Genomic DNA, 288,358 nt, shown 5'->3' with positions numbered 1-288,358 from the left:
GATAGATATTATCAAAAGATAAAAAGTGCTTGGAGGATGTGGAAAAATTGGAACCCTTGTACACTGTTGATGGGAATGTAAAATGGTGTAGCCACTATGGAAAACATATGGAGGGTCCTCAGAACTTAAAAATAAAACCACCATATGATCCAGCAATACAGCTGTGGGTATATATCCAAAAGAATTAAAATCGGGATCTTGAAGATGTATCTGCACTCACATCTTCATTGCAGTATTATTCACAGTATCCAAGACATGGAAACAACCTAAATGTCCATTAGCAGATGAACAGAGAAAATATAGTATATACATACATTGGAATATTATTCAGCTTTAAATAAAAGGAAGTCCTGCCATATGTGACAACATGGATGTACCTGAAGGATATTACGCTAAGTGAAATAAGCCAGTCACGGAAGGAAAAATGCTGCATGATTCCACTTACATGAGGTATTTAAAATAGTCAAGCTCATAGAAGCAGAGAGTGGAATGGTGGTTGTCAGGGGCTGAAAAGAGGGGAAAATGGGGAGATGTTGTTCAATGGGCATAAAGTTTCAGTTATACAAGATGAATAAGTTCTAGAGATCTACTGTACAACATAGTGCCTAGAGTTAACAGTACTGTATTGTACACTTCAAAATTTTGTTAAGAGTCTAGATCTCATGTTAAGCGTTCTTACCCCAATTTTTAAAAATGGGCAAAAGATATGAACAGACACCTCACCAAAGAAGATACACAGATGGCAAATGAGCATATGAAAAGATGCTCCTCATCACACATCATCAGGGAAATGCAAATTAAAACTACAGTAAGGGACTTCCCTGGTGGCGCAGTGGCTGAGAGTCCGCCTGCCGATGCAGGGGACACAGGATCGTGCCCTGGTCCGGGAGGATCCCACATACCGCGGAGCGGCTGGGCCCGTGAGCCATGGCCGCTGAGCCTGCGCGTCCGGAGCCTGTGCTCCGCAACAGGAGAGGCCACAACAGTGAGAGGCCCGCGTACCGCAGGAAAAAAAAAAAAAAAAAAACTACAGTAAGATACCACTACACACCTATTAGAATGATGAAAATCCAATGAAGAAGAGGCACAGCAGGAAATCTCATCCACTGCTGGTGGGAATGCAAAAAAATGATGCAGCTACTTTGGAAGACAGTTTGTCAGGTTCTTACAAAATAAAAATACTCTTAACATATGATACAGCAATCATGCGCCTTGGTATTTACCCAAAGGAGCTGAAAACTTAGGTCCACACAAAAACTGCACACAAATGCTTATGGAAGCTTTATTCATAATTGCCCAAACTTGGAAGCAACCAAGATGACCTTGGTAGGCAAATGGAGACATAAACTGTGGTCCATCCAGACAATGGAATAGTATTCACTGCTAACAAGAAATGATCTATCAGCCACGAAAAGCCATGGGGGAACCTTGAATGCATGTGACTAAGTGAAGGACGCCAACCTGAAAAGGCTGCAGACTGTATGATTCCAGCTATAAGACACTCTGGAAAAGACAAAACTATGGAGACAGTAAAAGGATCAGTGGTTGCCAGGGGTTTAGGAGGGGGAGGGAGGGATGAACATGCTGAGCACAGAGCATTCTTAGGGAAGTGAAACTACTCTGTATGATGCTATAATGGTGGATACATCACATCGTGCATGTGTCCAAACCCATAGAATGTACAACACGAGGGTGAACACTAATGTAAACTACGGACTTTAGCTAATAATAACATATCAATCTTGGCTCATCAATTGTAACAAATGTTCCACTCCGGTGAAGGGTGTTTGTTGATAATGGGGAGGCTATGTGTGTGTGGGGGCAGGGGCTATACAGGAAATCTCTGCATCTTCTGCTCAAGTTTGCTATGAAACTAAAAGAGCTCTTAATATATAAAGTCTAGGGCTTCCCTGGTGGCGCAGTGGTTGAGAGTCCGCCTGCCGATGCGGGGGACGCGGGTTCGTGCCCCGGTCCAGGAAGATCCCACATGCCGCGGAGCGGCTGGGCCCGTGAGCCATGGCCGCTGAGCCTGGGCGTCCGGAGCCTGTGCTCCGCGACGGGAGAGGCCACAGCAGTGAGAGGCCCGCGTACCGCAAAAAATAAATAAATAAATAAATAAAAAGTCTATTAAAAATAGAGGCTGGAAAATATACTCCTTATTAATAAGAGGAAATTCCAGAACTTATAAAATGTGATCTCAATGTAAAGTTTAGTCAGGGCCTTAGAACTGATTACCAAAATAAATTACTGATGAGAAGAAGAAAAAAGTGGTGATCACTAGGAACCAACAGTTTTGATAGAATACTCAAATTTCCTACTGAAAATCCCATGCTGATTTTTGATAGAACAAAAGGCCCAAGTTAAGTTACTATGAATACTCTATTTTGGTATATGGTACAGCTAGCAATATCTGTCGTGTCAAGGCAAGCAGCCTTCTTTTACCAAAGCATCATAATTTGCATAGTGTACGCCCTTGGCCTAATGTTACATTAAGAAGCTCAATTAACAGAAAACAATATATAACCATATTGTCAGTAACTGGCATATACAGCTGGACAGCTACACTTTCCCCACGTTGCCTAATTCATAGTCTTTTGTATGTCTTTTGTCTCACTCATAATGACCAAAGTTGTAGAAAATATTGCTGTTTGGGAACCACCGTCTTTGCTGTGTGTCTCCTAATACCTTTTAAAATCTTGTCCCTCCCACCCTGGTGTGCCTCAACTGACTACTTTACTTGTTACTTTTGGAGTTACTGGCATATCTTTAAGCTATGTGCTAGTCACTCTCAATTACTCTGATACGTCTCCCCTCTCATTCCATGACACACACACCCCGCCTCATTTTCCTCTTCTCTTGCCATGCAGAAACATATTTCTTGTTTCCCTTGGAGCCTTTCTCCTCAAGCAAGCCAGAGACACATCCCCACAAAATCTTCCTGTGTACTTACTGGCAAGTGACAGCAAAGCTTGCAACTTACAATTTCATGCCTATTTACAGACATGGTGCACTTCTTTCTTACGTTTACTAGGTTAGTATATAAGATGAATGCTGTATATATGGTATATCTGGATTGAACAATGCAGGCATTTGACAAAGTTTCACATGATATACTTATGAAAAAAAATAGAAAGGTAACAACACAATTAGATGAGCTCACAACTAGTTGAACAATTACACCAAAACAGCTCTGCTTACTGGATTCATCATAAGATCCATGAGGACGGAAACTGTAGATGTTTTGTTCATCACGTAAAAGGTGCTCAAGAAATGTTAAGTAAAGGGATAAAAGGTATTAAATACAGGGAGAAATGTAGTCCTTGGCTTGTTCAAAATTTTTGCTGATGACCTGTATAGGGATGAAGAGAGCTGAAATGGGCCCAATATTTTTTTAAAAAAATGAAATGTGATAATGATCAATGGAAAAATCCTTCAAATACACAGGATGGATCAGATTTGACTTAAGAGCTTCATATGTGAAAAAAGGCTTAGGGGATTTAGTTGATAGTGCTTGGAAATCTTGGAACCTCCCAAGTGGTGTGTTGTTCTTGGCACATGGGTTCTCCACAAATACACTATAGGCATGTAATAAGATACTAATTCCTTTAACTCTCAAGGTGATCAGAAATGGCTTTGGGTAGCTGGAACCTCCAGGCCAGTTGCTTCTAGCTGCAAGCAGCCTTGCCTGTTTGTCCCAGTGAGATATACAAATACTATCTTCTATTTGTATCATGATGTGAAAAAGATTAGGAACCACTGTACAAAATGAACTCCTTTCAACTATGATGACTGAATCGTCTAGGTTATTATTAGAGTTGAAATTAGTACAGCATTCTTTCTAAATTATAGTACCCATAATAGAGAGTAAAACAGCTATAGAATCTTGAAGCAAAATAAACATAACTACTGTGGAATTTGACTTAGAGAAAGATGGTAAAGAAGACAAATGGGATAGGCTACTTTTCTAATGGTCTGGTACAAGGAGGAGAAATCCTATCCTTCATGCACAGATAGTAGAATTAGCCAGAGGCAAATAGGGCTGACCTCTATTTAAGTGTATCTTGAATCAGTGCCTATCTCCAGAGGGTTAGTGTCTCCAAGTCCACAGTCTTCTGAAAAAGAGTATAGATACATTTTCACCAGCAAAAGACTAAATAGAAAAACTCCAAGCAGGAACTTCCCAAGTAAGGCAGATCTGGGTGAGATGCAATAGGAAGAGGGCTTGGAAAGGTGGGGGACAGTTTTAAGGCACTGGAGATTTGAGAGCCAGTAGTCAGGGAGGTTGGAAGGGCACCAAAGAAACCTTGGCTGATTTCACACTTTGGCAGCACTTCTGACAAACTTCAGCCAGAAACCTCTCCCACTGCAATGTCCCCTTTTGAGAATACCAGGCAGAATTTACTAAAACCAACAAATTCTTTTCACAGGAGCAATACCAACATCTTTTCAAATCGACTTCATATTTAGTGAGCAAAGAAGAAAACAGAGTTATATACATGTAGTAGTTTGAAAGCACATTATGCTCATAGCCATGTTTTTTGCTCATGACATGAGGTCCTTAAGGGCAGAAACTGTCTTGAACTTTCATATTTGCATTCTGGTATCTAACAGAGCACAGTACGGATAGATAGATAGATAGATAGATAGATGACTGTTAGATAGACAGATAGATAGATATAGATAGGCAGATGGATAGGAACACTATGGATATATGCTCAAAACAAATGTTTGAATGAAATTGTTGGATAATTGCTAAGACTTGGAATGACACCCATAAGAAAACGGAGAATGATTTGTCCTAGCCCTTGGCATGCTCTTCCTGCTTCCTCACCAAGCTCAAATACCAACCCTCAAGATATCCCCATCCCCCTTCTCTTAATGTTCTCTCAGAACATTAAGAGAAGCAATAACCTTTCTGCAGAAGAAAACTGGCTCCTTGCCTCAGGGATCAGAATGACTCAGGGGAGAGCATGATTAACAAAAACGTTATCAGGCTAAAATATTACTGTTTAAATCATGAGCAGCCTAGAATAAAAACCATTTAAAATAAGTAACTGTCTTCCTCTTCCCAGCCCATCATTCCTCTATGTCTCCTAGTTCGACATTCCCAAGCCCCCAGCTTCCTCATTATCTCTAAAATAAAGTATCACACCCCAGCAGATTATCTCAGCACCTTCCAAAGCCTCAGAAGGTAGGAATACAGAGGTTCAGGAGGTAGATGGAGGTAAATGGCATAGAGTGTGCCAACTGTGTTATATGAAAGGAAAAGTTTGCTATGAGTTCACTTCTGAGGATAAGGAAAGATCACGGACTAGTAATTGGTACAGCTTTCCTCAGGGAACTCTTGTTTGAGGATGATCAGTGGATCTGACCCCTAAACGGCTTTAAAAGGCCAGTATGGTAATATGAAAGGAACATAGCAAAAGAAAGGTTCCAGCTCTGATTCTGCCTTTTGTGACCTTGAACAAGTCCTTTTGCCAATCTGGGCCTAATTTGTGAAATAGAAAAAATAATACCTACTCTGCCTAACTCACAGGTCAAGTGCTTTCTACACTACACTATTTTACCTTTTTCACTAACTTGGTATGTATGATAACTCAATTGACTGAGCATGCAAGCATGGGGTATCTCCTTCTATACATTTGCATTCACACTGTGATGGAATTTACTGAGGAATGTCTAGGTAGTCATTGTAGATTTAAGGTATTTTCTGTGGATTTTAATTTAGGAAAATTTTTGTAATGCTAAACATATTTAGCCATTAATTGAAACAGTACTGTGGTCTGTGTTGTGATTAGCAAATAATGTATCAGCATAGGGATTATAAATATGCTTTATATATTATATATAAATTATATATTTATATATTATATATTATATAAAGCATATTATAAATATGCTTCCCATTCATCTTTCTGGAGGGTGTGAGCTTAAGGTCAGTTTCTTAAGATACAGGTAATAATACAGGGAGAATACTTTGACTTATACATATTCCACATCTTAAATAGTTCAATGTTTAGAATGTGGAGGGTGAGAGGTCCAGGGATAAATTTTAAAAGGCTTTGTGGAAGATGACTGAGGAATATAACAGTATAAGTGTTTAAAATGGGTAAAATGATGTGAAGGACTAGAAGTATAAGGATAGAGGAAGGATGAGAAAAGAGGGCAAAGCAAATTAACTTAAAGGTAACTCTATAAAAGCCATTGATGATTATTTAGAGACATGTTAGAAATTATTCAATGGGTACTTCAAGCCCAGAAAGAATCCCTTTATTATTTGTCTGACCTAGGTTGTTTATCTCCAAAAGCAAATCATTGGAATGGGGCCAGTGTTGCATTAGGGTTACTAATAGCTCACTGTCTATGATGGCCTACTTTTTATATTTGAAAGACACTTAAAGAACAAATCCTCCATAAGTACCCCTGTGCCCTTGGACCTTTATAACATGGACAATCCTAAATCATGGAACACGGAAGAGGGCAAAAATAGAATATCCTAGAGCTGGTACATAAGATGGGCCTAAGCAAAAGAGAAAGAAGAGGATCAGCAATAAAACAAAGAAGACACAGGGATAATATGGGCCCCAAAGAGAGGTAGTTACTCTGAAAGTCCCAGGATAGTGTTGACTTTCATGGTTTAAAGAAGAGACTGAAAACAAAGGACAGAGGAGAAATGTAATATAAGAATTGCCACAGGAACTTAAATTTTTTTATTAAGATATAACATACACAAAATACATAAAAAGCAATAATTTTAAGTGTACTACTAAATAAAATTACACATATGTATATATGCCTGTGTAACCCCTATAAAGATAAAGGTATAGAACGTATCTAGCACTCAAGAAAGTTCCCTCTAGTCCTTTCTTTTTGTTTGTTTTTTTGTTTGTTTATACTGCAGGTTCTTATTAGTCATCAATTTTATGCACATCAGTGGACACGTGTCAATCCAAATACCCCAATTCAGTACACCACCATCCCCACCCACCACGGTTTCGCCCCCTTGGTGTCCATACGTTTGTTCTCTACATCTGTGTCTCAACTTCTGCCCTGCAAACCAGTTCATCTGTACCAATTTTCTAGGTTCCACATACATGCATTAATATACGATATTTGTTTTTCTCTTTCTGACTTACTTCACTCTGTATGACAGTCTCTAGATCCATCCACGTCTCAACAAATGACTCAATTTCATTCCTTTTTATGGCTGAGTAATATTCCATTGTATATATGCACCACAACTTCTTTATACATTCATCTGTCGATGGGCATTTAGGTTGCTTCCATGACCTGGCTATTGTAAATAGTGCTGCAATGAACATTGGGGTGCATGTGTCTTTTTGAATTATGGTTTTCTCTGAGTATATGCCCAGTAGCGGGATTGCTGGATCATATGGTAATTCTATTTTTAGTTTTTTAAGGAAGCTCCATACTGTTCTTCATAGTGGCTGTATCAATTTACATTCCCACCAACTGTGCAAGAGGGTTCCCTTTTCTCCACACCCTCTCCAGCATTTATTGTTTGTAGATTTTTTGATGATGGCCATTCTAACAGGTGTGAGGTGATACCTCATTGTAGTTTCGATTTGCATTTCTCTAATAATTAGTGATGTTGAGCAACTTTTCATGTGCTTCTTGGCCATCTGTATGTCTTCTTTGGAGAAATGTCTATTTAGATCTTCTGCCCATTTTTGGATTTGGTTGTTTGTTTCTTTAATATTGAGCTGCATGTGATGTTTATACATTTTAGAGATTAATCCTTTGTCCGTTAATTCATTTGCAAATATTTTCTCCCATTCTGAGGGTTGTCTTTTGTCTTGTTTATGGTTTCCTTTGCTGTGCAAAAGCTTTGAAGTTTCCTTAGGTCCCATTTGTTTATTTTTGTTTTTATTTCCATTACTCTAGGAGGTGGATCAAAAAAGATCTTGCTGTGATTTATGTCAAAGAGTGTTCTTCCTATATTTTCCTCTAAGAGTTTTATAGTGTCCAGTCTTACATTTAGGTCTCAAATCCCTTTTGAGTTTATTTTTGTGTATGGTGTTAGGGAGTGTTCTAATTTCATTCTTTTACATGTAGCTGTCCAGTTTCCCACCACCACTTATTGAAGAGACTGTCTTTTCTCCATTGTTTATCCTTGCCTCCTTTGTCATAGACTAGTTGACCATAGGTGCGTGGGTTTATCTCTGGGCTTTCTATCTTGTTCCATTGATCTATGTTTCTGTTTTTATGCCAGTACCATATTGTCTTGATTACTGTAGCTTTGTAGTATAGTCTGAAGTCAGGGAGTCTGATTCCTCCAGCTCCTTTTTTTTTCCCTCAAGACTGCTTTGGCTATTCGGGGTCTTTTGTGTCTCCATACAAATTTTCAGATTTTTTGTTCTAGTTCTGTAAAAAATGCCACTGGGAATTTGATAGGGATTGCATTTAATCTGTAGATTGCTTTGGGTAGTAGAGTCATTTTCACAATGTTGATTCTTCCAATCCAAGAACATGGTATATCTCTCCATCTGTTGGTATCATCTTTAATTTCTTTCATCAGTGTCTTATAGTTTTCTGCATACAGGTCATTTGTCTCCCTAGGTAGGCTTATTCCTAGGTATTTTATTCTTTTTGTTGCAGTGGTAAATGGGAGTGTTTCCTTAATTTCTCTTTCAGATTTTTCATCATTAGTGAATAGGAATGCAAGAGATTTCTGTGCATTAATTTGTATCCTGCAACTTTACCAAATTCATTGATTAGCTCTAGTAGTTTTCTGGTGGCATCTTTAGGATTCTCTATGTATAGGATCATGTCATCTGCAAACAGTGACAGTTTTATTTCTTGTTTTCCAATTTGTAATCCTTTTATTTCTTTTTCTCCTCTGATTGCCATGGCTAGGACTTCCAAAATTATGTTGAATAATAGTGGTGAGAGTGGACATCCTTGTCTCGTTCCTGATCTTAGAGGAAATGCTTTCGGTTTTTCACCACTGAGAATGATGTTTGCTGTGGGTTTGTCGTATATGGCCTTTATTATGTTGAGGTAGGATCCCTCTATGCCCACTTTCTGGACAGTTTTTATCATAAATGGGTGTTGAATTTTGTCAAAAGCTTTTTCTGCATCTATTGAGATGATCATATGGTTTTTATTCTTCAATTTGTTGATATGGTATATCATATTGATTGATTTGCATATATTGAAGAATCCTTGCATCCCTAGGATAAATCCCACTTGATCGTGGTGTATGATCTTTTAATGTGCTGTTGGATTCTGTTTGCTAGTATTTTGTTGGGGATTTTTGCATCTATATTCATCAGTGATATTGGTCTGTAATTTTCTTTTTTTGTAGTATCTTTGTCTGGTTTTTGTATCAGGGTGATGGTGGCCTCATAGAATGAGTTTGGGAGTGTTCCTTCCTCTGCAATTTTTTGGAAGAGTTTGAGAAGGATGGGTGTTAGCTCTTCTCTAAATGTTTGATAGAATTCACCTGTGGAGCCGTCTGGTCCTGGACTTGTGTTTGTTGGAAGATTTTTAATCACAGTTTCAATTTCATTACTTGTGATTGGTCTGTTCATATTTTCTGTTTCTTCCTGGTTCAGTCTTGGAAGGTTATACCTTTCTAAGAATTTGTCCATTTCTTCCAGGTTGTCCATTTTATTGGCATAGAGTTGCTTGTAGTAGTCTCTTAGGATGCTTTGTATTTCTGCAGTGTCTCTTGTAACTTCTCCTTTTTCATTTCTAATTTTATTGATTTGAGTCCTCTCCCTCTTTTTCTTGATGAGTCTGGCTAATGGTTTATCAATACTGTTTATCTTCTCAAAGAACCAGCTTTTAGTTTTATTGATCTTTGCTATTGTTTTCTTTGTTTCTATTTCATTTATCTCTGCTCTGATCTTTATGATTTCTTTCCTTCTGCTAACTTTGGGGTTTTTTTGTTCTCCTTTCTCTAGTTCCTTTAGGTGTAAGGTTGGATTGTTTACTTGAGATTTTTCTTGTTTCTTGAGGTAGGCTTGTATGGCTATAAACTTCCCTCTTAGAATTGCTTTTGCTGCATCCCATAGGTTTTGGATCGTCATGTTTTCATTGTCATTTGTCTCTAGGTATTTTTTTATTTCCTCTTTGATTTCTTCAGTGATCTCTTGGTTATTTAGTAACAAATTGTTTAGCCTCCATGTGTTCATGTTTTTTACGGTTTTTCCCTGTAATTGATTTCTAATCTCATAGTGTTGTGGTCAGAATAGATGCTTGATATGATTTCAGTTTTCTTAAATTTATTGAGGCTTGATTTGTGACCCAAGATGTGATCTACCCTGGAGAATGTTCCATGCACACTTGAGAAGAAAGTGTAATCTGCTGTTTTTGGATGGAACGTCCTATAAATATCAATTAAATCTATCTGGTCTATTGTGTCATTTAAAGCTTGTGTTTCCTTATTTATTTTCATTTTGGATGATCTGTCCATTGGTGTAAGTGAGGTGTTAAAGTCCCCCACTATTATTGTGTTACTGTCGATTTCCTCTTCTATAGCTGTTAGCAGTTGCCTTATGTATTGAGGTGCTCCTATTTTGTGTGCATATATATTTATAATTGTTATATCTTCTTCTTGGATTGATCCCTTGATCATTATGTAGTGTCCTCCCTTGTCTCTTGTAACATTGTTTATTTTAAAGTCTATTTTATCTGATATGCATATAGCTACTCCAGCTTTCTTTTGATTTCCATTTGCATGGAATATCTTTTTCCATCCCCTCACTTTCAGTCTGTATGTGTCCCTAGGTTTGAAGTGGGTCTCTTGTAGACAGCATATATATGGGTCTTGTTTTTGTATCCATTCAGCAAGCCTGTGTGTTTTGGTTGGAGCATTTAATCCATTCACATTTAAGGTAATTATCGATATGTATGGACCATTTTCTTAATTGTTTTCAGTTTGTTTTTGTAGGTTCTTTTCTTCTCTTGTGTTTCCCACTTAGAGAACTTCCTTTAGCATTTGTTGTAGAGCTGGTTTGGTGGTGCTGAATTCGCTTAGCTTTTGCTTGTCTGTAAAGCTTTTGATTTGTCCATCGAATCTGAATGAGATCCTTGCCGGGTAGAGTAATCTTGGTTGTAGGTTCTTCCCTTTCATCACTTTAAATATATCATGCCACTCCCTTCTGGCCTGTAGAGTTTCTGCTGAGAAATCAGCTGTTAACCTTATGGGAGTTCCCTTGTATGTTATTTGTCATTTTTCCCTTGTTGCTTTCAATAATTATTCTTTGTCTTTAATTTTTGCCAATTTGATTACTACGTGACTCAGTGTGTTTCTCCTTGGGTTTATCCTGCATGGGACTCGCTGCGCTTCCTGGACTTGGGTGGCTATTTCCTTTCCCATGTTAGGGAAGTTTTCGACTATAATCTCTTCAAATATTTTCTCTGGTCCTTTCTCTCTTCTCCTTCTGGGACCCCTATAATGCAATTGTTGTTGCGTTTAATGTTGTCCCAGATGTCTCTTAGGTTGTTTTCATTTCTTTTCATTCTTTTTTCTTTTGTCTGTTCTGCAGCAGTGAATTCCACCATTCTGTCTTCCAGGTCACTTATCCGTTCTTCTGCCTCAGTTATTCTGCTATTGATTCCTTCTAGTGTATTTTTCATTTCAGTTATTGTATTGTTCATCTCTGTCTGTTTGTTCTTTAATTCTTCTAGGTCTTTTTTAAACATTTCTTGGATCTTCTTGATGTTTTCCTCCATTCTTTTTCCGAAGTCCTGGATCATCTTCACTATCATTATTTGGAATTCTTTTTCTGGAAGGTTGCCTATCTCCACTTCATTTAGTTGTTTTTCTGGGGTTTTATCTTGTTCCTTCATCTGGCATATAGCCCTCTGCCTTTTCATCTTGTCTATCCTTCTGTGAATGTGGTTTTTGTTCCACGGGCTGCAGGATTGTAATTCTTCTTGCTTCTGCCCTCTGGTGGATGAGGCTATCTAAGAGGCTTGATGGGAGGGACTGGTGGTGGGTAGAGCTGACTCTTGCTCTGGTGGGCAGAGCTCAGTAAAACTTTAATCCACCTGACTGTTGATGGGTGGGACTGGGTTTCCTCCCTGTTGGTTGTTTGGCCTGAGGCAACCTGACACTGGAGTCTACCTGGGCTCTTTGGTGGGGCTATTGACAGACTCTGGTAGGGCTCACACCAAGGAGCACTTCCCAGAACTTCTGTTTCCAGTGTCTTTGTCCCCACGGTGAAACAGAGCCACCACCCCCCCGCCTCTGCAGGGGACCGTCCAACACTAGCAGGTAGGTCTGGTTCAGTCTCCCCCGGGGTCACTTCTCATTCCCCTGGGTCCTGATGCACACACTACTTTGTGTGTGCCCTCCAAGAATGGAGTCTCTGTTTCCCCCAGTCTTGTCAAAGTCCTGTAATCAATTCCCACTAGGCTTCAAAGTCTGATTCTCTCAGGATTCCTCCTCCCATTGCCGGATCCCCAGATTGGGAAGCCTCACGTGGGGCTCAGAACCTTCACTCCAGTGGGTGGACTTCTGTCGTATGTGTTCACCAGTCTGTGAGTCACCCACCCACCAGTTATGGGATTTGATTTTACTGTGATTGCACCCCTCCTACCATCTCATTGTGGCTTCTCCTTTGTCTTTGGATGTGGGGTATCTTTTTTGGTGAGTTCCAGTGTCTTCCTGTCGATGATTGTCCAGCAGCTAGTTGTGATTCTGGTGTTCTTGCAAGAGGGAGTGAGAGCACGTCCTTCTACTCTGCCATCTTTGTTTCTTCAATGCCCCTCTAGTCCTTTCTGATTCTGTCTTCCATTTCTCCCTTCCCAGGAGGAAACCCCTATTCTGACTTTTTATTATTATAGATTAGATTTGCCTTTTCTAAAAAATTTATATAAATGGAATAATGTACTCTTTTTTGTCTGGATCTTTTGCTCAGCAAACTATTTTTAAGATTCATTCATATGTGTCAATAGTTTGTAATGGTATTCAAATAAATGTTTTATTCGTTGTACTATTGATGAACTTCTGGGTTGTTTCCAGTTTGGGGCTATTACAAATGATGATTTTCTGATCAATCATATACATATCTTTGGGTGAACATGCACAATTTCTTTCTGTTGGATATGTATTTTGGAGTGAAATCTCTAAGTATTTATTCATACTTTCAGCTTTAGTAGATACTGTCAAATATTTTTTAAAGAAGTTATTCCAGTTTACATTCTCACCAGCAATGTATAAGATTCCAATTGTTCAACAACCTGTTAACACTTGGTATTATCTGCTGTTTAAGCCATTCTGGTGGATGAGCAGCAGACACATTGTAGGTTTCGTGTGCATTTCTTGATATGTGATTATGTTAAGCATCTTTTTATATGCTTATTTGTTATTTGGATATCTTCTTTTGAGACATGTCTGATCAGGGCTTTTGCACATTTTAATTGGGGTATTGTTTTTAATTGATTTGTAAGAGTCCTTAAGGTATTCTGAATACAAGCCCTTTATCATATATATGTACTGCAATTATCTTCTCCTACTCTGTGGATCTCCTTTCCCTTCTACTAATGGTATCTCTTGATGAACAGAACTAATACACACACCCGCCACCATCATCACCACCATCCTCCCAGCAGACAAAGTTACTTCCTACCTTACTGGGATAACAAAAACCAGCAGATAGGCATTCCCTCATTGTCTTGCCACCAACCCTACACTTCCTTTTAACTTATTATAATACAGGAGTTTTTCTCCTCCTAATTAAGGCAGTCTCTTCCTCTATGCTTTAAATCCCATCCAAACTTACCATTTTAGGAACCCAACATTATCAACTATTTGTCCTGTATCTTCAACTCTACCTTGAATTGGCTCCTTCTCATCAGTAAGCATTTTCATTTCTCTCCCTTTTGAAGAAAACAACAAACAAATAAACACTCGTCTATTTCTTATCTATATTGGTATACATAGATCTAGTTCATTCACTTTGCTTCAAAGCATTCTGTGAATAAATGAACCATGGTTTATTTATCCACTTCTCTAATGAGGGGTAGTTAAGTACATTTCAATCTTTTCCTATACAAATAGTTTGCAATGAACATTCTTTACCATATATCTTTATGCATATGTACAATTTTCTATAGGGTATATACATCTTCAACTTTACTATATATTGCCTAATTATTTCCAAAGCAGGAATACCAATTTATAATTACCAGCAATTAAAAGTTCTCCTTATTCTCATCAATACTTAGTGTTATCAAACTAAATTTTGCCAATCCAGTGAATATGAAATAATAGATCATTGTGTTGCATTTCCCTGTATACTAGTGAGATTGATTTTCTTTTAATATGTTTACCAGTCATTCAGGATTCTTCCTCTGGTAGTTGCTGCCTCATATTGTGTGCATATTTTTGGTTTGGTTGTTTGTCCTTCTTTTTGGTTTTTAGAAATTCTATATATATTCATAATTTTAAAACTTTGTCAGATATGAGGTTGTAAATATTTTATGGCAGTCTGTAACTTGCCTTTATCTTTGTTTATACTGAGATATTTTAAATTTTAATATAACTAAATTTATCAGTCTTTCCCTTTATGATTTATATTTTTATGTCTTATGTCTTCTGGTTTATTTTTATGTCTTATTAAATAATTCCTTCCCTACCTAGATATCAAAAAGATATTCTATTTTTCTCTTTTTCCTTACTGTGTGTATAGGTATATACATATACAATATTGTGATATGATTAATATATAATGTATATATACAACTGTATATATAAATGGTTTCATATTATACAACCTTTTGAAACTTACTTTTTTCACTCAACTTTATGTTTTTAAGATTTATCTATATTTTAAAAAATAGATCTAGTTCATTCACTTTAACTATATATATATGTGCTCTTACTTAGGGTTTTCTTAGAGTTTAACTCATCAGAAATTAAATTCTTTTTTAAAATTAATTAATTAAGGCTGTGCTGGTTCTTAGTTGTGACACATGGGATCTTTACTGTGGCATGTTTAGTTGTGGCATGCAGGATCTTTAGTTGCAGCATGTGGACACAGCTGAGGCATGCAGACTCTTAGTTGCAGCATGTGGACTCAGTTGCAGCATGCAAACTCATAGCTGTGGCATGCATTTAGGATGTAGTTCCCCAATGAGGGATCGAACCTGGGCCCCCTGCATTGAGAGCATGGATTCTTACCCACTGGACCACCACCCGGGAAGTCCCAGAAATTAAATTCTTAAATGTCTGTGAATGGTGTGAGGTATTGATCTAAATTTATCTGTTTCCATAAGGAGAGCCCATTATCCTAATGCCATTTATTGGAAAGTCAATCGTTTCACCTGCTGACTTGCTGTTCTCTATGTATCAGATAATAAGATTACATTTATACTTGGTTCTGTTTATGAGTTCATTATTTTTCTCCATCTATTATTTGTCTATTCATGTGTGCCTTAATACTACACTATTTTGATTATTATGGATTTGTAGTAAATTTTGCTATCCAGTAGTACAATTTCTTTATGCTTATTCTTCAAAATTTTCATGATCATTCTTATCTATTTTTCTTCTACATGAATTATAATATAAATTTTAGTATCAGCATGTCAAGTTCTGTAAGAATAAAATCCTATTGATATCTTGATTATATTTTCACTTAATATGTAGAATAATTTGAAAAAAATAACTATGTTTATGACAACGAATCTTCCCCTCATGAACATAGTATAACTCTATATTCACTTAGGTCTTTTAAAAGATTTTTAATCAAAGTTTTATAATTTTCTTCCTAAAAGTATTACACATTTTATAGGATTTATTTTAATATACCTTGTAATTTTTGTTGCTATTATAAAAGTACCTTCGGGAAGGGAGGTTCTCAATTTTGGCATATGAATACATGTGTGTATGTGAGTGTTTTATGCACATAAAATATTTCACTTTACTTTTTGGTGTATCTTTTGCTATTTAAAAAGGTTTCATTTTTGTTCTAATGATATCTTTATTCCAGTGGTTTTCAAACTGTAGCATATATCAGAATCCCCTAGAGAGCTGTTACACCACAAATTGCTGGGTCCCAACTCCAGAGTTCTGATTCAACAGGTCTGGGGTAGGACGTGAGAATTTGCATTTCTATCAACTTTCTAAGTGATATGGATCTACTGGTCTAGTACCACACTTGAAGAACCATTATTTTATACTAATATCTTCATATAATACTTTTATCTTCCTTTTAAAGATACTGTCTATTGATTCCCTTCATGAATCATAATAAAATTTGCTAGTACTCTCTTTTTGCCTCTCCCCTCCTTCTGACCCAGCTTCTAATTTAAGCCTATACCTTTTTACTCCTAGTTAATATCTATGAAGTTGTCCTCCTTCTATACCCATTTTTGTTATTTGTATTATACACATATTTCAGACTATATAATATTTGCCTCTATTTTGTCATTCCATCTTCATCACTTATTCTTAGCTTTACAGGTAAATATAATTACTGCTCACCATCGAATATATGCCAAACTACTCCTATGATTTCTTGGTATCTAAAGCTTTTTTTCTATTAAATCTCTTAGAAAGTATCATGGGAATAATATTTCCTGAGTTATTGCATGCTCATTATAGCTTGTATTTATATCTGAAAGTTAACTTATAAAATCTTTGGCTCACACCTTCCCATTGTTCAGCCATCTCATTTATAGAGAGTAGTTTTCCAACAACACAACTTTTGCAGCTTTCTCTGAGCAGGTTTCTTCTGGAGCCCTTTTTCTGAAATAACTCTCTATATATTATAATAAGAGGGATTACAGATGAAAAATCTGCAAGATGCAGACTCTACCTGATGAGTAGTTCTTAGGGCATACCAAAGACAAAATGAGAAAAAAATCAAGAACACTAGAGGAATTTGAAGACTTTGACATCTACAGCTACTGCAAATATTAAACACAGTCCAACTTCTAGCAAGATTAAAACAAAATCTCACACCAAAGGCCTATTTATCTCAGTACTATTACCCAATATATCATGCCTGGCTTTCAACATAAAAATATAAGGCATGCTAAAAGGCAAGGATAAACAGAGCCTGATGATACAAAATAAGCATCAGAGCCAGACTCAGATACAACAAAGATTTTAGAATTAAAAAACATGATTAATATGGTAAGGACTCTAATGGGAAAAGTAGACACTATTCAAGAACAGATAGATGGGTAATGGAAGCAGAGGACAGAAACTCTATGAAAGAATCAAAAGGAAATGCTAGCATCACAGGCACTACAACAGAAATGGAGAATATCTTTAATGGGCTCATCAGTAGACTGGACATGGCCAAGGAGAGAATCAGTGAATGTAAAGATAGGTCAAGAAAACCTCCCAAACTGAAATGCAAGGAGAAAAAAGAATTAATGAAAACTTAGAATAAAACATATACGAACTATGGGGCAATTTCAAGAGGTGTAACACGCACTTAATTGGTTAACAGAAAGAAACAAAGAAGCTGATAAAATATTTGAGGTAATGATGCCTTAGAATTTAAAAAACTTATTGACAAACATCAAACCACAGATCCAGGAAGCTCAGAGAACATCGAGAATATATCATATTCAAGAAGCCAGAGAAGGGAGAAAACACCCTACCTTTAGAAAAACAAGACTTTCTCAGAAAAACAAAAACTGAGGAAATTCATCACCAACAGATATGCCCTGCAATTAATATTAAAAGAAGTTCTTCAGGAAGAAGGAAAATAATATCTGTCAGGAACTTGAATCTCCATTGAGAAGAGAAGATCACCAGAAAAAGAGTAAAGGTAGAATTAATTTTTAAAGTTTTATTATTCTTAATTGTTCTAAAAGATAATTATTTTAAAGTAATAAAAGTAGCAATGTGTTGAGTGATTATAGCATATAAAAAGGCTTAATGATTGAAAGAAAAATTATAGGGGATTAGAGGAAGGAATTGGGAATACTCTGTTAGAAGATTTATGCACTACATGTGAAGCAGTTTAGTGTTATTTAGAGGTGAACTCAGATTAGTTAAAAAAATGTATATCACAAACTCTAGGGCAATCACTAAAGAAAACTTAAAAAGAAGAATAATTGAAATGCTAAGAAAGAAGATAAAATGAAATCATATAAAATAATTAAAACCAGAGAAGGCAGAAAAACAGGGCAATAAAAACAAATAATAAGTGTAACAAATAGTAAAGTTACCAAAAATGGTAGATAGTAGTCTGAAAGTATCAATAGTCACTTTCAATATAAATGGCCTAAATACACCAAGTAAAAGAAATAGATTGTATGAATTTTTTAAAAAGATCCCAACAATATGTTGTTGACAAGAAACTGATTTAAAATATATACACTCAAATAGGTTAAAAGTTAAGAAATTCCATGCCAATTCTAAATTTTAAAAATTGGAGTGGCTATATTAATTTCAGACAAAGTGGACCTAAGAATAAGGAAAAATATCAGGGATAAAGAAGGACATTATATAATGATAAGAGGTCAATTCTCCATGGAGATATAACAGTCCTAAACATGTATGCAATTAACCAATAAAGCATCAGAATATTTGAAGTGTAGACTTCAAGTTAAAAATTGTTTCAAGACAAAGAGGGGGAATGATATCAGCAAGATGGCACAATAGGAAGCCCTGGATCCTCCATTCTTCCCACAGAAACACCAATTCAACACAATACACAGAACAATTCCCTTTGTGAGAAATCCAGAAACTAGTTGAGAGGCCCCTGTGTCCCTGGTGATGTGAAACCAGCCACAATAAACCCAGTAGGAATATTTGCAACACCCTCTCAACATAAGCACTACTAACACCACAGTGCCATATGATTGAAGGAACACCCCCAACTCCCAGCTTATGCCTGGGGATGAAAGGACTAGGCCATATAACCAATATTCTGATTTTTCTGGGGGTTGATTGAGGCATTGGCTTCTGTCTCACCTGCCTTAGAGTGCTGATGGGACCCAGAATACTCTAGTCACCTGGGACCCATTAAGAACAAAAACTGTGGTTTGAACTAGCAAGATAGCATAAACCATAGCCCTACTCCCTAGCTCAGTGAAAGTGAAAAATCTCCAGCTCCCAGCTTCTCCCTGTGGAGAAAAGTAAAGGACTGGACCATATATCCAACATTTTGATTTTTTTCTGGGGGCTGCATAAGGCACTGGTTTCTGTCTTGCCTGTCTAAGAGTGCTAATGGAACGTGTCATAGTCAAGATGCTTGGGGGCCACTGAGAACAAGAACAGCATTTTGAAATAGCATAAAAGTTTGAGAGGTCCCCAGAATCTCTGGCCAGGCATTTCTCCAATGAACATATACAAATGGCCAACAGGTATATGAAATGATGCTCAACATCACTAATAATTAGGGAAATACAAATCCTACTTTCAATAACGGATAGAACAAATAGACAGGAGATCATTAAGGAAATAGAGGACTTGAACAACACTATAAACCAACAAGACTTAACAGACAGTATAGGACACTTCACACAGCAAGAGTAGAATATACACTCTTTTGATGTACACGTGAACATTATCCACAATAGACCATAGGTAAAGCCACAAAACAAGTCTCAATAAATTTTAAAAGGTTGAAATCATACAAAGTATCTCCTCTGACCACAATGAAATGAAACTAGAAATTAATAACAGGAGGAAAATTGGAAAACTCACAAATATGTCAACATTATACAACACATTCTTAAACAACAAATGGGTCAAAGATGAAATCAAAAAAGAAATTAGAAGATACTTTGTGATGAATGAAAACAAAAATACAATATACCAAAACCTATAGGATGCAGCAAAAGCAGTGCTCAGGGAAACTTAAAGCTTTAAATGCCTACATTAAAAAAGAATAAAAATCTCAAATTAATTATTTTCACCTTAATGAGCTAGAAAAAGAAGAGCAAACTACACCTAAAGTTAGCATTAAAGAAGACCTAAATAAATGGAAAAACACCTGTGTTCATGGATTGGAATACTTAGTATTGTTCAAATAGCAACACTCCACAAATCAATCTACAGATTCAGTGCAACCTCCATCAATGTCCCAGCGGCCTTTTCTGAAGAAATGGAAATACAAACCCCAAAATTCATACAGAATTGTAATGGAATCTGAATATTCAAAACGATTTTGAAAATGAAGAACAAAATAAGAGTACTTATACTTCCTTATTTCAAAACTTACTTCAAATCTACATGTCTTAGTTCTTTTGGGCTGCTATAACAAAATATAGACTGGGTGCCTTATGAACGATAAACATTTATTTCTCACAGTTCTTGAGGCTGGGAAGTCCAAGATCATGACACTTCCTGGTTCATAGATGGCCATCTTTCCACTGTAGCCTCACAGATGCCCCACCTCCTAATACCATCATCTTGGGGGTTAGGATTTCAACAGAGGACTTTTAGAGCAATACAAACATTCAGACCATAGCTCCATAGCAACCAAAACTTTGTGGTACTGGCATAAGCATACACAATGGAATCTATAAATCAATGAAATGGAATTGGAAGTTGAAGAATGAACTCAAACTTTCATGTGTAATAGATTTTCTATGCAGGTGTCAAGACCATTCAATGGGTTCTCAATTTTTATGAGGTTTGTTTCCAATTCTCTAGTTAGTGTACTACTTTCCCCTCATCTGGTACAATCATTGTAATGCCATCAATGTAGAAGACTAGCATAATATTTTATGGAACTCAAGATAGTCATCATATTTGTATATTATGGCACAGAGTAGTAGAGTTGATGTAGCCATGAGGCCAGATTATGAAGGTGTACTGTTGGCCCTTTCAGGTAAAACTAAACTGATTCTTGGGATCCTTGCAAACTTACAGAAAGAAAAAGCATTCTCCAGGTCAATAGCTTCATACCAGGGGTCAGGAGATGTATTGATTAGCTCTAGTAAATACAGGACTTCTGGAAAGCAGCTGTCACCATCTGGTGAAGTTTACAAGAGTCCACAGTCATTCTCCAAGATGCATCCTGTATCTGCACAGCCCAAACAGGGGAATTAAACGAGGATATGATAGGTATCAACACCCTCCTTCTTTTAAGTCTGTGATGGTGTCACTAATTCCTACAGTTTCCACAAGCATTAACTTTTGCTTTTGGTTTACTATCTGTGTACAAACAGGAAGTTTCTGAGGCTTATACTTGGTTCCTCCTGCAATAATAGCTCTTATTTCATAGATCAGAGAGCAAATGTAGATATTCTGCCACTGTCTGAATATGTCTACTCTCTATATATTCAAGAACTGGGGGAGGGGTGGAATAAGTTGAGAGAGAGGGTTATCTTACGTATTTAGCCACTGTTATTCAAACATAGGTCAAAATGCCACTTACCATTTTACCACCATAAGCCCACTTTTAGACTTATGGATCAGACTGATGATTTGGGTCCTCAGAAATTAACATTGACTCAGAGAGAGTGTCTAGTTTTCCCCCAAAAGGCCTGAATATTTTTTTCCTCAGTGTTGTCACCATGGTGAATGGCTACAGGTCCCTTTGTAGAAGGTTTGGGAAAAATATTTACAGTATGTATTTATGGCAATGCTGAAGGGTCTTTCCTCAAGGGACCTAGCCTCTCCTTCAGTCACAGAGCTCTGTCTCTGTGAACTTCTTAGGTCTTTGAACTGGGTTCTTAGAAGTCATGAATTTCCATTTTAGTGATTCAAGTCAAGTTTCTATCAGATCTGGAGTTTTCTTGTTAGTTAGATCTAACTACTCAGTCAATCCATGAACTTGTGATTTAAATAAGTGTGTTTTTTTAAGCTTCTAAGTTTTAGGGTGGTTTGTTAGATAGCCCTAGCTGCCTAATACACCAGTGCTCCTCTTACTAATATATTTCTCAAAGCCTTAGAGAAGGGAATGTTCTCTGTGCCATCATGAGGTACAGAGTGTATCTATGGGTGGTGGTAGTGGTAGTGGCAATGGTGAGTGTAGAAATTGCATTTCATAAATTCACTCCATCATTCTTATCCCCTTAAGCCTTTAGAGCCTTTCCTCTACATTATGTCATGGAAGTTCTAGCCTCACAATCTCATTAAATTTAGGCCACCATTCAGTCCAAATTTTAGTCAACTAGCCAGTTAAGCTGTTAGAGCTACTTCCTTCTGCAGAAGCAAATGCATTAAATCCAGAATCTTTGGTAAGTATACCTATATCAACGAATTTGGCTTGATATGGTGTTAGATTCCATCTTTCTTGGTAAAACGCCCTTAGAATCCATTCCAGTACATATTCCCTCAGGTTTATGGCAATATAACAAATATAAAAAAATCTTTAAATTTTGATCACATAGAAACTATTTCCTCTTGAGTCTGACTTTATACTTGCCCACCAGAAACATGGTGAGATCTTGATTCTAGTGATGAGTCTAGTGGCAAAAACAGTAGGGGAGTAGGTCTTGAGGAAAATAGAGATCCTCTTGAAAAGCAACTTTGGAAAACAATTTGACAGTATCTACTAAAGCTGACCATATGCATATTCTATGACCCAGCAATTGTATTCCTAGATATGTACCTAACAGAAATGCATGCACATGTGCTACAAAAGACATGTACCAGACATGTTCATAGCAGTACTACACATTACATCCCCAAACTGGAAATAACCTTAATGCTCATCAACAGTAGAATTGATGGATAAATTGTGGTATAGTTACACAATGAAATTCTATACAGTAATGAGGATGAATGAGCTGGTGCTATACACAATATTAAGGATGAATCTCATAAAGTTAATATTTAGGGATGAAGATAGAACTATAAGTAACTAACTAACTAAATAAGATTTCATTTATATAAATTTCAAAAACCATCAAAACTAATTTATACTGATAAGTCAGAATATTGGTTATCCTGAAGAAGGCTCCTGGGGTCCTGGCAATGTTCTATTTATTGACCTAATTTGTGGCTACACAGGTGTGTTCATTTTGTGCATATCACTGACTTGTATACTTATAATATCTTTACTTTTCTGTATTTGTGTCACATTCAAATTTAAAATGTTTTTAAGCAAATAAAAACCACAATGAGGTACCACCTCACACCAGTCAGAATGGCTATCATCAAAAAGTCTACAAATAAATGCTGGAGAAGGTGTGGAGAAAAGGGAACCCTTGTACACTATTGCTGGGAATGTAAATTGGTGCAACCACTGTGGAAAACAGTATGGAGTTTCTTCAAAAAATTAGGAATAGAACTACCATATGATCCAGCAATTCCACTTCTAGGTATGTATACAAAGAAAACAAGAACACTAATTTGAAAAGATATATACACCTCCATGTTCAATACATCATTATTTACAATAGCCAAGACATGGAAACAACCTAAGTGTCCACTGATAGATGAATGGATAATGGTATACAATGGAATATTATTCAGCCATAAAAAATGAAATCTTGCCATTTGTGACAACATGGATGGACCTTGAGGGCAGTATGCTAAGTGAAATAACTTAGAGAAAGACAAATACCATATGATCTCACTTATATGTGGAATCTAAAACAAAAACTAAAACTGAGCTCAAATATACAGAGAACAGATTGGTGGTTGCCAGAGGTGCAGGGTGGGTTAAATGGGTGAAGGGGGTCAAAAGGTACAAATTTCTAGTTATAAAATAAATAAATCTTGGGGATGTAATGTATAACATGGTGACTGTAGTTAATAATACCGTATCAAATATTTGAAAGTTGATAAGAGAGTAAATCTTAAAAGTTCTCATCACAAGAAAAATGTTTTAACTATGTGTGGTGATGGATGTTAACTAAACGTTATGATGATCATTTTGCAACATATATATAGAATCATTACTGTATACACCTGAAACTAATATAATGTTATAAGCAAATTATACTTCAATAAAAAATAAATCAATTTTTTAAAAAAAGAGTAAACCCAAGAAAAGAGCTAAACAATATTTTTAAAAAGTCAGAGATGCCATTTCTGGCTTCTGATGAAAGATCTTTGGAGTAGAATGATCATGAAGCTTAAGCTCCTTAACAAATGTTAATGATATCTCATGTCACATTGGGATGAGAAAACTGAACTGAGGGAGCACTTGCTTATGTGATAATTTTTGGCTTAAAAACAGAACATTAAAAACAGACACAAAAGAATTAATTTGAATCCCTACATTACACCATATACAAAAATTAACTCAAAATGCATAAAAGAACTAAATGTAAGAGCTGAAACTATAAAAAAATCTTAGAAGAAGACAGGTATAAAGCTTCTTGACTTTGGTTGAGGCAATGGTTTCTTAGATATAACACCAAAAGCACAAGTAGCAAAATAAAAAAGTAGATAAGCTGGACATCATCAAATTTAAACATGTTTGTGCTTCAAAGGATACCATCAAGACAGTGAAACTTTCACTGTGTGTGCTCTCAGGCAACAGGAAACTGCCTACATGAGCTCCAGGGGCAGGTGCAAGTTGCCACTGCCATCCTAGGCTCCAGAGGCAGGCCTGGGCTGCCGACACCAATAAGAGTCCTGCAAGCAGGTGCCAAGTGCTGCCCCTGTTGTCCCAGGAGTATGCAGGCTGCCTCTGCTTCTAAGAGACATGGGAGCAGGCACCAATCGCTGCCCTTGCTGTCACGGGAGTGTATGGGCTGCCACATCTGCTAAGAGACCTGGGGCCAGGTGCCAATCACTGCTCCCACCATCCCAGGAGCATGCACAGGCCGCCACACCTGCACACCCCATATCAAGGGGATAATGGCCAGTACAAGCTGAGAAAAGAGGCATCAAGCATCCAAACTAAAACCAGACCCTCAATTCATGACAAGATGGCAGAGTAGAAGGACTTGAGCTCACCCTCTCTCATGAAAACACCAAAATCACAAGTAACTGCTGAACAACCATTGACAAAAAAGACTGGAACCTACCAAAAAAGATATTTTTACATCCAAAGACAAAGAAGAAGTCCCAATGAGATGGTAAGAGGGGCATTTCTGCAATGTAATCAAATCCCATACCCACTGGGTGGGCAACCCACAAACTGGAAAATAATTATATCACAGAGGTTCTTCCACAGGAGTGAGAGTTCTGAGCCCCACATCAGGCTCCCAAGCCTGAGGATCTGGCATTAAGAAGAGGGGCCCCCAGAGCATTTGGCTTTGAAGGCCAGTGGGGTCTGAGTGCAGGAGATCCACAGGACTGGGAGAAACAGAGACTTCACTCTTAGAGGGCACACAAAAGTTTTCACATGAACTGGTACCCAGCACAAAGCAGTGACTCCATAGGAGCCTGGGCTAGACCTACCAGCAGGTCTTGGAGGGTTTCCTGGGGAGACAGTGGTCAGCTGTGGCTCACTGTGAGGGCAAAAACACTGGTGGCAGAGGCCTCGTGGAATATTCATTGGCATGAGCACTCCTGGAGGTCACCATTTTGGCACCGAGACCTGGCCTCACCCAACAGCCTGCAGGCTCCAGTGCTGGGATGCCTCAGGCCAATCAGCAGGGTGGGAACACAGACCCACCTATCAGCAGACTGGCTGCCTAAAGTCATACTGAGCTCACAGCTACCTCTAAGCATACCACCTGACACAGCCCTGCCCACCAGAGGAACAAGACCCAGCTCCACCCACCAGTGAGCAGGCACCAGTCCCTCCCATCAGGAAACCTGCACAAGCCCCTGGACCAAACTCACCCACCAGGGGCAGACACCAAAAGCAAGAGGCACTATGACCCTACAGCCAGTGGAAAAGGAGACCACAAACACAAAAAGTTAGACAAAATGAGAAGGCAGAGAAATATGGTCCAGACAAAGGAACAAGATAAAAAACCCAGAAGAGCAATTAAGTGAAGTGGAGGTGGAGATAGGCAATCTACCTGAAAAAGAATTCAGTGTAATGATAGTAAAGATGATCCAAGATCTCAAAAAAAGAGTGGAGGCACAGACCAAGAAGATACAAGAAATGATTAACAAAGAGCTAGAAGATGTAAAGAACAAACAGAGATGAACAATACAATAACTGAAATGAAGAATACACTGGAAGGAATCAACAGCAGAATAAATGAGCCAGAAGAATGAATAAGTGAGCTGGAAGACAGTGGTGGAAATCACTGCCAGGGAATAGAATAAAGAAAAAAGAATGAAAAGAAATAAGGACAGTCTCAGAGACCTCTGGGACAACATTAAATGTACCAACATTCATATTATAAGGGTCCCAGAAGGATAAGAGAGAGATAGAAAGGCTGAGAAGAGATTGTAGCTGAAAACATCCCTAACATGGGAAAGAAAACACTCACTCAAGTTCCAGAAGTGCTGAGAGTCCCATAGAGGTTAAACCCAAGGAGGAACATGCCAAGACACATATTAATCAAATTGACAAAAGTTAAAGACAAAGAGAAACTATTAAAAGGAACAAGGGAAAAGCAACATATAATATACAAGGGAATCCCCATAAGGATGTCATCTGTTTTTTCAACAGAAACTCTGCAGGCCAGAAGAGAGTGGCATGATATATTTCAAGTGATGAAAGGGGAAAACCTACAAGCAAGAATTCTCTACCCAGCAGGACTCTCATTGAGATTTGATGGAGAAAGCAAAAGCTTTACAGACAAGCAAAAGCTAATACAGAATACAGCACCATCAAATCAGCTTTACAACAAATGGTAAAGAAACTTCTCTAGGGGGAAAAGAAAAGGATAGAACTAGAAACAAGAAAATTACCAATGGGAAAGCTCACCAGTAAAGGCAAACATACGGTAAAAGTAGGAAATCATCCACACACAAATATGATATCAAAACTGGCAATCAGGAGAAGAGGAGAGTACAAATGCAGGATATTGGAAATGCATTAGAAATTAAGAGACCAGCAACTGAAAACCATCTTGTATATATACAGACGGCTAGATCAAAACCTCAGGGGAAGCACAAACCAAAGCCTACAATAGATACACACAAAAAAGAAAAGCAATCCAAACACAACACTAAATATAGATCAAAACACAAGGGAAGAAAATAAAAGAGGATGGGAAGAAAAAAGATCTACAAAAACAAATCCAAAGCAATTAACAAAATGACAGTAAGAACGTACATATCGATAATTACCTTAAATGTAAATGGTTTAAACGCTCCAACCAAATGACATAGATGGGCTGAATGGATACAAAATAAGACCTGTATATATGCTCTCTACAAGAGATCCACTTCAAATCTAGGGAAACATACAGACTGAAAGTTAGGAGATGGAAAAAGGTATTCCATGAAAATGGAAATCAAAAGAAAGCAGGAATAGCAATACTCATATCAGACAAAATAGACGTTAAAATAAAGACTGTTACAAGAGACAAAGAAGGACATTACATAATGATCAAAGGATCAAACCAAGAAGTCGATATAAAAATTGTAAAAATATATGCACCTAACATAGGAGCACCTCAAAATATAAGGCAAATGCTAACAGCCATATAAAGAGAAATCGACAGTAACACAATAATAGTGGGAAACTTTAACATCCCACTTACATCAATGGACAGATCATTCAGGCAGAAGATAAATAAGGAAACACAGGCCTTAAATGACACATTAAAGCAGATTGACTTAACTGATGTTTATAGAACATTCCATCTGAAAGCAGCAGAATACACATTCTTCTCAAGTGCACATGGAACATTCTCCAGGATAGATCACATGCTGGGCCACAAAGCAAGCCTCAGTAAATTTAAGAAAATTGAAATCATACCAAGCACCTTTTCCAATCACAACGTTATGAGATTAGAACTCAGTTGCCAGAAAACAAAACTAAAAATCACAAACACGTGGAGGCTAAATAATATGTTACCAAACAACCAAAGGATCACTGAAGAACTCAAAGAGAAAATCAAAAATTACCTAGAGACAAATGACAACAAAATCATAACAATCCAAAACCTATGGGATGCAGCAAAAGCAGTTCTAAGAGGGAAGTTTATAGAAATACAATCTTACCTCAGGAAACAAGAAAAATCTCAAATAAACAACCTAACCTTACACCTAAAGCAACTACAGAAAGAGGAACAAACAAAACCCAAAGTTAGTAGAAGGAAAGAAATCATAAAGATCAAAACAAAAAGTAGACTACAATGAGGAAGAGAGAGGGAAGATGGCGGAAGAGTAAGATGTGGAGATCACCTTCCTCCTCACAGATACATCGGAAATACATCTACACGTGGAACTGCTCCTATAGAACACCCACTGAACGCTGGCAGAAGACCTCAGACCTTCGACAAGGCAAGAAACTCCCCACATACCTGGGTAGGGCAAAAGAAAAAAGAATAAACAGAGACAAAAGAATAGGGACAGGACCTGCACCAGTGAGAGGGAGCCATGAAGGAGGAAAGGTTTCCAAACACTAGGAAGCCCCTTCGCGGGTGGAGACGGCGGGTGGCAGAGGGGGGAGCTTCGGAGCCATGGAGGAGAGTGCAGCAACAGGGGTGCGGAGAGCAAAGCGGAGAGATTCCCGCACAGAGGATCAGTGCCGACTGGCACTCACCAGCCTGAGAGGCTTGTCTTCTCACCCGCCAGGGCAGGCGGGGCTGGGAGCTGAGGCTCGGGCTTTGGTCAGAATGCAGGGAGAGGACTGGGGTTGGCAGTGTGAACACAGCCTGAAGGGGTTAGTGCGCCACGGCTGGTTGGGAGGGAGTCCGGGAAAAGTATGGACCTGCCGAAGAGGCAAGAGACATTTTCTTCCCTCTTTGTTTCCTGGTGCACGAGGATAGGGGATTAAGAGCGCTGCTTAAAGGAGCTCCAGAGACGGGCGCGAGCCGTGGCTAACAGCGCAGACCCCAGAGACGGGCATGAGATGCTAAGGCTGCTGCTGCCGCCACCAAGAAGCCTGTGTGTGAGCACAGGTCACTATCCACACCTCCCTTCCAGGGAGCCTGTAAAACCCGCCATCGCCAGGGTCCCGGGATCCAGGAACAACTTCCCCGGGAGAATGCATGGCACACCTCAGGCTGGTGCAATGTCACGCTGGCCTCTGCCACCGCAGGCTCACCCGGCATCCGCACCCCTTCCTCCCCTGGCCTGAGTGAGCCAGAGTACCCGAGTCAGCTGCTCCTTTAACTCTGTCCTCTCTGAGAGAAGAACAGACGCCCTCCGCTGACCTACACACAGAGGCGGGGCCAAATCCAAAGCTGAGCCCCTGGGAGCTGTGCGAACAAAGAAGAGAAAGGGAAATCTCTCCCAGCAGCCTCAGAAGCAGTGGATTAAAGCTACACAATCAACTTGATGGACCCTGCATCTATGGAATACATGAATAGACAACGAATCATCCCAAACTGAGGAGGTGGACTTTGAGAGCAAGATTTATTATTTTTTCCTCTTTTTGTGAGGGTGTATGTGTATGCTTCTGTGTGAGATTTTGTCTGTATACCTTTGCTTTCGCAATTTCTCCTAGGGTTCTATCCATCCTTTTTGTTTTGTTTTGTTTTTTTCTTTTTAAATTTTTTTCTTCTTAATTATTTTTTATTTTAATAACTTTATTTTATTTTATTTTATCCGCTTTCTGTCTGTCTTTCTTTCTTTCTAATTTTTCTCCCTTTCATTCTGAGCCGTGTGGATGAAAGGCTTCTTGTGCTACAGCCAGGAGTCAGTGCTGTGCCTCTGAGGTGGGAGAGCCAACTTCAGGACACTGGTCCACAAGAGACCTCCCAGCTCCACATAATATCAAATGGTGAAAATCTCCCAGAGATCTCCATCTCAACACCAGCAAACAGCTTCACTCAACGACCAGCAAGCTACAGTGCTGGACACACTATGCCAAACAACTAGCAAGACAGGAACACAACCTCACCCATTAGCACAGAGGCCGCCTAAAATCATAAGTCCACAGACACCCCAAAACACCACCAGACGTGAACCTGCCCACCAGAAAGACAAGATCCAGCCTCATCCACCAGAACACAGGCACTAGTCCCCTCCACCAGGAAGCCTACACAACGCACTGAAACAACCTTAGCCACTAGGGACAGACACCAAAAACAACGGGAACTACGAACCTGCAGCCTGCAAAAAGGAGACCCCAAACACAGTAATAGAAGCAAAATGAGAAGACAGAAAAACACACAGCAGATGAAGGAGCAAGATAAAAACCTACCAGACCTAACAAATGAAGAGGAGGCAGTCTACCTGGAAAAGAATTCAGAATAATGATAGTAACAATGATCCAAAATCTTGGAAGTAGAATAGACAAAATGCAAGAAACATTTAACAAGGACCTAGAAGAACTAAAGATGAAACAAACAATGATGAACATCACAATAAATGAAATTAAAAATACTCTAGATAGGATCAATAGCAGAATAACTGAGGCAGAAGAACGGATAAGTGACCTGGAAGATAAAATAGTGGAAATAACTACTGCAGAGCAGAATAAAGAAAAAAGAATGAAAAGAACTGAGGACAGTCTCAGAGACCCCTGGGACAATATTAAACGCACCAACAGTCGAATTATAGGGGTTCCAGAAGAAGAAGAGAAAAAGAAAGGGGCTGAGAAAATATTTGAAGAGATTATAGTTGAAAACTTCCCTAATATGGGAAAGGAAATAGTTATTCAAGTCCAGGAAGCACAGAGAGTCCCATACAGTATAAATCCAAGGAGAAATACACCAAACACATATTAATCAAACTGTCAAAAATTAAATATAAAGAAAACATATTTAAAGCAGCAAGGGAAAAACAACAAAAAACACACAAGGGAATCCCCATAAGGTTAACAGCTGATCATTCAGCAGAAACTCTGCAAGCCAGAAGGGACTGGCAGGACATATTTAAAGGGATGAAGGAGAAAAACCTGCAACCAAGATTACTCTACACAACAAGGATCTCATTCAGATTTGATGGAGAAATTAAAACCTTTACAGACAAGCAAATGCTGAGAGAGTTCAGCACCACCAAACCAGCTTTACAACAAATGCTAAAGGAACTTCTCTAGGCAAGAAACACAAGAGAAGGAAAACACCTACAATAACAAACCCATAACAATTAAGAAAATGGGAATAGGAACATACATATTGATAATTACCTTAAATGTAAATGGACTAAATACTCCCACCAAAAGACACAGGCTGGCGGAATGGATACAAAAACACGACCCACATATATGCTGTCTACAAGAGACCCACTTCAGACCTAGAGACACATACAGACTGAAAGTAAGGGGATGGAAAAAGGTATTCCATGCAACTGGAAACCAAAAGAAAGCTGGAGTAACAATTCTCATATTAGACAAAATAGACTTTAAAATAAAGACTATTAGAAGAGACAAAGAAGGACACTACATAATGATCAAGGGATTGATCCAAGAAGAAGATATAACAATTGTAAATATTTATGCACCCAACATAGGATCACCTCAATACATAAGGCAAGTACTAACAGCCATAACAGGAGAAATCGGCAGTAACACATTCATAGTAGGCGACTTTAACACCCCACTTTCACCAATGGACAGATCATCCAAAATGAAAATAAATAAGGAAACATAAGCTTCAAATGATACATTAAACAAGATGGACTTAATTGATATATATAGGACATTCCATCCAAAAACAACAGAATACACATTTTTCTCAAGTGCCCATGGAGTATTTTCCAGGATAGATCATATCTTGGGTCACAAATCAAGCCTTGGTAACTTTAAGAAAATTGAAATTGTATCAAGTATCTTTTCTGACCACAACGCTATGAGACTAGATATCAATTACAGGAAAAGATCTGTAAAAAATACAAACACATGGAGACTAAACAATACACTACTTAATAACGAAGTGATTACTGAAGAAATCAAAGAGGAAATTTAAAAAATACCTAGAAACAAAAGACAATGGAGACACGACGACCCAAAACCTATGGGATGCAGCAAAGGCAGTTCTAAGAGGGAAGTTTATAGCAATACAATCCTACCTTAAGAAACAGGAAACATCTCGAATAAACAACCTAACCTTGCACCTAAAGCAATTAGAGAAAGAAGAACAAAAACCCCCAAAGTTAGCAGAAGGAAAGAAATCATAAAAATCAGATCAGAAATAAATGAAAAAGAAATGAAGGAAATGATAGCAAAGATCAGTGAAACTAAAAGCTGGTTCTTTGAGAAGATAAACAAAATTGATAAACCATTAGCCAGACTCATCAAGAAAAAAAGGGAGAAGAATCAAAACAATAGAATTAGAAATGAAAAAGGAGAAGAAACAACTGACACTGCAGAAATACAAAAGATCATGGGAGATTACTACAAGCAACTCTATGCCAATGAAATGGACAACCTGGAAGAAATGGACAAATTCTTAGAAATGCACAGCCTGCCAAGACTGAATCACGAAGAAATAGAAAATATGAACAGACCAATCACACGCACTGAAATTGAAACTGTGATTAAAAATCTTCAAACAAACAAAAGCCCAGGACTAGATGGCTTCACAGGCAAATTCTATCAAACAATTAGAGAAGAGCTAACACCCATCCTTCTCAAACTCTTCCAAAATATACAGAAGGAGGAACACTCCCAAACTCATTCTACAAGGCCACCATCACCCTGACACCAAAACGAGACAAAGATGTCACAAAGAAAGAAAACTATAGGCCAATATCACTGATGGACATAGATGCAAAAATCCTCAACAAAATACTAGTAAACAGAATCCAACAGCACATTAAAAGGATTATACACCATGATCAAGTGGGGTTTATTCCAGGAATGCAAGGATTCTTCAATATATGCAAATCAATCAACGTGATACACCATATTAACAAATTGAAGGAGAAAAACCATACGATCATCTCAACAGATGCAGAGAAAGCTTTTGACAAAATTCAACCCCCATTTATGATAAAATCCCTGCAGAAAGTAGGCATAAAGGGAACTTTCCTCAACATAATAAAGGTCATATATGACAAACCCACAGCCACATCATCCTCAATGGTGAAAAACTGAAAGCATTTTCACTAAGATCAGAAACAAGACAAGGTTGCCCACTCTCACCATTCTTATTCAACATAGCTTTGGAAGTTTTAGCCACAGCAATCAGAGAAGAAAAAAATAAAAGGAATCCAAATCGGAAAAGAAGTAAAGCTGTCACTGTTTGCAGATGACATGGTATTATACTTAGAGAATCCTAAAGATGCTACCAGAAAACTACTAGAGCTAATCAATGAATTTGGTAAAGTAGCAGGATACAAAATTAAGGCACAGAAATCTCTGGCATTCCTATACACTAGTGATGAAAAATCTGAAAGTGAAATTGAGAAAACACACCCATTTACCACTGCAACAAAAAGAATAAAATATCTAGGAATAAACCTACGTAAGGAGACAAAAGACCTGTATGCAGAAAATTATAAGACACTGATGAAAGAAATTAAATATGATACAAATAGGTGGAGAGATATACCATGTTCTTGGATTGGAAGAATCAACATTGTGAAAATGACTATATTACCCAGAGCAATCTACCGATTCAATACAATCCCTATCAAACTACCAATGGCATTTTTCACAGAACTAGAACAAAAAATTTCACAATTTGTATGGAAACACAAAAGACCCCGAATAGCCAAAGCAATCTTGAGAATGAAAAACGAAGCTGGAGGAATCAGCCTCCCTGACTTCAGACTATACTACAAAGCTACAGTAATCAAGAGAGTATGGTACTGGCACAAAAACAGAAAGATAGATCAATGGAACAGGATAAAAAGCCCAGAGATAAACCGATGCACATATGGTCACCTTATCTTTCATAAAGGAGGCAGGAATTTACAGTGGAGAGAGGACAGCCTCTTCAATAAGTGATGCTGGGAAAACTGGACAGGTACATATAAAAGTATGAGATTACAACACTCCCTAACACCATACACAAAAATAAGCTCAAAACGGATTAAAGACCTAAATGTAAGGCCAGAAACTATCAAATTCTTAGAGGAAAACAGGCAGAACACTCTATGACATAAATCACAGCAAGATCCTTTTTGACCCACCTCCTAGAGAAATGGAAATAAAAACAAAAATAAGCAAATGGGACCTAATGAAACTAGAAAGCTTTTGCACAGCAAAGGATACCATAAACAGGACAAAAAGACAACCCTCAGAATTGGACAAAATATTTGCAAATGAAGCAAGTGACAAAGGATTAATCTCCAAAATTTATAAGCAGCTCATGCAGCTCAATAACAAAAAAACAAACAAACCAACCAAAAATGGACAGAAGACCTAAATAGACATTTCTCCAAAGAAGATATACAAACTGCCAACAAACACATGAAAGAATGCTCAACATCATTAATCATGCGAGAAATGCAAATCAAAACTACAATGAGATATCATCTCACACCAGTCAGAATGGCCATCATCAAAAAATCTAGAAACAATAAATGCTGGAGAGGGTGTGGAGAAAAGGGAACCCTCTTGCAGTGCTGGTGGGAATGTGAATTGGTACAGCCACTATGGAGAAGAGTATGGAGATTCCTTAAAAAACTACAAATAGAACTACCATATGACCCAGCAATGCAACTACTGGGCATATACCCTGAGAAAACCATAATTCAAAAAGAGTCATGTACCAAAATGTCCATTGCAGCTCTATTTACAATAGCCCGAAGATGGAAACAACCTAAGTGCCCATCATCGGATGAATGGATAAAGAAGATGTGGCACATATATACAATGAATATTACTCAGCCATAAAACTAAATGAAATCAAGTTATTTGTAGTGAGGTGGATGGACATAGAGTCTGTCATACAGAGTGAAGTAAGTCAGAAAGAGAAAGACAAATACTGTATGCTAACACATATATATGGAATCTACGAAAAAAATATGTTATGAAGAACCTAGGGGTAAGACGGGAATAAAGACACAGACCTACTAGAGAATGGACTTGAGGATATGGGGAGGGGGAAGGGTAAGCTGTGACAAAGTGAGAGAGTGGCATGGACATATATACACTACCAAACGGAAAATAGATAGCTAGTGGGAAGCAGCCGCATAGCACAGTGAGATCAGCTCGGTGCTTTGTGACCACCTAGAGGGGTGGGATAGGAAGGGTGGGCGGGAGGGAGATGCAAGAGGGAAGAGATATGGGAACATATGTATATGTATAACTGATTCACTTTGTTACAAAGCAGAAACTAACACACCATTGTAAAGCAATTATACGCCAATAAAGATGTAAAAAAAAAAAGACCCAACGCAGCCAAAATTAAATAAATAAATAAATAAATTTATATTTTTTAAAAAAGATACATGCACCTCAATGTTCATTGCAGCACTATTTACAATAGCCAAGACTTGGAAGCAACCTAAATGTCCAACACCAGAGGCAGGAATAAAGAAGATGTGGTACATATATATATAGTGGAATATTACTCAGCCATTAAAAATAATGAAATAATGCCATTTGCAGCAACATGGATGGACTTAGAACTTATCATACTAAGTGAAGTCTGACAGAGAAAGAGAAATATCATATGATATCACTTATATGTGGAATCTTAAAAAAACATGATACAAATGAACTTATTTACAAAACAGAAACAGACTCACAGACATAGAAAACAAACTTATGATTACCAAAGGAGAAATGTGGCAGTGAGGGATAAATTAGGAGTTTGAGATTGACATGTACACACTTCTATATGTAAAATAGATAATCAACAAGGGCCTACTGTATAGCACAGGGAACTCTACTCAGTATTCTGTAAAAGCTATATGGGAAAATAATCTGAAAAAGAATGGATATATACATAACTGAATCACTTTTATGTACACCTAAAACTAATACAACATTGTAAATCAACTATATTCCAATATAAAAGAAAATTTAAATTAAAAAAAGACAGTGAAAAGACTACTCACAGAATGGGAGAATATTTTTGCAAATCATATACCTTCTAAGGTCTTGTATCCAGAATGTGTAAAGTATTCTTACAACTCAATAATAAAATGACAAATAACCCAATTTCAAAATGGACAAAGGATGTGAATAGAAATTTCTCAAAAGAAGATATACAAATGGCCAATAAGCACATAAAATATTTCAAAATCATTAGTCCGTAGGGACCTGTAAACCCAAACCACAATATGATACCACTTAACACTAGGATGGTTATAATTAAAGACAAACAAACAAACAACAATTTAAAAAAAAACCCAGGCGTTGGCACAGATGCAGACAAATTGGAACCCTCATACACTGCTAGTGAGAATATAAAATGTTGCAGCTGTTGTGGAAAACAGTCTGGCAGTTACTCAAATGGTTAAACGGTGTTACCATATGACCCTGCCACTCTACTATTAGATAAATGAGAACATAATTCCACACAAAAACTTGTACACACATGTCCATAGCAGCATTATTCACAAAAGCCAAAAAGGGGAAACAATAAAATTGTCCATCAACTGATAAATGGATAAACAAAATGTAGTGTATTCATGCAATAGACTATTATTCAGTCATATAAAGAAATGAAGTGTTGACACATGCTACAACATGAATCGAACTTGAAAATATTAGGCTGAGTGAGAGAATCCAGTCACGAGGAACACACGTTGCATGATTCAATTTACATGAAATGTTCAGAACAGGCAAATCTATATAGATAGAAAGTAAATTAGTGGCTGCCAGTGGCAGGGGCAGTGGAAGATCATGGCTAAGGCGTGCAGGGTTTCTTTGGAATGTGATGAAAATGTTCTAAACTTGATTGTGATGACGAATACACAATTCTGTGAATATAGTAAAAGTGACTGAATTGTACACTTTAAATGTGTGAATTGTATGGTATGTGAATTATATCTCAATAAATCTATTTAAAAACATGCCCATAAATAATCCGCAAAATTAAGACTCTGGGAAACTACAGATAAACACTCCTTCAACAAACAAATGGCAAGAAAAAGTAAAACAGAGAGATAAAGTAGAAATCTATATTCAAAGAGATTTAAAAAATAAACTTACCAGTTTCAATTTCTGGACCTTACTGGGGTCTGAGTCAAACAAACTGAAAAAGAGAAAACATTTACCACATGTATGAGACAGTTGGAAATTAGGATACCAACTGAATATTTGATGATATTAAGGAAATACTGTTTGGTGTGATAAAGGTATTATGGTTCTGTCAAATTTTAAAAAGTCCTTTCATAACTACAAAGTGAAAGATTTACTAATGAAATGATAAAATATAAGGGACTTGCTTCAAAACAATCTAGATGAAACACAACTTGCCATGAATTGACTAGTTGAGGCTGGGTGATATGTATATGGGGATCATTATGCCATTCTCTCTACTTTGATATAGATTTGAAATTTTCCATTAATAAAACTTTTTAAAAATAAAAACTTCCTCAAAGCTGGAGGGGGTGCCCCTATACTCTGGAGAGGCTAGCTATCACCCAGCCTGTACTTTGGGGGTGGCCTTTGGCTGCTGAGAGTTTGTAGTAAAAGTATAGGCAGAGTAGGGGCAGTGCAGGGGTCTCTTGTACAGCTCTGCTGCAGAAGTCCCTCTATTAGATGTATAGCTGTTGTGGGGTACGATGGGGTATAGACGAGGAGCACCCTGAATGCCTTGGGAGGCTCTGGAGTCCCAGAGACCCTGAGTCTCTTGCCCAGGAGGTCAGTAATACTGAAGAATTTAGGCACAGCACTACTGGTAGTACCCTGTGAAGCCCAAATAGATCTTTGACCATACTGGAAGGAAGGGACGTTGGCTGATATCATCCTGACTCCCTTAGTGGAGAGGACATCATTTGGGAACTCGGCCTCCAGACTCCCAAAGATACAATTTATGAGAAATAGTTGAACCACAGGGAATGTTTAATTTAAGGAAAAGGAGACTCATGGAAGTGGGGGAGTGGTAGAGTGGGTGCAAATAAGGGTTAGGGTGGACAATGCAAGGGGACCAGGATAAAAACTTAGATGTGTCAGACTCCAGAGCCCAGAGGATTTGCCTCACCAGCAGTAAGACTAGAAAGAAATAGCTAATAAGAGAAAAATTAATATGATGAGGTGACTAAAATATACTTTTTCATTGTTTTATGCATTTCTTGGTGTAAATCCAAAATGGATTTAAAGTCATTTATAATACAGGACATGCATGGAATACGTCTTCTAAAACAATGGTTTAAAACTATTTAGAATCACGTAAAGAGAATAAGTAAACTGACCATAATGATTGTGACAGAGTTTGATCAGAAAATTTAGTTGTTCTTTCATGCTCTCTCTGTGAGCAGCCATAATAGTTGCCAGATTGAGTTTCCAGCATAGAAGTGACTACAGTAATGCAGAAGTAGCAGTGGTATGAATAGTGGTTTCCTCACCACACCAGTTGTGCAGTGAATTCTTGGTTGTTGAACTTGGAAACTTAGCTCTCTACCTGATTCTCCATGCCTTACAACGATTCTGTCAGCTACTAAATATCCTTTCTTCCAACTTAATTTTTATCAATTATAATTTATACACAGTTAAATATACAAATCTTAACTGTACAGGTCAGTGAGTTTTGACAAATGTATACACTGTGTTAACCAACAACCCAATCAAGATATAGAACATTACCATCACTCCAAAGGATTCCCTCATTCCTCTTTTCAGTAAACCCACATTCTCTCTGCCCCAGGCAATCATTATTCTGCTTTCAATCACCATACCTTAGTTCTGTATTTTCTAGAATTCCCTATAAATTGAGTCATAGTATGTATTCTTTTGTGTCTAGCTTCATTAGCTCAGCATAATGTTTCTTTTTGAAATACAAATAGTTGGCATTTAATTGATAGTTTTTTCTCAGTTTTGACAAATGTACCATGGCTTTGTAAGATGTTAACATGAGGGGAAGTTGGGTGGTGGTTATATGGGAAATTTCTGCACTCTGCAATTTTTCTGTAAATGTAAAATTGTTCCAAAATAAGTAGTTTATTTAAAAATAGAAGCAAGGCATAATGTCTTGGAGATTGATCCATGTTTGTCACTTGTAATTTATTTCTTTTTTATGGTGAGTAGTATTCCATTTTATGGATGTACAGTTTGTTTATACATTTGCCTATTGATGGACATTTGGATTATTTACAGTTTGGAGTTATTACAAATAAAGCTGCTATAAACATTTGTGTACAAAATGCTCTATGAATTTGTATTCTCATTTCTCTCAGGTAAATAACTAGAAGTGGGATTACTGAGTCATAGGGAAAGTGTATTTTTAACTTTAGAAGAATCTACTAAATAATTTTCCAAAGCAATTGTGCCAGTTTATTTTGCCATCAACAAGGTAAGAGAATTCAAATTTCTCCACATTCTCACCAACATTTGATGGTATCATTCTTTTAAATTTTATATATTTGTATTGGTGTGAAGTGTTTTGTCTTTGTGATTTTTCCTCTTCATCTAAAGAGTAAATGATATTGAGCATATTTTCTTGTGTTTATTGGTCATTCATGTATCTTCTTTTGTTAAGTACACATTGAAGTCTTTTGTTTATTTCTAATTGGGCTTGTTTGTGCTTTATCTTTCAAAGAGTTCTTTATGTATTCTAGATACCTAACCTTTGTAAGGTATATGTATTGTGACTATTTTCTCTTCCAGTCCATGGTTTACATTTTCATTTTTATAACAATGTCTTTGATTGCAGAAGTTTTTAATGTTGATGAAGTTCAAGTTATCAATTTTCTTTTATGGTTAATGATTTTTCTATTTTCTCTTCCAGTCCATGGTTTACATTTTCATGTTTATAACAATGTCTTTGACTGCAGAAGTTTTTAATGTTGATGAAGTTCAAGTTATCAATTTTCTTTTATGGTTAATGATTTTTCTATTTTCTCTTCCAGTCCATGGTTTACATTTTCATTTTTATAACAATGTCATTGATTACAGAAGTTTTTAATGTTGATGAAGTTCAACTTATCAATTTTCTTTTATAGTTAATGATTTTTTCTGTTTTCTATCATCCTAAACCAAGATCATGAAGATATTGTCCCATGTTTTCTTCTTTCAGCTTCATAGTTTTAGCATTTATGTTTATGTCTATGATTCATCCTAAATTAAATTTTGTGTGTGGTATGAGGTAAAGTTTGAGCTTCATTTTCTTCAATATTCAATGGTTTATGAGACTTCCTTTCCTATTTAATGGCATTGGTGACTTTAGATAAAAGTAACTGAAGTAATCAAGGCAGTGTGGTATTGGCAGAAGGACAGACACCTAGATAAATGGAACTGAATTAAAAAGTCAAAAATAGGGCTTCCCTGGTGGTGCAATGGTTGAGAATCTGCCTGCCAATGCAGGGGACATGGGTTCAAGCCCTGGTCTTGGAAGATCCCATATGCCACGGAGCAACTAAGCCCATGCACCACAACTACTGAGCCTGCACTCTAGAGCCCATGAGCCACAACTACTGAGCCCACATGCCTAGAGCCCACACACCACAACAAGAGAAGCCACCACAATGAGAAGCTCATGTACCACAACAAAAGAGTAGCCCCTGCTCGCTGCAACTAGACAAAGCCTGTGCACAGCAACAAAGACCCAATGCAGCCAAAAATAAATAAATAAATTTATTTATTTTTAAAAAAGTCAAAAATAGACCCACGCAAATAAATATATCCAAATAATTTTTGACAAAGGTGCAAAATCAATTCAATGGAGTAAGGATAACCTTTCAAACAATTGTCCTGGAGCAACTGGACACCCAGAGGCAAAAGTATAAACCTCAACCTAAGTCTCACACTTTACAAAGGATCACTCAAAATGGATTGTGGACTTAAATACAGAACACAAAACTATAAAACTTTTAGAAAAAACTGAGAAAGTTATTTGGGATATAGGTTTGGGCAAAGAGTCCTTAGACTCAACACCTAAAGCATAGGCAATAAAAGAAACATTGATAAATTGGACCTGATCAAAATTCAGAACTTTTACTGTATGGAATACTTAGGAGGATGAAAGAAAAGAGAAGCAACAGAGAAAGAGAAAAAACCACATATCCAACAAAGGATTAGTATCTTAAATACATAAAGAGCTCTCAAAACTCAACCATAAGAAATAATCCAAGCAAAAACTGGGCAAAATAATACATGAAGACACATTTCACTGAAGATGATATACAGGTAGCTGATAAGCATATGAAAATTTGTTCAACATCATTAATCAGCAGGGAATGCAAATTAAAACCACAATGAAATATTACTATAGACCTATCAGAACAGCTGAAATAAAAAATATTGACAACACAAAATGTTGGAAAGGGTGCACAGAAACTGGATCTCTCATACATTGCTGGTGGGAATGTAAAATGGCATAGCCACTCTGGAAAACTGTTTGGTAGTTTCTTAAAATATTAAACATGTAACTAGCATATAATCCAGTAATTGTATTCATAGGCATTTAGTCCAGAAAAGTTAAAACTTGTGTGCACACAGACACCTGTACATGGATGTTCATAGCAGCTTTATTCACAAAAATACTGGAAACAGCCCAAATGTTCTTTGATGGGTGAATGACTGAACAAACCAAAAATAAAATAAATAAGTAATGATATATGTGTAGGTCTATTACTGGATTCTAATTTTTTCCACTGATTTATTTGTCATTTCTTACTCCAGTATCACACTGTTTTGATAAGTGTAGCTTTACAGTAAGTCTTGGAACCAAGAACAATAAGTTCTATGACCTTTTCACTCTTTTTAAAGATTTGCTGGGCTTCCCTGGTGGCGCAGTGGTTGAGAGTCCGCCTGTCAATGCAGGGGACACGGGTTCGTGCCCCAATCCGGGAGGATCCCACGTGCCGCGGAGCGGCTGGGCCCGTGAGCCATGGCCGCTGAGCCTGCGCGTCCGGAGCCTGTGCTCCGCAACGGGAGAGGCCACAGCAGTGAGAGGCCCACGTACAGCAAAAAAAAAAAAAAAAAGATTTGCTGAGAGCCCCGAGACATATGTTCGCTCATTCCAACATCTGCACAGCTTTGCCTCCTGAGCTCAGTGAGACTGCCAAACTCAGCTGGGAATCCCAGCTCTCCGTGTTGGGGTCAGGAAATTGTCAACAGGCAAAGAGCTCACGTGATTCTGAGGGCTTACATTGTGAGTTTCTTTTCTGTGGATCACAGTCACTGTGCTGAGTATTGTACAATAACTGTAAACAGCTTCCTTACATATCTTATGCAGTTTAACAATTTTTTGTAACAGCAGGAGTGCTAGGCTAGTGCCATTCACAGTATAGGTTTATTAAACGTTTTTCCTGCTTAAATCATCCAGACTCAGCTTTTTTTGCATGCAACTAAGAGCTGTGACTGATGCAAGCCACCACTTTATGCTACGCTCTACATAGGTGCTTAGCATTCATTACGTGATTTAATCTTCATTTAGAGGAATCCTTCCTTATAGAAAGCAAAGCAATGGGCAAGAGGCATTTCTAACGGTGGTATGAGGGGTAAAGGGAGAGAGGTTTCAGTGAGAGAAGCTTTCTAGATGGAGGAAGCATGTATAAATGCACAGGAGACTGAGCATGATATGAAATAAAGTATGACACCTTTGGCATTTTCAAAGGATTAATTCTTAGACTTTCATAAATTCTCCTAATCCAATAAAAGCATTATAATGTAGAATTTCCTCCATAAAATGCAGTAAAATGCAATGGTTTATACAGTATACAACCTATAGGATGGTCTTCAGTGCCCCTCCCATCCCTATTAAGATGGGCACCTCTGGGATAACCAGCCATCCTCGTTTTAGCGAAGTCTCACATCCCAGGGAATCTCTCAGTCCTAGCCAAACTGGGATGATTGCTCACTCTTGAAAACTGTCCTTTAATATAATGTGACATCACTCACTCAGCTACAGTTGATGATTGGTTCTGCATAGGCACCAGACTTAAACTTGGCTGATGAATATCCCTCCCTCAGATTTATGGATGTGGGACCACAGTGTCTGTGGCAGCCCTGGAGGTGCCTTGCAGATTTTCTTTCAAGAAGAAACCTACTGTGAGGAATGTAGTCACCCAACAGCCTCCAACTGTAACACTATTAGGATATTTTTGCATCATTTGATCCAAGGCCATTCCCACCCCAGCATCTCCAGCCATTTTCTGAGCACAGGAGTGATACTAGGGCCATTTCTGTCCAATGCGGGATTCATCTAATTAGCAACCTTTGCTCTGGATTCCCCAGCTGGACTGGCTGTTACTTCCGTAGAGTTGCACTGCAATCTCAGGCACTTCCTACCCATTCCTCCTTCATTTCCTGTCCTTTAACAAGCGCCAGACCTGTGTTGTGGCCTCAAGTCTCCCCCTGCCCACTCCTGCTCTTCCTCTTTATCCTCCTAATCATTACCCACAATAAATCTCTAGATGCCAACTTGCTTTGCAGATGATCCAACCTGGCATAGTGTTCTCCAGTGGTTGAAGCCGTAAGATGAAAATTTAGGAAGGTGTCAGTAACCATATTTCCTGTTGCATGGACCTAAGAAACAAAAGATTTGGAGGGAGGGGGAGAGAGGGAGAGAAAGGGAGAGAAAGAGAGAGGAAGAGAGAGGGAGAGAGCTCACAAATAAATGTATGAGGAAGAATAGAGATTAAAGAATGATAGAGTCTTGATGGCATTTGAATCCTTGTTTTTGACCATTCTTGAGGCTTAACTGTACCTTGTTCTTTCCAAGTTCTGATTGCTCCACTCCTAGGATTTTGTGAGACACCCCATTACCTTTCCATAAATTTCTCTTTCACTTAAGTTAGTTTCAGGAAGGTTTTTGTCAATTTAAACTAATGAAATGCCTCTTCAGTGTAAACATTGTACAGGCTACTAAATTTGTGCTGAATCATATTTCTGTTGAGAGTCAGAAATGTCCATATCCTGTTTATATCCTCATATACAAAATTAGTACACTTTTCAGGTTTTACCAAATTTTTATCCATCAGTAGATGAGGGAAATTTTGCATGGGCTAGACGATTTCTTCTGAAAAGTTTTAGCACTTATTTGTTTCTGTATAGAGTGCATAGTAGAATTGTTGTCATAGACCAAAGCGTCAGCCAAATTCAACATTGCACTGTGTACAGAATATTTATTTTCTGGCTAAAGTCACTTTTAGTTACATAATAAAAGTTACTTTTATTATGAATGTTCATTTTCTTTCTTTTCTTTATTTTTTAACCTTTCAAAGATCACTAGTAGTTGGTTCTTTTAAAGACCATTTTGACGAATAAAAATTCAAAATTACAATACACACTTTGAATCACTTTTCAACAACTCTTAAGGTTACGAACAGGATTAGAAAGCATGAAAGTTTCACTAAGATGCTGATAAAACCAAGATGTAGATGTTGGCCAGAGACGGTGGCTCCCACATATCTTTCTTATACAATGGCCCATGCAAGAGATGGTGGTAATTTAGTCTAGAGCAGGGATTGTCAAATTAGAGCCCACAGGCCTAATTCTGCCTCCTGTCTGTTTCCGTAAATAAAGTTTAATTAGAACATATCCACACTCATCATCTAAATATTGTCTGTGACTACTTTTGCTCAATGAACATGGATTTGAATAGTGGCAGACAGACTGCATGTGCCCCACGAAGCCTAAAATATTTACTGCCTGACCTTTTTCTAAAAACAATTGCCAACACTTGGCCTTAAGTATTAGCAGTACAAGTGGAGACAAATAAATGAGCAGATTATATTTTTGGAATCAGAGCAGGAACAAGCCTGGTGACTTCAGTAACATAAAGGAAGGTAGGCCAGAGTGGCTAAAACATAAAAGGACCCAGATAATATCATTGGTTTTTTTCTTGTCTTATTTTGTAGCACATTTGTACCTATTGCTTTTTACTCAGACATTAACTCATTCATTCAACAAATGTTCTTTAAGTTCCCACTCTGTCCTAGACACTATGTTAGCTTCTTCACACAAACACACACAAATCATAATAAGGGAAACCAACAAGTAAGCAATTATAACAGACAGGGAATGATTTAATTGATGCAAAGAGGAGGAAATAAACTTTTGTTTCACTACCTATTCAATATTTTTCTGATATGCCATATCACCTTCCCCAAACTGTACCTGAACCACACCTTCCCTGGTTGGTCATGCCTCCCCTCCAGTCACTAAAATGCATCACCATCATAGCACCTAATACTCATAGAGCATTTACTGTGTGTCAGATATGGCCAGGTACTTTACACATATTGTCTCATTTCATCACCACAAACCTGTAATATAGATACTATTATTATGCTCATTTGTGAATTAGGAAATTGAGGGTTAAAGAATTGAAGTCCTTTGCCCAAGAGTTCATATGTGCTCCAGAAAAGAGCACTCATGTCAACTATTTTCTACTTCCTGTGCTCTGGCTTGCTGCTGATGCCTGATGTTAAGATCATTGCTGCTTAATGGTATCACCTACCAAAGGCACCACCACCACTGCCAATACCAACCAACGTCTGTGCCAAAGTCTTAAGTCTAGAGCATTAATATTTGGGTCCAGGATATTGTTTCTTGAAGCTCTTAGTATTGTTTCTGATAGATGCCAAATATCTGAGAACAATGAACATATTCTGTGAAAGAATTCTTTGTAGTTTTTACTTGTATTTTTTATTACAGTTCTTGCCCTCCAATCTGGAGCCAGATTACCTAGGTTTGAATCTCAGCCCTGACACTTAACTACTGTGTGATCCTGGTGAAATTGCTTAACTTCTCTGTGCCCCAGTTTCCTTATCCTTAAATCAGGGATAACAGTAATATTTATCTTAAGTGTTTGTTATAAAACACTTAGCTCAGCATTTGGCATATAGCACAAATTTAATAAATGTTGGTTACTATTATTAAGGCAACTGGCTTCTTTTTCTGACTCTTAAACAGGCTTTATCTATCAACCTCTTGCCTCTTTCTGAGTACTTTCTGTCTGTTGATTTCACCTTACCTTTATTGACCTTATCACTCTAATTGCTACTGTCATGTTCTTTCCTACTACAGAACCTTTGACCATACCGGTAGGGTATGGTCATACCATACCCTCCATCTGGGATGTTCCTTTTCCTGTTGCTTGGCCAATTCCTCTTTGTTCTTAAACTCAATAAGGGCATGAACTCTATCTGTTCCGTTTTGTTTTGCTTTGTTTTTTTTTTACCATTTTACACCCAGTGCTTAATACTGCACCTGGGGTTCGGTAGACACTCATTAATGTTTGCTGCCTGAATGAGTACCAGTCTGAGTCTATCATCTCACTTTATTCAGTTATTCCTCTGTATATTAATTCACATCCTAGCTATAGCCTTTTTTCTTTCTACTCACTGGTTTACACAATTCTAAACAAATATTCACTAAACACAATATTTGTTAGGTCTGGGCTAGGGACTTGGAATATAAATTTGAAAAATATGAATTTTCTGCTCTCAAGAAGGTACGTGCTCATTGGGGGACACAGGCATGCAAAGAGAGAAATTATAATCCAAAACGATAAGTGGTATACTTGAGGCCTGTGCTGGATACATTTGTCATATTGGACCCACGAAAAAGGATCAATTTTCCAAATAGACAAATAGGGGTAAAGCGTCTGGCAGCAAGAATTCCAGGGTAAAAGTACGAAGGGTTTTTTTTTCTTTTGTTGATGCTGACTTCTACAAATCTTTCCTTTATTATTACCCGTTTGAGTAACAATTTGAATCTCCAATAACTACAATACTGCTCACTTTCCCATTTTCAATGTCTATACATTACATTTGTTATGTGTTGTTGCTCTCAATTTTTTCCCTTTGCCCTGAATTTCCATTGCACATACTATTTCAGTGAATTTTTTGTCCTTCTTTGTAATATGTACTGTTCTTCAATTTTTACGTGCATAAGATATGAATTCTTAACGGCTCGTTCCATTCTAGCGCTCAATGTACTTAACACTGTACCTGGACCTTGGATTCAAGGCGCTCAAGTAAATTGGTGGGAGTCCAGCAGTGGAGTGGTATGCGATTTAAGTTCAAGAAAGTGGTGGAGGGATATTGGAAGAATTTAAGCTCCAGCGACCCTCGATAAACCACCATAAACAGGAGCGTACTGGGAGGAGTCCTGAAACGGCAAGCAAGGCGACCTAGGTTTTACACGCATACTTTTATAGGTCTATCTATCCTCCTGTCTGCGCCTGTGGTTCCAAATCTGCTAAATGAAGGCAATCAACCAGCGCGGCCCAGCTCAGCCCTGTTGCATCAGCGGCTCTAGCACGCTCCGCAGCCCGCTTGGTCCCAGGCGCGCGAGGCCCCCACCCTGCATGGCCGGAAGGAGCGGGGCGGGGCCTCCAGGCTAGGCGCTGGGTCCGAGCGCGCTGGGGGAGGGGAGCGCGGAGCCGACAGTTTCAGGGCAAAAGGCGGGCGCAGGGCTGCCTTCCGAGGTTCTCTTTGCTTGCAGTTCCTCCCGCTTTGCTGATTTGGGAGTCGCGACCTCCGGCACAGGTGGGTTCCGCCCTGTGGATCGGCGAAGGGGTGTTCTGGGTGGGTGCGATGAGTAGGTTTGCCCAGCCGCTGGCTTTCAGGCCTGGCGCAGTGAGAGGCGGCTGCTCGGCCTCGGGGCGTTGGTACTCACCTTTATTTACCCTGGCAGAGGAGAAGGCCACTTGTGCCTTGCCGCAGGGCTCTCGTCACGGTTTGTGCCAGCTGCGCGAAACACAGCCCGCCCGGAGATCAGCGCGGGGTCAGCTGGGCCTAGTGCTTGGGAAGAGCTGGAAGAGCTGGAGCAACCTTGCGCTGGGACTGACGCCCAGAGTACATTGTCTCAAACTCGATCGGACTTCCCCGTCCTGGGCCTGTCATTGACTGTGTTTAGCTTTCGGCGAGTCCCTACCCTCTCCCTGCTTCGCTTTGCTGGGCAGTGCAGTGGAAGGTGGAACTCGGCTGTCTGCAAGAGCTTGCAGCACTGACTTTCTTTCTTGGTAATGTTTTCTGCCCAGATCTTACCCTTTCTCTGCCCCTCCTGAGCAGGAAACCTAGCAAGAGTCAGGAGTAGCGGGGCAGGGCATTGGGGAAGCTAGGCAAGGCAGCTCTTTCTCTGTTCTGAAAACAACTCTGAAAAGCCTATTTAGGCTTACTTACTTTACTGACTGCCCTGAAAACTGGAAACAACATTCATTCAATGCCTTGGTTGAATGTTAACTCAAGAATGCTCTTCTGAATGCCTTACCGTTAAAGATTTTAACCAGGGGAGAGATGATTGTCCAAAACCTTATGGGTTGAATGAGCATAGTACACTGCCTGACGAAAGTCTAATCATAAATGACTTGGTGACTTAACTATATACTCAAGCACTGAAAGACAAACTTGAGCTCCCATGTGTGGGAGTACTTCCATATTCCCTTCCCATACAGCAGTCTTTTAGGGTTGCCTCTTAGCTTGGTATTGCACTTTCAGGAAACACTGTAGTAAAAATTACACTTTATTTTACATTAACTTAACTATAAAGGCAAAGAATTAGAAACACTATGGAAGGACATTGTGCTGTCATTCTGATTCTTCCTCATTAAGGAACTGGTGATAATGATAACGGCAACCATATATTATGCAAAACGCTGTAATCTTCACAACCGTGAGAGGTAAATGTGCTTATGTATAACGATACTTAAAGAGGTTATACTTTATCTCATAACCAGTATGATGAAGGGAATTTTCAATTTGTCGGTTGAGTCTGGGGGCGTCTTTTGCGTGTCCCACCTCATCCTCTGTTTCTGGGAAGGGTGGACTGGGAGGGATCACTTCCTGGTTTTGGTATCTATATCAGGAATCACAAGCGGTTCTGTATCTCTGCTTGTCAACCCTGGGAACAGCAGTAAAATATCCAAATTGATCACTCACTGTCTGCAGTGTTTCTGGCAGCTGTGTTTTCTGCCTGCCAGGATGGGGGGTGAGTGGAGCGGTGGGCCCTGGATTAATAAACCCCCTCGGATGGGAAACGTCTCTTTCTGCTTGGAGCCAAAGTGAACATAGACTCACCAGTTGGGCACCATTGTGACCCTCTTTCGACAACACCAAACGTCCCTCATGCTTATATGGGCTGTACATGTACCTGCCATTGCCCACGTGTAAAGAATTTACAGGGTGAGAGGCTTTGGGCAAAACCTGGTCTCTGCCGCAGCTGCAGGGTTTAGGCAAGTAGTGGCCACCGGTATGAATGTGAGTGTTCTTCAAGGTGTGGGACCTGTTGATTTCCCAAGTGGTCAATAGAGTGAGAGGGGAATTCTGATAGACATCTGCTGAGCTGACCCTGTGGGTGAGTATAGGACTGGCTGTTTGGCAGGACCTGGTGGATGCGTTGGCCATATTTTTACTCTGTTCATTCATTCTTTCACTCCAAAGACAATCAATGAATGCTTACTCTGTGCCAGGATGCTGATCCACTCACTGAGATTAGCAGCACAGGAGGACAGTAAGTTTGAGAGGACAACAGGGATTCAACTTGAAGCATGTTAAGTGTGAGGCATCCTCACTCTTCCCCATTCCCAATATCTAATCAGTACAAAACCTTGTCACTTCTGCATCCTGAATATTTTTTTAAACCCATCCACTTCTCTTTGCCCCCACTGCTACTCAGAATTTCAACCCAGCAACATTCTTTTTCTGTTAATTTTTAAAATTTTTATTGTAGAAGACCCAAATCCCTGCTTGACCCTCAGCCCTCATGGGAAAACCACCATAACCACGGCAACAACGACAACATCAACAACATACAACAGCCCAATGAGCTCTGTATGACCCCTAATAAGTTGTGTCAACTGACACAAACTTTATTTTCTCTACTTCCCAAAGTGTTTTTAAAATTTTGTATCGAGATATAATTTACACACCATAAATTTGACTCATTTTACGTGTACATTCAGGGATTTTTAGTAAATTTATCGAGTGGTGCAACCATCACTATAATCCAATATTATATATTTCCATCACCTCAATGGCACCTCTCTCTTGCCCATGCGCACTTAGTCCCCATTACCACCCCAGCCCCTGGGAACCACTAATCTGCTGCTTGTCTCTATGGATTTGCCTATTCTGGACATTTCGTATAAGTGGAATCACGCAGTATGCAGTCTTTTGTGACTTGCTTCTTTTACTTAGTGTGACGTTTTCAAGTTTCATCCATGTTGTAGTGTGAATCAGTACTTCATTACTTTTGATGGCCGAATAATGGTATATACTATATGTATATACCACCTTTTGTTTAGGGACATGTGGGTTATTTCCACCTTTTGGCTATTGTGAATAAGGCTGGTATTTGGCTATTGTGAATAAGGCTGGTGTGGACATTTACGCACAAGATTTTGGATGCACATATGTTTTCGATTCTCTTGGGTAGGTACCTAGGAGTGGAAGTGCTGGCTTATGTAGTAACTGTATGTCTCATCTTTTGCCAAAGTATTTTCCAAAGGGGCTGCACCATTTTATATTGATTACATTTACATGCACCACCAGCAGTGTATAAAAGTTCTAATTTCTCCACATCCTCACCAATGTTTGTTATTTTTCCTTTTAAAAAATTTATAGCTGCCCTTGTGGGTGTGAAGTAATATCTCATTTGGAATTTGATTTGCATTTCCCTAATCGTAATGATATTGAACATCTTTTCATCTGTTTCTTGTCCATTTGTATATGTTCTTTGGAGAAAAGTCTATTACATATTTTGCCCATTTTTCAATAAGGTTTTTTCCCTTCCTATTATTGAGATGTAAGAATTCTTTATATGTTTAAGATACAAATCCTTTATCAGGTATATGATTTGAAAATATTTTTTCCAGTCTGTGACTTATCTTTTCATTTTTTAATTGTGTCTTTTGAAAGACAAAGGTTTTGAATTTTTATTAAGTTCAATTTATCATTTTTCTTTTGTAAATTCTACTTTTTGGTTAAGAACACTTTGCTTAATCCAAGGTCATGAAGATTTTCTCCTATATTTTCTTCTGCAAGTTTTATAGTTTTATCTTACATTTATGTCTAATCCATTTTGACTTTTTTTTTTAATTGAAGTATAATTGACCTACAACACTATGTTACTTCCAGGTGTACAGTATGGTGATTTGATATTTCTATACATTACAAAATGATCACCATGATAAATCTAGTTACCACCTATCACCATACAAAGATATTTTAATGTTACTTACTATATTCCCTATGTGTACATTAAATCCACACAATTCATTTATTTTGTAACTAGAAGTTTGTACCTCTTAATCTCTCTTACCTGTTTCTCTCATCCGCCCTTACCTCTCTCCTCTCTGGCAACCACCAGTTTGTTCTCTGTGTCTATGAGCCTGTTTCTGTTTTGTTAGGTTTATTCATTTGTTTTGTTTTTTAGATTCCACATAGAACTGAAATCACATGGTATTTCTCTTTCTCTGTTTGACTTATTTCACTCAGCATAATAACCTCTAGGTCCATCCATGTTGTTGAAAAAGGCAAGATTTCATTCTTTTTTTATGCCTGAACATTATTCCTGTGTGTGTGTGTGTGTGTGTGTGTGTGTGTATGTGTGTGTATGTATGTGTGTATACCACATCTCTTTATGCATTCATCTATCAATGAACACTTAGGTTGCTTACATATCTTGGCTATTGTAAGCAATGCTGCATTGAACACAGGGGCGCACATATCTTTTCAAATTAGTACTTTCGCTTTTTAGGGTATATACCCAGAAGTGAAATTGCTAGATCATATGGTAGTTCTATTTTTAATTTTTAAAGGAACCTCCATACTGTTTTCCAGAGTGACTGCACCAATTTACATTCCCACCAGCAGTGCACAAGTGTTCCCTTTTCTCCACATCCTAACCAACACTTGTTATTTGTTGTGTTTTTAGTAGTAGCCATTATGACAGATGTGAGGTGGTATCTCTTTGTGGTTTTGATTTGCATTTACCCTCCTCCACAGGGATTAGACCTACGTCATGGCCCAACAGCTGTCCCAGTCTTTTCAGACTCTGTCTCCATTTTCTTTCACATATGTTTCCCCTGATAAACCACTTGTACATCTCTTCCTGTCATGGCATCTCCTTCTCAGAGGACCCGAACTAATTCAGTTGTCAACGTTACAAATTGGGGGATTTCTTATATAATATGCATTTCTGGCTCCTCTCAAATCTGGCAGCATTCGGACTGTCTGGCAATAATTAGCTAGAGCTGAGTGGTGGCTAGGATTTTTGGACAGATCAGGCATTCTTCAGTTCACTGCTCTCACCACAGTCCCCTATTGTCTCTTATACTTTACCTGTTTATGTTACTTGCCTAGCCCCTGTGGACATTTAATTTTGAGGCCCTGATGTAAAGGAGCATTCTTTTAACTCATGTAATCCAATATATTATTGCACTAGTTAAACACAGACACAGATATGACAGATAATCTCAGCTTAGAGCTTTCGTATTGGCCTACTTTACATCAGATATCTTCATGAATAATTCCCTTTTTGTTCAAATGTCATTTTGCTCAATAAAGTCTACCGTGATCACCCTGTTTAAATGTCCTACTACCTCCAGCACATCCCTTTATCCTGCCATATAGCTTTTATTGCCTTCTAATATACTATATAATTTACTCATTTATTATGTTTATCTTTGTCTACCTCCTTCCACTAGAGGATAAGCTCCATGAAAGCAGACATTTTTGTCTGTTTTGTTCACTGATAAATTCCAAGTGCCTAAAATAGTTCCTGGCACATAGTTGACACCGAATAAATATTTGTTAAATGAATTGTGCAGGAAGAATGAGAGGGAGAATATGGTAGGCAAAGGAAACAACATATGTGAAGGCCCTGAGGCAGTGGGCAAGATAGATGGGGCCAATTATGTGAAGCCATTGTAAAGAAATGACTCAATCTTTCTGTCTGCCCTCAAGGAGCTTTCAGCAAATGGGAAGAGAAAAATAATTAAACAGGCAATTATTATATATGTTGTAAGTGCACTAATAAGGGTATGCACAAAGAGCTGTGAAAACACTGGGTAGGCAGCTACTAACTCTTCCTAGGGGAGTTAGGAAGATTTTACAAAGGTGACATTTGAGCTAGGTCTCAGGCAGGAGAGTGACATGATGAAAGTGTTTTAAGAAGATTAATCTGGCAATAGTATGGAAAATGGATTGGAATATGGATGGAATGGAGGCAAGGAAACCATCTAGTCTATGGCAGTAGTCCAGGTATGAGGTGATGAAGGCACCTATAGGAATGGAAAGAGAAGGACAAATCTGAGAGACATTTGGAAGGAAAAATTGACAGGACCTAAATGGACTCTTGGCTTTAAGCCTTTTAGGGGGTAATGCTTCTTCCTTAGTAATAACCATGAAAAGATTCAGATTGACCTATTATGTAATTGCTTATTCTGACTAGAATTTCTAGCTATGGCTGTTCTCCAAAAGTTTCTGTTATTATGATTGATACTTGTTGGACTTTAATTTACATTAAGATGGCTTTAGACTTTAAAGGTTGGGAAGCTCTCAAAAACATCATTTTGACTATGAAACAGCAAATTATTCTATTAAAGGAGAAATGAGGGAAGCTATGGGGTTGCAAGGGAAGTTTTACAATGACCTAATAGTTGCTATTTTTTTAAGAATAATATATAAAAGATGGAAAAGAAGGATGAATATAACAGGTGGCACTTGCCTAAAGGATTAGTATTTGGAAGGATAAGCCCCCAAATTACCTCAGGCTTGTATAAATACATATTTGCAAAGACAACAAGAACAATTTTAACTACGTTCTCAGAAAGAAAAAGTACATGTGTCCTGGGATGGATAAGTTATAACTTGATATCGTTAAACTGTTCTCAATGATCAAAAGAATTAAGGAGAATAAGGACAGGTACTTTAACACTGGATTTATATAAGTATATTACCACTTCTAACAAAGGAAAGGGAGGAAGAGTTTTCAGTCTACTAATCAATAAGCTAAATATGTCCTGGGTTAGCTTCTAGAACAGATTTTCAAGTAAGTGAGTACTTAGAAAATTACACAGTGTTATCAACAAACAAAGACGTTCCACACAAATCTAATTTTTATTTCTGATTATTAGAGATATTTATGGAAATAAGACAGATATAACATGTACATTGAATGAATGAATGAATGAAACTTCAGCAAGATTTTAACAAGTCTTTTATGATACCCTTGTGAACAAGAATTATGAATCCATGTTAATGGGTTATATAATTAATACAATTATGTATTAATTAGTTAAATTACCATACTAAAAGAGTGCTGATAGCAGACCATAAGCAAAGGAAGAGTTTTAGATGGCCTGTTGCAAACCCTACCTTTGGCTTGACATCATCAATATTTTTATAACTTACTTGACTGAAGATTTAGAGCAGACATCTTACCAGATTTAAAGAGGTTATGAACCTAGAAGAAAAGTAATTCAATCCAATGTCCACAAACATTTATGAAATTCTCCTAAGTACTAGGAACCGTGCTAGATGTTAGGGTACAAAAATGAATGACCCAGAGGTCTTCACATTGAGATGTGTCCAAGTATTACTGGTGGGAAAGACATAAAAACATATAATTTCAACAAAATATATTGAGAAGGAAAACAGAGGCATAAACAGACTATAATGAGAGAACAAAAGAAAGCTACTAGTTCATTCTGTGACTTTAAGGAAGAATTCTTAGATGATATCTCCACTGATTCTTGAAAGATGTATAAAAGACAGAGTAGGAACGGCTTCCAGTTTGAGGGAACAAAAAGCATGAACATGAGTTTCTCCGAATTAGGAAAGTATAGTGGGTCTGGGAAGCTATAAACAATGAAGTACAAGGAGGTAAATAACAGGAAGTGAGGCTGAGAGGTAGCTCACGATCAGGTAATGGGAGGCATTACATAACATGATAAGTAAATTGGACTTTACCCTGAAGGCCCTAGGGATCCATTCAAAAAGAATGACATACTAATATATTTTTTTAATTCACTATTCCTACAGTGTGCAAAATGATTTGAAGGGAGGGCAAATGTATGTATGGATAGATCAGTTGGGAGGCTTTTGCAGTCTTTGAGTGAGAAATAATGGTGGGCCTGGACTGGGATGGTAGCAAATAGAGATATAATGCAGTGGGTTGGCACTTATAACAATGCCTGGCACCTAGTACATGTAAATATCTGATATATTTGTAATAGGAGTCCTAGGAGAGGAGAGAGAGAATGGTACAGAAACAATATTTGAAGAGATGATAACTAAGAGTTTTCCAAAAGTAACAAAGTATTGTGTTATTTTGCTATTGCTGCATACCAAGTTACCACAAACTTAGTACTTAAACAAACATCCATTTATTATCTCATAGTTCTGTATGTCAGAAGACCAGGCATGGCATTACTGGGTTCTCTGGTCAGTGTATTAAAGGCTGAAATTGGTGTGTTGGGTAGGCTGTATTCTTTTCTGGAGGCTTTGGCTAAGAATTCACATCCACCCTCATTCAGATTGTTGGCTGAATTCAGTTCCATGTGGCTGTAGGACTGAGGTTGCTGTTTCCTTGCTGCATATCAGCCACATAGTCCTCTCCATCTTCAAAGCCAATAGAGAATCTCTTTGACAGCAGATTCCTCTGCTGCTTCAAGTCTCTTTCACCAGAAAGATCCCTGTCCCTTTTAAGGGATTGCTGGATTAGGTCAGACCAACCAAAGATCATGTCCCTTTCTTAATGTCAGTTGTGCCATATACATAACCTAATCATGCATGAAGTCACAGATTTAAAAAGTGCTATAACTCAGAGCAGAATAAAGAAAACCTCATCTAGATGTATTTTAATAAAGACTGATAAAAAATAAAGAAAAAGAAACAATCTTAAAAGCAGTTAGAGAAAAAAGATGTATTACCTTACAAGGAGTAGCAATTAGATTGGCTTTAACTTCTCAACAGAAACAATGTGAACATAATGGAACAATGTCTTCAAAATGCTGGAGAAACTAACTGCCAATCAAAAATTCTATATCCAATGAAAATAGCCTTCAAAATGAAAGTAAGACAGATGCTTTCAGATGGTCCCAACTTACGAAACCTTCCACCAAACACCAAAGGAAATATTTAGGATCTTTAAGCTGAAGTAAAATGATCCCAAATGAAAGCTTGGAGATATAAAATGGATGCAATGGAGAGGTTAAATATGTGGGTAGATCTGAATGTCCCTGTGGGATGTATGTGTGTGTGTTTGTGTGTGTGTATAATTAAAATACACAACAGCAGTTGAAGAAGGAAGATAGAGTTAATATAAATTCTTTAATTTGCATTATAATTTTAAAAATCAAAGATATGTGTTATAATCCCTAGAATAACTGTTTTTAAAAAAACAGTAAAAGAATGTATAACTAACAAGTAAACAAAGGAGGAAATGGAATGATACAAATTACCTAATCAGTGTAAAACAAAGCAAGAGAGAAAGGAAACAAAACAGGTAAGACAAATAGAAAGCAAATATTTGACTTCACACATTAATTAAATGACAAATCATGAGGTTAAAAAACAAAATCTAACTACATATATGCTGTTTATAAGAGACAAAAGGGTGGAATAAATATACACCACAAACACTACCCCCCCCAAAGAAACCTGATTTAGATATGATAATATAAAACAAGACTTTATGGCAGGTTTCTTTACTAGACATAAGACATATTTTGTGATGATAAGAGAGGCCATCCACCAAGAAGATAAAATTATTGTTCTAATTTGTGTGCAGCCCAAATATACAAAGCAAAAATTGACAGATGTCCAGTAAATAAATTCAGTCATAATCAGAGATATTAATACATATCCCTCAATAACTAACAGATCATAAGACAAATAAAACCAATAAGTATATAGAACAGTTGAACAATAATATTAACAAACAACCTAATTGACAGACATATACAGATGACCTTATGTAACAACTACAGAATATATATTCTTTTCTGCACACAGAAAAATAGATGATATGCTAGGCCATACAGCAACAAATTACAGTTGCACTGAGGGGTTATTTTGCCACAATGAAATAAAGTTAGAAAACAATAATAAAAATAGAAAATCCCTCTAAAATATGTTTACTTTTAAATAACCTGTAGGTCAAATTTTAAAAATCACAATGGAAATTAGAAAATATGTTAACTGGCTGAAAAATGAAAATATTGCATAGCAAAACTCATGGTGGGGGAGAGGTGAATAGTCAGAGCACAGAGGATTTTTAAGACAATGAAAATACTCTGTGTGTTATTATAAAGGACACATGTCATTATACATTTGCCCAAACCCATAGAATGTAGAACACCCAGCGTGAAAGCTAATATAAATTATGGACTTTGGGTGATAATGATGTGTTGATGTAGGTTCATCACTTGTAACAAATGTATCACTCTGTGGTGGAGGATATTGATAATGGTGGGGATTATGCATGTGTAGGGGCAGGAGGTGTATGAGAAATCTCTATATCTTTCCCTCAATTTTGCTGTGAACCTAAACCTGCTCTAAAAAAAACTTGCTTAAAAAACTGTACAGTGGGTAAAAGATCTTTGAACAGACACTTGACCAAGGAAGATATATAGGTGGCAATTAAGAATATGAAAATATGCACATCATTCATAATTAGGGAGATGCAAATTAAAACAACAATGAGATATTACTGCACACCTATTAGTTGCTAAATCTATTAATGGCTAAATCCAAAAAACTGACAATACCAAGTTCTAGCAAGGATGCAGAAGAATGGGAGCTCTCATTCATTGCTGGTGGAATGCAAAATAGTACAGCTACTTTGGATGACAGTTTCAGATTCTAGTAATGTTAAGTAAAACATCAATAGCACTCTTTGGCATTTACCAAGTGATCCGAAAACTATGTTCACCAAAAAAAAAAAAAAATGTATTTCTGTATGTATGTGTGACAGTTGTGGAGATTTCAGCTGTATGTGATCTTGAGGTTGGTTCTCCGAACTGTTGATTGTTGATGAGTTTCCTTGAAGGAATGGGAATGGCAAATAATGAGGGAAGGAGGCTTTGACTTTTTATTTTATATATTTCTCAGTTGTTTAGATTATTTTTTTCTTTTTACAGTGAGGAAGTGGTTTTTTCTTCTAGTTTTATTGAGATATAATTGACATACAGCACTATATAAGTTTAAGGTGTACAACATGATGATTTGTCTTACATCATGAAATGATTACCACAATAAGTTTAGTGAACATCCACCATCTCAATAGATACAAAATTAAAAAAAAGGAAAAAGAATTTTTTCCTTATGATGAGAACTCTTAGGATTTACTCTCTTAACACCTTTAGTGTATAACATTCAATAGTGTTAATTATATTTATCATGTTGTACATTACATCCCTAGTATTTATTTATCGTATAACTGGAATTTTGTACCTTTTGATCATGTTCATCCAATTCCCTCTCCCTCCACTCCCTGCCTCTGGTCTGATCTCTTTTTCTATGAATTTATTTGTTTGTTTGTGTTTGCTTTTGAAGTATAATTGACCTACAACACTGTGTTAGTTCCTGTTACACAGCATAGTGATTTGATATTTCTATACATTTTAAAATGATCACCCGGATAACTCTACTTACCATTTGTCACCATACAAAGATATTACATAGCTATAACTATATTCCCCACACTGTACATTTCATACCGGTGACTCATTTATTTTGCAACTGGATATTTGTACCTCTTAATCTCCCTAATCTATTTCTTTCCTCCCTCCACTGCTCTCCCTTCTGGCAAACACCTGTTTGTTTTCTGTATCTATGACTCTGTTTCTGTTTTATTATGTTTGTTATTTGTTTTGGTTTTTAGATTCCACATATAAGTGAGATCATATACAATTTGTCTTTCTCTGTCTTATGTATTTTACTTAGCATAATACCCTCTAGGTCTATCTATGTTTTCACAAATGGCAAGATTTCATTCTTTTTTATGGCTGACTAATATTCCAGTCTGTCTGTGTGTGGGGGGGTGTAACATCTTCTTTTTCCACTCATATATTGATGGGATCTAGGGTGCTTCCATATCATGACTACTGTAAATAATGCTGCAATGAACATAGGGGTGCATATATCTTTTCAGTTTAGTGTTTTCATTTTCTTCATATAAATACCCAGGAGTGGAATTGCTGGATCACATGGTAGTTCAGTTTTTTATTTTTTGAGGAAACTTTATACTGTTTTCTATAGTGGCTGCACCAATTTACGTTCCCACCAACAGTGCACGAGGGTTCCTTTTTCTCCACATCCTCACCAACACTTGTTATTTGTTAGCTTTTTGATAATAGCCATACTGACAGGTGTGAAGTAGTATTTCATTGTGGTTTTTGACTTGCATTTTCTTGATGATTAGTGATATTGAGCATCTTTTCATGTGCCTGTTGGTCATCTGTATGTCTTCTTTGGGAAAATGTCTATTCAGGTCCTCTGCCCATTTTTTTTGTTTTGTTTTTGTTTTTGTTTTTGTTTTGTGGTATGCGGGCCTCTCACTGTTGTGGCCTCTCCCGTTGCAGAGCACAGGCTCCGGACGTGCAGGCTCAGCGGCCATGGCTCACAGGCCCAGCCGCTCCGCAGCATGTGTGATCTTCCCAGACCGGGGCACAAACCCGTGTCCCCTGCATTGGCAGGCGGAGTCTCAACCACTGCGCCACCAGGGAAGTCCTCTGCCCATTTTTAATTGGGTTATTTGCTTTTTTTAATGTTGAATTTATGAATTATTTCTATATTTTGGATATTAACCAGATATATCATTTACAAAGATCTTTTCCCATTCAAAAGGCAAATTTTTCATTTTGCTGATAGCTTCCTTTGCTGTACAATAGCTTTTTAGTTTGATGTAATCCCATTTGTTTATTTTTGCTTTTGTTTCCCTTGCCTAGGGAGACATATCCAAAAAACTATTACTAAGACAAATGTAAAAGCGCATACTGCCTATGTTTTCTTCTAGAAGTTTTCTGGTTTCAGGTCTTACATTTAAGTCTTTAATCCATTTTGAATTTATTTTTGTGAATGGTGTGAGAAAGTAGTCCACTTTTGATTCTTTTGCATGTAGCTGTCCAGGTTTTCCAACATCATTTATTGAAGAGGCTGTCTTTTACCCATTGTATATTCTTGCCTACTTTGTTGTAGATTACTTGCCCATATAAGTGTGGGTTTATTTCTGAGTTCTCTATTCTGTTGCATTGATCTATGTGTCTGTTTTTGTGTCAGTACCATACTGTTTTGATTACCATAGTATTATAGTATAGTTTGAAATCGGGGGCATAATACCTCCAGCTTTATTCTTCTTTCTCAAGATTGTTTTGGCTATTTGGGTTTTTTTGTGTTTCCATAAAATTTTATAATTACTTTTTCTAGTTCTATGAAAAATACCACTGATGTTTCGATAGGGATTGCATTGAGTCGCTAGATTGCCTTAGATAGTATGGTCATTTAAACAATATTAATGCTTCCAAACCAAGAATACAGTATATCTTTCCATCTATTTGTGTCATCTTCAATTTCTTTCATTGGTTTCTCATAGTTTTCTGAGTACATGTCTTTTACATTTTGGTTACATTTATTCCTAGGTATCTTATTCCTTTTGATGTGATTGTGAATGGGATTACTTTCTTAATTTCTCTTTCTGATAGTTCATTGTTAGTGTATAGAGGTGCAATAGATTTCTCTATATTAATTTCATATCCTGCAACTTTACCAAATTAATTGATGAGTTCTAGTAGTTGTTTGGTGGCATCTTTAGGATCTTCATGTGTAATATCACCACATCTGAAAACAGTGACAGTTTTACTTCATTCTTTCCAATTTGTATTCCATTATTTTATTTTCTTGTCTGAGTGGTCTGGCTAGAACTTCCAATACTATATTGAGTAGAAGTGATGAGAGTGGGCATCCTTGTCTTATTCCTGATTTTAGAGGAAATGATGTCAGCTTTTCATCATTGAGTGTGATGTTAGCTGTGGGCTTGTCATATATGGCCTTTATTATGTTGAGGTTTGTTCCCTCTGTACCCACTTTGTTGAGAGTTTTTATCATAAATGGATGTTGAATTTTGTCAAAAGCTTTTTCTTCATCTACTGAAATGATCATATGATTTTTTTTCTCTTCAATTTGTTAATGTGGTGTATCACACTGATTAATTTGTGGCTATTGAACCATCTTTGTATCCCTGGAATGAATCCCATTTGGTCATGGTGTATGATCCTTTTAATGTATTTTTGAATTTGGTTTGCTAATATTTTGTTGAGGAATTTGCATATATGTTCATCAGTGATATTGGCCTGTAATTTTCTCTTTTTTTTTGATAACTTTGGTTTGGTATCAGGGTGATGCTGGCCTGGTAGAATGAGTTTGGAAGCTATTCCTTCCTCTGCAGTTTTGGGGAATAATTTGAGAAGGATAGGTGTTAACTCTTCTCTAAATGTTTGGTTGAATTTACCTGTGAAGGTATCTGATCCTAGACCTTTGTTTGTTGGGAGCTGTTTTCATTCCTGATTTAATGTCATTACTGGTCATTGGTCTGTTCATATTTTCTGTTTCTTCCTGATTCAGTCTTCAGATATTGTACATTTCTAGGAATTTTTCCATTTCTTCTCTGTTGTCCATTTTATTGGTGTATAACTTTTTGTGGTAATCTCTTATCCATTCTGTTTCTCTGGTGTTGGTTCTAACTTGTGTTTTATTACTGATTTTACTTATTTGGGCCTTCTTTTCTTCTTGATGAGTCTGGCTAAAGGTTTATCAATTTTGTTTATCTTTTTAAGAAACAGTTCCTAGTTTCGTTGATCTTTTCTATTGTAGTTTAGTCTCTATTTCATTCATTTCTTTTCTGATCTTTATGATTTCTTTTCTACCAACTTTGGGTTTTGTTTGCTCTCCTTTTTCTTGTTCCATTACATGTAAGATTAGGTTGTTTGAAATTTTTCCTGTTTCCTGAGGTAGGTTTGAATCACTATAAACGTCCCTCTTAGAAATTTTTTTTCTGTATCCCATAGATTTTGGACCACTGTATTTTCATTTTCATATTCATATTTTTTGATGTCCTCTTTGATTTCTTCAGTGACCCTTGGTTGTTTACTACAGTGTTGTTTGTTCTCCATGTGTTTTGTGTTTTTTACAGTTTTGTTTCTTGTAGTTGATTGCTAGTCTCATAGCATTGTGTTTGCAAAAGATGCTCAATGTGATTTCAATCTTCTTAAATTTACTGAGATTTATTCTGTGGCTTAGCATGTGATCTATCCTGGAGAATATTCCATGTTACTTGAAAAGAATGTGTATTCTGGGACTTTTGGATGGAATGTTCTATATACACTATTAAGGCCATCTAGTCTAATGTGTCATTTAAGGCCAGTGTTTCTTACTGATTATCTGTCTGGATGATCTGTCTATTGCTGTAAGTAGGGTGTTAAAGTCCCCTACTATTATAGTGTTACTGTCAGTTTCTCCCTTTATGTTTGTTAATATTGCTTTATGTATTTAGGTGCTCCTATGTTGGGTGCATTTATATTTAAAATTGTTATATCTTTTTGTTGGATTGATCCCTTTATCATTATATAATGTCCATCTTTATCTCTTGTTACAGTCTTTATTTTAAAGTCTATTTTATCTAATATAAAAATCGCTACCCCAGCTTTCTTTTCATTTCTGTTTACACGAAATACCTTTTTTCCATCCCTTTACTTTCAGTCTGTCTGTGTCTTTAGATCTGAAGTTAGTATCTTGTAAGCAGCATAAATAGGGGTCTTGTTTTTGTATCTATCCAGCCACTCTGTCTTTTGATTGGAACATTTAGTTCATTTACCTTTAAAGTAATTATTGTTGGGACTTCCCTGGTGCTCCAGTGATTAAGACTCTGTGCTTCCAATGCAGGGGGTGTGGGTTCAATCCCTGGTCAGGGAACTAAGATCCCGCATGCTGTGTGGCCAAAAAATAAAAATAAATAAATACATAAATAAATACTTAATTATTGTTAGGTATGTACTTATTGCTATTTTGTTAATTGTTTTGGGATTGTCTTTTTTTTTTTTTTTTTTTTGCGGTACGCGGGCCTCTCATCGTTGTGGCCACTCCCGTTGCAGAGCACAGGCTCCAGAAGCGCAGGCTCAGTGGCCATGGCTCACGGGCCCAGCCGCTCCGCGGCATGTGGGATCCTCCCGGACCGGGGCGCGAACCCGTGTCCCCTGCTTCGGCAGGCGAACTCTCAACCACTGCACCACCAGGGAAGCCCCTGTCTTTTTTTAATTGTTGTTCCTTTCTTCTTTTGCTCTCTCCCCTTGTGATTTGATGACTATCTTTAGCATTATATTTGGATTCCTTTCTCTTCTCTGTGTGTGTGTGTATATATTATAGTTTTTTGATGTGTATTTACCATGGGATTTATATATAGCAAATTATATATATATATATATGTAATTATTTTAAGTTACTGATCTCTTTAGTTTGAATGCATTTTAACAACCCTGCATTTTTACCCTCCTCCCCCAATGTTTACTATTTGACATCTTATTTTGCATCTTTCTGTTTTATGTATCCCTTAACTATCCATTGTGGTTATAGATGATTTTACTACTCTAGTCTTTTAACCTTCCTACTAGCTTAATAAGTGGTTAATTTTTCTACCATGACTGTATATATTTGCCTTTACCAATGAGATTTTTCCTTTCATAATTTTCATATTTCTGGTGGTGGCCTTTTCTTTTCCACTTAGAGAAGTACCTTTAACATTTCTTGTAAAGCTGTTTTGATGGTGCTGAACCCTCTTAGCTTTTGCTTGTGTGTAAAACTTGATCTCTCCATCAAAACTGAATGAGAGCCTTGATGCGTAGAGTATTCCTGGTTGAAGTTTTTTCCCTCTCATCACTGTAAATGTATTGTGCCACTTCCTTCTAGCCTGCAGAGTTTCTGCTGAAAAGTCAGTTGATAACTTTATGGGAATTCCCTTGTATGTAACTTTTTGCTTTACCCTTGCTGCTCTTAATATTCCCACTTTATCTTTAATTTTTGCCATTTTAATTACAGTGTGTCTTGGTGTGTTCCTCTTTGGGTTGATCCTGTTTGTGACTCTCTGTGCTTCCTGGACATGGATGTCTGTTTCCTTTCCCAGGTTAGGGAATTTTTAAGCTATTATGTCTTCCAATATGTTTTCTGCCCCTTTCTCTCTTCTCCTTTTGGGACCCGTTAGTACACTTGATGTTATTCCAGAGGTCTCTTAAACTGTCTTCATTTTTTTAAATTCTTTTTTCTTTTTTCAGCTTAAGTAATTTCCACTACTCTGTCTTCCAGTTAGCTGATCTGATCCTCTGTATCATGTAATCTATTGTCGATTCCTTCTAGTATGCTTTTTAATATCAGTTATTGCATTCTTCAGCTTTGCTTGGTTCCTCTTTATATTGTCTAACTCTTTGTTAAAGTTCTCACTGTGCTTGTCCAGTCTTCTCCCAAGTTCTTTGAGCATCTTTATGATCGTGACCTGAACGCTTTATTGGGTAGATTGCTTATTTCCACTTAGTTCTTCTTCTGGGATTTTATCTTGTTCCTTCATTTGGAACATATTCCTCTGTTGCCTCATTTTGCCTAATTTGCTATTTTTATTTCTGTGTATCTGGTAGGTTGTTACATTTCCCAACTTTGGAGAAGTGGCTTTTTTTATGAGGCATCCTATGTGTCCGAGCAGTGCACTCCCCTCTGGTCACCAGAGTTATATGCCCTGGGGGTGCCCCCTGTGTGGGCTGTGTGGGCCCTTCTGTTGTGGGGGGCTGGCTACTATGAGTGGTCTGGTAGGTATGGCAGGCCCTGTCTGGCTGATTATCAGGCTCTGCCTTGTACAGAGGCTGCTGGCCACTGGAGATTGGGGCTGGGTCTCAAGAGGCCTGGCTGCAGAGCCCCAGGAAATCCCAGGGCTAGTGCTGGCCCACAGGTGGGCAGAGCCCAGTCAGTGTGGCTTGTTGCAGGGCCAGTTGTCCCAGATCAAGCATCAGCCTGCCAGTGCATGGGGCCAGTTCCTGACATGGCTGACTGTGGCATCTGATATTACAAAGCTGGTGTCAGCCCACTGTTGAGTGGGTCTGGATCCTGGGGCAGCTAGCTGAGGGGCCCATGGTGTCTTAAAGCTGGTGTCAGCCTCCTGATAGGCAGGATTGTGGCCCAGGGAGGTCCTGGAGCTGGTGTTAGCCTGTTGGTTAGTGGGGTTGTGGCCCTGGTGATCTTGGGCTTAGTGTTGCCTCACTGGTGGGCAGAATCAGGACCCGGACTCTAGTACTAGTGCTAACAGGCTGGGGGTGGGTCCAGGTCCTGGTGCTAATAATCTAGAGGGAGGATTCCACAATGTTCCTTGCCAGCACCAGTGTCCTCATGGTAGAATGAGCTCCCCAAATGGCTGCCACCAGTGTCTGTGTCCCCAGGGTGAGCTGCAGTGGCCTTCTGCCTCTTCAGGAAACTCTCTCCAAGATCAGCAGGTGGGTCTGACCCAGGCTCCTTTGAAATTACTGCCTCTGCCCTGGGTCCTGGAGTGTGTGAGATTTTGTGTGTGCCCTTTAATGATGGAGTCTCTATTTCCTACAGCCTTCTGACTCTCCCAAAAGTAAGCCCCACTTGCCTTCAAAGCCAAGCATTCTGGGGACTTGTCTTCCTGGTGCAGGACCACCAGGATAGGGAGCCTGATGTGGGGGCTCAGACCCCTCACTCCTTGGGTAGAACCTGTGCAATTGTAATTATCCTCCCACTTGTGGGTCACCCACTCAGGGGTATGGGTCTTGACTATACTGCATCTCAACTTTTCCTACCCATCTCATTGTGGTTTCTCCTTTATATCTTTAGTTGTGGAATGTCTTTTCAGCTAGTGTTTAGGTCATTCTCATATTACAGAGATAGCTGCTCTGTAAATAGTCGTAATTTTGGTGTGCCCCTGGGAGGAGATGAGTTCAGGGTCCTTCTACTCCAGCATCTTCTACAATGAGCAAATTTTATTTTGTAAGTAAATAGAAAACAATGAAGCACTTCTACAAAGAACACTGATCATATGGAGTCCTCCCAGTTTTCCTAGGTATAGTTAACCACTTTCTCTTTTGCACTTTTTCACTGTACTCTGTGTTTAAAACTACTATAGATAGTAGTAGTTGTCTTTCTTCCATACTAGATGATTATGAGATTCTTGAATGGTGGCTGGGATTGATTATTTATATTTGTATTCCTAGTACTTAAGAAAGTACCCTATTTACACATGCTTGGTAATATTTGTCAAGTGAAATAATGAAGAAATGAATGAATACACTTGCTTAAGAATGTTTTTTTTTGTGGGGAGTAAGGCATTGTAAATGGAGAAGAGTATTTGATTAACAATTAAGCATTAGACTAAGGGTTGGAAATTTTTTTCTCTGAAGGGCCAGATAGCAAATATTGTAGACTTTGCAGGCCACATATGGTCTTGGTCCAATGTTATTGTTTTTATTTACAGTCCTTTAAAATGTAAAACCTGTATGTGGCCATATGAAAATAGGCATGGGCCATAGTTTGCCAGCCTCTGTCTTAGACTTTAACTCTCAAGTTCCTAACCTATTTCAGAACCCTCCCTAATTCATCAGCAAATTCTATTATGTCTCTAGCTATGGCCTTTGTGTATGAAACCAATCAGTCCATTTATTAGCTTACACCACACACTTAACATGTATACATCCACTCAAAATAAGCATTTTTAGCAGGTTTAGTGACCTTAAGGGGTTATTGAGAAGGTTCATGTCAAGCAGCATACAGCTTTTCTGCAGTGGCATGGGTTTCTCCATCTTTTCCCACAGGATGAATTAATTCCTTTTAAGATCTTATGCAAATGAAGTTATTTTATTAATATTTCTGAAAACATGACAGTTAGGGTATCACCAACTCCAAGCAAGTTTATCAAGGTACTTTTGCCAATAGATATAGTTTATCCCTAATAATAACCACAATAATAACGATGATTCGAATGATAGCATATCATATATAGGACATATATAGGACTTACTATGTGACAACAAAGTTCTAAGTACTTTAGTCCTCACACTAAACCCATGGGATAAGTATTATTGTCATCCTCGTTTTACAAAACAGGAAACAGAGACACTGAGAGTTTATGAAACTTGCCCACAATCACACATAATCAGTGGAAAAGAAAGTTTCAAGGAGTCAGGATGAGGGTGATTAATAGTGTCACAGTGGAGAGTCCCAGAATGATAAGCCCTAAAAAGCAATCCTTCCATATGTGGTTGAAAGGTTAAAATTAGTGATTTTCTAAAGAACCACTTCAGTTAGATAGTGGGGTGGAAGCAAGATTGCAATGCATAATATGAGTGGCTGGTGAGAAGGTAGAAGTAATGGTTATCAACCACTTATCCTTAGCTGTTCAGAATTTCTCCTTTAATGCTATGGTTGAGATAATAAAATCTGTTCTTTCACATAGCTAGATATGTAGTATCCTACAGCCTTATAAACATTGTTTTATATTGTTACTAACACTCTCATTGTCAAATTTTCTAGGATGTGGTGCCGCAGGTTGTCCCATCTACAAAGCAGGCTCCAGGACCTGCTGAGGGGACGAGTCACATGTTGGGCCCTTCAACAGCCCAACTTCAAAAGCTTATTTCCATTAGCCATCCATTGGCACCATACAGCCTCCAAGTCTCTGAATTGTGTTTGGCAGCAACACGAAGATCATTTTGGTAAGATGTGTAGAGGCAGATACTTTATTTTTAATTGTGACAGAAAAACCAAAATTTAATATCGTAACCATTTTAAGTGTACACTTCAGTAGTGCAAAGTATATTTACATTGTTGTGCAATGACAGATACTTTTCATGTGGACTGAAAGTACTTTCTGTGGAGTTGCGAAGACTTCTAACCATTTATTTCCAGGATTATTTTACAGGTTGCAAGCAAGACAAAACTAATATAGGGTAATAGGAAAATCTCATCCCAGCTAGGGAAAGGGAGGTCTGCTATGCCCCAGCCCCACTCTATCTCCCTGTCTCATCTAAGAAAAAATAAAGAAAGAAGAAAAAAAGCCTCAGTGTACAAGGGAGAGAGTTTCAGAGACATAGACTGGAAATTCTATAGCCAGGGAAAGTATTGGGTGGCATAGAGGAAAAAAGCTTTACCCTAGCACTGCTGTGACAAATTACCATAAACTAATTGGCACAAACAACAGAAATTTATTCTTTCACAGTTCTAGAAGCAGGAAGTCTGAAATCAAGATGTTGGCAGGGCCATGTCCTCTCTGAAGACTCTAGGAGAGAACTCTTCCTTCCCTCTTCTGGGTTCTGGTGGTTGCCAACAATCCTTGGTGTTATTTGGCAACATCACTACACTCTCTGCCTCCATCATCTTCCCTGTGTCTCTTCTGTGACTTCAAATTTCTCTCTCCTTATAAGGGGACCATTTGTTGGATTTAGGGCCCATGCTAATCCAGTATGACTTCATCTTATCTAGATTATCTTCCAAGACCCTATTTCCAAATAACGTCTCATTCACATGTACTAGAAGTTAAGACTTCAGCATATCTTTTTGAGGAATGCAGTTCAATTCACAACACCCTGGAAAGGGACAAAAACAACCATGAAGGCCACACTCCCAAAACATAGGCCCACTATGCACTCCAAAGACTTAGACTTAATTCAAAGATTAGAGAATTCCCCTCCCCCCCACTACAACCAACTAATAAGCCTCCAGTTAAAATAGCAGTGGATTACAGCTGCAAAAGACAGACTGTCTCTGAGGTGAAGCACAAAAAGAAGGGCCAAGACCAAGAGGGGGGATAAAAACAAGATTACTAGAGAAATTTAAAGCCTCTGGTACCCATAGAGAAGTAAATGTCAAACATAGCCCAACTCTTGGCCAGATTGATATAGTCACCCATAAATTCCTATTTACCTCAGTATCTACTGCTCTATACATGTCTGGCTGTCAACTACAGGAACAAAATTACAAAACATGCTAAAAGGCAAGAAATAACACAAGTTGAAGAGACAAAACACCATCAGAACTAGACTCACATATGACACAGGTGTTGAAATTTCCAGTCAGGAAATTTAAAATAACTATGGTTAATATCTTAAGGATTCTAATGGAAAAGGTAGACAAAATGAAAGACCAGATAGATAATGTCAGCAGGGTGATGGAAAATATAAGAAAGAATCAAAAGGAAATCCAAAGCACAGTAACAGAAATGAGGAATGACTTTGATGGGCTCATAAGATACAACAAGGGATAGAATCAGTGAATATAAAGATAGATCAATAAAAATTACCCAGACTGAAATGCACAGAGAAAATGAGAGTGGAAACAAACAAACAAAAAAAGAGTATTCAGGAAGTGTTGAACAATATCAAAAGTTGTAACATATACATGAATGGAATACCAGAAAGAAAAGAAAGAAAGAACTAAGCAGAAGAAATATTTGAAGAAATAATTTTTGAAAGCTTTCCACAATAAGTGACAGACACCAAACCACATATCCAAGAAGCTTAGAGAAGCTTAGTATCCATTTTTAACCCCCCCCCCCCACAAAACCCCACACTTAGGCAAAAGAGCAAAAACAAAGAGCAAATCTTGAAGGCAGTCAGAGGGGAGAAAAACACTTCACTTACACAGAAACAGAGGAATTACAGCAGAGTTCTCATGAGAAACTATACAAGCAAGAACACAATGCCATGATAATTTTAAAGTATTAAAAGGAGAAAAAACTGCCAACCTGGGATTCTATATCCAGCAATGCTTCAAAAGTGAGAGAGAAATAGACTTTCTCATATAACTTCTCAAAATATTGTAAAGGAATTTCTTCTGGCAGAACAAAAATGATATAGGTCACAAACTTGGGTCTACATTAAAAAATGAAGAGTGTTTTAAATGAATGAAGATAAAATATAAACTTTTCTCCTTAATTGCACTAAATTTTAATTATTTAAATAGTAATAGCAGTGTATTTGGTGTTCATAGCACATATAAAAGTGAAACAAATGACAACAATGTGACAGAGGATAGGAGGGAGAAATTAGGAATATTCTATTATAAGGTAAATCAAAAGAACTGACAATACCAAGTTCTACCAAGGATGAATAGGAATCAGAGCTCTTTTTCATTGCTATTGGCATGCAAAATAGTACAGCCACTTTGGATGACACTTTTAGAGTTATCTAAAGGTGGACTTAGACTATTTAAAATGTACATTGTAAACATTAGGAAAACTACTAAAAAAGTTTTAAAAAATAGTATAAATAATAAGTCAAGAAATGAGATAAAATGGAATCATAAAAAATACCCAAGGAAGGGCTTCCCTGGTGGCACAGTGGTTGAGAGTCTGTCTGCCGATGCAGGGGACACGGGTTCGTGCCCCGGTCTGAGAAGATCCCACGTGCCACGGAGCGGCTGGGCCCGTGAGCCATGGCTGCTGGGCCTGCGCGTCCGGAGCCTGTGCTCCGCACCGGGAGAGGCCACAACAGTGAGAGGCCCGCATACCGCAAAAAAAAAAAAAAAAAAAAAAAAAAAACCCAAGGAAATTCAGAGAAGGTAGAAAAAGAGGAAAAAAGAAACAAGGAGTAATTACAACAAATAGAAAACAGCAAGAAGGTAGATTTAGAGTCAACTACATCAATAATCTCTTCAAATATAAATTGCCTAACCACACCAGTCAAAATGCAAAGATTGTCAAAATGGATCAAAAAAAAATTCTACTATATGTTGTCTACAAGAAATGAACTTTAAATATAAAGACTCAGGATAAAACTTAAGGGGTGATGTGGGGACAAGGGATATATGGAGCTGTCTGTACCTTTGTCTCAGTTTTGCTGTGAACCTAAAACTGCTCTAAAAAATAGTCTATTTAATTTTTTTAATTTAAAGTTAAGGGATGGAAATAGAAACACCATGAAATGCTAATCAAAACAACAGTAACTATGTTAATTTCAGACAAAGCAGTCTTCAGAACATGGAAGATTATCATGGATAAAGAGGCACATAACATAGTAATAAAGGGTTCAGTTCTCCAAGAGAACCTGTAACTATCCTAAAAATGTAGCACCTAACAATAAACCATCAAAACACATGAAGCAAAAACTGGCAGAGATAAAAGTAGAAGTAAACAAATCCACAATTTCAGTTGGTTTTAATACCTCTCTCAGTAATCGATAGATTAAGCAGGCACCGTCAACCAGCTTGACCCAATTGATATTTATAGAACAATCCATCCAACAACAGTAAAGTACACATTGTTCTGAAGTTTAAATGAAACATTCATCAAGGTAGACCACATTCTGGGCCATAAAACAAAGCTCAAAAATTTTAAAGACTCTAAAAACATATAGAGTATTTACATTGACCATAACAGAAAAAACTAGAAGTCTATGACAGAAAAGTCCCAAATATTTGGAAATTAAGCTATACACTACCAAAAAATGTATAAGTAAAATAAGTCTCAAGGAAAGTTAAAAATATATTGAACTAAATGAAAATGAATATACAACTTATCAAAATTTGTGGTAAACAACGAAAGCAGTGGTTGGAGGGGGATGTATGGCAATAAATACACACACACACACGCACAATCTGTGTGCAGACAACTACAAAACACTGATTAAAAAAATGAAAGAACATAAATAATTGGAAAGACATTCCATGCTCATAGGTTAGAAGACCCAATATTTTTAAGATGTGAATTCTCAGTATGATCTATAGATTCAGTGCGGTCCCACTCAAAGAATCCCAGCAGACTTTTTTATAGATATTGACAAACTGATTCAAAAATGTATGTGGAGGGGGCTTCCCTGGTAGCGCAGTGGTTAAGAATCTGCCTGCCAATGCAGGGGACACAGGTTCGAGCCCTTGTCCGGGAAGATCCCACACACTGTGGAGCAACTAAGCCCGTGCTCACAACTACTGAGCCCGTGCACCTAGAACCTGTGCTCCGCAACAAAAGAAGCCACCGCAATGAGAAGCCCATGCACTGCAATGAAGAGTAGCCCCCCTCGCCGCAACTAGAGAAAAGCCAGCATGCAGTAACGAAGACCCAACGCAGCCAAAAATAAATAAAAATTTAAAATAAATAAATAAATAAATAACGTATGTGGAAAGACAAAGGTATCAGAATAGCCAATACACTTCTGGAAAAAAATTAAGTCAAGGGGCTTAAATTAACCTTAGTACAGTTAACACAAACAACACGGGGTTAGGGTGCCAACTTTTTGAGCAGTCAAAAATCTGAGTGTAATTTACAGTCAGCCTTCTGTATATACGTAGTTCCTTCATATATGTGGTTTTACATCCACAGATCAATTTAACTGCAAATCAGGTAGTACTATAGTATTTACTATTGAAAAAAGTCTGCTTATAAGTAGACCCAAACAGTTCAAACCTGTGTTGTTCAAGGATCAACTACAATCAAGGCAGTGTGGTGTTGTCAAAAGGGTAGATACATAGAACAGTGGAACAAAATTGAGAGCCCAGAAATAGACCCACACAGATATGGTAAACAGATTTTTGACAAAAGTGCAAAGTCAATTCAATAAAGAAAGGACTGTTTTTTTCAACAGGTGGTGTTAGAACAGTTGGACATCCCTATGCAAAAGAGCAAAACAAAACAAAATGTTCACACCTGCCTCATACTTTGTGTAAAAAATAGCTCAAAGTTGATCATAAGCCTAACTGTAAAATGCAAAACTATAAAACTGTATGAGAAAATGTTTGTTACCTTGGATTAAGCAAAGAGTTCTTAGATGCAACTTCAAAAGCTTAATCCATAAAGGAAAAAATGGTAAATTGGACTCTATCAAAATTCAAAACATTTTCTCTGTGAAAGACACTGTTAAAAGAAAGAAAAGAAAAGCCACACAGACGTGGAGAAAATATTTGCAAACCACATGCTTGAGAAAAGGTTTGTATGCAGATTTTAGAAAAACCTCTTAAAACTTAACAGTAAGAAAACAAATAACCCAATTTTTAAAAGGGTAGAAAGATCTGAACAGGCACTTCACCAGAGGACAAAAGTATGGCAAATAAGCATATGAAAACATGCTCAACATGATTTCATTAGGTAAATGCAAATTAAAGCCACAATGAGATGCTACTATACACCTATTAGAATGACTAAAATCCAAAAAAACCTGGCAGTACTTAATGCTGACAAGAATGCAGAGCAATAGGAACTTGTATTCATTGCTGGTAATAATACAAGAATAGTATAGCCACTCTGGAAGAAAATTTGGTAGTTTCTTATAAAGTTAAACATGGACTTGTCAACAGTTGCACTCCTAGGTGTTTACCCAACTGATTTGTAAACTTATGTCCACAGCAAAAACCCACACATGAAAAACCACCTTATTCATAATTGTCAAAAGTGGGAAGCTATCAAAATATCCTTCAATAGGTTAGTTAACAAACTATAGTACATCCATACAATGGAATACTATTCAGCAATCAGAAGGAATGACATGACATTCTGTTGAAGGCAAAACTATAGGGACAGTAAACAAATCAGTGGTTGCTAGGGGTCTGGAGAGTGTGGTTACCCATAAGTATAGGGGAAATGCTAGAATGAGTCATGTGGTACTGGATTATAGTTGAAGACATCAGTATAAACTCATGTTTAGCCTAATATAGATACAGATGTATAGATGCAGAAATAATTACAGTTGACCCTTGAACGATGCAGGAGTTATGGGTGCCAATCCTCTGTGCAGTCAAAAATCCGCATATAACTTGTAGATTGCCCTCTGTATACACAGCTCTGAGTCCAAGCTCACTCTGCTCGCTGCACAACAGGCCAGTAAATCAGGAGATGAGGTGTTGAGGCAAGGAACAGTGACTTATTTGGAAAGCCAGGCATCTGAGAAGATGGTGGACTAATGTCCTAGAGTATCATCTTATTGGGGTCTGGATGCCAGTTTATTTTATAGAACAGAGAGGGGGAGGAGATGAGGAAGTAAACTAAAAAGGCCACAAGTCTTGCAAAACATCTCCTGGTTTGACCAGCCTCGGGGAGGGGATGTGTTAATTTCTTCTTTCTTGCAGCCATTCACTGGTGGGCAGGGTCAGGATGTTTCCCTGTGAGCTGAACAAAGGCACTTTAGTTTAACATTCAGGCAGAGGGGCAGGGTTCCCCAAGGTAGACCATTATGTATGCCAGTAGCTATAGACAACATCCTTTTAGTGATTATAGTAACAAAAAACAACAGAGAGCAAAGGTTAAAATAAAAGAAACAGATCCAGCATGGAGTCTGATTTTGCTCTTCCCTGCTACAGTTGCTCTGTATCCACATTTCCACATTCTCGGATTCAACCAACCACAGACTGTGTAGTACCATAGCATGTACTATTGAAAAAAATTCTGTGTGTAAGTGGACCTGTGCAGTTCAAACCCATGTTGTTAAAGGGTCGACTGTATAGATATGTTTTTACACATAGATTAGTATATTTCCTAGCTCTAGCCACTGAGAGGTCCTGGAAACAATGACACCACAGTGGAAATGAGAACACCCAGATCTTGGTTTCTAATACCATGCTCCAAGAAAAGGAACCAAGGGCTCCTTAGAAAAATGGACTATTCTAGAGCTGGGTCAGAGAAAATACAAGATGAGCCTGGAGAATCTTGCAGTCCCAGAAGGTAGGGAAGTGCTCAAAAAAATGATGAGGCAATGTTAAAGGGACACAGGAGCTAACTAAAAGAGCTTCTAATGGCCAAAGCTGAAACAATTTGAGCAAGAAAATAAATAATATAATATTAGATTATAACCAAAAGTATAAAATAAATGAATGCATGCTGATATATGAATAAATAGGGAGCGTACATATAAATGTCCCATACAAAAGAATTCCAAATAATTTATGTAGATATTCCTCCTCCCCCAACTACGGAGGTGGATCTTAAGTCCCCAGTCCTAGAATGCAGGCTGCACTTAGTGATTTGCTGCCAAAGAATAGAATATGGAAGGAGGGTGGGGTAACTTAAGTAGAGAAATGTAGCAAACACTACCTTTGATAGCATGTACCAGTGATAGGATATGGTGAGAAGGGCACCTCACTCCTGTGGTTATCTTCGCCAAAACTTATAACCCCACTTTAACCATGATAAAAGCATCAGATAAACCCAAATTGTGGGACATTCTAACAAAATGCCTGACCAGTACCTCTCAAAACTGTCAAGGTCATCAAAAACAAGGAAAGTCACAGCCCAGAGGAGCCTAAGGAGACATGACTAAATGTAATGTGGGTCTTGGATGGGATCCTGGGACAGAAAAAAGACATTAGGGGAAAACTAATAAGATTCAAATAAATTATGGGATTTAATTAATAAATAATGTATCAATATTCATTCATCAGTTGGGACAAATTTACCATACTAATATATGGTATTAGTAATAAGGGAAACTGGGCAATGGCTATATGGGAACTCTTGTATTTGCAACTTTTCTGTAAACTTAAAATCATTCTAAAATTTAAAACAAATTTATTAACAGAGAGGTAGTGGAAACCTCAAGCCATAAGTTTCACTATGAAAGGGAAAATGAGGTGGAGTGGTAGTGGAGGGGGAATATTGTTTTAAGATGGAAGACATTGCAACATGTTTGCTGATGAGAATGATCCAGTAGGAGGGGAAAATTTGATGATGCAAAAGAGGGGGATAGAAAAATTTCAGAAGTGTAGTACCTGAGTAGGAAAGAGATAGGATCTGATTCATAAATGAGAGTGTTGGCCTTGATTAAGTGCACAGATACTTCAACCATAGTAACAAGAAGGAAGGCAGAATATATGGGCACAGATGCATGTAAGTGGGTGGATGTGGAGCATGGGTTTGTGGAGATTGTCTTCTAATGGCTTCCATATTCCCTTTGAAGGAGTAAGCAAGGTAATCAGTTGAAAGTGGGAAGGGAGAGGTGGTGTTGGCAGTTTGAGGAGAGAAGAGACTATGTATAATAGTGTTCTTGGAGACTGAGTAAGTGATTTTACTAAGACATTATGCAAGGACTGTTTGGCAGCGTTGAGTACTCATTTGTTATTTCGGTGATGATTTTAAAATGAAAGTAACCAATACAGTTTAAATTTTTTTCTCTAACAATGTTTAGCTGCTTGGCTGCAGGCACAGAGGAGGTGTGGACCTGAGTGTATCCGGGTCAGAGCTTTGTCAGGGAAGCATGGCAGAGGGAGATAGGGGGGCAAGGGAGTTAAGGGTGTTTGCAAGGAATTAATTAAAATGATGGATCGTGGAAGGTGGGCCCTGTAAGGAGGGAATCAAAGACATTAAAGGAGGCAAGATGATGGATAACAAAAAGGAGCTTATGGTCAATGGATTGGAGCTTTTTGTGTAGTTGAAGGATTATTACAGTGAAGAGTGCCTGAATAATTGAGCTGGAAAAGGAACAACAGGTAGTCAGAGTATAGAGTGTTTGAAATGAAAATTATGAAGGTATTACAATTAATAATGATTAAGCTGCCAAGAATGATGATGGGGAAGGGATGATGGGGTGACAGTAAAAGACAGTAAACTGATCTTCATTTATTTAAAAATAAAGTGACTCAGGAGATACATGATTAGAGTAATTAAGAAGTTCAGAGTTACATAGGATAGCATGAGCTTCAAAGCAGCAATGAGGCAACTACCCTACCAGGATTACTATAGCCTTGCCTTGATACCTTGATGATCTAGAAACTAGAGCAGTTTTTCCAAAGTTCAATCTGATTTTAGTACTCTGATTTTAAAAATTGCTTTATAGAGGCCCGCTGTTAGAGATGATGATTGGCTGAAGGTGGCAGGAGAAAAAAGTGGAAATGGAGAGGTCAGATGGATTTCAGAGTGATATAGGAGGCGGAAGTAACAAACCTTGGTGATTGATTAAATGTAGGTTACAAGAGAAATGAGTTGAGTCCTAAGTTTCTCTTCTGTATTGACATTTTGGCAAGACCTAATTAATAAACATTTGTTCAGTGTCAACTTTATACAGAACCAAAGATGGAAGACATAGTCCCTACCTTAATGTAAACATAAAACATAAAATGAGTAAATAAATATAAGAAGCATAAATAGCTTATGCCATATGCAAATGCAAATTAAATTGATACATACCAACTACTTAATTTCAAAGGAAAGGTAGGGTTAGTCAAGGAAGCTTCCTTGAATTAAATTAATTTTTAGCTAGATTTTGAAAGAAAAGATGGTCATTTAATTAGAGGAGCCTATAATTTTAAGGAGAAAAATGGCAAGAGCAGAGGTAATAATGAATTCCAGCCATGGAAAGGACAGTAAGCATACCAACTTGACTAAAATAAAGGGGAGTTTTTGGAGCTTTTTAAGATATGAGTCCATCCCCATAGTACAAATTATTCCACTGCTGTACAGTATGTGCCTGGCAACTTCTCACCCATCTAATAGGGCAGGAGAAGATCATTCATAGTTTTGATGACAGGATCATTCTCATTTCTGAATGAGGAAGTACCAGGAGCCAGGCGTTATGATAAATGCAAAGCATGCAGTGATGGAGAAGACACATTCCCTATCCTCAAGGCACCGTCTTATGGCAAAAACAAACACACAGTTATAAGACAGTGTGTTAAATGCTTTTAGACGGTATATGGAGTGCTATAAGAACAAAGAGGAGAGTTACCTAACCCAAACTAAAGAGTTATAAATGACTGCCTACAGGATTTGAGCAGAGTCATGAATATTTAAATATGAATTAGGCAAGGGAAAAAGAGTGAGAAGGTAAGGATGAATGTTCTGGTCAGAGGGAACTGCATGTGCAAGAGCTTGAAGGTTATAGTTTGTCAAAACCCTGGATTACCTCAGTGTAATGACCAATCTGAATGAGGGTTGGTGGTACTTAATCACTTTTATCACTCTAAGGGAGTGGTTCTCAATAGTTTTAGTTTATGAATCTCATAGAAGTTCTGTTGCAAGCTATGGATCCTCTCTATAGAAAAATACAGAACTACACACACACACACACACACACACACACACACACACAGAGTTTTACATATCATTCCATGGATCCTAGGTCAAGAACTCCAACTTCAGATCACCACCAAATAATAGCCCCATTCCACAGTATCAGCAGTTGCTATATCAGAGACTCTTTCAGTTAACTTCAGTGTCTGGATTTTCAAGCATTCAACACCAACTTTTGACTCATAACTAGAAGATGTTATAGGTACATGGAAGTGATGTCCCAGTGGTCCACTCTGCTTCTCTCCCAAGGCTGTTAGAAGGCAAAGGCATTTCCTCCCAGGTAATAAGCTACCTACTGGCAGCATGCCTGTCTTAGACAATAGGATTTCTTGTAATACTCTTCTCAGACAGTTTGTATGGACTGCATGGGTCACTCGTTTCTGTTTCTATATGTATCTCAGGGTTTTTTGCTGAAAATCTGGACATTTTAGGTTATATCTTATAGAAACTGATTTCTGAGCTCGCAGGGGGATTGTTGCTGTACGTGTATTGTGTTTATTTGTTTATTGACTTCTCTGGAGTGATTCGTTTTTAACAGTGGCTTCTGTGTATCACAGTGGGGTCGGCATAACTCAGTGGTCCTCAACTGGGGGGATTTTGCCACCACAGGAGACACTTGGCAATGTCTGGGAACATTTTTAGTTGTCACAACTGGCGAGGAGGATGCTTCTAGCATCTAGTGGGTGGAGACTAGGGATGCTGTTAAGCATCCTACAATGCACAAGAAATTATCTAGCCCTAGATGTCCATAGTACCAAGGTTTGAGAAACCCTGGTATAGTTTAGTGGCCAGCTAACAATCGGTTAGAGGTTAAGCTAAAAACCTTAAGCCAGTAAGGCTTCTACCTTTTGCCAATGGATATGTGTGTGGATTGGGGCACACAAAGTTGAGGCTGTCTATAAGTCTGCCCAGGCTTTCAGTTTCTGCCATTCTTCACATGTCTCCACTGTGCCTCACATTCCTCCAGGGACATGTAGATAACTAGGGCCCTTTCCAATCTCTCCTTATTGTGCACACAGCCCTGCATGTGTGCACAGCCTTACCGAACACCGGGGATGTGAGGGGGCTTTCCAAGGCCCACTATAGCTGTCTCATTCCCTTGATCCCCTTGATAGATTTCTGGCTGTTCTGCGGATCTATTGCTTGTCCCAACCGGTGTGCCTTCCTTGATTGTATTCAACACCCAGGGGCATGGAGTTTTTATGTGCTCTGCTCCAAATAAATTTAGTCCCCTTCAGCAGCAAAGCTGCTGGCTTTCTTGGCTTGCCTGCCCTGGTAGAACTATTGCTGATGGGGCTGGTGGGGGTGGGGTAGGGAGTGGAAGCACCCCAAGCTAAAACACACAGATTCCCACTGTTCTTACCCAAGGTTCAATAGTTTTTCTTGACTAAATGCTTCTTAATTTGTTGTAAGCCTTTGGTCAATTTCCAGGTCCTAAAATGGTTGTTATTGGTAATTTTGTCCAGTTTTATCATGGTTATTGGGGCAGAGGATTTTCCAAGCTCCTTACTCTGCCTTTCCTGAAGCCTCACCTTCAGAGATTCCCAAGACTACACTTTGAGAAACACTAGCATAGGACTTTGGGGTTGGACAACTTGAGTTCACATCCTAGGTTCACCACCTAATGATTATATGATCTTACAAAGTTATTTAACATCTCTGAGCTTTAGTTTTGTGTCCTTAAAGTGAGAATGATAACATTGTACAAAGTCAATTTGAGGAGTACAGATACACTGCATTTTTAAACTGTTTATTAGGATCTCATTATAGATACACCACAGTTTATTCAGCTATTCCTCAACTTCCCCCACTGACGGACATTTAGTCTTATTTTCTAATTATTTTGCTATTATAAACAAAACTATTATGAATATCCTTGTGCATACCTCTTCATATGTGACGGTTTCTATAAGGTAAGTACTGAGAGGTGAATTTCTGGGTCAAGCAATAAATATACATATTTTTTATTATTTTCATAGAAACTTCCAGATTGCCATTCAGTGTGTCTTCACCAATTTATACTCACATTACCAATGTTTGAGAGTATGCATTTCTCCACATCTTTTGAAAACACATGTTTTAATCAAACTTTAAAATTTTTGTCACTCTGATGGATAAAAAATGATATCTTAATACCCATTCCTCTGATTACTACTAAGGTTAGAAGAGTTCATGTGTTTACTGGTCAATTCTGGTGACTTTCCTATTGATATCCTTTGGTCATTTTTCTATTGAGTTTTTATCTTAATGATCACAAGGATTTATTCTATATCCTGGGTATTAACCCTTTTACGTTAAAAAGATTTTGCCTGTTACTTGTCTTTTAACTTTGTTTTTTGCATTGTTTGCAAAACAGAAGGTTTTTATTTTCATACACACAAAATATATTTTATGCTTTTTGTGTCATATTAGAAAGGCTTTTCCTACCTCAAAGTTGTCAACATATAATAGTTTTATTTTTTATATTTTACTCTATCAGTAGTTTATTGCTGAGGCTGACGTGACTCTAGAATCGATTTTTCAAAATTCATTTTTCCAAAACTAGTTATTGAGTAATCTATCTTTTCACCACTATTACAAAATGCCACCTTTAACATATACCATATTTTCATGTACAGTTGAGTCTGTTTTGAGACTCTATTCTGTCCCCTTGATCTCTTAGTCCATTCTGCATGAATATCATACTTTTAAATGACTATAGCTTTATAATACATTTTTATATATAGTAAGACTTCCCCTCCATGCCTTTCTTTTTCTTTCTCAAAATTGTTACTTTATTAATTCTGAGTATGATTCTTGGAATTAGCCTGTCCAGTACATGAAAATTTTCACTGGGATTTGGATTGGAAGTACATGGAGGTTTGTGTATTAATTTGTGGGAGAATTCCTATCTTTTCATTATTGAATCTGCCCATCTGTGAGCATATTTCTCCATTCAAGTTTCCTTCAAGTCTTTCAGGATAGTTTTATAGATTTCTCCATAGTAGTCTTCCACATTTTCATTTTTTCCCAGACACTTTATAGTTTTTGTTCCTCTTATAAATTTGAACTCCTTTTTATTTACCTTGTCTAAATGAATAACCTGATGTATAAGAAAGTTTGATTTTTTGCTAACTTTTTATTTTGATGCATCTTCAAACTAACAGAAAAGTTGCAAGAATGGTACAAGGACCTCCTTTATATCCTCTATCCATGTCTTCTTTTTATATACTTGAATGGCTTCATTCTCCAAATTTAGAACTCTGATCTGTTTTGAGTTTATCATGGACACCCAGTGACAATATGAGGTATGGACTCAATTTTATCTCTTTGCAAATGATTATCAGTTGTCCCAACACCGTTTATTTAAAAATTCATATTTTCCACAGTGATTACACCTGCCACTTTTTACATACCAAATTTCTATATGCATTCATGTATATTTTTGGACTTTTTATACTCTTCTGTTGTTTTATCTGCCTTTTCCTATACCAACATCACACTGTTTTAATCATAGAAGTTCTGTACTATGTTTTAATATCTAGTAGGGGCTAGTGTCCCCCTCATTGCTCGCAGCTTACTTCTTGGTAGAAGACTTTTTGAAGGAAGTTTTCTGGATCCTGATTTTTTAGTTTTCCTAAATAAATAATGTAAAATAATATAATAATATAAAAGAGTGTGATCTTTTCCTTAGAATTGCAATATGCTAACACCGTGATGCGCTTCGATTATGTCTGGCTTCGAGACCACTGCCTCTCAGCATCTTGCTACAACTCTAAGACTCACCAGCGCAGCCTAGACACTGCCAGTGTGGATTTATGTATCCAGCCAAAGACCATTCGTCTGGATGAGACCACACTCTTTTTCACTTGTGAGTGGACAGGAGACTTGGTCTTCTTTGGGGTACTCTTTTAAAGGACAATTGTTTTACAAAAAATGGTTTGCCCCTTTCCAAAACGGTATTCTTTTAGTTACTCTTTGTTTTTCCTTTCTTTGGAAGCATTTATTTTTGAACCTTTTATTTTTCTTCTTAAATAAAATTGCTCTAATCTATAGATGACATCATTCTTAACCAGTAAATTGTTGGCAGTATTTATAATAATTATTATTTATTTATTTTTTTTTTTTTGCGGTACGCAGGCCTCTCACCGTTGTGGCCTCTCCCGCTGCGGAGCACAGGCTCCGGACGCGCAGGCTCAGCGGCCATGGCTCACGGGCCCAGCCGCTCCGCAGCATGTGGGATCTTCCCAGACCGGGGCACGAACCCACGTCCCCTGCATCGGCAGGCAGACTGTCAACCACTGCGTCACCAGGGAAGCCCTTTATAAATATTATTTTTAATGCCTTTTATTTTTCCCTTAAAAGGGCCAGATGGTCATGTGACTAGATATGATTTGGATTGGCTGGTGAAAAACAGCTATGAAGGGCAGAAACAAAAGGTCATCCAGCCTAGAATCTTATGGAATGCTGAAATCTACCAGCAAGCCCAAGTTCCATCTGTAGATTTCCAGAGCTTCTTAGAAACCAAGGAGGGACTGAAGAACTTTCTACAAAACTTTCTGCTGTATGGAATTGCTTTTGTAGAAAATGTCCCTCCTACTCAGGAACACACAGAGAAGTTGGCAGAAAGGATCAGCTTGATCAGGTAAGTCATTAGTTTCCTGAAATCTGCAGAAATTAATTTCCAGTGACAAGTATGGTCACCCTCGTTTTTCCAGAATATTTTGTGGCCTGAATAACGGGATTCCCATTTATAGTGCTTTATCTGAAGCCCAGATTTCTAATCTCTAAAGACACTTACATGTTTAATATGGTGAAGACTTCAAAGTCATTGGTATTTTTTTCAAGCCCAGTGATGCTCAAAGTAGGAGTTAGTCATTGTACACTAGAAAGAGCACTGAGTAAAGAGAACCAGATAGTAGTCTGAGTTCTACCATCAAGCAGTTGGGTAAACATAGACAACTGCATAACACACACACCCGTACCCTCAATCCTCACCCCCGCCGGCCCAGTAGCCTCTATTTTCCTATCTGATCAGTAACAGGATTGAATAAGATGGTGTCTAAAGATCATCTACTTTTGACCTTCTGTTATTCCTAAGGCTTAATTCAGAGCCTGGTTGTTAATACTACTGCCTTATACTGTATAGCATTTAACCAGCATATTCAAATCCGTTATTTTCATTGGTCATTATAGTAATCCTGATAAGTGTGTATTTTATCTCCTGTTCTACTGATGAGGCTCTTACGGCTCAAATGTATTAAGTGGCTTGCCCAGGACTGCTCTGCTAGTAAGCAGTAGAACTGGGATTCAGATAGCTCAGGTTTCCTGATCCTAAATACAATGTTCTTTCCATTGCATTTCTAGGTAGTATATAGATTTATCTTCTGTAGTATTAAATGTGATGTAAACCAACTTTGTTATAATTAGTACTTTCCTTTTATTTCATAAGAGCCAGATATAGCTCACTGTGTAGCAGACAGTATGCTGGGTCATTTGCCCTATCCTAGTAGAGCATAATTAACATTTGTGAACCATTCAGTTTCAAACACAGTTTGAGAACTTTCAAGTAAAAAAGCTGTGCTAGTAAGCAATAAATTGACAGGACTTTAGAGGTTATAGTTCAAAAGGAAGACCATTTCCTGTTTGGATTTTGAGGGTTCAGAGAATAAGATGAACTCTGAAAGCTAAAGAATTAAAGTGACCTTTAGTCAGATCTGAGCCTACTAGGAAAATAACTATGAAATCAAAACCCATGATGTTATTGTATCTCTCCTCAAGGAGAGATACAATAACAGTGATACAGCAACTCTCACTAAATACTTGCTAATATAAACTATCCTTTCTCTTTTTCTTATTCCTACATGTCTAAAAGATGGGTGAAGATCTACATTAATCACTTCTAAAAGCAGCTACCCAAAAACATCTTTTTCTATGTGAGGAAGGTGAGTGCAGGACAGAAGTTCGAGTGTGAAAGCTATTAAAAGTAGAAACATAAACAGAGTGGGATGATTCCCTAAGCTTTCAAACTATATTATCCTTTCACCCTTTTCCCCCCAGCTTCCTAGAATATTACTCAGTGGAGGAATTGTTTAGACTGGTGATGTGTTCAACTGTCATATTTACCTTATAGATGGAAATCTGGAGCCAAACAATCTATTGTTACTTGTGAATAATTAAAGAAAGTATTGGAAAGAGTTTTGAATGATAAGAATGAAAGGTTTCCTATACTTCATTTGACAGAGAAACCATCTATGGGAGGATGTGGTATTTCACTTCAGACTTCTCCAGGGGTGACACTGCATACACCAAGCTAGCTCTGGATCGGCACACTGACACTACCTATTTTCAAGAGCCCTGTGGGTAGGTGGATTAGAATTTTCCAAAGTGGGATCATTACGTGTGATGGTCTTGAATAGTTTCTTAATCATTCTCTGTTTTATTTGAACCGAGATCATATCTGCTGCTGCTGATTTGTATGACTGTTTCTTTTCTCCATAGAAACATGATCATTTTTAAACACCCTAGCTCAGTCTTCTTTAGACTTATAGGAATAAAATTTTTGAAATGATTGAAAATCTACCTTACTACATAAATGGATGTAAATTTTGTTTAATTTACATTTTTCTCAAAGTAATTACAAATAACTTACCAAAAATGTATTGATTAACCATTAGTTTGGGAATTTGTACAGTTTTTCATATTTAGTTATTATATTGCAAAGGGTCAATCTTCCAAACACAGCTACTTTGGGTATGGTAGTAAGAGGAATTTAAATCCAATTTACAAGAAGTTGGAGAGGAGGAATGAATGAAAAATAACCTTATTACATGGACTCCGAAGCTATTGAGTCAAAGATAATGTATACCGTACTTTTTTGCAGCTTTATTGAGATATAATTGACATATGACATTGTGTAAATATAAGGTGTACAATGTGTTGATTTGATATGGTCGTATACTGTAATATTATTACCACCAGTAGCTAACAGAGAGTAGATCTTAAATCTTCTCACCACAGAAAAGAAATAGTAATTATTTGACATGATACATTGATTTCCTTTAAGGGTTTGGAACCTAAGAATATTTGGTTCAGAGGAGGAAGAATAAAGCATCTTTTTGACATCCTGCTCAATGTTATGGATATACAAAAAACCCTGCATCCTCATTCTACAGGATGCAGAAGGAAGAATATGAGGAAATGGGATGAGAAACAGTTGGACAGGGGTTGAGGTTCAAATATTGACTAGCTCTTTTCTCTCTGACCACTACCAGAGATACACAGTTGTCTGTGCCTTTAATTTAACCCTTTCTAATCAATGGCAAGGACCAAGTACATGAGCAGTATAATGAGAGTGGTTAAGAGTTCAGGCTATGGAATCAACCAGACCTGGATTTGTATCCCAACTGGAACATAGGTTAGCTTTGTGATCTTGGAAAATAACTTAACCTCTCTGTGCCTCAGTTTCTTCATCTGTAGAATGGGACTAGTAATAAAACCTGTCCATTTGTATTGCTTAGGGATTAAGTTACATGATGTATTTAAAGCACTTGGCATACTTCCTAGAACATAATAAATGTTCAATAAATACTAGCTATTATTATTATCATTTTAGCCATTGTCGTCATCATCATCATCATTGTTATATGCCTTATGCTTTCTAAAGCTACCTTTGCTCAGGATCTCATCCTTTCCAACCTCCTTGGGGATTTCTCTCTCCTGTATCTTCAGCCTTCCATACATATTGACTCCTTCCTATCAGCTTCTCATTTCTTAAATCTCTACTTTTGTACACTTCCTTTGACTCTATCTCCTTCTAGTTACAGCCCCGCCTTACTCCTCACCTTCACAGCTAAACTTATTGAAATAATTGTCTACATTCAGTGTCTTTTCATTCTCACTTCTCATTCATTCTTCAAACCTGTAGTCAGCTAGTTTATCCACCCCCCTCCCAATTAAAATTAATCTCTCCAAAGTCACCAGCAACTAACTTATTGCCATACCCAGTGTGTACCTTTCAGTCTTCATCTTATTTGACCCCTGGGGCCATTTACCACTACCTCTTCTTAAATATCCTTTCTTTTCTAGTTTTCCTTCTATATCTATAGCCATTTTTCCTCAGTCTCCTGTGGCAGCTTATTTTCCTTTGTCCATGTCATAAATATTGTTGTTTCTCAAGGTTTTCTCCTTCTCCCTCTTTTCTTACTTGAAATGATCTCTCCAAATGACTTCTTCCATGCTCTTGGCTTTAGCTATCACCTACAGACGACTACAAAATCTACCTCTCTTCTAAGGTAAACATCTTCAACTGGCTACTAAGTAATCCTAACCTAGAAATTTCACAGAAAGGTCAACATAGCCAGAACTGACCTTCTCATTTTAATTGTATTTACCCTAGGTTCTCCTTGATTTTATTCCTTCTATCTTTATTTATGTTTATTACTTATTTTACTTTGTTGTTTACTTTTCCTTATTTCTTCTTTTTTCCTAAATTACTATTAATTTTATTTTCCCCTTGTTAATTTGAAATTTTTACTTTAGTTTTCCAGTCCATTAATAGTTGCATTTCCTTTTCCTGTTAAATTTTCAGCCATATATAACTCAACTATTTCAACATGTCCTTAAACTGAACCTCTTCCTCAACCCCTCTCACCCCCTTTTTATCATCCAATTATGCATCTGCCTGTGTTCTCTTGGCAGATGGCATTATTTGTCAGGTTGTCCAGGTGAAAAACCTGCAGGCATTCTAGATATTTGCCTGTTCTTCGTCCTCTGTCATGTTGCTTAGCTGTGTCCTCTTTTCTATAAAACCCATCTCTAAGCTCAACCCCTCAGTATTTTTCTCTGCTATTTCAGTTATCCAAGTTGTTTTCCATGTTTTTTGTCATCTTGCTTCCCACCAGTTCATCTCCCATCTCAGTTTAAACTCGTTGTTTTACGTTGATATCTTTGGTCATACCTTTTTTTTTGGGGGGGGGCCTGGAATGCCCTCTCCTCACCTCAATCTCATTTCAGCCCAACTCTTGCTCATTCTTTAAGACTAAGCAAAACCATTCTCATCCACCTCCAAAAACATTTCTCTATACAACACACCACTACAATAATTTCCTCTGTTTATGGCTCCACTGTATCTTGTATACAACTTTATTATAGTGCCTGTTGGTACTTACTTGCTTCATCTCTTCTTAGTAGACTGGCCTTCTTTAAAACAGAGACTATACCTTATTCATGATGGTATTCCCTGGGTCTGTCACATATAGCCATCAATACATGTTAAATATGCTTAGGAGGAACCTGTAGTGGCATTAATATTTCAAAGCACAAAAAAGTACAGCTGGCTATGAAGGGAAGACAATTGGGAAATGAGATTTATTTCTTAGTGAAAAGAAAATGACACAGTGGAGTCAATAATCATTTCATATTTTTTTCTAAAATTTTGATATATTCTCTTTTCTCCACTGAACAGAATAATTTAATTTTTCCCCCTCTTTAGCATTCAAGTGTTTCACTGTCTTAAGCATGAAGGAACAGGTGGCAGGACACTGCTAGTAGATGGATTCTATGCAGCAGAACAGGTACTTCAGAAGGCACCTGAGGAATTTGAACTCCTCAGCAAAGTGCCATTGAAGCATGAATATATTGAAAATGTTGGAGAATGTCACAACCACATGATTGGGGTAGGGCCAGTCTTAAATATCTACCCATGGAATAAAGAGCTCTATATGATCAGGTGAGTACCAAAGAACTATCTCTCAGTGTAATGTATTTGTCAGATATTAGTCTTCTAATGTAATGAAAATTCCTAATATCCTGTGTCTGTCACATTTTAATATTGCTATTGTATAGCTTTCTATTAGTACAATTTCCATTCTTATTTTAATTCCCATGGAATAATAAATAGGCCAACAGAGAAGGAATGCTAGATTGGAGGGGACAGATATTTCACATAGCATTTAAAATGAAAACATTTTAAAAACAAAACACAGTTATTAAATTGTGCTCAGTCACCAAATAGCTAGGGTACCCAAAGGCATGATAACAACAACATTAGACTGTTGCCCAGATTTATGCAAAGCTCCTGACCTGTGTATATCCAATAGTCTACTAGGTATTGCCACCTAGTATCTTGTAGGATCATAAAGCACAGTTTATTCAAAACTGAACTCATCATCTCCACTCATTTCAAGCCTTCTCCTTCACACTGAATTGTGAAGATAAAAATAAATTGTTGCCCCTGTCTTTGCCCCTGGACTGTAGTCGGAACTACATAAATACTAAATCACTTCCCTGGGATAAGCTCCACTGAAAAACTCTCCCTCAGTCATTCTTATATCTCAATTGCCTAAAACAATGAGTAGGTGCTCAATATTTTCCCAAACATTTTATTACGAACATTTTTCATAATACGGAAAAGTTGAAAAGCATTTACAAGAAAACTCATATACCTACCACCTAGATTCTACCATTGAGATATTACTATACTTACTTTATTACCTATCTATCCATCTTTCTATCCCTCTGTTTATCTATCAATTAATCTTATTTTTGATACATTGGAAAGTACATTGCAGATATGAGTATATGTCCCCCTAATATACTTCAACATTTATAACCTTAAGTCTAAAGTTCAATATTTGTTTACAGATCTTTAATTTTGATATAAAATACACATACAGTGATGTTATAAATATTGAATATACACTTGCTGAGTTTTGAAAAATGCATACACCTATGTAACCCAAACCCCTATCAAGATATCGAATATTACCATCACTACAGAAAGTAACTTTATTCCCCTTCTCAGTCCAACCCTGCACATACACTGAGAGGAAAACCCTGTTTTGACTTTTTACCACCATAGATTAGTTTTGCCTGTTCTAGAAATTCAGATCATGGAACAGATCTATTCTTTTATGAATAAACACCTGAGCTGTTTCCTGTTTGGTGTTATTATGAATAAAGCTTCCATGAATGTTCATGTAAAAGTATCTTTGTAGATACGTGTTTTCATTTCACTCAGATAAATACCGAAGAATGGAACTGCTGGATCGTAGAGTAGATGACTTTTTAGTTTCATTAGCAACTGCCAGAACTTTTACTAAAGTACTTGTTCCATTTTACATGGACATCAACAGTGTATGAAAGTTGTACCCACTCCACATCCTTGTTAATACTTGGTGGTGTCAGTCTTATTAATTTTAGCCATTATGGTGGGTATCTCCTTGGGGTTCTAATTTGCATTTTTTGGAGATTGATGATGTTGAGCCTCTTTCCATGTGCATGTTGATCATCCATATATTTTCTTTTGCTAAGTATCTAGTTAGATCTTTTGCCCATTTTTTCACTGGATTGTCTTTTCATTATTGAGTTGTAGGGGTTCTTTATATACCCTGGTTACCAGTTCTTACCTGATATGTTTTAGGAATATTTTCTTCTAGTCTGTGGCTTACCTATTTATTTTTTAACTGTGATGTTTGATAAGCAGAAAATTTTAATTTTAATGAAATGTAGTTGATCAGTTTTTTCCCTAATGATCATTGAATCTGTGACCTGCATAAGAAATCTTTGACTACCCCCATGACATAATGATATTCTCCTACGTTTTCTAAAGGTGTTATGGTTTTATCTTTTGCATCTAAGTCAGTGATCTATCTCAAACTAATTTTTTACATGTTGTGAGGTAAAGGTAGAAGTTCCTGTTTTATACACATGGATACTCAGGTGTTATAGCACCACTTGTTGAAAAGACCTTCCTTTCCCCCATTGGATTACCTTTGAAACTCTGTCAAAAATCAAATGACCATATAAAGGTGAGTTTGTTTCTGGACCCTCTGTTTGGTTCCATTATCTATTTGTGGATCTTTATGACAGTTCCACACAGTCTTGGCTACTGCAGATTTATAGTAATTCTTGAAGTCAGGTAATATGTTTGTCAACTTTGTTATTTTTCAAGATTATTTTGGATATTCTAGGTCAGGGGTTTACACACTTTTCTGTAAAGGGCCAAATAGTATTTTAGGCCTTGTAGGCCGTATGGTCTCTATTGCAACTACTCAGTACTGTGTGGAAACACAACAGCAGCCATAGACAATACGTAAATGAATGGGTGTAGCTGAGTTCCAATAAAACATTATTTACAAAAACAGGCAGGAGTCTGGGTTTGGCCCACACACCATAGTTTGCCAGCCTTAGTTCTAGGTTCCTTATATTTTCATATAAATTTTAAAATCAGCTTTTCAATGTTTAGGGAAAAGCCTGTTAGGATTATGATTGAGATTGCTTTGAATCTATAGATCATTTTGGTGAGAACTGACAAACTAACAGCTTTGAGTCCTCCAATCCATGAACCTGATCTTTCTATATATTTGGTCTTATCTAATTTCTCTCATCAGTGTTTTATATTATTGAAGATAGAGATCTTGTGTATCTTTTGTTTATTTTATTTCTAAGTATTTTTATGTTTTGATGGTATTATAAAATAAAATTTTAATATTATTTTCCAATTGTTTGCTGCCATTGTATAAAAACAATTTATTTCTCTTTAAATTAGCATTTTATTCTATAGCCCTGCTAAAGTCATTCGTTAGTCCTGAGAAGTTTTTATTTTTTAGGTTTCTTGGAATTTTCTATATAGACAATCATGTTGTAGGGACAGGTTTATTCTTTCCTTTCCAATCTATATGCTTATTTATTTGTTTTTCTTATCTTGTTGCATTGTTTAGCACTCCACTATTATGTTAAATAAGAGTGGCAAGAACAGACATCTTTAGGATGAAAGTGTTCACTATTTTGCCATGTATGACATTAGCTGTAAGGGTTTAGTGATGTTTTCTATCAGATTAAGGAATTTCCCTTCCAAGTTTGCTGAGAGGTTTTTTTAACCATAAATGGGTATTACATTTTGATAAATGTTTTATCTTCATTTATCAATTGAAATAATCATATTATTTTTCTTCTTTATTCTATGGATGTGGCAAATTACATTAAGTTATTTTCAAATGTTAAACCAACCTTGCACTCCTAGGATAAACTGTACTTGATCATAATTTATTACTATACACACACACACACACACATATATATGTATATGTGTGTGTGTGCATGTGTATGGACCCAGTCAAGAGATAGATACTACATGGTAGGTTAAACAGGGAAAAGTTAATATAAAGAATTAGGAACTAGGATAAAAGAGTGACTATGAGATATGAGGAAATTAATGTATGTAATATTCTTTCAGAGCAGCTACAGTGTCATTGCATTTTAAACACAATGCTTTGCCATCTAATTTGATAACAAAATAATCCATACTCCTCTGTGCCTTAAACACATGACACTTAAGTCCACTTTTCTCTTTTGTTGTTCCAACATTATGGGTATGCACTGGTAATAAAAAAGTTTTAAATATTATGGAATGACAGTATGTAACATTCAAAATGCTGGTAGTAATAACTGTATCACCACAATTTGTAATGTGCTGAGCAGTGGTGCAAAATGATGAGAGCACCACATACGTCTCTGTTGCTACTACTCAACTCTGCCATTGTAGTATGGAAGCCACCATAGACATATAAGTGAATATATGTGGCCATGTTCCAATAAAACTCTGTTTCTAGACACTGAAAGTTGAAATTCATATAATTTTCATGCATCACAAAATTTTAAAAAAAGATATGAGGAAATTCATTATAGTACCCTAGGGCTGAGGCAGAGTATCCAAGGAAGAATAAACATGGAAGAGGTTCAGATCTGGAAGAAAGAGTGGTTCAGCCACCTGATATCAGAGAAGTTTGCTGATTTAGCCAGGCAGGAGCTGGTCTAGAGTTGCTGAGCAAACAATAGGCCACCCTTCCAGAGTACAGGCAGGCAAGGGAGCCGGCAATCAGCAACTGGTGGTGTGAGTGTGCAACGGAAGCCTAGGTGCCAGTGAAAGCATGCAATCTAGGTGCTCTTAAGTCTTCCTGCTTTCACTGGCACTCAGACTTACTTTCAGTATGTGATCCCACAGAACACAGGAGGCCTCCTGCAGGTCATTCAGGGGCTCTGGTTTACTATGCTGAGAGGGCTATGGAAAGGTTGTCACCAAGATGAGGCTGCAAGGTGGCATAGGGACCGTGTCCTGGGCCCTGAGGGTTGGTGCCACCTGATGCCCTCACACCCACACAGCAGAGACCTGGCTAGGGCCAGAAATAGCAAGAGAACCTCTTTCTCCTGCAGTGTCCCTCCAACACCAGCTACTGAGAAAGTTTAATGTTGTACTCGCTATAAAGGAAAAATGCTAAAAGAAATTCTTAAATCAAGAACATGTATTGTATGTAAGGATGCATTCAGAACTGAGAAGCAATAAATTAGTAACTGATACATACATATCTGGTTTCAGCTTAATAATATCATGTTGAGAAGTTTTGCATCTAGGTTCAAGAGGGATATTGGTCGACAGTTTTCTTGTTTTGTAATGACTTTGTAAAACTCTGGTTTACCAAAGAGTTTGTGTGGTATTAGTGCTATTTCCACCTTAAATGTTTGCTAGAATTTACTAGGCAAACTGTCTGGGACTGGAGTTTATTTTATGAGAAAGTTTTGGATATTAAGTTCAATTTTTTATGTATATATAGAGCTAGTAAGATTTTTGTTTACTGGTTCTTTCAATAAATCTGTACATTTTATCTAAGTTGTCAATTGTTCAGTCATAAAGTCATTCATAATATTCTCTTATTCTTTTCATATAATGTCTATCATCTCTGTAATGATGATTCTTAGTATTAGTAATTTTAGCTCTCTTTTTTTCTTGTTTAGTCTAGCTAAACGTTTACCAATGTTGTTCGTCCTTTCCAAGAGCCACCGTATTGCTTTGTTAATTCTCCCTATCGTTTGTTTCTATTTTATTGATTTATGTTATCTTCATTATTCCTTTATTTTTACATACTTTTGGTTTAATTTATTCTCATTTTTCTAGTCCCCCAAGGTAGAACCTTATATCATTGATATTATACATTTAGTCTTTTTTAATACAATCATTAAAAACTATGTTTGTACCTCTAAGCCTTTTTACCTGCATCCTACAAATATTGATGTTTATTTTCATGATAATTAAGTACGAAATATTTTCTGATTTCGCTTATGTGTTCTTTCTTTAACCATGTTATTTTGTATTCTGTGTCCTCTCTGATTTTTTTGACTAATTATTCCGTCAGCCACTGAGAAAACACCACTAAAATATCCAAATAATATGGTGATTTTGTCTATTTCTCCCTTTAATTCCATCAGTTCTTGCTTCATGTTTTTTGAGTATCTGTTACTAAGCACATACTAATGTATGATTTTTATGTCTTTCTGATGAAACAACCTTTTGTCATAAAATGTCCCTCTTTCACTTTGTTTTGAAGTCTATTTTATCTGAAATTAATATAACCACTCCAACAATCTTATACTTACACTTTGCATGCTATTTAATTTTCTGTCTTCTTTTTCTGACTTATCTGTGTTTTTGTGTTTAAATAAATGGCATATACGTACTTCAGTCTTACTTTTTTATCCAGTCTGACAGTCTCTTTTAATTGGGATGTTAAGTGCATTAACATTTTTTAAACCTTTAAAACATTTTAAAAGTTATTTGTATACCATAAAATTAATATGTTTTAAGTATCTAATTCAGTGATTGTTATTGTATTTACAAAGTCATGTAACCATCATCACAATCCAGTTTTTGACATTTCTGTCAACCCCAAAAGTTCCCTCCTGCCCATTAAGCAGTGACTCCCCCATTCCCTCACCCCAACCCCAGTCCATCACAGCCCCTAGCAATCACTTATCAACTTTCTGTCTGTATGGATTTGCCTATTCTAGACATTTTCTGTAAATGGAATCATATAATACATAGTCTTTTTTTTGTTTATTACATCTTTATTGGAGTATAATTGCTTTACAATGGTGTGTTAGTTTCTGCTTTGCAACAAAGTGAATCAGTTATACATATACATATGTTCCCATATCCCTTCCCCCTTGCGTCTCTCTCCCTCCCACCCTCCCTATCCTACCCCTCTAGGTGGTCACAAAGCACCGAGCTGATCTCCCTGTGCTATGTGGCTGCTTCCCACTAGCTATCTATTTTCCGTTTGGTAGTGTATATATGTCCATGCCACTCTCTCACTTTGTCACAGCTTACCCTTCCCCCTCCCCATATCTTCAAGTCCATTCTCTAGTAGGTCTGTGTCTTTATTCCCGTCTTACCCCTAGGTTCTTCATGGCATTTTTTTCTTAGATTCCAGATATATGTGTTAGCATACGGTATTTGTCTTTCTCTTTCTGACTTACTTCACTCTGTATGACAGACTCTAGGTCCATTCACCTCATTACAAATAGCTCAATTTCGTTTCTTTTTATGGCTGAGTAATATTCCATTGTATATATGTGCCACATCTTCTTTATCCATTCATCCGATGATGGGCACTTAGGTTGTTTCCATCTCCTGGCTATTGTAAATAGAGCTGCAGTGAACGTTTTGGTACATGACTCTTTATGAATTATGGTTTTCTCACAGTATATGCCCAGTAGTGGTATTGCTGGGTCATATAGTAGTTCTATTTGTAGTTTTTTAAGGAACCTCCATACTGTTCTCCATAGTGGCCGTACCAATTCACATTTCCACCAGCAGTGCAAGAGTGTTCCCTTTTCTCCACACCCTCTCCAGCATTTATTGTTTCTAGATTTTTTGATGATGGCCATTCTGACTGGTGTGAGATGATATCTCATTGTAGTTTTGATTTGCATTTCTCTAATGATTAATGATGTTGAGCATTCTTTCATGTGTTTGTTGGCAGTTTGTATATCTTCTTTGGAAAAATGTCTATTTAGGTCTTCTGCTCATTTTTGGATTGGGTTGTTTTGTTTTTTGTTATTGAGCTGCATGAGCTGCTTATAAATTTTAGAGGTTAATCCTTTGTCAGTTGCTTCATTTGCAAATATTTTCTCCCATTCTGAGGGTTGTCTTTTGGTCTTGTTTATGGTTTCCTTTGCTGTGCAAAAGCTTTGTAGTTTCATTAGGTCTCATTTGTTTCTTTTTGTTTCTTTTTGTTTTTATTTCCATTTCTCGAGGAGGTGGGTCAAAAAGGATCTTGCTGTGATTTATATCATAGAGTGTTCTGCATATGTTTTCCTCTGAGAGTTTGATAGTTTCTGGCCTTACATTTAGGTCTTTAATCCATTTTGAGTTTATTTTTGTGTATGGTGTTAGGGAGTGATCTAATCTCGTACTTTAACATGTACCTGTCCAGTTTTCCCAGCAACACATATTGAAGAGGCTGTCCTTTCTCCACTGTACATTCCCAACTCCTTTATCAAAGATAAGGTGACCATATGTGCGTGGGTTTATCTCTGGGCTTTCTATCCTGTTGCATTGATCTATCTTTCTGTTTTTGTGCCAGTACCATACAGTCTTGATACTGTAGCTTTGTAGTATAGTCTGAAGTCAGGGAGCCTGATTCCTCCAGCTTCGTTTTTCATTCTCAAGATTGCTTTGGCTATTCGGGGTCTTTTGTGTTTCCATACAAATTGTGAAATTTTTTGTTCTAGTTCTAGTTCTGTGAAAAATGCCATTGGTAGTTTGATAGGGATTGCATTGAATCTGTAGATTGCTTTGGGTAGTAGAGTCATTTTCACAATGTTGATTCTTCCAATCCAAGAACATGGTATATCTCTCCACCTATTTGTATCATCTTTAATTTCTTTCATCAGTGTCTTATAATTTTCTGCATACAGGTCTTTTGTCTCCTTAAGTAGATTTATTCCTAGATATTTTATTCTTTTTGTTGCAATGGTAAATTGGAGTGTTTTCCTGATTTCACTTTCAGATTTTCCATCATTAGCGTATAGGAATGCCAGAGATCTCTGCGCATTAATTTTGTATCCTGCTACTTTACCAGATTCATTGATTAGCTCTAGTAGTTTTCTGGTAGCATCTTTAGGATTCTCTATGTATAGTATCATGTCATCTGCAAACAGTGACAGCTTTACTTCTTCTTTTCCAATTTGGATTCCTTTTATTTCCTTTTGTTCTCTGATTGCTGTGGCTAAAACTTCCAAAACTATGTTGAATAAGAGTGGTGAGGGCTTCCCTGGTGGCGCAGTGGTTGAGAGTCCGCCTGCCGACGCAGGGGACACGGGTTCGTGCCCCGGTCTGGGAAGATCCCACATGCCGCGGAGCAGCTGGGCCCATGAGCCATGGCCACTGAGCCTGCACGTCCAGAGCCTGTGCTCCACAACGAGAGAGGCCACAACAGTGAGAGGCCCGTGTACCACAAAAAAAAAAAAAAAAAGTGGTGAGAGTGGGCAACCTTGTCTTGTTCCTGATCTTAGTAGATATGCTAATACATAGTCTTTTGTGTCAGCTCTCTTTCACTCACTTAGCATAATGATTTCAAAGTTCATCCATGCTGTAGTATGTATCTGTTTAATTACTGAATAGTATTCCTTTATATATATCATATTTTGTTTATACATTCAACAGTAATGAACATTTGGATTATTTCTAGTTTGGGGCTATTCCAGATAATGTTGCTATGAACATTTGCATACAAGTCTTTATGTAGACATGTTTTTTTCATTTCTCTTGGGTAGATTTCTAAGAATGTAATTGCTGGTTCATATGGTAACTCTGCATTTATCCCTTTGAGGAACTGCTAAACTGTTGTCCACACTGGATGCACCAGTTAACATCCCTGCCAGTAATGTATGAGGCCTTCAGTTTCTCTACATCCTCACCAGCATTTGTTATTATCTGTCTTTGATTATAGCCATCCTAGTGGGTGTGAAGTAGTATCTCACTCTGGTTTTGATTTGCATTTCCCTGATGATTAATGATGTTGAACATCTTTTCATTTGTTCTTTCATTTTGCTTCTTGGCCATTTGTACATCTTCTTTAGTCAAATCTGCTGTCGATTCTTAAATTGTATCATTTGTCTTTTTTTTTCTTCCAGTTTCATTGAAATGTAATTGACATACAGTGCTGTATAAGTTTAAGGTGTACAGCATAATGATTTGACTTACATACATCATGAAATGATTATCAACAATAAGTTTAGTGAACATCCATCATCTCATATAGATACAACATTAAATAAATAAATAAATATTTTTTCCTTGTGATGAGAACTCAGGATTTACTCTCTTAACAATTTTAATGTATAACATACAACAGTGTTAATTATATTTATCATGTTGTACATTACATCCCTAGTAATTTTTTATCTTACAGTTGGAAGTTTGTACCTTTTGATCATCTTCATCCAATTCCCCCTCCCCCCTCTACCCTCTGCCTCTGGTAACCACAAATCTGATCTCTTTTTCTGAGAGTTTGTTTGTTTGTTTGTTTTTGAAGTATAATTGACCTACAACACTATGTTAGTTCCTGGTGCACAACATAGTGATTCAATATTTCTATACATTTCATACCCATCACCATGATGTCTACTTACCATCTCTCACCATACAAAGTTATTACATAATTATTCATTATACTCCCCACACTTTACATTTCGTACCCATGACTCATTTGTTTTGTAACTGGAAGTTTGTACTTCTTAATGCCCCTCAGCTATTTCTCTCATCCCCCTTCCCCTCTCCCATCTGGCAACCACCTGTTTGTTCTCTGTATCTTTGACTCTGTTTCTCTTTTGTTTTGCTTGTTCATTTGTTTTATTTTAAAATTCCACATATAAGTGCTATCATATGGTACTTGTCTTTCTCTGTCTGATTTATTTCACTTAGGACAATGCCCTCTAGGTCCATCCATGTTGTCACAAATGGCAAGATCTTCATTCTTTTTTATGGCTGAGGAATATTCCAGTGTGTGTGTGTGTGTGTGTGTGTGTGTGTGTGTGTGACATCATCTTTATCCACTCACCTATTGATGGGGCCTAAGTTGCTTTCATATCATGGCTACTATAAACAATGCTGCAGTGAACATAGGGGTGCACATATCTTTTCACTTCAGTGTTTTTGTTTTCTTCATATACATACCCAGGAGTAGAATTGCTGGATCATATGGTAGTTCTATTTTTAAGTTTTTGAGGAAATTTTCTACTGTTTTCCATAGTGACTGTACCAATTTACATTCCCACCAACAGTGCACGAGGGTTCCCTTTTTTCCACATTCTCTCCAACACTTGTTATTTGTTATCTTTTTGATAATAGCCATTCTGATAAGTGTGAAGTGATCTCTGTGTTTCTATACACTAACAATGAACAATCAAAAAGAGAAATTAAGAAAGCAATCCCATTTATAATTGCATCAAAAAGAATAAAATACCTAACAATAAATCTAATCAAGGAGGTAAAAGACATGTACCCAGAAAACTACAAGACACTGATGAAAGAAATTGAAGATAATACAAACTGATGGAAAGATATACCATGCTCCTGGCTTAGAAGAATTAATATTGTTAAGATGTCCATACTACCCAAGGCAATCTAAAGATTCAATGCAATCCCTATCAAAATACCAATGACATTTTTCACAGAACTAGAACTATAATTATACAATTTGTATGGAAACACAAAAGACCCTGAACAGCCAAAACAATTTTGAGAAAGAACAACAAAGCTGGAGGTGTCACGCTCCTTGATTTCAAACTGTACTACAAAGCTACAATAATCAAAACAGTATGGTACTGTCAGTCATGAGAACAGACAAATAGACCCATGGAACATAATAGAGAGCCCAGAAATAAACCCATGCACTTATGATCAATTAATCTATGACAAAGGATGCAGAATATACAATGGGGAAAAGACAGCCTTGTCAATAAATGGTGTTGGGAAAACTGGACAGCTACATGCAAAAGAATCAATCAAACTGGACTACTGTTTCAGTTTGATTAAATTCAAAATGTAGTAAAGACTTAAATATAAGACCTGAAACCACAAAACTTCTAGGAGAAAACATAGGGAATATGCTCTTTGACATTGGTCTTAGCAATTTTTTTGGATATATCTCCTCAGGGAAGGGACACAAAAGCAAAAATAAACAAATTGGACTACATCAAACTAAAAAGCTTTTGCATAGCAAAGGAAGCTGTCAATAAAATGAAAAGGCAGCCTACTGAATGGGAGAAGGCATTTGCAAATGATACATCTGTTAAGAGTTAATATCCAAAATATATAAATAGCTCATACGACTTAACATCAAAAAACAACTCAATTTAAAAATGAGCAGAGTACCTGAGTAGACATTTTTCCAAAGAAGACATACAGATGGCCAGCAGGCACAGGAAATGTTCAACATCACTAATCATCAGGGAAATGTAAATCATTTGAATTCTTGTTGGTAAGTTTTATGAGTTCTTTAAATATTCTGGCTACAAATTCCTTATTGGATATGTCATTTACAATTATTTTTCTCCCAGCATGTGGCTTGTCTTTTTACTCCCCTGTGTTCTTTGGTTGTTCTAGAGTTTTAAATTTTGATGATATCCAAATTACCTATTTTTTCATTGCTTGTGTTTTTCTGTCTTGTATCTAAGAAGGCTTTGCCTAAACTAATGTCATGAAGATTTACTCCTGTGATCTATTCAAAGAGTTTTATAGTTTTAGCTCTTACATTTAGCTCTCTGATCCATTTTTTAGTTAATTTTTGTTTATGGTGTGAATTAAGGGTCCAACATTGTTCTTTTCCTTGTGGGTGTTCAGTTGTCCCAACACTGTTGTTGAAGAGATTATATCCTTTCCCCTATTGAATGGTCTTTGCACCCTTATTGATAATCAACCAAATATATTATATATATATTATTTTTAGTCTTTTGTTTTCTTTTTGCCTGATCATTTTTTTTCTGTTCCTCCTTACCTACCTTCTTATGGATTATTTTAATACATGTTTTGAATTATACCTTAATTTATGCACCATGTAAACATTTTTTCTGGGAGCTTTCAAGATTTTATGTTTGGTTTGCAGCAATTTGTGATATTCCTAGGTGTGGTTCTCTTTATTTTCTTCCAAATGGGAATTCTCTGAGCATCTTGAATCTGTAAATTTATGTATTTCACCAAATTTTGGTCATTATTTCTTCAAAAAATTTTTCTGCCCCCTTTTCTCTTTTTTTCTGGAACTCCAGTTACACACATGTCAGACCTTTTGATATTGTCCCACAGGTCCCTGACGTTTTATTCATTTTCTTTTCAAAAAGTTTTTAAATCTTTTCTTCAGATAGATCAAATGAAATTAGCCAGTTTTCAAATTCACAGACTCTTATCTGTCAGCATCATTCTGTTAAGTCCGTGTAGTAAATGTTTTAATTCAGATGTTGTATTATTCAGTTCTAAAATTTACATGTGGTACTTTTTTATAGTTTCTTTTATTTTTGGCTGAGAGTTTCTATCCCTTCATTACAAGCATATTTTTCTTTACCTCAATGCATGTAGTGAAAATAGGTGCTTTCAAAATGTTGTCTGGGGCTTCCCTGGTGGTGCAGTGGTTGGGAGTCTGCCTGCCGATGCAAGGGACACGGGTTCGTGCCCCAGTCCGGGAAGGTCCCGCATGCCGCAGAGCGGCTGGGCCCGTGAGCCATGGCCACTGAGCCTGCACGTCTGGAGCCTGTGCTCCGCAACGGGAGAGGCCACAACAGTGAGAGGCCCGCGTACCGCAAAAAAAAAATGTCTGATAATTCCAACATCTGAGATATATAAGGGCTGACCTTATTTGATTGTCTTTTTCCTTTGATAATAGGTCACATTCCTGGTCCTTGTTACATTGAATAATATTGAATTGAATTCTGAAGAATGTGAATATTATGTTATTAGGACTCTAGATTATATTTCTCTAAAGAATGTTGATTTGGGTTTTTTTTAGTAGGCAATCAATTTAATTGTGCTCAGATTTCAAACTCCGTTCTTTGATAGTTCTAACTTCAATTATTTTAGCTCTAGATGTAATGCTGGGAGTTTCTCTTGCACATGTGAAATTCAGGGGTAATCCACATATTTGGGTAGAGCTTATAAAGTTTTGTGCTCCTCTTCTCTGATTCTCTCCTTTCCAGGATTTCCTCTTCACCTTCTGGTGGCAGTTGATTCCCCAAACTCTGTCGTTTGGTTCTTCAGGACAGAAAGACTGAGAGATTTCTTTTGGGGTTTTAACTGCCCTGTATGGTAAAGGCTGTAGCATACCCTCAGGCTAGATGCCATGAAAATGGGAAACTCACCCAGTACAGTTTCTTTCCTCCCCTCCAATATCTGCCTCTACAGTACCTTTGGATAGTTGGTTTTTGTATTTTGTCCAGAGTTTTAAATTGCCACCTATGAGAGGAACAGGTTGATGTAATAGGAGTTTACTTAGCCATTATCAGAAGCAGAACACAGTGCTCAATATTTTTTAATAAATAAAAACATAGCATGCTTAGGCATTCCCTGGCAGTTCAGTGGTTAGGACTCCACGCTTTCACTGCCACAGCCTGGGTTCAGTCCCTTGTTGGGGAACTAAGATTCTGCAAGCTGCATGGCACAGCTATATATATATGGCATGCTCTGTATATAAGTAAGTTTTTTCTATAAATGAGACATTATAATAGGTGCAATACCTATTCACATTTTAAACCTTATTAAAACATTTTAGAGCAAGAGGTATTAAAATGCAAATATTTTGGTACAACTACTTACCTATTCTTCAGCCGTTATTATTCAAAGCTTAGTCTAACCCTGTCCTCCAAGTCTGAGTATAACTTACTGTGAAGACTTTCATGGTTTCTAGGGCTCATTTTTGTGGCTTGAGATAGCTAACTAGTGTTTATTTTAGCTAACATTATTGACCACCTATGTGTCAAGCACGGTGTTAGTTCATAATATATAATACTTCATATAATCCTAATAACCATATAAGGAAGTTATTATTATTCTCAGTTTTCTGATGGGGAAATTGAGGCTCAAAGTGATCAAATAGTTTCTCTAAGGTCACACATCTGAACTGGGATTGTAACAGTGATCTGTCAGAGTACAATGCCCATCAAATGCATCTTCCATTCAATCACTGAGCTCTCTGTACTTGGAAAATCTTTAATTTTCTGTCAACTAATAAGAGGAATAGTTTCATTAGGACTCCCTAGATATTCTTGTCAGATAACTGTCTGCTTTATTTTCTTTCCTCTGCTTCCAGGGCCTTCTTGCATCATATCAAAGCAGAAAAAAAACAAACAGAAAAATTTTGCAATAATATAATGACATCACTTTGAGCAAAAGTCCAGAAGTCATCTTATTCTAAATATTAAAAAAATTGCAAATCCATTTTACTAATCTGTAATAAACTTTTCCTGCTGCTTCTTGCTATCAGCCTTAGAAAAAAACATCATCTAATATAATATAAATAGTGAATACTAGATCTCATGTGACCTTGGACAAATCTTATCTTTATGTTCCTTATCTATAAAGTAAGATAATAATTAATAGCTGTGCTACTTACCTCACAGGGTTATCAGATAGAGGGTCAATGAGATTGTGTATATGAAAACACTTACAAACTTCAAATCTCTATTTGAAGTCAAGAGCTCACAATCATGATGTGTAAAAAGTTGACCTTATGAACCAGCATACACAAGAATTAGATCATTGTTCTGCTCTCTGGTACTAACAATGAGTTAAAGTATTATGGAGACCTGATTTCAAAACCACTCTGCTATTTATAAACTCTGTGGCAGGTTTAACCTAAGTTTCAGTTGCTGCACATGTGAAAGGAGGCTAATACCGCCTTCCCTTCTGGGGTGATGAAAGGATTAAATGAAATAATATTTGGCCAAGTGCCTAACACAGCACTGAGGGCTTCTGGAAGTGACAGTGAGTGTCAAGACCCTGGTGAAAACTATGCTTCCTCACCCATTTTTCCCTGTGCGCATGGCTCCTTGAAGCCTGGGATGAAGGACTATTATATGCATTCTTTCATTTGATTTTCACAATAGCTCTATGAGGTCAGCTAAGCAGATGTTGTTATGCTCATTTTTATATGTGAGAAAACTAAGGGTATTGGCTCTGATTGTGCCATGTACTATTTAACACTAATGAATACTGTATGATGTCCAAAAAAGGTACCATTAAATGTTTTTTCTCTTTTAAAAGAATAGCTTTGGGGCTTCCCTGGTGGCGCAGTGGTTGAGAGTCCGCCTGCTGATGCAGGGGACACGGGTTCGTGCCCCGACCCGGGAAGATCCCACATGCCGCAGAGCGGCTGGGCCCGTGAGCCATGGCCGCTGAGCCTGCGCGTCCGGAGCCTGTGCTCCGAAACGGGAGAGGCCACAACAGTGAGAGGCCCGCGTACCGCAAAAAAAAAAAAAAAAAAAAAGAATAGCTTTGGCAGTATCTATTAAAGCTGAGCATATACATACCCTATAACCCAGCAATTCCATTCTTAAATTTATATCAAACATAGATGAATATATATATATATTCACCAAAAGACAAGTAATAGAATGTTCATATCAGCACTATTTGTTTTCTTTTTCCAGTTTTATTGAACTATAATTGACATATAGCATTGGTATTAGATTAAAGTATACACATAATGTGTTGATTGATATATATACATGTTGTGAAATGATTACCACAATAGTTAACATCTATTACCACTTAGTTACAGATTTTTTATTTCTTGTGATAAGAACTTTTAAGATCTACTCTATTAGCAACTTTCAAATATACAATGCAGTCTTATTAACTAATTAGTCACCATAGTGTACATTAGGCCTTATCTTTTAACAGGGAGTTTGTACCTTTTGAGCACCTTCACCCATTTCACCCACCCCACAACCCCATCTCTGGCAACCACCAATCTGTTGTTTCTATGAGTTCAGTTTTTTTATTCCACATATAAGTGGAATCACACAGTGTTTGTCCTGCTCTGTCTGACTTATTTCACTTAGCGTAATGCCCTCTGGTCCATCCCTGTTGTCACAAATGGCAAGATTTCATTCTTTTTATGGCTGAGTAATATTCCAGTGTGTGTGTGTGTGTGTGTGTGTGTGTGTGTGTGTGTATTACCACATCTTCTTTATCCATTCATCTGTCATGGTTACATAGGTTATTTCCATGTCTTGGCTATCAGAAATAATGCTACATTTAACATGGGGGTGCAGGTATCTCTTTGAGATAGTGATTTCACTTCCTTCAGATATATGACCGAAAGTGGAATTTCTGGATTACATGGTAGTTCTATTCTTCAGTTTTTGAGGGACCTCCATACTGTTTTCGATAGTAGCTACACCAATTTACATTCCCACCAACAGTGTACAAAGGTTTCCTTTTTTCCACATCCTCACCAACAATTGTTATCTCTTGTCTTTTTGATAATAGCCATTCTGATAGGTGTGAGGATATATCTCATTGTGGTTATGACTTGCATTTCTCTGATGATTACTGATGTTGAGCACATTTTCATGTACCTGTTGTCCGTTTATATGTCTTTGGAAAAAATGTCTATTCAAGTCCTCTTCCCACTTTTTAAGGGTTTGTTTTTTGGGGGTTTTTTGCCATTGAGTTGTATGAGTTCTATATATATTTTGCATATTAACCCCGTATCAGATATATGATTTGCAAATATTTTCTCCTATTCTGTAAGTGGCATTTTCATTTTGTTGATGATTTCCTTTGCTGTGAGGAAGCTTTTTAGTTTGAGGTAGTCTCATTTCTTTATTTTTTATTTTGTCACCTTTGCTTTATTTGTCAAAACAAAAAATCATCACCAAAACCAATGTGAAGGAGCATACACCCTATATTTTCTTATAGGAGTTTTATGGTGTCAGGTCTTACATTCAAGTCTTTAATCCATTCTGAATTGATATTTATGTATGGTGTAAGATAGGAGACCAGTTCAGTTGTTTTGCATGTGGCTGTCCAGTTTTCTCAACACCATTTATTGAAGAAACTTCTTTCCCCATTGAGGATTCTTGCTTCCCTTGTCAAATATTAGTTGACCATATATATGCATGGGCTTATTTCTGGACTCTGAATTCTGTTCCATTGGTCTATGTGTGTGGTTTTATGTGAGTATCAAAACCATACTGTTTTGATATGATTGCTTTGTAATATAGTTTGAAATCAGAAAGTTTGCTGCCTCCAGCTTTGTTCCTCTTTCTCAAGATGTTTTCGCTATTCTGGATCTTTTGTAGTTCCACACAAATTTTAAAATTGCTTTTTCTATTTTTCTGGAAAATGCCATTGGAATCCTGATAGGGATTACATTAGATCTGTAGATTGCTTTGGGTATTATGAACATGTTAACAATATTATTCCATAAGCATGGAATATCTTTCCATTTATTTGTGTCATCTTCAATTTCTTTCATCAATGTCTTATAGGTTTCAGTGTACAGATCTTTCACCTCCTTGGTTAGATTTATTCCTAGGTATTTTATTCTTTTTGATACAATTGTAAATGGGATTGTTATCTTAATTTCCCTTTCTGATAGTTTGTTGTTAGGGCATAGAAATGAAACTGATTTCTGCATGTTGATTTTATATTTTGCAGTTTAATTTGTTTATTAATTCTAACAGTTTTTTGGTGTAGTCTTTAGGGTTTCTATATATAATATCACATAGTCTGCAAATACAGACAGCTTTACTTCTTCCTTTTCAATTTGCATTCCTTTTATTTCTTTTTATTGTCTGATTTCTGTGCCTAGGACTTCTAGTACTATGTTAAATGAAAGTGGTGAGAGTGGGCATCCTTGTCTTGTTCCCGATCTTAGAGGAAATGCTTTCAGCTTTTCAGAGTTGAGTATGATGTTGGCTGTAGGTTTGCCATATATGGCCTTTATTATGTCTAGGTATATTCCCTCTATACTCACTTTGTTAAGAGTTATTATCATGAATGGATGTTGGATTTTGTCAAATGCTTTTTCTGCATTTATTGAGATGATCATGATTTTTAGCCTTCATTTTGTTAATATGGTATATCATATTAATTTATAGATGTTGAACCATTCTTGCATCCCTGGAATGAATCCCACTTGATCATGGTGTATGATCCTTTTAATGGACTGTTGAATTTGCTTTGCTAATATATTTTGAAGATATTTGCTTCTATATTCATCCATGATCTTGGCCTATAGTTTTCTTTTCTTGTAGTGTCCTTATCGGTTTTGGTATCAGCGTAATGATGGCCTCATTAAATGAGTTTGGAAGTGTTCCCTCTTCAAATTTTTGGAAGATTTTGAGAAGGATGGTATTAATTTGTCTTTAAATATTTGGTGGAATTCACCAGTGAAGCCATCAGGTCATAGACTTTTCTTTGTTGGGAGGTTTTTGATTACTGATTTAATCTCCTTACTAGTAATTGGTCTGTTCAGATTTTCTATTTCTTCATGATTCAGTCTTGGTTGGTTGTATGCTACTAGGAATTTTTATCCATTCCTTCTAGGTTGCCCAAGTTGTTGATGTATAATTATTCATAGTAGTCTCTTATTGTCATTTGTATTTCTGTGCTATCAGTTATAATATCTCCCCTTTCATTTATAATTTTATTTGAGTCCTCTCTTTTCTTGGTAAATCTAGTTATAGGTCTTGTCTATTTTGTTTATCTTCTTTAAAAAAACAGCTTTTAGTTTCATTGATCTTTTCTGTTGTCTTATTCATCTCTGTTTCATTTATTTCTGCTCTGATCTTTGTTATTTTCTTCCTTCTAACTTTGGGCTTTATTCCATGAGATGTAACATTACATTGTTTATTTGAGATCTTTCTTATTTCTTAGTGTAGGTGTTTATTGCCATGAACTTCCCTCTTAGAGCTGCTTTTGCTGCATCCCATAAGTTTTGGTGTGTTATATTTCCATTTTCATTTGTCTTAAGATATTTTTTATTTCTCTTTTGATTTCTTCTTTGACCCATTGGTTGTTCAGTAACATGTTGTTTAATCTTCACATATTTGTGGACTTTCTAGTTTTCTCCTTGTAATTGATTTCTAGATTCATACCATTGTAATTGGGAAAAGTAGTTTGATATAATTTCTATCCTCTTAAATTTGTTGAGACCTGTTTTGTGGCCTAGCATGTGATTTGTCTTGGAGAATGTTCCATATGCACTTGGAAAAAATGTGTATTATGCTGCTTTTGGATGGAATGTTTTATATATATATATAAGTCCATTTGGTCTAATGTATCATTTAAGGCCACTGTTTCCTTATTGATTTTCTGTCTGGATGATCTGTCCATTGAAGTAAGTATGGTGATGATAAACTTCCCTACTGTTATTGTGTTACTGTCAATTTCTCCCTTTATGTCTGTTAATGTTTGCTTTATGTATTAGGTGCTATTAAATTCAGTGCATAAATATTTACAAATCTTATATCCTCTTTTTGGATTGACCTCATTAAATTATAATCTTTTTGTCTCTAATTAGTCTTTGGCTTAAAGTCTATTTTGTCTGATATAAGTTTAGCTACCTTTGCTTTCTTTTGGTTTCCATTTGCATGCAACATCTTTTTCCATCCCTTTACTTTCAGTCTGTGTATGTCCTTGAAGCTGAAGTGAGTCTCTTGTAGGCAGCATATAGATGGGTCTTATTTTTCAATCCATTCCAGCCACTCTATGTCTTTTGATTGAAAAGTTTAGTCCATTTCATGTAAAATAATTAGTGATAGGGACTTCCCTGGTGGTCCACTGGTAAAGAATCCACCTTCCAATGCAGGGGACACCGGTTCAATCCCTGGTCAGGGAACTAAGATCCCACATGCCACGGGGCAAGTAAACGCCCACATGCCACAACTACAGAGTCCACGTGCTCTGGAGCCCATGCACCACAACTAGAGAGAGAAAACCTGCACGCCACAACTAGAGAGAAGCCTGTACACTGCAGCAAAAGATCCCGTGTGCCACAACAAAGATCCCACATGCTGCAACTAAGATCCAACACAGCCAAAAATTAAATAAATAAATAAATATAAATATTAAAAAATAAAATAATTAGTCATAGATACGATCTTATTATTGCCATTTGTTTTCTGGCTATTTTGTAATTCCTTTGTTCCTTTCTTCTTCTCTTTGTCTCTTCCTTTGTGGTTTGATGATTTTCTGTAGGTGTTATGCTTAGATTTCTTTTCCCTTGTCTCATGTATCCATTATAGGTTTTCCTTTGTGGTTACCATGAGGTTTATCTAAAACATCTTATATTTATAACAGTCTATTTTAAACTAACACTTAAGTTCAAACACACTAAAGCTCTGTATTTTTACTTTCTCCCCTGTGTTTTATGTTTTTGACATCACAGTTTACATCTTTTTACCTTGTGTAACCATTAACAAATTATTGTAGTTATAGTCATTTTTACTACTTTTGTCTTTTAACCTTCATACTGAATTTATAAGTGATTACCCACCACCATTACAACATTAGAGTATTCTGAATTTAATTATGTATTTACCTTTACCAGTGAGATTTATACTTTCATACATTTTGTTGTTCCTAATTAGCACCTTTTCTTTTCAGCTTATATTGTAGAAGTCCCTTTAACATTTTTTGTAAGGCCAGTCTAGTAGTGATGAACTCCTTTAACTTTTGCATGTCTGGAAAACTCTGTATCTCTTCTTCAATTCTGGATGACAGTTTTGCTGGGTAGAGTATTCTTGATTGGAGGATTTTTTTTCAGCACTTTGAATATGTCATGTCACTCCCTTCTGGCCTGAAAAGTTTCTGCTGAAAAATCTACTGATAGTTTTATGAGGGTTCTCTTGTATGTAACAAGTTGTTTTTCTCTTACTTCTTTTAAGATTCTCTCTGTCTTTAACTTTTGACATTTTAATTATATTGTGTCTCAGTGCAGGTCTCTGGATTTACCTTCTTGGGAATCCCTGGGATTCCTAGATTTGGATGTCTGTTTCTTTCTCTAGATTAGGGAAGATTTCAGCCATTATTATTTTTTTTTAATAAGCTTTCTGACCCTTTCTCTTTTCTCATTCTGGGACCCCTATAATGCAAATATTGGTCTGCTTGATTGAGTCCCATAATTCCCTAAAGCTATCTTCACTCTTTTTAATTCTTTTTTTTTTCTCCTCTGATTGGATAATTCCAATTTCCTGTCTTGGAGTTCACTGTTCCTTTCTTCCACTTTATCTATTCTGCTATTGAATCCATCTGTTGACCTTTTCAGTTCAGTTACTATATTTTTCAACTCTGTGCTTTCTTTTTTGTTGTTGTTGTTGAGAAAGTCACAGTTTAGTAGGCAGCGTGTTTGTAATACTACATACAGTGTGTCTGTTTTGTAAACATTGACATCCTACACTAAATGAAATATATACGTATATCAAATTTTGTTATTAAAATCAGAATCTCTTAAAGGTCACTTAACACTCAGCTATTAACTGTGAACCCAAATGGCCCAGGGTTAAACTCTGTGCTTTCTGTTTGATACGTTTTTTTTAATATTTTCTGTCTTTTTGTTTAAATTCTCACTTTGTCATGCATTGTTCTCTTAACCTGGTGTGAATCTTTTGACCATTATTTTGAACTCTTTATCAGATAAATCATTTAATCTCAGTTTCATTAAGGTCTGTTTCTGGAGTTTTAGCTGTTCTTTTGTTTATAACATATTCCTCTGTTTCTTCATTTTCCTTGATTCTCTGTGGTTTTTCACACTTCTCTCAGTTTTGACAGAGTGGTCTCATGTAGGAGATGAACCTTATTGTTCAGCCCAGCTCTACCTCTTGATTGTCTCTCAAACCTTTGTGATTGTCTAAGGTGCCTTCTTTGTTTTTAGTGGCTCCTAGTAGTCGAGGGTATGTCAAGACCTGTCAGTGTCCCAAAGGGAAGGATCTCAGTCAGCACAGATGCAGGCTGATTGGAAGCCTCAGACAGCAGTTTTTAAAGTATACAAGTAGACCTCTTTCAGGGAAAGACTGGGAGCTGAGGGCTTCTGCTTGACTTCTTTGCACTAAGCCATGAAGAGATAGCCAGTTAAGAAGTGTTTCTTTGTTTGCTACAGTCCTGTGGATTCTGTAACTCAAACCCCACTGGCTACCAGAGCCATGTGATCAAGGAGGGTGTCCCCTGTGCAGCAGTCACAAAAACCAGGTTACCAAACATGTATACAAGCTCATTCCAGGGAGACACTGGTGACCTGGAGTGGGCCAGAGGAAGAATGTGAAGATGGTGCCCATTGGCCTTTCCCATCTCCAGGGAGGATCACAGTCTGTCCATAGCTGTGTGCTAAATTAGAAGCCTGACCCTCAGGCAGCAGCTTTTAAGGTATGCAAATAGACCTCTTTTAGGGAAAGTTTGGGATATGAGTGTTTATGTCTGCTGTCTCTGTGGTAGGCCTGGGGGGGGATAGCCACAATAAGTCCTCACAGACCTATTAAGAAGTGTTTCTTTGTTTGGTATAGTCTGTTGGGTCTCATGATTGCAAACCCCATTTTCTTTCAAAGCTATGTGTTTTGGGGACCCATCCCTCAGGTGGAAGTCTTAAAAGTTGGGACACTAGATGTTGGGTTCAAACCCTTCAATCCTCAGGGAGAAGCTGGGAGTTGTGAGTTTCTACATGATTATATGTTTATATGTCACTGAATCAGGGGTAGGGCCATGGAAAGATTGTCTCAGCCCTTCTTATACATTCTCATTCACCCAATGTGTAGGAGTCGCTCAGTTAGTTTCTAGATTTCTTCATAGAGAATTGTTCCCTGTGTAACTGTAGATTTGCTGTGTCCATGGGAGGAGGTGAGTTCAGGAGCCTCCTATATTTCCTTCATGGACCAGAACCTCCAGCACTATTTGTAATAGTTACAAACCAGAAATGACTCAAATGTCCATCAACAGAATGGATGAATAAATTGTGGTGGTATAGTCCCACAATAGAATTCTATTCAACATGAAGGATGAATGAACTATTGCCATATAGCACAATGATGATAAATCTCCTAAATATAATGTTAAATGAAAGAAGCCAGGCACAAAAGAGTACATACTGCAGTATTCCATTTATATAAAGTTTTATAAATAAGCAAAACTAATCTTTGCTGACAGAAGTCATGATGGTAGTTATCCTTGGGTGAGGGGAGAGACAATATGGGAAAGGGGGACAGGGAATGTTCTGGGGTTCAGGTAATTATCTGTATATTGACCTGGGTGCTAGTGAAATGGATGTGTTCACATCATGAAAATTCATCAAGCTTATGATCTGTGTACTTTTCTGTATATATAGTGTACTTCAGTAAAAAAAAATTAATTTGCCTTAGGTAAAAAAGAAATCCAATATCTTAGGAAAGCTTTTTCAGTGGCTTCCCACAGTACTTAGAATAAAATCCAAAGTCCTTACCATAGCCTACAGAGCTATACATGATCTGGCCCATGGCTACCCTCCTCCACTTCACTTCTTACCATTATTCCCCTTGGTTACTCAGCTCCAGCCACGTGGCCTTCTCACTTGTCTGCAAACATAAAACTACTTTCCACCCTAAGACTTTGTACTTGCTGTTCTCTGCCTGGAACACTCTTCTCTCAGCTTGTCACATTGCTGGTTTCTTATCATACAAGTACCAGCTCAAATGTCACTTCTTTTTTAGAAAAAAGTCCTTCTCTCAACAATCCTTCTGAAATAGACTTCCCAATATTTTTTTTATCATTTAACACTATTTTTTTCTACATAACATCTGTAACTAGTTATGTATTTGTTACTTGTTCATCATCTATCTTTCTCAATAGAATGTAAAATCCCCAAAGTCTGGGATCATGTCTGCTGTGTTCACCATTATATCTTTAATGCCTGACACACCACCTAGCACATAGCAAGTACTCATGTAAATGTTAGGGTTGAATGAATGAATCAGTGAAGATTCCTGGGTAAACTCTCTACTAGGCTGTAGCTAGGATTTCTCCCACGAAGGAAAACACCTGAAAAGTTGTAAGTCATCCTATTAAAAAGAAAGCTTTGTTAGTACAAACTCTTGCCAACCTCAGCTTGGTGAGGAGAAAGCTCAGATCTTTCCCCAGTGTTTCTATGAAATTTGGCCAAGGGAGTGTTCTTTAGATAAAACATAATATTCTAAGATGGTAGAAACTAGCTAAAACTTTCTTCTATCCCCTATCCTCAGATTTTCCAAAAGAAAACAAAATATGGTCAACAGGCAGTGGAGCTCTTCTCTAAAATCCTGTAGTCATGAGAGAACATTATTATTGTTACCTCATCATGGGACAAGTAATAAGTATAGGGAAAGCTTATGTAAAATTGCTTAATAAGCAACAGATTTCTTTAACATGTGTTTGAGGAGATCTTTCTTTCTCACAATTTCACCTTAGGTACAACAACTATGACCGGGCTGTCATCAATACCGTACCTTATGATGTTGTCCATCGTTGGTATACAGCACACCGGACTCTAACAATAGAGTTGAGGAAACCTGAGAATGAGTTTTGGGTCAAACTAAAGCCTGGCAGGGTGGGTGCCAAACTCGAAAGATGTCAAGTAAGCTCATTATACTGAAGCAGTGAAGAATGAGTACTTATTGAATATGTGAGTCAAAATGTTGCAAAGGAAAAAGAGAAAAGAGTCCTGGGTATTGGCCCTGGTCCTACCACTCACTCACTAAATGACCCAGAAGCAGGCTCTCCCCACTGACTCAGTGACTCTAATTGTATGATGAGGGGGTTGAAGGACTCCATTTACCTTCTCTCTTCCCTGGGACCTTGATTCATTAATTATTTCATCCTCATGTCCCTATGGGCTAAGGGTCCTTCTGGCTTTATGATTCCTTTTTTTTTTTTTTGGCTCTTGATATTTCCTCTGGATAAAGAATATCTCTAGCTTAGCATAAGACATAATGAAATAGTTTAACTCTTTGAGAACATATATAATAACAATTAAAGAGAAAGAAAAAAAAAGAAACCAATGATCTGGTTTGCTTTGATAAGAGAATAATTAATCAAGAAATAAAAGCTCCTCAAAGTTCAGGGCCTGTAACCTGCTGTTACCTTTGTTACTTCCATTTAGCCTACTACAGAGCTATGTACATCCTAGTTTCCAAATGTTTGTTTAATCTCAAAAGAAAAACACCTCATTGAATGTAACCAGAGAACAACCTAAAGCTTTTATTTTAAATGATCTCTTCTGATTTAGGGTTCCTTTGGTCTGCCCTTGTTCTGAGTGTTTTTCTCTCTTTTTTTCCCACTCACAGGTCCTATTTATAGACAACTGGCGCGTCCTACATGGCAGGGAATCCTTCACTGGCTACCGCCAACTCTGTGGCTGCTATTTAACAAGGGATGATGTATTAAACACTGCTCGTCTCTTGGGTCTTCAGGCTTAAAATTGACAGCATTGGTATTATGAACACACCTGACAACCTGGCTACCAGAATTCATATCAGCAGAATAATATTGTGTCAATACCGACTTCAAATTGTCTCCTTACCTCATCACACAAAACAAAAGCCTCCCCTTTCTCTAACAGGGAAAACCTTGGAGAGAGGCTTCTGAGATAGCCAATGTCAGCCATCTAGTATGGTAGCTTTCTTCCCCAAGTTATAACATGGACTCATTTGGTTTTTGGACCCTTTGATGTAATTGTGGTCAATCTGCCTCAGAAATACAATCACCACATTGATAGAGAAACAGTAATAGTCACTAGGTAAAAATTTGTTTCAACAGGATCTGTTAAAAAGAAATGCATTCTAGGAATAACAAAGTCTTAATAGGGCAGAGATTTGCAACATTTTTGGTCTTAAGACACCTAATCACTCTTAAAAGTTATTGAGGACCCCAAAGAGTGCTTGGATGTGGGTCGTATCTATTGCTACTAATTGTATTAGATACTAAAACTTAGAAATGTTTAAAATTTAAGGACAAAAAGGCACACATCCATCAGCTGTCAGAGAGATGACATCATCGCATGTCATGTAGCTTCTGGAAAAGTCTTCTGTACATTCATCAGATAATTCGAGTGAAAAAGGCAATATCATCTTAATGTTGTTATTAAAAATTGTTTTTAATACACAAACCCACTAAATGGATCTCATGGACTGCTCTAAAGGTGTCTTTAGACCACACTTTGAGAACCAGTGTGCTAGAGGATACCTTGGGACAGTCCTTTACATAGGCCTATGGATTAAAGAGTTTAACTGGAACCCTAAATTTTTCTCTGTGGTCTCCTAGAACTACAGATATTGTAGGAATTGCTTCATATTACAAGCTCAGTGATAAGGTGGGAACTGAATACAGAGTGTTTTATCTTGTGAGAAGAGTTATCTCTATCTAAGTCATCTCTTGAGGAGTAAAACTAAGAAGTCACAATAGCTCCTGTGAAACAAACCCATCAGTTTTGTAATTCCGTGAGGGATAATTGCAGAAAGTTTTTAGACGTTTCTGAGGTTCCATATAGTAATTCACACACACATGCACATGCGTGTGTGCATACACACAAAACACAACAGAGGGTACAGAGGGTTAGTCTCTAAGATTGTTCAGGGAATTCATCACAATCGATAATGTGCCTCCAAAGAACTGGAGATTACTATCCAAACTTGCATTTTGGCTTTTGATGGAATTTAGGATACAATCTGTTTTCCTCCATTTCTGTTAATCGTTTTTTTCCTTTTTTTTCCCCTATCTTAAAATATTATACATGTTAATTGCCAAGATTTGACTGGGTTAAGTATAATACCTTGTTTCTTTTATTTTTTTAATGGCTTTCCTTTATATGTGGAGAGAGAGAAAGGGAAAGGGAGACAGAGATAGAGAGAGACAGAGAGATAGGTGTGAGGTTTATTTTCCCTTGGCTTTCGTTGAAAGCGAAGCTGTACAATAACCACGTTGACTGCTATAAAATGATGAAAGACAGTCCAGGCTAGGATGTGCACAAGAGGAAAAAAGCATTATTAGTGAGGCTAGGAGTCACAAATCAAAGAAAAGTCAGTATTCTGACAGAGAATAGAGCGTAATCTGATGTTTTCAGGAAGTTCCTAGTTCACATTTAATAGTTTATATATTATTTTATTGACCCATCCAGTGCTCCAAAATATGTTCTCAAATATTTCTGCATTTTAATTGTACTATATAGGAATCTTTAGGGGTCTTCCATGAAGTGTGTTTTCCTCTTAGGTCAAAGGATTGATAATTAAGTTCACGTCTTAAAGAGTATACCCTTTAGCAATTAGAATAGAAAAGTAACAACAAAAAGTAACAACATTTTAACATACCGTCTTTTCTCTGTACTATTATGTACGCTTAAAATATGTTACCATTCATTAGTCTTCATCAGGATATTTACCTTTTTAGAAGTTTTACCTAAATTAGCCTTGAAAATTACACTATAACTGAGGTCAGCATTGCTTTATGACAAAGAAAGAACATATTCATGGCCCTGGAGAGATAAGGACACAGATCAATGTTATCCCTTACTGAAGGACTCCCTTTACCTTGTCTCTTCTCTGGGACCTTGATTCATTAATTATTTCATCCTCATGTTCCTAAATTTTCAATCAATACTTTTCTGCAGTGTACTCTCCTCAGAGGAAGAAAGAGGAAAAGGAATTATTTGAGTGTTGGTGATGGTCACTGACAACTTTCTATGTGAGAGATTTCTTTTTCACATCTCTTTCTGGTGTCCCTGAAAATGTAAGCATGGGTGTGTGTCAACCACGCTCGCTGTAGGGTCACTTTTACCTTTTGCTATAGTGGGATGGGATCAGTAGAGAGTCAAGAGCACAGCACCTAATATGGTGTTATAGCACCTAACATAATCATTTCATAATATGGATTTGTTGTAATGAAAATAAATTAATGAATTCTTTTCAAACAAACTCACCAGAAAATATCACATTCTCTGTATGTCTTTTTGTGTTTGGCAGTTAACTGGTGCTGAATTTTGTTCACCTTCATCTAGAGAGACCAAGCATTCAAGTGTGCGCAAACTGAGAGGGGTTTCCTGGGCTGCAGAACTTACAGTTTTAAAACTGGGAAAGTCCCACACAGATCATGACTGTTGGTCCTTCCTTCTTGCTGCTAGCTGCATTTTGCTCTTCAGTTTTCTCTTCTTCAGTTTAAAATGAAGGCCTTGGACTAAGTAGCATCTAAGGGCTGTGCCATTCTGTAATTTTGTTTGGCCTCTCATCGCTTAAGTTTTCTTATATGGGTACAGTAAGGAAAATACCTACCCTCCAGGGTTTTGTGACAAATTTCTGATTATTAACTAAGATGTTTGTGGCACATAATAATGACCAATAATAATAGCTAACTCTTACATAGTGCTTGCTATGTGCCAGACACAGTTCTAAGTGCTTTTAATACCCACAGCAACCCTATCCCCATTTTAGAAATAAACAAATACAGGCAATGAGAGATTAAGTGGCTTACCCAAGATCACATAGCTAAATAAGTGTCAGAGTTTGGATTAGAACCTTCACAGTCTGGCCACAGAGACAATGCTTTAAAGTAATTTGCCATATTGCTCAATAAATGTTAATTCCTACCCCCCTTTCCCATACTTACACAGTCTAGCTGACCAATCATAGATAATAATCATCTCCACTGTTACAGTGTTTCCCAAAAAATCTTAAAAGAACCATGAGAATATCTACATTTGTTTTGCAAATACTCTGCAAACATCCACAAACACCCCCCCACAACTTTCTAAAAACTTTTCTTCACTTTCTCTAATTTTACCTCTTTCAAAGGTGGAACCTTGATGTTAGAAGGAAATCAATCAACCTATTCAGCATGTTTCCTTCTTACCACAATCTTGCAAAATACCAGTCAGTTGTTAAGATCAAAAGCACCTTACAGGGCTTCCCTGGTGGCGCAGTGGTTGAAAGTCCGCCTGCCGATGCAGGGGACACGGGTTCGCGCCCCGGTCTGGGAAGATCCCACATGCCGCGGAATGGCTGGGCCCGTGAGCCATGGCCGCTGAGCCTGCGCGTCCAGAGCCTGTGCTCCACAACGGGAGAGGCCACAGCAGTGAGAGGCCCGCGTACCGCAAAAAAAAAAAAAAAGGACCTTACAGGACCTATTCACATCACTGCCCCAGGAAGCTCTTGGGCATATTGAAGATCCACTCACAGAGCCAGCTGATGGCTCGGCTCAGCTCCTAGTTGTGAGGTCAGCCTGTGTCTGTGTCCTCACCTCTTCAAGGTTGCAGCTCACCAGAGCCAAAGATGCTGGGAGATTTGGTAGTAGCTCTTTTTTTCCTGATTTACATTCAGGGGTTGGTGGGTAATTTCATCCTGCTTCTTGGCTTTAAGCAGTGAGCTTCCATCTTGCTTATAGTTCTTTTAGACACCATTGTTTGCTTCCAGTGCAGCAAAAGCCTGCTGCTTCAGCACAGAGGCAATTATCCTTTTTGTGTGTATGTTGACCATTCCTTTTTTATTTTACCTTTTGATATTTTGCCGTCATTGCTGTGTGTTTGGAGCACAAGGCTAGCCACAGCATGAACCTACTGCAGTATCTTGAATGGAGATCTTTTCCGTATTGCTATTATTCTTCCCTGATTCCCTAAACTGAGTTTGCAGAATATGACTGCACACTTTCTTGGTGGATCAGGCTCATCGCTGTCGTGTCTGTTTTTGTGCCAGACTATGAAACAGTATAAAGTCAGCTTGATTAACAGAATCCAAGCTTCCTTTCTCGAAAAAACTAATCAAACATCTCTTACAATTGTGATACATTGTCTTAAGCCGTGTGTGTGTATTATATTGATTAATAGTGTTCTAACTTTTCTATGTGGGTGGATAAGCATGGTAATTTATCGTGTGCACAAGTGAAGATCACAAGGGTCAATGCTATGCACATCTTTGAAGTCAGTGAAGGCTTTTCTGTATTAGCCCCATCATTATCTATGGTCTACCCTTTGCCCCATTGATGGTGGTTAACTCCCTCCAATTCAGGTCCTCAGTGTCCTCTCACCTTCTGCTTTCTAGCTCCCTCTCTCATACCTCGACTGAGGCAGCATAGTGTTGTAGGAAGAGCATGGACTTGAACCAACCTTGGCTTGAATTCAGCCTCTGTCTCTTACTAGCCTGGCAAATTTTGGGAAGCCACTTTCTCTCCTTGAGCCTCTGTTTCTTAACCTGCAAAATGGGGTAAAAAATGACATCTATCTGATAAACCTGTGGTAAAGAATGAAATGAGGTCATATGTATAAAGTGTCTTCCATAGTGAGCAGCACATAATAAACACTCAGTACTTAGTAGTTTATCATTGTCACCAATATCAGTATTTGAACAAATAGCAGAGACCAGGGTTAGCCTCTGTGTTTGATAGAAATCAGCATTCTACTTAGAGAGAAAGAGCAAAGTTATGGGAGTCAGAGCTGGAAAAATATGTGGAATGCTAAGGGTCAGAGAGAGTAGACAGGTCGTGAATTGCAGAACTACTGGCAAGGCACCTGAACCTCAAGCATGGCCTTTATGGATAGGAAGTTGGTTTTGGGTAGGTGGTCCGGGGGCTGAGAGCTGAAAGAGCAGAAAGGTCATAGAAGAGATCAGAGAGCCTGATGAGAAAAGCTGAGTCTGGAGTGTTTTAGGGAGAGTGGCTTGATAACAAAGATGTGTAGGGTGAATGAGGCAGGCAGGGAGACATCCATGCCTGCAATGATACTTCCACATCTAACTTCACCACCTTCCAAAACCCCACTGAAACTACTATAAAACGATATTTGAAAAGATTAGAAGAGCAGGAAAAGAGACAACTAAGAAGTCCACAAACTAGGAATTGTAAGCCCTTCGTGGGAAAAGCCAGAAAACAACCTGATTTACTAACTCCCCTTTGCTCCTCACAAGAATCTTCAAAGGTTGCAACAGGTAACTCTGAAAGGGGAGGTGAAGGGGGAGTGGGTACCAAACTAATGAGGGTTTTTGAAAAGTAAGAAGTAGATTCTTTTCAAAATCCCTTTCTGTAGTTGATGCCTGCCTGCACTGAGTGTCTGGCCCTTCCCTGCCCTGACAGAAGTCTGAAGTGTTATATTCTCTACAGAGGGTAAAGCAGAGACAATCTGGACTGGGAGTTCCCAACAGCTGGAACAACAGCTGGAGTCTCATATTGAAAACAGAGGGCTCAAGTGGAGGTATGCACGCTGAAAGCTATAAACCCCCAGTCCTCTCCAACTCTGACCCTAAAATTCCGGCAGCTGGAGGAGTATTCTGTGGGCCATCTGACCAACGAAAGAGAAAAATATCTAAGGATATTGATACTGAAGTGTCCCCAGAAAGGGCCCAGCTGGATTAGTCTACAGTGAAGCACACAGTTTGACACTGTGAGGCAGATGAGGAGGAGGAGACCCGTGCAGTCGAGGATATTGATTTTCAGAAGGGGACAGTGGACCTGAGCATGTTTCTTACTGAAAGGAAAGGAGCTAGTCAGAAAAGAGGGAGAGATTAGAGGATTCTGGAAAAAGAAATTAATCCAAATTGGAAAAGAAGAACTAAAAGTGTCACTGTTTGCAGATGACATGATACTATACATAGAGAATCCTAAAGATGCCACCAGAAAACTACTACAGCTAATCAATGAATTTGGTAAAGTAGCAGGATACAAATCAATGTACACAGTCTTCAAAATCCAAAGAGACACACCAATTATTGTGCCTCTTTCTTAATCATAAGTAGTGTGAGGTGCAACAACTTGCTCTCACTTAAGAAGTAATATCCTGACTTTCCATAGAATTTCCACAGAGTTTAATCTCCCTCCTTATGGCAGACATTTTATATATATATATATATATATATATATATCACAACTCACAACAAAAAACAAGGGATCTGGCATTGCCCTGACGGATGGACAGTAAAATTAATACTCCTTATAAATGCAAACTTATTCTGATTTTACTTATCGTGGGGAACTGGAGAAAAGAAACTTTGTGGGTTGTCGATTTGCTCCAGAATTCACAACACATCTGAAATCTCATCTGCAATTGATATTGCCACCGAATTAAATCTGTGATGATCTGCTGTCATTTTCCATGACCCATCTGTCTTTTGTAGGAGTGAAACAAATGAGTTACGTTGGGATATAATAGAAATCCCACCATTTGGTATATAATAGAAACTTTCTGTGATGATGGAGAGGTTTCTTATTTGTGCTGTCCTATATGGTAGCCCTTAGTCACATGTGGCTTTGAACACTTGAAATGTGGCTAGTGGAACTGAAAAACTGATTTTCAATTTCATTCAATTTGCATTTAAATGTAAAAAGCCACATGTGGCCAAATAGCTACCCTATTTGACAGCACATCTCTAGACACATAATGAGCCTAGTGACTTCACCATCTTTCTAATCACTGCACAGGTAGTAAATCCTGCCACAACTGATAACAATTTGCATCATCATTATCACCCAAGTGGACATATTCCCCAAACATAAGATTAAGTGAAATCTGCAACCTGCACAAAGATATGTACAACATATTACCAATTATATGAAGGTTTCTTTTGTTCGTTTGTTTGTTTTTGCGGTACGCGGGCCTCTCACTGTTGTGGCCTCTCCCGTTGCGGAGCACAGGATCCGGACGCGCAGGCTCAGCGGCCATGGCTCAGCCGCTCCGCGGCATGTGGGATCTTCCCAGACTGGGGCACGAACCCGTGTCCCCTGCATCAGCAGGCGGACTCTCAACGACTGCGCCACCAGGGAAGCCCTATATGAAGTTTTTTTAAAGGCAGAACAGCACTCTGATATTATTATGCAATCCATGAATATGTAACAAAAGAATAAAAATCTGTGTGTGGATGATAAATTACAAATTCAGGTGATGATGACCTCTGGGGAATAAGGACTGGAGGAATAAAGGGCAATGAGATCAAGGAAGAATACACAGGGGCTTCAACTATTGTTGTGAAGCTTTAGAGCTAAAACTTGGTGGTAAGTAGATTGTTATTTGTTATATTATCATCTACACTTGTATTTCTGAAATTTTTTAAAAAGAAAACATGCAGAAATAAACACACACTTCTTGCAATTATTGTGAGCTGGACTTAAAAAGAAATTGTGCTTCACACTTTCAGGCATGAGTGAAAAAGACAATAAATAAAGATATAGAAAGAATTCAGGCTTATAGGAGGGAAGGTGAGAATCATATTTGGGGTAGATTCCCTTAGTTTTTTAGTATGCATTGTTAAGATGTGGAGAAGTGAGCATTCATACACTGGTGTGTGTCTATCTTATGGGAGTAACTTTTGTGGGTAATTTGTCAATATCAATACAAGTTTACAGATTAAAATATATTTATATATATTTTAGCTAAACATTTCTAAAAGGTTTAAAAATATTCTTTCTAACATGTTCCTGCCTTCACTCTTGTCCTTGTTCCTAATTGAATCTCCATACTGAACCCAGAGTGGCCCTTAAAAACTGCACACTATTCTACACATTATCTTATATATAATTATTTGCAGTTCCCCCAATGTGCCATGCCTGCCCCTGCCTCTGTGCCTTTTCACATGCTTTTTCCTTTTCCTTGAATGCCATGTTCCCACCATCTAGTGTGCCTAGCAAACTTTTAGTCATCCTACAAGATTCAATCGTAGCCTCACCTCTTTTTACCCTGTATGTTTTAGTTATTAATATTCTTTATTATTTTGCCTTCTCCCTGACCTCAGCCCTTTGCACATTAGCACCTTATGCTTCCCCCGTATTCTGTTTAAGAACCAGTTTCCCCTGACTAATTTGTGAACTCCTTGAGAGCAGGGGCTGTCTTATTCATTTTTATATCACCAATACCCAGCATTTGGAGATGTTAAATGAATGAATTGTTTAAAAAGGACAATTTAATGGGCAGTATTTAACACCTGACAATCCACAAATGAATAATCCACTGTACCACATAAGGTTAGTATTTTTGCTGGTTTGCCTTTGAATATAGATAGATTCTAAAGTGCCAACAATTGGAACATAGTAACTCCTGCCACCCTAAATTACATTTTATATAACACCTTTACGTACAATAATCCATTTGATTTTCTAAACAATCATAATTGTAAGTATATTTTATAGATTATAAAATGGAGAAACTGAGTGACCTCTTGAAGTTCACGTGTCCTGTTACTACTTGTCAAGTGCTTGTTCCACCTCATCTCTGAGCCTTTATAAAATCCTAAATATATGCTTAAAAGTATCTTTTCATCAGGTGAACTCATTGATATAGGTAGTATCCTAGGCTTATATGTTGTAATTTCTTTTCCTATCTACCAAAAATTCCAGGGCTTACTCCCCTGCTTATTAACAAACTTTCACACTAACAACCTCATTTCTATTTTCCTTTTTGTAGACCTTTCTAAAAAATTTAGTATGGTCATATAGCTTATGGGGCCTTGCTGTAACCTGAAAGCTCATGGTCTCAATCAGACCTTTGAAAATTGATGTATTAACAATAATACTTTTCCATCCCTATTACCCAGTATTTTGTGGCATTTCTGTATTTAAAACATACGATCATCTGTCTTTACACTTGGTACTCAGGTAAATAGCACATTCTGGGTCATTTTATTTTGTGGCGGATTTTACTTTGTAAATGGCATAGGGACTAGATTCTTTGACTATCCAGATTTCATCTCTTTCTTGGTTTCTTTCCTTAGCTGCACGCTCTAAAACTGCAGTCAGTTCAGGGCAAAACAGGCTATTTGAGGCTGGATAGGTGTGAGTAAAATGATGGAAAGAGGAGCCAGAAGAACTGTCATCGTTGTGGTTATCTTCTTCTTCCTCTTGGTCCTGTAGCTTTCTCTTGCCCAACTTGGAATTTATACACCAGAAAACTTCTTTCAAGTCCTGGATAAAGGTCACTTTGGGAGTAAAGATGCATAATAGAAAGATAAGACCTCCGGAGACACCGCACAGGAAATACAGGCCCATTTTCTCAGGGATGCCTGTGAGGAAAACAATAAACCAGTGACCCATAAGGATCATGGGCGTTGTTCAAGGAGACAAGTATTTATTGATCTCATCACTTAGCCAAGGTAGATCCTTCTGAGAATACTCTATAATGGGGCAGATATGAGAAATACTAAAACAAACAAAGAATAAATGACAAACCAGTTCTTTAGTCTCTTGATGGTTTTGTATTCCTGAATGCTATAGATTAAATTGTGTAGCTACCTCCAAATTCATGTTTTGAAGCCCTAACCTCAATGTGATGGTATTTGGAGATGAAACCTTTGGAAAATTAGCTTAGATAAGGTTATGATGGTAGGGCCCTCATGATGGGATTAGTGCCCTTATAACAAGAGACAACATAAGGATCTCTCTCTCTGTGTCTGTCTCTGTCTCTTTGTCTCTCTCTGTCCCTCCCTCTCTGTCTCTCTCTCTCTTTCCCATTTAAGGACATCTAGTGAGAAGGCAGATGTCTACAGTATAGGAAGAGAGTTCCCACCAGAAACTGACCATGCTGGCACCTTGATCTGAAACTTCTAGTCTCCAGATCTGTGAGAAAATTAATTTCTGTTGTTTAAACCAACTAGTCTATGGTATTTTCTTATGGAAGCCTGAGCAGACTAAGACATTGAATAAGAATTGGACTGGGCCTTCGTGTTTATTTAATCTTTATAAATGTGGAGCCCAAGCATGGTTTAGTGGGGTTTTTTCCTAATGTCTCAAACAAAAGATAGTAGTTGGATACGCATTTTTCATTTGTCAAAGTTCAAAGTACAGAGAATAAAATGGTACACTTCCTATTCCTACCTTCAAAGAAGGTGCTTATTTCACACCAGTTCCATATTAAATGCAACGCAGTGCACCAGAGACACATATTTCTCCCCTTGCTACCAACTCAGAAAGAAGAATTTATCTTTTTATGACCTTTACCTATAATTAGCTGTCTTTTTGGATATCTAAAATTTATTTATTATGACGGGAAACTGCTACTGAGAGTTTACTTGGAAAAAAGCAGATAACATTAAATATACAGTATTATCTTTTTTCTTTTGTTTTTTTTAAAAGGACTTTATTTTTTAGAGCAGTTTTATGTTCACAATATTATGATCTTTTATGAAATGACCAGATAGCCTTTCTTTCCCACCGAGAGTTGGATTAACTTTTTATCTTTGTCTTTTTTTTTATTATAAACATGAGATATATTATGATAAGACTCAGAAAATACACTATAAAAACGGATACTAGAATAGGAATTTTCCTGCCACAGAATTGCTGTTGAGAACAATAGGTCCAAGTACCTCCACATTAAAGAGAGGTAGTTGACCATTTATCTGAGCAGGACTTCTAAAGGGCTGACTCCGAAACAGTTTTGTGACTTCTAGCTCGTAATCATCCATCTCCAGGCTATATAAAAGAATGAGAGAGTGCTTGTGGAAAGAGGCTGGTAGCACAAACTTCTTTGAAGCATCTTCCATCAGGTGAAAGTGTGTGGAGTGCTGTTTCCCCTCCCTAGTTAAGTGCTTTTCATACACTATCCTTTTTCACATGAGGAAATTTTTACCCTCATAAAGTATGGATGTGTCACCTCAAACCCCACATCATCCCTGCTGGATGTGCTGAGATAAAAAGTTTACAGGCCTACCTTGTACTACTACTGAAGTAAAACATTTAAGAGAATTTTGGAGCAAGCTTTATCTGTATCCCCTGGAGTTTGAAGGACACAGAAATTGGTAATGGGCTCTTTTTAAAAAGAAGTCCAGAAACAAGAGGCTAGCTGGAGTTGTTTGAAATAACAAAGCAGAGATACACTTGGTGATGAGCAGCCTTCACTGCCCAAGTTTTGGTTGAAAGATAAAGTGTATTGCTTCCGTTGGGCCAGAGTGGACATCAGAGAATGTGACTAGGACATAAACAGATGGAGAGGTATACCATGTTCTTGGATTGGAAGAATCAATATTGTGAAAATGACTATACTACCCAAGGCAATCTACAGATTCAATGCAATCTTTATCAAATTACCAATGGCATTTTTCACAGAACTAGAACAAAAATTTTACAAGTTGTATGGAAATACAAATGACCCCAAATAACCAAAGCAATATTGAGAAAGAAAAACGGAGCTGGAGGAATCAGGCTCCCTGACTTCAGACTATACTACAAAGCACAGTAATCAAGACAGTATGGTACTGGCACAGAAACAGAACTATAGATCAATGGAACAAGATAGAAATCCCAAAGATAAACGCACACACGTATGATCACCTAATCTATGACAAAGGAGGCAAGGATATACAATGGAGAAAAGACAGGCTCTTCCATAAGTGGCGCTGGGAAAACTGGACAGCTACATGTAAAAGAATGAAATTAGAACGATCCCTAACACCATACACAAAAATAAACTCAGAATGGATTAAAGACCTAAATGTAAGGCCAGACACTATAAAACTCTTAGAGGAAAACATAGGCAGAACACTCTTTGACATAAATCACAGCAAAATCTTTGTTGACCCACCTCCTACAGTAATGAGAATAAAAAGAAAAATAAACAAATGGGACCTAATGAAACTTAAAAGCTGTGTAGGTTCATGAGAGGTAAGACAAAGAGTACATCTTTATGTCCGGAAAGAGTGCAGTATTGAACATCCCAAAAGGATCCCCAAAGGGAAACAACCAACATTAGGGCACCTGCCACCTACAGGGCACTAATACCATATTACAACAGCACTATTCAGTTAAAACCATTTTGTCTCCTTACTTCTCTCTCATACTCCAACCTACTCCTAATTCCTGAAGGATCCAGAAGCAGTATAGTGATTTGGAGCATAAGGAATTATCAGGAACACTATATAAAATAACATTGTTTAATATATTTTATGTAAATAAGAGATTGAAAATATGCATATAAAGCAAAAACCATAAAAATGACCCAGTAGATTTGAAGAAGAACCAAAAGGAATTCTGTAAATAAAAATATAATAATTTTAATTAAAATTAATCTGATAGGTTTAATGGCAGATCAGATACAGCTGAATTTAGAGCACTGGAAGATAGACCAGAAGAAATTATTTGGAATGCAGCAGAGAGATAAAAAATAAATACAAGAGATAAAAACATGAAGGATAGAGTATGAAACTTTACTATATGATTAATCAGAGGCTTAGAGGGAGAGGAGAGGAAAACTGAGCAGAGGTAATATATAGTTATTATAGTTATAAAGTTATAAAGTTATAACTTTATAAAGTTATATATATATTATATATATTATATATATAAATTATATATTATATATATTATATATATAATATATAATTTATATATATAATATATATCATATATAATATATTATATATATTATATATATAGGTTATATATTATATATAAATTATATATTATATATATTAAATATATATTATATATATAATATATATTATTTATATATAATATATATTATATATATATTCTATATATAGTTATATATATATATATAAAGTTATAAAGTAATAAAGGCTTACATTTTCTAGAACTGATGAGATCCACAGATTCAGTAATTCCAATGAATGCCAATCAGGGTGAATAAAAAGAAATCCACATCTAGACACTGCATTTAAAAACCAATGAAAGTATCTTAATAAATGAGGAGAAAGGAAACCTCTTTTTAAAAATGAATTACAACTGGGCTTCCCTGGTGGCGCAGTGGTTGAGAGTTCGCCTGCCAATGCAGGGGACGCGGGTTCGTGCCCCGGTCCGGGAAGATCCCACAGGCCGCGGAGCAGCTGGGCCCGTGAGCCATGGCCGCTGAGCCTGCGCGTCCGGAGCCTGTGCTCCGCAACGGGAGAGCCACAACAGTGAGAGGCCCGCATACCACAAAAAAAAAAGAATTACAACTAATAAATGTAGAAGAAGTGAGAATTGGAAAATCACTATTTTGCAACCAAAATAATAATTCTTCCAGGCAAAAATCACTGATAGTGAGTGAAAGTTTGTTGAGGAACAAGACATTCATATAAAGCATCCCCCTACAAGATATGTACTACTTACAAAGGGAAAATTTATTTACAGTAAAGAAAACTGGGACCCATGACCTTAACCAAGTTTTCAAAGATCAGTAATGGGACAAATACATCACTTCTACGGTATTTCTGCCAAAAGTGCATAACATGAATCTAATCATGAGGAAACACTAGACAAATCTGAACTTATGGACATTCTACAAAACAGTGGGTCTATGCCTCTTCAAAAATGTCAAGATCATGAGAGAAAAGACCAAGGAACTGTTACAGATTGTAAGAGACTACACTGAAACTAAAAACATGAAACGTAAATGCAACATATGATCATGTATTGAATCCTAGATCAGAAAAAAATATATAGTTATAAAGAGCATTATTGAAACAACTGGAAATTTTTGAAAAGGGTATCTGGATTAAATGGTGGTTTTTGTCAGTGTTAATTCCCAGATTTCAAGGGTTTTATGGATATACAATTGTTTGTATGTATGTCTTTGTATGGATTAATGGTTATGGTTTTTGCTCCATGCTTATGAATGAGAGATGCTTGTAGTTTTAAAGATATACACTGAACTACTTTAGAATACTGGGACATCAAATCTACAACATATCCTCAATGTGTTCAGAAAAATAGTATTATGGATATATACCCAGAGATAGATGGTTAGGTGATATAATAACAAAGCAAATGTGATAAAAAAAAATTTTTTGCCACACAGCATGTGGGATCTTAGTCCCCTGACCAGGGATTGAACTCATGCCCCCTGCAGTGGAAGCCCAGAGTCTTAACCACTGGACTGTCAGGGAAGTCCCTGCATGATGTACAAAAAATATTTTTAAATGGAGAACCTAGGTGAGTTCTTTGTACTATTCTTAAAAGTTTTCTATATGTTTGAAGTTATTTCAAAATTAAAAGTTTAAAAGTTCTATGTGAGTCTACTTTGCTCAACTCTATGCAAATAAATTTGAAAATCAGAATAAAATGAAAATATGCCAATCCTGAAATGTAGAAAGCAATAGGAACTTTAAAGCTATAACAGGAAAATGCAAACCAAAAAATGTTGGTGCAACTATATTAACATCAAACACAATAGACGTTAGGGTAATAAAACTTACTGAAGACTTAAAAGGTCACTACATACAAATAAAAGGTCAATACACCAGGATGATGTAATATCTTAGGCAAGTGATAACATAGCCTCAACGTCCATAATCAAAAACTTACAGGGCTTCCCTGGTGGCGCAGTGGTTGAGGATCTGCCTGCCAATGCAGGGGACACGGGTTCGAGCCCTGCTCCGGGAAGATCCCACATGCCACGGAGCAACTAGGCCCGTGGGCCGCAACTACTGAGCCTGTGCATCTGGAGCCTGTGCTCCACAACAAGAGAGGCCGCGATAGTGAGAGGCCTGCGCACCGCAATGAAGAGTGGCCCCTGCTCACCGCAACTAGAGAAAGCCCTCGCACAGAAATGAAGACCCAACATAGCCAAAAATAAATATAAAAATAAATAAATAAATATTTTTTAAAAACTTACAGGAGTAAAGGAGGGATGTGAAAACTCAACACAATTAATAATATTGATCTAATAGTCACAAACAGAACACTTCACTCATTACTACAGAAAAGAAAATTGTCATCCATGTGCCAGAGATCTCAAGGAATGAAGATGCATGCATGTTTGTGAGAGTAATTTGTATAAGATGGAGCAGGGATACTTCTTTTCCTGACGACCATATAGGAAGTGAGTCAACCCTATGGGAAATGTGTCTCAAGGGGGTGGTAACCTATTCTGTCTCCCCAGTTTGTTGGCCAGCTTTGGGTATGTTGGAGTGACAGAGTCATCTAGGAGCATCTATAAGGGACCTGCTCAAAAATTCACCCTTCTACATATACTTTCACCAAAAAGGTCTATGGCGTTTGACATCATTTGAAAACTGCATTGGACTGCTAATGTATCAGTATTCTTAACTATTTTTGAGTCAATAGGTCTCTTGGGAATCCAATATAAGCTGCTACTGGGTACAGGATTTCTTTTAGGGGTAATAAAATGTTCTAAAATACGACCGTGGTAATGGTTACACAACTCTGTGCATATACTAAAAATCACTAATTGTATGCTTAATATGGGTGAATTTTATGGTATGTAAATTATACCTCCAAAAATCTGCAAAAAATGAAATAAAAGAAAACTTTTTGGAGGAAGTTTGCCATTTGAGAATGAGTCAAATATTAATGAAGTTTGGACTAATCACCTTAGACTCTGCTATTATATATTAACTCTATAATTTAACTCTATAATTTAAATATCTAATTATGATATAACATCTGAGTCCCAGAGATTGTTTGTATGGAAGGGATCTACTGTATGGAAGAAGCTCTCCACTGTCAGACATTCTAGGCAAGATTTCCAATAGTTAGGCAATAAAGTACCATTTCAAATATTAAATTCTATTTTTACAAGGCTTTATTTTTGCACTTAAGACTCTAGACTAGATTAAATTCCCATGACTGTGTCAGAATGGAAGAGATATTTTACAGGAAGCCATTCTGCAAGAGATCAGTTTGGATCCAAGTTTTTTAAGGGGGAAAGGATAAAGAAAAGAAAATTTTGTATTAAATAAAACTATTTAGCTATTCCATTTCTAATCATTCACTTGTAGGCAGTCCTACTATGCAGAATGTCTTCTGATACTTACCATATATATAATCAGACAGTGTAAATGGGTCCAGTGAGCTATGGTCCATTTGTTGCAGCAACTTTATAGGCACTGAAATGCAAAACATCAAGGAGTAGAAAATTTGGCATGGGAATTGCAGCTACTGTTCGTATAGTGGGGATGGATAGAAAGTTTATATTTGGCAGACATTCATTAAAAAAATAATATATTGTGAGAGACTAAATTAGTGTTAAACCTGAATTTTAAATGACAGCATTAACATACCTATTTATTTCCATGGAATAAATTCTAAGCATTGAATCAGGTAATAGTCTAGGCATTGTCACAGAACAGAGGAAGAAATAAATGTACTAATGAAATTTCAAAGCACAGAAGTAAGGAGTGTACACTAAGTACTAAGGACTCTTGAACTGGAAAGTAGTGAAGAGTTTGGACTGAAGCAATTTCAAAATGAGGATTTGCCAAAAACCGAAGAAGATGAGGCCATTGTTTTGATGTATGGAATGGCTCCTTCCTCTCAGTTTAGAAAAATGTTGACATATTTTAAATCAAAAATAAAAATTTCTCTGATCTCACATCCCCTTAGAGCTATCTCTAAGTTTTCATCTCACTGTCCCTCTTAACATTATAGGCACAGTTGATTACTTCTTCCTTTCCATCAGTCACCCTTTATGCTTTCACATCACATTCTTCTCATCTTCTTCATACTTCACTTATCTCTTCTTAGACCCCTTTGAAATCTCTTTTTCTCTGCAAGTATCTTAAGGCTAATATTCCTTTGGACTTTGTTCTAGCCCCTCTTCTCTTCAAACTATACACAACAGTTATCATGCTAGATCACCTTATTGTTTGGAGATTTCCCCGTTCTATAAATATTAGTAGGATAAATATCATTAACCTTTTAAGGAGAATGTAAGCATATTTTAAGATATATGAGTGATAGCTCTGTTAACCGCTTTGGCTACTCAAAGCCTTAACCCCTTTCTATGACTGCAATATTAACTCACATTATGGGTTTTTGTGCAGAGAAAAATCTACCTCCTGTCATAGGAGATGAAAGTTCTAGATACTGACTTTCCCAATCTCCCTTACAACTAGGGATTTGTAACATGACCTAGGCTCCCCCAATCAGATGTGTCTATGCCAGATTGACTTGGAAGCTAGAGACATAAGTTTTCTCTCTTTGGTGGCAGCAGCTGTTTAGTGGAATAAGCATTTTTCTTACCAGAAAGTTCCAAAGTACAGTTTGGGGCATTCTTCTTTGGTGTATAGCTGAGCCAGGTTATACGTCCTTCTCAATAACTGCTTTGAGACACCCACTGCCCTTTTAATAAACTCTTTTTCTGCTCAGTCAGCTTACGTTGACCTCTACCGCTTGTACCTAAGCATCCCCAAAAGATACATCTCCTAATACCTTCAGTACTGGCCTCACCCTCAGATCCATATGCATATATATACCTGCTTACTTATAATTTTATCCTGAGTATCTCACAGGTATGGAATCAAAGTCACTTAATAACTGTATAACCTTGAACATGTTACTTCTACTTTCTGAACCTCTGTTTGCTTTTCTATAGAATGGGAATAATACATACCTACCTCACAGGATTATTGTAATAATCAAGTGAGAAACATGGATGTCAAAAAAATTTTAAACTGAAAAGTGCTATACAGATTTTAGCTATTATTGTAATTGTAAAATATAACTTATAATACTGTAGCTTTCTCACAGTAATTTATTAAGTGATAGAGATACCCTGTTTTTCTTACCACATATGTAGGAAACTTGCAGCTGTTTCTTCACTCCTGGGAAACAAGGTTCACCAAAAGTAGCTGTATCTGCAAACAGTGTACAGTTTTCTCTCTTTTGGCACTGTCTCAAGACTCTTTGTAGAGCATCAGGAGCTAAGCACTCTGTTGGTTAGGATTCAAACAAACAAATAATTTGAGAGTTGGGAAGAAAAAAAGACGTAGAATGCATAGGAGAACAAGAATAGGTATTTCTGCAATGCAGGCTTGAGAGTGTTTTTTTTTTTTTAAAAATGCAAAATATTTTGAGGTCTCAAGGAAACAGAACTAAAAGGATGGTCTTGCAGTCAAAACAGTCTATTCAGGATATCACCACTGGGGTAAATGAATCTGGATACTGTTATCCTCTTTGTCACTTTACTTGAGATACAAATGATCATGGAAAGAATATCTACTGGATTGGCCTGACTTGGCTAGCATGCCCACTCCTTGACTAGTGAATAGTATTGTCCCATTAGACTATAGTCGATGTTAATAATTTCCTAATAGGAAATTCAGGATGTTGGTAGGACGGGAAAATAGATGCTGGGCAACAGCAACAAATGCACATTATTCTTGGATGGAAAGAGTAATCTTGATTTTTTTTCTCTGTCACATCATACTGCCAGGCTTTAACACAACACCAGGTCCAGAATTGTCTTTTGGCTTAGAGAGAAGCCAGCATCTTGGCTTATCTTCCCTAGGAAGCAAAACCATAGGACCTCCCAGGTTCTTGGAAAATATCAAATAGTGCCTAGTCTTAGGTTTTCTCTCCTCCGAAATGCATGAAAGAAACTCTTGTGATTTTTGTACTTGAAAACATGCAATACAATTTTTGTTTGCCAAGGGTTTTAAAGATTCTAATTTTCTCCAAGCTCCTACCAGCTCAAATTCTTTTTACTGCTCTGAATATAGAGTTTGCAGTGTATTATTTTAGATTTTCAGTATCTATATGTATTTAGCAATTAAAGATATTAGTACTGACTAGTGACTTGGAAAATGCTTATGGCTAACATTTTTAAATATTAATTTTCTTCTGTCTCTTACGGGAGAAGGAATTGAAGTGTAGATGAGGGAGCCAGGTCAGAGGTATCTTATGCTCTATCACTAGAGCAGAGTTTCTCAACCTTGGGACTATTGACTTTTAGGGCTGGATAATTCTTAGTTGTAGGGGGCTGTCTTGTGCATTGTACAATGTTTAACAGCATCCTTGACCTCTACCCACTAGATGTCAGTAACAACTGCCCCCAGTTGTGAGAACCAAACATGTTTCCAGACACAGTGTCTTTGGGAAAGAGGTTAAAATCACCTCTGATTGAGAATCGCTGGACCAGAGGTAAACTAAATAATCCTGTGCATAATCCTGTGTAATAGGGAACAGGTTTATGAAGATTTTGCCCTGAACTATGCCAAGGTTTATGCAAATCAACAAAGGTTATTCAAAGCTTTTTGACCTGAAGCATTCAAGAAACATGCCTTCTACAGAACCATGAATATACCAGGAAGCAACACAATGCAACAATAATCACAGAGCAGCATCACTGAAAATGAGAGCAGTATAGGCCAAAGACAGAAATTATGGCACTGGAAATTGCACACAGACCCTATTTATTGATACTAAAGTTTCAGCACACTTCAGCAATAATGTGATACAATGTTGCATTATTAACTGAGAATGTCAATGTAACTGGGCTTTCCAATTAAATACTTAAGAATGTTAATTTTTTCTATGGCATACGCTTCAGAATAAATTGGAGTAGGCAGAGGCTACTGAGTTTGCACATTTTAAAACTAAGCATTGTCTTACACCCACACTGTCTCTGCAAAACATATAAGGCATAGCTTTCAAAACCAACATTTCTGTGGCTCTGAACTAGCTGATCAAGATTATACTCTTGCTCATAATATAGTTTTGAACCAGCTGAGAATGTACATGTTATATATTCAATGCTAGTCTCATAACATTGCTTATATGTTGGATATCATAGTGATCTGGAATATATTAGTCCATTATTTAAAGTTCAGTAAGTCACTAATGTTGAACAGAGAATTTGGAAAAGTCTGTTGTAGATTTGTGTGTCTTCTATTTCCAACATACCTATGACAGGTCCATTTTTATTCATTACATCACATTCTTGTTTTCCTTCCATGAATTTGCCATAATTTGCAGAGAAAATTGTCAAGACAGATTTATTTCTGCACCGAAGCCTCAGCGTCCCATTCTCACATACTGTCTTTATTCGGTAGTTCACTAGGAAACAAGGTTGATACTTTAGATTCCCTTTCAAATTCAGTATTACATTCCAACACTTATATTTTTAAACTGTTTTGAAGCATTGATAGTTTAAGCCTCCTTAAAATGAGGAGAAATATATAATAGAGTCATCTGAACTTGTAGAAATCGGCTATCAGAAGGATTACAACCCAAATTTGGGATTCCATGAAAAATTTTTAAATAAGAGGAGGGTTAAAGCTCTTACTTTTAGGTAAATTTCAAATCTTTCTTTAATTATAGAATAGAAGTAAGCCTCTGTCACCAAGAAGTATTTTGTGTTTCTGGGTTATACAGCTTAAGGTATTATGCAGTGCTTTTTAAATTGCTAAGCATGAAAACAGAAATTGCACTTAGAAATGAGCCCACAAACTATGTAGGTCCCATCCTTTTTGGTAAATTCCCTCTTGATTTTAAATACCGCTGTGAAACTTGCCTGGTCTACATTTATAAGATACTACAAGATACTTGTATGTGCCAGGACATGGATCTTGTCCAAACATTTGACTATTCACAGATATCTGACACCAGCGTTGGTCCTTGCACTCATCCAGGAGTTTCTTGTGAGGAAGGGAAAGAGAGAGAAATTACTGAATAAAAGTTCACATCAATGTGTTATTTCCACTAATGAATTTTACAAAATTTAAAAAAGTTAAATTCTTTAACTTTCCAATAAAATGTTTCTTTTTCCCCTGACATCTAGACATTCTATTTACTGAACTCTTAGAAGAGAATGTATATATAGTTATGGATTAGACATAAACACTAAGGCCTTGAATTACAGCTCTGTTACTTACTTGTTATGTGATTATCAACAAATTGCCTCTGTGAAATTGTATTTCTTTGTATGTTAAATAGAGATACGAATTCCTGGCACAAGTTAAGCAAAAGGCTATTTTCAGATCTAATTTATACAGAAATGAAAGCTTTTAATATATGGACAAGTTGAATACTCTCTGGTTCTGGAAATGGTTAAAAACACCAGGTAGCCGAACAATTATTGTGGTTAGTTAAAATGGGAATGAGAGAGGCAGCACTTAAAGGTGAGAAAAAAAACAAGAGAGCATGGTATCATGAGAACCAAAGGAACTGAGTGTTTAAAGAAAGGTGGAATGGTAGACTATGTCAAGTGACACCAAGAAGTCACATTAGATTAAAACATAAAAGTATCCATCAAAGGTAACTTCATGAGGATTAATAGTGACTTCAGTGGAGTTAGTGGTGGCAGGAATAAGATTAAGTGAATTGCTACCAAGAAAGTAAAGATGGAGAGTGTATTCTCTCAAGCAGATAAGGATTAAATGATGTCAGTCAGGAAGCTGCTTATATATTAGCCTCTAGGGAGAACTATAATGTTCTCAATTGATTCCAGGTATATTTTAGCTTCTATTAGATACTGCGCTCCTAGGAAGCTTCCTAAATGATAGATACCTTAATCCAGCTCTATCTAGGTCACCAATAACCTCTATCACTGAATAGCTGTGTAACCTTGGGAGAATCAGTTCACCTATCTGATCGTCAGTTTCCTCATCTATAAAATGATATTTAAAGATATTTCCTACTTCACGTGGTTATGTGTATTAAAGGAGAGAACTCATGTACTGTGCCAAACAACATGCCTAGCACATAGTTAGTACTCAAAAAATGTCAGCTATTATTATATGAGAGAGGAAGGGAAATGGTCAAATTAAGATTATGTAACTAAAATCAAAACTCTTCTAATCTAAATGGTGTAGTCAAGCCATCTATGATTAATTTCTTTCTTTTCCATTTTACTCACATTTCCCTGGTAATTACATATCTAATCTACTATTTTATCAAATAAAATTAGATAGGTTTCCTTTTGAATGCAAAGTTACTGGGGCCCTTGCTTTCTGAGAAGTTGGATCTTACCTGTCTAGCTGTGACTGACACACAGGTGGCATTTTCACTGGTCTTACCAGTTAGAGTTGGACAAAAGTTTTCACCAGGAACTTTACGACCATAAAAAGCAGAAAGGATGCTGATAGATGTCTTTTGTGGGCAAGTGATTCCCAGTTTCTCTCCTTCACAGGCATGAGCTGTATGGTTCTTCAGGACTTTCTTTAGGTAGCCTGAGGGAACTTTAGAGATATAGACAATGGAGCAAAATACTGTATAACTCCCAAACGATTTTGTGTAGGGTGAAGGACCTCCAATTTCATCTTGGCTAGCCCGCCACACAGTCCCTGAATATCTTTTACAGAATCCCAGCAATTGGTCCTCTGGCATCTGCTTAAACACCTTTTAGTAACAGGGAATTTGAAACATGGTTGTTGGATAGTTCTGTTAAAGTGTTTTCGCATGTTGACTGAAACCCTGGCCTGCCTGCTGCAACTTCTATTTAATGATCCTACTTCTCTTACGTGGAGTTACATAGAACAGGACTGAACCCGCTTTCCCGTGATGCTTCCTTAGATGTTTAAGCACAGTGATTTCCTTGGACTTTCTTGGATCACAAACCAAATTTTCTCAACTTTTCTTCTTTCTAAATGGTTTTCAAACTCCTCACCATACGTGGAAATCTCTTATGAATCCTGTCTAGTTTGACAATAAACTTCTTAAGGTGCTGGAAACAATATCAGATGAGTCTGAACAAAATAGAGTACAATGTAGTTTCTGGCAGTTACTCTTTTCTTCTATTTTGAAACCCAGGATACTATTCCATGGTCTCAAGTCTTATCAGCCTGCATCAGACACTTTTAATGAAATACACAGTATTTATTTCTCCCTTTATTTACTAACAGAAGCCCCATTTTTTGTGTGTGAGTGGCAGCAGTTTTCCCAACCCCAAGTGAGATATTTCCATTTCTTTGAATCATCTTCAATTTCCTTTATCAATGTTTTATACTTTCTCAGTGTAAAGGTCTTTCACCGCCTTGGTTAGGTTTATTCTTAAGTATTTTATTTTCTTGTACGTGTTTTTTTGTTTTGTTTTTTTTGTTTTTGTTTTTGTTTTTTTTGCGGTACGCGGCCTCTCACTGTTGTGGCCTCTCCCGTTGCGGAGCACAGGCTCCGGACGCGCAGGCTCAGCAGCCATGGCTCACGGGCCCAGCTACCCCGCGGCATGTGGGATCTTCCCGGACCGGGGCATGAACCCGTGTCCCCTGCATTGGCAGGCAGACTCAACCACTGTGCCACCAGGGAAGCCCTGTACGTGTTTTTAAAATGAAATTGTTTTTTTACTTTTTATTTCTATTTCATTATTAAAGAAATGCAAGAGATTTTTGTACATTAATCTTGTATCCTGCTACCTTGTTGAATTCATTTATTAGTTCTAACAGTTTTTGTGTGGATACTTTAGGGTTCTCTATATGCAGTATCATGTCATTTGCAAATAATGACATTTTTACTTCTTCCCTTCCAATTTGGATAACTTTAATTTCTTCTTCTTGTCTGATTGCTTGTCTAAGGCTTCAAATGCTATGTTGAATAGACGTGGTGAGAGTGGGCATCCTTGTCTTATTCCTGAATTTAGCAGGAAGGCTTTCAGCTTTTCCCCATGGAGTATTATGTGGGGTTGTCATAAATGCCTTTTGTTATGTTGAGATATGTTCCCTCTATACCCACTTTGGTGAGAGTTTGTTTTTTATCATGAATGGATGTTGAATTTTGTCAAATGCTTTTTCTGGGTCTATTGAGTTGATCGTGTGGCTTTTGTCTTCTCTTTTGTTAATGTGGTGTATCACACTATTTGATTTCTATATGTTGAACCATCCTTGTGACCATGGAATGAATCCAACTTGATCATGTTGTATGATCCTTATATACCTCCTTGGATTCAGTTTGCTAATACTTTGTTGAGGATTTTTGCATCTATATTCATCAAAGATATTTGTCTGTAATTTTCTTATTTGGTAATGTCTTTGTCTGATTTTGGTATCAGGATGATGGTGGCTTCATAGAATGAATTTGGGAGTGTGCCCTACTCTTCCATTTTTTTGGAATAGTTTGAGAAGGATGGGTGTAAATTCTTTGTATGTTTGGTAGAATTCTCCAGTGAAGACATTCGGTCCTGGACTTTTGTCCAGGATAAAGCAGTCATATCAGTAGTGTAGAGTAATGTGAACTGAAAACTGTTAGAATTCTAGTCAAGCTAAAATATCACTGTAGATATCAAAAGTAGGGTAGACTAAGATGCAAGCAGACATAGAGCAGAACTAAAGGTAGTTAACTCACTCTAGCTAAAGACAATCAGGACAAATCTCAATATTTCCTGAAATTGAACAAAGAAAAAAGCAATTAATGTGAAGTTTAAGTTAAAAATTAATGAAGAACAAGAGAAAGGAAGAGCAGCTAGTTAACTCAGAAAAAGAGCATATCTTACAAAGTAATCTACACGGGCTTCCCTGGTGGCACAGTGGTTGAGAGTCCGCCTGCCGATGCGGGGGGCGCGGGTTCGTGCCCCGGTCCAGGAGGATCCTGCGTGCTGCGGAGTGGCTGGGCCCGTGGGCCGTGGCTGCTGGGCCTGCGCATCTGGAGCCTGTGCTCCGTGGCGGGAGAGGCCACAGCAGTGAGAGGCCCGCATACCGCAAAAAAATAATAATAATAATCTAAAAAATACAGAATAAACTTTCTGAGTTTTTTTTTCCACAAAAGAGTCCTGTTTACAATAGTAGTAGGACATCACAAGGAGAGAACAAAGTTGGGTGGAAAGGAGATTCATAAAATAAGGTTGGTATAATATCTACTTTATGGATAAAAAAATGAGTCTTAAATAATTCAAGAACAATGCATTGGTGTATAAGATCAAATTGTTGATAAAGATGAACTAGATAATCTTTTGCAGACAATGGTAAGCTAATATGTTGATATTTGATGTTTTTTGAGGAATAGCCTACTATTGAACAAGCAGAAGAAATAAACAAATTTAAAGCTGGAAGAAAAACGTTCCTGAGCTGATGAAAGACATGCACATGAGAATGCACAAATTAAAAATGGAGCAAATAAGAAAGTTAAGAAACTAAGAAGTAAATGGATTAGGGAGAGAAGGTAAGGAAAGAAGATGATTACAGATTAAACCAACATAAGCAGCAAAGATAAGTCATCATTACAGAAAATCACATATATTACAAGAAGGACTAGTATGAGAAATACTTTCAGAATACAGAGAGAATCAACAGGTGAAATTGATAAGAAATAAAAAAATATGTTATGGAGCTAGAACTCAAATCTAGGCTTTTGACTTTACACTGTTGCCTTCTGCTCTTGGATTCATGCACAACCACTCATCTTCAACTTTTATTGGTACATTTAGCTTATTTTAATTTCCTGTTACACTCTACACACCTATACCCATTCAAATGACCAGAACATGTATACTCTGATGAGGATCAGATCATGTAATGTAGGGATCTTAGAATCACTTGTCATTAAAGCCAATTCTGATATATGATCTAATAGGAAAGGTATCAGCCTATGACTTAATGGGAAAGGTATACAAGTTCACAGAATCTCATACCCTACCTAAAATCTGTTCCAGAGTACAATGTAGCCTTTTACTGAGAAAATATGGAAAATAGTTCATCTATGACCTACCCAACAGGGAGGGCCTGAGGGGAGAAGGTGGAATCCCACACAGGCATGGAATCTAACAATCCTGTCCTTGCAAAATGTAAACAACTCCCCAGTCAGAAGAGACAGAAGCTTTCAATTCCTCACATCCTCTTTGGTGAACTGGTACCCTCCATCCTTTGTGCTCTCTACCTCTTGACCAACTTCTGAACTTCTCAGGTGCAGAACCCTCAACTCATCTCTTATTTATACCCTGATGCCCCCTCCTCACATCTGCTACTTGGTACTAGATCTTGAGCACTGACCTCCTCTTTCCTTTCTCCCTCAATTACTTAATCTCTCTCTGTCTGAAGTTACTCTTCTACGAAAAGGTAATAATAAGAGTATGAGTTTGGCTCTGGATCCTAGTGGCTTTGAGTTATGATCGTATTTTCTAGAGTTGGAACAAGAACCTTATTATACTTTCAACGACAACAAAAATACAATCCTCAAAAATGAAACAAATTTAAAAAGATAGTAGCATTAAATGTGGCATTTAAACTCTTGACTCAACTAAATAACAGTAACAATAAGTTTCCAACATTAAATCATGAGCCACCATCTTGCTTCAGAATAAACTGAAGAACAGTTAACAATTTAGTTATCTCACAAGCTCTAGTGATGCTGTGAATAATACAAATCATCATATTGTTTAAAAGAGTGGATTTGGCTTTTCCACTTACTTGTCCCCAGAGTCAACCACAGTTTCCCTATCTATATAGCAAGGAAAGAATACATTTTCCTGACACTTAGGCCAGGGCTGATGTTCACCAGTGTCACTTTATGTAATGTCCCCAAGAGTCCTCTGGAGGGAAGCAGAGGGAAGGGCTGTCAAGAGCTGTGGCTACATAAACCAAATGGAAAGATATATTTGTAGTGAATTTTGTTAACATAGGCATAAAATCCTCCAAATCTGATACAGGCTGTCTCCTGCTGACAAGACATCTGGCCTAAATCATTAAGGTAATTGTGTTAAGGATCTACTTTGCTCTGCTGGTGAAGACTCCATTTTGCTGTTCTCCAGGAAAGTATTTAATCTTGAACCCATTTCTTTCTCTGAAGTAATTTTTCTATAACCTGGGCTCTGGGGATAGTTTCAGTATCAACAGGAAGAAGCCTAACTCTGAAACATTCACAAAAGCCAAATAATATTCAGACCTCTGCAGAAAAGAGGTATTTGGTATCTCTCTCAGAAGACTTCATAGGCCAGTTATTCTTGACTTCCTTTTCTTGCTTTAGCAGTTCCCTGACAGCATACAATTTCCTTCTGCATATAAACACAAGACTCTCATGTCCGCAGAACAGCAAGAAATGCTTGGGAAAGTGGAGTTTTTTTCAAGTGCATCTCTTGGGTTTATAATGAGGAAAATCTCATCTTCTATCTTCTCACATCAATTTTCTTATTCTCCCTTACATTTCACTCCAAAATCAGCTTCATTCTCTGTGCTCTAAGAATACTTTGGCTCAGTGCAGCTCCCTTCCTCTTCACTGGTGCTGATCAGATGATATTAGGATGTATCAACTCACAGATGTTTTCTATACTCATTCCACAATAGTAATGAGTAATACCAAAATAACTAAATGTAATAACTAGTAACAGTAATAACTAAACGTGTGGTGGGTAGGGATGGAGACTGTCCTAGTACCAAAAGAAAAGAGAGCATCAGAAAGTATCAACTCACCTGAAAATTCTGGGACTGCTTCCAGCACAACTGCCAAATAGAGACAACTCAGCACTGATCGAAAATGCAAGCCTGTGCATCTCAGAAATTGTCCTAGAATAGCCATTTGGTGCCGTGTTTCCTCACTTGCCTGCATCTAGCTCACGATGGCACTGGGATTCAGAATCACTAGCCTCAAACTTCTAAAAGACCCTCATTGTCTATAAACAGAGTCCACTCTTTGTCTCTTGTGTGTGTGTGTGTGTGTGTGTGTGTGTGTGTGTGTGTGTGAGAGAGAGAGAGAGAGAGAGAGAGAGAGAGAGAGAGAGAGAGAGAGAGAAAGAGAGAGAGAGAGAGAGAGATCCATACCCAGAGAGAAAAAAGGAAAGATAAGAAGAAAAAGAAAGACTATTTCTCACAGTTATGCAAAATGCATCATTTTAACTGATCATCTGAAGGGCCAACAGAGCCTAAGTAGGTATTATGCATTGAACTAGTTTATGGTTTTGGCTTTCACTAGAAAAATGAGGTCGGTTAAGAATATTGTAGTGACTTCCCTGGTGGCACACTGGTTAAGAATCCGCCTGCCAATGCAGGGGCCACGGGTTCGAGCCCTGGTCCGGGAAGATCCCACATGCCACGGAGCAACTAAGCCCGTGCGCCACAAATACTGAGCCTGCGCTCTAGAGCCCATGAGCCACAACTACTGAGCCCGCACGCCACAACTACTGAAGCCCATGTGCCTAGAGCCTGTGCTCCGCAATGAGAGGCCACCACAACGAAGAGTAGCCCCCACTCGCAGCAACTAGAGAAAGCCCGCACACAGCAACTAAGACCCAATGCAGCCAAAAATAAATAAATTTATATTAAAAATGAATTAATATTGTAGTGACAAAAAAAGAGAAATAATGTACTTCTCTGCCTGCCTTAATCCCATCCACTTAATGTACTATAAGGTAGGTTTGATATGTAATGCGAAATTCTTGTCTATAGCCTAATGTTGTAGTACTGCAGCCGATGAAGTCAAACCATTACCTGTAGAGGGAACATATACACAAAGAATATCCAAGAACTCACCTCCAGTTCAAGGATCCCATACAAATATTACTTGAGTTTGTATTGCTGTGTGTGAAAATCTTTTTTTATAAAATAGAAACTAGGAAATTGTTTGTATGTGTATAGATTATTAGTTCCTCATTATAAAATGTCTAAAATGATGATAAAGAAAAGTATTAACTAAAAATGTTAAATATAAATTAGGGGCTGAGGAAAATCCCTGAGTAAAAGTAGTCTGTAACGTTAAGTAAACATGATCAGAGAAGATAGAGATGGGAAAATATAAGATGTGACCATCTACCCTACTCAGTGAGTATTCAGCAGAAAGACTGATAGTCCAAGCCTCTACATATGACAGTACCACTCTGATGGTCTGAAAACCTTGAGAAAGTTGCTAAAAAAGGAAGCAAATTCTTGGCCTTTTACAAAGAACCCTCATCTCTATCTTTGGCTCTGGAATCCTAGGTAGGCCTGGAGAAACACTGTTAATTTTTTTAAACATTAAAGAGTTTAATTAAGATTTTTAAATTCCATAAATCATTGTACATATAAAAGAAATATATCTGGAGCAAGAAGTGGAATGGGGAATTAGATGCTGAGTTCTCATTCCCAATACATGAGCATGTGGAAACCTATTATGCAAAGGCCACCAAGGAAAGAGGAGCAAAGAGTATTTTGAAACTGAATTCCAACTAGAACATGGTTCCAACATCTTTAAAATATTGATAGGACTTACTTTCAGCTCTGGCAACATAGCAGACTAATATGATGATCATACTGTGTATAAAAGCAACACATGACTATATGCTGGCTATAAGAAATGCTCCTTAACAATACAGATGAAGCTTGAGGACATTATGCTAAGTGAAATAAGACAGTCAGAAAGACAAATATGGCATGATTACACTTATACAAGGTATCTAACGTAGTCAAATTTGTAGAATCAGAGTGCAATGGTAGTTGCCAAGTACTAAGGGGAGGGGGATATGGAGAGTTACTAATCAATGGGCATTGTTTCAGATAAGCAAGATGAATTAGTTCAAGATCTGCTGTATAACATTGTATCTATAATCAATGATAATATATTGTACAGTAAAAATGTATTGAGGATAGATCTCATTTTAAGGGTTATCACAATAAAATAAAAATTTAAAAAGAGACGCTTTCTAAATATGAGGACAAAGAAAGACTGAAAGTAAAAGTATAAATATGTACCATACAAACAGAAGGCCTAAGAAAACTGGGATGGTTATTTAGATATGAGAAAAATTACAATTATGTTGGAGATTTTAATATCTCTCTATTGGCAAATTGAAAATATGCTCAACATCGTTAGTCGTTAGGTAATTGAAAATTAAAGCCACCATGAGATATCACTGTACATCCACCAGAATGGCTGAAACTAACCAGCTGACAACATCAAATTTTGGCAAGAATAAATGAATGACCGGAACCCTCATACATAGTGAGAGTGTAAAATGGTACAAACACTTTGGAAAATAGCTTATCAGGCTTTTTTTTTACATCTTTATTGGAGTATAATTGCTTTACAATGGTGTGTTAGTTTCTGCTCTATAACAAAGTGAATCAGTCATACATATGTTCCCGTATCTCTTCCCTCTTGCGTCTCCCTCCCTCCCACCCTCCCTATCCCACCCTTCTAGCTGGTCACAAAGCACCGAGCTGATCTCCCTGTGCTATGCGGCTGCTTCCCACTAGCTATCTACCTTACGTTTGGTAGTGTATATATGTCCATGCCTCTCTCTCGCTTTGTCACAGCTTTCCCTTCCCCCTCCCCATATCCTCAAGTCCGTTCTCTAGTAGGTCTGTGTTTTTATTCCTGTCTTACCCCTAGGTTCTTCATGACATTTTTTCCCTTAAATTCCATATATATGTGTTAGCATATGGTACTTGTCTTTCTCTTTCTGACTTACTTCACTCTGTATGACAGACTCTAGGTCCATTAACCTCATTACAAATAGCTCAATTTCGTTTCTTTTTATGGCTGAGTAATATTCCATTGTATATATGTGTCACATCTTCTTTATCCATTCATCTGATGATGGACACTTAGGTTGTTTCCATCTCTGGGCTATTGTAAATAGCGCTGCAATGAACATTTTGGTACATGACTCTTTTTGAATTATGGTTTTCTCAGGGTATATGCCCAGTAGTGGGATTGCTGGGTCATATGGTAGTTCTATTTGTAGTTTTTTAAGGAACCTCCATACTGTTCTCCATAGTGGCCGTACCAATTCACATTCCCACCAGCAGTGCAAGAGGGTTCCCTTTTCTCCACACCCTCTCCAGCATTTATTGTTTCTAGATTTTTTGATGATGGCCATTCTGACTGGTGTGAGATGATACCTCATTGTAGTTTTGATTTGCATTTCTCTAATGATTAATGATGTCGAGCATTCTTTCATGTGTTTGTTGGCAATCTGTATATCTTCTTTGGAGAAATGTCTATTTAGGTCTTCTACCCATTTTTGGATTGGGTTGTTTGTTTTTTTGTTATTGAGCTGCATGAGCTGCTTGTAAATTTTGTAGATTAATCATTTGTCAGTTGCTTCATTTGAAAACATTTTCTCCAATTCTGAGGGTTGTCTTTTGGTCTTGTTTATGGTTTCCTTTGCTGTGCAAAAGCTTGAAGTTTCATTAGGTCCCATTTGTTTATTTTTGTTTTTATTTCCAATTCTCTGGGGGGTGGGTCAAAAAGGATCTTGCTGATTTATATCATAGAGTGTTCTGCCTATGTTTTACTCTAAGAGTTTGATCGTTTCTGGCCTTACATTTAGATCTTTAATCCATTTTGAGCTTATTTTTATGTGTGGTGTTAGGGAGTGATCTAATCTCATACTTTTACATGTACCTGTCCAGTTTTCCCAGCACCACTTATTGAAGAGGCTGTCCTTTCTCCAGTGTACATTCCTGCCTCCTTTATCAAAGATAAGGTGACCATATGTGCATGGATTTATCTCTGGGCTTTCTATCCTCTTCCATTGATCTATATTTCTGTTTTTGTGCCAGTACCATACTGTCTTGAGTACTGTATCTTTGTAGTATAGTCTGAAGTCAGGGAGCCTGATTCCTCCAGCTTCATTTTTCGTTCTCAAGATTGCTTTGGCTATTCGGGGTCTTTTGTGTTTCCATACAAATTGTGAAATTTTTTGTTCTAGTTCTATGAAAAATGCCATTGGTAGTTTCATAGGGATTGCATTGAATCTATAGATTGCTTTGAGTAGTAGAGTCATTTTCACAATGTTGATTCTTCCAATCCAAGAACATGGTATTTCCCTCCATCTATTTGTATCATCTTTAATTTCTTTCATCAGTGTGATAATTTTCTGCATACAGGTCTTTTGTCTCCTTAGGTAGGTTTATTCCTAGATATATTATTCTTTTTTTTGCAGTGGTAAATGAGAGTGTTTTCTTGATTTCAATTTCAGATTTTTCATCATTAGTGTATAGGAATGCCAGAGATTTCTGTGCATTAATTTTGTATCCTGCTACTTTACCAAATTCATTGATTAGCCCTAGTGGTTTTCTGGTAGCATCTTTAGGATTCTCTATGTATAGTGTCATGTCATCTGCAAACAGTGACAGCTTTACTTCTTCTTTTCTGATTTGCATTCCTTTTATTTCCTTTTCTTCTCTGATTGCTGTGGCTAAAACTTCCAAAACTATGTTGAATAAGAGTGGTGAGAGTGGGCAACCTTGTCTTGTTCCTTATCTTAGTGGAAATGCTTTCAGTTTTTCAGTATTGAGGACGATGTTGGCTGTGGGTTTGTCATATATGGCCTTTATTGTGTTGAGGAAAGTTCCCTCTATGCCTACTTTCTGGAGGGTTTTTATCATAAATGGGTGTTGAATTTTGTCGAAAGCTTTCTCTGCATCTATTGAGATGATCATATGGTTTTCCTCCTTCAGTTTGTTAATATGGTGTATCACATTGATTGATTTGCGTATATTGAAGAATCCTTGCATTCCTGGAATAAACCCCACTTGATCATGGTGTATGATCCTTTTAATGTGCTGTTGGATTCTGTTTGCTAGTATTTTATTGAGGATTTTTGCATCTATGTTCATCAGTGATATTGGCCTGTTGTTTTCTTTCTTTGTGACATCTTTGTCTGGTTTTGGTATCAGAGTGGTTGTGGCCTCGTAGAATGAGTTTGGAAGTGTTCCTCCCTCTGCTATATTTTGGAAGAGTTTGAGAAGTATAGGTGTTAGCTCTTCTCTAAACGTTTGATAGAATTCGCCTGTGAAGCCATCTGGTCCTGGGCTTTTGTTTGTTTGAAGATTTTTAATCACAGTTTCAACTTCAGTGCTTGTGATTGGTCTGTTTATATTTTCTATTTCTTCCTGATTCAGTCTTGGCAGGCTGTGCATTTCTAAGAATTTGTCCATTTCTTCCAGGTTGTCCATTTTATTGGCATAGAGTTGCTTGTAGTAATCTCTCATGATCTTTTGTATTTCTGCAGTGTCAGTTGTTACTTCTCCTTTTTCATTTCTAGTTCTATTGATTTGAGTCTTCTCCCTTTTTTTCTTGATGAATCTGGCTAATGGTTTATCAATTTTGTTTATCTTCTCAAAGAACCAGCTTTTAGTTTTATTGATCTTTGCTATCGTTTCCTTCATTTCTTTTTCATTTATTTCTGATCTGATTTTTATGATTTCTTTCCTTCTGCTAACTTTGGGGTTTTTTGTTCTTCTTTCTCTAATTGCTTTAGGTGCAAGGTTAGGTTGTTTATTCGAGATGTTTCCTGTTTCTTAAGGTAGGATTGTATTGCTATAAACTTCCCTCTTAGAACTGCTTTTGCTGCATCCCATAGGTTTTGGGTTGTCGTGTGTCCATTGTCATTTGTTTCTAGGTATTTTTTGATTTCCTCTTTGATTTCTTCAGTGATCACTTCGTTATTAAGTAGTGTATTGTTTAGTCTCCATGTGTTTGTAATTTTTACAGATCTTTTCCTGTAATTGATATCTAGTCTCATAGCGTTGTGGTCGGAAAAGATACTTGAAACAATTTCAATTTTCTTAAATTTACCAAGGCTTGATTTTCGACCCAAGATATGATCTATCCTAGAGAATGTTCCACGAGCACTTGAGAAAAATGTCTATTCTGTTGTTTTCAGATGGAATGTCCTATAAATATCAATTAAGTCTATTTTGTTTAATGTATCATTTAAAGCTTGTGTTTCCTTATTTATTTTCATTTTGGATGATCTGTCCATTGGTGAAAGTGGGGTGTTAAATTCCCCTACTATGAATGTGTTACTGTCGATTTCCCCTTTTATGGCTGTTAGTATTTGCCTTATGTATTGAAGTGCTCCTATGTTGGGTGCATAAATATTTACAATTGTTATATCCTCTTCTTGGATCGATCCCTTGATCATTATGTAGTGTCCTTCTTTGTCTCTTCTAATAGTCTTTATTTTAAAGTCTATTTTGTCTGATATGAGAATTGCTACTCCAGCTTTCTTTTGGTTTCCATTTGCATGGAATATCTTTTCCCATCCCCTTACTTTCAGTCTGTATGTGTCTCTAGGTCTGAAGTGGGTCTCTTGTAGACAGCAAATATATGGGTCTTGTTTTTGTATCCATTCGGCCAATCTGCGTCTTTTGGTGGGAGCATTTAGTCCATTTACATTTAAGGTAATTATCGATATGTATGTTCCTATTCCCATTTTCTTAATTGTTTTGGGTTTGTTATTATAGGTCTTTTCCTTCTCTTGTGTTTCTTGCTTAGAGAAGTTCCTTTAGCATTTGTTGTAAAGGTGGTTTGGTGTTGCTGAACTCTCTCAGCTTTTGCTTGTCTGTAAAGGTTTTAATTTCTCCATCAAATCTGAATGAGATCCTTGCTGGGTAGAGTAATCTTGGTTGCAGGTTTTTCTCCTTCATCACTTTAAATATGTCCTGCTACTCCCTTCTGGTTTGCAGAGTTTCTGCTGAAAGATCAGCTGTTAACCTTATGGGGATTCCCTTGTGTATTATTTGTTGGTTTTCCCTTGCTGCTTTTAATATGTTTTCTTTGTATTTCATTTTTACAGTTTGATTAATATATGTCTTGGCATATTTCTCCTAGGACTTATCCTGTATGGGACTCTCTGTGCTTCCTGGACTTGATTAACTATTTCCTTTCCCATATTAGGGAAGTTTTCAACTATAATCTCTTCAAATATTTTCTCAGCCCCTTTCTTTTTCTCTTCTTCTTCTGGAACCCCTATAATTCGAATGTTGGTGTGTTTAATGTTGTCCCAGAGGTCTCTGAGACTGTTCTCAGTTCTTTTCATTCTTTTTTCTGTATTCTGCTCTGCAGTAGTTATTCCCACTATTTTATCTTCCAGGTCACTTATCTGTTCTTCTGCCTCAGTTATTCTGCTATTGATCCCATCTAGAGTATTTTTAATTTCATTTATTGTGTTGTTCATCGTTGCTTGTTTCATCTTTAGTTCTTCTAGGTCCTTGTTAAACGTTTCTTGCATTTTGTCTATTCTACTTCCAAGATTTTGGATCATCTTTACTATCATTATTCTGAATTCTTTTTCAGGTAGACTGCCTATTTCCTCTTCATTTGTTAGGTCTGGTGGGTTTCTATCTTGCTCCTTCATCTGCTGTGTGTTTTTCTGTCTTCTCATTTTGCTTATCTTACTGTGTTTGGGGTCTCCTTTTTGCAGGCTGCAGGTTCGTAGTTCCCGTTGTTTTTGGTGTCTGTCCCCAGTGGCTAAAGTTGGTTCAGTGGGTTGTGTAGGCTTCCTGGTGGAGGGGACTAGTGCCTGTGTTCTGGTGGATGGGGCTGGATCTTGTCTTTCTGGTGGGCAGGTCCACGTCTGGTGGTGTGTTTTGGCGTGTCTGTGGCCTTATTATGATTTTAGGCAGCCTCTCTGCTAATGGGTGGGGTTGTGTTCCTGTCTTGCTAGTTGTTTGGCATAGTGTGTCCAGCACTGTAGCTTGCTGGTCGTTGAGTGAAGCTGTTTGCTGGTGTTGAGATGGAGATCTCTGGGAGATTTTCGCCATTTGATATTATGTGGAGCTGGGAGGTCTCTTGTGGACCAGTGTCCTGAAGTTGGCTCTCCCACCTCAGAGGCAGAGCACTGACTCCTGGCTGCAGCACCAAGAGCCTTTCATCCACATGGCTCAGAATAAAAGGGAGAAAAAGCAGAAATAAAGAAAGAAAGAAAGGACGGAAGGAAGGAAGGAAAAAGAAGGAAAAAAAGGAAGGAAGGAAGGAAGGAAGGAAGGAAGAAAGAAAGAAAGAAAGAAAGAAAGGAAAAAGAAAGAAAGAAAGAAAGGAAGGAAGGAAGGAAGAAAGGAAAGAAAGAAAGAAGGGAGGGAGGGAGGGGGAGGGTGGAGGAAGGAAGGAAGGAAGGAGGGTAGGAAGGAAAGAAAGAAAGAAGGAAAGAAAGAAGATAAAATAAAATAAAGTAAGATAAAATAAATTAAAGTTATTAAAATAAAAAATGATTATTAAGAAAAAAAATTTTTTAAAGAAAAGCAAAAACAGAAAACGGATGGATAGAACCCTAGGACAAATGGGGAAAGCAAAGCTATACAGACAAAATCTCATGCAGAAGCATACACATACACACTCACAAAAAGAGGAAAAGGGGAAAAAATCATAAATCTTGCTCTCAAAGTCCACCTCCTCAATTTGGGATGATTCGTTGTCTATTCATGTATTCCACAGATGCAGGTACATCAAGTTGATTGTGGAGCTTTAATCCACTGCTCCTGAGGCTGCTGGGAGAGATTTCCCGTTCTCTTCTTTGTTCGCACAGCTCCCAGGGCTCAACTTTGGATACGGCCCCGCCTCTGCATGTAGGTCACCGGAGGGCGTCTGTTCTTTGCTCAGACAGGACGGGGTTAAGGGAGCCGCTGATTCGGGAGCTCTGGCTCACTCAGGCGGGGGGGGGGGGTGGGGGGGGGGGCAGGGAGGGGCACGGAGTGCGGGGCGAGCCTGCGGCTGCAGAGGCTGGCGTGACGTTGCACCAGCCTGAGCCGCTCTGTGCGTTCTCCCGGGGGAGTTGTCCCTGGATCCTGGGACCCTGGCAGTGGCGGGCTGCACAGGCTCCCCGGAAGGGGGGTGTGGATAGTGACCTGCGGTTGCACACAGGCTTCTTGGTGGCGGCAGCAGCAGCCTTAGCGTCTCATGCCCGTCTCTGGGGTCCGCGCTGTTAGCCGCGGCTCGTGCCGTCTCTGGAGCTCCTTTAAGCGGCGCTCTTAATCTCCTCTCCTCACGCACCAGGAAACAGAGAGGGAAGAAAAAGTCTCTTGCCTCTTCGGCAGCTCCAGACTTTTCCCCGGACTCCCTGCCGTGGTGCACTAACCCCCTGCAGGCTGTGTTCACGCCGCCAACCCCAGTCCTCTCCCTGCGCTCCGACCGAAGCCCGAGCCTCAGCTCCCAGTCCCGCCCGCCCCGGCGGGTGAGCAGACGAGCCTCTCGGGCTGGTGAGTGCCGGTCGGCACCGATCCTCTGTGCGGGAATCTCTCCGCTTTGCCCTCCACACCCCTGTGGCTGCGCTCACCTCCGTGGCTCTGAAGCTTCCCTCCCCACCACCCGCAGCCTCCGCCCGCGAAGGGGCTTCTAGGAAACCTTTCCTCCACGGCTCCCTCCCAGTGGTGCAGGTGCCGCCCCTATTCTTTTGTCTCTGTTTATTCTTTTTTATTTTGCCCTACCCAGGTACGTGGGGGGTTTCTTGCCTTTTGGGAGGTCTGAGGTCTTCTGCCAGCCTTCAGTAGGTGTTCTGTCGGAGCTGTTCCACGTGTAGATGTATTTCTGGTTTATCTGTGGGGAGGAAGGTGATCTCCGTGTCTTACTCTTCCGCCATCTTCCCCTCTAGTATCTTATCAGTTTTTCATAAAGCTAGATATACACCTAACCTATTACACAAACACTTTCACTTTTAGGAATTACCCAAGGAAAATGAAAAGATAAGTGTACACAGTAACATGAACACAGATGCTTATAGCAGCTTCTTTCATAATAATAAAGAACTGAAAACAGGCCAGATGTCCATCAACTGTTGAACGTATAAATCATGTGTAGTTTACCAATATAGCTAAATAACACTAGGTGATAAAAAGGAATGAATCATTGATGCACACGTCCAACATAAGTGGATCTCAAAAGAGGCTTCATTGAAAGTATTTACATGTATGATTCCATTATTTGAAGTTCTAAAACAGACAAAAGCAATATGTGGTGAAAAAAATAAGAACAGTGGTTGCCCCTAGGGGATGAGGATGAGGCTAATTGGGAAGAGATCTGAGGAGTCTTTTCATATGACCCAGCAGTCCAGCTCCTGGGTATTTACCTAAGAGAAATGAAAATTTAAGTTCATACAAAAACTTATCCATGAGTGTTCATATCAGCTTTATTAAAAATTTGCAAAACCTGGAAACAAGCAAAATGTCCTACAATAGGCCAACGGGTAAACAAACTGTGGTACATGCACACAATGGAATACTACTCAACAATAGAACATAACTACTGATACACATAACAATCTAGATGAACCTCGAAAGCAGTATGTTTAGTGATAGGAGCCAACCTCAATAGCTGACACACTTTATGAATCCACTTGCAAGACATATGGGAAAGGCAGTTTTTAGAGATGGAGAACAGAGCAGTGGTTGTCAAGGGTTAGGTCTGAAGAAAGAGTTTGACAACTGTTGAGAGTTTAGTTAAACTACTCCATAATATTGCAGCCTCTGCATTCTTTTTGTATGGCTAAGGGGCCTGCAGGGGCCTTGGGTGGACTGAAACCTAACCTCAAGGGCATGCCCTGGATGGCAGCCAGCTAAGTCACAAGAAAGTGTAACTGATATGAGTTCCCCAAAGCCCCTGGTGATAAAACAGTCTCTTCCGCCTCCCAGCTCCTTCCCCTTGTGGGTCCCTTAGATAGGACTCCAACAGAGCTTACGAAAACCCTGCTCTTTTTATGGTTTTGAATTGCCAATCTGGCCTTATCCAGGGAACCTCAGAAACACATCACCTATGGACCCTAATAAAGGCATAAGCTGCAGGTCCTGCTGCTTGCCCTCTGCCTGTACCCTGCCTTGACCTCCTGTGTGGCCCTCCAGGTGTGCTGTGTACCTCATCCAGGACCTGTGAGTACCGTAATAAACTTCTCTACTTCACTTTCCCTTGTGGTCTTTGTTGAATCTTGGCTCACCATCCAACTGCCCACCCAGGACTCTACGTAACAAACGTTATTTTAGCAAAAATCAAGCACTTGAACGGGGCCAGCAGACCAGGGACTTTCCTGGGCTGCTGGAGCTGTTCCGTATCCTGAATGTGGTGGTGGATACACACATATGTACATGTGCTAAATTCGTAGAACTGGGCTCCAAAAGAGGGTGATTTTATTGCATAATATTAAAAAAAAGAAATAACAGAGTGCCATGGACTGCATGCAGTACTATCCCCACTACTTGGTAAATTCTTATTTTAGCACAACTATATTTTTATATATTTTAAAAATATATTTTATGTTATATATTATATATCAGGTTTATATATCGAATATATGTAATTTCTCTCTAACTCTTCTAACCACTATTCTGAAATGGTGGGCAGGTATTACACTCTCATTATTAAAAATGAAGAAATTAAATTTCATTAAAAGGCTAGTACCCTATCAGGGAAGCAGTAGGCATAAAGTTTCTCACTAATCAAAAATACGTAAGGCATAAACATATAGAATTAATTTTAAAACGTGTGTCTCACACGTGGTTACTACTCTAGCTTTCTATGCTAAACCGCCATTTCCACGGTGACATGCAAATTGAGTGATCGGAGGCAGAGCCCGGTCCAGCGAAAGTCACATATGCAAATTGAGGGTTTGGGAGAAAAGCCTTTCCAGTGTCAAGATTCATATGCAGGAATCTTGAGGGTAGGGGCTGTGCCTGGTGCAAGCTTCGTATGCAAACCAGGGGTGCTGGGGTGGGGCCTGGCCGGGCGCCCGCCCACTGTTGCTAGGTTACAGCTTGTTCACGCAGGTTGCCAAGCAGGGCATCTCTTGGCATCGCTAGGGGAACACAACCAAAAACTCTTGACCCCACGTGACCCTAATTCCGACTTTGCCTATGTGTTATTGTGTCCTGCCCACCCCAATCCCGATCACGCCTCAATCTTCCCGTCAAAGCCCCTGCCCCATGGGAGTCCATGCCAAGCGCTCTGTCCGCCCACCCCTGCCTCCCGCACCCAGGGCGGTCGGTCGCCTTGGCACCCTCACCCTATCACGACACTGCCCTCGCGGTGTTGAGCGCCGCAAGGAACCCCGTCCCTCTGGGGACTTTGGCCTGGCTCCGACTTGCTCAGAGCCAGCGGGGCAGCCTTCTGTTGTCCGGCCTCACCCCAGGCCCCAGTCCGCCCCCAGCCCCGCCGCAGCCAGCCTCTCCCACCCAGGGCCACCCCATGCACTGTCACCATGGGAGACCGCTCCTCTCTGTGACCCCCGACTCCACGCCCCCCACCCCCCAACTCCGGCCAGACCCCCGCCCCCATCCCTCCGACGAGGGGTGTCCCACCACCACCACCTCCCACTCCAAGTGAGTGAAGCATGCGCAGGGGGTCTCTTGAAACACTTTATTGACTCGCAGTGACTGTGCCCAAGGCGGCAGGCAGGCCGGGGCCGCCCGGGCTGTGCGGTTGGTCGGTGAGCGGACCTGGCGCCTGACGGCCGCGCCCCCCGGGGGCCGGGAACCCAGGTGTCGTTGGGCAGCTAGGGCTGGGCCAGGGCCACCTGGGAGATGGTGCTATAGTCCTGAACAAGTCGCTGAGCAGCGCGTTGCTGCGGGCCGCCACGTCCACCGGCTCCGGAGTGAGGTGCCTCCTGCTGCTGTTCTGGGCCTCATGGCGCGCCAGCTCCAGGACCCTGGCCGCCAGGTACTGGATGATGGCCACTAGGTAGACGGGTGCAGACGAGCTCAGGCGCTGGGCGTAGTGGCCCTCCCGCAGGAGGCGCTCCATGTGGCTCACGGAGAAGGACAGCTCGGCTCGGGCGGTGTGGGAGCGGCGACCGGGTGACCCTCGACGGCCCCTCTTCCCAGACATGCTGGCTATTGGGCGCGCTTTCTGCGACGGCTTCGCTCTGCGGTGCGCTGGGATGAGGTGCGGCGGAATGAGGGTCGGTCGGTTGTGCCTGCTGGTCCCAACATCTCAAGACAACCGGTGTTCTCAGGCCCCTCCTCCATATCCTAGCGACCATAGGCCGGGCCCTCATTGGTCGGGGAGCACCCTGTGAGGTCACTGCTTTCCCATAACCCCTCCCCCACCCCACCTCACCCCGCCCCCACCCCCTCCACCGGGGTCCTGGGCCTGCAAAGAAATGGCGCTGGCAGGATCCTGCTCACTGTGTTCGCTGGACCCTCTCTTTGGTGGAACTCTCACTGTCCACCAGATGGGAACTTTGTACAGAGAAGGCAGCTAATGGCGGACCACCCAGGGGCACCAAGTATACACTGGCGGTGCTGGGCCACCATCACGACTATATATCTGCTTCCAAATGAATAATATTCCTGGCTGAATAATATTCAGCAGGCTGAATAACATTGCAATGCATGGCTAGACCACACATGTGTATCTGCTCAGCAGCTGATGTACATTTGGGTGACTTCCACCTTGTGCCCGTCGGGCATAGTGCTCTGGTGAACATTCCTGTGCAGGGTTCTGTTTGAACACCTGTTTTCAACTCATTTGGGTTTACAACCCATGGGATAGATCTATGGGTTTATTTATGGACTCCACTGATCTATGTGTCTATCCTTATGCTAGTACCACATAGTTTTGATAACTGTAGCTTTGGACTAAGTTTTGAAATAGGGAAGTGTGAGTCCTCCAACTTTTTTCTTCTTTTCCAAGATTATTTTGGCTATTCAAGGTCACTTGAAATTCCGTATGCATTTAGGATTGGCTTTTACATTTCTGTAAAACAGAGCATTGTGATTTCCATAGGGATTTCGTTAAATCTCTAGACAACTTTGGGTGGGATTGCCATCTTAAAAGTATTAAGTCTTCCCATCCACAAAATCTGCTGTCTTTCCCCTTTTCTTTTTAAGGTCATCATTCATTTCTTTCAGCAGTGCTTTGTAGTTTTCAGTGCACAAGCCTTGCACCTCCTTGGCTAAATTTATCTCTGTGTGTTTTATTCCTTTTGATGTTGTGTGAAATAGAACTGTTGTCAATTTCATTTTGGATTATTTTTTCATTGCTAGGATATGGAAACACAACAGATTTTTGTGTGTTGATCTTGTATACTGCAACTTGGTTGAATTCGTTTGTTAACTCTAATAGTGTTTTGTGGATTCTTTAGGGTTTCCTGTACAGAAGAGCATGTCATCTGAGAATAGAAGTAGTTTAACTTCCTTTCCAACTTCGATGCTTTTCATTTCTTTTTCTTGCCTCATTGCTCTGACTAGGACTTCCGTTACAGTCTTGAGTAGAAGCACTGAAAACAAGGATTCTTCTCTTGTTCCTGTTGTTAGGGAAAATGCTTCCAGTCTTCCACCATTGAGTATGACATTAGCTAGGGTATTTCATAAAAGCCTTTTATTTTGTTGAGGAATTTCCCTTCTATTCTTAGTTTGCTGGGTGTTTTTTGTTTGTTTTTTAATCATGAAAGTTGTTAGATTTTGTTGAATGCTTTTTCTGCATCAACTAAGATGATCATGAGGGTGTTTTCCCCCTTCATTTTATCAATGTGGTTTTGATTAATCAGTTTTCTTATGTTGAGCCATCCTTGCATTCCTGGGATAATTCCTATTTGGACATGGAATTTAATATTTATAATATGCTGCTGGATTCAACTTGCTAGAATTCTTCCGAGGATTTTTGCATCGATATTCATAAAAGCTATTGGTCTGTAATTTTTCGTATATCTAAGAGTGGAATTGCAGTGTCATATGGTAATTCTATGTTTAACTTATTGAGGAACCACCACCCTACTGATTTCCACAGCAGCTCTACCATTTTTTCATTCCCAACAAGCAGTGTATGTGTGTCCCAATTTCTCCACATCTTCTCCAAAACTTGTTATTTTCTGGGTTTTTTTTTGCTTCGTTTTGCTTGTATTAGCTATCCTAGTGGGTGTGAAGTGGTATCTCATGGTGATTTTGATTTGCATTTCTCTAATGACTAAATACGTTGAGCATCCTTTCCTGTGCCTCTTTGGCATTTGTACATCTGCTTTGGAGGAATGCCTATTCAAGTCCTTTGCCCATTGTTTAACTGGGTTGCTTATCTTTTTGTTGTTGACTTGTAAGGTTTCTTTATGCATTCTGGAAAATAGACCTTTCTCAGATATATGATTTGCAAATGTTTCTGCCATCCTATGGGTTGGGCTTCAAAGTGGCTCAGTAGTTGTGGTGCACGGGCTTAGTTGCTCCGTGGCATGTGGGATCTTCCCGGACCCGGACCAGGGCTTGAACCCGTGTCTCCTCTGCATTTGCAGGTGGATTCTTAACCACTGTGCCACCAGGGAAGCCCACTTCTTTTTAAACCAACGTTTAGACAGTGTCATTAAATAAACATCCTTTTCAATGCTAAAACCCGAGTCACTTGTGGCCTTTTCCTGGAAGAGATTTTTGCTGCTGTCAGGTTACAAGAACAGCATAAGAGGCCATTTTCTGGGCATGGAGCCCAGGATTCAAAGGGAAGCTCTAGAGAACATCTGGTCTGCTTGATATATCGAAACTGCATGTGTGTGTTTGTGTGTATGTGTTTCTCTCTGCTGACTCATAGCATTGAAGCGTCTTTGGAAACTCCCCCACCCTTCTAGCCAGCCAGTTTATACACACGCCATCGGCTCCTCCTTGATTCAAATGTTAGGTCAAGAGGAAGAAAGAGAACAAATTCAAGAGTTACTCTCAAGCATCTAGAATTTTCTGCACCTCTTGAAGAGAGACTAGCCCAGCTCTGACTATTACAAGCTGGACTTTCCTCTTAAAGCACAACCTTCATTTAAGCCTTTGGATAAAACTGGAAGAAAAGAATCTGTGAGTACTGTGGACTGCACAGAAGGCAGGGGGCTGAAAACTGGCAATAAAAACAGAAAGATGGCAGACCCGAGGCCCAGCAGTCAAACAGACCCTGAAATTGAGCTTTTTGTGAAGGTAAGTTTTCTAGCTATAATGAGAGCATACAGAATGTATTATTCCTTGACACTGGACCTCAGCTTTTTTTTTTAAGTCAACATTTCAGCTAGAGATAGGAAATAATTTTGTAATTTTATACCTACTCTGAGTCCTAGAAGAATACCTGGGTGTTTGGCTGCTCTTATATAACAATAGAAAAACACCCCATCTGAAAAAAGCAAGAAGATATGGTAGAAAGACAACTAGACTGGCTGGTAGTTAGAACAAGTTAATTGTATTATTAGTGACTTCCTATGTAACCTTGGACAAATCCCTCCCTCCCTCTTTGTTTTTCCATCTGTACAATAAAGGAGCCTGACAAAATGATCCTTAAGGGCTTTCCAGTTCTCATAATCTGTGTTTTATGAGATATGTTTTGGAAGTCCTGAATGTGGGGAGGAGAGGGCCAAGAATGGCCTGAGAGCCTCATTGCCACACATGGTCCAAATAGAGCTTTCAAAAATTCTCCCGCAATGGATGAACATCACAGCAGGGTCAAACGGACACTAGAGGAGAAAAAAGCCAGGAGTCTGTGTGCCTGTTATATGAGTAGGAGTTTTTTTGCCTTGGCTTTTTTTTTTTTTAATGTCTTAACACTTCAGAAAAGCCCTTTGGAAAACCCCTAAAGCAGGAGAAAGGAACATGTGTTTCTAAATTAGCTCATCAAGAAAAAGAAAAATTTTGCACGGGTTATTCCAAGTAGAAATTACATAGTTTCCTAAATCCTTGCTTATATTAACTATTTTTCTCTATATTTTCATTGACTATTGGAAGTATTGAGGATGGTAATAATAAAAACAAACTCTTATATCATGCTTAACCCTTTTGTAACACTTTATGTATATTATCTCATTTAGTCCTAACAACTTAGAAGATAGGTTAATAGTAGTAAAGTAGTATCATCAGTAGCAGTGGTGGTAATAGTACTCAAAACTTTAGTAATATTGTCCTCATGATTTCTAGGTAAGTAAGCTAAGGAAATAAGGTTTAAGTAACTTGCCTCTAAAACTACATCGCCTCTTGATGGCCTACAAAGGCATAAAATAAGGTGTGCTTAGCAAATTTTAGGTTAAACATCTGTTGGCCAAAGTAATACTTTTACAATAATTTTAAAATATTTGACAACTGGTCACATATATACATCAAGGACATAATTAACCAGCCTTTACAAAATTATAGGAGACTCTTGAATTCCTGCATAGCAAAACAATCCAAGTAAGTGTTTGCTTGACTGTGGGGCATAAGAGCTACTTCTCCTATCTCTGGATTCTAGCAAAACATGTCACTGCTCAGACGCAACATAAGTAAGCCTTAACTTCCTAACTGACTTCTTATAACTACCAATTCCAAACCAGAGGTAATAAGTCTCTTCATAGGGTAACTAGTTTCTTTTGTCTAAACTTGTTTATTCAATCCAATCAAACTCCTCTAACCAGTTGTTGGCATTGATCTGTGTGTTTATCTTCATAGACTTCCCGTAATTTGGATGGTAATCGAGACAGGGGAAGTTAGGAAATCACACGTTGGATGAGCAAATGTTAAATTAAATAATAACTTTCAGGTTAAAAACCTAATCATTTATTGAGTACTTATGGCAGGGGCTGTGCTAAGTGGTTTATTATTAACTCTATTTTATGGTTACAGAAACTAAAGCAAAAAGTAGCTAAGTAGCTTTGCATAAGGTCACATAGCTAGTAAATGGCAGGGTCAAGATTCCAGTCCCTTAAAATAGCTGTGCATAATTTTAATTCATTGTTTTCAACTTGGCACACTTTTTAGTAACATTTCCCAGAATTTCATTAGATGAAATCCTCTAGATGTTAGCTTATCTAATGACATTGATACAAGCCACAGATTTTCTGGAAGAACCTTTAGTATCATCTGATCTGGGTTTTTGTTTTGCTTTGCTTTGAGAGGGACTCCAAAGATCTCTAGAAGTTTCATAGAAGAGGGGGAATAGGGGCTGAGAGGGGTGAAAATGTTAATGAGAAAATTTAAAAAGCACTACTGTTTACCAGTTGTATCTCCCTTATAATGTGGTATCTTTCTAAAGATTAAATGAGTCTGTAATTTCCCCAGCTATGTCTGGGGACCCTACCACAATTTCCCAATGCCACTGATGGGATCCCTACAAGAAAGTAAGTCCTTTCCTGACACAATTAAGAATTTATATCACACCCCCCCATGTGTTCCATGGAGTGAGTGAAAACATTGCCTTTCAACTCTGAATGATTCCGGCAAGATTTATATCCAGGAACTAAGAACAAAGGATTTTCTAAAAGAACACATTTTGTTTTCTCTAAATGCAGAGTTTATCTTATTGGTTTGTTGTTCATTGATAGATGGAGTTTTTGTGTTCTCTACCAGTCTAAAATTAAGTTTTCATAGATTTGTACATAACATTATAGACTCTAACATTTGGGCCAAAATCCTGAATGTAATATTTTTGTCTTTATTGATAAATGTAAAATAGAAAAAGAGATGATACTCTTCTCTGAATGTTCAGACTATTTTCAAATTATCTTAGAACTATCATAAAGACTATTATAAAGACTGATTAATAAAAAATCCAATAAAACTATTAGATAGGATAAAGCAGTGTTTAAGGAGTGTGGATTGTGGAGTAGACAGTCCTGGATTAGCTACATGAGAAGAGTGTATGGGTCATCAACTCTTGTCTAGCTGAGTGTACTTGAGCAAGTCAGCTTCTCTGAACTTCAATTTCCTCATCTGTAAAACAAGAGTAATGACAGAACCTACCTCACAGGATCATCTTCATTATAAGCATTAAATAAAATAAATTTTTAAGACACAGTAGTTGTTAACATAGCAAACATTCAATAAATGTCAGATGTTCCAGCCATTACTATTTTTCATGTTTAGAAACATAGATCACAAACGCAAAGAGAAAAAGTTGTTTTGGTGAATGACCACATCGTGGTAGTTTTCACATCCATTTCTCCAGGAGGTGGGTCAAAAAGATCTTGCTGTGATTTTTGTCATAGAGTGTTCTGCCTATGTTTTCCTCTAAGAGTTTTATAGTGTCTGGCCTTACATTTAGGTCTTTAATCCATTTTGAGTTTATTTTTGTGTATGGTGTTAGGGAGTGTTCTAATTTCATTCTTTTACGTGTAGCTGTCCAGTTTTCCCAGCACCACTTATGGAAGAGCCTGTCTTTTTTCCATTGTATATTCATACATTTTGTGTAGTTGCACTTTAAATCAGCATTATTATAAACAGAAAAAAATTCAGTTTTCCTGTAAAATTGTGCTACATTTCCCCCACACCTCACTGTTTTGCCTTTCCTTTTGCCAAAGGCAACCCACCCTTCCTGCTGTATCTATTATCAGACTTCATTCTTCTTCCTGCCTAATCAAGTTTCCATTCACTAACCCCAGTTATGATTGGATCTTTAGCCTGACTTCTGTTACAAAAGAAATTCAGCTGCCAAGGTGGTTGCCTCTTCCCATACCTCTTCACTCCCTGACGCCACAAAAGAGCAACAATAAACATTATTTCCTCTGTTGTACTCACTGCCAGGAAAAGGAAAATTTACCAAAAAATAAGAATTATGTCCAAGATCAAGGTGTCAGTATGGTCAGTTTCTGGTGAGAACTCTCTTCCTGGTTTATTATAGATAGGTGCCTTCTTGCTATGACCTTATATGCATAGTTGTTGGGGGAGATGAAGAAAGAGAGAAAGAAAAAGAGAGAGAGAGCTCTGGTTTCTTCTTATAAGGGCATTAATCCCATCGTAAGGGTTCTACCCTCATGACCTCATCTAAACCAATCACTTCCCAAACACCTCACCTCCAACTACCATCACGTTGGGGGACAGGGATTCAACATTTTAATTTGGGGGGAACACAATTCACAAATCCGAAGTAGATAGCAGTGCACTTCACAGGATTAGGAACTCTAAAGAGTAGGTAAGTGTGTGGAGTAAAGAAAAGGGAAAGAATTCACTTTGGGACATGTTGAGATTGAGGTGTCTATAACTTGGATCTCCCCTCAGGAGACAACATCAGCTATAGCCTTCTCAAGGAGAGGCTCCCCTTTCTTCCTCATTTCTATTACCACTGAGGGTGGCGATGAGGTAGATGTCTTTAGATGTCCTTGCTCCTCATTCTTGTTTCCAGACCATTCTATCTCTCCCATCCAGAGAAATATCTCGGTTGTCTCATAAAATCAGACTAAACCAACCACTACCCCTCCTTGTTATAGTAGTCTTCCCAATCCCAGGTCACTTTCCCTTAGTTCTTAAGGATTTTATTTCCTGGATCATTGTCACACTCTTCAACACTATGCCTATCATAATTCTTGGTGATTTTAATATCTACACAAATGACCCTTCCAACACCCTGTCCTCTCACATCCTTGGCTTTCTGTCCTCCAGTGACCTTGTTCTTCATAATCTCTCAGGCACTCCCTTCCATGGTTATACCCTTACCTTTGTCATTGCAACGTCTGCAATCGCTGCATAATATCATTTATTTGAGGGGTTTTTTGTTCTTCTTTTTGAAATTTTCCATTTTAATACACTTTATTGAGGTATAATTTACATAAAGTAAGATGTGCTCATTTTTCACTGAAGTGTCTCTGATTTACAATGTGGTGTTAATTTCTGCTGTACAGCAAAGTGATTCAATTACATATATATATACACACATCCTTTTTCATATTCTTTTCCATTATGGTTTATCACAGGATATTGAATATAGTTTCCTGTGCTATACAGTAGGACCTTGTTGTTTATCCATTCTATATATAATAGTTTTCATCTACTAATCCCAAACTCCCAATCCATGCCTCTCCCATCCCCTGCCCCTCTTGGCAACCACAGTCTGCTCTCAATGTCTATGAGTCTGTTTCTATTTCATAGATAAGTTCATTTGTGTCATATTTTAGATTCCACATATAAGCCACATCTATATTTGTCTTTCTCTGTGTGGTTTATTTCCCTCAGTATGATAATCTCTAGGTACATCCATGTTGCTGCAAATGGCATTATTTCATTTTTTATGGCTGAGTAGTGTTCCATCATATATATATATATATGGTATATATTATATATATACCATTCCATTATATATGTATATTATATATACCATTCCATTATATATATAATGGATATATATATATATCATATCTTCTTAATCCATTCATCTGTCAATGGACACTTAAGTTGCTTCCATGTCTTGGCTATTCTAAATAGTGCTGCTATGAGCATACAGGTGCATTTTCAAATTATAGTTTTGTCTGGATACATGCCCAGGAGTAGGATTGCTGTATCATATGGTAACTCTGTTTAAATTTTTTAAGGAACCTCCGTACTGTTCTCCATAGTGACTGCACCAATTTACGTTCCCACCAGCAGTGTAGGAGGGTTCCCTTTTCTCCACACCCTCTCCAGCATTTATTATTTGTAGACTTTTAATGATGGCCATTCTGACCAGTATGAGGTGGTACCTCATTGTAGTTTTGATTTGCCTTTCTCTAATAATTTGCTATGTTGAGCAAAAGATGAATTTTTAAATGAGTGGTGTTAAGACAACTATTAACTATTTGTAAAATAATAAAATAAAAATAATAAATCTGGAGTCCCAATACATTCCTTATGCCAAAATAAATTCTAAATAGATGAAACAAATGCAAAAATGAAACCGTAAAGTTACTAGAAGAAAACATGAGGGAACATCTTTATAGTAAAACAAAATAAGAAAGTAATTTTTTTCTTTGCAATCTTGATGTACATAACAGCTGTGTAAGCAGATCAGGAAAACCAGATTTCATAAAGGAAAACAATATAAGATTTTATGTAAAATTTTAATTTTACATAAGGCATTGTTTAAAAATTACATGTAACTTTATCAAAAAGAGTTAGTGTCTTTAGTATACAAGTAATTTTTCCAAAGTAATAAGGAAAAGGTCATCACCTTAATAGATAAATATAAAATTGTCATGAACAAACAAGTCACAGAATAAGGAAATCAAAGTTCCAATGAAAATACTGAATATACCTTTCAAGAAGGAAATTTGGCAGGATCTATGAAAATGGAAAATGAACATAGTCTTTAGTCAGCATTCTGTTGTGATGTACTCATCACTCTGGTAATTTTACATACAATGAAATTATTTGCTTCATTATCTCTCTCTGCCCACAGATGGTAGAATTCATGAGATTAAGGACTACCAACTTTGTCTCTAGCAACTAGCTTATTTCCCAGCAGGCACTCAATACATACTTATTGAGCAAATGAATGAATGAAGCCTTTCTTTATCTTAATAGGCTGGAAGTGATGGGGAGAGTATTGGAAACTGTCCCTTTTGCCAACGCCTTTTTATGATCCTCTGGCTTAAAGGAGTTAAATTCAATGTGACTACCGTTGACATGACCAGGTAAGACAAATCAGGACATGTTTCATTCTGGGGATTAAAATCAGTAGACACCAATACAATGTTGGTGTTTGCATAATGTGTACTTTATCTAGAGGCCTAACTCTGCTTATTTTCAATAATCATAGAAAGCCTGAAGAGCTGAAGGACTTAGCCCCAGGCACAAATCCTCCCTTCCTGATATATAACAAGGAGTTGAAAACAGACTTCATTAAAATTGAGGAGTTCCTAGAGCACACACTGGCTCCTCCAAGGTACAACATTTTTACAGGATATTATTGTTCTTGAGATAATCTATTTTATTGGCTTATTTATTGCAGATTGAGGATTCTTCTAAACATCTAACTCTTTTTCAATTTCAGACTTCTCTTTTGCTATCTTTCTAGAAAAGTTTGCAAAGATCCCCCGATCACTCCATGTATGATTAGAAAACTTTACTACATAATTATTTATTTAACATATGTAAAGCTATTAAAACTTTATGTGATGCAAGTAGTATATTAGGAATGGGCAAAGGATAGACTTGGAAATTTAGGGAGGACAAGTAAATTTAGGCCACATTTAATTTTATCCATGTTATCTGATCCATAATGAAGTTTGGGGACATTTATACTGACAGAAGTCAGACTTATTTTATTGTAGAGCCCTCAGAAGATCTACAATTTTGAAATAGCCTTTAATTCAGTCTGATCTCTTAGCTCTACAGGTTGAGAAATATTATGTCTATCACACATAAACTTCCCCCCTTCAACTTCAAATACACAAAGACAGTCAATATAATATTTCAAATTATTTTTAAAATGCATAGCTTGCTTAAAATAAGAAAGTAAATTCTCTGTAGTCTAGAAATAGAGAAGAAACCTATGGTGGGTTAGGAGCGAGGGCATGGGGTAATAGCACTGTATAGTCCATGAGGACTGGTCAGGACTAGTCCATTATACCACTGATGGCATGAAGATAGAACATACCCAACACAAGAAAACCAAGAAACAGGTCTCTCACAGTTAGCCAGAGGCCATAACTCCACTGTCTACACTTGAATGACAGCTGTATGTCTCTGCCCACCCAGGGTAGTATCTGGAAACAATAAGCCTACTGTATTCATTTTTTATTTCTGTGCAACAAACTCAGTGTCTTAAAACGTCACTCACTTATTATCCCACAGTTTTCACTGGTCAGAAGTCTGGCTGTAAACTTAAAACTGCTCTAAAAAATAATGTCTTAATCATTACACATACATATGATAAATAAAAGGTTCTATCGGTCCAAAATTCTTCCTACCTAAGAAATTAGGGATACTATTTTAGATTCTTTTCTGTGTACCTATACTATGTCTCTTTCATCCATTATTGGTGGCTTCTTATATTTTAAGCACCGGCTCCAAGTGTTGAGTCTTATTTTGTTCTTTTCTCCTCATCCATCCTCCTCTACTACTGCCTCCCCTCAAACCATCTCTCCAACCTTTTCTTGCTCCCAAAGGTTAACTAGTGAAAAAATCTATTGTGTTATCTTTCCATACCCGTTTTTATGTTCATATAAGCACAATAACAAATTCCCTTTCCTTCCAGTTTTTTACCACTACAAACAGTGCTATAAATAACATCCTTGCTCATATGTCCTTATGTACTGGTGTATTTATTCCCGTGGAATAGATTTCCAGGAGTAAAATTCAAATGGTACATATCTTTTAAAATTTTTACTGCTTTATCCATCAGCGTATAAGTATACACTTTTCCCACATATCTGTAGTACTATGCGTTATCACTCTTTTAAAATTCATGGCAACCTGACGGGTGTAGTGATATCTCACTGATACTTTAGTTTGCATTTCCCTGAATAATAGGTGAATTAGAACATCTCTACACATGTTGGTTGAGCATTTGGTTTTGTTCTGTGAATTACCTTGTCAAATTCTTCTGATTTTCTCTTAGCTTATGTATCATTTAGGGATTGCATTCAACTCTAACTAGAGGCCCAAAAAGTAGTGGTTTAGATAAATATGGGTTTTATTTTTCTTACATAATAAGACACCAAGAATGAGGCATTGTAGGGGTAGAATGACAGCTCCATAATTTCACTGGCGACCCAGGCTCTATCTAATATTTCTTTTCTGCCATTCTTCAGGTGAGTTTTCCAGTCTTAAGTTTAATTCACGGTGACAATATGTCTGCTGGAATTCCAGGCAACAGATCTAACTCCCACACAGGAAGAAGGAGAAGGGCAAAGGGCAAAAGATGCAAGTCAGCTTTAAGGAGCTTTCACAGAAGCCACATTCAACAATTTCCATTAACATCTCATTATTCAGAAGTAATTCACATAGTCATACCTAAATACAAAGGGAAGCTAGGAAACGTAGTTTTCATCCATGTTTATTGCCATCCCTAATAAAATAAGATTCAGTTAATGAGAGACAGAGAGAGAGGGAGAGAGAGAGAGAGAGAAAGTGGTACATAACTGTGTTATCTTCCATATTCTGCCCCTCTGACCATCCAAATAAATGTGTGTATCCTTATTCCCATACATGGAACACACTTACTCCCAAGAGAGATAACTCCCAAGTCCCCTACAGTTACTGCATCCAGTTCAAAGTCCAGGATCTTTGAGTGATGCGCAACATCTCTCTTAGATATTAATGGTCGAACAGTCAAATAAATTAAAAGACAAGTTCTTTCCACCTTCTGCTTGACACATGCAATAGTCAGTGGTGGAGCAGGAATTGGATAACTGGAATAAAATTTTCCATTTTTAAAAGGAAATATAGGATAACACATCCCTGGTTCATAATAGTTACCATTGTTGGAGAAAACAGCTGGAAGATATATTCCAAGTTTTGGTGTTACAAACAATGCTAAAATGAACTTTCTTTTGACAAGGTCCTCCAGAGTGGTTATTTAGTCTGCCACATTGCTGAATACCAGAGCTCTTCCATATAATCTTTGTTTCATCTAAAATTTTAAAACCTGTTAGATACCCACATCAATGAAAATGGTGGAGTAGGGAACTCCAAAATGTCATCCCTCCATAATAACAATTAATAGCCCAGCAAAAGCTGTCAGAATCAACTTTGCCAGAACTCTGGAATCTAACCAAAAGTTTACAAGCAGCCTGGGGTTTCTTAATGAAGAATAAAGAAGCAAAATTTCAGTAAGAGAGCCCTGTGGCATTTTAGGTTACCCTGTTACCATCCTCAACTACTCAGTTCTTTAGAAGCCTTAAAGAGAGCAGTCCACATTGCAGAAACAGGTTGCTCGTACCAGAGGACAGGATATGGACCTTATTCTCAAATAACTGTGGTTGTGTGGTTTGACCTGGTGGCACCTCGAGGGATTGACTCAAGGGTTTGCCTTTTTTTTCACCTACTTTGGAGCTTCCTCAGGGCTGAGGCAGCTTCCCTGTTGGCACTCATGGAAGGCGTTTAGAAGCAAATGTATTAGCCACTGCCACATGGGACAAGGAATAAAACTTGGAGAAAGCAATAGACAAACTGAAAAGTCTGCAAATAAAAGAAGCTGAGATGGGACTTCCCTGGTGGTGCAGTGGTTAAGAATCTGCCTGCCAATGTAGGGGCCACAGGTTCAAGCCCTGGTCCAGGAAGATCCCACATGCCATGGAGCAACTAAGCCCATGTGCCACAACTACTGAGCCCACGTGCCAAAACTACTGAGCTCGCAAGCCACAACTACTGAAGTCCACGCACCTAGAGCCCATGCTCCGCAACAAGAGAAGCCACTACAATGAGAACCCCATGCACCGCAATGAAGAGTAGCCCCCGCTCGCTGCAACTAGAGAAAGCCTGCGTGCAGAAATGAAGACCCAACGCAGCCAAAAATATATAAATAAATTTATTTTTTAAAAAATAAAGAGGCTGAGACACTTGGGAGATAGTGGAATAAGGGCTTTAAATTAATGTATTCTAGGGAATCTAGAAGTCCAAGCACATGCCCAAGTCTCGACCTATGCGCAGAAAAAACAACCTGAGAAGACTTTAAGCTTTCACTTCTGGCTAAATTCAGGCACCACACAAGTAGAAAGTGAAGGCTAAGGCAGAATTATAAACTGCATACCTAAGCATTGAAGGAGTACCCAAACACAGAGCCAGCTCACAAACACCAGGAGAGCTTTTTATCCCTTGGTTTGTTGTTTGTGTGTTTGTATCTTTGTTTGTTTTGCTTCCAGGAGTTTAAGGAAATTTCTGTCAAATCAATAACTGACCAAAGATAATGAGAAAAAAATTTCAGTGGCCACACACAAGAAAGAATAGACTTTACAAAAATACTTCAGAAAATTCACTAAACAAATAAACAACAACACCCAAAAAAAGCAACAACAAACCCTATTTGTTGGAAGGGAAGGGAAGAATCTGTTTTCCAGAGTTTCCACATTATAATATTAAAGTGTCCTATTTTCAAAATATATATATAAGGTATGTCAAAAAAAAACAAGGGGCTTCCCTGGGGGCACAGTGGTTGAGAATCTGCCTGCTAATTCAGGGGACACGGGTTCGAGCCCTGGTCTGGGAGGATCCTACATGCCGTGGATCAACTAGGCCCATGAGCCACAACTACAGAGCCTGTGCGTCTGGAGCCTGTGCTCTGCAACAAGAGAGGCCGCGATAGTGAGAGGCCCACACACCACGATGAAGAGTGGCCCCCGCTTGCCACAACTAGAGATAGCCCTCGCACAGAAACGAAGACCCAACACAGCAAAAATAAATTAATTAATTGATAAACTCCTACCCCCAACATCTTCTTAAAAAAAAAAAACAAGAATGTGTGGCCCATTCACAGAAAAAAAGAAATTAATAGAAATTGTCCCTGAGGAAACCCAGACCCTGATTTAATAGACAAAGACTTTAAATCAATTGTCTTAAATATGTTTAGATAGCTAAAGAAAACCATGGACAAAGAATTAAAGGAAATCAAGAAAACAATGTCTCAATAAAGAGAGAATATCAATAAAAAATATAAATAATAAAAAGGAATCAAATAGACATTCTGGAGTTGAAAAGTACAATAACTAAAATGAACAATTCACTAGAGGGTTCAACATCAGATTTGAACAGACAGAAGAAAGAATCAGCAAAACTGAGCATAAGTTAATTGAGAGTATCCAGTCTAAGGAAAAGGAAGAAAATTAACAGAGCTTAACAGACCTGTTGGATACCATAAAATGTACAAAGATACACATGATAGGGAAGAGATGGCAGAGAGAAAGAGGCAGAAAGAATATCTGAGGAAACAATGGCTGAAGACTTCCCAAGTTTAATGAAAGACACAAACCTATTAATCCAAGAAGGTCAACAAACTCCAAGTGGAATAAACTCAAAGAGATCAACACCAAGATACATTATTATAAAATTATCTAAAGCCAAAGCCAAAGACATAATCTTGAAAGCATCAAGAAATAAATGACTCATCATGTAGAGGGGATTCTCAATAAGATTAACAGATAAGTTTCATCAGAAATCAGGGAGGCCAGAAGGCAGAGAGATGATATATTTAAAGTGCTGAGAGAGAAAATATCAACCAAGAATTCAATATCTGGCAAAAATATCCTTCAAAAATGAAAGAGAACTTAAGACATTCCACATGAACGAAAACTGAGGGATTTTGTTGCTAGTAGGCCTGCTCTGCAAGAAATGCTATCAGAAGTCCTTCAGGCAGAAATGAGAGGCCATTAGAAAGTAATTCAAAGTCATATAAGAAATAAAAGAGCACCAGTAAAGGAAAAATAACACACATGATCATCTCAGTTGACACAGAAAAAGCATTTGACAAAATCCAATACCATGTTATGATAATACTCAACAAACTAGGACTAAAAGGGAGCGTCCTTAACCTGATAAAGGGAATCTATGAAAAACCCATGGATAACATCATACTTAAAAGTGAAGGATTGAAAACTTTCTCCCTAAGGTCAGAAACAAGACAAATATGCCATTTTTGCCACTTCTATTCAACATTGTACTGAAAGTTCTAGCCAGAGCAATTATGCAAGAAAAAGAAATAAAAGTCATCCAAATTGGAAAGGAAAAAGTAAAATGATATTGGCAGATATGATCTTTTATGTAGAAAATCCTTTAAAGTCCACTGAAATACTATTAGAACTAATAAAAATTCAGCACAGTTGCAAGATACAGATCAAAATACAATAAATAATTTTATTTCTATATACTGTCAATGAATCATCCAAAAAGTAAATTAGGAAAACAATTCCATTTTCAGTAGCATCAAAAATAATAAACTACTTAGAAATAAATTTAACCAAGGAAGAGAAAGACTTGTACATGAGACTACAAACAATTGCTAAAATAACATCCTAGCTTCTCATGGTTTTCCAGCAATCATTACCTTATATATACATAACTCCAACCTTCCATCTTCACATAGCATTCTCCCTGTGTCTCTGTCTCTTCATAAAGTGTTCTTTTTTAAGGACACCAGTCATATTGGATTAATGGGCCCACCTTACTCCATATGGCCTCATCTTAACTATTACAGCTGTAACAATCCTATTTCAAAATAAGGTTACATTATGAAGTATTGGAGTTTATGACTTCAACATACCTTTGTGGGGGGACACAATTCAACCTATACAAATATCCCATGTTCATGGATTAGAAGACCTAATATATTAATGTAGAAATATTCCCCAAAGTGATCTATTAATTCAATGCAATACCAACCAAAATTCCAATGGTGTTTTTACAGAAATGAAAAAGCCAATCCTCAAATCCATATGGAATTGCAAGAGATCACAAATAGCTAAAATAGTCTTTGATAAAGACAAAAAATTGGAGGACTCATGCTTCCTGATTTCAAAACTTACTACACAGCTACAGTAATCAAAACAATCAGTACTTGCATAATAATATACCATTGGAATAGAATTGAAAGTCCAAAAATAAACCCATACATCGGTGGTCAATTGATTTTCAAGAGTGCCAAAACCATTCCAGGGTGAAAGAATAGTCTCTCCAACAAGTGGTGCTGGGACAGCTAGATATTCACATTGGCATGCCAAAGAATAAAGTTATACCCTTACCTCACATCATATACCAAAATCAACTTAAAATATATCAGACCTAATGTGTGGATTAAAACTATAAAACATTTAGAAGAAAATATAGAGGTAACTCTTCAAGACCTTGTATTCGGCAATGGATTCTTAGATATAACACCAAAAGCACATACAGCAAAAGAAGAAAATAGAAAATAGAAAAGTTAGATGATCTGGAAGATAGAATAATGGAAATAACCCAATCAGAACAGTAGAAAGAAATTTTTTTTAATGAGGAACGTTTAAGAGACCTCTGAGACAACATCAAGTGTACTAATATTCACATTATAGGGATCCCCAAAGGAGAAAAGAGAGAAAGGGATAGAAAGGTATTTGATGAAATCATGGCTGAAAATTTCCTAAAGCTGATGAAGGAAAAAGATTTCCAGGTACAGGAAGCACAGAGACTCCCAAACAAGATAAACCCAAAGAGACCCACACCAACACATATCATAGTTAAAATGGCAAAATTTAAAGATAAAGAGAGAATTCTAAAGGCAGCAAGAGAAAAAGAATATTTTTTTTCCACTTAGAGAAGACGCTTTAACACTTCTTTTAGGGTTGGTTTAGTATTGATGAGCTTTTTTAGTTTTTTCTTGTCTGAGAAGTTCTTTACCTCTCCTTCAATTCTGAATGATAACTTTGCTGGGTAGAGTATCCTAGGTTGTAGGTTTTCCCTTTCAGAACTTTAAATATATCATGTCACTCCCTTCTGGCCTGCAAAGTTTCTGCAGAAAAATAAGCTGATAGCCTTATGGCAGTTCCCTTGTATGTGACTAGTATCCAAAATATATAAAAGAACGCTTACAACTCACTAACAGAAAGCAAACAACCTAATTTTAAAATGGAAAGAGGATTTGAGTAGACAATTCTCCAGAGAATATATACAAGTGGCTAATAAGTACTTGCAAAGATACTTAATGTCATTAGTCATTATAGAAATGAAAATCAAAACCACAATGCCCATTTTTTCACACACACACTGTATTTTATTTTTACAAGAGATAAATAAACTGACACCAAGCATTGTAAATGGATGACCACAGCAATGATTGCAATTACCAAACACAAAACACACTCATACTATGTCATAATATTGACATTCAGTCCAGTAATCCTCCACTGTAACAACTCCTTTACTTTGCAGTGAAAATTGATTGTTATATTTTTTGCCTCTGAGCCCTTGTGGGATTTTTTTAAATTCAAACAGAAAGTCACAAAAATTATAATCATCCTCATCAGTTCACTCAGTCCCATGTAATTAATTTTTTTTCATCTTGATCTTTTGTTAGCACTTTTATGAATTCATTAGTTTTCCATTAGAGTTCTGAAAATGCTTATTCATTCAGTTCAGCAGTATAGTCAGTTACCAGAAATCTGTACTTGTCAGAGTCTTTTCCATGAATGCCTTGAAGATGAAACCCTTTTATAGGAACATTTCTGCATTTACAGAGAGTACACCCAGAACTGTCTGCAAATGACAAAAGACTTAAAAATGACCACAGTTAAAGATTTGATGATGGACTTCCCTGGTGGCGCAGTGGTTGAGAGTCTGCCTCCTGATGCAGGGGACATGGGTTCGTGCACCGGTCTGGAAAGATCCCACATGCCACGGAGCGGCTGGGCCCATGAGCCATGGCCACTGAGCCTGCACATCCAGAGCCTGTGCTCCGCAACGGGAGAGGCCACAACAGTGAGAGGCCCACATACCACAAAAAAAAAAAAAAAGATTTGATGAAAGTTCACAATAATTCAATTGACAAGGACATTTAATTATTTCTGAGATATACATTTTAAAGTCATAACTAGAATTATGACTTATAACATTATACCAGAACATATAAGATTTTTAGAAATTTCATGAAATGTCTAAAATATTTCTATTAACATATTTCCATACAAATAACCCAAAGGAAGTTTAGTATTAGTTGTTTTGTTTGTTTGTTCGTTATTTTTTGTACTGCAGGTTCTTATCAGCCATCAATTTTATACACATCAGTGTATACATGTCAATCCCAATCGCCCAATTCAGCACACCACCATCCCCACCCCACCGCGGTTTTCCCCCCTTGGTGTCCATATGTTTGTTCTCTACATCTGTGTCTCAACTTCTGCCCTGCAAACTGGTTCATCTGTACCATTTTTCTAGGTTCCACATACATGCATTACTATACGATATTTCTTTTTCTCTTTCTGACTTACTTCACTCTGTATGACAGTCTCTAGATCCATCCACGTCTCAACAGATGACTCAGTTTTGTTCCTTTTTATGGCTAATATTCCATTGTATATATGTACCACAACTTCTTTATCCATTCATCTGTTGATGGGCATTTAGGTTGCTTCCATGACCTGGCTATTGTAAGTAGTGCTGCAATGAACATTGGGGTGCATGTATCTTTTGGAATTATGGTTTTCTCTGGGTAGATGCCCAGTAGTTGGATTGCTGGATCATATGGTAAATCTATTTTTAGTTTTTTAAGGAACCTCCATACTGTTCTCCATAGTGGCTGTATCAATTTACATCCCAACCAACAAGTGCAAGAGGGTTCCCTTTTGTCCACACCCTCTCCAGCATTTGTTGTTTGTATATTTTCTGATGATGCCCATTCTAACTGGTGTGAGGCGATACCTCATTGTAGTTTTGATTTGCATTTCTCTAATAATTAGTGATGTTGAGCAGCTTTTCATGTGCTTCTTGGCCATCTGTATGTCTTCTTTGGAGAAATGTCTATTTAGGTCTTCTGCCCATTTTTGGATTGGGTTGTTTGTTTCTTTAATATTGAGCTGCATGAGCTGTTTATATATTTTGGAGATTAATCCTTTGTCCATTGATCCATTTGCAAATATTTTCTCCCATTCTGAGGGTTGTCTTTTCATCTTGTTTATGGTTTCATTTGCTGTGCAAAAGCTTTGAAGTTTCCTTAGGTCCCATTTGTTTATTTTTGTTTTTATTTCCATTACTCTAGGAGGTGGATCCAAAAAGATCTTGCTGTGATTTATGTTGAAGAGTGTTCTTCCTATGTTTTCCTCTAAGAGTTTTATAGTGTCTGGTCTTACATTTAGGTCTCTAATCCATTTTGAGTTTATTGTTGTGTATGTTGTCAGGGAGTGTTCTAATTTCATTCTTTTACATATAGCTGTCCAGTTTCCCAGCACCACTTATTGAAGAGACTGTCTTTTCTCCATTGTGTATCTTTGCATCCTCTGTCATAGATTAGTTGACCATAGGTGCGTGGGTTTACCTCTGGGCTTTCTATCTTGTTCCATTGATCTATGTTTCTGTTTTTATGCCAGTACCATATTGCCTTGATTACTGTAGCTTTGTAGTATAGTCTGAAGTCAGGGAGTCTGATTACTCCAGCTCCGTTTTTTTCCCTTAAGACTGCTTTGGCTATTCGGAGTCTTTTGTGTCTCCATACAAATTTTAAGATGATTTGTTCTAGTTCTGTAAAAAAATGCCATTGGTAATTTGATAGGGATTGCATTGAATCTGTAGATTGCTTTGGGTAGTATAGTCATTTCCACAATATTGATTCTTCCAATCCAAGAACATGGTATATCTCTGCATCTATTTGTATCATCTTTAATTTCTTTCATCAGTGTCTTATAATTTTCTGCATACAGGTCTTTTGTCTCCTTAGGTAGGTTTATTCCTAGGTATTTTATTCTTTTTGTTGCAATGGTAAATGGGAGTGTTTTCTTGATTTCACTTTCAGATTTTTCAACATTAGTGAATAGGAATGCCAGAGATTTCTGTGCATTAATTTTGTATCCTGCTACTTTACCAAATTTGTTGATTAGCTCTAGTAGTTTTCTGGTAGCATCTTTAGGATTCTCTATGTATAGTATCTTGTCATCTGCAAACAGTGACAGCTTTACTTCTTCTTTTCTGATTTGGATTCCTTTTATTTCTTTTTCTTCTCTGATTGCTGTGGCTAAGACTTCCAAAACTATGTTGAATAATAGTGGTGAGAGTGGGCAACCTTGTCTTGTTCCTGATCTTAGTGGAAATGGTTTCAGTTTTTCACCATTGAGGATGATGTTAGCTGTAAGTTTGTCATATATGGCCTTTATCATGTTGAGATAATTTCCTTCTATGTCTACTTTCTGGAGGGTTTTTTATCATAAATGGGTATTGAATTTTGTCAAAAGCTTTCTCTGCATCTATTGAGGTGATCATATGGTTTTTCTTCTTCAATTTGTTAATATGGTGTATCACATTGATTGATTTGTGTGTATTGAAGAATCCTTGCATTCCTGGGATAAACCCCACTTGATCATGGTGTATGATCCTTTTAATGTGCTGTTGGATTCTGTTTGCTAGTATTTTATTGAGGATTTTTGCATCTATGTTCATCAGTGACATTGGCCTGTAGTTTTCTTTCTTTGTGACCACTTATTGAAGACACTGTCTTTTCTCTATTGTATATTTTTGTCTCCTTTGTTGTAGATTATTTGACCATATGTGTGTGGGTTTATTTCTTGGTTCTCTATTCTATTCCACTGATTTATGTCTGTTTTTGTTCCAGTACCACACTGTTTTGATTACTGTAGCTTTGTAGTATAGTCTGATGTCAGAGACTGTGATACCTCCAGCTTTGTTCTTTTCTTTCTCAAGATTGTTTTGGTATTTGGGGGTCTTTTGTGGTTCCATGTAAATTTTAGGATTATTTGTTCTTAGTTCTGTGGAAAATGTCAGGGTATTTTGATAGGGATTGCATTAAAACTGTAGATTGCTTGGTTAGTGTGGACATTTTAACAATAGTAATTCTTCCAATCCAAGAACACAAGATGTTTTTCCATTTCTTTGTATCATTTTCAAATTCCCTCATCAATGTTTATAGTTTTTAGAGTATAGGTGTTTCACCTCCTTGGTTAATTTTTTCTGAGGTATTTTATTCTTTTTGACATACTTGTAAGTTGGATTGTTTCCTTAATTTCTCTTTCTAATAGTTCTTTATTAGAGTATAGAAAAGCAACAGATTTCTGTATATTAATCATGTATCCTGCAACTTTAGTGTATTCATTTCTTAGTTCTAATACATATTCAAACAGAAACACGTGCACAAATGTTCATAGCAACAGTATTTACACTAGATAAAAGCTGAAAACAACACAAATGTCCATCAACTGATTACCAGATAAACAAAATGTGGTATATCCATACAATGAAATATTATTCATCCATAAAAAGGAATGAAGTGCTGATACATACTAGAATAAGGATGAGCCTTGAAGCATTATACTAAGTGAAAGAAGCCAAACACAAAAGGCCATGCATTTTATGATTCCATTTACATGAAATGTCCAGTATAAACAAGTCCATAGAGACAGAAAGATTAGTGATTCTAGGAGTGAATGGGGAGTAACTGCTTAATGGGAACACAGCTTCCTTTTTGAGTGATGACAATGTTCTGGAACTAGATAGGGGTGATGGGTGCACAGCACTGTGAATGTACTAAAAATCTCAATGAATTGTACACTTTAAAATGGTTTAAATGGTGAGTTTCATATTATGTGAATTTTACCTCAATTTACAAAATACTATTGGGTTTTAATTGAAATCACATTTAATTTGTATTACTATTTATACAAATTTCATTTTTATGATGTGACTTCTTCCCATCAGAGGACATGATTTGAGTATTTGTTTGGGTATCATCTTATGTTCTTTTTTAAAAATCGAGGTATAGGGCTTCCCTGGTGGCACAGTGGTTGAGAGTCCACCTGCCGATGCAGGGGACACGGGTTCGCGCCCCGGTCCAGGAAGATCCCACGTGCCACGGAGTGGCCGGGCCCGTGAGCCATGGCTGCTGAGCCTGCGCGTCCGGAGCCTGTGCTCCGTGAAGGGAGAGGCCACATCAGTGAGAGGCCCGCGTACCAAAAAAAAAAAAAAAAAAAATTGAGGTATAACTGTCATATAACATTGTGTAAGTTTAAGGTATACAACAAATTAATTCGATACATTTATATAGTGCAAAATGATCACCACCATAGCGTCAGCTAACACCTCTATTCCATCACATAATTATCATTTATTTTTAGTCATGATAATGGTTAAGATCTAGTCTATTAGCAACTTTGAAGTTTATAATATAGTATTGTTGACTATAATCACTATGCGGCGGATTCGACTTCTTGGATTTATTTGCTAGTTGAAAGTTTTTACTCTTAAATAACATCTCCCCAATTCCTCCAGCCCCCAGCATTCTACTCTCTATATTTATGAGTTTGGCTTTTTTAGAGTGTACATATAAGTGATTCATACAGTATTTGTCTTTCTCTGTCCGACTTCACTTACTATAGTGCTCTCAAGATCCATTCATGTTGGCATAAATGGCAGGATTTCCTTCTTTCTCATGGCTAATATTCCATTTTGTGTGTGTGTGTGTGTGTGTGTGTGTGTAAAACCACATCTTCTTTATCTATTCATCCACTGATGGACACTTAGGTTATGAACCTAAATGTCTGTTTTATGTTCTTTGATGAGATTTTGTAGTGTTTTTTTTATATTGATTCTATACCTTTTGCATTAAATTATTTCTAAATATTTTATACTTTTGTCACTATTGTAAGTGGAATATGCTACTAATATCCATTTTGTTCTGGTTATTGCTAACATAGAAAAGCTATTTCTTTAATGTTTGATTTGTATTTAGCCATCTTACCAAAATAGCTCATTAATTCTAGTAATTGTTTTTCTATACTTTCTTGGTTTTTCTAAGTATACAATTATATTGTTACTTCTCTTACAATAATTATACTGATTGCTTTATGTTGTTGTCTTCCTCCCCTTGCTAAATCCTCAAAAAAATGTCAACTATAATAGTAATTGTAGGCATTTCTGTCTTGTTCCTAAACTTAATGTAAAAACTGTAGAGTCACCATTTAGAATGATGTTTTTTCTTGTCTTACTGATCAGTACATTCAGCACAATGTTGAAGTGCAGTAGTGATCATGATTATCTTCATCATTTACTGATTTTAAAGGAAATAGTGCTAACATTTCACCATTTAAAATGATGCTTGCTGAAAATTTTTGACGGATACTTTTGACCAAGTTAAAGAAATTAATAAATTCATTTAACAAATATTTACTGAATACTTAATAAGTGTCAGGTACTATTCTAGGCACTTGGGACACATCAGTGAATAAAATGGGCAAAAGCTCTCTGCCCTAGCTGAGCTTACATTTTAGTTAAGGAAGACAGCAAATAAGCAAGATAAAAAGCAAAATATAAACTATTTTAGATGATGATAAATACTAAGAAAAAGTAAAGCAAGGGAGGGAAGTAGTGAGTGTTAGGGCCAGGGGAGAGGTTGCAATGTCCGATAAGGTGGCCAGAGAAAGTCCTCACTTAGGAGGATATATCAGATTAAAATACCTGAAAGAAGAGGGGGAGAGGGCCATGTGCATAAATGAGGGAAAGCACTTTATTTAGGGGCAGACCAAGTGAAAAGGACCTGGGGTGGGAGCTTGTCAGGCCTATTTGAAGAAGAGCAAGGAGGTCAGTGTGAAGTGAAGTAAGGAAGAGAGCAAGAAGAGATGAGAGCAGAAGGTAAGCTTGGGTCAGATCACACTGGCCCTTGTAGACCACTGTGAAGACTTGGGCTCTGAGTGAATGATATGGAGACATTGCAAGGTAATGAGTAGGAAAGAGAAATGATATGACTTAAGTTTTAACATGACTGCTCTGGCAGCAGGTGGAGAATATCCTGGGAGTGTGAGGGATAAGCATGGGAGAGGGGGGATAATCAAAAAGTGTTGCAGTAATATAGGCTTTGGACCAGGCAGGGAGCAGTGGAGGTGGTGAGTAGTGGACAGATTCTGGATACATTTTGAAAGGTAGTCTGGCTGGAGTTGCTAATGGATCAAATGTGGGCATGGAGAGAAAGAGGGATCAAAGAAGATGGCTAAGTGTTTGGCTCAACCATTTCTAGTTGCTAGTGTGGGGTTTTATGAATAGGAATTGATTTTCACTGAACACTTTTGGGGCATCTATTCATGACCATACGGTTTTCCTTATTTAATTTGTTAATGTGGTAAATTACATTATTACATTACTTTAATTTATTATGCTAAATTAACTTTGTATTACTAAGAGGAGGACATCTTGGCTACTTTTCCCCCATCCTCTCCATCCTCTTTATTCTTTTATGTATTTTGTTATTTGAAGCCATGTTTTTTCCTACTACTTATCTTTGAAAATGTATTACCACCATATCTTCTGCCAAACAGGCTTTTAGGAGCAAGTATGGGGACCCAACAGCCATTTGAAACATTGTTTCTATAGATAAATGAGCTTTGAATTCCAAACAGCTGGTTTCCCTGTGAACTTTAGAAGCTAAAGTATTCTCAGAGTGGGGAAAAAACATATTTCCAGTGAAAGGTTTCTCAGCACCTTCAGTTTCCAGCACAATTTTCCAAAACTTCTCTCAGTAGAGTGCAACAAAGACACCAGGTCTACGTCTTGTTATGGGTGAATGTTATGTGCAGTGATGTTTCTTTTTAAGGTATCCTCACCTGAGTCCCAAGAACAAGGAGTCTTTTGATGTGGGCTGTAACCTCTTTGCCAAGTTTTCTGCATACATTAAGAACGCACAAAAGGAGGCAAATAAGAGTAAGATACCTTTCTTTAAGTCTTTTCGTTTTTCTCACTCACATGCTCACTCTCATATTCTGACTCAACTAAAATAGGACTTTCCTGAATATATAGTATATATTGGGGAATACTCTTCATCTCACTCTCTGTTCTCTCTTCTGAAATTCCTTGCATGAAGTTTTATTGGATTTAGAATCTAATATTCAATATAGGAATCACCAACTTAGCTCTATTAGAACATTGACATGCCAGGGGTGAACTAACTGCTGAACTGTATTTCTTAACCACCCCCCAACTTTCCCAGTCTTGTGTACCTTTAAGGTTTCTTAAACCATAGCACCTACCATTTCTCACAAACACTCTCGAATAGGTTTACTATTCTCTGAATCATGAGAGCTATTAGTCTCTGATTCCACTTTCTGACTCTTCTTGAGTGATAATATATATTACCTTTCTTTTTCTTTGACTCTCCTCCCAATTTACCTCCTCAAGAAGAGCCCAAAAATATGTCTACTCACCATTTGATTAAACATCTGATTCTGTCTTATCAGTGGGTAGTTGAGCATTCTAGTTAAGTATATAGAGATGTCTAAATGTGTGAAAAGCATATTGGGAATGTATTTAGTCATGAAGACTGCACATTTATATATAAGTAACCCTTTGACTTCATTGCCTCAGATTTTGAAAAATCTCTGCTCAAAGAATTTAAGCGTCTGGATGACTACTTGAACACCCCACTTCTAGATGAAATTGATCCAGACAGTGCTGAGGAACTCACAGTTTCCAGAAGATTGTTCTTGGATGGGGATCAGCTGACACTGGCTGACTGCAGTTTGTTACCCAAACTGAACATTATTAAAGTAAGTCTTCCTAGGGCAGGCTGAATGATTGAGAGGAGTTTGGGAGTTGCCAACAGGAAGCACAGTGACCATTCAGTGTGAGATTTTATATGAGGGCTTTGTCATCATCACTATGCATAGGGTGTGTCTCCTTTTTCTCCTCAGAGGAAAAATCCATAATGATCTTCTCTGGGAAGCATAAAAACTTCTTGTTTCTTTCTTCCTAAATCAGAAGGTGTTTTCCACTGTCTTGTCTATAAAACAAGGGTAATAGTACCCATTTCACAGAACTGTTGAGAAAATTAAATTAAGGCATATGGAATATTAGAAAAGTGTCTGGATCATAACAAGTGATAATAAAGTGAGCTATTAATATTATTATTAACTAATTGTTCATTTAACAAGTTTTTATTGAACAGACCTTATTTTATCTCAGGTCCTATGCCAGACACAAAGAATACATAAAGAAGTAAGACACTGTCGAACCCTAAACAGTGAAAAGATCTGTGCTCTTTTTCTGTGCTTCCTTCTTCTAAACATTCATAATTAAATACACCATAAATATAATAAAAATGATTACAAGCATGGAGTTTTGTCTACATTTGTAGACAAAACATTAAAATAGTAAATCCAAGATTCTTTAAGTTTATTTTGTAGTACTTTTTGTGTAGGTAACACGTCCTCAATGATCCTAATTTTTGACATACGTTTTTACACACTAGGCATTTTACTGATGCCCCTACCAATTGCTTTTTCCTCTTTTTTTCCAAAACCTTAGGTTGCTGCAAAGAAATACCGTGATTTCGACATTCCAGGAGAATTCTCAGGAGTCTGGCGCTATCTCCACAATGCCTATGCCCGTGAAGAATTTACCCACACGTGTCCTGAAGACAAAGAAATTGAAAATACCTATGCAAGTGTGGCTAAGCAAAAGAGTTAGGACAGCTCTTTCAGTAGAAAAACCTCTCTTTTCACTTGTTATCATATTAGAAAATCTTTTGGAAATAAGAATATGGAAAATATGGTTTCCTCTATCCAACTTTCTTATGAAAAAGAATGCTATATTTTTTGTATCTAGTTAATCCAAACTATCTGCTCACTGTGTATTCTAAAGGTCTTCATATTTTCATTTTGCCTTTTAATTCCCATGGCACAACCACTGCGATCTTAAATGATATGGAAAGTATCAATATCTTTCGCTGGAATGCATCATGTGTGCAAGCTCAACAGATGGCTGAAGTTACAAATGACATACAGTCACAGTCTCAAACTGTTCCTTAGAAATATTTACATCTAAATCATTAAAACAATTTTACTAAGAAATTTGACTGACCAAAAGTTCTTGTTGCTGTCCATTAAAGGGTAAAGTAAACCATTCTTAAAGGATAATCACAAATCTTTCTACAGAATTTAAAATGTTCCATTACTATATGTACTCAAATATACATGTTAAAATACAATCAAATCACTCAAATCTGAAAACAAAAACTGAACTTTACTTTTGCTCCTTCAAAAGAGAAACAAAGTTCAGCCTCAAAAAAGAGAGATAGGTGTTTTTAGAGGTCTTGGTGGGATTTACATAAAATTTATTTATTTATTTTTTGGCCATGCTGTGGGGCATGTGGGTTTTAGTTCCCCAACCAGGGATGGAACCCATGCCCCCTGCAGTGGAAGCTCAGAGTCTTAACCACTGGACCACCAGGGAAGTCCCTAGATAAAATTTAAATAAAGCAGTGCTTTCATAGGTTCAAAGAAAAGTAAGGCAATGAGTAAAGAGTTAACAGGCCTGGAACAGGCTCACGAAAAAATGCTCATCATCGCTAATTATTAGAGAAATGCAAATCGAAACTACAATGAGGTACCAGCTCACACTGGTCAGAATGGCCATCATTAAAAAGTCTACAAATAATAAATGCTGGAGAGGGTGTGGAGGAAAGGGAACTCTCCTACACTGTTGGTGGGAATATAAGTTGGTACAGCTACTATGGAAAACAGTATGGAGGTTCCTCAAAAAAACTAAAAACAGAGTTGCCATATGATCCAGCAATCCCACTCCTGGGCATGTACCCAGACAGAACTTTAATTTGAAAAGATACATGCGCCCCTATTTTCATAGCAACACTATTCACAATAGCCAAGACATGGAAACAACCTAAATGTCCATCAACAGATGAATGGATAAAGAAGATGTGGTGTGTGTGTGTATATAGATATAGATATAGATAGATATAGTGGAATATTACTCAGCCATAAAAAAGAATGAACTAATGTCACTTGCAGCAATGTGGATGGACCTAGAGACTGTCATACTAAGCAAAGTAAGTCAGAAAGAGAAAGATAAATATCATATGATATCACAAATATCATATGATATCATATTTAAAATACGACATAAATCAACATATCTACGAAACAGACTCACAGACATAGACAACAGACTTGTGGTTGCCAAAGGGGGGCTTGGGAGGGAATGATTGGGAGTGTGAGATTAGCAGAGGCAAACTATTATATATCGGATGGATGGATAAACAACAAGGTCCTACTGTATATAGCTCAGGGAAGTATATTCAATATCCTTTGATAAACCATAATGCAAAAGAATATGTATATACATGTATGTATAACTGAGTCACTATGCTGTACAGCAGAAGCTAGCACAGCATTGTAAATCAACTATACTTCAATAAAATTAAAAAACAAAAAGAGTTAACAGGCCTGGGTATAGAAAGGGCTCAATGCACTGTCCTTGGAGCCAGAGTTAAGATAAATACATAATGTTGTGTCCCCTCTTTGATGGAAGACCCTGATCTGAGACAATTGTACCTGGACGAGATGGCAAGGTTGTGACTTCTCTGAACATCTCAGATCCTTTTATTCTCACTGATAGGATTTCAAAGAGTCAAGTTTTTTAAGATCTATGATTTTAAAGAACAAAGTTTCTCGGGACTTCCCTGGCGGTCCAGTGGTTAAGACTCCCTGCTTCCACTGCAGGGGGCACAGGTTCAACCCTGCTTGGGGAACTAAGATCCCACATGCCCCCCAGTGTGGAAAAAGAAAGAAACAAAGAAAGAAACAAAGAAAGAACAAAGTTTCTCAGTACCATGCCCTTAAACTCATTAATAGAAGCAGTCTTTTACAGATTACACCATACTTAAAAGTGTATTCATGTCATTGCAAAGCTGCAAGTAAGTCTTATCCAACTTCATAGGTACTGATACAGCTCAGAATTACCCTCCTAGATGAAAGGATTATTATCTTTTTAGATGACATTAATACAATTCAATTCAGTAACTACTTATTGAATACTTACTATGTTATTATTATTTAGCTATTTAATCTTCACAACAACTTCATGCCAAAGGAACAGTCCCTATTCTCATGAAACACGCACTTCAATAATGGAGACAGGCAATTAGACGTGCAATTACAATACGTATGTGTTATGAAAAGAGTAAGCACAAGGCTACATAACAGAAGTACATCCTTATGTGTTCCCCCAGCCTGACCTCAAACAAGTTCCACTTGGTCATATAGCCTTTGCATAGCACAACCTCTGTGAAAATTCTTAGAGATGTGTTTTTATGAGAAGTTAAACTTTTTTCCCACTTGGGCAGACACATGACTCCAAAGCATGGTCCTGGATGAACGTAGCATCAGCAACCTGTTCCCCTACTGATGTAAATTACCCAATATGAGAAAGGGAATTTTTACTCATTAGTGTCAAATTTTAAAAAATAAAAAGGAAAATTTTTTCTAATTGTGAAAGCATCACATGTTGGTGCAAACATAGATAGTAGTGGAATAGAGATTCTAAACATAGATGTATGAAAACTTACTAGCTGATAATGTGGCATTTCTGATCAGTGGCGAAACACTAGAACACAATTCAGCTGTGTTTTTTGACACTTTATGAAAAGGATGGCCTTTCCTCCAGTGTCCCATAACATGTTCCTCATTTCTTTGTGAGAGCTCACCAGAAGCACCTTTAGCATTCACACTTCTAGTGACATTCTTGTCACGATGATATGTGTATTCTCCAAGATGACAGAATATTTCTCTACTGCTCTTCTCTCTTCTTTCTGAGCCCAGCCCTCGCCAGAATCACCTATAATGTCCATATTTCTAGCATGCACCTCAAAACTCTTCCAGCCTCTATACATTGCCCACTTACAAAGTTGCTTCCACATGCTTAGCTATTTGTTAGGGCAGCACCCCACTTCTCAGTACCAAAATTTGTCTTAGTCTGATCAGGCTGCCATAACAAAATACCATAAACTGGCTGGCTTAAATAACAGACATTTATTTTTCATAATTCTGGAGGCAGAAGTCTGAGATCAGAGTGCCAACATGGTCAGATTCTGGCAAGAACTCTCACCCTGGTTTGCAGACAGCTGCCTTCTCACTGTATCCTCACATGGTGGAGAGAGAGAGGAAGCAAGCTCTCTGTTGTCTCCACCTTCATGACCTCATCTAACCCTAATTATCTCCCAAAGGCCCCATCTCCAGATACAGTCACATTGGGGGGTTAGTGTTTCAACATGTGAGTTCTGGTGGAGTGGGCACAATTTTAAAACAAGGCTGCCATTTATAATAAAGAAGTAGGTAAGTGTAGAGCAGCCAAGTGTCTGGGGATAGGCTTTCTTTTATACAAGTTACGAACCTAAGATCACCTCCAAGATATGCTTTGTGATCAACACAGCTGGAAGGGCCTTGAGGTAAGGAACAAAATACCTTGTGAATTCAGCAGAGTAGGGGATGGTAGATTTGGTTTTCATAAGTTAGGAAACTTCAAAAAGACTATTCAATAAGACTTCCAGTTGCTGAAGGCAATGGTGGCTGCCTTGGTCTATGTCTCCCAATATTTCCTCCAAAAACAATACAGAATAACAAGAACACATTTTAAAAGGCACTAAAACCACATGGTAAACATAACTTGAAGACAGAAAAATACCCAAACCTCAATATAACTCTAAGTTAAAAAAAAAAAAAAAAACCAAATCCCAGCAAGGACTTGATTCAGACTTTCAAAAAATTGATTAAAAAATGGAGAAAATTACTCAAACTATGAAAATAAATGGAAGAAAAAGATAAAATTATCTCAGAACTGAGGATAAATTAAAAGGTTCCCAAGCAAAAATGGACTCAAGAAAATTTAATAACATGCATGGAAAAAGGCCGAAAAATAACTGAGAGAATGAAAATGACATTTAGAACGAAGTAAAAAGGATCAGAAAGACAAGCAAAAAAGGAATAGCAGTTGTAAAATTGGAATCACTGGGAAAGAAAAGCAAAACAATGGAACAGAATTAATATTTAAAAGATTTAAACCTATAATCCAAGAAAATTTTCCAAAATTAAAGACCTCAGTCCACACATTGAAAGGTCTCACTGGGTTCCTAGGAAAATTAACCAAACTGATCAATCCAAGGCATATCCTAGTAAAACTATTAGACATGAAAGATAAAGAAAATATATCCTCAAGACCTCTAAGCAAAAAGATCAAATAACCTGTGAAGGTAAATTAATTAACCTGGTGCCAGGCTTTCCAAAACAACATACAAAGCAAGGAAGGCAACGATGAAGTAGCATTTTCAAGAAACTTAGGAAAGAGAGTGTGAGCCAAGAATTTTATATCCAGTGAAACTAGTCTTTAAATATCAAGGTTACGGAAAAAGAAAAAGTTTTAAACAAACCAGGACTTAGATAATTCTGTGTCAATGTGCCCATAAGCAATTTTTAAAAGGTATAGGTACTAACATTATGCAAACATTACTGTTTGGGGAAGTTATGTGATGGGTAAAATACTGTACTGTTTTTGAAACTTCTTTTGATTCTGTAATTACTTCAAAATAAAAAGTTTCAAAAAGGTATAAGTACAAAGGTACTTGTAGAAAAAATACAAACCTCTTTGAATGCTAAAATAAATAAGTAAATTTAAAAAGTAAGCAGAGAAAGCCCATCTTTAAGATATAACTAAATTGAGGCAAGCATGTGAGTTAGATCAATAAATGTGAATGGGCTTAATTTATCCATTAAAAGAAGAAACTTTTCAATTTGACTCACAAAGCAAGAACCAATCATATGCTGCAGGCAACAGACCACAGAGAGCAAAATGATTGAAAAAAGCCAAAAATAAAAGAAGGGATAAAGACTTACAAGGCAAATGGAAACAATAAGAAATCGGGAGAGGGGTAGTGTTTCTTATATCAGACAAAGCAGAATTCAAGCCAAACACTGAATGTGACAAACAAGGGTGCTTTTTGACACTAAAATCTGCAATTCAATATGAATCATATAACACAGTAACTAGTTTTATGAAGCAAAAAATATAGAAGATGTATAGAATCAGAGATAAAAACACACTAAAGATAGGAGACTTGAATATACCACTCTAAGACAGCTCAAGTAGGCAAAAATTAAGTAATAACATAGAGGACCTAGACAACATAAAAATGTGGATCTTATGCATTGCACACTAGTATTAAAGAATACATCTTCTCAGGTGTCCACATCACAGAAATTGATTATATGTTAGGTCACAAAGATCAATAATTTCATAAAGTACAAATATTGCAAACAACACTGATCACAATAAAATAAAACTAGAAAGTATTAAAACATTTTTAAAAGGGCCTTCTGCCTGGGAATTTTATTTATTTATTTATTTTGATGTGGACCTTTTAAAAAATTTATTTATTTATTTATTTATGGTTGCGTTGGGTCTTCATTGCTGTGCACAGACTTTCTCTAGTTGTGGTGCACATGCTTCACATTGCGGTGGCTTCTCTTGTTGCAGAGCATGGGCTCTAGGCATGCGGGCTTCAGTAGGTGTGGCACACGGGCTCAGTAGTTGTGGCTCGCAGGCTCTAGAGCGCAGGCTCAGTAGTTGTGGCGCACGGGTTTGGTTGCTCCGTGGCATGTGGGATCTTCCCAGACCAGGGCTCGAACCTGTGTCCCTTGCATTGGCAGGCGGATTCTTAACCACTGCACCACCAGGGAAGTCCCTGGGAATTATTTTTAAGACCTTTAGTTAAACAACTCTTGGTTGAAAGAAAACATGCAAATTAAAATTACAGCATTTCTAAAACAAAAGATGATATAAACATATCAGAATCTATGGGATGCATTTAAAGCAGTGATCAGAGGAAATGTTATAGCACTAGTCACTGTTATCAGTAAAAAATGAAAGATTGAAAATAAATTATCAGTTCAACCCCCCCCAAAATTTGCATAACAATGTGAGTATACTTAATAGCCCTGAACTGTACATTTAAAGATAGTCAAAATGGGGCGTTTTGGGCTTCCCTGGTGGCGCAGTGGTTGAGAGTCCGCCTGCAGATGCAGGGGACACGGGTTCGTGACCCAGTCCGGGAAGATCTCACATGCCGCGGAATGGCTGGGCCTGTGAGCCATGGCCGCTGAGCCTGCGCGTCCGGAGTCTGTTCTCCGCAGCAGGAGAGGCCACAACAGTGAGAGGCCCGCATACCGCAAAGAAAAAAAAAATGGCACGTGAGGGCAGCGTCGTGATAGGGTGAGGGTGCCAAGGTGACCGACCGCCCTGGGTTCGGGAGGCAGGGGTAGGTGGACAGAGCGCTTGGCATGGACTCCCATGGGGCAGGGGCTTTGACGGGAAGATTGAGGCTTGATCCGGATTGGGGTGGGCAGGACACAATCAACACATAGGCAAAGTCGGAATTAGGGTCACACAGGGTCAAGAGTTTTTGGTTGTGTTCCCCTAGAGATGCCAAGAGATGCCCTGCTTGGCAACCTGCGTAAACAAGCTGTCACCTACCGATTGGAGCCCTGGTCTGGGAAGATCCCACATGCCACGGAGCAAGGAAGGCCGTGCGCCACAACTACTGAGCCTGTGCTCTAGAGCCCGAGAGCCACAACTACTGAAGCCCGCGCACCTAGAAGCCATGATCCACAACAAGAGAAGCCACCGCAATGAGAAGCCCGCGCATCGCAAGGAAGAGTAGCCCCCACTCGCCGAAACTAGAGAAAGCCCCTGCACAGCAACAAAGACCCAACACTGCCAAAAATAAATAAATTAAATAAATAAATTTGTTTTAAAAAGCTGTCACCTAGCAACAGGGGGCACCCAGCCAGGCCCCGCCCCAGCACCATTGGTCCGCTCACAGAACCCCGGACAGCGGGCCACGCCCCGCCCCAGGGCCCCCGATTTGCATACACCACCCGCGGCCTGTCCCGGCCGGGCCTCCGTGCTTGCTATTTTGCATATCACCAGGGCGACGAGAGCGCCGGGCGGCCGAGCCGGCGCGGTCGCGTGGTGGGCCGGAGCCCGCCGCAGGGCACGTCTCAGCCCGCCGCCGTCGCCCAGCACGTGCGCCCACTTGCGTCAGCGCGCCCGGAAGTGCCTAAGAGGCGATCATGGCGGCTTCCGCGGCCGGCCTGGGTGGCGGTGCGGGCCCCGGGCCTGAGGCCGGGGACTTCCTGGCGCGCTACCGCCAGGTGTGCAACAAGCTGAAGAAGCGGTTCCTGCGGAAGCCTAACGTGGCGGAGGCCGGCGAGCAGTTCGGCCAGCTGGGTCGCGAGCTGCGCGCACAGGAGTGCCTGCCGTACGCGGCCTGGTGCCAGCTGGCCGTGGCCCGCTGCCAGCAGGCGCTCTTCCACGGGCCCGGGGAGGCGCTGGCGCTGACCGAGGCCGCGCGCCTCTTCCTGCGGCAGGAGCGCGACGCGCGCCAGCGCTTGGCCTGCCCCGCCGCCTACGGGGAGCCGCTGCAGGCCGCTGCCGCCGCCCTGGGCGCCGCCGTGCGCCTGCACCTGGAGCTAGGCCAGCCGGCTGCCGCCGCCGCGCTCTGCCTCGAGCTGGCGGCCGCCCTGCGCGACCTGGGCCAGCCGGCCGCCGCCGCCGGCCACTTCCAACGCGCCGCGCAGCTGCAGCTGCCCCAGCTGCCCCTGGCCGCCTTGCAGGCGCTCGGCGACGCCGCGTCCTGCCAGCTGCTGGCGCGCGACTACAGCGGCGCCCTGGCGCTCTTCACGCGCATGCAGCTCCTGGCGCGGGAGTACGGCAGCCACCCGGTGCCGCCGCCGGGGCCGCAGCCCCCGCCGCAGCCGCAGCCCAAGCCGCCGGCGCCGCAGCCCGGGGCCGGCGCGGCCTCCGCCCCACCGCTCGCGCTGCTCCTGTCCGGCGCGGGGGCCGCGGCCGCGGCCGCGCCCTCCCCCGCCGCGCTGGGCGCCTTCGCCGACGTGCTGGTCCGCTGCGAGGTGTCCCGCGTGCTGCTGCTGCTGCTCCTGCAGCCGCCGCCTGCCAAGCTCCTGCCGGAGCATGCGCACACCCTGGAGAAGTACTCCTGGGAGGCCTTCGACGGCCACGGGCAGGACAGCAGCGGCCCGCTTCCCGAGGAGCTCTTCCTGCTGCTGCAGTCCTTGGTCATGGCCACCCACGAGAAGGACACGGAAGCCGTCAAGTCGCTGCAGGTGGAGATGTGGCCCCTGTTGAGCGCCGAGCAGAACCACCTCCTGCACCTCGTTCTGCAGGAAACCATCTCCCCGTCGGGCCAGGGGATCTGACGAGTCCCTCCCAGCGACTCTGTGCCTGTCCCCGAGCCTCACGCACCCGCCTGCGCGTTTACGGGGACACAAGAGGCGTTGACCCGGCGCTTCTGCCTTTGCAGTGTATCTTACCCATGTTGCCACCAGAGGAATGTGGTTGACTACAAGTTACGTTGTTTCCACAATAGTGGCAGAAAAAAAACCATATGGTAGAATCGGAGTAGAGTCTCCCATTCTCTTCCCCAGAAACTGCAACAGAACCATGAGAGTCCCTTCCGCCCCCTTTCCTCTTCTGTTTTCACCCAACTGTCCCCACCCACCCCTCTTCCCCCGCAAGGCTCCCCTCCCCCCGCGTCCTTCTTTCCGACTGAGGGTTAATTTGCACAGCTCTGGCTCGCTACTTAAGCTGCATGATTTTCTCACGATGACTCTGATTAGCGTATTTCGATGTCCGCCTGCATGATCGCCCAGTTCCCCCTGTGTTTCATGCGCCCCGTACGTGTTCGTGGGAATCATTGGATTCAGTACTACGCTGTTGTCGCTACAGCCCTCAGTCCATGATAAAGCCATTCTGACCCTCCTAGCTTGTGGTTCGTATTTACCTTATCTGTAAAGTGGGAATAGCTTATCTACCTGGCAGGAGGCGGCAAGCAGAAGCAGATAGCTCCCTTTTAGCTCCAAGATGGATTCGTTCATTCGAAATGGACAGTGTGCCTGTGAATCTACAGAGATCATTTGCGATGTGCTCCTTTCTCAGCTGCAGTGCGAATGTGTTCGGTGCAGAGCGGGGTGGGGGTGGGGGTGAGGGTGAGGGCGGGGTGGGCTCCAGAGCAGAGGTGTCAGACGTGCACTGGAGTTTGCATTTCTGGCTCCATTTCGAGAGGTACGGGTAATCCACGTGGCAGCTTTTATTTGTAGTGCAGATCCTTCTACAAATCTTAGTTAACTCCAATATGTAAAATCGGCATGCTGCTTTGGTATCGTGTGATCGTGTGTATGCCAGACTGTGCCCTTGTTCCCCAAAAGCAGGATGGCGTTCCATTTTTAAACACTAAATTTCCGAGGCTTTTTGGTCCAACCGTTGCATGCAAACCGACTTAGCTGTTTTCTCAAATTCAATTTTATTTCCTTTAGTGTTGAGAGTGATGGTAGGAACTCTTCAGAATGTAATCTCATTCATTCGGCTTGGGAAAACGCATCCTTTGGGCTTAAGTTGTAGACGGCACTAATCTTTTGAGGTGAGATTTAAGGACACAGTTTGGGAACAGATCTTGGTTTTGCGTATTTGGGGGGGAGGGGAATATGTGGAGTGTCGTCACTATGAGTTAAGTGTCCCAAAGTGGATGGGGCTTTTAGGGTATTCCTTTCTCCTTCTATCTCAGCAGTGTGGAAGCAGTGGCTGAGGAAATGTAGGGGAGGCCCATGTGAGACAGATTCAGCCACCCTTCCTGTGCTCTCACTTGGCTGCCCGAAGGGTCTTTCCGAGCCCTGAAAGCCTAGTCCAGCTTGTTGCCACAGTGGTAAGGGTGCGTGCTCCCCTGTGCTCTTGCTTTTGCTGGTACACTCTTGTCAGCCTGGGCTGCAGCTCTGGCCTCCTTCCTATTGTCCTTATGACAAGAATGCTTAGGAGTTATGGGCCGTGACTGGTGACAGCATTTGGGTTTGGGCGCAAGGAGAAGCCTCCTTAGACCTCTGGTCTAAACTCCTTGCTTTGAGGAGGTGGGGGGAGGGATTACCAGAGAGCCTGGTATTGGTATACAAGCAGTATTAGAGTTCTCCAGAGAAACAAAAACAACAGAATCAATCTCTCTCTTTCTCTCTCTCTCTCTCCTCCTTCCTTCCTTCTCTCTCTCTCTCTCTCTCTCTCTCTCTCTCTCTCTCCCCATATATATATGTAATTATTCCATGATGTCAGTGTTTAACAGTACCTATCTGTTTTAAAAGGTATATTTAAAAAATGAAGTATATAGAATCTCATTACAGATCAGCATTAACAGATGAACATTTGGATTGATTTTAATGGTAGGGAACACTAACTTTGAACCACAGTTAAGTAAAATGTTGTCCCCCCAAAATAACTGTAATCTTCACATGAATAGACCTGTATTACAAAAACATTATTATTATATTTTGAATTTCATCAATTTGTGGAAATTTTTAAATTCTCTTTTTGTATAGATACCTACATGATATTCTCAATTTTTCCTCTTGGCCCATCAAGTTTTAAATATTTACTTCTTACCTCTTTGCAGAAGATTGCCAACCCTGACAGAATTGGCAACCCCTAGAGAGTGAATACTAAAAATACCTCCAGAAAATCCCAGAATTCAGTAAAGTTACAGGATATAAATCTAACAGAAATCAGTAGCCTTCATATATATACACAATAACCAGTTAGAGGACGTGATGGTAGAGAAAATGACCATTTACAATAGCAGCAAGGAAGATGAAATATTTAGGAATAAACAACAAGAAATGTTCAAACCTGTACTAGAAAAAGCTTAAACACTCCTGAAAGACACAAATGAAAACTTCAACGTACAGAAAGGCCTCCCTTGTTCTTGTTTAGGATGACTCAACACCATAAACATGTTAGTTCTCCATAAAGTAACTTATAAGTATATTGCAATTCCAGTAAAAGTTCCAACAAGCTTTTTTAGGGACCTAGACATATTGATACTAAGTTCATATGAAAAAGCAAACAAGAAAGAATAGCCAGGAAAACACTAAAAAGGAAAAACTATGAGGGAAGAGTAGACTGACAAGATATTAAAGTATATAATAAAGCATCCTTAAGTAAAACAGTGGGGTAGTGGCGTAGGAATAAGCAAACAGACCTGTGAAGTGAATAAAATGTCCTAAAATAGAGCCAGATAAATATGAAAATTTAGTGTAAGGTAAAGATAGCATCTCAAGTATCTAGAGAAAAGATGGACATTTTAATAAATGGTTCTGGGGGGCTTCCCTGGTGGCGCAATGGTTGAGAGTCCACCTGCCGATGCAGGGGACACGGGTTCGTTCCCCGGTCCGGGAAGATCCCACATGCCGCGGAGCGGCTGGCCCCATGAGCCATGGCCGCTGAGCCTGCGCGTCCGGAGCCTGTGCTCCGCAACGGGAGAGGCCACAGCAGTGAGAGGCCCGCGTACCGCAAAAAAAAAAAAAAAAAAAAACAATAAATGGTTCTGGGACAACTGGAAAGCTGTTGAGAAAAAAAGATCCATATCTCACACCATACACAAAAATAAACTAGATATATAGGGGTCTAAATATTTAAAAATATACCGTACAAGTATCAGAAGGAAATATTACAAAATTTTTCTTTAGCCTTAGTGAAGGGAAATACTTTCTAACTATGACTTAAAATCAGATGCAGCAAAATTAAAAATTGGTAAATTTGACTTCATAAAATTTTTTTTTATGAAAAGCCTTTACATGGTTAAAAAAACAAAAAAGACAAACTGGGAAAAATATTTACAGCATATATTACAAATTAATAGCTAATATTTCTAATTTATGAATATATATTCATTTATATCTTTTACACATTTTTCCATTAAGATTTTGATCCTTTGTCCCATATATGTATATATGTGTGTGTGTGTGTATCTATATATATACACACACACATATATATGCTTATCTCTATAGAAGAAACACAGAAAGGTAAACAAGAAGCAAATAAAATTGGTTAGCTACAAGGGGTGAAAAGAAATTTTTTATAGTGTTGACTTTTGTAATCAAGTTAATGTTCTACCTAGTAAAAAGATAAAGTAAAATCAACAATGATAGGAGAACAATAATCGTAAAACAAACCAAAAAGATGAACTCAACTATACTTCAAATAATTCACAAACACTTTCAAGGAAAAAAGAAAAAAACTCATGCCAGTATTTTTTTAATGCAATTCTTTGCCTATATAGTCTCAACCTGAAAAGAACTCAGAACATCAGTAATATCTTGAACCATTCTTAGCAGGCTTGCTTTTTGAAGGGATATGGGAATAGCAATTTTGAAACATTCGTGTTTTTTTTAAATTGTGAAGAAAAAAAGACTGTACTGATGAACATATTTGAAGTTGGGCACAGTAGTTGCCAAGGGAAAAAAATGAAAGTCTATAAACAAGTCACAGTATATTTTTCAAGAGTAATACATTAAAATTTCTTAGTGAGATTTTAAACTTTTAGAATATGTGAAATGAATGTCTACTGCAAACAGCAAACAGAGAAACACCTATCAGGAAAATTATAAAAATTTTATAAAGCAGAAATCTGTAGTATTTGAACCAAGACCACTCCCTCCCTTCCCACCCACCCCCCGACCCCACTCATCGCTCCACTCCAGACTGCTGTAGCTTTCTCTTCCCTCCAGAGGGCTTTCTTCCTGGGAGGAGCAGTATATCAACATTTCTCATCCTGACCCCAACTATGTGTTGCTGAGGCTGAGTCCCAGGCAAGTGTGGTTGAGAAGTGGCAGTTCTCCTCTTCCACTCAGCCCCCACTTACCAGACTGAGGCTCTACATTGGGTGCAGTGTGTTGAGAAGACTGGGGTCCTGATCATCTTGCTCTCTCCCTGGCTTGTGAGTTGGTGGTTCCACTTCAGGCTGATGCCCCCTTCCAAATGTTCAACTCCTAGAGCAGGAGTGTCACTCAGAAAGAAGCTGGCCATTGTCCCCAATCCCAGTTCCAGAGCCCTGGCTCAGAGATTTTGCCCAAAGGGAGGAGCAGACCATAAAACAGCTAGCTCCTAATGTCTTCCCAAAGGAACTGATTTTATTTACAAGAGAGCATGGAGAAGTTCAAACCTAAGGACACCCTCAAGAACAGTGGAGGTTGTAGTGAAAGGCACTGGGTAGAAACTTGTGGATTCAATGAAAATACAGACTATCAGCCAGGTAGGAACCTTCCTGGGGTCAGAACAAATATCAAGCATGAACCTCAGAAACTATTCTTCAGAGAAGCTGCAATGTGATGATTGAATTAGTTTGAAGACCAATTTATGCTCCCAAGGCTTTGATGAAAACAATATATTATCAGCTGGCAATTTGTGGAGTTTAACAGCTGGATGTGGTCAGGCAAAGAAAGTCCTGCCAAAATCACTGTCATTCCAGGGTAAAACATCATGGGGGCAAGGGGACAGACTTCACTAATAGTATAGTCCAGCTAGTCACTAAAGAAGAAGAAGAAGAATTAACAATAACAAACCCTGGGGTGGGGAGTGGACCAACAGTCAGACTTACTACAATATATTGTCTAAAATATCTAGTTTCCAACAAAATAAATTATGAGACATGCAAAGAAACAAAGTATGATTCATACACTGGGGGCAGGGAAGTAGGCAACAGAAACTGCCTGTGATAGCAAGTAGCTGTCAGATTTAACAGAAAAAGACTTCAAAGTAGTCATTACAAATATGTTCACAGAACTAAAGGAAAGCATGGTTAAAAAAGTAAAGGTCCATACGATGGCAATGTCACATCAAATATAGAATATCAATACAGAGATAGAAAAAAGAACCAAAAGGAAATTCTGGAGTTGAAAAGTACAATAACTGAAATAAATAATTCACTAGAGGGGTTCAACAGATTTCAACTAGCAGAAGAAAGAATTAGCAAATTTGAAGACAGTTCAATAGAGAGTATTGCAAGCTGAAAATGAGACAGAAAAAGAATGAAGAAAAATGAACAGAGTCTCAGAGAAATGTGGGACACCATCAAGTGCACCGATATAGGCGTAATGAGAATACCAGAAGAGAGAGAAGAGTAGAAAAAAATGTCCAAAAAATATCAGAAAACGTCCTAAATTTATTGAAAAACAATAACCCACACATCCCAAGAAACTCGATGAACTTCTAGTAGGGTAAAGATAATGAGATTCACAAATAGATACATCATAGTAAAAATTCTGAAAATCAAAGAAATGATTAAAGTCAAAGAGAAAATCTTGAATGTAACAAGAAAAAAAATGACTCATCACTTAAAGGGGAACACCAATAAGATTAACAGTCAAGGACTTCCCTGGTGGTGCAGTGGTTAAGAATCTGCCTGCCAATGCAGGGGACATGGGCTCGATCCCTGGTCCGGGAAGATCCCACATGCCGCAGAGCTACTAAGCCCATGTGCCACAACTACTGAGCCTGCGCTCTAGAGCCTGCAAGCCACAACTACTAAAGCCCACGAGCTCTAGGGCCCGCATGCCACAAGAGAAGCCAACGCAATGAGAAGCCCACGCACCACAACAAAGAGTAGGCCCCGCTCGCCGCAACTAGAGAAAGCCCGTGCACAGCAACGAAGACCCAAAGCAGCCAAAAAATAATAAAATTAATTAATTAATTTTTAAAAAGATTAACAGTCAACTTCTCAAAAGAAATAATGCAGGGGAGGGGCAAGATAGGAGTAGGGGATTAAGAGGTACAAACTACTATGTATAAAATAAGTAAGCTACAAGGATATATTATACAACACAGGGAATATAGCCAAAATTTTATGATAACTATAAATAGAATATAATCTTTAAAAATTGTGAATCACTGTGTTGTACACCTGGAACTTATATAATACTGTACATCAACTATACCTCAATAAAATAAAGAACAAAAATGGTAAAAGAAGAAAATGCATTGGGATAACATATTCAAAGTGATAAAGAAAAACCATAAACCAAGAATCCTATATTCAGCAAATCTTTCAAAAAAGGAAAGGAGATAAAGACATTACAAGATAAACAAACAAGCAGTGACTGAATTTGTTGCAGACCTGCCTTACAAGAAATACTGAAGGAAGTTCTTCAAGCTGAAAGCGACTGCAGATGGCAATTCAAACAAACACACACACACAGACACACACAAAAAAACAGCACCAGTAAAGTGTTTATGTAATTATAAAAGACTTCATAAATGTATATTTTTCTCCTTTTTTTTGAACTGACTTTTTTTAATGTATAAAATAATATGTATATGGTGTGCTGTTGGGCCTATAACATAAAATGTAATATACTTGCCAAAAGCGGTGCAAAAGAAGTGACTGGGAGTCAAGCTATATTGGGCTAAGGAAATGACTACAGATGGCAAAGCAATAATTATAACAATGTATTGTTGGATTTGTAATATTAATGGACATAATAGGTATAATAGTAATATTAAAAGGGAGAAAAGGGAATGGAGCTCTATAGGAGTAATGTTTCTATATATTATATAGAATATATATATATATGGAATAAGGTAGTATACATCTGAAGGTGATTCTGATAAATTAAGAAATATTTGGTAAACCCTAGAGCAACCACCAAAAAAACCCCTCAAAAATATATCTTAAAAAATCATTTAAGAACTTCAAATGCTGCATTATAAAATATTCACTTAATGCAAAAAAACGGTAATAAAGAAGAAATAGAGGAACAAAAAACCCCATAAGTTATATAAAAAGGAAAGAAAGAAAATGGCAGATGTAAATCAACTATAGCAATGATAACAATAATACCAATCCAGGAAAAAAGCAGAGATTCTGAGATTGGATAAAATAACATGATAAACTATATGCTGTCTACAGGAGACATACTTAATATTCCACAATACAAATTGATTGAAAGTAAAAATATGGAAATATATTATGCAAACAGCAACCACAAGAAAGCTGAAGTGGCTATACTAATACCAGACAAAATAGACTTCAAAACAAGAAAAGTTACTGGAGACAAAGAAGAACATTTCATAATGATAAAAGGGTCAATTCATTCTTATTACAAATATATATGCATTGAAAAACAGAAATCCAAAATATACAGGGCAAAAACTGATAGAATTGAAGTGAGAAATAGTTGTACAATAACAGTTGAAGACTTTATACTACACTTTCGTTAATGGATAGGACAACTATACAGAAGATCAACAAGAAAATAGGAGACTTGGACCACACTAAAAACCAATTAGACCTAATACATATATAGAGAACACTCCACCCAAAAGCAGAATATACATTTTTCTCAAGTGCACATGGAGCATTCTCCGAAATAGACTATATACTATGCCATAAAGCAAACCTTAAGAATTTTAAAAAGGTACAAATGATACAAAGAATGCTCTCTGACCACAAGAAATAAAATTACAAGTAAACAGCAGGAAAAATGTGGAAAACTCACAAATATATAGAAATTAAACAAAACACTCCTAAGTAACAAATGGGTCAAAGGAGAAATCATAAAATAATTTGAGATAAATGAAAATGAAGATACCAATATCAAAACTTATGGGATGCAGATAAAGCAGTGCTCAACGTAAATGCCTATATTTAGAGAAAAGGAAGATATCAAATTGATAACCTAACTTTACACCTTAAGGAACTGGAAAAAGATGAACAAACTAAATCACACAGAAGGAATGAAATACTTAAGATGAGAGCAGAGATAAATGGAGAGCAAATAAAAAAATAGTATAAACAAAACCAAAAGTTGGTTCTTTGAAAACAAAATTGACAAATCTTTAGCTAGATTGACCAAGAAGAAAAAGAGAGAAGACTCAAATCACTAGAATCATAAATGAAAGAAGGGACATTACTACTGACCTTACAAAATTTAAAAGGAATACATAGTATTCCTTTATAAGGAATACTGTGAACAATTGTATGCCAACAAATTGGATAACTTAGATGAAATGGAGACATTTCTACCAAGATACAAACTACTGAAACTGACTCAAGAAGAAATAGACAATTTGAATAGAGCTATAACAAGTGAAGGAAGTGAATTAGTAATCAAAACACTACCCACAGAGAAAAGCCCAGACCCAGATGGCTTCACTGCTAAATTCTGGCAGACATTTAAAGAAGAATTAATACCAGTTCTTCACAAACTCTTCCAAAAAGCAGAAAAGGAAGGAATGCTTCTCAGCTCATTTTATGAGGCCAACATTACCCTGATACTAAAACCAGAAGAGGACATTGCAATAAAAGAAAACTATAGACCAATAAGTGTCATGCATATGAATGAAAATATCCTCAAAAATACTAGAAATCAAATCCAAAAACATATTTTTAAAATTATACACCATGATCAAGTAGGATTTATACCAGGAATGCAAGGTTAACTCAATATCCAAAAATCAATTAATGTAATACATTATACCAAATAGAATAAAAACAAATCACATGATCATCTCGAAGATGCAGAAAAACCATTTGACCAAACCATAAAGAATACACTAAAAAAATTGGGAATTCCCTGGCGGTCCAGTGGTTAGAACTCAGCACTTTCACTTCCAGGGCCCGGGTTTGATCCCTGGTTGGGGAACTAAGACCCTGCAAAGCTGCATGGTGCGGCCAAAAAGAAGAAAGTTGAAAAATATAAAATCAATTATATTTTTATACACTTGCAATGAACAATCTGAAGATGAAATTAAGAAAACAATTCACTCAAAATAGCATCAAAAATAATAAAGTACTTAGGAGTAACTTAGCTAAAGAAGTGTAAGACTTGTAAACTGAAAACTACAAAGCATTGTTGAAAGAAATTTTAAAAGACCTAAATATATGGAAAGATATTCTATGTTCAAGGATTTGAAGACTTAATTTTGTTCAGATGGCAGTATTCCCCACATTGATCTACAGATTTAATGAAATCTCAATCAATATCATAGCTGCCTTATATGCAGAAATTAACAAGCAGATCTTAAAATTCATATGAAATTGAAAGGGGCCCCAAGTAGCCAAAAACAATCTTGGAAAAAGAGAGCACAGTGGGAGGACTCATGCTTCCCGATTTCTAAACTTACTACAAAGCTACAACAGTCAAGAAAATGTGGTACTGGCAGAAAACTAGACATAGACCAATGGAATAAAATTGAGTCCAGAATTAAACCAGTCTGTGGTCAACTGATTTTCAACAAGGGTGCCAAAATCATTCAATGGGGAAAGAGGGACTTCCCTGGTGGTCCCGTTGTTAAGAATCCGCCTTCCAATGCAGGGGATGCAGGTTCGATCCCTGGTCAGGGAACTAAGATCCCACATGCCACGGGGCAACTAAGCCCGCCCACCGCAACTACTGAGCACATGGGTCACAACTAGAGAGAAGCCTGCGTGCAGCAAGGAGGAGCCTGCAGGCCGCAACGAAGATCCCGAGTGCCACAACTAAGACCCGACACAGCCAAAAATAAGATAAATAAATAAATATTTTTTAATGGGAAGAGAATAGTCTCTCCAACAAATGGTGCTTGAACAAGTAGATATCCACATGCAAAAGAAGGCAGCTGGACCCCTACCTCACAGCATATATAAAAATTAACATAAAATGAATCACAGACCTAAATGTATGAGCTAAAACTACAAAACTCTTAGAAGAATGTTTAGGAGTAAATCTTCATGAACTTGAATTTGGCAAAGTATTCTTAGACATAGCACCAGAAGCACAAGCAACAAAAGCAAAAACAGACAATCTTTACTTCATCAAAATTTAAAACTTTCCACTTCAAAGGACACCCTTAAGAAAGTTCAAAAAGGACACACAGAATGGGAGGAAATATTTACAAGTCACATAACTGATAAGAGACTTGCACCTACAATATGTAAAGAACTCTTACAACTCAATAATAAAAGGACAAATAATCCAGTTTTTAAATGGACAAAGGGGGAATTCCCTGGTGATCCAGTGGTTAGAACTCCGAGCTCTCACTGCCAGGGGCCCAGGTTCAATCAATCCCTGGTCGGGGAACTAAGATCCCAAAAGCTGCTCAGCGGCCAAAAAAAAAAAAAAGGCAAAGGATCTGAGCCTACCTTTCTCCAAGGAAAATATGCAAATGGCCAATAAGAATGTGAAAATATGCACATTGTCATTAGTCATCAGGGAAATGCAAATCAAAACCACAATGAGATACCACTTCATACCCACTAGGATGTCTAGAATCAAAAAGTCAGAAAATAACAAGTGTTGGAAAAGATATGGAGAAATCAGAACCCTCATACACTGCTGGTAGGAATGTAAAATGGTGCAGCCACTGTGGGAAACAGTCTGGAATTTCTTCAAAGGATGTAACATATAGTTACCATAGGTCACAGGAATTCTACTCCTAGGTTTAAACCCAAAAGAGTTTGAACACAAACAAAAACTTGTTCAAACAAAACTTGTACAAACAAAAACTTGTACATGAATGTTCATAGCAGCATTATTCATAATAGCCAAAAGACGGAAACAACCCAAATGTCCATCAACAGATAAATGGATAAACAAAATGTGTTATGTCACCCAATGGAACAGTATTCAGTTATATAAAGGAATGAAGTCCTGATACATGTTACAATGTGGATGAACTCTAAAACATCATGGTAAGTGAAAGAAGCCAGTTACAAAAGTCTACATATTCTATGATTCCATTTATTTTTAATGACATCAGATTGGCAAGATTTAAGAAAGAATATCATATATGATGCTTGAAGTAATGCCAAAAAATGGTCTTTTCACACCTTGCTGACTAGAATTTAAATTGCTCAGTATGTTTGCAAAGTATAATGCCCATATATATAACATTTAAAATATTCATACTCTTTGACTTCCTGGTCTTTCTTATTAAGACTCTATTTCATAGAAATAATGTACGTGTGACTATACTTAAGAGAATATTGCAGCATTGTTATGGCAAAAGGAAAATAGTTGGAAATGGAGAGATGCCAATGATTCTTTATTAATTGCAAAAAGCAAGTGTCAGAGTAATGGTCCAGTTCGATCAAATTTTTGTAAAATCAGACAGCAATAAATATGTATATGTATATATATTTTCATAGAAATACACGTGGAAGAATATATAACAAACTTAATATCTTGGGGAAGTAGGGGGCAGATAATTATAGACTCCCTTTTTGTATATTTTTGTATTGTTTCGTTAGTTTTAATGAAGAGGTGTTACTTTTGCAATTTGAGAGATAGAGAAAATTTTTAATTAAGAAGAGGAATTAGAAAGGAAGGGAACGAGCTGTTTTCCCGGCCATTTCTGTGTGCGCTCCTCTTACAGACAGTGCGGTCCTGGGCGTCGCCGCTACGTGGAGGATTACAGTAACCCTGTAGTCAGTGATGAGTCAGAGTGCGTGGTGCTGATGCTGCTGCCATTTCATCACCTCTGCGAGCGCAGCATCCATCCCTCCTCTCTCCCTGCGCCTGGGCCTACCTCGCCTCAGGCTGCCAGGCCAACGATGCGCTCGTGGCCGATCTAGATCAGGACCGAGTCGCGCTCTCTGAGGTCTCGGCCGGGCGCCCCCATCTCGCCGCCCACGGCCTGGGCCAAGGAGACCTGCCGAGCCCCGGCCATGGAGGCCATCTGGCTGTACCAGTTCCGGCTCATTGTCATCGGGGATTCCACGGTGGGCAAGTCCTGTCTGATCCGCCGCTTCACCGAGGGCCGCTTTGCCCAGGTTTCGGACCCCACGGTGGGGGTGGATTTTTTCTCCCGTCTGGTGGAGATCGAGCCAGGAAAACGCATCAAGCTCCAGATCTGGGATACCGCGGGTCAAGAGAGGTTCAGGTGGGAGCGCAGCCCGGGCCCGCGAGCAGTGGGAGGGTCTTTGGGGCTTGCACCGTCCCTGGGGAAAGAGGACTTCCTGGTCCTGGTCGCCGCCCTTAGGGAAGGTAGCGAGGGTCTGAGAGTTTCTGCTCAAGCCCACCTTCAGGTAGCTGGGAGTTCAGTGCAGGGAAAGATGCACCCTGGCTGGGAAGGCCAGCCAATGATACATACTGCTCGCACCACAACTGCACCAACCTGCCCCTTGGTGGCTAATAAACTAGAGGGAGTTGATCACTGTAATTCATCAATTTCAGTCCCTATACTACATTTCGAAAATGTTCCCAGGTCATCCTAATGTAACTGACAGATATAGATAGATGATGTAGAGATAGAGAGAAAGATAGCTAGATATAGATATAAACATAGATACTATATAGAAATATATATATATATATATATATATATATATATGAAATAGACACTGATGATTGATGCCTTCTTGCAACCAGCAGACATTGAATGATCAGCCACTATATGCCAGACACTGCACTGTTTCTGGGAAAACAGCCTGAGGAAACTCCTGCAAGGGGATGCCATGTAAACAAAACAGACATAGGCATTTCCCTCTTAGAATGTCTGTGCTAGCATACTGGGGGCAAAATAGACCAGCAATTACACAAAAAAGTGCCGTGTTCATATTTGTATGCCCACTGCCTACCAGAACGCTTAGCACATATTGAGTACTCAATGAACAGGTTTAATTTTCTCTTACAACCCTTTGGTGGCCCTTGTAGTATGTATCGTTTGTAATTATATGTATGAACACAGATGAGGGAAGGCTAAGTGGAGAAGATGAGGCCTGATGAGTGTGATACCCAAGCAAAACAGGAAAAGCCCAGGGCAAGGAAGCAGCGTGTATGAAGACAGAAGTGAGAGAGAGCAGTGTACACAGAAAACTTTGAGCTACAGTCATGCCGAGCAGCAGGAACTAGATCAAGAGGGCTCAATAGCTCATGTTTAGGATCGTTTCTTCATTTAGCTATCGAACACTAATCAGGCATAGAAGATGCTGCTTAGGTGGTTGAAGAGGGGTGGGGAGAAGAGACAATTTCAAATATCCTTGTTCAGGTTCACTTTGAACTTGTGATTGCATTTCTCATATTATAATAGAAGAAAGGTATCTTTTATGCTTATTGGAATTTCGTTCTGTATGAACATCCTTTTCCTATCCACTGATTATTATTTATTGGGTGATAGTGATTTCTAACAGCTCTTTATATATTAGGAACATTTATCCTTTTCTGTCATGGATATTGTAAACTATTTTCCCAGTTTTTCATTTGTCTTTTAACTTTCTTTAAGAACATTTTTTGATGTATGTGAGGTTTTAATTTTTATGTAGCCTTGTGTTGTATTTATAAAGAAAGGGCTTTGCTACTTTCTAAATAGTCACAAAACATTAATGTAATAAGGTATTTTAGAGTTTTGACTACAGCTTGCCTATTGATTTCTTGAACCAAGCCGTTCACGAATCACGATCTTTGTTCACGTTGAATTTTCTGGTACACCTACCATTCTCCATGAATCTTCAAACATAAGGGAATTAGAAATGCTTTCAGTCCTTATGGCTGATTTGCCTGCTTCTGGAGGCAAACTCAATTTGTAAGCTTTGTCCTTACCATCCTCTAGCTTGGGCTTTAATTCCCTGGAAATTGTTTATTTTGTTACCACTGGGCCATTTGTCCTAAGCCTTAAGCTATTGAGTCCCTCATTGTTTATCTTCATCCAAGGAGACAGAAAAACTAAAAATAAACATAGATCAAAAAGCACAGTAGTAAAAAAAACAAAAGCACAGTAGTCTAAAGCAAGTGATTGTACCAGCAAGTAGTTCTACAATGTCTAATATGCTCTGAGAGAAGTACCATAATGCATATTGAAAATGAAGCTCCTCAAATCAAGAAGCGAAAATGCATGCGGTTTCTTCTGCTTAAGAAGTAAAGAAAATGGATAATAGGTTTTAGAAGCATTCTAAAGCATTCTACAATGCTTTAAATAAATCATATTATTTTAAGGGGAAGCTTTGGCTATTTGGGCAGTTTTTCCCAGCTTGTGGCTCCCGAGTGAGTCTCTTCAAAATGTGTCAGGAAGTGGGGCCAGCAGACACTTGGCTCAAGGCCTTTGCAGACCATCCCTCTTTTTCCTATTCCCACATGGCCTGGAAGAGATTGAGGACCCCTGTTAGATTAAAATAAAAATATAATAATAGACAAACGTGGTAATGATAAATGGGAAAAAATGGAGTATATTGTAATATACCTATATACTTATAAGCATTTTCTGTCAGCTATCGTAAATTCACTCTTATTTTTTAGAAAATCCTTTTCCAACTACTATAATTTGTAATGAGTTCTCCAGGTCACAGAATACTTTAACATCCATTATTTCATTTGCCTCATGATAACCTGTTACTTAAGCATCCCACTGAACAGAAGAGGAAGTCTCATTCTGCTATTCAGATGTGGGCGTGGAGAGTTAACTGTGGCTCTTGCCTAAATCGAGGGAAAATGCCTGTATGTCCATGAGCGTTCGTTTCTAGAAGATTCCATCTCAAAGTTTTGTTCAATTGAGAATTCATATATCATTATTATTATGGAATGACATTTGTATTGCTTTGTCTAAAAAAGAAAACAATTTTCACCAAAGGACTGTGTCACTAACCAGAGACAACAGAATACACTGAGTTCGTTGAAGTGCGGGAGTTTGGGCGTGGCCTTCATTCTTTGCTTCTTTCTTGTGTTGCAGATCCATCACTCGTGCCTACTACAGGAACTCAGTAGGTGGTCTGCTCTTATTTGACATTACCAACCGCAGGTCCTTCCAGAATGTCCATGAGTGGTTAGAAGAGACCAAAGTACACGTTCAGCCCTACCAAATTGTATTTGTTCTCGTGGGTCACAAGTGTGACCTGGATACACAGAGGCAAGTGACTCGCCACGAGGCAGAGAAACTGGCTGCTGCATACGGCATGAAGTACATTGAAACGTCAGCCCGAGATGCCATTAATGTGGAGAAAGCCTTCACAGACCTGACAAGAGACATATACGAGCTGGTTAAAAGGGGGGATATTACCATCCAGGAGGGCTGGGAAGGGGTGAAGAGTGGATTTGTACCAAACGTGGTTCACTCTTCAGAAGAGGTTGTCAAATCAGAGAGAAGATGTTTGTGCTAGTCAGCCCTTTTATCTCCAAAACATGCTCTCCCACCTGAACTTAAAAGTGATCAAAATGAATAGAATCATCGTGTGACTGAAGAGAACTTAACCTCCATATTGGATCCCAAGTGAGCCTCCTCCCCAAGGGGCCCTTGGACAGGTGATGGGCGGGCGGGCGGGCGGGTGGGTGGGTGGGGGAGCCTGGGTGCTGGGACTGGCACTTTTTTGTGGTCCATGCTGGGCAGTGGCTGCTCTGTGTGCCCTTTGTGGACCGCATGTCAAGGAGCTGAGGTCTGGGGAGCTAGGCCCCAGAAAAGTACACCCACAGTCAGGACAACTATTTCTTGGTATTTCAGCTCATTCATAGGTCACGATCATAAAGAAATACGTAAAGGGGAGAAAAGTATCACATTGGGAACAATTAGCCAACCTAAAAAAGAGTATGAGATCCGCTTAATCAGTGAGAATATCCTGCACTAAACATATGTGCTGGGTTTGGTTAAAAGGTACCAATTAGCTTCTAAACAGCTCATCTGTAAAATGAGGGGTGTGGACCAGCCTTTTACTAAGACCCTTTCAAGGCCTGGAGTTCTAGTGAAAATGGTGTGAATGTGAAAAAGGGAGGCTATTTACACACTGTTACTGTCACACTTGAAAACATGTGAAAGAATAACCAGCTGTGTGTAAGAAATTGTCCCACGCAAATTATCGTGTAAGTAGAAGAGAGAAATACTGTAACTCCAATGCCCTCTTTCCCCTCTGACCACGCCTGGGGCTCACTGCATCGGCGACTGCAATCTGAAGGTAAACACCTGCTCAACAGGAGGTGCTGTAAGCCTTACAGACACGTTACAGTTCGTTGACTTACTTATTTGATCATCGTAACAAGCCGTTAGGGTTTCTTCCCCAGTTTACGAAAAAATTAACTGAGGGGCAGGAGAGTCACTTGACCCCTGGTTCTTGTTTCACTGCATCATCCTGCTGTCAGATGAATAAACTGTTATTGTTTGCTTTGGAAGAGACATGACTGTAAATAAATATTCTCTACATGTTAGGATATGTTTCCTTATTGATTACAACTCAGCTATAATCCTGAGGGAACCCGGGCATGAGTCGAAGGTAAAGCCCATTCAGGTATTATTGACAAGAGGATTTTACACAAGTGAATAACTGCACAGTGAAAACACGTTAGAACTGTTCGGGCTGTAAATGTTCTTATCACTAAAACACAGTGGATGTATTATTGAAAGGAACCAAATACAGCAATGGGGAGTGGGATGGGGATAAAATACTCACCTCACAATGACCTTGGCCACTTGTTTGCCTTATGCCTACCCTGGGTTCCTGTCTACCCTAGAAAGTCAGCTCTCAGTTCTCAGGTGAACAGACAGCTAACTGCATCAGAAACTTGGAATGGTTGACTTGAGGTTCCATTATCTTCTTGCAGAGACGTGATGCTTTAAATGATGTTTTTGAATTGTAGCCAGTTCAGCTAGGCAAAAGCCATACTTCTCACAGTAAGAAAATAATTCTGATTAGACTCGCCTTTCTCATATCCATTGTGATAGGAAAGCCTGAGGATGGTAAATTGCTTTGAAATATGGTACTGAACTTCAGGATGGATGTAACCAAATCTGAAATTTGGGGGATTTACTTCAGCCGGAATAAAGAAGTCAAATCATGAAAATCATGGAAACAAACCACCTTGGACCTACGTGCAGCATCAACCCCAAGTGACCCAATCATCATCTCTTCCTTCGTTTAGCATGACCTGGCTTGGGTGGAGTAATTAAGTTCCCAGCTTTGTGGTTGTAGAAGACAAACAAAAGATAGTAAATTGGGTTAACACAAAGTTTCATCAACTACTATACTTAATTATGTTTAGAAGATTCTGAAAGCAAGATGATCCAGTGGATAGATGAGAGTTGACTGTATTCTGTCAGTTCAAAAAAAAAGGTACAAACAAAACTCTACCGTTTTCTTGACTTAAATACATCATATGTATACTTTTCCCATTCCTTTCATTTTTGAGGCAGGTTTAAAAACTCTCAGCATAGATCCAGCAGAAGTGGCTGAGCTTAATTGCTTAAACAAGTTCTCGAACTTTAAAAATCCTTTTAGTAGAATTCAGTGCTGTTGTCACTGCAATAACTGGGTTTTAGAAAATGTGTGAAAAGATCAGGTGTTAACACAATATTAAGGATAAAGCTTTAGAAGCTATTTTATTACATAGGTGAAGACAAGATAAACTAACTTGTAACAAAGACCACAACTGCATGTTGGATTAGATTGTCTCATATTCCAGAATAAAATGTACTGTATACTTTTCTTCACTTTGTTGTGCACTGTAATGAAATGTGAAAAAGATGTTTTCTTTAGCTGTATGTGAATGAAAATATGCTTGTATTTAGTAAAATGGTTGATTATGTGACTGTGAGATTCTAAGTGTGTGTTGTAGCTGTTTCCAGAGGAGTCTGTCACTCGTGTAGCAACCACTACAAAGAACATCAGTTAGCTGTGACATATGCTATGCACGACAGTATCTTAAAGCCAGAAAGTTATATGATCATCATGTTGAAAGTCACAGAGACCTCACTAATGCCTGGAAATCCCATACCACTTTTGGAAACATCAGTTCTGTCAAGCCTAAATCTGAATCATTGCAATTTTTAGTCAAGGATCTTTTTGTTTAAATTTTAACCATTTTAAAAATTAAATTTATGTATTTATTTATTTTTATTATTATTTTAAATTTTTGGCAGCGTTGGGTCTTCGTTGCTGTGCACAGGCTTTCTCTAGTTGCAGTGAGCGGGAGCTACTCTTCGTTGTGGTGCGTGGGCTTCTCACTGCGGTGGCTTCTCTTGTTGCAGAGCATGGGCTCTAGGCACGTGGGCTTCAATAGTTGTGGCTCACGGGCTCAGTAGTTGTGGCACGTGGGCTCAGTAGTTGTGGCTCACGGGCTCTAGGCGCACAGGCTTCAGTAGTTGTGGCACGTGGACCTAGTAGTTGTGGGTCGTGGCTCTAGAGCACAGGCTCAGTAGTTGTGGCACACGGGCTTAGTTGCTCCGCGGCATGTGGGATCTTCCTGGACCAGGGCTCGAACCTGTGTCCCTTGCACTGGCAGGCAGATTCTTAACCACTGTGCCACCCGGGAAGCCCTTAACCATTTTTATTAAATAGCTCCTAAATTTTTTTTTGTTTTTTAATTGAAGTATAGTTAATTTACAATATACTCATTTCAGATGTACAAAATAGTGATTCAGTATTTTTATAAATTATACTCCATTTAAAGTTATTCCAAAATATTGGCTGTATTCCCTGTGCTGTACAATATATCCTTGTAGCTACTTTATTTTATACATAGTAGTTTGTACCTCTTAATCCTCTACCTCTATCTTGCCCCTCCCCCTTCCCTGTCCTCATTGCTAACCACTGGTTTGTTCTCCACATCTGTGAGTCTGCTTCTGTTTTGTTATATTCAGCAGTTTATTGTATTTCTTAGATTCCATATATAGGTGATGTAATATTTGTCTTTCTCTGTCTGACTTACTTCACTTAGTATGATAATCTCTAGGTCCATCCATGCTCCTGCAAATGACAATATTTCATTTTTACGGCCAAGTAATATTCCATTATATATATACATATATACATATATATATACATTATGTATATACATATATATTCCATTATATATATATACCACATTTTATATATATATATATATATATATATATATACACACACACACACACCCCATTATATACACACACACACACACACACACACACGCACACGCACGCACCACATCTTTATCCATTCATCTGTTGATGGACTTTTAGGTTGCTTCCACGTTTGACTATTGTAAATAGTGCTGCTGTGAACACTGGGTGCATGTATATTTTTGAATTAGAGTTTTTGTTTTCTTCAGACAGAGGCCAGGTAGCTTATTACAATTGTTGTCTTCCCTGGAAAGTCTTCTTTTCTCCAGGCTAAATTGCCTCAGTCTTTTCAAGTCCTCCTAAGGTGTGCTCTTTGTGTCAGGATGACTTGGAGCATATAGACACTGCCTGGGGTTTATAGCACATATTTGGGGGAGGGTAATAAAGGGGAAGATGTTTGATTCTGAGTCTGGGCACAGGTACGCTGAGTTCTGTGCAGCTTTATCACTTTTATAATCATGAGTGAAGGAGGGAGGGAGGGAGGGAGGGAGGGAGGAAGGGAGGGGGGGAAAGAGGGAGGGAAGGAAGGAAGGACCAACAATGCAACAGCTTTTAACATAGTTTATCACTCTGCAGGGCTTGATTATCTTTTCTTCAGTTATATTAAGTCCCTTGGTGACCTCATTCAGTTCCATGGCTGTAACTACCAAGGAGTCCTGAATTTCTATCTCCAGCTCATATCTTTCCCATGGACTCTGGACCTTTAGAAGCAACTGTGTAGCCAATATCTCCATTTGAGAGTCTATTAGGATCAGAAATGTAACATGTCACACCGTCATTTGTTGCCTGAGTTACCGTGAGAGCTGATTTCACTGCTTCCACTCTTTGCCCCACACTCTATTCTCCACACAGAAGGAGACTAAATAGTCAGACTCTATGTTGAGCTGTCAGGAACAACTTCTGCAGCCACATCTTCTCTAGGATCAGAAAGCTGCTTGCAGATTTTGGAAGCCATTGGTTTCAGAACTTGATGGAGGTGAGGGAGAAATCCATGCAGACATCTTAAGGCAGAGAATTCCAGATTGAGTGAAGGGCAAGTACAAAGGCCCTGAGGTGTGAAGGTGCTGGGTGCGTTTGATGAACAGGAAAGAAAACTGTGCAGCTGGAGTAGAATGATCAACAGGTCAGAAGTAAGAAACAAGGTTACACGGGTGATGGGATGGGGATGGACTTCACTTTTAAGGGTTCTTCTGAAGGCCATTGGAAGGACTTTGGGTTTTCAGCTGACTAAAATGGATAACCACTGGGGAATTACGAGTAGATGATTATTCCCTGGGGAACAACAAACTTTAGGGAAAGGGAACTTAGAAGGAGAGAATGGAAAACCTGGAGAGCACAGTGTCACAGGAAGGAGTAGACAATAGTATCACCATGCAGCAATGGGCTCAGAAAGACGAGGACTAAAATATATCCATAGCATTTGAGGAAATCATGCACGACCTTTGCCAGCATAGTGCTGGTGGAATGATTTCTGCCTGCACCAAGCCTCTCAGGAAGTCAGTGTTCTTAGTTCTGTGGGAGGCCCAATTCTTTCCTCGTTCTCCATCCTCTCTTCTCCCTAGACAATCTTACCTACTCTCATGACTTCAGTTATTGTCTTTGCATTGAAGACTCCCAAATGAAGGACTTCAGCCCACTGAGCATTGTACCAATACAACCAACTTGCCTACTAAACACATCCACAAATTCCTCAAGCTTCACCTATCCAGTATGAGATCAACATTTATCAAAATGTGCTCCTTCAACCCCAGTCTTTCTTATCTCTATAAATGACACCACCATCTACCCCCTTGTTCAACACAGAAACTCAAGAGTTATTCTTAATTCCTCACTTCCCCTCACCTCCCATATTAAATTAATCATCAAGCCCTATCAGCTCTATCTTCAAAATATATCCAAGTCTGCCATTTTCTCCGTCTCCATTGCTATCACGTTTGTCTAAGCCACTATCAACTCTTTGCTGAACTACTTAATATCTTAATATCTACTTCTGCTCTTATTCCCATGACACATTCTCAGCATAACAGCTAGAATGATCTTTTCAAAATGCAAGTCAGACCAAGTCATTCACCTGCTTAAAACCCACCAGTGGTTTCTCATCACATTTAGAACAAAATCCAAGCAAACCTTACATTTCTTAACATGGCTACAAGGCCTTGCATGATCTGGCCTCTTGACTACTCTAAATATAAGGTCCATGAAAGTAAGAACCTTATTCATCTTGTTCACCAGTATTTTCACAACCTGTACCATAGATATAGGCTTGAATCATTAATAAATATTTGAATGAATGATATTTTTCTTGCCCTACTTCAATCCAATGACCTTGACTGTTACTTCACTTCCATAAAATACACACATGGCCCCATCCTAAAGCATTACAAAATTTTATACAACCTCTGGAATTCCTCTCCGATTACAAGCTCTGGTTGTCCACTCTATCCCTTGAATCCTGTTTTAAACTTCTTTAGAACCTTCAGGCAATCAGTCACTGCCCATTGCCAGTCTATCAATCAAGGTACCCCTTGACTTTGTTTCTCTCCCTCTGTTTTCTGGCTCTTCTGGTCAACTGCATTCAAGTCATCAGTTCCTAAAGAAAATGGCTGTTAAAAGTTTGATCTATTTCCTTCTAGATTTTTTTCATTTTACTTTTCAAAAGGTTATTTAACAGAGTGGTTAAAAGTGTGGATTTTGGAGTAAGACAAACATGGATTCAAATTCTGACTCTACAAGTCTCGATTTTCACATATATTAAATTGGATAATAATAGTATTTAATCTATAAGGTTGTTGTGAGGATGAAATGAAATGATCTACATAAAATACTTAGCAAAAGCCCTGGCACTTGCTGAACGTCACATAGTAAACATACTCAGTTTATGTATTATGTTTGCACCTAAATGAATCTTTTTCATAAATGGTATCATGCAACACATACTGTGCTGTTACCTTTTTCACATACAGTATATTTTCTGTGAATGCATGATGGCAGTAGCTATTTTTGCTCATATGATAATATTTCTACAGTCAGTCAGTGCCTAGTACATTTTTTTTTTTTTTTTTGGCTGTGCTGAGCGGCTTGTGGGATCTTAGTTCCCCGACCAGGGATTGAACCCGGGCACGTGGCAGTGAAAGCATCGAGTCCTAACCACTGGACTGCCAGGGAATTCCCCATATTTGTTGAATGTGATCAGAAGGAATTAGCTGACATATTGAAGATGACGAAGCAGACATAGAAGAAAGCTGGGTCCTTCATGACGCCACTGAGCTACAGATTTAACTATCCTGAAGCCACTCTATATTAAGACGTCTTATTACAAGAGACAGTAAATCCCCTTTTAGTTTATGCCATTTTTTTCCACTTGTAGCTGAAAGACTCCTAACTAATACAACAGAATTCTATTATACGTATGTACATACAATAAGTTACTTAATCAATTCTCTTTGGTGAACATTAGGTTATGTACAATGTTTTGCTATTATAAACCAATTCCTCAATACATACATACCTTTGTGCATCTGACCAATTATGTCCTCAAGTCAAAGGCATAAATGTGACCAATTTATGAATCAAATAATATACACATTTAAAATTTTGATATAATTAACCAGATTGCTCTCCAGAAAGGCTTAACTGAATGCCCATGAACAGTGTATAATAATGCCTATACTGAGTATTATTGTGAATCTTTTAACTCTTTGCAAATCTGAGAGGTGAATATATATAAATATTTTAAAATTTGCATACCTTTGGTTATTGGTTTTCTGTTCCTTGCTGCTGAAAATAGTCCTAACTAATAAAAAACGTGCTTTGGGGCTTCCCTGGTGGCGCAGTGGTTGAGAGTCTGCCTGCCGATGCAGGGGACACGGGTTCGTGCCCCGGTCTGGGAAGATCCCACATGCCGCAGAGCGGCTGGGCCCGTGAGCCATGGCCACTGAGCCCGCGCGTCCACAGCCTGTGCTCCGCAATGGGAGAGGCCACAACAGTGAGAGGCCCGCGTACCGCAAAAAAATAAAATAAAAAAAAAAAGGTGCTGGCTTTTATCTTATTAATTAGTAAGATCTTATATATGGAAAACAATTGTTTTTTTTTAGAGGTTTAAATGTTTTTATATAAATTTATTTATTTTTGGCTGCTTTGGGTCTTTGCTGCTGTGCACGGGCTTTCTCTAGTTGTGGCAAGCGGGGGCTACTCTCCTTTGCGGTGCATGGGCTTCTCATTGCAGTGGCTTCTTGTTGCGGAGCACAGGCTCTAGGTGTACGGGCTTCAGTAGTTGTGGCTCACGGGCTCTAGAGCACAAGCTCAGTAGTTGTGGTGCACGGGCTTAGTTGCTCCGCGGCATGTGGGATCTTCCCGGACCGGGGCTCAAACCCGTGTTCCCTGCATTGGCAGGCGGATTCTTAACCACTACACCACCAGGGAAGTCCTGGAAAACAATTCTTTATCCATCACATATGTTACAATATTTTTTCATGTTTTTCTGACTTTTTACTTATGGTGTTTGGTAATACAGAAGTCTTTAATATCTAATAATAAATAATATCACTTATTATTACTAAATAAGTTAATACTAAATAATATTTGGTATTTATTATTTAATAGTTATTTAATATGTTGTCTCCAAGAAACTGGAAGCAGCTGTCTCAGAGCTGGGGAACTGGGTGGCTGGGGGCAGTTGTGATTTCTGTACCATGTACCTTGTTATTTTTCTTATATGGCCTCTTTTGTTAATGCTTTCTGGCAGTAATGGTAGATTTAGATAGACCTTCTCCACCCAAATACTAGAAAAACATTTTCCTATGATTTCCTATAATGGATTTAGGGTTCCTTTAGGAATTGACTTATGTATAGAATGTGGAGGTAGGGATAACTATTTTTCCCAAATGCCTAGTTTTTTAACCCATACCATCCACAGAATACTCCATTCTATATTTTACCCCTTTCGAACATTAAATTTGAATATCAAACATATATACATGAGGGGGGTCTGTTTTTGGACTCCTGTATTATAGTTCATTAATCTGCCTATTCCTGTCCTAATACCACATTGTTTTAGTTATGATAATTCCATAATATGTATTTATGATCTCTTTTGCCTTCAAAGTTTTCTGATATTCTCATGCAGTATATTAGAACTTAAGAATAAATGTGTCAGTTTCTTTATCTATTCATATGTTGAAAAAGCCAGACACAGAAAGAAAACAAGTACATGATCTCACTTGTATGTGGAATCTGAAAACCTCAAATACATAGAAGCAGGCACAGGGGGGCGGGGGAAATGGGGAGATGCTGGTAAAAGGGTACAAAGTTGTAGTTATGTAAGATGAATAGGTTCTGGACATCTACTGTACTGAACACTGGAAATCTGCTAAGAGACTAGGTTTCAGGTGCTCTCACCACACACACAAAAAACAGTAACTATGTGAGGAGATGGATGTGTTAATTAGCTTGACTGCAGTAATCATTTCACTATGCATATGTATATCAAACCATCACATTGTACACCTTAAATGCATACAATTTTATTTTAAAAGTAAAATAAGTATAAATGTGTCATGACTCCCCTCAGGTAGGGTTAGGATTTTGATTGCATTAATTTACTGACACTGATAGAATATGTCATTCCATTCATTTAATCCTTAATTTAATATTTATATATCATAGATAGGTTTTTTTCTCATTACCTGTTCTAGTTGGTTATTTCTACTGTGTAGGAAATCTGTGGATTTGTGTATGCTTACATCTTGTAAACAGACACATTACTAAATTCTCATTAGTTTTTCAATTGATCTCTTCTGTTTTCTAGGTAGACATTATAGTCTACAAATAATGATCATTCTCTCTCTTCCCTTCTAATGTTTACTATTATTATTATTATTTTGGTCTTCTTTCACTGGCCAGAGCCTGGAGCAAAATGATGAATAACAACAGGGATGGTGTGCATCTTTGTCTTGCTCCTGCTAGAAGAATTTTAACTTTAAATTATCTTTATTAGGTTATAGAACTTTTCAAGAGTGTATGTTGAGTTTTTCAAATGTCTTTCTTGTACCCATTGAAATAATCAAATGGTTTTCTTCCCTCAGCCTATAATTAGTTGTATTAGTAAATCTGTTAATGTTTAACAATATTGCTTAACATTCTTAGCATACACTCTACTTGTTCATGGTGTTATGTTTTAAACACTGCTTGATTTAATTTACTAATATTTTATTAGCATCTTTGCATCTATATTCATGTCTGAGATTGGTTCATAAGAGTATTTCCAAAAAAGTAGTCCGCAGGGATTAAGAGGAATTGGGTTGGGGTGGGGGGAGGAACATACAGTCAAATAAATTTGGAAAATTGTGGATTAAACAAAGCAAAATAGTATTCTGTAGGACTACACTATTACATATAGGGGCTCTCCTCAACCCATATGACAAAAAAATTCACTTTCTCAAGGATTTTAAAGAATTACTATTCAGTGAGAAACACATTGGAAAATGTTGATCTTTGGTGCTGTCAGGTGTGGCATCATGGTTATTCTGGCCTTATGAATTCATGAAATGGTTGGGAATCTGTCTTTTTATATACCTTAGAATAGTTTAATCCATCAGCCTGGATTCCAGAGTGAAGTGGCCCCAGGGATTGGGATTGACTAACGTAGCATCGCACAGCCTGTCCAGATTAACACATGCATCCTTGTGGGTAAATGTTGGTAATTTATATTTTCCTTGAAAGTTATATTTTCTATCTAGAATTTCAAATGCACTGGCATACAGTTGTGCTTGGTATAATTTTAAAATATCTGTATTGGTGGTTAGAAACCTTTCATTTATAATGTTCTATGTTTCTGTGTTTTATTATTCAGAGGAGTTATTAGAGGTTTGTCTATTTTTATCAGTATTTTCAAAGAACCAGTTCTGTTCTTGGTTTTATCAATTTGATCTTTTCTGCATTGTAATATATTAATTTCTATGTTATCTACATAAATTTATACTTTTTGTTTTTTCGGGTGAGTGGATACTTCTCTGGTTCTTGAATGTTATGTGACTCTGGGTCTTGTTTAAATTCTATGGCGAACATAGATATTTTTGTTTTAGCAGACAATTTATCTGGATGGGTTAAGGTCTCACATTCCAAACTGGTCTCTGTGGGCTGTTTTTCCAATGCCAGTTGTTCTCAAAACTTTTGCTGAGCCACTGAGTTCTTTCCTGTGTTCGTGCAGCACTCAGTGGACCGTCCAGAAACTGGGCAGTGAACTATCCTTTTGCTCAGTTTTGGAAGTCTTTGGTGTGTTGATTAGGAATACCTACGGAACTCACAGGTTCGCTTTTCCTAAGCTCCTCCCTATGTTTCTCACTCCAGTACAATCCAGTTCCCTGGGCCTTCCCTTTTCTGTGCTCCAGTCAGAAATCACAACCAAGCTGAGACAGTATTGAAAGTAGAAGGGGGAGCTAAAAACAGGGTGTTAACTGACTGCTCTACAATAGGTATAAACCAGGGCTGTCCCTAGTAAGCCATGGCATACACACTAGACTTAAGTACTAATGGGGAAATAGCAAAGAAGAGGGATAAGGACACACTTTTACGTGTTTTGCGGGGGCTACTCATTTCAAATGTGTATATGGTGGCAACATGAAGCTTATTTATGAAGTTATATTTGAGTGGAGGGGTAAGCCACGTAGATATCTGTAGATTCCTGGGGAAGCACTTTTCAGGAAGACAGAACAACAAGCGGAAAAGTCCTGAAGTAGGAACAAAATGAGTCCATTCCAGGAACAGGAAACAGACAGGTGTGCGAGAGCAGAAGGCACAAGGGGAAGGGTAGGAGGTAAATGAAAAGACAGAGTGGAAGCTAATCTCATGTCAGTGAACTGAGACCACTGTCAGGATGCTGGCTTTGCCCTGAAGAGAGGCAAGGGTGGAAGCAGAGAGTCCACTCCGGAGGCTGTGGCGGTGAAGCAGATGTTGCCGACTTCGTCCACGCTGGAGATAAAAATCTGAGCATCGCCAGTGCAGAGGCAGTATTTTCCAGCACAAGGCTGAATGAAGTCCAGACGTCTAGGAGGTAGAAGCATCAGCACATGAAACTGAGAAGCAGCAGGCAGAGAGGGGAGGAAAACCAGGCAGGGACCACAGAAACCAAGGAGGGGATGTTCAGAGGAGAGAGTAATCTTCTGTGTCAAATGCACCTGATAGAGAACAGGAGAGAAACAACGGAGATTGTGAGTACAGACAACACTTTTGAGACAGCACTTTCTGTGAAGGGAAGAGAAATGAGGATGACAGCTTGGGGGAAGTCAGGCCAAGAGAGAATTTTTTTTAAGTTAAGAAAGCTTCAGTGGAGAAGACTGAGGATGCAGGAGAGAGGGGAATTGGGGGAGGGGAAGTGCAGCAAGGACAGTTGTCCTGCTGTGGACCACAGTGCAATGCACACACTCCTGACATTTCAACATTGTGCAAAGCCGCACACCAACAGTTATGGGTTGAATCATGTCCCCCCAAAAAGATATGTTGAGGTTAACACTCAGTACCTGTGAATTTGACCTTATTTGGAGATGGAGTCGTCAGATGTAATTAGTTGAGGTCATCCTGGAATAGGATGGGCCCCTGATCCAATATGACTAGTGTCCTTATAAAAGGGGGACATTTAGACACAGACATGCACACAGGAAGAATGCCATGTGAAAACTGGAGGGATCCCGCCCCAGTGCCTTCAGAGGGGTGGCAGAGTGCCACAGCCTGGGGCTGCACTCAGGAAGGGGCCTCCCATACAAAAGCTTCTTTTGTCGTTTGGTTTTTTCTTAACTTGTTTTTGTTTTTTAGTGAGTGAAGTGACAGCAAAGGCTTATAAATATCGGCAGATGGTGGGTAGATCCATGTGGGGGGCGGGGGGGCCACACACCGATCCCTCCCACTATCAGCTGAGATGAAGAACAGGAGCGTGGAAGCGTGAACGATGACCGCGCAGCACCACCACCCTCTAAGGCTTGCAGCCACAACTTTAAAGTGCTGGGAACCCGCAGAGTCAGACTGGACAAGACACTGGCTTAGCCAGGCCAGGCCAGCAAAGCAGCAGGGGGACAAGAGCATTAGTGGTATGCACAAGGAAGAGAGCAAGACAGACCATGAAAGAAGTCAAGATGTTGCAGGCAGTGTAAACCTCAATGGCTTGAGGTTGAGATTAGGAAGGGGCTGCGGTGATTGGTAATGACAAGGTCCCAGGTGTGACTGTGGCTGAGGGATGGGGAGAAGGTCAAGACCACCAGAGGGAGATGGTCAAGCAGAAGGAGCCGTATTACCTTAAGGGACACATGGAGGCAACAAAAGTTAGTGTGCTGGACATTTATTTTTATTCTTTTGAGTTCATATTTTCATCTGAATCCTCTGTTCCTAAGTGTTCTCACTGCACTAAATTCTACAGGAAGCCCAAAAAATTGATTCTCCAAAACATCCCATTGCCGTCTCATTTGAAGTGTTCCAAACATTTTTTAAAAGTATGTTACTCTGAAAACTTGTATTAATGGCAATTCCATAACCAGTGTTCAGTATACCCCACCACTTCTAAGCTTCATATTAAATATTGGTATCTATTTGCCATTTTCCAGCAATCTGAATAATTTTGTCTTATGACATATGTGGAGTCGTACATGAAAAGTCTGAGCTGTACAAAGGCACTCTGACCATATACTCCTTCCCTCTCAAAAACCCTTCCAAGCTTTGTTCTTATTATCTGCTTTTAAAATGTCCCTTTCCTTGGTCTTTACTATGGGTGAACAGTTTTCCCTCCAGTTACTGGTTATATAGATTTCTCCCAGAACCATGTTGGGCCCGATCTGCTTTCAGAAGTTTCAGGTATAACCAACTGAATACCTATGGGATAGGGGGAGGGTCAAGTACAGGGTATGACAGGGAGCCGGGAGGAAGGGAAGGGAGTCCAGGTTTACTTCCCAACTTGCCCACCTCTGTATTGCCCAGGGCCAAATTCCCTTGGTCTTCCTGCCCTTCGTCTTCCAGGATCATCTTTGTCTCGGACCAATCCTTCTCTGGGATAAAACTTTTTTTCTCCAGCACCTTCTTTTTCATCTGACCTGCACAGACTCTGTCCAGAAAGCCAAGGTCAGTCCTAGACCTTGGTCATCTCTCAGGCAGCTGCGGACCAATGGAGTAGAGAAGTGCGACCACAGCCCACTTTTAACTGAACACTGCAGTCACAGTGGGATGCCAAGTCGATACTGAAAAGCTAACACTGTCACTTTGTGCTGGTATTGCAACCAACCAGTGATAGTAAAGTTGAAAATTAAATGTCTAGGGTCAGTTAAAATTTAACTCTTAAGCTGCCTCTGGACCACCTGACTGAGAATAAACTATTGCCCAATCCACTCCGAACAGGGACTTAGTAGCCAAAGATGTTAAGTATTGAGGAAAAGGAAGAGATTGTTATCCCCTGACCTTTTGCTTTTTAAATTTTTGTATATTTTACTCTCTAGAATCCACAGGTCTGATCTGGGGAAAATAAGCTGACTCAGTCTTAGATGGGTTTATTTGGGGAGCTAAAAGATCCAGAAAAACATTCATGGCCTACCTCTGAATAAAGAATCCCCTAAAGGCAAAACAGAGTTGTAACACCATCAACTGAACATAAACCACGGCCAGGAGACATGATCCTTTATACACAAACTGCTCAAATATACTGAGCACACAAGAAAGGGATACAAACAAAAGTAAATTCTTCAGCTGAACTTTGAAGCACCATCCACACCTGAGTTTTCAGCTAGAACCCTGGGCCATGTCATGCTAATAACTCAAAGAAGAAAAGCAGTTCCGCGCATATAATACACTAACCAACTCTTCCAACACTGATGCCTTTCAGAACTGGTTGTGTAAACAGTACTCACTGCATACAGAAGAATATTAATATAGAGAAAACATGGTGAATTAGCAGGCCTGTCTATTCTATGATACTGGTTGTAGTTATAAAATTTCAAAATAAAAAATGTAAAAATGAAAAAGTCTATCAATGAATTTTGGCCACAAGACTAAAAAGTCACTCTGCGATGAGTGCATAAAGCTTCAATAAATTTATGGCGTCACTTGGGGCAAGGAGAAAAAAGCCCTCCAATCCATCATACAATCGTAAAACTTCAGACCTCCCACCTGATGCTTCCATCTGGCTCTTTAAAATATTTGAACTATTATTACCTTTTTTGCAGAGGCAGATATTAGCTAAGCGGCCTTATGAAAGGAACTGGAAAAGGAAGTAAGCCATTGTCAAAAACTGGCCATGATCACGCAAGACCCAACAGGCTGAGTGAGGTGTTCAAAACCCCTTTCTCCCTCGAGGTGAGGCACTGACCTTGGATTCACTTTCTAGTTTGGTTGCCCTGGAAACCTGATGAAGGTGGATCGTCAGCTGTGGGATGGGCGGGCCTGCTCCCGGCACAATGTCCCAGGAGGTACCCTGCGCCTGGTCTGGGAGGGCTGCGACTGCACATCAACACCTGCTGGGAGTCACAGCTCAGCGTCCCTGAGTGCAGTGGGCCTATCGTCCCTGGGCCCTGACCCTGGCTGTTACAAGACAGAGTGCTCTCTGATGGCTTCTAAGCCAGGGTGGTTCCTGCGGCCACCTGTGGGGACATTAGAATTGTGCCTAAAGCTGCCCCCTGGCATGGCGCCCATGGTGTCTTGCCTGTCCTGTGTCCTTCAGAGTAAAGTGGTGTCAGACATGGCCTATCCGGGTCTTGTGAGTCTAACGTGCAGTCAAACCCAACACCAGCTATGGTGAGTGCTGTACATGCTATCGGCAGAGTCTGCAGAACCAACCAAGACGAACCTTTAAGAAATGGTTCAATACCCTTAAAGGTATCATGAGGTTTAGGGCAGAGAATAGCAAACACACAAAGAAAGGAGAGTATGCATTCATTAAGGGATTGAACTTAATGAATTATTAGGTATTTCTAAATAAGAGCAAGGCACCATGGTACAGAGGGAAGGGAATTCACCCGGGAACCAGATCTGGGTTTCACTCTGGGTACGCAGCTGTGGCGGTCAGTGTCTATAGGGGCAGCAAGGATGATCAACTGTGCTTCCCATCATCCCCTGCTGTTGCTACTGACCAAACCACTCTCAGTTAACCCCAGAAAATAAAATGCTATAATCTTTGACTCCATAATTCCATTTTTGGTAATCTAATCTCAGGAAAAATCCTAAATAAAAGAAAAATCCTTCTGTAAACATGCAAACTGCCGAGTTATTTCCTACTTAGAGAAAAAAATTTTAAAACAACCAATTGTCTGTGAATCACAGTTTACTAGAGTTTACCTATTAGAATACTATGAAACCAGTAAAATAATGTTAATTTAAAAGCAGTATATAATAAGCAAATTCCATAATAAGTAAAGAAAGTAGGATAAAAATTATACAGACAAAATTATTTCAATTGTGTTTTTAAAAAACCTATGCATAGCTGAGTAATATTCCATTGTATATATGTGCCACATCTTCTTTATCCATTCATCCGATGACGGGCACTTAGGTTGTTTCCATCTCCGGGCTATTGTAAATAGAGCTGCAATGAACATTTTGGTACATGACTCTTTTTGAATTTTGGTTTTCTCAGGGTATATGCCCAGTAGTGGGATTGCTGGGTCATATGGTAGTTCTATTTGTAGTTTTTTAAGGAACCTCCATACTGTTCTCCATAGTGGCTGAACCAATTCACATTCCCACCAGCAGTGCAAGAGTGTTCCCTTTTCTCCACATCCTCTCCAGCATTTATTGTTTCTAGATTTTTTGATGATGGCCATTCTGACTGGTGTGAGATGATATCTCATTGTAGTTTTGATTTGCATTTCTCTAATGATTAATGATGTTGAGCATTCTTTCATGTGTTTGTTGGCACTCTGTATATCTTCTTTGGAGAAATGTCTATTTAGGTCTTCTGCCCATTTTTGGATTGGGTTGTTTGTTTTCTTGTTATTGAGCTGCATGAGCTGCTTGTAAATTTTGGAGATTAATCCTTTGTCGGTTGCTTCATTTGCAAATATTTTCTCCCATTCTGAGGGTTGTCTTTTTGAGCTATTTGTAATGAGGTGGATAGACCTAGAGTCTGTCATACAGAGTGAAGTAAGTCAGAAAGAAAAAGACAAATACCGTATGCTAACACATATATATGGAATTTAAGAAAAAAATGTCATGAAGAACCTAGGGGTAAAGCAGGAATAAAGACGCAGACCTCTTAGAGAACGGACTTGAGGTTATGGGGAGGGGGAAGGGTGAGCTGTGACAGGGCGAGAGAGAGTCATGGGCATATACACACTAACAAACACAGTAAGGTAGATAGCTAGTGGGAAGCAGCCGCATGGCACAGGGATATTGGCTCGGTGCTTTGTGACAGCCTGGAGGGGTGGGATGGGGAGGGTGGGAGGGAGGGAGACGCAACAGGGAAGACATATGGGAACATATGTTTATGTATGACTGATTCACTTTGTTATAAAGCAGAAACTAACACACCATTGTAAAGCAATTATACCCCAATAAAGATGTTAAAAAAAAAAAAAAAAAAAAAAAAACTATGCATAGAAAAAGAAATGGAAGCCACAGAATCATTAAGGGGGACTGCAAGTGGAACTTAAATGCCTTTTTTTCCTATTTTCTAAACTTTCTCAAATGAACATGTTTACAATGGAAAAATAGTTAAATTTCAGTTGCATTTCCAACACATTTGTTACCCAGTATCACTTTTTGTAGTCAATCTTGTGCTCATTATCTTTCCGGGTTTACTATCCTAATATTAAGCTTGAGGACTTCCCTGGTGGTGCAGTGGTTGAGAGTCTGCCTGCCGATGCAGGGGACATGGGTTCGTGCCGCGGTCCGGGGGGATCCCACATGCCGCAGAGCGGCTGGGCCCGTGGGCCATGGCCGCTGGGCCTGTGCTCCGCAGAGGGAGAGGCCACAGCAGTGAGAGGCCCGCGTACCGCAAAAAAAAAAAAAAAAAAAAAAAAAAAAATTAAGCTTGAAAATGCCATGTCAAATCAGGATGGTTATGTTATTCTGAAAATGTAGACTGCTATAAGAGAAGCTTTCTGGCAAAGGCAAGACTTAAATATCTTTTATTTAATTAACAGAGCCTAATACTGTTTCTGACACATACTGGGTGCTTATGTATATTTGCTGAATAATTAACTTAATTTTTGCTCTTTAATTCACACCTCTAAAGAGCTGTTTCCTCATATTGCCTGGAATACCTAAAAATTCGTATTTAGATTTTCACGGACTTAAATTAAGACAAAATTAAGATCTTCTGAGCAAATCATTCCTATCCTAATATTAACAGGGACATTTGATACCAATATACTTACCATAATAAAGTTTGGGGAAAAGTAGCACTTAAAATACATCAAGACGTTTACAAACCTCAAATTCTAAAATATGGAAATTCAAAAGTATCAAAGAAAAATTGACAAGGAACTCTGCTATCTTTCAGATTTAACTTCTCAATTGTTTGCTTATCTATATTCCTTCCAAAGGGATCTTAATGTTGTTTCTACAAACATAAGAGGTTCTTGGGACACGGCTAGTTATGGTGTAAGTAAATAAACTTTACGAGTATGTGAAAAGACCCATGTTAATTTTAGAAAGTATAACATAAAAAAAGGTACTGTGCCACAGTTTTAACTTCACTGTTTTAATATCATGAAATACAAGTACAAAACATTGTACAAGTATACTCTTTACTACATGGAGATGGAATAATACATTTGTGTTTTTACCAGAATCTGTATCACCCAGTACTAGCCACTGTACCAATGGCTTTCCATAGGGATCTTCTAACACTCTTACGAAGTTTTATCATGAATAAAAAAGCTCACAACTCCGTTAAACCATCACAGATTTATATTTATCTTAATATTCCTGTTCAGCTGCTTTGGGGAACTGTTAAGAAGTACAAAATCGCCTCAGGCAAGAGTTTTCAGTGCGTAATTTTGTTATTTCATGTTGGCCAAGATCTCCTTTATGTTAGCATTGCAAAGGCTCTAGGCTCTGTGCACTTATATCGGGTTAGAAAGCGTTGTCTCAATAGCCCTCTTACTGTTTAGGAATGCAAATTACCACTTCCTGAAAAGTACAGAATATTATAATAGTTATTGGCTAAGCAGTAATTCATGAAACTGCATTTACACAGGACAAATAACAGCAATAGAGGACCATAAAGCCCCACGTGTGCTAAAGAAAAACAGTTTTTCAAATATTCAAACTGTTTTTCCTACCTCTAAACTGGTTTTAACCACATCACAAGTGAGAGTAACACGAGCCAATAAAGAAAAAGTAAAGTGTGCTAAACTGTCCAAAAAGCCAGCTTCTATAGCATATCTCACAGTTTTCAGCCATTTCAGCTAAGACTTTTCTTATAACAAACAAACAAACAAACAAACAAAATGATGAAAGCAGCATTTACTTTGTTGGAAATGCAAAAAATAAAAATAAAAATACTGCAAATTTTATAAAATATTTGAAACTAATTCTGTTTTTATAAATAAATAAAGTGGTGTTTATCTTTTTTTAAAGTTTTAATCATCATTCTTGCTGTTAAAAATTATTTAAAGTTATGGCAACTTTTAAGGATAAACTTTGGGGTATTTAAAATAACATGTTTGGAAAATTGAACCACATTTTTAATTGCCAGCATTATGCTTTGTTCTTGGTAGAATCATCTTTGTTTCTTCTTTTTACATCCCAATTATAAACCCTGGCCATATCTGCAAGAATTGTCAAAGAAAATGCAAATGCAATTCTAAAGATAACATTCAATGACTAAGTATTCATTCACACACTGAATCAAAGACAGAAATCACACACAAAAAATACTAGTGACTACAGCAAGGTGTAGTATCATCTGGCAAAAAAGGGAACAAAATTACACCAAAATCAAGTCAAGGCCTCAAATCAATAATCGTTTAGCATATCTAGTCAACTATGGTATTATATTTAACAAATACGTGCTTGACACTGTCAACAGTTTTATAGAGAGCCCTTCATCCATGATAGTTCAAAGGTAGTTCAAAGCATACACTGACATGTAATGTTTAAATTATTACAATTATCAATCACTTTATCTCTTACCCTGTTTGGCTAACAGGACACTCACGCAATTTATTAAGCATCTACATCTTTTCCTTTCCACAAACGCCACCCTGCGCAGGCCTTCACATATCGATTATTTGTTTCATGGGTCATGCCTTTGGTGGTATATCCAAAATGCCACCATTGGACTAAAGGTCATCTAGATTTTCTCCAATGTTATCTTCTGGGAATGTTATAGTTTTGGTTTTTGTGTGTGTGAATGAAGTCTCCACATTACCAGTCACGTGCCAACTCCTGCTCTAGGCCTCAAACAGGCCTGCCTTCCCTCACCAACCACTCAACACCTGTCATGTGCTACGTGCTGTGGAGGAGAGAGAGAAAGTGGAGCTCCTACACTTGAAGAGCTCCCAGTCTGGAATGAAAAATAAATAAAGCACTACGTGCAAAGTGCACTGGGAGCACAGAGGAACAACAAAACACCCTGAGAGGACTGGAAAATGTCCAGAAATGTTCTGCTGCTTGAGCCGACATATGAAAGACAAAACAGAGGAACCCAGGTAAACAGGGGGAAATGAGTCTAGATAGGAGGAACCAAGTGTGGACAAAGGACACAGCACATTTGGGGGCTGAGAAAAACCGATCGGGGTTATTTGGAACTTGGGTGCACTGAGAGAGGGCCAAGGCAGGAAGCAGTCAGTGGCATGAGGTAAGACTGGCAGGAAGCACCTGACAGGGCGCCCACGTGCATACCTTACATGTAACAAAGAACACTGAAGCATTATAACCAGAGGAATAAAAAGAAGTGTGACTCAGTGAATTCATGGTGGAGACAGTGTAAAGGACAGATGTGAGGAAACCAGACTAGAAAACTACTGAGTCTAGCTTCTAGAAGGCCAAAATGAGAGTAAAAGCAATGGACAGAGAGATTTACAAGGGAAAGCTGACAAGAATCTGGTGATTAGTCGGCTTCTGGTGATGAAAGAGAGAGGAGCGAAGGTCGACTCCCACGTTTCTGTGCTGGGTGACTGTGCGGGGCTGACGACTAGGCGACAGGAGCGCGTGAGCAGCTGGGTCAACATGCGAGCCCTCCCCCTCGAGCAGGATACCTGCCGCTGCCTGTTCTCTCTGCCTTAAATACAGTCTCAGTCCTATCTTCTCAAAGCCTGCTCTGAACTAATTCCAGCCCACACCTATCTTTCCCTAACTTTAAACTGCCTTGGTGTTGAGTACATGCAGTGAACTTACTTATATTTTGCTGTGAGACGATCATTCAGCAGGTTCACATGTGCAGTTGTAACAGAGCAAGACTTCGCCACTCTTCTTGTTTTGCACTGATCCTCTCACCAGCCCATGCCCCATACAGCTTAGCACAGTTGCAGGAACACAGGAGACCCTTAATAAATACACTACTTGACTAGCTATGAAGATGTCTTGGGAAAATATTTGAAAGAAAAATACTCATTTGCTAAATCGTCTTGCTGTTTCCACACTTTCACACTTCAAATTCAGATTAGTCTATCTATAAAGTTATTAAATATTAGTTCCAAGTATGTCATTTACTACTCTCATAAAATCTGCAACTTAACATCAGTCTAAGAATAAGGACATTCTTTTCATTAAAGCAATGCATGTAAGAACGTTGAAAGCATCTTTCTCCTTTCCCCCCTTTGCCTTTTTTTAGGAAAGGATACTGACTTCTGTGGTAGTAAACTGATCTCGAAGAAAGTCGAGGTCTTCCTCAAGAGAATCAAGATTCTTTGTGGCAGTCGATAAATTCTTTTCCAACAACGCCTGAGCTTCATCAATATCATATTCAAGCATTACATTTGCCTGAAGAGAGAAAAGCATGACAGTGTCCGAACACTTACCCAGTGCTTTACAGGTTGGAACAGGGGTTGGCAAACTACAGCCCTTGGGCCAAATCCGGCCGGCTGCCTTTTGTCCTAAGTTTTATTGAAACCCAGCCATTCTTTATTCACTTAGACTTGCATGCTACAGTGGCAAAGCTAAGTACTACTTGTGACAGAGACCGTGTGGTCTGCAAAACCAAAAATATTTACCCTCTGGCCCTTAACAGAACATTTACTGACCCCTGGGTTAGAGAATATATTCACACACATTTTATCATTTACTCGTCATAACAACCCTGGAGAGGCAAGTTACCTTCTCTACAGTTAAGAAAACAGAGGCTCCGAGAGGTCAGGTTACCTACGCTTTCGGGGATACTACATAAATGGAAGAATTACCATAAGAACCAGTACCTTTAGTTACCAAATCCTATCTTTCTACTAGCTCTATTGTGACACCAAATAGTATCACATTCAGATCAACTGAAATAGTTGTTTCTGAGCTTAAGATACCAAAAGTTTTCAAAAACATACATATTATCTACATTTGATCCATTGAGAGAAACAGCTGGCTTTTACTGCCCCCTTCCTACCTCCAGAGTAAATGCTGACACAGGGGGAACCATACTCCTAGCACCTGACTTAACACCGGGCATTTCCTGAACCACTTTCCTTATCTGGCAAATGGAATTTGAAAATTACTCAAAGGATTGTTGGAAGAATTAAATGAGACAACATGAAAGTGCTTAGCACAAAGTAGGTGCTACATTCTTATTGACTGAATATGCCAATCCATGATAATCAGAAAACTGTATAAAAATTCAGATAGGACTAAAAATATTCAGTGCAGAGTAAATGCCTCTCTAAAACCCAGACCCACAATCTCATTTCTCAATGACTGATGCTTCTTATTACTTTTTCTTTTCCAGAAAATTTCTACACTTTGCTTACTTTTAACAAGAGAAAATCGAATACATTTAAAAACACTTCATTCATGTCAAAAAACATCAATCATTCATTCAGGAAGTACCGTGTGCCAAGTACATCTCCTTAGTTGATTCACCCCTCAACTACTTCCTGATCGGCCTCTCTATTTGACGGTCTAATAGTCACCTCAAGACTGACATGCCCAAAACACAACTCCAAGTCGCCCTGCAAACCTGTTAGTCCTTTGCCTGTGATATGAGTTACAAATATTTTTCCTGTTGATTGTCTTTTGACTTTGCTCATGGTTTCTGAATTTTGAGGCCTGAAAAACCATCCTTATTTCAGGGCTCTAAATAAGTTATCTGTGACTTGGCCTACAATTTTGATGGTGTCAGTATTTCATCACACATTTCAAATGTGATCCACTTGGAATTCACCATCGTGTAAGGTGGGCTCCAGCCGTAATTCTCTCTCTCTTGAGAGAGAGAGAGAGAGAGAGAGCTCCCTGTTGCCCCAGTCTAGTTTATGAAATCACCTTATCCCCACTTGCTGATTAAATGTGTGCCAAGGGAAAGAGAAACAAAGGACAATAACCCTTAGGATTTGGGCTACTGGGTGGACAGCTGTTCCATTTACAGAACTAAAACTAAACAAGTACGGGAATTATGCTTGTAGAAATAAATGTACAAACTCTGAAAAGATTACAGCTAACAGAAATCAGGAGGAGGAACTAAGGGACAGAGAAGTGAGTTTCCATGTACGAATCTGCCTGTCTTTCATGGCACGAGACTGCCTCTCAGGGATGACTCTACAGGATAGCAAGCGGAAATCCTCCCAGCTGGGAGAGCTGAGAGCAGTCGTGACTGGCTGCTTTGTATGGGAACTTGCCTGAGGTAACAAGACCTATGGATAGCTAGCTGGACAGTCAGGAATGGCTTGGCTGGTCGATCATGGGACTGAGAGGAGTAAAATAGGAAAAAATCACAGAGAAGGTCTGTGAAATCATCAAAATTGAAATATATGATTTTTAAAAATGGGTTCTAACCTCAAGGTTTTTGTAATAATCCTTGCCCCCTCAAATTTAGAGAGATCTTTCTAGAACTAACAAAATCTGATGATGAAGAAACATCTATCTAAGGTTCAACAGCACCTTCTGTTACATTTAAGAGCTAAAGCATTAGTTGGAGGGGAAGCAGGGTTTTGGTCCGTTTTGTTTTGATTGGGAGAGACTCGAGCATGCTTCTGCAGCAATCTTCCTCACACTCCCGATCCCCCTGAATGCCACCCCTTCATTCCTTCCACAGCTTCAACAATAATGCTTTACAAATGTCAGCCAAGGAAGCTGTGGCTATTACATTTACTTACCCCCAACCACAGACACACTTTATCGGTAGGAGGAACTGAAGCTTTGCAATACAGGTTATCTGCCAGTAAGAACCTGGTCTCCAGTGAATTGGTGGACTCCTTCAAAAAAAATGACAGTACTGTAAACAGTCCATTTTCACACCAAGGTTATAAGGAAGAGATCACAGAACTGAACCTAAGCCATTTAAAACAGTCCTATCACACAGACTAAGTAGAGTGGTAAAGAAAGGAATGCTGGAGCCAGACGGATGGGCAGGGAGGCTCGTGCGTCCTGGCTCAGCTACTTACTATAGCTCTGAAGGCCGTGGCAAGCAGAGTTCTCACACACTCACACCCCCCCCCACACACCCCAGTCTCACACCCCTCCCCGCCCCCACACACACCCCAGTGCCTGGCACAGAGTAAGCACTAGACAAGCGCTATCTATTATTACTTCATCAGTGCTTCGTGCTCAACAACCAATTTTCTGAAGCCTCTTATTAAGTTCATGACATAAAAAACATACTAGAAATGTAGTTATTCTACCAGTCAAGTAATAAATCATATATACATACACATACACATACTATTTTAAATACAATATACTTATGACATTTAATTTTTACAGCCTGCTTATGTAACAAATATTGGATGAGGACTTGGAAGAGTCTCAAATCCAGTTCTGCCAGGAACTAGCTATGTAACAGTGCTCAAGTGTAACCTCTTTGCAAATGTTGCCTCAGCTGTGAAATGAGAACCTGAAACGTCATTTCTAAAATTTTTTCCAGCTCTGTAAGTACTGGACTCACTCCTTATTCTTAGAGAGAACAATAACAATAACAACAACAGAAACTATTAGATGCTGCTCAAAATGACATTTTCTTTTTGTACTTAAAAGAATTTCAATTTGCATTTAAGTTCTGCAGATACTACATATAAGTAAAATACCCCAAGAAGTGTGGGTCCTAGAATTAAACCTGACTTTTGGCGGAAAGCCACATGTCTCACTGTCTGTGATGTCAGTACACGTGCTCAGGACTGGTTCAAATACCAGTGACCAAGGAGTCAAGGAACACATGTCTCTGCTGAAGTATCCTGGTTTGCTCATGTTTACAAAGAAAACTGCACTTACTTTTTTCTTCTGCATGTACTTTAGAATTTCTAAAGTCTGCTTAATTTCAGGAATCTGACCTTTTAGCCTGTGAATAAGAAAAAGGTTAACTTAGTATTTGGCATCAGGACACAGTCTTACTAGCTTTGCATTTTCTACTGATATGTTTTGAGGACAATTTATATATATGAAATATTTAAGATATTTTATCTGTAAGATATTTAATAAATTTTGTTTATTAAAATATTTAAGATATTTCAGACATAAATATTTATTAAAATATTTAGATATAATAGCAAATATTTACGGAATGACTACTGTGCACAGAGTCCTATTCTATACGTCAAACCCCCCATCATTAGTTAACATTTCTAGAGAAAATCATATTCCACAGAGGTGATTCCGAGGTTCTACATTTAATTAGAATTGCATTTTAAATACTCATTTTTAAAATAACATGCATTCAAATATTATATTCTAAATTGAAAACCACCAACTCCCTCAGTCACAGGCAGCTCAGCACCAGCAAGTGCAGGGACAGCTTCTCAGGGCCTGCGCTTCCCACACTGTAAAAGCACTTGAATACCTAACACACCACAGTAAGATATAGTACAACTTTGCGATGCTTTTAAGCTTTGGGTAATTTTTCTTTAACTTTTATGTTGAAAAATACTTTCTTTTCAAGTTAGGTAACAACTGTTCTTAAAATTATAAATGGATCACTGTTTGAACACACGAAAAAACTTAAGAAAACGATGGACATGATGAGACTGATCAGACTCAACAGTTAAGTTACATTATAGCTACTAGAAAAACAACTAGCCTGGAACAACTGGACATCCACACATAAAAAACATGAATCTAGACATAGACACTACACATTTCACAAAACTTAAGTTCACATGAATCACATACCTAAAGGTACAATGCAAAACTATAAAGCTCCTAGAAGATAACACAGGAGAAAACCTAAATGACCTTGGGTATGGTGATGACTTTTTAGATACAACACCAAAGGCACAATCCATGAAAGAAATAATTGACATGCTGGACTTCATTAAAATTAACAACTTCCACTCTGCACAAGACCCTGTCAAGAGAACAAAAAGACAAGCCACAGACTGTGGGAAAATATTTGCAAAAGACACATTTGATAAAGGACTGGTATCCAAAATACCCAAAGAACTCTCAAAACTCAACGATAAGAAAATGAACAACTGGATTAAAAAAATGGACCAAAGCCTTTAACAGATACCCTACCAAAGATAGACACATGGCAAATAAGCATATGAAAAGATGCTCCACATCGTATGTCATCAGAGGATTGCAAATTAAAATAACGAGATACCACTACACACCTATTACAATGGCCAAAATCCAGAATACTGACAAGTCCGGATGTTGGTGAGGATGTGGAGCAACAGCCCCTTTGGAAGACAGTGTGTCAGGTTCTTACAAAATAAAAATACTCTTACCATATGATACAGCAATCATGCTCCTTGGTATTTACCCAAAGGAGCTGAAAACTTAGGTCCACACAAAAACTGCACACAAATGCTTATGGAAGCTTTATTCATAATTGCCCAAACTTGGAAGCAACCAAGATGACCTTGGTAGGCAAATGGAGACATAAACTGTGGTCCATCCAGACAATGGAATAGTATTCACTGCTAACAAGAAATGATCTATCAGCCACGAAAAGCCATGGGGGAACCTTGAATGCATATGACTAAGTGAAGGACGCCAACCTGAAAAGGCTGCAGACTGTATGATTCCAGCTATAAGACACTCTGGAAAAGACAAAACTATGGAGACAGCAAAAGGATCAGTGGTTGCCAGGGGTTTAGGAGGGGGAGGGAGGGATGAACATGCTGAGCACAGAGCATTCTTAGGGAAGTGAAACTACTCTGTATGATGCTATAATGGTGGATACATCACATCGTGCATGTGTCCAAACCCATAGAATGTACAACACGAGGGTGAACACTAATGTAAACTACGGACTTTAGCTAATAATAACATATCAACCTTGGCTCATCAATTGTAACAAATGTTCCACTCCGGTGAAGGGTGTTTGTTGATAATGGGGAGGCTATGTGTGTGTGGGGGCGGGGGCTATACAGGAAATCTCTGTATCTTCTGCTCAAGTTTGCTGTGAAACTAAAACTGGCCTAAAAAATAAAGCGTATTAAAAATAATTTTTAAAAACTACTAGCAACTAATTCCCAAATGAAATCAATCTCACTGACAAGAAAATAAGAGATAAAAATATGCTGAAAACACTCAAAGTCAAACTTAGAGAAGAAAGAATGAAACATTTTTAGCTCTTTTTTTGGATTAAAGCTGCCCAAGGCTTTAAAGTGTTTTGCATGGAAAAATGTGCAAAACAGTTCTGGGAGTCCTGTCAAATCACAATGTAATCTGTAAGAAAACAGACTAAGGATACAAAAACAAAGCTGTGGTTCTTTCAAAATACATTTAACAAAATATTATTAGAGATCAGCATGTAAACAAAATTTAAATATGATAATGAAAATGTACTTCGTGAATTATATAAAGGAAGTCACATCATGTGTGAAGAAGGTTAGCACAGCAAACTTTATTACAGCGTGTGCTACTGACCCGGCAAATATGTCAGATAAGCCTGCTGCTTAAAAAATAGTATCACTGGGGCTTCCCTGGTGGCACAATGGTTTAGAGTCCGCCTGCCGATGCAGGGGACACGGGTTCGTGCCCCAGTCCGGGAAGATCCCACATGCCGCGGAGCGGCTGGGCCCGTGAGCCATGGCCACTGGGCCTGCGCATCCGGAGCCTGTGCTCCACAACAGGAGAGGCCACAACAGTGAGAGGCCCGCGTACCACACACACAAAAAAAAGTATCACTATCTGGTAGTACAGCCCAGTGAAGATTTGAGAAACACACCCTTAGCATTGATTTTTTTTTAAAGCGTAGTTTGAAGGCTAATGTTCTATGAACTCTTTACAATTCAATATGGATATCGTAGATCTCTCAATTTTGCTTATTTTTGTATATGTTGATATAGGTAAATGCTAGAAAGATCTACATTGAATCATTTATAAAATATCTGATACACATATAACATTAGTATGTTCAGATCAAGTTTTTTGGTCATGTAAATGATTTCTGTGATTGACTGACAGATTGATTTATGGCTGAGTTGGGTCTTCGCTGCTGCGCATGGGCTTTCTCTAGTTGCGGCGAGCGGGGGCTACTCTTCGTTGCACTGCACGGGCTTCTCATTGTGGTGGCTTCTCTTGTTGTGGAGCACGGGCTCTAGGCGCGCAGGCTCTGTAGCTGTGGCTCGTGGGCTGTAGAGCGCAGGCCACTGTGCAAGTCTGAGCAATACACCCTCCCCACCCTGCTCTGTCCCAAAAGATAGCAGCTCTCCTGAACTGTGTGTTTACAGTCCCTTTTTTACTTTTTCAAATAGTTTCATCACATTTATGTGTATCCCTGAACAATATATTCTTTGCTAGTTTCTTAGCTTAATACAAATGGTCTCATGTTGTATGCATTTTTCTGGGGTTTTGCTTTATAACTCAATTAAGTTCCTAAGATTTGTTCATTCATCTTCACTGCTGTGTAATATCCATTTAAAAATATAACACAACTTGTTTATCCACTTCCTATCAACAGACACTTGGATCAGTTCCAGATCTTTGTTATTCCATGAACAATGGAAATCTCTAGGTTCTGGGAGTGGGTAGGGAAGTGAGAGGGAAGACAGCAGCTTAGAAGGGAAGTGGATCAAGTCTCCAAAGGGGGAATTTAAGGCTAAAGGGTAGGTGTTTTTCCTCCCTCTAAATTGCTGTGGGTGAATCACATTACCCACCCCATCACGGCTACAGGGCAGAAAAACAGCAGAATTGGCCAAAGGCAGGGAGAAAGTCAGGCTGAGGAGCTGAGAATACAGGTACTGGCCCCCAGCAGTTCCCCTTGCCCACTCCCCCTCCCAGGGGAGATGCCAAAGACAGAGAAACGGAAAGAATGTCCCAGAGGCCCAGAGGCCGAGGCACCTGGTAGGGGAGAAACAGCATTTGTCCAATGGCTGTGCTGCAGAGTGTAAACCCCACCCACCAGGAGGGACTTGAATTACTTCTGTTCCCACACACATTAATGGCCAAAGGAACTGATAACCCTGAGGGAATATGAGCTGATGGGGAAAAAAATGGTAATCTGATAAACTCAACTACAAAATAAAATAAAGACAATAAATTCGACAACCTGTACCAGATGAAACAAAATCAAATTCTACAAGATTATACAGTGAGTATTTAAAAATACTTCAAAGAGAAAAGACAGGATATTGGTAATATGAAGAAGAAAAAAGTAGCTGTAAGAAGGACCAAAAATACTACGTATAAAAAGTGTAATGGTTGAAATAAGGAACTCACAGATATCCATTTAATTGCCAAAAGACAAATTACCAAAATAGCAGAAGACAGGAAATAATAAAGAGACAGGGAAGGCAGAATTAGAAGAGTCAACATCCATATTAACAGGAATCCCAGAAGGAGAGAAGGAAAAAAATTAACAGATGACAGAAAAAAATGAAAAAATGATAATCACAAAATTTCCAGTTAGAGAAAGATAAAGCACATATAATTCATGTGTTAAAGAGTTCACCACAAGACAATGAAATACTAAATAACTTTTTTATATACCTATCAATAATTACTTTATTTATATATTTTTAAATAGATCTTTATTGGAGTATAATTGCTTCACAATACCGTGTCAGTTTCTGCTGTATAACAAAGTGAATCAGCCATATGCATACACATGTCCCCATATCCCCTCCCTCTTGAGCCTCACTCCCACCCTCCCTATCCCACCCCTCTAGGTCATGGCCAAGCACCAAGCCGATCTCCCTGTGCTATGCTACTGCTTCCTATACAGCTGAAGGAAAAAGTTAAATGACAGGCTGCAACAAAAGATTTACAACACCTGTAAAGAAAAGGTTAGTATCCAAACTACACAGCTGTCTGCTGCAAAACAACTCAGTCAAGCACAGAAACAGTTTTTGTTGCACAGCTGGTATCACAGAGGTGAGGGAACTTTCAGAAAAAATAAAAGGGGATAAAACTGGAAAAGGCTTTGAGTTGAGCAGTGAGGACTAGAGAAAAGCAGGCATCTCAAGGCAGGTGACAATAGCAGCTATAGACCTGAGCCTGGCCCCTGACGCTCGGCTCAACAGGGGAGCTCACATATTAAGTGCAAGAACTTGGAACAGGGCTCAAGCAGTCCAAGGCTGATGAAGACCCACAGCTCCTGCAAAAGCAAAATCGTCTATAGATAAAAGCAATCCACACAGGTATCCATGGTTACAGGAAGCTGACATATAGTCAGTTAAGGAAGAATTTAAGAAAGATATCCTCACAGGGCTTCCCTGGTGGCGCAGTGGTTGAGAATCCACCTGCTGATGCAGGGGACGCGGGTTCGTGAGCTATGGCCGCTGAGCCTGCGCGTCTGGAGCCTGTGCTCCGCCAACGGGAGAGGCCACAACAGTGAGAGGCCTGCGTACCGCAAAAAAAAAAAAAAAAAAAAAAAGAAAGATATCCTCACAAAGACAAATTATAGTCAGATAAAACAAAAGAGACGACAATCTTGAAAGTATCCAAAAAGAAAAATTAGTTTATCTAAAAAGATTTAAAATAAAACCATATATTGTTTACATGGAACACCCTTAAATATAAATAATAAATAAGCTGAAAGAAAAGGGATTGGAAAAAATACACCAGGAAAATGTTAGCCACCACTCCTGGGTATGTATCTGGAGAAAACTATAATTCGAAAAGATACATGCACCCCACTGTTCATTGTAGCACTATTTACAATAGCCAAGACATGGAAGCAACCTAAATGTCCATCGACAGATGAATCAATAAATAAGACGTGTTACATGTATACAATGGAATATTACTCAGCCATAAAAAAGAACGAAATAATGCCATTTGCAGCAACATGGATGGACCCAGAGATTGTCATACTGAGTGAAGTAACTCAGACGAAAAAGACAAATATCATATGATATTGCTTATATGTGGAATCTAAAAAAAATGGTACAAATGAACTTATTTAGAAAACAGAAATCGAGTCACAGATGTAGAAAACAAACTTATGGTTACCAAAGGGGGAAGGGGGGAGGGATAAATTGGGAGCTTGGGATTGACATATACATACTATACATAAAATAGATAACTAATAAGAACCTACTGTATAACACAGGGAACTCTACTCAATACTCTGTAATGACCTATATGGGAAAATAATCTAAAAAAGAATGGATATATGTATGTGTATAACTGATTCACTTTACTGTACACCTGAAACTAACACATTGTAAATCAACTGTACTCTAATAAAATTTTTTTAAATGTTAGCCAAAAGAAAGCCGGAGTAGCTCTAAGTGTCCAACAAAACTGACTAAAACAATAAGCATTATTTTACATAGGGTTAAATTCACCAAGAAGACTTCGTAATTCTCAAATTGCATGCACCTAATAGAAAAGACTAAAAAGCTTTTAAAAAAAAAGGATAGAAAATTGTTTCAGGTTAAGATGGCAGCAGACTAGCACTTGCACCTCTAACTGTTCACGTAGCAGAGAGCTGTTGAGATGATAGGAGCTACAGGGCTATTCCTGCAAGGGAACAAAGTGACAGGTGAGCTGATTTCCTGCAGCCACTTTTTACCAAAGAGTACATGAAGGGACATTTCTCTTTACAGAAATATGCCAGCTTATTAATAAATAAAAAATAAATAACTGAATTAGAACATCATCATTTTGCAACTCATAATTAATGGATCTAGGAATTCAGTATCATTCTAAGAAACAACTAGATACTATCTGCCCCTTAATGGAGAAACAATACACAAACCTATGAAGGAGTGTTGCCAAAAAACAAAAACAAAAAAAGAAAAAAAAACAAAAAAGAAAAACCTGACTATGAACAAGACTGCATATACAACTATCAACTTATAATAAACAGAAAGGGCAAAGAAACATACTTGAAAATCCCACAATTGCTTTGAAATTTAGCAACATACTTCTGAATAACCCATAGATTATGAATCTAAATGTGAAAGATAAAACAATAAAGCTTTGAGAATAAAACATTAAGAGAATATCTTCATGAACTTGGGATATTTCTTAAATAAGACACAAAAAGTACTAACCACTAAGGAAAAATTCTTAAATCAAACTACATTAAAAATAAAGGGTGATGTATATATGTCCATGCCACGGGTGTGATAGGGAGGGTTGGGTGGGAGGGAGGGAGACGCAAGAGGGAAGAGATATGGGAACATATGTATATGTATAACTGATTCACTTTGTTATAAAGCAGAAACTAACACACCATTGTAAAGCAATTATACTCCAATAAGATGTAAAAAAAAATAAAGGGTGATGACTCAAACAGTATATCCACAGTGCTTCCATTTAAAAAAAGAAATCGGAAGCCTACCCTATACCACACATAAAAATAAACTTCCGATGGATTAAGAAGTTAGATATGAAAATGAAAAAAATTAAGACTTTAAGAAGAACACTTAGGAGTATGTCTTTTTGAACATGGAATACAAAATAGGATTTCTTAAACAATACACAAAAAGCACTAACTATTAAGAGAACTTTTGACTTAAAACATTTAAATTAAGAACTACTCATCAAAAGAAATCATAAGGGGAAAAAAAAGAAAAATTACAAAAGCAAGAAAAATTTCTCACATATAACCTAAAAGGACTAGTATCCAATATATAAAGAATTCCTACAAATAAAAAAAGACAACCAACCCATTATTAAATGAATAAAACTCTTCAAAGAAGTTTTCCACATTTGCTGTCTCCATCATTCTCCTTTGAACCACTGGGCCAACACTGTTCCCATCCAGAACACCAATGACTTCCACTTTGCTAAGTCCAAGTCCATTCTCAGTCCTTATCCCACTTGGGTGAGCCATCCGCAGCATTTGACATAGGTGATCATTCCCTCCTCCATGATACATTTTCTTAGCTAGGCTTCCAGAACCCCATGATCTCCCAGTTTTCCTGACCTCACTTAAAGTTTCTTTTCAGCCTTTTTTGCTGGTGTTCCCTCTTCTCCCTAACTTCTTACTGTTGCAATGTCCAGATCTTTGATCTTCTCTTCACTTGCATGCACTCTCTTGGTGATGGACCTCATTCAGTCCCCTGGCTTTAAATGACTCCCAAATTTTTATCTCCAACCCAGATCGCTCCCAAAATTCACATTCATATATTTAACCGTCTACCTAACACCTCCACCTGGATGTCCAAATGATGTCCAAGGCATCTCAAATGTGTCCAGAATTGAACTCCTCCTGATCTTCCCCCAAACCTGCTCCACCTACAGTCTTCTCAGATATTGGTAACTCTCCCTTCCAGTTGCTCAGACCTGGGAGCCATTCCACATGCCTCCACAGTACTAGAGTTACCAAGGTAACTATGACACACGGATTCCCTCCGCTTCCCCAAGGCTTGGTCCTGACGTCCATTTTCTTCTCTGTCTGTAACCTCCGTGCAAATGACCTCAAAGCCAATGGCTTTATGCTTCTTTTTCAAATAAAAATAAACTTTTATTATAAAAGCAATAAATGTACATTGCAGAAAATTAAGAATACAGGTAAGCAAAATAAGAAAAATGCTATTTCCCACCACCCAAAGATTACCACTGTCAATATAACATTAGTGTCAATTCTTCCAGGTATTTCTGTGCACACACACATTTTTTCCCCAAATAAGAAGAGATAATGTTCATAGTGTTTTCTATCCTTTTTCCTATTAACACCCCTCATCTATCCATGTTGATGACTTTTCATATCATCTAACACCTAGCCCTATTCAAATTTCCTCAGTTGTCACCAAAATCAAATGAGAAAATATATCTAAAAACAAACTTTTGGTTTGTTTTTTTCTTTTTTTTGGTCGTGCCGCATGGCTTGTGGGATCTTAGTTCCCTGACCAGGGATTGAACCCACACCCTCGGCAGTGAAAGTGCGGAGTCCTAACCACTGGACCACCAGGGAATTCTCATCTAAAGACAAACTTTTGTATTTTTGCGTAAGTGGTACCCTCACGCCCAGACTACCCTTCCTCACTGGAGCCTGCTTCCAAACTCATAACCAGGCTTCAAAATTCTACATAGCCATCTGCTTCTCTTGGAAGTTTCCCCTGAATCCCTCTGTCCCCCTTCAGATCACCCGTTCCCCTATGCTAACTCATTACTGTGCACCATAACTCCTTGACTGCTATACTCTGTACTTATTTAAATATCTATTATGCCCCTAGACCATAACCCTGTTGAAAGCAGATACTGGACCTTACTTCACCCAAAACAGTATCTGGCACCTATGAGGAATTCCATAAACATTCAACTGACAGAAGAATGCTGTCACATGTGCATAGCAGGTATCTGTAGGTATTTATTACTGTGGATTGATTTTGTAAGCTACTATGAACATACAGGGGAATAAAGGATCGAGAGCAAGAATACTTCTGCCCTATCACTTATGAAGTCTTGGCAAGGTCACAACTTCTGTGGGTTTCTCATCTCATCGGCAAAATGAAAAGAATGAACTAGACATTTAAGATGTTACGATCCTAGAAGCTTTGGAATAAGGACTTCAATATTCATTCTATTATGTTTGCAAAAGCATCTTTAGACTGACAATACCAAAGTGCTGGTGAGAATGAAGAACAACTGGAACTCCCAATACATTGCTGGTGGCAGTGTAATATGCTAAAGCCACCTAGGAGGACTTTTGGCAGTTTCTCATAAAATTAAACATACACTTACCATACAAGTCAGCAATTCTACCCCTTGGATAATTACCCAGGAGAAATGAAAACAAATGTCCACCCAAAGACTTAAAACCAAATGGGGAAACAAACCAAATGTCCATCGACAAGCAAATAGATAAAAATAAACAAAAACTGTGGTACATCCACATACAATGGAAAATGACTCAGCACTAAAAAGAAACTAATTTACTGATACACACAACACCACGGATGACTCTCAAAAAGCATTATACTAAGTGTAATAAGCCTGACGTAAAACAGTAGTTACTGTATGCTTCCATTTATATGAAGTTCAAGAACAGACAAAACTAATTTATGGTGAAAATAATCAGAACAGTGGCTGTCTCTGGGAGTGTGCAGGGTTGGGCGTAAAGGGGCAGGAGGAAACTTCCTGAGGTAACAGAAATGTTCCATATATTGATCTGGGCAATGGTTACAGAAGTGGATACATTTATCAAAACTCATCAAACTGAACATTCAACGCACAGACATTTTATCTGTATGCAAATTATGTCTCGATCTTTTAAAAGTCTAAGCTATACAATATTAATTTTAAAAACTTAGAAATTTTGCACTTACCTCCTTTTCTTTTGAGCAAGGTTGAGCTCCATAAACTTATACTTCTGGTACTGTTCATCCAGCTTCTTCAGTACTGTATCTGCAGTCTCATTCCCAGGCTGTTTCATGAAGGAATCTACATCTTCCTTTAATATCAAAAAGAATACATTACAAATTTTAGAATTCATACCTCTGATTTTTGACCGCTTTAGCTTTATTTTTAAACATAAAAAGAGCTTGTGTTTCTTTTTCTCCAATGGCTTGTTTTTAACTAAAAAAGTATTTATAAAAAGTTAGAGACCATTTCAGACAGTGCACATACATTATGTAGCTAATTTATTATTCTTCCACCTTCCTCTTTTTATTTATATATAGGGAAAGAAAGATGACCTTGTCTGCTTTTTTTTTAACATCTTTATTGGGGTATAATTGCTTTACAATGGTGTGTTAGTTTCTGCTTTATAACAAAGTGAATCAGCTATACATATACATATGTCCCCATATCTCTTCCCTCTTGCGTCTCCCTCCCTCCCACCCTCCCTATCCCACCCCTCCAGGTGGTTACAAAGCACCCAGCTGATCTCCCTGTGCTATGCAGCTGCTTCCCACTAGCTATCTACCTTACATTTGGTAGTATATATATATGTCCATGCCTCTCTCTTGTTTTGTCACAGCTCACCCTTCCCCCTCCCCATATCCTCAAGTCCGTTCTCTAGTAGGTCTGTGTCTTTATTCCTGTCTTACCCCTAGGTTCTTCATGACATTTTTTTTCTTAAATTCCATATATATGTGTTAGCATACGGTATTTGTCTTTCTCTTTCTGACTTACTTCACTCTGTATGACAGACTCTAGGTGTATCCACCTCATTACAAATAGCTCAATTTCGTTTCTTTTTATGGCTGAGTAATATTCCATTGTATATATGTGCCACATCTTCTTTATCCATTCATCCGATGATGGGCACTTAGGTTGTTTCCATCTCCGGGCTATTGTAAATAGAGCTGCAATGAACTTCAAAGCTTTTGCACAGCAAACGAAACCATAAACAAGACCAAAAGACAACCCTCAGAATGGGAGAAAATATTTGCAAATGAAGCAACTGACAAAGGATTAATTTCCAAAATTTACAGGCAGCTCATGCAGCTCAATAACAAAAAAACAAACAACCCAATCCAAATATGGGCAGAAGATCTAAATAGACATTTCTCCAAAGAAGATATACAGATTGCCAAAAGACACATGAAAGAATGCTCAACATCATTAATCATTAGAGAAATGCAAATCAAAACTACAATGAGATATCATCTCATACCGGTCAGAATGGCCATCATCAAAAAATCTAGAAACAATAAATGCTGGAGAGGGTGTGGAGAAAAGGGAACACTCTTGCACTGCTGGTGGGAATGTGAATTGGTACAGCCACTATGGAGAACAGTATGGAGGTTCCTTAAAAAACTACAAATAGAACTACCATATGACCCAGCAATCCCACTACTGGGCATATACCCTGAGAAAACCATAATTCAAAAAGAGTTATGTGGGCTTCCCTGGTGGCGCAGTGGTTGAGAGTCTGCCTGCCGATGCAGGGGATGCGGTTCGTGCCCCGGTCTGGGAAGATCCCACATGCTGCGGAGCGGCTGGGCCCATGAGCCGTGGCCGCTGAGCCTGTGCGTCCGAAGCCTGTGCTCCACAACGGGAGAGGCCACAACAGTGAGAGGCCTGCGTACAGCGCCAAAAAAAAAAAAAAAAAGAGTTATGTACCAAAATGTTCATTGCAGACCTTGTCTGCTTTATACATCCGCCTTGCAGCACATTGCCTAGTCATGTGCCCTAGCCACAAAACGATTCAACAGGCTGTGTGCCAAAATTATAGATTTTATTACTGAAATTTTTAACTGAACAAGTTCTGCCACAGATATCATGCTAAATATCGTCATTAGGTTCCCAAGACAAGTCACAACTGCTTCCTTGAGTATCAAGTGGTTGAAATAAAGTAAGCCTAAAAGGCAAACTGAACAATCTTTTGTAACAGGAATAAATAAGCAAAAGAAAAGCAATAAAACTGAACTGCATTTTTTTAAATGTATACTGCACATGCTGGTCCTTGAAGAAAAGCTAGTTAATTAGGTTAAGGATCAGGAACTACGTGAAACTATATGGAAACTTAAAGGAGATTCTGTAACAGCCTTCTAGTAGTTTAAAGAACTTTAGTCCTTCCTTGCAACTAAGTTATATTCAATTATCTCAGTTTCTGGGATCTCTACATCATTATTCTTATCCATGCTTATTAGCTATAAGGGAGTATTTTAGCAGAAACGAGGCAAGAAGCAAAAAGAAGAGAAACACAGCAAGGGAGTGAACTATGAAGCCATCAAGCTAGAGACTAAAAGAAATTGAAAAGGTGAGGCTGAGGCAATGGCTGAGTTCTGCATGGAGATGAAATGCATGCAGTTAAAATGCAGATAAATGCATTCTGGAGATAAAATGGAGATAGCATCTTCCTAGAAGGCTCACTGTAGGAAGAGAAATGTCAAAGTTTTTTAGCACATGTTATTAGAAGCTTAGACTCTAGCAAGGAGAATTAACTACAGCAGCATAAGTTTGTGGTTAAGAGACAGGGGCTGTCTGGTTTGAATGCTGGCTTCATCACATACTAGATGACCTTGGAAGTTATTTAACCTTTCTCTTTGGCTCAATTTCCTCATCTTTAAAAAGAAAAAAGTACCTTTTCCTCACAGGGGATTAAATGAGTTAGCACGTGTAAAATACTTAGAAGAGTACACAACAGCTAGTAAGTGTTCAACATTAGATATGTATAAGTGTACAAAACTACAGGGAGGTCATATCTGAACTAGATGTTGAGAGATGGAGAGGTCAACAAATCGACAAGGGGGAAAAGGGACAATTAAAGCAGAGAAAGAAAACAAATTACTGCATCAACAGGAATGGGGAAAAGGCAAGGTGTGACTTTTAACCACTATCAACACAGAAACTAATATATATTAAGCATCTACTTGCAATACTGAAAGCACAGTCTCTGTTTCTCAGGGCAACTCTAACTACTGTTACTCCTATTTCAGTTAAAGAAACGGAGGCTCAGATTGTAAAATAATATGCTCAAGATTAAGCAGCAACTGGGAAGTAGAGGCATGATTCAAACCTTGTTCTATTTAGAAACCACTGTTCTTTCTATAATACCATGTTATTCCAATTAGTTTAGGAACACACAAATATTTATGTAAATTTGGATTATTTATTATATCATATTGATAGAAATTTTAAGGTCTAGAAAAAATAACTTGTGACATTTTAGGGAAAATGCATTTTAAGATAACAGTTTATAAAGCCCTTTGATAAAGTTTATCCTCCTGAATTAGATTTCTGAAGCCATCTCTTGCTGAGCACCATGGGTGTGGTATTTTAAGGCACTATGGAAATTCAATCAACACTTAGTTATGAGCTTATACTGTGTGTCAGGTACTGTGCTAGCGTCAGGAGAAATGACAGGGAGCAAGGTAATGACCTAACCTCCCTCCCAGTGGCAGAGCATGGCGCAGAAGTAGAGCTCTGCAGCCCCACAGATTGCCTAAGTTCAAAGCCTGGGTAACTCACTTACACCCTGTGTGACTTGGAGCAAGTTACTCAAGGGCTCTGTGTCTCTGTTTCAACATGTACAAAATGAGAATAACAGTATCTGCCTCTTAGAGTTTTGTAAAAGCATTAGGAAAGTGCCCGGTATTCAACAAATTTTCTCTCTTGTTGACAGTTACCTGGGAGATGAGTGGAAAGAAATAAATGGCACGGCTCAGGGAGAAAAAACAAAATAACTGAAGAAAATAGTACAAAACCGAATCATCAAATGCAAATATGCACAGAATGTATATAAAAGTGGTGTGAATAAAAGAATAAATAAAAGAAATGGGTCTTTTGAAGGTTGGAAGATACCAAGAACAAAAAGGTAGAGACAAGGCAATATAGGTACAAACCAAAAGGTTGAGAAATTTCCATTAAGATTTTATAGTAGTTCAGGCAAAACTGAGTGGAGAAAGGTGGGCGATACCGGCCTGGAAGGCCACTCAGGTTTTCTCTTATTATTCAAATAATATTCAAATACTATTTCGAGAACAGCCTTACGGGGCGGGGACAGGATTGAAAGCACTACTTGTTTCCCTCTGTTTGGCCTTGGGTTGGTCTCCCTGTTCTGTGAAGCCTCCAACAATGCACTCCCTGCTTCCTCTCTCACCTGCACACAATTTATTCTCTAAGTTGTTAAGACCATTTAGCTAAAAGCAAATGTGGTTACACAGGGGCTTCACTTAGACACCTTCTGGTGACCGCCCGTGGCCGACTGGCTGAAGCCTCAGGGGCCCAGCGGGCCACACAAGGCCTTCAAGGTCTCCCCGGTCCGACGCTCCCCTCCGCCTTCCTCCGAGGCAACTGGCCACCGCAGCCCTTCAACACACTAGGTGCCATTTCCTATGTTCACACCTGAGCTCCTCTGCCTGCTCACTGTACCCCGTCACCATCTACGCATCGCTCTCCCCGGCATCCAGGCTGACTCTCAAGCTTCTCACCGCCTCCGTTTTTCCGGGAAGTAGGGTCGAAATCCCGCGTCGGGGATGGGCTGGGGGGGGCGGTCCCTCAGAGAGGCCCCGCTCCCCCTCCGGCTCCTGAGTCCTTCGCCCCGCGCCACCCCCCATCTTCTGGGGCCTTCTCAGACCGCGCGCCCCACGGCGGGTCCTGACACAGCTCAGTCGGTCCTGGCACGGAGGGGGAGAGCGGACGGAGCGCTCTCTCCGCGGTCCTTTAGCTCAATTCCTTCCCCCAACAACCAAGGCCGAGCTGGGGGCCAAGAAGGAAGGGGTAGCCCACCGCGTAGCGTCAAGATACCGAGCACCAGCGTGTCTCTTACCACGAAAACGGCCTCAGGAATCCCCAGGTGGAGCCGCCGTCCGTTCCCTCCGGCCACTTCTCCCAAAACACAACCTTCCTTACCGGCCGCCATCTTGGGGAAGCGAGCGCGCGACTAACGGCCTATCGAGCGCCTGTAGCCTGGGGCCTGTGATTGGCTCACTCACAACGGCAGGCCCGCCCTCCGCTTGTGAGTCTGCACATTCATTGGCTCACAGGAAGTAGCCGCCCCTTACCCGTCGGACGAGTCGCCCAACCTGTGGGTTCTAATTGGTTGCGCGCAGGTGAGTGATAAGCGTGGAAGGACTGCCGAGGCGAAGCTGGCTCTGCAGGGAGGACCAATACCTAGTCCTGGGAAAAGGGATTCCGGGGGTTTTGTGGGTGGGCTGGCTGGAGGACCCTGACAATCGGGGACCAAGCCGGAACGGACCCCACTACCACCCCAGAACACGCGGCACTCTCCAGAATAGGCTTCGAAGCGACCCGATCCCTTCTCGGATTCAAGCAAATCCGGGATCTAGACACCACCACAGGGCCTGGGTCTCGGTGTCTTTCTGGGCCCACCATATTCACGAGCTTCCTGGCCCTTGAAGGGGACTTGTTTTGTGCCTACTTCCGGGTGGACCCAGTGGCTTCATCCTAATAAACACTCCGCCCATTTTGTCACAATTTACCGAAAGCCACCTTTGATCAGACTCTCACCACCCCAGCTCAAACGTTTTCAAAACTTCACAGTGTACATAGAAAATCCTAAGAACTCTTCCGATGCTTCTAGGCCCAACGCATTCCCCAAGATCATCCACCACTACTACCCTTTGAAAGCAAGTAATTATTCTTCGATCTGTTTTCTGACATCTAACCACCGTGTTTGTTCCTGCGTTTGCCTGCACTGTAGTGCTTCACAGTACACCGGTGCTTCATCCACTCACACAAAGCCTACCATGAGACAGGCCCTGTCTGAATAAAGGATAAATGTCAGTTTCCTTACTTAGTGGGGACACATATATAATAATAGTGATTAACATTTAATAAAAACGAACTATGCGCAACTCACTGAGTCATGTTCTTTAAACCCCACAGCTCAGTGTCCCTAATATCACCCCTAGTTTGCAGACAAGTAAAGGGACTTGAAATGAATGTTAAGATAATAGAACCAATATTATAACCGTGACATACGGGGTAGGAAAGAAGCACAGGTGAAGACACTACGTAAGTCATATTTTAAAATGAGAATTACAACGCGTACCAACAAGGCTGTTGTAAAGATTAAATGAGATTATGTATGTAGAATACCTAATAAGTACTTGCCACACAGTAGGGCTAAAGCAATGAGGAAACTAGGCGAGGCTGAAGAAGTGCGAAGAGGGAGAGGATGAAACTGTAAAAGTGGAGGGGGAGGGGTGGGGCAAAAGGACTGGGGAGCCGGAGGGTCTGGAAAACTTGGGAGACGACAGGGCCTGAGGAATGAGGAGGGAAGTGGGGCCAGAGGTTGGGTAATGAGGAGGGGCTGAAGGAATGAGGAAGGTGGGTGGGACAGAGGACTGAGCTCGAGGACGGGTGCCAGGAGAGGGGAGTACTACAGAAAAGGCTGGAGCTGGAAGAGTAAAACAGTTGGGCGGACCTGTAGAACTGGAGAGATGTGAGGACCCTGGGGACTAGAGAGAAGGTAGGGGGTTGGAGGACTGGGGAGAGGGGCGGGGCAGAGGAACGTGGGCAGGACTTTGAATTGGACTGAGTGGTGAAGGACTGGCTCCGACGAAGGGTTTAGAGGACTGGAAAGAGGGCTGGACTAGAGGAAGGGGAGGGGTGGGAGCTGTAGAACTGTTGAAGGGGGCAGGGCTAGAGGACTGGGGAGAGGGGAGGGGTTGGAGCGGTGCGGAGATGGCTGGTGCCGGAGGAATGGAGAAATTGGGCAGGGCAGTAGGACCAGAGGGTGCCAGGGCTGAGGCCTTGGAATACGGGCGGTGGATGACAGTGGGAGCCTCTGTATAGTAGTAACAAAAACTTAGAACATGAAATTAAACAATACCATTACGTTAGAATTAAAAAACATGAAATAGTTGGTAGTTATATAATGAAAAGTGCTAGATACTGTTAAAAATCCCAAATCGATAGAGAGAAATTAAAGAATGCCTGAAGAAATTGAGTGTTATACTGTGTTCATGATTTGGAATTACTGATTTTGTTAGGATGTCTTATGTCTATTTTCTCCAAATTTAACTATAGATTCAATGTAGTCCTAATCAGCATAGAAATTGATCAGTTGACTGTAATATTTTATGTAACTCAAAGAAAATGTGAATACCTGAAACAATCTTGAAAAATATGAATAAACATGGAAGACTAATACTACCTGATTTTGAGACCTACAGAAAACTATGATAATCAAGACAGTGTGTTATTGGACTAAGGATAGACCTTTGGATCAACAGAACAAAAAAGAAAAAACAGACCCACAAATATGCTGTCAGTTGGTTTTTGAGAAAAGTACCAAGACAATCCAAGGGAAAAGGAATTTGTTTATCCCAAATGTTGCAAGAACAACTGGATAACTATATAGAAAAAGTAAACCTCTACCCCTACCTGTCACCAAACACAAAAATGTATGGGGCACGGGTTCAATCCCTGGTGGGACAACTAAGATCCCACATGCCACGTGGCGTGGCCAATATATATATATATATCAAAACCAAAGAAAAACATCAAAATGGGCAAAATAGTTGGACGCTTCACACACTAAAAGAGATGTTGGAATGGCCAATAAGTGTATGAAAAGTTGCTTAGTCATCAGGGAGAGGTAAATTAAACCACTATGTCATATTACTTACAAACCCACTAGAATGGCCAAAATTTAAAATACAGATTTTGGAGCAGCAGAATTCTCATACACTGCTCGTGGAATAAAGTGGTACAGTAATTTTTGGACAACTTTTGGAAGTCTTAATTTTAGATAAACACCTACTCTGTGACCCAGCCATTCTACTTCTAGGTATCTACCCAAGAGATAGATCCATATTTATCCACAAAAAGATTCAAACAAGAATGTTTATTTGCTGTACAGTAGAAACTAACACAATATTATAAAGCAATTATACTCCAATAAAAATTTTAAAAAATAAAATCAAAGTTAGATTGTAAATCAACTATATTCCAATAGAAATTTTTTAAAAAATAAAAATTGAATTAAAAAAATAAAATAAAATCAAAGTTAGGAGTAATGTAAATAAAATGAATTTTAAAAGTTAAAAAAGAATGTTTATAGAGTTTGTATGTGTACATAAATTTAAATTTTAGTTTAAAAATAATGAGCATGAAGAAATATATCTTCAGATAAAAACTGAGTTTATCGCCAGCATAACTACATTAAATAAACTTCTAAAAGATGTACCTGAAGAAGAGGGGAATGATTCCGATGCAAGAAGAAATGGTGAACAAAGAATTTGTGAACACATTGCTAAGTGTAAGCAAAATCGTTTCTAACACTTTTAATTTGGGGGGCTAACAAAATGGGACAGGACTAAAATATTGGGTCACTATAGTCCATAAGTTGGGAGGGAATGCCCTTGTAGTTTAAAAGTGTTCTGAGGTCCTTGTGTTATCTGAGAGAGGAGATTAAGATATTTTTTAACATCTTTATTGGAGTATAATTGCTTTACAATGGTGTGTTCGTTTCTGCTTTATAACAAAGTGCATCAGCTATACATATACATATATCCCCATATCCCCTCCCTCTTGCGTCTCCCTCCCACCCTCCCTATCCCACCCCTCTAGGTGGTCACAAAGCACCAAGCTGATCTCCCTGTGCTATGTGGCTGCTTCCCACTAGCTATCTATTTTACGTTTGGTAGTGTATATATGTCCATGCCACTCTCTCACTTCGTCCCAGCTTACACTTCCCCCTCCCTGTGTCCTCAAGTCCATTCTCTACATCTGTGTCTTTATTCCCGTCCTGCCCCTAGGTTCTTCAGAACCAATTTTTTTTTTTTTAGATTCTGTATATATGTGTTAGCAAACGGTATTTGTTTTTCTTTTTCTGACTGACTTCACTCTGTATGACAGACTCTAGGTCCATCCACCTCTCTACAAATAACTCAATTTCATTTCTTTTTATGGCTCAGTAATATTCCATTGTGTATATGTGCCACATCTTCTTTATCCCTTCATCTGTCTATGGACACTCAGGTTGCTTCCATGTCCTGGCTATTGTAAATAGTGCTGCAATGAACAATGTGGTACATGTCTCTTTTTGAATTATGGTTTTCTCAGGGTATATGCCCACTAGTGGGATTGCTGGGTCATATGGTAGCTCTATTTTTAGTTTTTTAAGGAACCTCCATACTGTTCTCCATAGTGACTTTATCAATTTACATTCCCACCAACAGTGCAGGAGGGTTCCCTTTTCTCCACACCCTCTCCAGCATTTATTGTTTGTAGACTTTTTGATGATGGCCATTCTGACCGGTGTGAGGTGATACTTCATTGTAGTTTTGATTTGCATTTCTCTAATGATTAGTGATGTTGATCAGGAGATTAAGATATTAAGTTTAGTTTTTGATAATTTTGCAGGATAAAGTTTCAAGGCTAACTATTAAAACAAGAGAAAGAGTGCATCACCTCAAAAACACTAAATGAAGAATCTCAAGAGTATTGAATGCGAAAATGGATGTTTATTTTACTTGGAAGAAGTGGATGATTCAATCAGCCTGTAGAGAGATCGTCATTTGTTTTCACCTCTGATTTGGAATCTTTTCGCTTTGGTACCTCATGGATTCTGTCTGTGTAAAAGAAAGACACATGTGTATATCTTTCATTATTTCCACATATTTTTCCTTGTGGTTATGAAATAAATTACAAATAGTTTTACACAAAACTTTGGTCAGTCTTCTCATTATCTAATACTCGAAGCTTTGTCAGGCCTCCTAAAACAAACATTCAGGAACCAGGGGGCCCCAAGTGCATGGACTGAAGGCAGAAACCTTGTAAAGACTCTTCTAGAAAACAACACTCTGAGGCAATGAACACCTGGATCATGACACTTCCCCATACGCTTCAGCTACACCTCATCCATGTTACCACTGCTTGCTTCCACTTCTGTGCTCAAGCTGTTTCCTCTGCCTCTAATGTCAAACTTCTATCATCTATACACCCACTAGTTGAAATTCTCCTTATCATTTGATACACAATGCCCTGAAACCTTTTATCCCTGAATTAATTGTTCCCTCCTTTGACCTCCCATAGTGCTTTGGCTTTCCTATCTGTTTATATGCTTGTCTGTAAAATCATTTCCCCTCTGGGTTGACTGGCTATCCATTTTTAAATATTAGCATTCAACTTAGGTATCACTTCCTTAGGAAAGCTGTGCCTGCAACCTCCAGACTGAGCTACCCACCTCTCCAGCACTGATCTCAGTTGCGTTTGCTGAATGAATGAATAAAAGGCTTGCTGACTAGGTATCAGAACCCAGTTGATGTTTAACAGCACAAGTTTGTAGAGGATTGGCTTTATACAGTTCTGTGTCTCTTTACAATGCTGAAAATGTTAGAATTCTTTTTTCTTCTATGAGACACCAACAATGCACAAAAGATTATAAAACTCTGTTCTAACATGTGACTGCACATGCCTACCAAGTACCTAAGTAACAACAGGTCAAACATACGTTATTTCTTGTGGATGGAGCAGCAGGCTTGCTGTCCTTAAGCCTGGTTGGGTATAAATCATGGGTTGAGGTGCCATTAGGGAAGGAGCTCCAATTGGAGTTGGAACCTATGAATTCAAATGCAAAAGAAAACAAAATAAAAACTTAGTATTTTATTGCTCCCCTAAAACAATAGTACCAAGAAGACAAGTAACCACTCTAGAGCAAATATTACATTTAAAGAATGTCAACTGAAAAGATGCCAGCTGAGTAGTGGCAGACCCTGGAGATAAACGTGAATGACAAACTAGAATCTGAAGTATCAATATTTCACTCAGATGCTGCTGGAATATTCTGCATTCAGAGAAAATGAAATATCACTAGTTTACAAACCAACTGCTTTGCAGTTTATGAAGAAGTAACAGCAACTGGCACTGAAGAAGCTGTTGAAAAACCCCCAAAGAAGAAAACAAAAAAGATGACCCAGAGCCATATGAAGTGGAAGGGATATGGTAATATGGGGGTTACTCGTGACTGAGATAAGAACAACGGTGAGCAGGCAGAATCCTTACTGGAAGAGTTTCAAGAGAGAATGAGAGGAAAAAATACAACAAACTAGTGAATATAACAAAAAAGAAGCAAACTCACAGATATAGAGAACAAACTAGTGGTTACCAGTGGGGAGAGGGAAGGGGGAGGGGCAAGAGAGGGGTAGGGGAATAAGAGATACAAACTACTATGTATAAAATAAATTAGCTACAGGGATGTATTGTACAGCACAGGGAATATGCTGTGTATTCACAGCATATTCACAGAATATCCAATATTTTATAATAACTTTAAATAGAGTATAGCCTTTAAAAATTGTGACTCACTATATTGTACACCTGTAACTTGTATAATATTGTACATCAACTGTACTTCAATTTTAAAAAAAACTTCAAAAATCATTCAAAGACAAATATCATATGATATCACTTATATGTGGAATCTTAAAAAAATGATACAAATGAAGTTACCTACAAAACAGAAATAGACTCACAGACATCGAAAACAAACTTATAGTTACCGAAGGGTAAAGGCCAGGAGGAGGGATAAATTGGGAGATTGGGATTGACATATACACACTACTATATATAAAATAGATAACTAATAAGAGCCTACTGTATAGCACAGGGAACTCTACTCAGTACTCCATAATGGCCTATACAGGAGAAGAATCTAAAAAAGAGTGGTTATATGTATATGTATGACTGATTCACTTTGCTGTACATCTGAAACTAACACAACATTGTAAATCAACTATACTACAGTAAAAAAAATTTTTTTAAACTTCAAAAAAAAAACAGGGAATGAAAGGAAAAGAAGTAGTTACATAGCCTATAGAGAACTATTTTAAGGAATTTTTCAGTAAAGGGATAAAATATACTACTAAATGGTAGTATATTCATATGTGAAATACCACTGAGCCATTATAATTAATGTATTAATTATGTACCAATCTAGACAGATCTCAAAAACATAAATATAAAATAATACCAATTATAATCAATTTTTAAAAATCATTTAGAAGAGTACTACGTACTTTTCCTTAGTAAAAGTATGAAAATGTTCTAGAAGGCCAGACATAAAATTCACAGTCATTGTCTCTGGAGTGGCAGAGAGTGACTGGGACTAGGGATGACCCAAGGAGACTTTGGTCTTATTTGTAAAATTTCATTAAAAAATTATCTGGAAAAATTATGAAAAAATGTTAACATTTAGTAATTCAGAATGTTGAAGCAAGGACATTTGTTATCCTCTATACTTTCCCATATTTTAAACGTTTTTCCAAATTGACACCAACAGCAAAAGCATGAGTGAATTGGTGGTGAGGCTAAAGGACTTCAGAGTTTCCATTACTCATATTACATCACGTGAAATTTATACGACGCACTGAGGCTATAAAAACGAGAACTGGTGATTGCAAACAATTTTTAACTAAGTAAAGAAAATTTATAAATCATGAAAACATTGCCAAATAGGCAGAACAGAAATAACAGACTTAACTAAAATGAGTTAGAAAAAGGTTGGATAAAAAGCCAGAAAAATTCCAGAGAGTATTCTACCTGTATTAAAATTTCCTCCCATTGGAAGCCTTGAACAATGAGAACAAATTCAGCCTTATAAAAGTCCACTTCTTTTTTTACATCCTTAAAGCAGAGTGGAAGTGATCCCAAACAGCAGAATGGCAAACAAAACAAAACAAAATGAAACAGCAAAATCCTTGCAGAAAGGGAAGAAAAACAGAAGCAAACAGTAGCTCATTACTCTTGGAATAAACCAATAATGTAAACTAAACTAAATTATAATTGAATTTCTATTATGTGTATATTGATTATTCCTATTTTGGATCATCTATTAATTCTGGAACAGCTTTCCCTTAACTATTCCACTTTCACAATCCCTTCTCCTCCCCATTTCTAGGGTTCCTTTCTCTATTCCTCACAAAGCCTTTGCTATATTATTTCTCAGAGGGCTACTGTTTCTTTTTCCAATGCAAGAAAAGGATGTGGGTGGATTACCTTCCATTTAAAATTATCCCTATCATGTTTTATTCCATTAGTGCAAACCATGGGGAGTTCTACGTATATCTCCCACTCTTGAGATCTTAAAACTGTTTTTTTGTTGCCATTCTATACATAGGCACTTGCTGTGAAGTCACTGGATAGGCCACTGGTGTGGAACCTTGAAGAAAAGTGTCAATTACTATATAGCACATTTTCTACTACTATTTAATAAGAAACGTTATAAGATACAGAATACTTTCTGCTATATATTAAATATTGAGAATTAATATAGTGAACCATTTACAGCTGGGACAATGATCTTTCCTTGAACATGACAGATACAGGAGGTTTCAGGACTTCCAACCGAAGAGAAATATGAACTTAGCTAAGCAAGAAAGAGTTATGACTTTGTTTTTATGCTACATAAATAAAATAATAACATTAATAGACAAAATGAAAAAAAGAAAAATTTCAACCACAACCTCACTACCTCCAACAAATAAAACTTTAATTTTTCAATTTTCATTTCCAGTCTTTGGTTATGATATTTTTCACGTGTGGGATAATGTGAAAAATGAAGATAATTTGGCTTTCATCGCAATAGATGAACAGAAGAGTAATACATTTAGTGCTATAGGTGTAACATCAAATTATGTCTGGCTCTCAACCCTGATTTAGTCTCTTTGCCTATATAGGTCAGAACTTTAATCCTTGTCTTAGTCTCTTTATTTACTACTAGGTAATATAACATGAGAGACAAGTGGCCTTTGACTTTAGACATTTGATGCCAGAGTGTTTAGTGACTGCCCAGAAGGACTTGAAAAAAGAGGCAGAAATACATCTTTAATATCAATGTTTCTGATATTTTCCAAAGTTTTCTTATATCCTAGCTCCCAATTCTGCTATTTAAAAATTCTTCATTTTTTTTTTTTTTTTTTTTTTTGTGGTATGCGGGCCTCTCACTGTTGTGGCCTCTCCCGTTGCAGAGCACAGGCTCCGACGCGCAGGCTCAGCGGCCAAGGCTCACGGGCCCAGCCGCTCCGCGGCATGTGGGATCTTCCCGGACCGGGGCATGAACCCGTGTCCCCCGCATCGGCAGGCGGACTCTCAACCACTGCGCCACCAGGGAAGCCCCTAAAAATTCTTCATTCTTGTTATATATCATTTGAGCCAAAATTGATAACTATCTCATGAATAATTTCTATTCTTGATGATTGTGCCCTATTACCAGGCACTTACCATTAAGCCTTGATATTCAAAGTCTGATCCTTGGACCGAATTATCAACATCAGCTGGGAGCTTTCCGGAAATGCAAAATCTCAATCTCCATCCCAGACCTGTTTCATTTTAACAACACCCCAAGGTGAGACATATGCAGGTTAAAGCTCAAGAATAAGAAAGTGTAGCAAGGGTTTAAGAAGTTCTATCAAGAGAGAAGTATGCCCAGCATGTTCACAATTCCCCCAGCGCATCTTCATTGTTGTTAGGGGGGATGCTTATTCTCCTTGCCTTCCTATTTTCATATCCTTCTCTGAGCACTGAGGGGATTTAATTTAATGGTCTATGTTTCACATACTAGTGGGTGGGAGTACTGTGACACAAAATCACTGGCATCATTACCATCATCACCATCATCATATTTCTAACTAATATTTATTGAGTACTTACTGTGACCTAGGCAGTATTCTAAGCAGTTTACCTCATAAATCCATAAGAAAAAGACAAATAACCAAACCAAAAATAGGTGAAAGCTTGAACAGACATTTCACAAAAAAAGAAAACTTAATGGTTAATAAATATATCAAAAGATACTCAACCAGGTTATGAATTAGACAGATACCAAAAGGAAAACATACCATGATACCATTAAACACCAGCAAGAATGGCACATTTTACATTATACTATTTATATTTTAATTTTAGGTAGGTATTCATATTTATATATTAATGGAAAATATACATTACTATTATTTTATATTAGTAATAAATAATTTAAATTAATAAAATAATGTCAAGTGTTGATGACATTGATAACACTCTTATTCCACTGGTGGGCATATACACTGTTACAGCCATTTTTGAAAACAGCTTAAAATTACCCAGTAAACCTAAACCCTATGGCCAAGCAGTTACACTCCTAGGCAGATCCCCTGGAGAAACTCTTGCACATATGTACCATGAGATAGTCAAAAGAATATACATAGCAACCTTGTTAATAATAGCAAACACCTTGAAACAACATACATGTACATGTCCAACATAAATGTCCATACAATGAAATATTATACAATGGTAAGGATGAATGAATTATACCTGCACACACTAACACAAATGAATCTTACCAACATAATACTGATTGAAAGAAGCAGGTCACAAAAGAATATGTACAGTATAATTCCATTTATAAAGTTCAAAATTGGAAAAACCAACAACACAAAAGAGGACTGAGGTGACTATATAAAAGTGAATAGAAATAAGCAAAAAGAGAAATCTCAGTGAACAGAAGAGAACATTAAATATCTAATTATTAGTCTCAGAGTGATATAAAACCATACTATATTTATGAAAATGGACAGGAAGTTACAGAAAAAGCAGATAATGAGAATGTATTCTTAGAAATTAAAAGCATAACTCATTAAATAAAATGTTTAACTGAAGGGTTGAATAATAGGAGTAGCTGCTTGATATGTTCAGTTGGATATGTTCACTTCATGAAAATTCAATAAAATTTACCAAAGCAGAAACAAGCAAACAAACAAACAAAAACACCACACACTCTCAATGGATGGGATAAATGGCAAATTACACAGAGATGGAGAGAATCTGTAAATTAGAATACAAATTTGGAGAAAGTACCCAGAATGAAGCACATAGAGATAAGGAGATGGGAAATGTGAGAGAGGTGTTAAGAGACAGACCTAGAAACATCAAGGTAAAAGTAGTTAGAAAAAGACAAAATTTTAAATGCAATAAAACAATTCAGATTAACTGCTCTTTTAGTTTTCTACTGAGGTGTCAGCAGGGCTGCATTCCTTCTGGAGGCTCCAGGAGAAAATCAGTTTAATTGCACTTTCCTTGACTTCTGACCCCCTCACTCTATCTTTAAAGGCAGCAACATGGCATTGCTCTGACCTTACTTCCATCATCACGTCTTTCCCTGACTCTTTTGCCTCCATTTTCTACTTTTATGAACACCTGTGATTATATTGGGTCCACTTGGATAATTCACACTAATCTCCCACTTTTAAGGTAATCTGATTAACAACATTAATTCCATCTACAAACTTAATTCCCCTTTGCCATGTAACCAAACATAATCACAGGTTCTGTGGATTAGGATATGGAAATCTTTGGGGGGGACATTATTCTGTCTACCATACCTATAAAGGTACAGTAAAATAATTAGACTGAAAGCTGACTTGTCAGTGGTGGTGGTAGAAGCCTGAAGAAAGTAGAGTGATATCTTTAGAATACTAAAAGAAAATAACTGTCAAACTAGAAGGGAATACCCAGACAAACAAAACTGAGTTGGCCACCAATTCAGTCTTATTAAAGGAAATGTTAAAGATGTACTTCAGGTGGTCGCCTACAGAAGGTCTAACATGTAATAAGAAATTATGAGAAAGAAAGTGGCAAATAATGTAGTTAAATCTAAACAAACACTGACTCTGTAAAACAGTAAAACTTCTGATTATTTTGTGGTAATTAAAAAAACAAGATATTGACTCATGAAGAAATAGAAAATCTGAATAATAAATCTATAACTAGTAAGGAGATTGAATCACTAATCAAAAACCTCCCAACAAAGAAAAGCCTCAGACCAGATGCCTTCACTGGTGAATTCTACTGAACATTAAAAGAAGAATTAACACTAATTCTTCTCAAACTCTTCCAAAATTTGAAAAGGAGGGAACATTACCAAACTCATTCTATGAGGCCAGCATTACCCTGATACCAAAGCCAAAGACAATACAAAAAATAAAACTATAGACCAATATCCCTTATGAATACTGAGGCAAAAATCCTCAACAAAATACTAGCAAAACAAATTCAGCAGCACATGAAAAGGATTATATACCATGAACAAGTGGGATTTATTCCTGGAATGCTAGGGTAGTTCAACATATGAAAATCAGTGTATCAATAATATGCACCATAAATAGAATGAAGGGAAAAAATAAAATATCAATTGATGCAGAAAAGCATTTAATAAAACTCAACACTGTTCCATGATAAAAGCACTCAATAAACTAGGAATAGAAGGGAACTTCCTCAACATAATAAAGATTATATATGAAAAGACCACAGCTAACATCATGCTCAAGGGTGAAAGCCTGAAAGCTTTCCCCCTAAGATCAGGAACATAACAAGAATGCCCACTTCCACCAATTCTATTCAAAGTATAGCTAGAGCTAAAAAAGAAATCAAAGGCATCAAATTGGAAAGGAATAAGTAAAATTATCTATTTTTGCAGATGACATGATCTTATATTTAGAAACCCTAAAGATTCCACAAAAAAACTGTTAGCACTCATGAATGAATTCAGCAAAGTTACAGGATACAATATCAACACAAAAAAAATCAATCACATTTCTATACACCAGCAATGAACAATCCAAAGAGAAATTAAGAAAACAATTCCACTTACAATAGCAACAAAAGAAATAAAATACTTGGAATAAATTTAGCCAAGGAGGCAAAAGACTTATACACTGACAACTACAACATATTGCTGAAAATAAATTAAAGAAGAAGACCTAAGCAAGTGGAGAGATAGCCCATGTCCATGGATTGGAAGACTTAGTATTGTTAATTTGACCATACTACCCAAAGTGATCTACAGATTCAATCATATCAAAATCTCAATGAATTTGTTTTTAGAAATAGAAAAACCCATCCTAAAATTCATACAGAATCTCAAAGGGCCCTAACTAGCCAAAATAATCTTGAAAAATAAGAACAAAGTTGGAAGACTCATACTTCCTGAATTCAAAAGTTATTTCAAAGCTACAGTAATCAAAACAGTGTGGTACTGGCGTAAGGACAGACATATAGATCAATGAAATAGAAGAGAGAGCCCAGAAAAAAAACCTTCACATATATAGTCAATTGATTTTTTACAAGGGTGCCAAGATCATTCAATGGGGAAAGAATAGTCTTTTCAACAAATGATGCTGGATATTAATGATGCTGGGACAACTGGATATCCACATGCAAAAGTATGAAGTTGAACCCTTACCTCACAATATATACAAAAATTCAGTCAAAATTGATCAAAGACCTAAACTCAAGAGCTAAAACTGTAAAAATAGAAGAAAACATAGGGGAAAATCTTCATGACATTGCATTTGGTAATGAATTCTTGGATATGATACCCAAAGTATGAACAACAAAAGAAAAAATAGATATATTGGACTTCAGCGAAATTTTAAAAATTTTGTGCATCAAAGGACACTATCAATGGAGTAAAAAGACAACCCAGAGAATGGGAGAAAATATTTGCTAAGCATGTATCTGATAAGGGATTAATATCCAAAACATATAAAGGGCTTGTACAACTCAACAACAAAACAAACAACCCCATTCAAAAATGGCCAAAGGTTTTGAATAGACATTTCTTCAAAGATGATATACAAATGCAAATAAGCACATGAAAAGATGCTCAACATCACTAATCATTAGAATAAGACTCTACTTCATACCCATCAGGATGGCTATTATAAGTAAAAAAGAAATCCAGAAAATAATAAGTGTTGGTGAGGTTGTTGGGAAGTTGGAACCCTCATGCATTTCTGGTGGGACTATAAAATGGTTTAGCCACTGTGGTAAACAGTATTGTGATTCCTCAAAGAAATAAATATAGAATTACCATATGATGCAGCGATTCTACCTCTGGGTATATGCCCAAAGAATTGAAAGCAGAGGAGACTCAAACAGATATTTGTACTCCAATGTTCATAGAAGCATTATTCACATCAGCCAAAAGTTGGAAACAATCCAAATGTCCATCAGTGGATGAATGGATAAACAAAACATGGTAAATATGTATGATGGAATATCATTCAGCCTTAAAAAGTAATGAAATTCTGGGGGCTTCCCTGGTGGCGCAGTGGTTGAGAATCTGCCTGCTAGTGCAGGGGACACGGGTTCGAGCCCTGGCCTGGGAGGATCCCACATGCCGCGGAGCAACTAGGCCCGTGAGCCACAACTGCTGAGCCTGCGCAGACGTCTGGAGCCTGTGCTCCACAACAAGAGAGGCCGCAATAGTGAGAGGCCTGCGCACCGCGATGAAGAGCGGCCCCCGCTTGCCACAAGTAGAGAAAGCCCTCGCACAGAAACAAAGACCCAACACAGCAAGAATAGATAAATTAATTAATAAACAACTTTGAAAAAAAAAGTAATGAAATTCTGATAAATGCTGCAACATGGATGAATCCTGAAGACACTATGCTAAGTGAAATAAGCTGTATGACTCCACTTGTGTGCGGGACCTAGAGCAGGCAAATTCACAGAGACAGAGAACAGAAGAGGGGCAACCGGGGGGGGTGAGTGGAAAGTTATTTTGTAATGGGTAGAGTTTCTGTTTGAGATGATGAAAAAGCTCTGAACCTACAAAATGCTGATGGATACACAACATTTTGAACGCATTTAATGTCACTGAATTGTACACTTCCAATAGGATGATAACTTTTCTGTTATGAATATTTTACCACAATAGCATATGAACTCAGCAGGGAGTATGATCAGGGTTAAAGTCTTCTGAAGTCCTTTTGTTGTTTCAGAGGAAAATATTGATTAACTTTAGACCTTGGTAATTTAACTATGTATGTTGTAGTCTCTAGAGTATAACTTCAAAGGGAAAAGGGAAAAAATGAAAGGAGAAAAAAAAAGAATTTAATCATGGCAAAAGAAGGCAAAAAATAAGGGAGAAAAAAGAAAAATAAGAGAAAAAACAGCTTATATTAGAAACATCCAAATATATCCATAATCACATAAAAACACATTAACTAAACTCAGGTTAAAAGACAAGGATTGGATTCTACTTCCAGTTAAAACTGAGTAAGAACAGAAAATCTTCCTCTCTCACTGAACACCTAACTCTAAAACCTGGATAGGATGCACAGTCGGCTATCCGAAAACTCTGAAAAGTAAGTATCAGCAGGTAGATCAGGAAAGAACACCAGAATTCAAAGTACCAGTGAATCTGTAATTTTTCCCTTCCAGCATCATGCACACTGGACTCAAATCAGCCTGAAACCTGGAAGAGATCACTGTTGTGCAGATGAGAAAAAACTCCAGAAGTTCTCTAGCTCTGGCTTGAGTAGCTATAAAGAGAACTCCTAAAGCTCAGACAAAGTCAGAAAAAGCCCTCAGTGGTTTTTCTTTTTCTCCTTTTCCTGCAGCAGTGGCTATGGTGGCAGCAAGGGAAAACTGCAAGAGCCAAATATATGAGGGAGAGGAACTTTCTTCTCCATTAGGTGGAGCTGTGGCTTCATGAAGGGAGGGACAAAAAATGTGTTTTAATTCTCTCTGTCCTACCACTACTTGGAAGCTTGACTTGTTTCAATCACAGAAATGTATGGCGTTTTTGGCCAGATGAAAGAGAATGGGAGCCCCAAGAAACTGGAAAATACTGGAGAGACAGCAGAGATAGAGAGGCTCGGGGAAGCTGGTTGTGGACCTCTGGGTTCATCCGCCCCCTCCCCCCACCTGTACACGGGTAGATGGGATCTTAATGAGCATATACCAAAGACTTTGATTACTAAGCCCCTGGAGAGACCACAGCCCAGGTCCCATGATGACCACTAAGAGCAGAGCAAAGACTGTAGAAACTGAGCTGATACTGGGACCACGGGCCAGAGAAGCGGGCTTGAAGTTGTAGCTTAAAGTTAACCAGGTCAAGTGTCTGCTACAGCACAGATATCAACATGCTTCATAATTTAACAAGACCTGGCGTCTTTTAAATTAACGGTCAAAATGTCCAAATGGCACATGAAGAACCATGAAAATCTCAACTTCCATGGAAAAAAGCCATCAACAGACACCAATGATGAGATGACACAGATGTTGGAATTATCTGACAAAGACTTTAAAGTGGTTATTAGACAGATGCCTGAATGAGTCATCATGAACACTCTTGAAACAAGAGTTAAAATAGAAAGCTTCAGCCAAGAAATTGAAGATCCAGACTCCATATCAGAAGGTAGATGACAAAGGAAAGATTCAGTGAACCTTAAGATAGACTAATACATCCCTCCAAACCCTTTCTAGGTTCTTAGTCAGCTATGTCCTCAAATCTACTGCAGCAACATAGCCGCACGTCTCCTCAGTACATTTCAAAATTATTTCTTCCCAAATCCTATCAGAATTCTCATTCCTAAATGCACCTCTGCTGCATATCAGGAAAGCAAAGTCACTATGTACTCAAGAGTTAATGCGCAGTTTGTTATATCATTGGACCAATGAAGTTTCAAAGCAAAATCATACAAAAAATAGCAGAGGTGCACATCGTTTAAGTCCCTGGGGCCAGATGTGCTTTGGAATTCAGAATGATTTGTATTTTAGAAAGCTAATTTAGAATTTACACATAGAAGATACTAGCATCACCCCAGGGGGACTGAAATAGCACCCTGTAATGAAACACACTAATATTTCTGCAGCAAAATGCAAATGCAACATTCGTGTATGAATAGTTACACTTAGTAGGATAAATAATGACTATAGCTTCATTATAGTTCAAGTAAAGTTCTGCAGCCAAAAGAGTTTGTTGCAAACTTAACAAAAAAACTTGCTTTCCAGAGCTTTTTGAATTTTATGTTTGCAGATAATTTATTGGGGACCCATATTTCAACTTTCAACCTGTCAGCAACTCTTATCAACTCTATCTGCAGATCTATCTCTCGAAACTCTTGCTTTACATCTACTGTCAACATTCTAGCATTCTAGACCAGAGCAGTCTAGATCTCTTGCCTGGATGACTTGAAGAGACTTCTAATTGACTTCCCCAATTTGTGTCTTATTTCCTTACTAACCATCTTCCACACTCCTCCCGGACTAATCTTTCAAAAACGTAAAAGTGATCGTGTTATAGGTTTGGCTCCCCGCTGCTTATAAGACAAAGCCGAAACTCCTATACAAGTTCCTACAAGATCTGACCTCTCTTTAAGCTCGAGATTTATCTCTTGCTGCACCCATCATACATTACACGACAGCCATGTTAAACTACTTCGAGTTCCCTGAATAACCCACCAAGTTTCCATCTGCCAACCAGTTCTTGTCAATTCACCTCATCTCCTTTTTTACCTCATGTTCAGCTTCTTTATAAAAGTAACCAACACACCCTCTAAAGTATTCATTCCACTTGGAATATTCAGTTCCTCTATTTGATGACATGTCTGTCTACCGTTGATCTGTCAGCCCAGTGCCTAAATACCTAATAGGTGTTCAATAAATGTGGAGCAAAATGGTGGAACTCTATAGTTCTCTCCCCACCACAGGATCGACCCTTCCACAAATAGAGGAACAGTTAGTTAGCTTAACATGTCTACAACAAATGTTAGCACAATATATTAAAAGTGATTAAAAAGAGAACATTTCTTGGTCTACCTACTTCTCTAATACAAATGTATATGTTATATGTATATATCAAAAAGGAAAACACGTAATAATACATCACAAACGTTACCATGTGGGAAACTGGAGGAATAGAAATTGGGCTCCAGATGGTTGATACGCAGGTACAGCTATTCAACTGCCAGTTCATTCCACCAGTCATTTCCATCTCTGAGGATTGACACCCCTTCACGTCCAATCTAAAATGAGATGTATAAACCAGCCCATTTGGGGAAATGACAAATCTACCATTTAAACATCTCGTCAGGATATAGCCTTTGAGACAATGTTTATGGCTATCAACAGGTAAAATATAATAGGAAGGAATCACAAGAAAAAATTATAAAAAGACCACTGGCTATTTTCTATATTAAGTTATCATTACAAAACTAAATATTTCAGCTTACTTTTTATAGATAATGCCAAATTTAAATTTCCCACTAACAAAGTTTGAGAGTTCATAGAAGGAATTCAATAGTAGCAGTTGCCCATTTAAAAAAGTGACTTGAACAAATATGTTTAATTCTAAATTATTTTAATAGTTTATATAGAAAGGAAAAAAACCTAGTATTCCCCATGGTGGTGGGTCAAAGGGCACTAGAGTAAGAAACAGAAGTATTGCATTCTGAGGTTCACCAGGCTATTAGCTAGCTGTGTAACCTTGACTAAATAACTTAACCTCTTTCCTTATTTGTAAAATTGGGATAAACTATGCTTCATAGAATTAGAGTTATTAAGAGAATAAATAATACAAGATGCGTAATATTTTGTATAAATAAGAAAATAACTAGAAACAAAAGGAAACAGACTCTCATTGAACATTTATTCTTACTAGGCTCTGTGTTAGGTGCTTTCACAATCTTAAATATCATTTAACTTTCATAACAACTATGTGAAGTAGGCATTATAAATTCTCATTTTATGGATGAGGAAACAGACTCAGAGAAGGGAAATATCTTGCTCAAGGTCTTACAGTTAATTAATGGCAGGACTAGGAGTCTATATTCTATGCCAGTGGTTAAGATTATTATCCCTGTTTTCTACATCTATTTCAACTCCTCTACCAAATTATGTAATAATCTATTCCGCATACACTTTAGTTTTAATTCTAAGAAATGGTTCTTGTATCTAAAAGCTCATATTTATTCTGTATTCATCATTTGACTTATTGAAATTTAGTTTTTATCCACGTGATGCACAGTTTAAAAAGTCAACCAGTGCTAAAAGATCTAAAACCCAAAATACCAGTCACCGCTTCCCCTTCGCAAAAGTAGCCACACTTTTCCTTATGGTATTTAATTCCATAATCCCAAAGAATCTCTGTATCTCAATTTTCACATATGTGAAATGTGGATTCATTGCATTCATTCAACAAACATCCATTCAATATCTACTAGATGCCAGGCACCATCCTTGGTGCTTGGAATATATAAAACAGATGAAACTATTTGCTTTCATGGAGCTTGTGATCTAGTGGAAATAATAACTTTCTCAAGTAGAAAGATTGAGTTATTATGTGTAAAATACTTAGAATGAACAGTATGTCTCAGAGTAAACAATAAATGTTAGCACCAAATAACATGTCATTTTGAGTTTTTCCAGGAAACATCTCCCCTGGAGCTCTACATCCTTCGGTTCCATTCTAACTGGCTGCTGTACAAGTAAATATAACTTCCATTGTTCTTATACTGCAAATTCCCTCCACCTCTCACTTAAGTAGAGTACTCTGTTTCCCTGAATCCCATGTGCTCCTCTTTCTTAGTTTACTTCTCTGTTTTGTTGGAGCACACCTTGTAGGATCTTCCTAAGCAAAGGTGCATGGCAGGTAATTTTTTTTAAGATTTTGGGTGTCTGGAAACTCTATCCCTTGTATTTCCTCGAGAGCTTGTCTCAGTACAGAATTCCATCCATGTAGTAGCTCAGGCCAAAAACCTAAGCACCATCCCTTGGTCCCGCTTTTCTCCTCACCTCTGACAGCAACTGCTATCAACTCTACCCCAGAACATGTGCCAGGTGCATCCACTTCCATTATGCCTAACCTCTACTACTACCATGCCAGACAGGGCGTTTCATATGGCACACTCAAAAAGAAAAGGAACACTCTGTACAGGTAGTGGAATTTTTTAATATATTCCTGGATTTTATTTGTGAATATTTTATTTAGAATTCTGACATCTATAATGAATATATGAGCTTAGTCAGCACTTTCTTCTATCTTTACTGGGCTTTCATATTAAGGTCATGTCACTTCATACACTGAATTGGAGATCTTCCTTTTTTTCCACATAGCCTGGAATTGAAATTTCCTATTCTTTAAGGATAGATAAAGCTCTACTCTATGTGGCAATTGGTCTATGCATGTTTCTGTTTCTTCTTGGATGAATTTTGTCATTATATTTTGCTTGGAAATCATCAATTTCCTTTAGATTTTCAAATATGTTGTTACCAAACAGCTGCACAAAGTATTCACTTATAGTTACTTTAATCTCTCCTACGTCTGTGGTTACGTCAGCTCTCTTATTCCTCATGTTGTATACTTTTACATTCTTTTTCGGTTGAATCAGAGGACCTCATTTTATTGGACTTTAAAGAAATAAGTTCCAAATTTATTTTTCTTTGCAATTTTATTAATTTAAGCTTTTATCTTCATAAATTTTATCTTCCTAATATATTTTTATTAACTTATACCTATCTTCTTAAGACAAAACTAAATTCTTGTTAATTTATCTTTTTTAACAATGATGAAACTTTTTCTGTTCAGCTTTCACAGTGCCCCATTAGCTTTGGTATGAAGTTCTCTTTTTCATTACCTTTAGATAGTTAACTTTCCTTTTGATTTCCTCTTTGGCAAAAGGATGATATTTTTGAATTTATAAGTAGTTAAGATTTTCATGGTCAACTTTTCATTAAGTAGTTATAATTTTATTGGATTATGAGAGAATGTAGCCCATAAAATTGTTTAGGAGTTTTTAAAGGTTTTCTTTGTGATTGCTTTGAAGAAAATGAACATTCTGTGTGTGTGTGTACACTTAGGTTTATTATTTATTTATTATGTTTTATTTAAATTCCTCTGTGTCCTTTCTTGTTTTGTCTACTAAATTTGTCCAATGATGAAAGAGGTGGTTTGAAACTGCCCATTTTAACTGTACTTTTCTCAAGTTCTCCATGCATTTCTAATAGTTTTCACTTTATGTATTCACCTTTGTGCATAAACTGTTAAGACTGTTGTATCTCCCCCTAAATAGTGTCTTATTCTGTTCACTGCTTTTAACCTTGCATTCTACATTATTTGTCGTTAATATTGCTTTGGCCTTCCTTTGGTTTCCACTTGCCTGGGTTTTTTTTGTTTGTTTTGGGGTTTTTTTTGGCTGAAAATGTAGGGAAGCACTCACTGAAGTAACACTGATTACCTTACGATGCTGAGGCACTCCAACTGGTAGTTTCATTGTCTTTGTTTAATAAAATAAAAAATTATTACTCATTTAATACAGTTTATATCATAAAGTAAGAAAAGAACCAGGAATACAAAGAACTATGAGGAATGCCAACATTTAAGATGTGCTTAGAAAAACATCCTTCAGATGAACCATGAAGGGTTAAACCTACGTTAAAAATAACTCTTTTCAGGTATGAGTCTCATCCGTCCCTTCCTCTAACATGTATTTATTGGCTGTCTTTTTTAAATAATAAAAAACTTACCTGTTGACTGGGCTTTCTCCAAAGTCAAGATCTGTTTTGTAAAACAAACACAAATTTTACATTATTTTTATATAAATACTTTTTCTTAAAATGCATTTAAAAAATATATATCTCAAATATTAAATTAAAAATAGATGCTTACTTCTTACAGGGCTAACCAGTGAGCCATCCAGGTTGTTTGCTATAACACTTCCACTTTGCTGTCTGGCTGCAATACACCTGGGGACTTGTGAAGGCAATGCCAGTTGTAACATATCACATAGAGGAAACAATCTGAAAATAAGAGACAGAATCAGATGAAAACCTAAACCAAATTTCTATCAATACAGTAATTTTTTATATATATATATATATATATATATATATATATATATATATATATATATATATACACCTTCCCATTACAAAGCAACAGGACTTCAATTTATTAGGTTAATTAGTATAAATAAGGTCGTTTAAAATGATTAATTAAATAAATTTTAACTGAGCACTTGTGTGCTAGACACTGTACTAGGTGCTAAAGATACAGTTGTGAATAAAGAAGATAAAAATCTCTGCCTTCATTTAGCTTACGTTCTATTGGAGACAGAAGATAAGCAAGACAAATAAAGTACATAATATGTTAGATCGTGATACGTGCTAAGGAAAAAATATCAGGGAAAGGATTATGATATGCTGGTGGGAGAGTGGGCACTTAAATGCTAGACAGGAAAGGCTCACTGAGAAGGGAACTTTTAAGTAAAGAGCTGAAGCATGTAAAAGAGTGAACTGTGTGGATCCAGCAGAAGGAACAGCATGCACAAAGGTCCTGAGGAAAGAGTGTGCTTGGTGTGTTTGAAGAACACGGAGGAGGCCATGGAGGGGTTCGTAAGGAATTGTAAAGACCTTGGTCCGCCCAACTGTTTTACTCTTCCAGCTCCAGCCTTTTCTCTAGTACTCTCCTCTCCTGGCACCCGTCCTCTAGCTCAGTCCTCTGTCCCACCCACCTTCCTCATTCCTTCACATTGGTCCTAGTCACATTCTTCCTAGAAGAAATGAGTTGCTATTTGCCATTAACTGAGGTGGGGAAAACCATGGATAAAGCAGGTCTGGGGTCAAGTATCAAAAGCTTAGTTTTGGACACACTGAGTTTTGGAACCCTACTAGACATTCAAGTGCTACCACGGAATAGACACTTGGATATACAACCCTTGAGTTCAGGAGGTATGGCTGGAGCTGGAGATAATAATTTGGGAGTTCTTATCATGTAAATGGTATTTAAGGCCATGAGCTTGGATGAGGTCATCTAGGAAATGCGTGCATATAGATAAAGAAGAGAAATGAGGACGAATCAGTGGGAAACAGTCTAAAAAGTAGCCAAGAGTTAGATAAGAAGAAAACCAAGATGCAAACTGAAGAAAGCATGTCAAAGAAGAGGGAGTGATGAACCATGTCCAGTAAGATGAAGACTGATGAAATTATCATCGGATTTGCAACCTAGAGGTCACTGGTGACTTTGACTAAAGCAAACGGGAAATGTTAGCACACCTTTCTTAGTAACTGTAAGAACAAGCAGAGAAAATAATCAATGAAGATATAGAGGATTTGAGCAACAGAATTAAAAACCTCAACAGGATACAGTTTTCAGTGGCACATGAAACTTCTACCAAAAAAAAAAAAAGGTTATATGCTAGGCCATGAAGCAAGTATCAACAAATTCCAAAGGACTGAAATACAGAGAAGGTTCTCTGACACAGTGCAAGTAAGCACTATGTCAACAACAAAATTCAATAACAAAAGAAAAAGATAATTAGAAGGCCCCCATATACATGAAATTTTAAAAATACACTTCTAAGCAATACATGGGTCAGGTCCTGTTCTAAGCACTCTACATTTCTATTGACTCATTTATCCTGACAGCAACCTTCTGAGGATAAGCAAGCGGAGGCTCAGAGAGGTTAAGTGATCTACCCAAAGTCACATAGTCCATGAATGGTAGAGTGAAAATTAAAGTCAAGTATTTTGGTTCCATGGCCAGTATTTTTAAATCACAGTGATTGAAGATAAAAAGTGGTTTCAGCTGCCCACAGGATTTTCAACACAACTGGTTCAAGCAATGACTGTTAGGCAACCTAGGCTAAGTCCTCAGGACAGCATGCGCAGACATCACCAGAAGCCAGTTTTGGGCTGTTGGGAACCAGGCCCAGAGGCCTTTATAACACCATAATAGTACTTCCCCTCCTCCCCCTCTACCCTACTTGGGATTCACATTCACATCAGACTGAATCCACACCATGTCAACCACTACATTTAACCTTATAATGATTCCCAAACCATAGGGCCTCAGAAAAACAGTCCTTTTGGAAATGAAGCAAATGTACAGTTTTTGCTATACATACTGTTTTAAACAAAGGACTTATGTTCATCATAGTTTTGGTCAAACTCACCCGTCGAAAATGCAGAAAGTGTGTCCATTGAGAAAATATGCACAAAAGAAAAAAACTTTTTTTTTTTTTTTTTTTTTTTTTTTTGCGGTACGCGGGCCTCTCACTGCTGTGGCCTCTCCCGTTGCAGAGCACAGGCTCCGGACGCGCAGGCTCAGCGGCCATAGCTCACGGGCCTAGCCGCTCCGTGGCATGTGGGATCTTCCCGGACTGGGGCACGAACCCGCGTCCCCTGCATCGGCAGGCGGACTCTCAACCACTGCGCCACCAGGGAAGCCCCAGAAAAAAACATTTAAAATAGATAAAGTTTAAGTCTTCAAGTTAAATTAAGAGCAAACAAATTCTAAGACATATAACCCTATGATAGTATAGCTCATTATTACAGGGATTTTCGTCTAGCATAGAGGGTCAAGTAACATCACTGAATCAAAATCAACCATTAAAAAACAGAATATGGCTGATTTTGAGCAGTTGCACGCCAGGAAATGTATAACAGCCAGCTCCCCAGGAAAAGGCCTGTTTTATACTGTTTGTCCATTTTTGTGGTATACATACTTCCATCATAGCCAATTTCAAGTTGCCAATGTGTCATCAACCAGCTTTCAAATTTCCTGACTAAGAGGCAAACTAACCTTAGGAGCTTACCAAGGACTTCCCTGGTAAGCACGACAAGGTCTGTACACAGACATTACTCCGGATTTATGTATGTCTTATTTTTTTTTTTGTAAAATTTATCTTTTAAGTAGTAATTATTTGCACATTTTATTCATTTCTCAGATATCCTTCCAGAAGTATTCTTTAAGAAATGAAATAAACATATATATTCTTTCTTTTTGTTTTGAAAAAGAAAAAGTGGTAGCATACTATGCACTGTTTCCCACCTTGCTCATTTTCTATCTAACAATACACGTTGGAGACCATTCCATTCTGGTACATTAAAACAAGACTCTTATGAAGAGTCATTTTGTTATTACAATGTTGTAATGTTCAATATGTCATTTCACAACTATGAATATATATATGGGATAAATTCCTAGAAATGAAGTTGCTGGGTCAAAGACTGCTTTAGGAAGAGGCAGCAGACATAGTAGGTGGTTAGGAAATGTAAGAATTAAAGGTTCTAATCCTGCCCTCAATTATCACATACAATAGTGTTATATTAGCTTCAAGCCAAGCTCTGCTTGCTGAAGCTTTCACAACTGGACAATTTGGGATGGAGGGAATCAATGCATGCTGCACACTGAAGAGATCACAAGAAAGATGAATAGAGTCACATATATCCTACCCAGCTGAGCCTGCATTTCTTTCATTCACTCATCTATCCATCCACCTATCAATCTATCCATCCAACTATATACTAACTACACATCCATCTATGATAAAGAGATAATTAAGAAATAGTCAACAGGGCTTCCCTGGTGGTACAGTGGTTAAGAATCCGCCTGCCAATGCAGGGGACATGGGTTCAAGCCCTGGTCCGGGAAGATCCCACATGCTGCAGAGCAACTAAGTCTGTGTGCCACAGCTACTGAGCCTGCGCTCTGGAGCCCGTGTGCCACAACTACTGAAGCCCATGTGCCACAACTACTGAGCCCGCGTGCCACAACTACTGAAGCCCATGCACCTAGAGCCCATACAGCCCAACAAGAGAAGCCACCACAATGAGAAGCCCGTGCACCGCAACGAAGGCCCAACGCAGCCAAAAATAAATAAAATAAATAAATTTATTTAAAAAAAGAAATAGTTAACAGACTTGGCTAGTAGAGATTGATCATATAAATCAATTACAATCAACATAACCGTAAAAAGTGGAGTGAACGAATAATACATGACCCTTATAGAAATTTTCACAATACTGAAAAGTACAAACAGAAAACTGAAATCAACCATAATTTTTCCACTCAGAAATAGCTGATGTGAACATTTTTGAAGTGATATACCTCAAAGTTTATATTATTCAATTTGTGTATATGTGCACATATAGAGGAGTATGTGTATGTGGGTATGTGTATATGTATGCATACACACACATTCATCTTGAATGTTACTATGCACAACAGTTATTCTCACTAGGGGAGTCCCTAAGGGAAGAAATCAAATTCTTCAAAGAGGGGTTATTCAAGTGCCAACTTCTGACTTTGAGAATCACTCAGTATAACAAAAGATGTTCCTTTGGGAAGCAGACCATGCTGTGAAGCGTATGGAATCCCACAAAAGACTGAAATACTCTATCCCATATTATCATTTAAAATGGCTGTATAGGCTTCCCTGGTGGCGCAGTGGTTGAGAGTCCGCCTGCCGATGCAGGGGACGCGGGTTCGTGCCCCGGTCTGGGAAGATCCCACATGCCGCGGAGCGGCTGGGCCCGTGAGCCATGGCCGCTGAGCCTGCGCGTCCGGAGCCTGTGCTCCACAACGGGAGAGGCCATAGCAGTGACAGGCCCACGAACCGCAAAAAAAAAAAACAAAAAATGGTTGTATAGCATTCCACCATATTCAAAGCCCGTAATTTATTCAGTCACTGTGATGTTGCTAAAATGAGAGAAATTATTTAGATGAAAACAGAATTAACCTATATTAAGACATTTATCAACTTACCTATAAGCGGGTAAAACGTCAATTTTCTCTTCCAAAGAAGCTAAATGCTGTTTTAGTGCTTCAAGTAAACTGCAGGGTACCTAAAAATAAAGTTATTAGGAAAAAAGTTGTTTTTTGATGATAGATAGTTCTTAGCAAATTCATACTCTCCTATATCATAAAAAGATTTTGAAAAATATTAAGACACCTGTATAGCAAATGATTAAAGCTAAATAATTGCTAGAAGTAAATTCATTATTAAAAGTAGCATCTTGGTATCAAATCACATTTTCAAACTATATTTTTACATACATTTTTAAAAAAACAATAAAAGAGCATCTTAAAATGATCAATGGGCTGCTAAAATATGTATTTCCTTTGGAGAAGACATTGGGCTTAAAATCATTCATTACTTATGGTTCCTTCATGAGTCACCAGATTACTGAATAAATTTAAGTAAAACATTAAGCCTACTGGGGAAGAGGGAGAGAGAATCTCACTCACGGTCTCTGATCTCTCCTGAAATGTCACCTCCTCAACTGGGATTTCCTTGGCTATCCTAGATAAAATAGTACCTACCAACAGTCTCTTTACCCTCACTAAGTTTTCTTTTTCTTCATGGCAATTATCTTCCCTGAGATTATAGGTTTCTTTCCGTGTATGTTTATTATCCGTCTCCTTGCAATAAAATATAAAACTCCACGAAGACAGAGATTTTGTCTGTTTTGTTCACTGTAGACTGGAGCTTCCCAGGTCATGAAGCCTGCAACTAGGTTGTTTGTTTTTGCTTGTGGCTCCAGTCTACAGGTCTGGCAGAGGAGAGGTATCAAATAAACAAATAAATGTAAAATGAAAGTTGTGAAAAGTACTGTGAAAGAGAGGTGCATGATAGTTAGTGTTTAAGTAAGTGAATGTGACCAAGTCAGGGATGTCAGAGAAGTAAGCACTCCTGAACAAAGTAACAACTGAGCTGAGAGCTGAAGGATATCCAGGAGAAAAGTAGGATACTAGGAGAGGAATGAGCATGGCAGGAGGGCATATGGCACAGGCCACGAGTAAAGGTGAACCATGTTGCCAAGGGGAGCGTGGAGGAGATGAAGCTGGGAGGGATTTGATGATGCAAGACCTTAAAATCAACGCAATGTTGTGGAGTTTGGACTTTAACTTGAGAATACCGGATGACTTTGAAGTGAGGAGTGATCTGTATTTTGGCAGTTCTCAGATCAGCATTCTGGTTGCATTGCGTAAAAGAAACAGCAGGGGGCAGATATATGGGGAAGCGAAAGGATCCGAGTTGAAGCTAGGATGATGGTGTGGTGGCAAAGACGGACACAGATGCTGCTGAGCTAGCAGCTGGAGAAGGGTTTAATGAAGGAACTGTTCACAGAGGTGTGGACAGGGCTGAGGGACCATTCTGAGAGGAAAAGGGAGTGCTATGAATGACAATAATGGCACAAGAGGTATACACACTCAGAGGAGCCTGGATACCACTCAGTGTAGATGGGCTGCCGGGCTGAGGCATCCAAGCAGAAATCTGCTCAGAGGGATTTCCTGCTGGACCACATATGAGGACCAGGAGAAGATCTCCCTAGGGACGCCTCTTGACCACGTGGGCACCCTGAACACAGAGGAATTGGAGAATCTGTTCCTTGCCAGAGCTCACAGGCCCCTCAGCAGCAGGGAGACCAGGAAGTCTGGAGTCCAGAGTGAGCTTCAAAGGTTCAAACATACTAGACGGGAAAGAGGGGTGGAGGGACCCCAAGATGATCAGGGGACTCCCAGCATCACCAGGGCAAACACACAGAGCATTTTTCGTTCATTCATTCAGTCACTCAATAAATATATAACAAAATAATAAATAAATAGAAGTTGTCACTACTTGCACAATGTTGGTTGGCAACATTCTTTTTCATCCCATGTGCTTTCAGATAATTCACCGACAGCTATAAATCTGTGGCAATGCTGTCACCCGTGATTAGCAGAACCCCGCTCAGAACGACCGAAAACTTAAAAGGCCCCCAAACGGTGCTTCCCAGCGAAAGGGTAGGCGTGAGGCTGTCAGAGCTCTTTCGTGAGGCACACAGTGGCCCTCCGCCCACCCAAACTGCGGCTATGCTAAGGCGAAGCTGGTACCCAGCAGGGTGGAACCATCTGGTAGGTCCCCGAGTTTGTGCCCCTGGAGCTCTGATGAGGGGTGTGGCCCAGAGACGTAGGTTTGAACGGCTCTGGTGAAAAATAAACGTGCATCGAATGGCAGACAGAGCAGACGCTGCTATGCGAGTTTCTGGGAGTCGCGCTCAACACGAACGGCAGGCGACGGTGGAAAGAAGAGGCATAGACACAGGCAGACACACCAGACAGCCACTTGCAGAAGGAAGCCCTGTGAGCCCTAGACAGTGTTGAAACTAAGGAGGAAGGACAAGCCCAGGAAAGGAGGGAGACGCCCCTTCAGAAGACACAAGGGTTTGGCCGAGCCTGAAAATGGTGAGCCGGCACCTAACAGTTTAGCAGCTCTTGCTTCACATAAAGATTGTTGCAAGCACGAGAGAAAGTGGCCAAGCGACAGTCAGATGTCCCCTAGAGCTCCGGCCACAGGTGCTGAGCACTGAAGGAGGCCAAGGCCAAGATGCCAAGCCCAGGTCAACTGATGCTCCTCTGGGCCCCCATGACAGCCAAGCTGTGGTTCTCAGCACAGGAACCCTTCCCAGCTTCACCACCTCAAGGAAGTGAGGTCTCTTTTGCTGGAACTCAGGGGCTAGGAGTGTACCTCATTCGTTATAGCTCCTTCTTCCTGGTAGGGGTCAGGCCTGTGTCTGTGAGTGAATGTTGATTGAAATCCACCAATGACAGTGCCTTTGAGCAATGAAATTCCATCTTCTCCCCTACTAATCCAGATAGTCTCATTTTCTCTCGGCCTGGTTATCTGAATTCTCATTCAGGAAGCTGTGTGTTATTTCATCCAACAATGGTTCCTGTTGTGGACCACTGTGTGGGGTTCAATGTCTGTGCACAAAATAGGTCCCTTTCATACCTATCTGTACGTGAAAGAATGCTTGTGAGGACACATTTCTTTCCTTGAAATATATTTTTTAACATCTTTATTGGAGTATAATTGCTTTACAATGGTGTGTTAGTTTCTGCTTTATAACAAAGTGAATCAGTTATACATATACATATATCCCCATTTCTCTTCCCTCTTGCGTCTCCCTCCCTCCCACCCTCCCTATCACACCCCTCTAGGTGGTCACAAAGCACTGAGCTGATCTCCCTGTGCTATGCGGCTGCTTCCCACTAGCTATCTATTTTACGTTTGGTAGTGTATATATGTCCATGCCTCTCTCTCACTTTGCCTAAGCTTACCCTTCCCCCTCCCCATATCCTCAAGTCCATTCTCTAGTAGGTCTGTGTCTTTATTCCTGTCTTACCCCTAGGTTCTTCATGACGTTTTTTTTCTTAAATTCCATATATATGTGTTAGCATACGGTATTTGTCTCTCTCTTTCTGACTTACTTCACTCTGTATGACAGACTCTAGGTCTATCCACCTCATTACAAATAGCTCAATTTCGTTTCTTTTTATGGCTGAGTAATTCCTCCCAAGTTTGATTGGTCTCAGCACTACCACCACTAGACGTCTACAGCCATTATTAGGTCTGCAATTTACAAGTGGCTCATGCAGCTCAACATTGAAAAAACAAACACCCCAATCCAAAAATGGGCAGAAGACCTAAACAGACATTCTCCAAAGAAGATACACAGATTGCCAACAAACACATGAAAGAATGCTCAACATCATTAATCATTAGAGAAACGCAAATCAAAACTACAATGAGATATCATCTCACACCAGTCAGAATGGCCATCACCAAAAAATATACAAACAATAAATGCTGGAGAGGGTGTGGAGAAAAGGGAACCCTCTTGCACTGTTGGTGGGAATGTAAATTGATACAGCCACTATGGAGAACAGTATGGACGTTCCTTAAAAAACTAAAAATAGAACTACCATACGACCCAGCAATCCCACTACTGGGCATATACCCTGAGAAAACCATAATTCAGAAAGAGTCATGTACCAAAATGTTCACTGAAGCTCTGTTCACAATATCCAGGACACAGAAGCAACCGAACTGTCCATCAACAGATGAATGGATAAAGAAGATGTGGAAAAAAAAAAAAAAAAAGAAGTTGTGGCACATATATACAATGGAATATTACTCAGCCATAAAAAGGGACGAAACTGAGTTATTTGTCGTGAGGTGGATGGACCTTGAGACTGTCATACAGAGTGAAGTAAGTCAGAAAGAGAAAAATAAATACCGTATGCTAACACATATATATGGAATCTTAAAAAAAAATGGTCATGAAGAACCTAGGGGCAAGATGGGAATAAAGATATAGTCCTTGAAAGATTTTTGACAAGACATCAGACAGAAACTCTCTCCTTCTCTGCCACCAAACCCAAGATTTATTTGCAGCTGCAACTACCTTCTCCTCCCAACCTCCTCTACCCTCTCATCTGAGGCCACTGCTGGATGCACCGTGTTCTGGATCCCAAATCCTCTCAATTTCCTCCCCCCACAACATCACCCTCTCTCTCTTTACGGACTTCTCCCCACGCCCACCTGACTACTCCCCATTCCTCCAGTCCCAACCAAGGCAGGTCTGCCACACCACAGTCAGGCACTGGGAAAGAGTAAAAGCCCTGACTCATGGGATGGGGAGATCCAGGGGGATGGCTGTGAACGTCCTGAGTCTCCCCTGTTGGAGACGATATGGAGACCTCTACTCCACCCACCTTCCTACCATCCAGTCAAAACAGTAAAAATAAACAAGATCACCTCCTAGGAAGATGGCAGCAATCAGTGCCAATCTTAAAGATAAAAAGGATGCAGGGGTGATGGTCCCCACCCTATCTCCATATAATTCACCAGTATGGCCCCCAAACCAGTCAGGCCCTGGAGAGTGACATACTACAGCATAATCAATCAAGTAGTAACCCAACTGCAGCCACTATAGTTTCTTTGGTAGAGGTGGGTTAATGTAGTCTCAGGAACATGGTATGTGGCTAACAGTCTGGTGAATGTTCTGCTTTCCATTGCCATCTAAAGTGTGGATCAGTAAGGGTTTGTAGGCACGTGGAATGGGCAATGCTATACATTTATACTCTGACCCAGGCTGTGTTAACTCTCTCAACCCATATGTCAGAATATGGTCAGAAGAAGTCTAGACCATCTGGTCACCCCTCATAAATCGCATTGATCCACTTCTGTTCATGATCTTCATGCTAAATGGATCAGATGAACAGGGAGGTGCCAGTACAGTGGAGACCTTGGAAAGTTATATGCACTCCAGAGGATAGGAGGTAAACCCTACAAACATTCAGGAGCCTTCCGTAACAGTAAAATTTTTAGGGTTTCAGTGGCCAGGGATCTACCAGAAAATCCCACTGAAAACAGAAGACAAACGGTTGCACCTTGCACATCTCATCCCAAAAAAGGAAACACGACTATTGGTAGATCTCTTTGGGTTCTGGATACCAAGGAAGACTGCTTTGGCCCATATTCCAAGTGATCTAAAGTGGCCTGCCATATTAGTTTGGGCCCAGAGCAGGTCCAGGCTGGGCCAGCAACCCCTGCTGCTCAAGCCCTATGATACACCTGGGATGGAGTGCAGGCTGCCAGACCCTCGCTTAATCCTCACCTGCTGCATGGCCACCTCTGCCTCACATCACACCCACTGGGGAAAGAAAAAGCCTAAGTTCATTTGATTCCCACAACTCTGCCTTGAGGTAGACAATATTATCACACCCACTCTGCATTTGCATAGACGAGGGATGGAGAATGGAAATGAGTTGCTTGAGATTACACACCTGAAAGGTAGGCAAGGTGGCCTCAAGCCTAAGTTCGTTATTCCCAATAGTCTGCTGTTTCCACCAATCAGTTCTGTCCATTTAAAAGGCATGCTGGCATATCATCACCTTATCTTTGATAAAGGAGGCAAGAAGATACAATGGAGAAAAGACAGCCTCTTCAATAAGTGGTGCTGGGAAAACTGGACAGCTACATGTAAAAGAATGAAATTAGAGCACTCCCTAACACCATACACAAAAATAAACTCAAAATGGATTAAAGACCTAAATGTAAGGCCAGACACTATCAAACTCTTAGAGGAAAACATAGGCAGAACACTCTGTGACATAAATCACAGCAAGATCCTTTTTGACCAACCTTCTAGAGAAATGGAAATAAAAACAAAAATAAACAAATGGGACCTAATGAAACTTAAAAGCTTTTGCACAGCAAAGGAAACCATAAACATGACGAAAAGACAGCCCTCAGAATGGGAGAAAATATTTGCAAATGAAGCAACTGACAAAGGATTAATCTCCAAAGTTTACAAGTAGCTCATACAGCTCAATATCAAAAGAAACAAACAACCCAATCCAAAAATGGGCGGAAGACTTAAATAGACATTTCTCCAAAGAAGATATACAGATTGCCAACAAACACATGAAAGAATGCTCAACATCATTAATCATTAGAGAAATGCAAATCAAAACTACAATGCGATATCATCTCACACTGGTCAGAATGGCCATCATCAAAAAATCTAGAAACAATAAATGTTGGAGAGGATGTGGAGAAAAGGGAACCCTCATACACTGTTGGTGGGAATGTAAATTGATACAGCCACTATGGAGAACAGTATGGACGTTCCTTAAAAAACTACAAATAGAACTACCATACAACCCAGCAATCCCACTACTGGGCATATACCCTGAGAAAACCATAATTCAAAAAGAGTCATGTACCACAATGTTCATTGCAGCTCTATTCACAATAGCTAGGACATGGAAGCAACCTAAGTGTCCATCAACAGATGAATGGTAAAGAAGATGTGGCACATAGATACAATGGAATATTACTCAGCCATAAAAAGAAATGAAATTGAGTTATTTGTAGTGAGGTGGATGGACCCAGAGTGAAGTAAGTCAGAAAGAGAAAAACAAATACCGTATGCTAACACATATATATGGAATCTAAGAAAAAAAATGTCATGAAGAACCTAGGGGTAAGACAGGAATAAAGACACAGACCTACTAGAGAATGGACTTGAGGACACGGGGAGTGGGAAGGGTAAGCTGTGACAAAGTGAGAGAGTGGCATGGACATATATACACTACCAAGCGTAAAATAGATAGCTAGTGGGAAGCAGCCACATAGCACAGGGAGATCAGCTCGGTGCTTTGTGACCACCTGTTTGTGACCACCTGGAGGGGTGGGATAGGGAGGGTGGGAGGGAGACGCAAGAGGGAGGGGATATGGGGATATATGTATACTATAGCTGATTCACTTTGTTATAAAGCAGAAACTAACACACCATTGTAAAGCAATTATACTCCAATAAAAATATTTTTTAAAAAATAAAAGATAAAAATAAAAAGCATGCTGGAGTTGTTAGACTATGAGTCGCCACTTAGCTCTCAGAGGGGAATGCCCTCTTTTACGAGACCTACAGCTCACAGACCTGTTCAGAAGACACAAGCCTATGTATATATAAGTATAAATATAAATGTTACTCTTGGGAAAATGAAAATACACATGTAAGTATATGGAAAATGATTGAGTCTCAGATGATGATTAATATAATAAACACAACATAAAAACAGAAAGTCACTTAGGGACTTCCCTGGTGGCACAGTGGTTAAGAATCTGCCTGCCAATGCAGGGGACACAGGTTCGAGCTCTGGTCCAGGAAGATCCCACATGCCGCAGAGCAACTAAGCCCGTGCACCACAACTACTGAGCCTGTGCTCTAGAGCCCGTGAGCCACAACTATTTAGCCCGCGCACCATAACTACTGAAGCCCACAGATTAGAGCCTGTGCTCCACAACAAGAGAAGCCACCGCGATGAGAAGCCCACACACCGCAACGTCGAGTAGCCCCTGCTCGCCGCAACTAGAGAAAGCCCGTGCACAGCGACGGAGACCCAACGCAGCCAAAAATCAATTAATTAATTAAATAAAAAAGTCACTTAAACACAGATGAGAGATATACTGACCTGATTAATATATGGAATGTCATTCTGGTCAATTCCAACTTGCTGAAATCACAAAAAAAGGGGAAAAAAGAAAACATTACAGCCAGGAGTGTTAACAAAGAAAAGTAAGTGTGAGACCAATTTGTACACTAAAGAGAAAATACTCCAAGAGCATGAATGCCTTGCTGGGCTGGTACACACCCTGATCAAGAAAAACATCAGGCTAACGTATACCTTGCACACTTAAGCATAAACTTATATTTGTTCTTAGGATAAAATTAAAAAAGAAAGGACTCACCAGATGTTGAACCTTTGCTGTTTTGGGAAGAGCTAATCTGCATTTTGGATATCATACAAATGTGTTCTAATTTTTCAAGTAGTCAGAATCAGCTATTAGGGCAAACATGCAGCTCGCCTCATATATTTCCTTCTCTCACTGATCACAGACCTGTTCTACCTATTATCCGGTGTCTTAAAAGACTCATGTCATATATCTTTTGGCCTGGTTTTAGAGTTGTTTCTGGTGGGAGGGTAAGCTTGGTATCAGTTATCCTCACGGCCACAAACAGAAATCCTTATAAGATTGTTTTTGACCACAAGCGCATTGGAAGGTACATTTGAAGTACCTAATTCTAGCTTCTAGCTGTACTGTTTACAAAATAGTTTAAACTACCAATTTCTGTGTGTTTGTGTGGCATGGTGGTGGGTAGATGTATAGTTATACAGGATACTAAACTAATACAGAAAACAGCACAAAAGCCTCGTATACAAATAGATTTCTGTACCTCTGCAACTTTCAGGAACTGTACAAATTTGGTCATTCTCCCAAGGAAGTTGATGTAAATATCCAAACTTTCCTTGCATTGGTTCTTCCTCATGTAAAAATACTTGCCTAAAAATAGAAAAATAAATTACAACAAAGGAGCTAATATCGTAGCAATTCCAAGTTTCACTCCATTCTGATGATTCTGTGTTAAGTTGATTATGGATATGATTTTAACTTGTTGAAAACAACTACAGTTTTAATCCAGTTATTTTCTGCTTTAAGAAGCAACAACACTGCTCATATAAGTATAATCAACAGATTTTTATAGAGGAACTACTGCATGCTGAACAGTGGTGTTGGTAATATGTATGGCATTTAATAGTGTACACATATAATTTAGATAGTTTAATTTCTACAACTTCTAGTCTGGAATCTTTTTGATTAACATCAAGCTCTGACGGTCTCTGATGGAAGGGGCTGTGTTTTCTACCCTTTATAACTCTACAAATGTATTAGGCACTTCTTCAGTATAAGAAATACCTCAAATTCTCATCAACGAAGTTTGGAGAACCTTTCCTATGAAATGAATCACTCATTAGGGCTAAATGATGACTGAAATTTCCTGAAAAGCCTAAGAAACATACGCTTGTATATGATCAAAGCAATTACTTATATTATAGGCTGTATCTTAGGAAAGTCAGAACTGTATTATCTGACCTTGGTGGAGTGGGACTTAGTGTGTAACGTATAAATATGGCAACCCATGTTGATTTCCTGATAAGTTTCCCAGAAATATCAGTTAGCACTTGTATACAAACTGAAAACTTCTGTGGCTGATTAGCCAATTATTTTTAAGAAAAAAAGGAATATGATGTCTCATTATTTAAAAATACGTATGACCCTGCAAGGATCTTCTATTTTGAAGCTAAAACACATATGAGTCTAAATGTAGAGATAAAAGATTTTTACAAATAAATTATTTTTACCAGTTTATTTTTTAAAAGTAATGCCTATTCTTTAGCTTACCTAGCAGATTAAGGATCCCCTCATTATAGGCTGCAAAGAGGCGAAGAGCATCCTTAAAGAGGAGCATGAAAGCAGCATATATTATACCATTAGTTATTTCGTCAGGATTTGCCTGGAAATTAAATAAAAGAGTAATCAATTACCACCACAATTTTAAAAACTTCCCTCTCCCACCTACAGGTAAACAATGCTGTTTACCAATATTTTTCAAAGGGATTTATAAGGCTCTTACATTAACATTAAGCAGAGCAGTGAACTGAGTCTGAATAACTGGAAGAGTGTTCAGCAGCTCTCTACTGTTCATAGTTCTCATCACACCGTTCGTCCTGTGAAACATAAAAGAAACTCATAGCAGCAGTAATAATAATTGAGTTTGAGAAGCACTGTGACATTGGCATCTTGAAATAAAGCTGTGTTTTTGACAAACTACATATCAGAGCACATATGTATTTCAGTACTTCTTGCTTACAAACCAATGATATTTACCTACCCTCTCTTGGCTTTGCTGATGTCACATGCAATCAGTCTGTATGCGAGTGACTTTTCATTCAAGTACCTGCTATATCGTCTGATGAAGGATGACATAGTATAGCCTAAAAATGAAATATTTTTATTATTTCTAGTTTCACCAATGTTAACCATTTACCATATATGTGAATAAATGCAAAGAGTTACCATTTTACATTCACCCATATAACTCAACAATATCTTTGAAGCACAAAGACTAGAATGGCTTATTAATCATCTGGTACAACATTCCTCAAACTTTCTGTTAAAGATTATTTTTTATTTCCTCAAAGTCTTGATATCACCTCATGATGTAGTATTGATGGGGACATTATTGAACAGGGGAAATAACTGAACTTTATTAGTTCCTTTCACATTTCCAAGGAAACTACTGTAAATTCTTAGCATTTTCCTGACACTCCCTATCCCATTGGTACCATCCCTCCCCCACCCTCCTTCCACTCAACAAATGACCTTGACCCTACTTAATAGACAAAATGGAGAGAGACAGGCCATGACAGAAACTCAGCTCCTCACTAGTCAACCTCCAAACATGCCTCGATTCATTTATTCAATTCATTTTTTCATTCAACAATTGTTCAGTGCTTCCTATGATCTGGGCACCGTCCTAGATGCTGGAGGTTCAGTAGTGAACAAAACAGACAAAAATCCATGCCTTCATAGATCTTACACTCTCAATGGTGATTGATAGACAAACAAAAGAAAAGGAAAACACAGAGATGGTTAGGTGCTGAGAAGTGGAAAGAATAAAACTCAGGCAGAGAAAGGAGACTGACCCAGGAAAGCCTCACTGAGTAAAGGCTTGCATATTGTGTTATTCTCAGTAACTACTCAAATATGTGTTGTATGAATGAATTTAGAAATTATTTTCCATCATAAAATGTACACATCACATCATTCATAATTCAGAACGATTTTTCTTTAACCACGGATGGTTTTCAGAACATTTCCCTCCTTGCCACAAAGAAATATTTCCATCAAAGAATCATCTTACCTTCTGTGACACTTTTATCCAGGAAGTTGTATAAAATGAACAAAGAGTTTCTAGATGCAAGATGTTGGATAAATCGCTACGAAACAAATGTGCCAAATTCTAAAATTAGTTTCTGTCCACAAAGAGAGTTCACTCATGATTTTGTCATTGTGAATGCATACTTAACATAATTCTATCATACAGCTTCCATCTATTTCAGGAGCATTGATTAAGGCGAGCACCATCACAGCCTGGGCTAGCCAACTTAAGGATATGCAATGCTGCCTAGTCTGCTTATATACCCACTAAATAAATGAGGGGTTAAACATGAAAGCTAATGTGAATACACACTTTTCACCCATGACTTTCTATCTAGCCATTTCTCCCTTTTTGAATTTTGAGGAATTTGAAATACAGCTGACCCTTGAACAACTCGGGGGTTAGGGGTGCCAACCCACCATGCAGTTGAAAATCCACATATAATTTATAGTCAGCTCTCTGTAGATGCTGTACCTCTGTAACCATGATTCCACGTCCATGATTCAACCAACCACAGATACTGTAGTGCTATAGTATTTACTATGGAAAAAAGCCACATACAAGTGACCCATGATGTTCAAGGGTCAACTGTAATTATAGAATTATTTTAATAATTGATGTTAAATTATTTAATAATTAATAGAAAGATAAAACAATAATCTGGTACATCTGTGTACCCCACTACCCATAAATGACAACTGCTAACTTTTGGACATATCTACTTCAAGTCTATTTTTAAAATAAGAGGAATAAAGTCTTACAGGTAAAGTTAAAAGTGCCCTTTGCCCCATCCCCAAGTTCAATTTCCTTCTCCTACCTGGAATTAACCATTATCGTAATTTTAATGTATTACCTTTACAGCCTATTTTCTTTATAGCTTCATATATATTTGTTCTGTGGACAAATATTAACTGTGAATTTTAAAAATTTATATAAATGATATTGGACTCTACTAGCATTGTTTTTGAGATCTAGCCTTGTTGGTATACATCCTATTAGTATTTCATTGTATAAACACACTTCATTTTAGTTATCTGTTGCCCACTGATGGAAATTCAGGTGATTTCCAACTTTTAATTATTATAAACATGCTATGAGAAGTGTATGCTGGGTCACTGGGCATTTTCAATTTTATTAAACATGTCTCAAAGCACTCCTCTCCAACCCTTCACTCAGCATCAGACACAGAAGTCCACAGAGTTGTTCATAGTATTCCTTTATCATCCTCTTAATATCTGTGGAATCTGTTGTGATGTTACTTCTCTCATTCCTGATATGGAAATGTATGGATGGCATCCACAGGGTATGTGAGTTCCCATTTCCTCAGGGTCCCAGCTCTTGATACTGTCACGCATTTTATTTATTTTATAAACTTATTTATTTTATTTTATTTTATTTTGGCTGTGTTGGGTCTCCGTTGCTATGCGCAGGCTTTCTCTAGTCGTGGCGAGCAGGGGATACTCTTTGTTGCAGCGCGCGGGCTTCTCACTGCAGTGGCTTCTCTTGCTGTGGAGCACGGGCTCTAGGCACGCGAGCTTCAGCAGTTGTGGTGCATGGGCTCAGTAGTTGTGGCGCACAGACTCTAGAGTGTGTGGCGCACGGGCTTATTTGCTCCGCGGCATGTGGGATCTTCCCAGACCAGGGCTCGAGCCCGTGTCCCCTGCATTGGCAGGCAGATTCTTAACCACTGTGCCACCAGGGGAGTCCTGTCACACATTTTAAATTGTGCTTATCTGAGTATGTTTTCAGATGGTTATCAGCCACTCTGGTTTCCTTTTCTATGTACTGTCTGTTCATTTCTTTTGCTCATTATTCCAGTGTACTGCTTTTTTCTTACTGATAATGTAGTCCAAATATCAATCTTTTGTCTGTAGTATATGTGCTGCAAACATCTTATTGCAACTTTATGGTGTCTTCCCTACTCAAATGTCATAAGCAGGGCTTCCCTGGTGGCGCAGTGGTTGAGAATCTGCCTGCTAATGCAGGGGACACAGGTTCGAGCCCTGGTCTGGGAGGATCCCACATGCTGCAGAGCAACTAGGCCCATGAGCCACAACTACTGAGCCTGTGCGTCTGGAGCCCGTGCTCCGCAACAAGAGGCCGCGATAGTGAGAGGCCCATGCACTGCGATGAAGAGTGGTCCCCGCTTGCCACAACTAGAGAAAGCCCTCGCAGAGAAACGAAGACCCAACACAGCAAAAATAAATAATAAAATTAATTAATAAACTCCTACTCCCAACATCTTCTTTAAAAAATAAAATGTCATAAGCATATTCTCCTACATTTTCTTCAATTTTAAATTTAGATTTTTGCATTTATAGATATTTCATTCATGTGGAATTTATTTTTATATGGAGTAATATAAAGATCTCATTCTATTTTTTCCATAGGGATGTTATTTGTACCAAAAGGCTTTATTTTAAATTGCATACTTTCCCCCACGTTTTTAGTGCCAGCAAGCTCCCATATAAGTACAGTTCTACTTCTGATCTATTACATTCCCTTTATATATATATGTTTATTTTTACCAATACCATACTGTGTAATCACTGTTGCTTCTTAATAAGTTTCAAACCGCAATCAATTTCTAAATCTTATTTTTTTAATGCAAAGGTTACTGAGACAAAAGTTAATTTAAAGTAGAAAATAATAAGTAATTTAATGTTGTAGAACATTTCAGTTGTTCTGTAAAACACAAAAAGTGTGTGTGGGGAGAGCTCTTGAGGTGATGCTGTAATAACTCTGCTTTACTTTACCTGGTAAAGTAAAGCAGTTATGCAGCAATACATTTTTGAGGGTTTTCTCTTTTTTTGGTCTAAATCATCTAAAGAATTGAGAGAAATAGCCACTCTATTATCCACTTTATTATCCAGTGGTTAAAATAATATACTTTAAATACGATTGCAAAGATATATTCATAAGTAAGAATGGAAAAATTTGTTTTTTAATATCTACCACTACGTACTTCCCCCACTTGTCACTAATGAAAGCAAAAGAGGTAGGATAAAAACCGACAACCATCTTTAAAATAAAAGAGAGCATCAGTTTTCTCCATTTAAAACAAATGTAGTAAGCCCTTGACAAACTAAGCATATTCAGCAACTGTGTACTGAAAGTCCTTTGTCATAAAAGTAAGGAAATGACTAGCCTTTGAATAGATGCCATGCTCACCTCATTTCCATGCACCATAAGGTGATGCACAGTAATCAGGGCTTTGAACACCACCACCCAGCTGCTGCTCCCAGTTTTCTCATAAAGAATATCAGCCAGATGTTCCACACTCCTATTTGTTCCATTTATGTACTGGATTAGAGCTAAATTAGAGACAGTGACGAGCATTAAAATACAGACTGAGAAATAACTTTCAAAACCAAAATTGGTAACTTTAACTTAAATACAGATGCAATCAAATCTCAGAGAAGTGACAAAGGGAATAATCCAAAACATTTTCTTCATTACGAGTACTACAATTTGTACTGACATGTTACATGATATTTAATGCCGTCCTAAGGTACATGAGGAACTGGTAAAGAGTTAGATGCTTGGAGTTAAAGAGGCCAGTGGTTGTGTTCCAGACTCAATCAAAGGCCCCCCGCCACCCCCCCCCCCGAAGTACACTGCGGGGGTCGTGGTGGGGGAGGGGCGTGGGGGACGTGGGGGAGGGGCGTGGGGGAGGGGCTGGGAGGCCGCAAGCCGCAGCCGTTAGAGGTGCGGAGACGGCGCCGTAGCGGGGCCTACTCACCTGCCAGGTGTTTCGGCCCGGGCTCGGAGGGCTCGTCGGTGGTCGCTCTGAGGGCAGCCTTGGATGCGGACGACCCCATGCGTGCGTCGCCAGCCGCCAGCTACGAGGGTAATGGCCACGAAGGCTGGCCCCTCCTCTTCTGGACCGGCGGACTGATCCGGGACCAGCACGGCGGACGACGAAATGGGCGCGTGACGTAACGGAAGAAAGGCCTGGCCCCGCAGGTGGTGTTCGCCAGGCAACTCTGTCCTCGTGCCGCCTGACACACGCCTGCATAATTATGAGGTGAGACATGACGTCACAAGGCGCCGGGGCCGGAGAAGCGGGTTCAGGGGACAGGATTCCACGTGGGACGGAGCATCTGGGGGGCGGGGCGCTAACGCAGACCCTTGGCATGGTAGACGCTCAGTAAGAAAATAACCACTATTGAATGAATATCATGAGAAAGAGGGACATGTTGGGGACTCCAGGTGAAAGATCTCGAGATCTTCAGGTCTTGGGAAGTCAAGCGGTCCTGTGATAGTGCTTTGGAAATCCTTGACGTGGCCTCGTTAGGGAGGCTTCCGTCACGTGTGATGGGAACTGTATGCTGCCCGAGTCCATGTCCTGCAACCCTTCACCCAGCATCACATACCGAAGTCCATAGACTTGTTCATACTATTCCTTTTATCCCTGGAATCTGCAGTGACGTTACTTCTCTCTTTCCTGGTACTGTTAATGTATGTCTTCTCTCTCTCTCTCTCTTTTTTTTTCTTGGTATATCTGGCTAGACAGTTATCAATTTTATTGATCCTCTCAAAGAACCACCTTTTGCTTTCACTGATTTTCTCTATATTCTCTTTTCTATGTCACTGATTTCTGCTCGTATCTATCTATATTATTCCATTGCTTCTACTTGCTTGCAGTTTATTTTGCTCTTCACTTTCTGGTTTCTTAAGGACATTAGCTTAACTTATTTAAGATTCTTCTTTTATAATATAGGACTTTAGAGTTAAGTACTGCTTTTGTTGTTGTCAAAGAACATGTTTCTTATTATTTAAATCTTTTAAATTTTGTTGAGATTTATTTTATAGAACAGAATATATGCTCTAAAAGGTAAATCTTCTGTGTACCCTTGAAAACCACATATTTTTCTACTGTTCGATGCAGTGTTCCATTACATGTGTATTACTGTTATTAATATTGTATCACCAGTGACTGAGACTCTGTTCATTTGCATTTTTTTCTTTTTCTTTTTTTTTTTTTTTTGCGGTACGCGGGCCTCTCACTGTTGTGGCCTCTTCCATTGAGGAGCACAGGCTCCGGATGCGCCGGCTCAGCGGCCATGGCTCACGGGCCCAGCCGCTCCACGGCATGTGGGATCTTCCCGGACTGGGGCACGAACCCGTGTCCCCTGCATCGGCAGGCGGACTCTCAACCACTGCGCCACCAGGGAAGCCCCATTTGCATTTTTAACAGCCTTTTTCCCCCCTGCACTTTACGTTGCAGACTTTCTTTTGCTATGTCGTCAAGTTCA

At 38.5% G+C, this 288,358-nt stretch overlaps 8 protein-coding genes across 13 annotated transcripts; 4 read left to right on the top strand and 4 right to left on the bottom strand.

The window, feature by feature from the left end:
• The first annotated feature begins 47,219 nt into the window (after positions 1-47,219).
• Positions 47,220-115,591, top strand: TMLHE (trimethyllysine hydroxylase, epsilon). Of its 4 annotated transcripts, none has more exons than XM_033416842.2 (8): positions 47,220-47,371; positions 67,406-67,587; positions 81,529-81,705; positions 82,200-82,479; positions 84,078-84,197; positions 87,328-87,564; positions 112,078-112,243; positions 112,953-115,591. In XM_033416842.2, the coding sequence occupies exons 2-8, from the start codon at positions 67,407-67,409 to the stop codon at positions 113,082-113,084; spliced, it is 1,293 nt and encodes a 430-aa protein (XP_033272733.1). In that variant the 5' UTR covers positions 47,220-47,371; position 67,406; the 3' UTR covers positions 113,085-115,591. The 4 variants fall into 4 exon arrangements, with proteins under 4 accessions (XP_033272733.1, XP_004285985.1, XP_033272735.1 ...); XM_004285937.4 differs by having other exon boundaries at positions 47,240-47,371; positions 112,078-112,216; XM_033416844.2 differs by having other exon boundaries at positions 47,240-47,371; positions 112,078-112,291; positions 112,953-113,169.
• A 5,840-nt stretch (positions 115,592-121,431) lies between these two features.
• On the bottom strand, positions 121,432-140,771 carry LOC117198840 (protein eva-1 homolog C-like). 2 transcript variants are annotated; one of them, XM_049705168.1, is made up of 6 exons: positions 140,631-140,771; positions 135,271-135,479; positions 133,204-133,937; positions 131,088-131,231; positions 129,336-129,407; positions 121,432-122,627 (listed from the first exon to the last, which is right to left on the bottom strand). In XM_049705168.1, exons 3-6 carry the CDS (start codon positions 133,253-133,255, stop codon positions 122,248-122,250), a joined length of 648 nt encoding a protein of 215 aa, XP_049561125.1. In that variant the 5' UTR covers positions 133,256-133,937; positions 135,271-135,479; positions 140,631-140,771; the 3' UTR covers positions 121,432-122,247. The 2 variants fall into 2 exon arrangements, with proteins under 2 accessions (XP_049561125.1, XP_033272728.1); XM_033416837.2 differs by lacking the exon at positions 140,631-140,771 and having other exon boundaries at positions 135,271-136,408.
• Positions 140,772-153,258: 12,487 nt separating this feature from the next.
• On the bottom strand, positions 153,259-153,848 carry LOC101288714 (histone H2A-Bbd type 2/3-like). Its single transcript, XM_004285944.2, has one exon. The coding sequence runs from the start codon at positions 153,724-153,726 to the stop codon at positions 153,259-153,261; it is 468 nt and encodes a 155-aa protein (XP_004285992.1). The 5' UTR covers positions 153,727-153,848.
• Positions 153,849-156,449: 2,601 nt separating this feature from the next.
• Positions 156,450-181,024, top strand: CLIC2 (chloride intracellular channel 2). The gene is made up of 6 exons (XM_004285936.4): positions 156,450-156,782; positions 163,092-163,201; positions 163,327-163,452; positions 178,774-178,880; positions 179,541-179,722; positions 180,480-181,024. Exons 1-6 carry the CDS (start codon positions 156,726-156,728, stop codon positions 180,639-180,641), a joined length of 744 nt encoding a protein of 247 aa, XP_004285984.1. The 5' UTR covers positions 156,450-156,725; the 3' UTR covers positions 180,642-181,024.
• A 6,938-nt stretch (positions 181,025-187,962) lies between these two features.
• On the top strand, positions 187,963-189,800 carry LOC101286596 (40-kDa huntingtin-associated protein). Its single transcript, XM_004285935.4, has one exon. It carries the CDS (start codon positions 188,093-188,095, stop codon positions 189,233-189,235), a length of 1,143 nt encoding a protein of 380 aa, XP_004285983.1. The 5' UTR covers positions 187,963-188,092; the 3' UTR covers positions 189,236-189,800.
• An 11,397-nt stretch (positions 189,801-201,197) lies between these two features.
• Positions 201,198-207,340, top strand: RAB39B (RAB39B, member RAS oncogene family). Its single transcript, XM_004285934.3, has 2 exons — positions 201,198-201,713; positions 204,495-207,340. The coding sequence occupies exons 1-2, from the start codon at positions 201,499-201,501 to the stop codon at positions 204,919-204,921; spliced, it is 642 nt and encodes a 213-aa protein (XP_004285982.1). The 5' UTR covers positions 201,198-201,498; the 3' UTR covers positions 204,922-207,340.
• Positions 207,341-223,272: 15,932 nt separating this feature from the next.
• On the bottom strand, positions 223,273-245,391 carry VBP1 (VHL binding protein 1). Of its 2 annotated transcripts, none has more exons than XM_004285933.4 (6): positions 245,233-245,391; positions 240,341-240,465; positions 229,941-230,007; positions 228,830-228,928; positions 226,382-226,520; positions 223,273-224,365 (listed from the first exon to the last, which is right to left on the bottom strand). In XM_004285933.4, exons 1-6 carry the CDS (start codon positions 245,323-245,325, stop codon positions 224,295-224,297), a joined length of 594 nt encoding a protein of 197 aa, XP_004285981.1. In that variant the 5' UTR covers positions 245,326-245,391; the 3' UTR covers positions 223,273-224,294. The 2 variants fall into 2 exon arrangements, with proteins under 2 accessions (XP_004285981.1, XP_033272732.1); XM_033416841.2 differs by lacking the exon at positions 223,273-224,365 and adding an exon at positions 224,372-226,120.
• A 4,402-nt stretch (positions 245,392-249,793) lies between these two features.
• Positions 249,794-288,101, bottom strand: LOC117198843 (phosphatidylinositol-binding clathrin assembly protein-like). The gene is made up of 14 exons (XM_033416848.2): positions 286,843-288,101; positions 286,272-286,414; positions 283,083-283,158; positions 282,051-282,153; positions 281,793-281,886; positions 281,561-281,672; positions 280,554-280,660; positions 279,790-279,831; positions 271,747-271,826; positions 266,869-266,999; positions 266,727-266,757; positions 263,101-263,227; positions 250,888-250,994; positions 249,794-250,006 (listed from the first exon to the last, which is right to left on the bottom strand). The coding sequence occupies exons 1-14, from the start codon at positions 286,919-286,921 to the stop codon at positions 249,994-249,996; spliced, it is 1,245 nt and encodes a 414-aa protein (XP_033272739.2). The 5' UTR covers positions 286,922-288,101; the 3' UTR covers positions 249,794-249,993.
• Between the last annotated feature and the right edge of the window lie 257 nt (positions 288,102-288,358).

The sequence above is a fragment of the Orcinus orca genome, chromosome X (assembly GCF_937001465.1).
Source record: "Orcinus orca chromosome X, mOrcOrc1.1, whole genome shotgun sequence".
In the NCBI taxonomy this organism is placed as follows: domain Eukaryota; kingdom Metazoa; phylum Chordata; class Mammalia; order Artiodactyla; family Delphinidae; genus Orcinus; species Orcinus orca.
This window is presented reverse-complemented; position numbering and strand designations above follow the sequence as displayed.

Bases quoted from the DNA above. Each gene is read 5' to 3' on its own strand.
- LOC101286596 (XM_004285935.4), top strand. From the start codon at position 188,093: ATGGCGGCTTCCGCGGCCGGCCTGGGTGGCGGTGCGGGCCCCGGGCCT.
- CLIC2 (XM_004285936.4), top strand. From the start codon at position 156,726: ATGGCAGACCCGAGGCCCAGCAGTCAAACAGACCCTGAAATTGAGCTT. The intron at 156,783-163,091 runs GTAAGTTTTCTA...TTATCTTAATAG, and splicing joins AAATTGAGCTTTTTGTGAAG to GCTGGAAGTGATGGGGAGAG. The intron at 179,723-180,479 runs GTAAGTCTTCCT...CCAAAACCTTAG, and splicing joins CCAAACTGAACATTATTAAA to GTTGCTGCAAAGAAATACCG.
- LOC101288714 (XM_004285944.2), bottom strand. From the start codon at position 153,726: ATGTCTGGGAAGAGGGGCCGTCGAGGGTCACCCGGTCGCCGCTCCCAC.
- LOC117198840 (XM_049705168.1), bottom strand. From the start codon at position 133,255: ATGGAAGGAAAACAAGAATGTGATGTAATGAATAAAAATGGACCTGTC. The intron at 131,232-133,203 runs GTATGTTGGAAA...CCTAACCAACAG, and splicing joins TAAAAATGGACCTGTCATAG to AGTGCTTAGCTCCTGATGCT. The intron at 129,408-131,087 runs GTAAGAAAAACA...TTTGCATTTCAG, and splicing joins GCAAGTTTCCTACATATGTG to TGCCTATAAAGTTGCTGCAA.
- TMLHE (XM_033416842.2), top strand. From the start codon at position 67,407: ATGTGGTGCCGCAGGTTGTCCCATCTACAAAGCAGGCTCCAGGACCTG. The intron at 81,706-82,199 runs GTGAGTGGACAG...TTCCCTTAAAAG, and splicing joins GACCACACTCTTTTTCACTT to GGCCAGATGGTCATGTGACT. The intron at 84,198-87,327 runs GTAGGTGGATTA...CCCCCTCTTTAG, and splicing joins TATTTTCAAGAGCCCTGTGG to CATTCAAGTGTTTCACTGTC.
- LOC117198843 (XM_033416848.2), bottom strand. From the start codon at position 286,921: ATGGGGTCGTCCGCATCCAAGGCTGCCCTCAGAGCGACCACCGACGAG. The intron at 286,415-286,842 runs GTGAGTAGGCCC...TCTCTAATTTAG, and splicing joins CGGGCCGAAACACCTGGCAG to CTCTAATCCAGTACATAAAT. The intron at 279,832-280,553 runs GTACAGAAATCT...TTGTGATTTCAG, and splicing joins AGTTCCTGAAAGTTGCAGAG to CAAGTTGGAATTGACCAGAA.
- VBP1 (XM_033416841.2), bottom strand. From the start codon at position 245,325: ATGGCGGCCGGTAAGGAAGGTTGTGTTTTGGGAGAAGTGGCCGGAGGG. The intron at 226,521-228,829 runs GTAAGTAAATGT...TTCTCTCTTCAG, and splicing joins AAGTGTGTCTGTGGTTGGGG to GCAAATGTAATGCTTGAATA. The intron at 226,121-226,381 runs GTATCCTTTCCT...TATTTTCCCAAG, and splicing joins GTTTACTACCACAGAAGTCA to ACATCTTCATAGCTAGTCAA.
- RAB39B (XM_004285934.3), top strand. From the start codon at position 201,499: ATGGAGGCCATCTGGCTGTACCAGTTCCGGCTCATTGTCATCGGGGAT. The intron at 201,714-204,494 runs GTGGGAGCGCAG...CTTGTGTTGCAG, and splicing joins GCGGGTCAAGAGAGGTTCAG to ATCCATCACTCGTGCCTACT.